General features: G+C 57.9%; 33 protein-coding genes and 1 non-coding gene across 34 annotated transcripts; 17 read left to right on the forward strand and 17 right to left on the reverse strand.

Moving 5' to 3' along the window:
- Positions 1-2426: 2426 nt before the first annotated feature.
- BESB_069310 (uncharacterized protein) lies at positions 2427-9792 on the forward strand (the record flags this gene model as incomplete). The annotated part of the gene is made up of 13 exons (XM_029365324.1): positions 2427-3499; positions 3832-4044; positions 4444-4543; positions 4922-5026; positions 5433-5492; positions 5914-5993; positions 6626-6751; positions 7133-7369; positions 7507-7702; positions 7987-8202; positions 8504-8592; positions 9213-9282; positions 9751-9792. 13 exons carry the CDS (start codon positions 2427-2429, stop codon positions 9790-9792), a joined length of 2607 nt encoding a protein of 868 aa, XP_029218907.1.
- Positions 9793-12814: 3022 nt separating this feature from the next.
- On the reverse strand, positions 12815-16197 carry BESB_069320 (AP2 domain transcription factor AP2XI-5; the record flags this gene model as incomplete). The annotated part of the gene is made up of 3 exons (XM_029365325.1): positions 12815-13474; positions 13599-13939; positions 14496-16197. 3 exons carry the CDS (start codon positions 16195-16197, stop codon positions 12815-12817), a joined length of 2703 nt encoding a protein of 900 aa, XP_029218908.1.
- Positions 16198-20002: 3805 nt separating this feature from the next.
- Positions 20003-40951, forward strand: BESB_069330 (uncharacterized protein; the record flags this gene model as incomplete). The annotated part of the gene is made up of 12 exons (XM_029365326.1): positions 20003-20402; positions 20750-20967; positions 21427-21560; positions 22031-22453; positions 22695-27696; positions 28218-28516; positions 28831-29809; positions 30158-34003; positions 34516-35219; positions 35253-36750; positions 37367-37566; positions 38047-40951. 12 exons carry the CDS (start codon positions 20003-20005, stop codon positions 40949-40951), a joined length of 16608 nt encoding a protein of 5535 aa, XP_029218909.1.
- A 2976-nt stretch (positions 40952-43927) lies between these two features.
- Positions 43928-47285, forward strand: BESB_069340 (uncharacterized protein; the record flags this gene model as incomplete). The annotated part of the gene is made up of 4 exons (XM_029365327.1): positions 43928-44699; positions 45137-45363; positions 46003-46188; positions 46974-47285. 4 exons carry the CDS (start codon positions 43928-43930, stop codon positions 47283-47285), a joined length of 1497 nt encoding a protein of 498 aa, XP_029218910.1.
- Positions 47286-47492: 207 nt separating this feature from the next.
- BESB_069350 (uncharacterized protein) lies at positions 47493-49858 on the forward strand (the record flags this gene model as incomplete). The annotated part of the gene is made up of 6 exons (XM_029365328.1): positions 47493-47925; positions 48057-48166; positions 48386-48470; positions 48970-49031; positions 49092-49417; positions 49822-49858. The coding sequence occupies 6 exons, from the start codon at positions 47493-47495 to the stop codon at positions 49856-49858; spliced, it is 1053 nt and encodes a 350-aa protein (XP_029218911.1).
- Positions 49859-52866: 3008 nt separating this feature from the next.
- Positions 52867-52938, reverse strand: BESB_069770. Its single transcript has one exon. It is a non-coding gene; the product is annotated as a tRNA-Cys (tRNA).
- A 1500-nt stretch (positions 52939-54438) lies between these two features.
- Positions 54439-54882, reverse strand: BESB_069360 (uncharacterized protein; the record flags this gene model as incomplete). Its single annotated transcript, XM_029365329.1, has 1 exon — positions 54439-54882. The coding sequence occupies one exon, from the start codon at positions 54880-54882 to the stop codon at positions 54439-54441; it is 444 nt and encodes a 147-aa protein (XP_029218912.1).
- Positions 54883-59738: 4856 nt separating this feature from the next.
- BESB_069370 (SufS subfamily cysteine desulfurase) lies at positions 59739-63664 on the forward strand (the record flags this gene model as incomplete). The annotated part of the gene is made up of 8 exons (XM_029365330.1): positions 59739-59976; positions 60436-60566; positions 60987-61093; positions 61432-61549; positions 61827-62027; positions 62215-62358; positions 62657-63252; positions 63568-63664. 8 exons carry the CDS (start codon positions 59739-59741, stop codon positions 63662-63664), a joined length of 1632 nt encoding a protein of 543 aa, XP_029218913.1.
- Positions 63665-70122: 6458 nt separating this feature from the next.
- BESB_069380 (peptidase family M3 protein) lies at positions 70123-75492 on the forward strand (the record flags this gene model as incomplete). Its single annotated transcript, XM_029365331.1, has 11 exons — positions 70123-70209; positions 70430-70463; positions 70557-70860; positions 71286-71636; positions 72061-72157; positions 72494-72643; positions 72983-73286; positions 73772-73992; positions 74688-74764; positions 74907-75205; positions 75440-75492. The coding sequence occupies 11 exons, from the start codon at positions 70123-70125 to the stop codon at positions 75490-75492; spliced, it is 1977 nt and encodes a 658-aa protein (XP_029218914.1).
- Positions 75493-76799: 1307 nt separating this feature from the next.
- Positions 76800-80893, forward strand: BESB_069390 (tetratricopeptide repeat-containing protein; the record flags this gene model as incomplete). Its single annotated transcript, XM_029365332.1, has 7 exons — positions 76800-77342; positions 78048-78383; positions 78572-78679; positions 79043-79207; positions 79745-79867; positions 80113-80252; positions 80800-80893. 7 exons carry the CDS (start codon positions 76800-76802, stop codon positions 80891-80893), a joined length of 1509 nt encoding a protein of 502 aa, XP_029218915.1.
- Positions 80894-82355: 1462 nt separating this feature from the next.
- Positions 82356-84619, reverse strand: BESB_069400 (putative ubiquitin conjugating enzyme E2; the record flags this gene model as incomplete). Its single annotated transcript, XM_029365333.1, has 5 exons — positions 82356-82718; positions 83059-83147; positions 83430-83519; positions 83868-84089; positions 84481-84619. 5 exons carry the CDS (start codon positions 84617-84619, stop codon positions 82356-82358), a joined length of 903 nt encoding a protein of 300 aa, XP_029218916.1.
- A 2098-nt stretch (positions 84620-86717) lies between these two features.
- Positions 86718-91916, reverse strand: BESB_069410 (uncharacterized protein; the record flags this gene model as incomplete). The annotated part of the gene is made up of 8 exons (XM_029365334.1): positions 86718-86951; positions 87255-87551; positions 87707-87831; positions 87951-88199; positions 88581-88707; positions 89115-89360; positions 89867-90610; positions 91632-91916. 8 exons carry the CDS (start codon positions 91914-91916, stop codon positions 86718-86720), a joined length of 2307 nt encoding a protein of 768 aa, XP_029218917.1.
- Positions 91917-92978: 1062 nt separating this feature from the next.
- On the forward strand, positions 92979-94542 carry BESB_069420 (uncharacterized protein; the record flags this gene model as incomplete). Its single annotated transcript, XM_029365335.1, has 10 exons — positions 92979-93135; positions 93198-93334; positions 93395-93434; positions 93490-93527; positions 93584-93619; positions 93680-93779; positions 93904-93961; positions 94014-94179; positions 94231-94302; positions 94363-94542. 10 exons carry the CDS (start codon positions 92979-92981, stop codon positions 94540-94542), a joined length of 984 nt encoding a protein of 327 aa, XP_029218918.1.
- Positions 94543-95576: 1034 nt separating this feature from the next.
- On the reverse strand, positions 95577-97928 carry BESB_069430 (apical complex lysine methyltransferase; the record flags this gene model as incomplete). The annotated part of the gene is made up of 4 exons (XM_029365336.1): positions 95577-95813; positions 95933-96025; positions 96117-96305; positions 96414-97928. 4 exons carry the CDS (start codon positions 97926-97928, stop codon positions 95577-95579), a joined length of 2034 nt encoding a protein of 677 aa, XP_029218919.1.
- Positions 97929-101545: 3617 nt separating this feature from the next.
- Positions 101546-112886, reverse strand: BESB_069440 (uncharacterized protein; the record flags this gene model as incomplete). Its single annotated transcript, XM_029365337.1, has 12 exons — positions 101546-103393; positions 103793-104424; positions 104838-104959; positions 105482-105796; positions 106378-106550; positions 106955-107036; positions 107490-107584; positions 107920-108420; positions 108606-109809; positions 110228-110790; positions 110856-110983; positions 111536-112886. 12 exons carry the CDS (start codon positions 112884-112886, stop codon positions 101546-101548), a joined length of 7014 nt encoding a protein of 2337 aa, XP_029218920.1.
- A 2011-nt stretch (positions 112887-114897) lies between these two features.
- BESB_069450 (uncharacterized protein) lies at positions 114898-116098 on the reverse strand (the record flags this gene model as incomplete). Its single annotated transcript, XM_029365338.1, has 3 exons — positions 114898-114984; positions 115364-115450; positions 115754-116098. The coding sequence occupies 3 exons, from the start codon at positions 116096-116098 to the stop codon at positions 114898-114900; spliced, it is 519 nt and encodes a 172-aa protein (XP_029218921.1).
- Positions 116099-119180: 3082 nt separating this feature from the next.
- Positions 119181-126171, reverse strand: BESB_069460 (uncharacterized protein; the record flags this gene model as incomplete). The annotated part of the gene is made up of 12 exons (XM_029365339.1): positions 119181-119278; positions 119727-119796; positions 120330-120821; positions 120966-121680; positions 121959-122283; positions 122707-122769; positions 123059-123158; positions 123804-123978; positions 124498-124564; positions 124853-124893; positions 125140-125235; positions 125564-126171. The coding sequence occupies 12 exons, from the start codon at positions 126169-126171 to the stop codon at positions 119181-119183; spliced, it is 2850 nt and encodes a 949-aa protein (XP_029218922.1).
- Positions 126172-130580: 4409 nt separating this feature from the next.
- On the reverse strand, positions 130581-133705 carry BESB_069470 (uncharacterized protein; the record flags this gene model as incomplete). Its single annotated transcript, XM_029365340.1, has 2 exons — positions 130581-133073; positions 133493-133705. The coding sequence occupies 2 exons, from the start codon at positions 133703-133705 to the stop codon at positions 130581-130583; spliced, it is 2706 nt and encodes a 901-aa protein (XP_029218923.1).
- Positions 133706-136845: 3140 nt separating this feature from the next.
- On the reverse strand, positions 136846-137568 carry BESB_069480 (uncharacterized protein; the record flags this gene model as incomplete). Its single annotated transcript, XM_029365341.1, has 1 exon — positions 136846-137568. One exon carries the CDS (start codon positions 137566-137568, stop codon positions 136846-136848), a length of 723 nt encoding a protein of 240 aa, XP_029218924.1.
- Positions 137569-139802: 2234 nt separating this feature from the next.
- Positions 139803-140803, reverse strand: BESB_069490 (uncharacterized protein; the record flags this gene model as incomplete). The annotated part of the gene is made up of 2 exons (XM_029365342.1): positions 139803-139873; positions 140626-140803. The coding sequence occupies 2 exons, from the start codon at positions 140801-140803 to the stop codon at positions 139803-139805; spliced, it is 249 nt and encodes an 82-aa protein (XP_029218925.1).
- A 3599-nt stretch (positions 140804-144402) lies between these two features.
- Positions 144403-148097, reverse strand: BESB_069500 (tetratricopeptide repeat-containing protein; the record flags this gene model as incomplete). The annotated part of the gene is made up of 6 exons (XM_029365343.1): positions 144403-144543; positions 145051-145176; positions 145510-145701; positions 146224-146367; positions 146561-146923; positions 147492-148097. The coding sequence occupies 6 exons, from the start codon at positions 148095-148097 to the stop codon at positions 144403-144405; spliced, it is 1572 nt and encodes a 523-aa protein (XP_029218926.1).
- A 1032-nt stretch (positions 148098-149129) lies between these two features.
- Positions 149130-152771, forward strand: BESB_069510 (putative 30S ribosomal protein S15; the record flags this gene model as incomplete). Its single annotated transcript, XM_029365344.1, has 7 exons — positions 149130-149615; positions 150343-150523; positions 151101-151271; positions 151472-151521; positions 151839-151905; positions 152176-152268; positions 152635-152771. The coding sequence occupies 7 exons, from the start codon at positions 149130-149132 to the stop codon at positions 152769-152771; spliced, it is 1185 nt and encodes a 394-aa protein (XP_029218927.1).
- Positions 152772-153938: 1167 nt separating this feature from the next.
- On the reverse strand, positions 153939-160399 carry BESB_069520 (uncharacterized protein; the record flags this gene model as incomplete). The annotated part of the gene is made up of 8 exons (XM_029365345.1): positions 153939-156812; positions 157178-157309; positions 157804-157859; positions 158190-158258; positions 158538-158580; positions 159114-159159; positions 159409-159470; positions 160079-160399. The coding sequence occupies 8 exons, from the start codon at positions 160397-160399 to the stop codon at positions 153939-153941; spliced, it is 3603 nt and encodes a 1200-aa protein (XP_029218928.1).
- Positions 160400-163695: 3296 nt separating this feature from the next.
- Positions 163696-168416, forward strand: BESB_069530 (peptidase family c78 protein; the record flags this gene model as incomplete). Its single annotated transcript, XM_029365346.1, has 7 exons — positions 163696-165636; positions 165949-166047; positions 166488-166577; positions 166797-166865; positions 167335-167554; positions 168028-168122; positions 168327-168416. The coding sequence occupies 7 exons, from the start codon at positions 163696-163698 to the stop codon at positions 168414-168416; spliced, it is 2604 nt and encodes an 867-aa protein (XP_029218929.1).
- Positions 168417-171596: 3180 nt separating this feature from the next.
- Positions 171597-174497, forward strand: BESB_069540 (ribosomal protein RPL24; the record flags this gene model as incomplete). The annotated part of the gene is made up of 6 exons (XM_029365347.1): positions 171597-172292; positions 172574-172669; positions 172981-173072; positions 173431-173477; positions 173754-173965; positions 174435-174497. The coding sequence occupies 6 exons, from the start codon at positions 171597-171599 to the stop codon at positions 174495-174497; spliced, it is 1206 nt and encodes a 401-aa protein (XP_029218930.1).
- A 3502-nt stretch (positions 174498-177999) lies between these two features.
- BESB_069550 (alveolin domain containing intermediate filament IMC3) lies at positions 178000-179583 on the forward strand (the record flags this gene model as incomplete). Its single annotated transcript, XM_029365348.1, has 1 exon — positions 178000-179583. One exon carries the CDS (start codon positions 178000-178002, stop codon positions 179581-179583), a length of 1584 nt encoding a protein of 527 aa, XP_029218931.1.
- Positions 179584-181584: 2001 nt separating this feature from the next.
- On the forward strand, positions 181585-192363 carry BESB_069560 (putative helicase; the record flags this gene model as incomplete). The annotated part of the gene is made up of 14 exons (XM_029365349.1): positions 181585-181698; positions 182398-182522; positions 183235-183377; positions 183904-184154; positions 184543-184767; positions 185175-185414; positions 185952-186095; positions 186652-186753; positions 187457-187609; positions 187850-188795; positions 189462-189623; positions 190041-190220; positions 190648-190899; positions 191291-192363. 14 exons carry the CDS (start codon positions 181585-181587, stop codon positions 192361-192363), a joined length of 4110 nt encoding a protein of 1369 aa, XP_029218932.1.
- A 4869-nt stretch (positions 192364-197232) lies between these two features.
- BESB_069570 (uncharacterized protein) lies at positions 197233-203487 on the forward strand (the record flags this gene model as incomplete). Its single annotated transcript, XM_029365350.1, has 1 exon — positions 197233-203487. One exon carries the CDS (start codon positions 197233-197235, stop codon positions 203485-203487), a length of 6255 nt encoding a protein of 2084 aa, XP_029218933.1.
- Positions 203488-205008: 1521 nt separating this feature from the next.
- On the reverse strand, positions 205009-211607 carry BESB_069580 (putative Acetyl-coenzyme A transporter; the record flags this gene model as incomplete). Its single annotated transcript, XM_029365351.1, has 15 exons — positions 205009-205142; positions 205318-205383; positions 205616-205673; positions 205848-205934; positions 206219-206361; positions 206680-206767; positions 207064-207240; positions 207451-207577; positions 207909-208166; positions 208694-208873; positions 209436-209488; positions 209858-209940; positions 210421-210569; positions 210848-210948; positions 211521-211607. The coding sequence occupies 15 exons, from the start codon at positions 211605-211607 to the stop codon at positions 205009-205011; spliced, it is 1791 nt and encodes a 596-aa protein (XP_029218934.1).
- Positions 211608-213806: 2199 nt separating this feature from the next.
- On the reverse strand, positions 213807-214831 carry BESB_069590 (mediator complex subunit MED21; the record flags this gene model as incomplete). The annotated part of the gene is made up of 3 exons (XM_029365352.1): positions 213807-213968; positions 214093-214293; positions 214730-214831. The coding sequence occupies 3 exons, from the start codon at positions 214829-214831 to the stop codon at positions 213807-213809; spliced, it is 465 nt and encodes a 154-aa protein (XP_029218935.1).
- A 4289-nt stretch (positions 214832-219120) lies between these two features.
- BESB_069600 (uncharacterized protein) lies at positions 219121-219651 on the reverse strand (the record flags this gene model as incomplete). Its single annotated transcript, XM_029365353.1, has 1 exon — positions 219121-219651. The coding sequence occupies one exon, from the start codon at positions 219649-219651 to the stop codon at positions 219121-219123; it is 531 nt and encodes a 176-aa protein (XP_029218936.1).
- Positions 219652-220310: 659 nt separating this feature from the next.
- BESB_069610 (uncharacterized protein) lies at positions 220311-223589 on the forward strand (the record flags this gene model as incomplete). Its single annotated transcript, XM_029365354.1, has 7 exons — positions 220311-220420; positions 220654-220748; positions 221032-221120; positions 221727-221801; positions 222101-222228; positions 222917-222992; positions 223446-223589. The coding sequence occupies 7 exons, from the start codon at positions 220311-220313 to the stop codon at positions 223587-223589; spliced, it is 717 nt and encodes a 238-aa protein (XP_029218937.1).
- Positions 223590-226131: 2542 nt separating this feature from the next.
- Positions 226132-237445, forward strand: BESB_069620 (uncharacterized protein; the record flags this gene model as incomplete). Its single annotated transcript, XM_029365355.1, has 5 exons — positions 226132-227300; positions 227721-228674; positions 229188-235646; positions 236150-236651; positions 237350-237445. 5 exons carry the CDS (start codon positions 226132-226134, stop codon positions 237443-237445), a joined length of 9180 nt encoding a protein of 3059 aa, XP_029218938.1.
- A 5636-nt stretch (positions 237446-243081) lies between these two features.
- On the forward strand, positions 243082-243420 carry BESB_069630 (AP2 domain-containing protein; the record flags this gene model as incomplete). The annotated part of the gene is made up of 1 exon (XM_029365356.1): positions 243082-243420. The coding sequence occupies one exon, from the start codon at positions 243082-243084 to the stop codon at positions 243418-243420; it is 339 nt and encodes a 112-aa protein (XP_029218939.1).
- Positions 243421-253165: the final 9745 nt, after the last annotated feature.

A 253165-nucleotide genomic window follows, 5' to 3' on the forward strand; every position in this document is an offset into this window, starting at 1 on the left:
CGGAATCTGAGGTGGCGAGCGATGGCGAGCGACCTCACAGCCTTAGGTCCGGGCGCGTTCCGAGGCGCAGTTCAATCGCTTCAACATGTGTATGAGGGATTGCTCAACTATTGCTGACTTAACTTGGGGGGAGAGTTTAGCTGTGTGAAACACGCTGCCAAAAGTACCAGGTAGACATGTTGAGTCGGTTTTCTTCACTGACATGTCGGCTGCTTGTCGGCTCGCTTGATGTTTGTTTGTAATGGACTCTCTGGTTCATCAGCACTGAAATCTGGGCCTATCAACCGCTAGAAGAGTGATCTACGCACACAAGCCAGGAAAAGGCCTCGTGCTGAGTTTCACTGCCTCGTAACTTTTCCTAGACTAAAGGGTATTGTTCTGCGTATTTGCGATGTAGCTCGGTAACGGTTAATGACCGAGGAAGTGAACTGTCAAGGCCTACAACGAGACGACAATGGAAACGTGCAGAAAAACCTGGGACCGGGCCTCTATGGCATATAGTCTCAAGCCAGAGTGAGGAACCGCTGTTTCATCTTGAAGTCGCCGCGGTGCTTCGCGCTCAGTTCCGGAGGCGCTGCTGCCGTCTCAATGGTGTTCACGTATTCCTGCAGGTACAGCGTGCCTGCCCCCTGGGGATGCATCATTTTTCCTGGCTACGAAGGCCGCATGCCTCTTCTGCATGCCTGTTCCCGAGTTCTGCTGGCGTGAGGCAAAGCAGTCAACACGACTACGAACAACATGCAAGGCGAAAGCCGCTCGCAAGAATGCGACCGATCCACTAGAAAACACTAACTTTACCTCCAGGTTCTTAGCCAGGGTAGCCGCTCTCTAGTGCTCGTTCCGTGCCCGCAGACCGTCCGCAGTGCAGGGGTGCCACGCCTAGGTGTGGAGGCCGTTTTATGCCTCACCGTTACAGACAGAACCGACAATTCGTGCTCGTATGTTTTTTGCTGTTATCCCTCTGCTGGGCATCACCTGCTAGACGGCGCATTGGAACAGCTCCTTCCGTGAGCAGGTGGGCGGGTCTCCGTTCTAGTGACAGTATGCGCATGATATTGCTACATTTCCCTCCGGCGCTGCCTTTTGTGAAACAGTCCTACACTGGAACTGCCAGTGACACGCCGGGGGTGCGTTGTCAGATTACAGAGTTCTTGACAGAGTCCTGCTGCAGGATCTGAAGGCGTATACCCATCTCTTGTGCAAAGCAAGAAGCACCGCTGGGACAGGCGAGATTACCGCTAAAATGCTCCTGAAAGGGCTTGCTTCCTGTTGATGGCAACGGCGCTAACGAGAGTGTCACGCTTGTTTATGAGGCACGCTTCTGTTGTGGCCGGGAGCGCCTCTTGACACAAGGTCTCGGGCCTAAGAGACCGTGACTGGTTTCTGAGGCTCCCATCCGGCGTCATGCTTCCTTGCCACGCAAGCTTCGACCCCGAGACGCGCCCGGGCTGCGTCTGAAGGGAGGAAAGCTTTGCAGATCTGCTGACTCCATCGCAGCAGTCCGCAGCGAAATGTGCTGGAGTTTCTTCCGCGCTCTAGGCACTTCAGAAAGAGCCGTGTTAATCGCCGTACTGCACCATAAAATGTTCCGGCAGAGAAGACGAATGCGGAAGCGGGCTGGAATCGGCGCTACTTATGCGTGAGGCACTCGCAAGCAGACACACGCCCGCGCTCGCGCCGCGGCGGCGAGCATGTCTTGTGATATTCATCTGCATGCACCGGTAGAAATACAGCGAAACAGGTGCTACACAGAACGCAGTTCCCTGGACAATGCGAAAATAAACAAAGCGTGCTTCTGCAGATCCACACGAGAAAATATGCTTTCCATTCCTCTTCGAGAGGGCTTCCGTCGTCGATGTCAGGCGTGCGTCTTCACCTGACGAGCAAATCGCTCGCGACGGCTCGCCTGCTTTTCTCCGAACGGACCACGCAGCAGGATTACGGCGTTACAGGCAAAAGACATCGCTAAATTCTTGCTTAGTCCCTCCCGTTTTAGGCGTATTCTGTCCCGCGTTGAGCCCTGCCCTGCTAGACGGCGTGTTTCAGGCGGATTCTGGGCAAATTCTAGGCGCCCTATCGAGCAGGGAGATCGTCGTCCGCGCATAGCGGTTCGCTTGTCAAGTGAAAGCCCCTCACTTTGACGTTTGGCTCTTTTGTAAGTTCGCGTTATGTGCGCTCCTCTGCGTCTGCGGCTGTGAGCGAGAAAAGCGGCTTTGATTCCGGCTGGACCGCGCAGCGCGGCACGACCCGCCGTCTGCTTTCCCGTTGCTCCCTTCCCTCCCGTCTTTTCCGCGCCTGTTTGCAACCCTGATTCTCAAAGATGTGCGTCAATATCTACTGGTAAGCTCCCGCGGCTCCAGTGAAACTTCATTTTTCCTCCGCTGCTTTCTGCGACTTCGTAGAAGGGCTCTGCGGCGCTCGGGACGATGCCGGCTCACAACGCACGAAGCTCTGCAGAGGGCAACGGCCCTTCCGTCGCAGCAGAGAGCGCTCCGGCGGGGTTTTCGGCTGCGCCTTCGGGCGCTGCGTGCACTTCCTCGCCGTCTTTGTTCCTTCGCGGAGAAGTTTTTGAGCACGCGCTCCTCACCCCGCCCCGGGGAGGACAGTGGGGAGTCGAGGGCGTCTGCAGCTACATCCAGGCGTTTGCCAAGCACGTCGGCGAGACACGCAGAGTGGCGCGGAAGCGGGCAGATTTCTTCGTGGCTCTCGAAGACTGGCTTGCCTTCAACAAGGCGTGGGGCTCCCCGCTAGGCGCCGCCGGCGACTTGGCGTCCTCAGTGCTCGCTCAGCCCCGCTTGCTCAGCGCCAGCCAGAGCTGCGCGTCTTCGCCGCTGGACGAAGAGGAAATCCACGTGTTTTGGCACCTGTTTCTGGCCGTTCTGAAGGTCTACGGCGCGTCGCTGCAGCCGCGGAAGGCAGACGACGCCCTGTCTCCGGCGCCCACCGCGTCCTCAGCCTGGTGCCGCCCACGCCGCCCGCCCGGGGACCCTGAGACCGGCGCCGCCGCCGAGGGCCGGCAGGAGGCCTCGAGGAACTTGCGAACTCTCACTTTTCTGTCTGCCGAGGAGTCCAACGAGCTCGCGCTCCTGGAGATGTCGTGTTCGTTCTCTTTTTCTGCGTTGCTGCGGCCTTCGTCCTCCTGCTCAGTCTCGGCACGGTCCTCGGAGGCCGACGGCGCTCGCAGCGACGACATTTTTGAGCGGAGCTGCAGCCTTCCTTCCCGCGCCTCGTCGTCGGCGCCCGCGGCGCTGACGGCCCTCGATAACTCGTTGGCTGCGGCGCAGAGCGGCGAGAGGATGGATCTGCGGGCGCTGGCGCTGCTTCTGCTCATTCAGGAAAGCCGCATCGTCCGCGCGCCGTGGAACCCGCGAACGACTGACGACCCCTGGAGAGCCGCCCCGCCTGCGGGCCTCGCAGACGGCTCCAGAGAGGCCAGCGGCGGCACGAGTCCAGCGGTGTCTGCGCTCGCCAGTGGAGGCGCGCGGGGCGAGTCGCCGAGGTGAGGAAAAAAAGTGCTTCAGCTTGCCCGTCAGCTTGCCAAATCCCCTAGCGATAGTAGACCTCCTGCAGCCGAAGAGGCACCTGGTGAAGCGTGCAACTCCGTATTTTGCTGGCCGCAGACGCGTGCTTCCTTATTCCCCCAGCGCTCTGCGTTAGGTTTTGAAACTAGTCCACAGTTCAACTCTGTAGTATGAATTCCAGTCGGCTCCTGTCCCCGTCGCTTATGTGGATCTGTTAATGCTTCTCAAGTTCCGTGCGTCAGCTCACAGCATACTATACTGTTTTCTATCAGGTTTCCCACTCATTTCGCTTCGGTGGGCTTTCCCTCAGGTATGCGAGTCGCGAGACAGGCCCGCAGGGTGTCGCGGACGAGAGCCGCCTGCGCGCTTTCCTTCACCAGGCGCTGCCTGCGCTTCTTCAGACTGTCGCCGCATGCACGCGCGAGCTGCGAGGACGGAGAGCGAGGGAGGAAGACGAGGAACCCGGCGCTGACGAGTGGATCTCCGGCGCCGAGGCGGACGTTTTTTCTCTTCTCTTTGCATGGTAAGGCCGGTTTCTTCCGCTGAGACGGGGTCGAGCTTAGACCACCGTCGCCGCCTTCTTGTCCTTGTCACGGCTCTGTATCACTCATCGTTGCGTTCTTCCATCGCAACGGCTCGCCGTTCTTCTTCTCTTAGGCGCGGCCTGTCTGGCTGCCTCGCCTCTGTGTGCTTTCGCCGCATGCGGGAGTCTCCTGAATCCGTCGCAGCAGTCCCCTCGGCGCCTTCTGGTTTTCAGGGCTGCTCGCTCTCGCGTTTCTTCGTGGTATGTTCTGCACACGGCGTGATATGCTTCGGTAGAGCCTAAAGATCGGCAGATACACTCGCGCGCCTCGCGAGAAGTTTGTCTGTTTCACGCCGCAGAAAGACGTCTGCGTTTTTGTTTTTTGCACTCTGTCTGCAGCGTCGAGGGCTGGAGCGTCGGCGAGGCGTTTAGCGGCCGTGTCTTCGCCGCGCATGCAGAAGCGGACAAGAAGGAGAGAATCCAGCGATCGGTTTTCCTCGTAAGTACCTCGTGGAGCAGAAGATGCGATACAGCAGAGAGATGCGTTTGCCGACACATATTCATATCTATGCAAGCGAACCCGTTTGCTCCTGGTGGGCGTCTTCATCTTCGTGCTTTGTCGTGTGTGTGCGCCGATACACTCATCTGTGCGCTGCGCGCCTAAGTGAGAGATTTTGCGTATCCGCATCGCTTTGAAGTACCTAAAGGCGGTCTCACCTCGCATGCGGGCGACAGGTAGGCATGACCTGCTGCAGTTACGTGGCAGTAGTCTATTGTCGTCATGTCTGTAACCGTCCGGCACAAGCATTCCATGTGCGTCTCCAGGGGCTCCATCGTTTTGAGTCCTGCTGTAGAAAACGCTTGTTTGTTTTCCCAGAGTTGGATGCGGCGTCGGCTAGTGTGGAACGATCGACTCTATCCCTCGCGGCAGAGCCTGCCGGCGAGCTCCGCCTTCTTCAGTGCCTCGACCTCACGGCTGTCGGTAAGTCCCTGCCGCACACACGATGTGGATCGTTTCGAGAAAAATTAACAAACTAGTCTTAAAACTAGAGAAAGAAGTTTATCCTTTGAAATTTATGGTTATTATCTACAGAAAAAAACTTGGCGGAGAGAAGGCCTTCGTGTAAGGCTTTCTCTGCAGGATTTGTCGAGGATTAGAAACCGATGTGCAGAGCTGAGGGGCTGGCTATTGGACTGCTTTCCCGTTTTTTGCTCTCATTCAGCGAGCCTCCGCGTTGCATGCGGCCTGCCCTCTGTTGCTGTTCGCGTTTCGGCGCGACTCTTCGTCCCTGGGGCCTCGAGGCTCTAGCCCGCGGGGGCCAGTTTCCCGCCTTTGCTTTTTATGTAGTGTGTCTGTCGGCTGATCTGCATGCTGCTGTATTTGCTAGCAATTCTCCCGCGTGCTGCTGGTTTCCGAGGCGCACGACAGGCGGCTGACGATCGACGAGGTGAGCTTCGTCGATTGCTGGCGAAACGCCGCGACCGCGCAGAGTCAGCTGCCTGGCCCAGAGGGGCGAAGGAGCAGCGAAGAAGTGGAAAACTGTATCACACAGGGGACGCCAAGTTGCAACGGCTTTGCTTCGCTGCGTGATCCGTGGACCTCTGCTCGAGTATGAGTCGCTTCTTCGTGTGCACAAATTGGCCGTAACGAGGCTTAGACGCGTCTCTCCGTTCTCTCCAGTTCTGAGTAGCTGCCGCTCGCTCTGAGGTCGGGGTTCACTCTGCTCCTGCACACGCACGAGGGTCGCCGCCACAGCAGAAGAGACAGGGACGAGACAGCGGAAGCAGCCGGCGGCAAGCAGGCAGCGAGGATGGAGCGAGGCAGGCGGAAGCGTGAACAAAGAAATCGTGGGGGTCTGCTGTTCGCAGGAGAGCCTCGGGACTCTGAACCCGCGCGATCAAGTTCTCTTCGTGAACTGTAGCGAGTGCGATATCTTCCTCGACGCGCCGTAAGGACTACGCTTTTCCAGCAAGCCATAAATCTTAAATTTTACATGTGTCTGTCTCTGCGATCTGATTCTATTCGCTTTCACGCGCTGCACGCTCAAAGCGATTAGAAAAATTGCTCGCTCTGCTACGCGGACTCGCTCGCCTTGCTGCAGTGTCGAGTTTTCTTTGCTTGACTCGACCGATTCGTTTTCATCACGTGAGTTAACTATTCTTTCTGCGATTCACATTGTTGCTGGCGTGCGGCATCGAGTGTGCTTTTGCTCTTGCATGGGGTTCGATGTCTGGGGGCCCGCTGCGTGGCTTTGCTTGTTCGTTTCTCGCGATCTTTGCGATTCTTTTCCGCCTTCTTTGTGGTGTAGTGCATGCGCAGTGGAACGCTCTGGAGTGCGCTGCGATGTGCGTATGACTCTGCTTTCTTCTGAGGAGCCTTGCCTGTTTTCTCACCCTGTATCCCCGATAATTGCCTGCGTCTCTCGAGCGCGGAAGATGGCTGCTTCGGTGTAGGGTTTAGGCCTGCAAGTGCGTCGTTTTTCTATTTTTTCTCGAGACTTTTGCAGGTGGTGCGAAGGGCGCTGTTCTGTGAAGTCTCGCCCTCAGCGCTCTGCCGTCTTCTCTGCTTTTTTTCCTTCAGCGTCTCCGCCGTGAAACTTGTCAACTGCTCGAACCTGTCCCTGATCTGCGGGCGCCCTGTCGGGGGGATGGTGTCTCTGTACAACACGCAGCGTCTCGAGGTTCACGCAGTGACTTTCTTGCTTCAGTAAGAATCGCAGGGGCCTCCTCGCGACCAGACACAAGAATAGCGACAAGCGTTTGTAGATTTATATACACAACACGGACATGAATCTACTGAAGTTTACAGGACGTGCTTGAACTGCGGCAGGCAGCGATTCGGCGCCCACCCAATGCGCCGCACGCGCGGCGAGGTTCATCTCGGCACTCGATTCTTTCTCTCTCTCTCTGAAACGAACGCTGAGTGCAAGGCTGTCTCTCTGGTGTGCGCGTCGCTCTGCTTCCGCAGTTTCCCTTGCTGTCCGATTTCTGAAATACGCCTGTGTGGACCCTCTCTCTGTCTGTTCAGTAACCTATCATATACATGAGCATGAAGAGCAAGCATCTGTCATCCGCCATTTTTTTTCAGAGCCTGCAACACACTCGACGCGCAGCTCTTCGTCTGTAGCGCGTCGCCGCCGCTTCTCTGCGGCGACACGCGCGGCATAGTGCTCGCTCCATTCGATGCGCCTCTCGCACTTCGAGACTTGCGCAAGAAACCAACAGCCGCGGAAGGCGAGCCGCAGGCCGCGAGCACGGAGGAGTCTCGACGGGAAGAGAGCGAAGCGGCCGTCCAGGAGGCAGAGGAGGAACTGGAAATCTTCGGGTAGGCTTGTTTCTATTTCACTTTGCACCTGCGCTCTGCTCGTCTTCGTTTTCTCTCTTTCCCTGCGTCTCGCGCGTGTGCCCTCTGTTTTGCGCGTTCCCGGATGCCTTTCTTGCGGGAGCGTGTGCGCCTTGCAGACGCCCTCTCTCCGCGGCGGCAACGGCGTTCGCCTTTCCACTGTGCGGCGGAGGCTGCGGACTTTCTTCCGCGTTGTCTGCCTCGGCGTCAGGCGCTTCCTGCGCGGCGGAGCAGACAAGATGCACCAGCGCTGGGGCTCGGGCGGCGGCGGGCAGCTCGCACATCTTCGAGCTGCTCAATCCGAAGAATTTCACGGTGAGTTTACCACCGACAGCCTCGACTTCGATGACAGATGGGCATCATGCGTCCTGTAGACGAGCGCCAAATCAGGGGTGTCTCCAGCGGTTCGGGACCTTTCTTGCGCTTCGCGTGACCGTCGTGCTGTAAATGCATCGAGTATAGGGGCATGCAGTTCGGAGTCGCAGCCCATTAGAGTGCAGGGGAGCTGCGATGCTTCCGCGTGCGCTCCAGACGCATCTTTGACATCCAAGCCCGGCAGCACCCGTTGATTCATTGTTTTCCGTTTTTGCTTTTTTCAGCCGATTTCTCTGCCGCGGGCTTCGCGCCCGCCGCCAGAGTGCCGCGGGTCCTCGACTACCTCGCAGGGCGACCTCGCCTCCTCCTTCGCTCCGCAGAAGCAAAAGCTTGACGCCGATACGGCCTGCGTAAACGATGCCGAGGAAGACAGCAGAGAGGAAAGCCTTTTTGCGCTTCCGGAGGACTTCACCGACGCTCTGTTCGACAAGCAGGAAGAAGTGAGCGCGAAGTCTCTTGTTGACACCAGTGGGTGTTGGGCTGCCGTGGCGACGGCAGCGAGGGCGACACATGCCCGCACGCCTTCCGCAGACAAGTCTGCAATAGCAAATAGGCATTCCCAATACATGTGGATGCATGCACTCGATGTGGGTGCGTGGTTTCGCGGAAGTCCTGTGTGCGAAATTCGGGCATCTGGTAAGACCGGAGACTCTTTTCACCAGCGCCTTTTACGCATGGATGACTGCTGAGAATTTTTCATCGGGTGATGACGGGGTTGCTGTGTCGTCCGCTGCTGCGCAGGTCGCGAGCCTCCAAGAGGCAATGGAGAACGTGAACTTGACGGAGTCGCAGCGGGAAACGTTTCTTCAGATTCTCGCGCTCATGCTCCAGTGAGTCAGAGCGTGGCTGCGAACTCATGCAAAAACCACGTCTTCCAGCGGCCTACTCGAACACAAATATGACTATACATACGAGTAGATCTGCGCATCCATACGGGCGCGTGTGTAAGATCACGGCGAGAGACTCAGCTGGAGCGCTTGACGCAGGCGGTACTGGCGCCCTATCTGTATATATATATATATATATATATATATATATACAAACTCTAAACCATATATATAGATATATACCTTCTTGCTGCACAGCTCAGCTAGATTTATCCGCGCAAGCACTGCAAATATACGCATCCACGCAGGCGTTTTGCATGCATGTGCATTTGTGTGTGGCGTTCTTCACCTATGCCCCGCGCATGTCTGGTAGGCAGCGGTGCCGCGCCTCTCATCGTGCGGAGATGAGAATTTCATCGAGCACGCATGTGTGTCCGTATGCGTTGTTTTCGAGTGCGCAAGATCCATTATTGCGTGTGTGGCGTGTTTCCAGCGAGAGAAAGCCCCTACTCAGAAGCTAGTCTGATCAGTAGCGCATGTGGCGGACATTGTCTGGCCTCGGCTTTCGCTCGACCTGCTCATCTCTTTCCTTGTGAGAGGTGTCTCTCCACGTGTTCCTCCAGCGACTTCTGCAAGCGCCACTCGCGGCGCACACGCCGGCTCGCCACGGGGCAGTTCGCGCGGCACGAAGAGGTGAGAAACGATGCATCGCTGCGTCAGCCGAGGAAGACAAACAGCAAAGTCTCTTCGTCGAGAGGCAGGCGTTGTATTCGGCGTTTGTTTGTGCGCGTGGAGCGGCACGTCAAAACCTACTGGTGCTAGAAAATAGGAAGACGCGTTAGTTCTTGGGGAAACGACTTCCGAACCACCAATATATATCGGTACAAAAATGTTACCGTACCGTCCGTACAAAGCAGGCTCTAAGGACATAAAGATCATAGCGATGCCATGTATCGGTATTATCACACTGTAAGCAGCCCTCGCGTAGCCCGGTTTTCTCTGGGTTGACGCGGACTAGTGAGAGGGTCTGCTGCCTGCACTCAGCCTCCTTTTTCGCAGGAAAAAGGCGCAACGGAGGACTCCGCGGAGCTCGACAAGCTCGTGGAGATGTCTATTCGCATGCATATGCGCAAGCTCCGCGTGTGCGTGGTGCGTTTGCAGGTTCTTCGGTCTAGAGAGGCGAGCACAGGCAGCATCTGCTGAAGCCGCGTGAGCCGCGGAGACCGTTTTCTGCAGTCTGCCTGACGGAGTGGCTGCGCAGTGACTGCGGAGACTGCATACAGGCCTCGGAATCCGTTGCTGGATCACCGTACGGACGCCCTGCGAGGCGGATGCTGAGTCGTTGTTTTGCCTTTTTGTGAATTCGAGTTGTAGACGGGCGCGTCGCTGCTCCTGGTTTGAAGCAGGAATATGGTGTCTTGTCAGAGACTTCGGGAAGTCCCGGTGGGAGAAATCGAGGGAAAGATGGATTCGCTCATGTGAGAGATTGGCATGCTCCAGCGAGTGCGACGCTCACGCGGAGGATACCTACAAACTGCACAGGGCGCAGCAGCAGCAGAACAAAGACATAAAAAGAGGGGAGGGGGGCGTTGAAGAAGCGACACAAAAGAGCTCGGGGTACAGACGCAGCAGTCGGACTTCACATACAGCCGCTTCCGCCTTGCACGCAGCGCGCTCCCGGGCTCACGTATAGACGTTTGCTAAAGTCTTCGACAAGAAGGCAGCGTCTTTGCACAAGGTAATGAACCAAAATAAGCAAGAAAGCAATGAAAAACCCGCTTCTCAGCCAGGATGTTCGTTCAGCAGAGACGTCTGTCTTCGCAGCCTTTCTTGGCAAATGCGACTCAACGTATTTAGTCTTGAGCGAATGTATGTATAGGTGCGGGCACGCCGCATTTCCCAGTTTGTTGTGCGATGCGAGGCAGGCAGTGGGGCGTCTTCTGCGAAAAGAAGAACGAAAATATTACGGCACGCAAGCGAATCTCTGCGGGAATCTGCGCATGCGTATTCAATCTGTATTCAAGGCATGGGGCTGCTTCAAGCACCAGTGTCGCAGTTCCCTCCGTGCCGGCAGTCTTTGGCGGGACGCGAGTCACATTCGTGCTAACTAGGCACTCAGTCAATGGGTTAAGGCTTTCTGCAACTGATGTGCATTTCTCCACTTCGTCGCCACACCCACTCTAACTCTATGCTTGCGTCGCTGTGCGTTCGTCGTGCGCACTCGCTCTAGCACAGCGGCTCCTGCTGCGCGCAGACGAAACCTGCCCGCTGACGGCTGGGTACAAATACATGTATACATATACATATATATATATATATATATATGCATCTCCCGGTCCAGCAATTTGGCTCTGCAGCCGTGTTCCGCCCTACAGTATTTCACCCACAAATAACTACGCCAGTGTTGTGTTTCTAGGCTACGTAGCTTCATGTATGTCCCTTGGCCATACGCCCGGAGAGGCAGCTGACGCCTGCACTGTGAAACCGTGAGCAGTGCCTGGCGTGTTTATTTGTCGAGCCCGACTGGAGGCAGCGTCTCATAGTCGAATCGCGCGTGTTTACGTGCTGTAAAAAGCTTGAAGAGGAGTAAGACGGCAGACAGCGAGCGAAGGAGCTACGAGAGCCGGAGCGAAAATTTTTGAGAGAAAATACAGGCGCAACGAGAAGAGGGAGACAAGAAACGGGGCGCTCGGCATGCTTCCACGGACCACGCTTCTTCCAAAAAGACTGCCAAAGAGGGGGACAAGGCAATCGCCCAACGGCCGGTCTGACCCCAGTGCGCAGCCAAGCATCTGCGTGTGCATGCAAATGCACCGAGAGACTCGCCTAATCGAGAAAAGAGGCTAACTCGCCTGCTACACGTCCACCGATACAGTCACGAGTAGACACCGCCGCAGCGCAAAAGGGGAAGAGACGCCAGATGCTGCTGGGCCGGAGACGTGTGCATCCTCGAGGTATCAATATACATACGACGAACATGCATGCGCATCTTCGTCTTCCTTCGTCCGCTGGGAAAAGGGGCAGAAGACCCCCTTCGTGCACGCCAGAGTAAAACAATACCCGCCGAGCGCTCCATGCACGCAGGGTTTGAACGCGCAGAGAGCAGACACGCACATGCACAGGGCGAGCCCACCGCAAAAGAGTTCACTGCCCGCGCGCTTCACACACGAATTTTTGACTCCCTAAGGAAACCGAGTCGTCCAGTGCCTGGACCATCGGCTACTCCAGGCCGAAGAGTGCTGCGTCCTTCATCTCTCGTGGCGTACCCTTTCGCTCGGCGCCAGAAAAAATCCGCATTCACCTACAGGCCCGGATACTACTCCTCTCCCTGTATATCCACATATGTATATGCAAGTATGGATGTGTACGAGCAAGTATATATCAGGACGTATACAGTCCACTATAGGGACGTCCGCTGAATGAGCCATTCGCGTCTTGTAGTTGCTAGTTCTGTTTCGTCTGAGTCAGCCTCGCTCGTTGTCGTTGCTTCCCGCCGGCGCCTTCCGTTTTCACGCTTCTCCTCCAGCAACAAGGCGATCCGGCTCTGCCCCAATCCGCCCCGGCGAAGGAATAGTCCACACCCTTCTAGGCAGATAAATGCATATGCAGATATGCTTCTGCAACTATGCATGTATATATGTATATACATATGCCGTGTGCATGCATTTTTCCGTGCGAAGGCGCAGCACGTGCAGGCAGTGCCGACTGCCTCGCCGGGCTAGGCATCCACCGCGGAGGACGTGACGCATTTCGACAGAAAAAAAACAGTTGGTCCAGCGGAAGCCCTCCTCCGTCAAAGACGAGCGTCGCGCCGCCAACAGTCAGTTTCATACGCGTACACAACCATGCATTTTGACGTTTACATGGAACTCTGGAGGGGGGTGCCTTGCATGCGAGACTGGCCGCAAGGCCCTCGTCACCCCTCGCCTGAGTCTCCGCCGCCACGGTCGGCGCTGCCCACTAGCTTGCGCGCCTCCCTCCTCGAGGTAATGCAAAAAGCATTTCGTGCTTCACTATCGCGCCCACCGTTTTCTCGCCTCCAGTCCTGCCGAATCGACGCCTCCTCTGTCCACGCCTCCTTCACCTGCCCCTCTTCAGCCACCTCTTTTTCAACCTGTTGCTTCGCCTCCGAAGCCGGACTTGGACTGGTGAGGCGCGAAAAATAGTGCCGCACCGCTGCGGCAATATCCCGTGTCACGAGCATGCAACAGATCCTTTGTCTTCTTCAGCCTGTTGTACCTGAAGGGCCCCTTCCGCCCGCGCTGCAGTAGCCGCCCGTCTCGTCGGCCTGCGCGTTCCGCCCTCCGTAGCTGCCTGCGCCGGCGTGTGCGGCGGCGTGTGCGGCGGCGTGAGCGGCGGCGGCTCCGCCTCGCTCTCCCTTGGCCTTGGAGCCCTTGTTGACTAACAGATTGCTGTTCTGCACCTTGCTGAGTCGCACCTTGATGGCCCAGTACTTGCTGCGGTAGAAGCCGTGCGTCTTGGCCGAGAAGGACTTGTAGTACCGCTTGCCGCCCTCGTACCAGGAGGCGATCCACGAGCGCTTGTCCCAGTAGACGCCGGCGACGTCGCACTTCAGGTCCGTCGCGTTCTCCGGATTCGGACCCTCCTGCTCGGGCAGGTGCAGCAGATACTCGTACTCGCTCTCTGGCGACGACGCAGGGCCTGGGTCCGCGCGATCGCGGCCGCCGCCACCCGCGCCGACCAGCTGATGCGAGGGCAGGTAGTGCGAGGCCATGGGCGCGTTGCCGCCGCCCCCCCCCCCCCGGCGGGGCCCATCATGCCGCCGTGGCCGCCGCGCGTGGCGCCCCCGCCGCCGCCGTGCGGCGAGGCGCCCGCCGCGGCGCTCGGGTTCGGGCCCGCGCCCTGGTGGTGGGGGGGGCCGTGGCTGCCGGAGGCGAACACGTCGTTGGGGAGCGCAGCGCCGCCCAGGAGCAGCTGCGAGTTGTCGCGACCCTGGAGCTGGTGCAGCAGCAACGAGGCGCCGCCCCCCGCGCCCAGGTGCCCCGGACCTGCCTGGCCGCCGAGGGGCAGCAGCAGATTCCCCCCCCCGCTCCCCCCCCGCGCGAGTTGAGCAGCGAGGAGGAGAGCAGAGACGAGGAGAGCAGAGACGAGGGCGACGTCGCGCCGTTGCCGCCAGGACGCGACGACGACGCAGACGGCCGGTCCTTCCGGCTGCGCTTCTTCAAGCTGCCGCCGCCTGCGTTCCACTCGTTGCCCGCCCCGAGACCTGCCCCCCTGCCCATGGAGGAGTACATACTCGAAGCCGGGCCCGCGCCGTAGTCGTCCACGCCGCCAAAGGGCGGCTGCAGGTCGCCCGCGCCATCGAAACCCCGCTGAGACAAGTCTACACCTGCAGACGCAAGGCAAAACACACACACTAAACATGCATTCTGCACGCCCCCGTTCTACGCCCCTTTCGACCGCCGCCCGCTTTGAGGGGGTTGGAGCACGGAATTCAGGCTTCCTCCACCTCCGAAAAGGAGGTAGGCTTGCGACTGGGCCCCTCATCAACAAAGGCGCGTCCACCGTCCACGCTGCATGCGCGGCAACTTCAAAAAGGAAGATGCAGAGAGAGGAAATGCGACACCAGGGTCACACACTGACGGCAACATAGACAGACAGCAAGAGACACCACCACGCGCTGACATCGACAGCATCCCTGGCCTCGCTGCCATCTCCTTTTTCAATGCGACGGGGAGGGGAGGCAGACATGCGACAGCGATCAGTGACCGCGTGGCGCATGCAAGTCCAGCTCAGTTCCGTTCAGACTCTTCTAGGAGCCTCGCGTTTCTTCCCGCCCGTCTCCACGCCCCCGTTCTCTCGCCTGTTCCCCTCCGCATTTCCCCCCCCTCGCCTCCCCCCCCCGGCTTCCACGCCTCCTCGACTGTCGCGAGTAAGGCACGTACCTCCGCATCCGCTGGGCGGGCATCCGCCGTTCATGAAGAGAGATCGGGCTCCGTCGATGCCAGGGCCGCGCTGCTCCCAGAGCGCCATTGCGTTGGGGAAGTCAGGATCAAGTTTGGCACACAGATCGTCGATCTTGAGGCAGACGGTGTAGATGGCATCCAGCCACTGCGCGTACTTTTCTCCGGCGACTGCGACGGACCCCGCCCGCGCCCCCGCTCCGGGACCCACGGCGGCGCCGCGCGCGGGGCCCGGGGACGGCTGCCCCGGGGACATCGACGCCGCGGCTGAGTCGCTGCCTTTGTCTGTCTGGTCGTCTTCACGCGCGCCCGGCGCAGCTTGGACGGCGACCCAGGCGGGTACCGGGCCCCGGGTCTGGGGGCCGTCCTCCTCGAAGCCTGGGGAGGGGTGGTGCGGCGAGGAGACCGGCGCCTCTTGCGCGGGGTTCACCTGAGAGGGCGAGCTGGAGGAGCTTGGCGGGGAAGGTGCAGGAAACGAGGGCGACGAGGTGAGGGCAGAGAAGCGATCGTCGTCGTCGTCTTTCTTCCGCCGCTTCACAGACGCCGCGGCGTCCTCGCCATCCTCCTCCCTCTCCTCCAGGCGTCTGTCGTCCCCACTCTTGTCATCCTTCACACTGCCACTGCTGGGGTCCTCCTCGCCCCCCCCGGGGACGCTCGGGCTCTCCCTCGGCGGCGACTTCCGCCAGCAATTCGGACCCTCTTCGGCCTCTGCAGGAGACACCCCGGTGCGTGCGGAGCCCATGAGGCAGCTCTCTCCTCCCCCTGACCCCCCCGCGCAGTCCTCCTCTGGGGCCCCCACGCCGGAGTGCGGAGACGCGACGGGCGCCGCGGCAACGGCGCCGTCGACTGGCGGCGCGAGGCTGGTGGAGGCCTCTGCGTCGTGGAGCTCTTCCAAGCTCTGCATAGCTGCGAACAAACGAAGCGCAGGACTTTCCTCAGCCAGTCTCGCAAGGGACGACGACGCGCCGCTGAGGGGGGACGGCGATGCAGCGGCGAAGGACGCACCAAGGCGAGGCGCAGGCCGCGAGCGACTCACTTCAGTCGGACTGCCGTCTGTAGACTGACGAGAAGACACCTCCAGCAAGGGCCGCCGCGTCACCGATGTGCCTGCTGACGCACTCGCGGCGCAGTCGACCTTTGGCGACACACAGTTCTCTGGCTGTGCCGCCTGCGCAGCGCACGGAGCTTCTCCAGATCGATTCTGGAAGGATCCCTCTCGCAGAAACCCACGAGTTTCCGCTGTCGTGCCTGAAGCGTTTTCTGTGTTCACCAGGCAAGCCGAAGGGTCAAAAAGGGCCGGGTGGGCGCCTGCAGCATCGACGCGCGATACAGAATCTTTAATAGACGAAATACCCCCAGCCGCGACAACTGCTGCAGAGGCTGAGTCCCCTCCAAACCACGCCTCTTGCGGCTCTGCAAGAACTGAAGAAGGCAGGAAAGAGGCGCACTCAGTGCCCAGGCTTCTCTCTCCGCGCGAGCGCGGAGGTCGGTCGGAAGGCTGTGAGGAGGCGCGGAGTGTGCGCGAGACTTCGTTTTTGCAAGGATCGCGAAAGGAAAAGCGTCGCTCGTTGGGCGCAGAGCCGCTGGAAAGGGCGTCGATTCTGCTAGCTTCATCCAGGTTCTCGAGTTCTCTTTGCGTTCTTGTCACCTCCACCACACCATCCATCATGAGAAGAGACTGCATGCGCCGGAGCCCCAGCCGCCGTCCTGTCGCACACCTACAACCAGCCAGGGGACGTCGCTGCCTTGTGCCCTCTCTGCGAACCCAGCGACAACTCTGTCGACGACAGAGGCAATTCGCTCTAGAAAAAACTCGCAGCGACCCCCTCCTGTCCGAGGCTCTCCGAGTTTGCTGTCGAAGATGAGTGCGCCACGCAGCTAGCCGCTCTTTACAGCAACTGAACTGTGCAGAAGAGACGTCAAGACAAGAAGTGGACCAACGAAGAAAGAAAAGGAGAGGATCCGACGGAGAGCAAAGGGGGACAAACGAGGTCGAAAAAAACCTTTCGCTACACACGGCCACCTGAGGGAACGGAAAGCACGCCCTCAGCGCAACGCCGCTCAGAAGGAACACACGTTCACGACGCGTGACAGCCAGAAAAAATGGAAGAAATGAGGAGGCGTTCAGCCGGGAACCGCGACGAATCGCTGAAGGAAGTCCGGGGCGAAGGCGAGCGCGCATGAAAAGTGGAAGAATACGAGGAAAAGAACGGCTCGCTTGGAAGACGGACAAAGTCGGAAGTCAACAATTTAAAAGAGGACGCGAGACGAGAAGGCGCGATAAGAGCCGCGTCGAGAAAGACAAGCATGCAAGGGAAACCAACGTTGTCCTTTTGGGGAGATGCAAAAAGAAGTGAGAAGCGTGACAGCCAGAAGGCGCGTTTCTTCGGATGTTTTGACGGGGCAAAGTCTCTTATTAGACAGAACCGACTGCCCACAGCGGGGGGGAGAGGGAGCCGCAACCAAAACTGCGAGACAGAATAAAAAGAAAGCAACCGCCTAAACTACACCGGCTGGGAGTGGAAGATTCGCCCACGGGAAAAAGATTTTCGAGAGTCCAGAGGCAATCGGGTAAAGCGCAAAGGCCCATGCAGCGGAGCCAGCTCCCAAGAGAAGGACACCTACGGAAAAGCAGCAACAAGAGGTAGCTACGACTCACCCGTCATTCCTCATGAGTATTCCGTCTGGAGTAGAGCAGAAAATTGTGGGGGGAGGGTGGCGTCTTACAAAGGAGAAAAAAAGGGCTGCGTCGAACGACGCTGCGGCTAGCCAGCCGCAAAATCAAGTCTGTGCGGGAGAAAACTGACAACGCAAAAAAACGGGGAAATTCTTGGGAAAGAAGCTCAAATATTGCGATAGGATGGCAGATCCAACCTCCCGACGCAACGGTGAAGAATGTAGGCGCGGGGGTCGAGCAGCCGCTCGGGTCCTACACCTTCTTTGACGCGCGCGGCAGGCGGAGGTCGCTGGCTCACTCACACTTCAATTGCATCTTATTAAACTCGCTTCCAGGCGCTCGTGCGCGGCCTGCGAGTCCGTCCCTTTTCCACGCCCATCTTTGCTCGAATTTATGCTACGACGGAAGTGAAGGAGGATGGTCGAAAGATGCTTCCCGCAGCGGTGGGCAACAGTTTGGAAGGGGGGGGGGTACGGGGGAGGAGAGACTGCGTACCAGGCCTCGTGGTTGACGAAGTGCAGCCTGTAGCTGTTGGCTCGTCGCGTCCTTCTCCACTGTTCCTGCGTCCTTCGTTTGGTCGGAAAAACAACCTGAGACCTGAAACGGCTAACGACATCGCTTCTTCAGCAGAGGACAGGACGCCTGATGGCCGTTTCTCGCTCCCGTACGACCCCCGAGGCAGCCACGGAGCTCGCCGGCTGGCGGATCCTTCTCGTGCCCTTCCTCGTACGCACGAGGCGCAAAAAGGACGCCGAGCGTCGCCAGAAGACAAGGAAAATTGCGGTCACGGCAGCACCCTGACCTCTGAACAGCTGCCAGGGAATGTCACAGCCCACACCGGGGCGAATGCTCGTACTCGTCCACCAGAGCCGCGTCTAGTGTGCGTGCCGATCCCACTCCGCTATTCTTCTTCAGTTCTCACATCCGTTTCAGAGGCGCTTCTCCTGCTGTCTTCATCTTGAATACGCTTAACCAATTCATCGTCTATGCTTCTTCGTACACCTTAGAGACGACAGAGGCACTCCTGTATGTGGGCAGGGCACACACAGCACGTGAGGGCGAACCCCGAGAGCGGGACTGGACCGTCTCAGGGGCAAATCCAGTGAGTGACAACCGAGCGTACGCTTTATCTGTCTGCAGGTGTCCGCAAAGACACATTCCACAGGGCTAGGACTCTGTATCTGGAGCACACGAAGGTCAACCTTATCACTGTGTCTACACAGCACTACCCCCTAGAAAGAGGCCAATTCAGCTGAGGGGTTCACATATATCCCCTGATCATTGATATGTAGGGAAGCTACCACTCTTGATCGATTTGACTGGTAATTCTGAGACAGGGGGGCTCGTCGCCTTGCCTCCTTTAGTATCTAGGCATAAAAGGCGCCTCTACCGTGCCCACGCCTTTCGCCACCCTCTCATCGCAAATGCACGAAGAGTCTACTCGTGGAGCGAACGAGAACATTTCTGGGACGCGCGCCACTCATCTGGCATGCTTCCGCACGAATTCAATTCAGAACAGGGGGAACATACTTCCAATGTATACGGAACTTCCCATTCCTTCAACTTCAGCGGCCCCCGCAGTCGTGACTGAATTGTGCTGCATGCCGTACCGGGGGAGATTCTTCCGATAACTGGCGGCTCACTGAACCCAAGTTTTCGCAGGTCTCCGCAGCTGCAGGGCGACGTAGGGGAGTCCTTATCAGGTAGAATACACTCAGCACATACAGGGGAGAGCCTTGGATGCTGCAGTTTGCTCATGCTCGCCACATCTACCTACAGGAGGCCGATTAGAGGTTCGCGAGGTGCTTTGGTACCGCGTGACGGGCAGCGAAACAGAAACGACCAGTTCCCTGTACATCGAAAGGCCGCGGCGGTTGCGGCTTCGAACCATGCTCGTGCCATTCGGTGACACTACGAGACCAGCATTGCTCCACGCAGTTATTTCGAGAGGCAAAGTAGCTGAGCAGGAAGATCTATTCCGCGTGTTCCTGTGAGTCTCTGGAAATGAAAGGGAGCGTGTCTTGTTTGGGCGCTTGTGGTCTTGAGGCGCTAGCAGCACCGTGACTCCGCAGTGAATACCGGAGAGCGTGCAGTTCGATTCTAATTGAATACACGGTTAGTAAGCAGTTCTGCCGATTCTCCACCTGGGCGACTGGAAGATATCATGTGAAAAGGACCGCTCGTAGTCAGTTTGGCACAAGCGCGGCAGACACACCGGCAACAGGCGACAAAACGCCGTTCAGTCATACTAATTTCTTTACGCGGCCCCACAAGCGCAGCAGTCACATGCGCTATGTATGCATGTCCGATGTCAAACTTGCGTGAAACGGCAACTGTTGACGCAAGACGAAATTTCAAAGAATTTTGTTTGCCTGACGTACTTTGTTTGTTTTCCCTATTATCGGCTGCTCTCCGATCGAGGCTGTCTGCTGCCTGCAGATTTATGTCAGAGACAGAAACACAGCTTGGGAAAGGCGCGCGATGGAGTCCCTCCTCGTTGACACGATCTGACAGCGTTTTGCCCTAGCCGGGCTACACCGCCACTCTTTCTCTGTTTCACTGCCTTTGTTGAAATCAGCACAATCAGGTAGAAGCTATATTTGCGGGTTTTTCCCAGTGTTTGTTCGCAGTACCTCGAGCTCGCGGACGGCCTCACGCTGAAGCGTTCGTCTGGGCCTGCCCCTGACGCGTTGAGCGCATCCTCCTCTGCCTTCGCTCCTCTCTGTATGTCCTGTGTTTCGTTTCGCAAGTATTTGAAGTGCACGCTCTTTCGCGGCTGCCTCTGATGAACCGTTAGAGTTCGACCGGTCTAATGGGGAACCCCGGCGACGCGACGCGCAGTCGCGTGCGTTCTGGTGACTATACTCTGCTGTCCGCTTCTCAGCCGATGGACGGCAGTTCGAGCGGAACTGAGAAGCATGCAGCAGCGGATCTGGAGGCCCGGAGGCGGGTGAACCTGCACACTAAGTGCTTCGACCCTGCCACGGAGCGCTTCACCTTCTTGTCCTTCGCGAAGCAACTCCAAATTCAGCTCAAGGAGCAGAGTTCCCCCCTCCACAGCTCAGGATTCCTCGATCTGCTAGAAGAACAGAGAGCGCTGCTTGAAAGGAGTGTGGGCTGCGCGGTGCTAGGCAAGCGACGCCGCGCCGACGCTCTCTTTCAGGACGATGCAGAGGCCGACGCGGAGAGACGAAAGCGAAGAAGGACAGAAGGTGAGAACTCGAACCTTGGAGTGAACACTCCTAGCCAGACACGGATGCGGGAGTCAAGCAGGAGAGGGGAAACCGCCCTTCAGCAGGGCGACCGCGGCAACCCCCCTCCAGAGCCGTTAGCCGCACGCGTGCCGGTGAACTGCTTTTTGCACTGGAAGAGGAGCGAGGAGCGTGACAGCAGAGAGACAAGCGGTTTCCAGAGAGCACCACGGACTCTCCTCTGAGCGGCATGACCCTTCGGAGCCTGGAGGGCCGGTCGCCCGGGTGGAATCGCTGCGCCGTGATTCGGGTTTTCGCTGGTTTTTTACAATTTTTTTCACTCTTTTTCCCTCTTTGGTGTGGTTCAGAACTCCTGTTCTCGTCCTTCCGGGAGATGGTCAGGCACCTGAACGCTGTGCATCAGGCGCCCGTTGTGGCGAGTCTCCTCTCGGATCTGGCGCCGCTGTGTGACTCGTTGCCGCTCCTCTTCGTCCACCGCGGGCGCATCCTCCAGGCGCTGCTGAGGCATCTTTTGGTCGACGAAGCCATCGTCGCCGTCCTCAACCTGCTGCAGGCTCTAGCCAAGGTCAGCTTCTGCGAAACGAGGTGACAAAACACAAGAAGGGCGAGGCGCGAATGCAGACAGCCTGAACTCTTGAGACGCAACGTATAAGTATGCGTTTGTGTGTTAGGGCTACGTAGATATGCATGCAAAGACGCTCTGTAGACGCAAGCGAATCTCGAGTTGCATTTCGATGCCTGCTGGGGATGGAGGCGGCGATGGAAACCAGACATGCAGATGCTCCAGTACAGGGAGATACCTGCCCTCTCTAGAGGCTGTGGCGATTCGGAAGGAGGGCGAGCGACCCTCTGGTGTCTCCTCCCTTCTTCGCCTTGCCGCTCCACGTGTTCTTCTCCGCTGTTATGCCCTAGAGGACTCAGGGATTAGAGGAGGCACTTCTTTGCATGCCTTCTGCGGTCGCTCTGCGCGCCCGCCGCTCTTTCCAAGCTTCTGCGTTGCGTTGGCGCGCATGCCTCTTTTCAGGATCTCCGGTCGGACTTTGTCCCCTTCCTGCCTTCGGTTTTCTCCTCGCTGCTTCTGCTGCTGCGGCAGCTCGAACATACAGTCGACGCGGCGCGGCTGCGTCTGCTGTTCTCCTGCATCGCCAGTCTCTTTCGGTGAGTCCACCGCAGCCGGCGAACCCGAGGGCGCGGAGGCGGCCTGCGGTGGGCGCGGGGTCGAGGCGGCGGCTCAGCACGAGACGATTCGCGCGTTTTCTCTCTCTTCACAGAGGCGCCTCCACAGCGCATCCGCTGCGCGGAGTCGGGCCTACGAGTCGCGTGGCTCCGTAGCTGCTCTGTAGGATTGACGCTGCGGGGGAGGAGGGGGGGGGGGGGGGGGGGGAGGGGGGAGAAGAGGAGGCAGGCAGGCCGCTCGGCTCGCGGTTCTCTTCTTTTTCGCAGCAGCGTCTCGCCTCGGCTTTCGTTCTCCGCCTCGTCTATGTGGTTGCACCCGAGTTTTTCGAATTCGAGGCGCGCGGTTGGCGCTTGCCTCGCTCCTCCGCGTGCGGGCGTGGGCAGGGTGTTTCTGGCTGCGGGCGACATTCGGTCCTTGTTTGCCTCCCGGGTGTTTTTCCCGCTCTTTGCAGGTATCTGGCGCGTCCGCTGCTGTGCGACTTTGACTTCACTCTGGCGCTCTTCACGCCATGGCTCTGCGGCGAGGACTCAGCTCTTCTTTTCGCCGAGGCGCAAGATGGAGCGCAGGCCAAAGACGAAGAGAGCGGCACCGCAGAGAAGCCCTCGCCTCGGCTGCGCCTCCAGGCAACACCCGGCGCCTCGCGCAGCGTCGCGCCTGCGGGTGGGAAGAAGTCGAGGCACGGAAGAAAGCCCCAGGAGGGCCGCGGCGCAGCTCGCGAAAAGTCGGCGAAGCAGGGGAAACCCACTTCGACGGAAATCCGGATGCTCGCCGCTCGCGCCTTCGCGTGCTTGCTGCGAAAGGCCGGCGGCGGCGAGGAAGGCGAAACCGGCGACCTCCTCAGCTGTGTAGACAGCCTTTTCAGGCACATGACCAGGTAAAGAAGAGAGTCCTCAGCGTTCCGTGGAGGCGGCCGCAGGGGGGGGGAGGGGGGGTTCCGAGGGGGTAGGGGAAAGTGGACGGCGGGGTCTCGCACGGTGCCCGCGCCAATGGGTGGAAATCGAGACCTTGGCTATCCAGTGCGCGCAGACGAATCTGTTTGGCGCGCGCCGGGTGTCAGACTATAGCTAAAGCGCATGGGGGGACGCGTCTCTGCGTGTGGCCGCGTTTTGCTGCAGGTGCTCGTCGTCGGCGCGAGAGGCCTACGGCGACAGCGTGGCGGCGGTTCTCTTTGAGAGTGTCAAGTCTGTGCAGTGCTCGTTTACGCGGTCCTTTGAGCGCCTGGCGCGTTTCCTCTTCGCCACAGTTCTCTTCCAGAAGCCCTACGCAGACCGCGGAGATGCTGCCTGGCTGCCGTCGCTGCTTGCGTCGGCTGCGGCGGCCCCCGAGGCGCAGCAGCAGCCGGAGACTGGGACGCGCTCGGAGTCTGCGCTGAACGGGTCAGATGCGTTCGACCTGTACCGTGCGCAAGTCAACTGTCTGGTTTCCTTTGTTCTTCATGCGCGGCAGCATGCCAAGTCCCTCGACAGTTCAGGCGGCAAGCAGGTTGAGGCGCTGCTTCTCGAGTTCCTGTCTGTTGCCGTCAAAGCCTCGCCCTCCTCGCTGCTCCTCTCGCTCTCGCGCCTCCCAGACGTGCTGGCCGCAGTCGAGGGGGAGAAGGCGGATGAAGCCACAGACCACAGCGTGGGCGAGCGGCTAGTTGGATCTTCGGTTTTCTCTTCGGCGTTTCTCGCTTCGCTCTCGTCTCCCTTCCACGCGTACTTCTACAACGTCCCCGCGCCTCTGAGCTTCACTCGCCATCCCTTCTTCTCTCGTCCCGCTTCCTCCTTCTCTCGCTTCCTTTCTGCGCGGGCGGCGACGTCGTCTGCGTCTGCGGCGCGCTCCGCGCCAGCCTTCTCGCACCCGTCAGCCTCCGCGGTGTTCCTCTCGTTCGGCCTGCTGACGCTTCTCGAGCTCGCCACGATGTGGGTGGCGGCCCTGCCGCGGCTCGAGGGCTCTTTCGACGTCTACCTCTTGCGGCTGCTTTCTGCGCTGCACGCATCGCTCGTCCCGAGCGCGCTCCGGGGGAGGAAGGAGAAAAGCAAGGCGCGGGAGAACTCTGTGTGGCGTTCGCTGGCCTCGGAAGACGAAGAGTGCGAAATCAACAAGGCGGCGCTAATCCTGCAGCCTCTCTTCGCTGCCTCTTTGCGCCTACGGCACCAGGCGAGAGCGGCGAGGGGGGAGGCGGGGGGCGGGGAGGACGGGGGCTGCAGCGAGGGCGACGTCGCAGCACCCTGCGGCTCCTCTCCTGTTTCCTCGTCTTACATGCGCAGCCGGCTAGTTGCTGGGAATACGAGAGAGTTGGAGGTGCTTTCCGCGCTCTCCTTGCTCCTGCCTTGCGCACTGCTTCGTCTCCTCTCTCTTCTCTGGCGCGCAATCCCCCTCAGTTTCTGTGGCGCACTCAATTCGCTGCGGTCGGCCGCGACTTGCCCAGACCTCTTCCGCGTCCTCATCTGCATCCCGGTTCAGTTGGTCGCGTCGCCTTCGTCCGCAGCCCCAGCATCCCTCGCCCCCGCGGACGCCTCGTCGCCCCCAGCGCCTCTGTGCGTGGAGAGCAGGGTGGCGGCCGGAGGGGATCTTCTTCAAGCGTACGTGAACTGCTCGCTCGCCTTTGTTTCGATGCTGCATGCGCATTGTGTCCCGTCGTCGAAAGACGACGCGTGCGTCGTGCAAAAGTTCGTGCACGGATTCGGTGCGTACTCGCTCAGACCTTCCTGCGACTTCCTCATTCGTCTGCTTCTTCTCCCGCTGCCCGCTGCGCCGACTGACGCGTGGAGCTCGGAGCGAGCGGCTGCAGCGGTCCTCCTCGCCCAGGAGGTTAACGAGTATTTGGACGTCGCCCCGTCGCTTCAGCCTTTCTCTGAGGTGCCGGGGAGCCTCCTGCAGGACAGCAGGGAGCCCAAAAAGGAGGCGCATAATTTGGGCCGTCTGTTGTTCCTGCAAGCGAAGCAGCACCTCCCGGAGCTCGTGCTCGCGGTTGTGCTGCGGCTTCGGAGCTCCGTTTCGCTCTGCGAGAGCAGCGCACCCGTTCTCCCCAGTGCTTCGATTGCGAGGAACGATTCAGGCGAACCCGCGCCCATGGCGGGCTCCGTTCGCTCGACTCAGAACGACGCGTGCGTGTCCCTCACCGTCTCCTGTGGCGGAGCTGACGCAGGGGTCTCAGGAGCCTCCTCCCTCTCGAGGGCAGCGACTGCGGACTTGCTGTGCACATACAGCGTGGTTTCCTCGTTTGCGGTGCTGCTCTCCTCCTCCGCTCTCCACGAGTACTTGGCGGGAGATGGTGAGGAGACGGAGGCCCGCGGGAAAGCCGCCACGCGACGCGTAGACGTCCGACGGAACCTGGCTATTCTGCGGACCGAACTCTGCCGCCTGAGCTCGGCTCTCCTTGCGCGGCTGGCGCGGCAGCTTCTCGCGGCCGCGGCGGGCGGCCGTCGCAGCGCCCAGCAGGCTGGCGATCTCGCGGCCAGTCCCCGGAGTCCGGTCGCTGACGCACAGGCCTCAGGCGGCGAGGAGATAAGTAAAGAGCCCCGCGTGCGCGAGGGCGAACTTCAGGCGGTGCTTCAGCTCGTGCAGCTGTGCTTCCGCGCTCTGGGGGGGCTTAAGCCATGGATGCTTGAGAGCCGCGGCGATGCGCGCGAGGCGCCGGCTGGCGGCGAACAAGCGAAACAGCAGCAAGGCATAGGGCTGGAAGCCATCTCCCCGAGCGCTGCAGAGGCTCGGTCGCAGTTTCCGCCTGCCTCCCTCATTGCGCTTGTCCGCACGGCTGAGGCGCAAGCGGAGAGAGCGTCTGAAGACGCGAGTGTGCGCGGCTCTTCGCCCTCTTCGTTTGACGCGTTGTCTGCTGCCTCCGCTGCGTCGCCGTCCTCGGCACCGCCGGCATCTTCCGAGATGTGGCTCGCGATACTCTTGTCGCTTTTCTCGTCGGGTATCAGAATCTACCAGCGCGTGTCTCCCGCGGACGCTCCGGAGGGCTCCCGCCCTGACGGCGCCTCTGCGGTGAGCCGCGCAGCGTCTCTCTTTTCCCCTTTGCTAGGCGCTGCGGCGTTCTGCCTCTCTGCCTCTTCGTCCTCTGAGTCTGACGCCGACGCGCTGACCCTGTCGGGTGCCGCGGAGCGTCTCCGCCCTCTTTTGTTCTCTCACGTCCCCTCTATTCTCTGCTGTCTCTCTGCGTCTCGTCGGCAGACGCGCCTGGACGCTCTTCTCGTTCTGCGCCTCTGCAGTCCGGTACTGTTTTCGCCCTCTGCTGGCCTCGCCGCCGCGCACCCCTTGGCAGCAGGGACCGGCGCGGCTGGCGGGTCCGCGGGCGCTGTGGAGGGCCGAGGGGCGACCGACGACGGCGGCGGGTCATCGCCGTCTGTCCGTGACTTCCAAGACGCGTGTGCCGCACATCTGAAAGCGCTGTTCGCCCTCGAAAAGATTCCTGTGGGACTCGAAACCGAGCGAAAACTCGTCAACGCTTACGAGGCTTTGGGGCGAGGCGCGGCGTCCATTTTCTCGCGCGGCCTGGGCCTTTTCGCGGAGGCCCGCGTTCGCGCCGACCAGACGGACTCGAAAGATCTTCCAGGCGAAGACGGCAAGACGCCGTCTGCAGCTGCGGAGGAGGAGCCGAACTCCACGGCGCTGGAGGCCTGTGTGACGCAGACAGTCCTCCCCATTCTCGAGGCTACAGTCCGCACGCTCCTGTCGCAGCTTTTCGTCAAATTTTCGCCCCTGTGGCAGCCTGCCGTCGACGCAGTCCTGCAGCTTTTCGAGACCGTCCACGCCTTGCAGCTTGACGCCGCAGCGCGCGCGGAGACGGAGAAGGCGAGGGACGACGCGACGGCCGGTAGATCGTCGTCATCCGCCGCAGACAGGAACTCGCACGCGTGCGCGATGGAAGCTGCGCGCCTGCAGGCTTGGCTGAACGCAGCCTTCCTCTCCAACACCTGGGCAATCATCACAGAGCAGATCTCGCGCGCGGTCGCTGACTTAGCCGCCGGCTGCGGGCCGTCTCCGCGTGCCGCCTTGCGTGCGTCGTCTTGGGTGCCGGCGGCTGATGGGAAGGGGCGAGCGGGCGCCTGCGGACGCGAGACGGAGGCCGAGGGCTGCCAGAGCGAGAGCGAGACGCGTGACAGCGAAGGCCTCCAAGACGGGCAACTTGCAGGCAACCCGGGCACGGTTCCGAGGGAGGGCGAGGGACGCGAAAGCAGCTCGTTCAGCGCGTGTCTAATGCAGGCAGAGTGGCGGCGGGAACGGGACGACGAGGGTGACGAGGGCGTCACGGATCCCCTCAGCCGCCACACGCGCCTGCTGCGCCTGGTGGAAGGCATCATGGCGCAGTTTGGCAAGGAGGCCTTCGTCGCGTCGCGACGGCGACACGCCGACGACGCTGAAGACGCAGAAGACGACGACGACGCGCAGCCGCAAGAAGCCGGAGGTTCGCAGGCCGGACAGGAGGCGGCGACGGGCGCGCCCTGCAGGGGAACCTCCGCAGCGGCAGTGCGGCAGACAAGCCGAGGAGGCAGCGGAGCGGAGAGGAGCCAAGGACACGCGGAGCTCGTCCCGCGGGCGAGCGTGAGTCTGCGTCGCCGCCGGCAAGCACTGGGGCGCTTCAACTGGCTCGTCCGGCAGACGCTCTGCGTAATGGAGACGCTCACGGACGGCGGCGGTGATCCGGACGCTGCAACGTGGAGCCGCTCTCCCGCAGGGGATGCACTCGAAGACGCAGAGGACGAAGCAGAGGAGGAGGAAGCGGCGGAGGATGAGTCTGTCTCTGTCTCCACAGCTGCAGCCTCTGCACCGGAGGCGGCCGCAGGCGACCTGGAAGTCTTCAGAACCCACCGCGTCTCGCTCGTGCCCCGTGCATGCGACTGCCTCCGCGCCGTGGCGGCTCTCGCGCGGGTGAACGCAGAGTGCTTCCTCTCTCCAGTGGAAAAGCAGCGTGCCTGTGCGCTCCAGAAAAAGTCCCGAGACGCACAGGCCTGGCTTCCTCCGGAGAAACGAGGTGAAGCGCCGAATGAAAATAGAGGAGAAGACGAGGAGAGAACCGCTCTGTGTGAAGAAGGAGCCGCCGCCGAAAGACTCTGGACTCGGCTGCTTGCGGGCTGCGCCCAGCGCCTCGTCACCATCGCCGATGCCTCGCTGCAACAGCTGTCCATCCAGGTAGGCGTCTTCGTCATCACTCCCCAGCAAGGTGGAGGCTTACTCCTCTAGAGGCATGTTTTTTCTGCATCGTCGGTTCAGGCGCTTCCTTCTGGCTCTCACGAGGCACTGCATGCTCTGGAAAGCGCGGCGCGGGTGCATTCGTGCACTTCATTTAGCAGTGGAGAGAAGTGAGCAACGAATGCTGCGCTCGCCATCCCTACCTGCTGTCCCTCTCCACGGGGCTTCAGGGGCGCTGTGGCTTCAGGGGGGCTCCAGACCCGTGGGGCTCCAGACCCGTGGGGCTCCAGACCCGTGGCTTGGGGCTCCGTGTGTGGTTCCCAATGACCCGCGGCATACGGTCGACGTTACGGTGCCTGTAACTTTTTGCTCTGTTGAAGGCGCTCTGCGTCACTCCTTAAGGTCTAATGCACTCTGATGCTTGCGCCTCCCGAGCGAGAGAGCCGCGCAGTCGATCCCTGTTGTTCGCATTGGTAAACGCCTCTGTTTGCCTCGCCTCGTTTCCGTTGGCTTGTCTTCAGGTCCTGCAGCTCTCGCCGGCGCTTCGCCCGCAGATCGCGCCGTATGCGCCTCTGCTCGTTCAGCTCATCACCGAGAAGAGCTCGAGCAACGCGCTGCTGCGCCTGCGGCTGACGCAGGAAGACGACGACCCCGAGGAAGCCGCCGAGGTGCAAGCAGCAGACCAACCTCAGCCGAAAGCCAAGAAGCGAGAGAAGGAGAGCGCCACATGTGCCGAACTCGTCATCGTCCAGGAGCAGCACCACCGTCTCGTCGTGCCCCTTGTTGTCCGCATCCTCATGACGAAGGTTCAACGCCGAGCGTGAGTCACGAAAGGGATTCAAGCCTCTCCACGGTTTAGAGGATTTTGCTGTCGGGCGATGGAGGCCGCCAACACATATGGACTAAGCTGCAGTCTGATTTCGACGACGCAGTCTAAGTCGTGTCGCTGGATGGGGCGGTGTGCTCTCGTGCGCCTGTCTCCGCTTTGTCTCCCGGTTCTGCTGGATTGCTTGTTTTTCTGCGTTTACGCCGATGGCGTTTCTCTGTAGGCGCCGTGGGCTCTTCACGTTTTTTAGGCACAGCGACAAGTTTCTTGATGGCAAGCTCTTCTATTTCCGTTTGTCTTGTGTACAGCGCTGGTCGTTCGGCGGGGGCCGTCTTCGCGGAGCGTCGCAACATTTTCGCTTTCCTGTCCTCTGCCGCGTCGGTGGAGCTTCCGCTTCTGCTCTCTATTCTGCTGTACCCTCTCGTCGAGGTCCGCGTGCGCCCTCTTCAGGGCACCGCGGCTGGAGCCGCGGAAGAGGGTGCGACGGCGTCTCCCGCCGCCGCGACTGCTGCCTCTGGGTTCCTCAAGGAGCAGTATCTGCGCGCGTTCATAGCGGCACAGCTCAGCGGTTTGTCGGCTGCGTCGCTCGCGGGGCTGTCCGTGGAGGCGCAGCGCGCGGAGATTCTGGCGCGCTGCAAGAGCCCCAGCGCCGCGACCGCGGTCGTCTTGGGCGAGTGCGAGGTCGATCTGGGCCCTGAGGAGGTTGCTGCCGCGGGCAAACGCCGGCTGCAGGCCGCGAGGCTGTGCATCACCGTTGGCCTCGCGGAATGCTGTCGTCCGGCGAACATCTCGTCTCGCCTTCCTGGTTGCCTGAAGACCTTGCAGCAGCTCCAGGATCTGCTCAAGCGGCTCTTGCTGCCCGCGACGCCGTTCCTCCTGCTGCTCTACCGCACCGTTTTGCAGAGCTTCATCGCCGGGGCTTCGGCGGGCACCGCGGCTTCTGAGGAGACAGAGCGCGACGAGGACGGGGAGCGTCGCGCGCCGCAAGAGCCGGGCGCTGCAGTCCGTCTGGTCACGAGCCACGAAAATCGTGCCTACGTGAAACAGACAGTGCATCTGTGTCTGCTGCTGGTGCGCCAGCTCCTGGAGGTTTTTCCCGAATTCGCAAAGATTTGGCAAGAAATCCTGGTTCCTGCAGGCCCAGCGCTTCAGCGACTCCTCGACGCTGCTGTCGCGACAGCCGCTGCCGCGCCCGGAGGCGGCAAGGGGCCTCGACACCAAGGAAAGCGCCAGAAGAGAAACCTGCCTGCGATCGTCTCGCTCGTCTGCTCATGGAGCGCGGAGCCCGTAAGTCGAGCTTGCCGTCACGCAGGGAGTGAAGAGATCTCGCGTGCGGAAATGGCACTCTGTGTTTCCGTCGGCTTGAAGAAGGGTGAAAGCAGGCTTCTACATGTTCATCTGTTTTCCAGCGCGCTCTTACAGCTGTACAATGGTATCTGCGTTACCGGTGCCCAGGGGTCTGTCCGCGGCAGGGACTTCTGCAGCCCATGCGCGCCTTGAATCGGGCTGGATTAACACCAAGCGCTGGCAGGCGCCGCGGCCGCCTCCGTTTGCTCGCCCTTCTGCGACTCCTTGGAGCTCTCTGGACTCGAAGGATGACGCCTTTTTGCCTCTTTTCCTCTGTGCTGCATGCAGGCGTATTTTTCGTTCTTCAACTCCGTTGTCCCTGAGGCGCTACCCACGCTCTTTTCTGTTCCCTCACTGCCCGCCGTCCTTCGCCGGCTGACGCCTGCGTCCGCGGCGGGTCGGCGACCCTTCCGCAGCTCTTCACGGCTTCGGCAAAACGATAATTCCTCTTCTGGGATGCTTGAGGCTGTGCTGGACGCGGCGCTCCTGCTGTCGTTGGGCGGGATGAGTCGCGAGAGAGAAGAAGCTCTTTCGTCTTCTCTCCAGGGCGAAATGAAGCAGCTGCGCAGACGCCGAAGGCAGGCGGGGTCCCGGGCGGGCAAGCAGGGAAGCGGCGGCGCCAAGAGCCGGGCTCGCGGCTCGGCTTTGACTTCGTCGTCATCTTCAGAGGAGGAAGACGAAGAGGAGGACGTGATGCGAGAGGAAGAAGCGATCGACGACATCGAGCGCCAGAGGCAGGAACTGCGAAGGCAGCAGAAGGAGTTGGAGGTGGAGCGCGAACAGAATGAACGCGAAGGCATTGCAGCGCTGCTGCCTCACATCGGGACACTCCTGGCCTCGCTCGAGGTGCTTTTTCAACATCGGCGCTTAGCCAGCCTCGGCGTCGTGCCTCAGTCTGCGGCGAAACGGGGGCCTCGGGCAGAGGGCGCCGCGCTGCGAGACGAGCATAAGGACAGGGCAGAAGACGGCGAGGAACGAGAGGCGGAGAGGGCGGAGGAAGATCAAGGCGAAGCAGAGCAAGAGGGGCAAGAAAACGATGAGAAGGCGCCCCAAGGGGACGAGGAGGAGGACGATGAGGCAGAGGTTGCTGCCTCCTCGTCTCAGCGTAGTTTGTTTGGAGTCGTCCGCATGAAAGAGCTGCAGCTTTTGACGCGAATCGCACGTTATGCTGTCGACAGTGCTGGACTTTCTTTGACTCAGCCGGGAGACCGGCCGCTCTCGGCGACGGCAGGCGAGCAGGCACCTTCCAAGGCAGCCCCTTCTTCCGCCTCCCGCGGTTTAGGGCAGGAGCGGCTTTCCGTCGTTCTGCGCCTCATGCGTCTCCTCGCGCAGTCGCTTCCTGCCTCCTCGTCGCTGACGCCTCGTGCGCTCAGCCCAGCGGGTGCGTCTCGGCTCTTGCTTTCGTTGGAGGCGCTCCTTCAGCTCACGTTCCCTCTGGCATCTCAAGTTCGCGTCCTGCGCGAAGACGAAGAATTACGGATTGCGGATAAGCAGGCCGGAGCAGCTGTGGACTCGCCTGTTCAGACGAGCGACGCCCTTTCGCCTTCCTGTCCGGTGTCGGCTCGCCTTTCGGAGTTGCGGGGCGTCATGGAGGCCGTCTCGCGTCACTGCGGCCTTCTGCTGCAGACGACGGTTTCGAGTGCATGCCGCGCGGCCGTCGCGAAGCTGTTTCTCGCTATCGAGTTCGCAGCCTGTGGCGTGCGACTCTTCACTTCAGACCAGGAGCTGGAGGCGAGGCTCGGGAGCAATGTCGAACGCCTCCTCACCGGCCACAGCTTCGCCGGCAAGCAGGGTGACGCGTCCGCGCCGGACTCGGACGGGCGCCAAGAGGACGACGAAGTGGGCGTGGAGGCCAAGGGACAGAGGCTCCTCCAGGCGCTAGTCCCTGGCGGATCGCTCATACGAGAGGTGCTGACGGGCGTCGAAGTGGGGGGTGAGACCGGGGAGGAAGCGCTGTCGCGGGCGCCGGAAGGTCGCGGAGCAAGAGTCTACACTTCTCTGCTGGCTGCGGGCGACGAGGCGGGCCTCGTCTGGTACTCGCCGCGGGCGACGCTGGAGCCGAGCGCCTTCTCGCTTTCGGAGTGGAGACTGGCTGTCGCGTTGATTCTCTTCTCGCTGAACAGCCACAGGTGTCGCACTGCGCTCTCCCGCGGGCTCGCTCTGCCGCTTCTCGCTGCAGACGACGACGATCAACCCGACAGCAGCATGCAGCTCATTGTGCTCTCTGCGCTCGTTGCGACCGCGGCGGTTCGCGGAGTTCCCTCGCCGTCTGCCTCGACGGCTGAGGCCGAGCGCCACCGCGCGATTCCCCCCGCCCTCCTGGAGCCGCTCCTCCGGCACTGTCTGTTCCTGCTGGGTGCCCCGGCGGTCGACTGGGCAGTGCAGCAGGCGGCTGCGGCGGCGCTGAAGGCGCTCGTGGACTCCCTCGTCCTGCTTTCGCGGTCTCAGCATTCGGCGGCTGCGGCGCCCTCCGCAGCCGCCGCGCTTCAGCTCCGCACGCAGCTCTTGGCTCAGGTCGTGATGCCGTTTGTCCGCACGCAGCTCAAGTCTCCCGAAGAAGCCCAGCTGCGGCAGGGCCTCCAGCTCCTTGCGTACGTCGTGCGCACGCTGGCGCCAGTTGCAGATGCGCTGCCGTCTCCTTCGGCTTCCGCGTCCGCGGCATCGACGCACGCAGCGGCTGAATCTCAGACGAAGCGCATGCGCCAACTCGCGCAGGTCTTCCACCTCGATCTGGCGTGTCTGCTGCTACCCTCGGCCTCCGACGCGGTCGCCGCAGTCGACAGAGCGCCGAGCGGCGACGCGGAGGCGGATCTCGCGATTCCTGCCGAAGTCAAGAGACCCCAGGGCGAAGCCGCGAATGCCGGTGGCGACTTCTTCCGCGACTTCCTCCACATGCAGCGTCACCGGCAGGGCCGCGCGCTGCAGCGACTCGCGCACGCCGCTCGCGAGCGCAAGATCGGCGCGACAACGCTGCGGCTCGTGGCGCTCCCTCTCTGCTTCTCCTCGCTGCTGCAGCGGCACAGTCTCCGGCGTCGCCAGGAGGACGCCCGAAAGAAGAGAGACAACTTTTTGCGGAAAGAAATGTTCAATCAGGGCCTCGCCGAGCAGGCCATCAGCTGCCTGGAAGCGTGCTCCTACCGCCTTAAGTGGCAAGTGACCCTCGGCACCGTCCGGCTGCTTTCGCGGTTCCTCTCTGACTTCACAGAGCGCGAGGGGTTCCTTTACAAAGCTATCTGTGGAGTTGTTCGGGCCTTCGAGACGCAAGTTAAGCAAGCAGTGGAAGACGCGCTCATCGGCGACGCGGCAGGCGCAGAGGCGCACATGGAGGAAGTGGACGGCGAACGTGAAGGCGGCCGCCCCTACGTCGCCGCGCGTGAAGAATTCGCGCAGGACGGGGACGAAGAGGAAGAGCCGCTCTCCGGCAGCGAGGAGGGCGACGAGGATGCGGCGGCGCGCCCGGGGCCCCAGAGGCAGATGGGCGCGCGACGGCGCTTGGAGCTGATGCAAGCGCGGATAAAGTCGGATCTTGCTCCGCTGCTGTACCGTCTTGCCTTCGGCACGTCCACTTCGAAGAAGTCTGTGCAGTCTGTGGAGCAGCTCGCCTCGTCTCACTCGCCGGCGACCAAGGGCAAGGCCGCCGCTCAGAAGGAGAAGGAGTTGAGCATTCGCCCGTCGATTGTGGCTGTGTTGCTGCTGTTGCTGCGCCTGCTTCCCTCGGCGGAGTTCTACGAAAACCTGCCGAAACTCGTGCGCAGCGTGGCCTTCAATCTCCGCTCCCGAGACAGAGATGTCCGTCGAAAGGCGCGCGGCGCGCTGGTCTCCATGGCTGTGAGTCTGGGGCCGACTTTCTTCTCCTTCCTCGTTTCGGAGACGAGCGTCCTGCTCAAAGATCGGCAGTCTTCCGCGAAAAAGGGCGGCGCCGAGGCGGAGGACAACGCCGGCAATAGCGCTCAAGCCTTCTACTGGCCTGTGCTGCTCTTCACCGTCCACGCGATGCTCAAAGGCCTCGTCGCCCAAGAGGGGAAGGCAGACGCAGAGGCGCAGAGCCGCGTCGGGGGAGAGGATGAGGCGGAGACGTCGGCGCAGGAGGGAATCGACAAAGCCATGCCTCTGCTTCTGCCGCTTATCGCTGAGGTGAGGAGACGATATTTACAGGGGAAGAGTTCACATCTGCAGATGGCGAGAGAGAGAGATCCATGGGATGCGCATGCAACGCCCTCACGTTGCCTGGCTCAGGCAACGCGAAGGAGCACACTCAGGCATACGGTCATTACCGTCGCATCCGCTCGCATGTGTCCAGCGCTCTGCCGGTTCCAATCATCTGCTGATGGACTCATTCGTATCGCTGAACTCTAATCCACTCGGCTCATTCTAGCCTTGATAAAGGCGTTCGCGGTTCTCTCTTCGTTCACTTATTTGTATGAGTGGAGAAGATATATTGAGACAGAACCGAACTCCATGTATCCCTGTCCCTGCCCATATATGCATATATATATGTGTATATGTATATGTTTGTATGTTGATTAGGGTGTAAGCAGAATGACGTCATTTTGTATTTTCCCGCGCGTTAACTTCTGTCGGTGGTGTTCGCGTCACCTTTTGGCATCATGCCACACGCTCGCGCGTGCTGAGTGTTTCCTCTGCAGGAGTTGAGCCGCATCTCCGACCCAGATCGCCCGTTCCAAGATCCGGCTGCGACGCGTCAGCATTCGAAGATTGACGAGGCGCGTCACCCGAAAGGCCCGTCTTTGGTGTTCCTTCTCTCCTCTTGTTCTTCGGCGGCGTGCTGCTCGACACAGATTCTCCCGTTTCTTTACTCGCTCCTGGGGAGCCGGCGAAGGGAAGGCGCGACAGTCTCGTCGGCCTACTCGCCGATGTATCTGGAGAAAGTGAAGGATCTCTTCATTCACTTTGTCAAAGGAGTCAACAAGAACCGCAGCCTGCCCCCGCTTTACTTCTTCCTCCTCTCGCGTCGCCTCCTCACACTCACCGTTGCGCTGCTGCAGTCGCACCTGCTGCATCCGCTGCAGCTCGAACAGGCGGGACGCCGCAGGGAGCACCTCGAGCTCCTCCTCGCGAAGCAGGAGCTGAAGCGCCAGACAGACGGCTTCTTGCGGAAGAAGACGCGCGGGGACTTGGCGCTTCCAGCTGCGACGCACAGCCAGGCCGGCGGGGCGTCTGCGGCGCCGGCGAAGCGAGGCGGCTCCCTGTCTCGAGGCGGAACGGGAGCACAGGCGCTTCGCCCGAGGCAAGAGAGTGCGAGCTTGTTGAGGGAAGACGCTTTGTTTCTCCGGCAGCTGCTGCTTCACTCGGCGATGCAGCCCGCTGGTCGACAGGCAGGTGCCGGCAAGTTCTCAGAGGACTCGCTTCTTCTCTCAATGAGGGAGAATGACCAGAAGGAAGGAGACCCTGAGCACGCCGAGGGTGAGGAGGCAAACGAAGGCGCAGACGACTCGGATCTGCTGCTCCTCGCGCCTGATTCCGTCGATGACGCCATCGCGCTCGCGCGGGAGAAGCGGCAAGACGGGTTGCGAGCGGCCGTGGCGGCGAAGAAAGACCGGGCGATGTTGATGCAGCCTGGAGCCGCGCGGGGGATTTCCCTTGAGAAGGCGCTACACAAGAAGCGTGTGGGCGGCTTGGGAGGGCAGGGCTTCGACGCCACGAGTCGCGCCACGACTGTGGGTTTCACGGGGCTTCGGCTGCTGCTCTCGGCTCTGAAGAAGTGGAAATTCCTGCTCAAGAAGCGAGCAGGCGACGAGCCAGAGGCGCGGCGCCAGGAGCAGCGAGCGGTTCGAGACGAGCTGGAGAAGTCCGGGTTCGCGATTCTCATTTGCTTCTGCAGCAACATCATGGATTTGATTTCGTGGACGATGCGCTGTCTGCCGCACCTCCTCCCTCTGCATCTCGCCTCGATCGACGCCAGGGGCTCCGTCATCGCCAACGTGACGCTGCGACTCTTCCAGAGCGTCGGTGGCGGGTTCACCTTGCGGAAAGAAGAAGCGCACCACCTGCTTCTCGCCTGCTCGCGCCTGCTGCCGCTTCTCCTCCTCCACCCCAAAGGCGACAAGTGGATCTCCGCGGCGCTGAATCCTCACGCCCGCGTCCCACTGACTCACCGCCAGCTGCTGCTTCTCGAGATGCAGAGAGAAAGCGCGAAACTCCGCAACGAGCGCCTCGCGCAGGTTGACGCGAACGAGGAGGAAGCGCCACAGCGCGCAGAAGAGGAATCGACAGACGCCGGAGAAGGTGAAGAGGGACAGACGCCAGGGCGGCCAGGGTCGGCAGCGAAAGCTCGCGAGGCGGAGAAGGACGAGGAGGCGGCGTTGGTGCTGTCGGAGTCGCAGCTGCAAGTTTTGAAGGAAGAAGAAGACAAAACTAAGAGTGGGAAGATTCAGGCGGATGATCGCCAGACCGAGGGCTTTAAGGAGGCCCTGCTTGCTCAGATTTTGCATGCGCTCGAAAGCCCGCAACTTCGTCTCTCTGGGCTCATGCTGTTCAAGACGCTCGTTCTGCCTCACTACCGGGACGTGGCTATGGCAGCGTTGAGGGGGGAGACAGAGGGGGGTGGCGGAAAGGCGAAGAAGAGCGAGGGCGGCGCAGAGGCGAGGAAACAGAGAAAGACTCTCGGAGACTGCGCCTTGTTGAAGGAGGTGTACCGGGGCATCGATACGATCATCCGCCTCATGATCCAGGAAGCAGGCGAAGACGCTGAAGGACGTCGTCTGGCGGCTATATGCGGCGATATTTACCTCCACTTCTTGCTCAACTTCCCAATGACGGAGAAGACACAGCAGTATCGGGTTCTCTTCCTGCTCAAAAATCTCAGCTACTCGGCTCCCGAGGGACGACGCGCTGTCCTCAACTGCGTCCACAAGATACTGGTACGTTATCTCTGTCTCTCGTCTTCCGCCTCGCGCAACGCCGCGGCTTCTCCATGTCTGGACTCTTCTGTTTGCCTGTCGTTTTCATCGTCTCTCCGCAACCTGCGATGGGGTTTCCCTCGTATTGTTGTCAGTTGATGGAACCCTGCGTTTTCTCTTGGCGTCTTTCCCTCCCGTAATGCACACGCCGTGGAAGAGGCCCAGACAGGCTCTTTGGATTCGTCGTCGTTTCAGTCTTTCTGTCTCTCGGCTTCCTTTCTCATCCTTCAGTGTCGCTACACGTAGGCGGCCGCCCGCCGAGCTCGCGCGTTTTCGCGTCCCTGTGCCATGGAAACTGTCTCTTCCGGTCGCCGTCTCGTTACCTTTTTCTTCCGGGTTTTGTCTCCGTGTCGGTTTCCTATGCCGCAAGCGCTCCCCTGGCAGCTGCTGAGTGAGTCACTGAGGCAAGTGCATGTGCGATTCGAGCCACGCTTACTCCGCATTTTGCGTGTTTGAATGACTCAGCCTCGTTGGCGAGCCGTCGGCTTGGTCGGAGCTGTCTGTGTCTGTCTGCGGGTCTTTGTTTTCGTGTGTGTATGTCTTCTCAAGAGTGGGGTCTGCTCTTCTGTCTCTTCAGATCCGCTTCCCGAATGAACTTGTTGTCGCGCGCTACAGCGAGGTTCTCTTGCTGTCGCTTTCTGGGCGCCTAGTCCTCGAAGAAGACCGCACTGCTCACGAGATGCTTCGCATGCTTCTTCTGCTGCTTCTGGACTTGGCGGAGGACACGGAGGACCCTGAACACCCTGCGCCTCACCTCATGTTCAAGACTGCCGTCGCGTACGTCGTCGTCGTTCACTCTGCATTTGTGGCCGGGGGCTCTTGATACACCGCAGAACACCCCACCCCTTTCCTCGCAGCGTGCAAAAATATGATATCTCCATTTCGAGCTTGTAACGCCTGCACTGGCGACAATTTTCTCGGGGGGCTGTGATTGGTGGATTGTGTCCACGGTGCCTCTACACGCGGTGCGCTAAATATATATGTGTATATATATATATATATCCTGAAAGCACCCTCATCCTTGTGCGTGGTGGAAAGACCCTTCTCAGGTGTTCCAACGTTTGGCGCTCTTCAGTGAGACGCTGTAGCTTGCCCTTCGTGACTCTTAGGGCCGACTCCCTGCCCTGTCGAGATCGCAGGTGCCTAGCTCCGGCAACGCGGAGTTCAGAGATTCTGGTCTCATTCCGTTCTCACGTTCTCCGCCTTCGCCTCCAGTATCGCTCCGTTCTTGTGTTTGCTTGGCTTTGCCTCTCTCAGGGTGCTGCTTCAGCCGGCGATTCCGAAGCTACTCGCTCTCCAGGAGCTGCTTCTCGTGTTTTTGGATAGCCAGGGCCCGCGGGTGGAGTCGATGCTCCCTCGGGTGCTGCGGCTCATGCATCGAATTCTCCTTCTTGCAGCGGACCGCAAACGCGTCGAGGGCTGCGCCGGCGACAGTGTGCTCTTCCCTGCATGCAGAGACTGGCGAGTGACCTACAAGGCGCTGCTGACCTTCGAGAAACTTCTGCTTTTCGTCCACCCTTCGCTTTTGGATTCGCTTTTCTCACGGGCGGCGCGCGCCGTCGCCGCGAAACGCGGAAGTGCAGAGCTATTTGCCGTGGAGGGAGTCGAGGCGGATGGAGGCGAAGCCCCCCCTGTGGACGCGCGCCTCGAGGCACGAGGTGCGGAGGGAGTTCTGCGGGCTTGGGCTTCGTCGTGCCTCACCGGTGACGACGAGCAACAGGGCACGGTGGCTGGAGTGTCAAGCAGAGATTCGAGGTCGGACGCGTATGCTTCTCCTTCCGCGGCATTGCCTCTGAAGGATGCATCGGCTGCGGCAGGTGTCGGCTCTCTGTGGCTCGAGGCAGTGGGCGAAGGCCTCCGGCATGAGCACCCGTGGATCCGGGCGGTGTCTCTTCGCTGCGTCGGCGCGTACCTGGCAGCCAAGCCGGGGCGTTCGTACCGGCCGTCTTCTCCGTGTCTGCTCTACCTGCGGGGAGACTTGCGCCCGCGCAAGCTTGAAGAAGCAGGCAGCGAGGGTCGGCGGGAGACGCCCCTGAGGACGCATACCAGTCCGGGGGCAGCTCTCGCGCTGGCCGCCTTGGCGCCCTTTTGCAAAGATTTGTTCCTGGAGAAAAACCCTGCAGCCGTGGTATCGGCGCGCGCCTTGCTTCTGCCTGTGTTCCAGCTGGCGCTGGAGAGGCCAGATCTGGTCTTCGTGCCCCCAAGAGCCCCGTCGCGCGGCGGTGAGGAGCTCGAGGAAGAGGAAGAAAGTGGCGACGACGAGCAGACGCAAGAGAAGCCTGCGGCACCCGGAGCCGTAGACGAGGGCAGCAGCAGCGAGGGCGACGAAGAGGCAGAGGACGAAGGCGAGGGGGTCGCGAGCGCGGCGGAAGACGGAGCGGGAGGCGAGGGACCCTCTAGCGGCGACGACGAGGCAAGCGACGAGGGAGGAGAAGACCCCCCGAGACAAGGCAGCGAGGGAGGGCATGCATTCTCCCTCCCTCCTGTGAAAAAACGGCGCGGCAATGCGGAGCGCGAAGCGGTCGAAACGCCCGAAGCGGGGGCAGTGCAACAGGAAAGCGCAGCCGACCCTGAAGAACAAGAAGGACAAGAGCCGCAGGATGCGCGGGCGGCTGAACCTCAAGCGGGAGAGGAAGACCTGCAACATGACGCGGCTCTGGACGGTTCAGACACTGAAGAGACAGAGAATAAAGAGAGGGAGGAGGAAGCGGCAGAGCAGCTGCGAGGAGACGAGGCAGGAGAGGGGTTATCTGATGATGGTCAAGAGGACGAATCGGAGGATGATGAGGATGGTGACGATGAAGCCGAGGAGCAAGAGGAGCCGTCCAGCACAGATGCCTTGGCTCTGCAAGTCCTTCTCCGCGCAGACGAGGCGTCTGCTGAGAGTGACTTCTTGGCGAAGGAGTCCTCACAGGGGCCACGGAAAGACGACGGGTCAGGCGACCTGCTCGCTTTCGAGAATATTGCTGCTGCTCGGGCAAGCTACGCGGCGTCCCTGGCTTTCGCTGGAGGACCGAGTCTGCGGTCTTCGTCCGCTCTAAGAGCGCACTGCGACCAAAAGGCGCTTGCATGCGGAATCGTCGCCCGCAGCTCCGGCGCGGGGGCCCAGTCGGAAGAGACGCACGCGAACAAGAGAGCTGGCTGGACGGCAGCCAAGAAACCGGAGTGTGCGACGCTCTCGGAGCTCGTTTGTGGTCGTGACCTGCCTGCATGGATGCAGAAGACGCTGGTGGCGCAAAGGGAGAACTCACACCCTTTGGTATTCATGGTCAGACGGCTTTCTTTCTGGTCGCGAAAGCTTTTGGGGACGCTCGGAGCGCAGCGACGGGTCCTCCGGAAGAAGGCTGCACAGAAGGGCTTCGACGCCGACACGAGCCGGAAACCTCAAGTGGATGTCTCCACTTCTGTTGTTCGCATTGGGGGCATTCTAAGCGTCTTCCAGTCGCTCCTACACAGACTCCCGCTTCATCCGCCCCAGATTTCGTCTCTCGCTTCCTCACTCTCACCATCTGTCAGGTCGACCAAGAGGAAACGTGGCGAAGAGGATGCAATCAAGACTGCAGCTGAGGCGGCTGATTGGGCGGAAGGCGAGTTGTCTCTTGACCGCCTATTCATATTTTCAGAAGTTCACCTCGAGCGTCTCCTAGTGCTTATTGTGGACGCGGTGTATCGTTGCTCTACCGTCATAAAGGGACGCGAAGAGCGAGGAGAGGAAAAGACGAACTCTGTCCTTCTTCAGCTTCTGGCAGCGGAGCGCTGTGGTGAGCAAGACGCCTTCAACGGCGGAGACGAAGGAAACGCCTCTGGGGTGTCTTCTCTGTGGGCGGCACTCGCGTCCCTGTCGCCAAGAGAACAGCAAAGAGAAATCTTGACGGGTGGACTGTTCCTTCTGAATCACGTTCAGGAGGTGCTGAAGGAGCACGGGAGGGAAGAGTTGGGGTTGAAGATTCTCGCGCATGTGCGCACGTCTGTGCTGTCTCGTCGGCTCAAGCGCAAGGTCGACGCCCAGCAGCAGGCGCTTCTACAGCCGCAGAAGTACGCAGAAAAGAGGCGAAGGCAACAAGGGAAGAAGCGGATGTCGAAGAAGAGAAAGGTCGCGCTTCTCATTGCTCAGAAGAAGGGTGGAAAGCGACAAGGCGAAGCCAGAAACAAGGGCGAATGAGACACGGAACAGAGCCGGTTCATCGGATGGAGCGTCACATGCTAGTTCCAACGATCTGGAGTCTCTCATGGCCATTTGGGGTAGAGCGGACACCCTCGTGCAGAAGCAAGAGAGGGTTTCGCATAGTTATGTGTGTGTGGACGAGCTAAAAAAAGCGCCCCGAGCGCTGTGTGGTGCATGGGTGCCGTGGCTGTACCACGCTCTGCAGAATTTCGCTGACTTGGTTTTTTGTGCGCGGTGGCCTAGAGCGGGTGGCTTGAGGATTGAGTCGTAAGGGTGGGCGTTAGCAGGGCGCACTAGGCATCAACAGAAGGAAACATCTTTCTTGTGGTAGCTGTATATTCGCTGCTTGGCGGCGCGCCTTCGGTTTGGATCAGCTGGTCTGTGAAAAGTTCCCGACGTCGTTTACTCAAGTAGACGTTTGTGTATCTATCCGACCCTACTACAATGGTATGATCTCTAGCAGCTCTCGAGGACTGCACGCAAGCTTGCTCGCATTCGCAAACCACTGTTTCACGTACAGAAACGAACGACACGATGGAAGAAAGATTCGACGCGATGGGGATCTACATGGCAAACGGGGGCCGTTCGACTAAATACTAGTCGAACGCCCCCCCCCTTAGTAGCTGACGCTCCTGTGGCACGCGTTGCGCGGCCCGAGAGTGGCGAAGAGTCGAATCTAGATTTTCCAACGTCCACTTTGTGACGTTCGGAATCCATCACTGATCGAACCCAAGACGATAATGGCAAGTTTACCGGGAGGAACCTCAAATCATGATTGCGCTCAAGCTCCTCGCAAGGAGGCTACGATGATTAGGAGGTCGCGTTAGTTCTTGCGAAGACGACTTCCGAGCAGTACAAGTCGTCTCCAGTCGCAGGTGGTGTCCCGTTGGTTGTATTAGAAGTAGCCCAAACAACACTGTGGTGAACTCGCGTACAGAACAGAGGGGGAAAGAAGTAGAGGGAGGTTGACTCCACTCTCGTGAGAGCCGGGCACATACGAAGATCCAAGGAAGTTGTCATTTACTGTTCACCATTCACTTTCAGAGCCCGAACCCGGCACTGGTTTATTTATGTATCCTTGAACAGAATCGTGTGCATTCGATTCACGCTCATCCAACAATGCTTTTTCGCGGGCATTCGGCTGCCATACGTTTACCCTCAAATCCAGGGAATGCCACGGAATACCGATGGTAGGCTAGTTCTTCTGAGCGTGTTGACCCTCAGGTTCTCCAACAGGTCACGACGCTGTTAGCACGTCCCTACACTCGATTGGTGTTTCCATGGTTCGCTGAAGGAGATAGTTTTCACCTTGCTTACGTCCGTTTTGCAAGAGTCAGACGCTGGTCGGTGTCCTTGAGCTGGCAGTGAGTTCTCTGTTACCGCTGAAACCAGTACATCCAAATGGCGCCCCGTACAAAATCATTGAGTTTGTCAGCTCTATCTCTGTCGTAAGGAATTCCGGGTTCTTCCGTGTGGGCCCCGAGCGTGGTGTTCCTCGCAGCTGAAACCTTGGAGCAGGCCTTCGCCCAGTCTTCGTCGAGCTGTGGCATGCGGGGCGGATGTCGAGAAGGACGTGTCTGTTGCACAACTGCGTTGTTGTGCGGGGCTCGCGCAGTTGTTCCCATTGATTCTGAAGCGTGTTTCCATTCGTACAGCTCTCGTGTCTTCATGTGCAACTGCAGAGCCAGCCCCTGGTGTAGAGGGCTTGTAAGTCACATTGACTTTGGACGGCGGAGAAGGGAACGATGACACTACTTGAGTGGACAACTGAAGCAGCATTTCGGCTCCTCTCTTTCGAACCCACGCGGAAGTGGAGACCCTGGATTACCCTACGATTTCACCCATCGACAGGAACCGCAGGCTCCAGCGTATCATGAGCACGGTAGCGACAACGCTTCTCTCGCCTCAGCCGCATGCTACCATGCTATTTACCGTCCTGTATCTCTCGTGGGTTCCGCTCCGCTATTGTCTAACTCACTGATTCCGCCAGACTGCTCTAGAGGGCGTCGCCCATCTGCCTCGATGAGAAGTGAATCACGACAGCTTTGTAATAAGGCTCATCCCAAGCAGTGTATACCTTTGGTCGCAACGTGCACCGTCCACGCGCGGCGGGGCTCATGCGACCGCCGTTGGATCGTATTGAAGGCCAAAAGGCAAGGAGAGCGTAGCTTTCTGCCCTCTGTCGCCACTTTTTATCGGAACTGTAGCCGTTCTGCCCGTCGCACGGACTCGACCGCTTGGCGTAGCGTGGGTTGCCTGTCGCAAGCCATTGATATTACGAAGTTGTCGGTGGACCCGGATGGTACTTTACATTGTCTTCTTCAGTGTCCGAGGTCTGTGACCGCGGCCCAACCTTCTCAGACGCGGTGTACCTGCTCATCGTTCGGCCGAAAGAAACTTGACCCCGAACGACAGTCCTACAATACGAGTCGTTGTTACCGCCACCGGTGGAGCTGGTGGGGCGGGTCTGTTCGGTGTCTCCGTAACCCGGACCCGTGTTCGTAGGCTGGAAACCCGCGGTGCGGCACCGAGTACTCCGTAGGCTACACGTCGCGAAGCTCGGGCGTTCCGTTTACGTGGTTATCCTCAGAAGGGGCGGTACATACCCCTCTGCCAAGCGCGCGACGTGCCGCGACCCCGTCAAATACGCACCTGGGGCGCCGCCACGGCACGTGTAGGTCTCTCCGTTTGCATCGACTGAGCAGACCGCGCTATTCTTCCGTTCTTGTGTTTGTCAAGCATGCTTAGTCAAGGTCTTGAGACAGAGCAACTTCTAGTCTATGTGAAACCACACCAAGCTCTTCAGGCGTGTGGGTAGCATGCTCCGCTCGTCATCTGGCTTCCTTCCGCTGCCCCAAGATTCGCTTCGTTTGCGTCCTGTTTTCGCATGTTTGTTGCGAGGCAGCTCATTTCCGTGTATTGTGACCTCTCCTATCGAATCTCCTTTGGCGAACGAGTGATCCCACATCGGCAATGGCGGACGGAAGAGGAGAACCCCTCGGCGGGGCTTACTCGCCGGCGAACCCAGATGCCGCGGGCACACCCGCTGCTCTCCACTCGTGTGGTTCCGTGTCAAGTTTGGCTGGTGCATATGCACCCCCTCTGGCCTGCGAGAGCCGCTCTCCCGCAGATATTTCTGGGGCTGGCGGGCGAGTCGAGGATTCCCTGAAGCACCTAGCAGGAGTCCCTGCCTCGTCTTTGGCGGCCGAAGAGACTGTGGCTTCTTCTGGTGTTGAGTCTCGTCTTTCGTGCCAGGTGATGCCCTCTTCTTGCGTGTTGAAACTCGTAGGCGACTCTCCCGCCTCCCTGTACAGTACGTGCCTCTCGCGGCATTTATCTTCTCCGCCAGCGTCTACCACCATTCAGACGCCGGCTGTAGCGCCCTCCGCGTGTCCATGCTACGTGTTCTCGAGTGGAGCTTCAAGAGCTGCACCGTCGCGCGCGGAACGCGAGGAGAATTTTGAAGTGGCTGCCTCCGCGCGAACGTCAGACACTGTGGCACCGGCGGTGAGCTGTCTGACTTGGGAAGGCATTTTACAGCGAGGCGTGGCGGCTGCTGCCCCCGAGCCGTGCATGGCGGACAGCCCCGCGTCGAGGTTGCTCCAGTTTTACGCCTTCTTGGTCGACCCTCTCTCTCGCAGCGCAGCAGCGCCCAAGGGGGGGCACGCCGCCCAAATAGCCGACCCCGTCGTTGGTGCAGCAAGCGGCGATGACGCGACGTCAAACACGTGGACAAATGCTGCAGGTGCTGGGTGTACTCTTTCCGAGAACGAAGTAGTCAACGAGCTCTTGAACATCTTTGCGTGGGCGACTCCATCGCAGACGGGAGGCTGGGGGACGCGCACCCTTCTCTGTTTTCAACAGGAAGCGACGAGAGGGAGAATGTTGCCACTGAGGAGACACTGCGGACGGTCTTCGACCACAGTTCGGCTCTAGCGAGTATTGACTCCGCTTTGCCGGCGGCAGGCGGTCCTGCTGCGAATTCCACTGCCCTACCGTATGTGCTTCCCCCCATGGGTTTCTTAAAATACTCCTGCGGCGAACCCGCTAGCAAGTGTGGAAGCAAGCCTGCAATTCCTTGCTTGGTGGCACGACAAGAGACGCCGTCAGTGAACCCAGGCAAACATAACTGCGGCGATAGGGGCACATTTAAAGGCTCTGTGTCGGGTGAGATACCCTCAGAGGGAGTCGACAGGGCACGCCAACTGCCACAGATAAACGGTGAGGGTCTCCTGGCAAGCGGAGGCTCTGGCGCCGCAAACACCAGGGGACAAATGTGCCACGACTGCAGACTGAGTCGGGAGATGGCGCTACGTGCAAATGACGCACTTGGAGGAGAGGTCCCGTCACGGAGAGCGGGGTCCGCTGGTAGCGGGGCGTCAGCTTCGGTCCAAGACGCGGAGTTGTTTGTGAGAGCCCTCCATGATACCTTGATTACGCCGGAGAATCTCTGGAGCGCGAGTGTGAGTCGCGCTGCTCTACCGATGCCAGCAGAAGATGCTCCTCCAGAGCCAAGCGGAGATGGCACGTTTTCTTCGTCTCACCGGCTCCTCTAGGCCGTCGTCTCCCCCGCGTCTCCTGAGGGTGAGGCAAGGACAACGACATCAGTGATGGCTGCGTCAGTTGGGAGGGGAGCGGCGTTTCTGGATGCGGAAGGGGGCAAAGATGACTCAAAGGCTCGACCCCGACCGTCGATGAATCGTAGCAGTTCTGCCCACACGCCAAGGACACAGGACGAAGTCCATTTGCGGGCCTTTCATCGCAGCGGCACCTTCCCCGGGGATGCGGCCGAGACAGAGCGGGCATCTCGACAGGAGATTCGACCTGGTGTGTTGCTGGTATCCGCGGACGCGGCGGGTCGCGCGGCGTGTCTTCCCCGCGCGGGTACAGATGATGGCGCTGAGGGCGTCCAGGGCAGGGCTGCTGAGCGAGTAGAGCGTGGTTCCCACTACAGGTCTGGATGTGGTCATTCACATGAACGGTGGGCGGGTGGTCTTGAGGGAGTTGAGCGCGTGTCTGTTGGTGTTGGACACGCCTTGCGGCTGTAGGAGGGCAGCTCTCAGCGGGACGCTGGGCAGGAGAGCGGGCGCGTTTTTGAACAGGAACATGAGGCGTTAGAGGACGACGAAGGAGCCTTGGTTCGAACAGGGGCAGACCTGGGTTCGAAAGCGACCGGGCAAGGCCAGTTGAGTCAAGTCAGTGGAAGTTTTACGCGCTGCAGCTTCGCCCGAGGAGTAAGCTTTGCGCGCACCAACAGCTGAGGCTGTTCGAGCACCGGGTGTGCCCACAGTGTCTTTGGCAGGGGCAGGACGTATAGCGGCTTACAGAGTGCAGAGGGATTCGGGTTGCAGAGTCTCGGCTCATCGCTGGGAGCGAGCGCAAGCAACGTCAGCAGCCCTGAAACCGAGGTGAAGCTGGCATGCTCGACAAAGGAGACAGCCGGTGACTACCCCCTCAGCGCGACAGCGGGACATCAGCCACAGCGGAGGCGATCAGCCGCTGTGCTAGCAGGTGCAGCAATAACCAACCTGTGCGGCCCGCAGGCAGTTTAGGGTTAAAACGCTCGAGCAGTTCTACAGCGATCGATGCAGGCGCACTTTTTTGTGGGGCGGGTTTCAACAGCGACAGGAAGGTAGTGGACCAGACAATGTCAACCCGACCGCCGAAGAATCGGCAACGCCTCGACTTGAGAAGAAGCGGGCATTCTGTACAAGTCCAACGGCCGCTGAAGGACGTCCAGCACACATTGCACGGTTTTCGTCTATTCGGAACCGATTTGGCCGCTGTTGGCGACGACGTACAAGGCATTGTGTGCTGCTGTATGGCTGGAAAAGTGGCGCACCGAAGGCGTCACGGGCGGTCGGGCGCGGGAGCGCGAGCCTTGGGTGCAGCTGCGGATGCTTTACTTCGTGAGGAGGATTTGGGAGATCATGCTGAAGCACTGGGCGCACTCGTTGAAAGAAACTCTGTCCCGCCATTTTCGAGCAACTTCTGCTTCTGACGGCTGATCGCAAGGCAGACCTTTGCCAAGGTTGGAGTGCGACTGCCGGGGGCGCAGGGCCTAGTGGTTTTGTGGGTTTGGGGGCGGGGGTTTCGAGTGAAGTCGGAGATGTTCGCTGCCTACCTCGAAGACAAGGAGGCACCTGAAGTAATTGAAGGCGCGGTAGCCGTTGCGGCAGGCCTTACGAAGGACCAAGCCGCTCCGTTCCCAGGCGACCCGGGAATGCGAAAACAGCTTCGGAATGCGTGGCTAGTTTTATTGCAAGACGTGGGCCGCGAGACAACCGTAGTTGTCATGGTGGTTTGGCTGCGGCTTCGCAAAATCTTCTAGGTGAAGCAACTGACTCGTGAAGTTGTGAAGGAAGCTTGCGCAGAGGAAGTACTGGTTGTGGCGCATTCGACGGGGTCTCGCCACTCTTGCATTTCACACACAGGACCGAGCAAGCAGTAGGAGCAATTCACAGGCGCCCCGCGTGAAGGCCATGAGAGATCTGCCACAGACCTCAGCAGCGCTGAGACAGGTCAGGAGCCTCTGGAAATGGTGGCTCCCGATGGCGCAACAAGCGTGGGGGATGCTGCCTCTGTCGACTTGCAAATGTTCCCCGCTTCGTCGCGAGCCGCCGGAGGATGGCCCCGTCACTCGCGTCTCCGCCAGCTGCGGAAAAAACAGGGACAGCGTCAGTGGGGCGACTGTCGACTTGAAAAGCCAGCTGCAAGTGATGCTGTAGCTGGGAGAGCCAGAGACGGGCACAGACTGGCCAAAGGACGGGCGTCGCAGAAGCGATTTTCCCCCGTGCGGCAAAGCCTCGTGGCGCTGTCTCCGTCGCCTCTGCAAATTCCCGAAGCGTACCTGGGCGACGCAGTGTGCCGCACGTGGGGGCTGTCGGACCCTGCAGAGGCGCCGCGGCTGGCTATGCCCCCTCTCTTTTACGCAGGACAGTGGGAGGACGATGGGTCGCCTGACCTTCCCAGTGGGGCGGCGGCAGCTATTGCCGATGCGTCTCGCTAGCTGCAGAAATTCGTGAACGAGGACTCGCAGTTGGAGACGCGAGAGCCGGGAGCTGAGATGCTTTTCGGACCTCATGGCGAGGTTTCGCGGCAGCTTGGGAGAGCCGCAGATACTCCCAGGAAGACGCTGGGCCTGAGAGCAGCCAGTCTGCCGCAGGTCTTCCTCAAGCTGAAGAGACCGGCGAGCGTGAAGCGCACCCCAAGGTGATGTCAGAGTCCTCAGCAGAGTTGAACGCACTCGTACAGCTCCCGAGTCGGCTGCACCACTAGATACAGCAGCAGCTGCGTCGTAGCGCGACCACGGACTGTGTGGGCTCGCCCACAGTTTCCTCCTTCGATGCGGCGTAGTACATGTCTGGACTCCCAGCTTCGCATTCTGTGTCAAGAGGGAGTGAGCAAGCGCTGCGTTGGTGTAACACTCAGTTAAACGGCTTGCTCAATTGTGTACTCGTCTCTGACGTGGTGGCAGCGGCAGCAGCGCTGCTCGAACGCCAGGCGTCGAGTCTGGGTATGGCTAGTTCACGTCGAGCGAATGAGGTGGCTGCGATGCCGGCCTTCAGGGCGGGGAGGGGGAGGAGCCTTTTCTCTCGAGCAGCTCTGCAACTGGCTCCCACCTTGGAACGTGCGCAGCCGGGAGCTCAGACGACGTCCACCAGCTCCAAGAGCATTGCTCGGTTTTCATCAGCTGGATACCACGTGTCGCCCGCGCAGAAGACCACAGGCAAAAGGACCAGATGGAAAAGCGGGTAAGCGAGGGCACCGCAGTACCTGTGCGGTAGACCATAAGCTGCTTTTGTCAGGCGCAACTTTACCGGAGGGGAATGGAGTTGCTGCAGTCTGAAGAGAAAAGTGCCCGTTTCTTCGCACGCATGATCTGATTACCGCCGTAGACTTCTCGGTGGATGAGCTGCTCTGGTTATTTGTAGCAGAGGGCTAGCGTTGACAGCAGTGAATTGAGCTCGCCGGTGCAATGATCTTCGTCGAATTCGAGTTTGTGCCTTGCGCAGTGATGGCTGTTTGTCTTCAGCTGAAGGTTTTATTCGAGGTAGTCCTGAAAGTTCGAGGCATGGTGAGCGTTGCCCTCTTTCCACCACGCGGCATTGCTGTGTCCTGTTCGAGAGTCCCCCAGCGGCGGCGGTTTTCATCACAGCGTGCGGGGGTTCGACGCATACCCCTTCCACTGAGCGGTTTAAAGCGGAGATCTGCGCGGCGCATGCCTGCCTTCGACAGCGGCACAGAACGCGTGTTTGTTCGGATTGAGGAGTTCAAACCCCACTTACTGGAGCACGCCAGCTGGGGTGAGCGGTCGCAGGGCCTTGGATCCGCTAATGCGGCGTCTACTCTCCTCGGCACCACAGCACCAGCGGCGCGGCTGGAGGACCCGGCAGTCCATCCGTGGTGGTGTGCTCTCTCTAACGCGGAGCGCCAGAACTCTCTTCAGACCCCACAAGCCAGGTCCGCAAGCCGTGCGTTCAGTAGCTTGAATTTAGCGCGTCCATCCGTCGAGAGAGTCCATCAAGAAGACAAAATGCAACGGCATCTGGCGTCCGTCGCTCCTCACCACCTCCGGTAGCTCTTGCTGCTTCGGCAACTGCATCAGGAAGAGACAGCAGCTGAATCCCCTGCAGGGAACGACTCTGTCGCCCCGGGGTTGTCGGCGTCTGCGGAATCCATCTGTACGTCCGCTTCTACAGCTACTCGACTGCAGTAACCCATCGAAGCGGAGAGGCGGCGAGCCGTGCGCCACTGTCAGGCTGCCCGAAACGGCAGCCCGGAATTCGCGAGTTCGATCTCCAGTGGAGGGGACGCCAAGCATTCCGCACGTCTAACGTTTGAGTTCTTGCCTTGTACTTCTACAGGCGTCCGCAACTCTCTCGTCACTTGCCCGTCATGTAGCGTAGTCTGTTTGATCATCGACGAATATAGCTGAGGCGGCGGCGGTAGCGTCTGCGGTCGAGCGAGCTTTCATGCCTGTCTCATCAAGTATCACTCAACGAAACCCATCATTTACCAAGAAGTGTGTGGGTGTGGGCGGTAGACTTCCCCCCCACAGTTTGCGTGCAAACATGTTTGTCAAAGGAGGGCGTCAGTTGCGCGTGGCTCGTGATGGGTGCATTTTCCCGTTTGCGGTGCCCTCCGTCTTGGCTTCGCGTCTTCAGCAGCGCCCGAGTTGCGATTGAACTCTTGAGGCGATGAGGACCGTATGTATTCATCGAGTGTGTGTAGCGCTCGCGAGGAAGTGGGGTTCCGTTTTGAAACTTTCAGGTGCACGCCATTGGGTGTTCCTTGAAAGTAGTTGCGTGCTCTTCCTCGGACGTGGAACCCGACGAAATTTTACACAGACATCCGGACCGTAGAATAGCAGTTGTTTGTGCATACCGGGGGTTGTATGGTTCCACAGTCCGGCTTCGTTGGTCCCGTTTCTTCTTTTTTATCAAGGGTCTCTACGTGGAACGGGCGCCCTGCATCGAGAGTGTTGTGGGGGGAAAGTTTTATTTCGTCAAGCTTCTCCATTGAAAGAGCTTTTTCTGTTGAATGCTCCATCCGACAGCGGGGGCCCCCAAGTGCGTACACGGCGGGTTGCGTACGCTACGCCGTCCGGATGCCTTCCATCGAGGAGGCGGAGGATGTCGGCCTACCCGAACGCCACGGCGAGTGTTTGAGGGTGGATAGGGTAAACTGAACGACAAGCCCCAGCAAGGGTCACGCCGGCGTTGCCTCGAAGGACACCTGGAGACAGTGGGGTGGTTCTGGGCATGCAATATCCATGTTCGCTCCTCACCTCATCATTAGGAAAGTTCCCCCAGGCCAAGAAGGGCGTGACGAAGTGCCGATAGATGACCACGTAAGCTCGCGTCTACATGCTGTGCTGTGCGGTGACCGGGAACGGGTACGTGAGTCTGGTTTCCCAAATTGGCAGGCAGTGGGCGTTTACCGGTCATGTTTTCTGTTTTGGTTCTGTACCTTGTCAAGGTGGGGGGTCTGTTTTCTGCTGCCGACAGGATGCGCGGCGCCTTTCGCACTGTAACATATTGGTCTGCTCTGGCAAACATAGGTGCGTTGTACCGCGGAATTGTTTCGAGGTCGGCGAAGATGTTTACAGATGGAAATTAGCTGTGAAATACAGTGGGAAGTGGATAGTCGGAAACGTCACGTAAAGGAAAGGAACACCGGTGGTGCTGCTGGCCTGTTGAAAAGCTGCCGCGCGTGCGCCTAAGCCGCTGTACTGTCTCATTAAAGTGCCGTGCAAAGTATGGGTCGACGTGTTCGAATGTCGCACGTGGATGTGCGTCAACGGCGACATGAGAGCGTGGTCGCGTCTTTTGTGGCAGGGCAGCTGCTACGTCCATGAGACGTTCATTTTTTTGGATTGCTTTTTGGTCCATGGGAACAGTACTGGGTTCTCGCTCTTATTCCCCAAGGGCGAGCGAAGGAAACAGGGGCTGGTAGACCCCAAGGATGTCTTCACGGAGTCGATGACGCCGATACCGGCACGGGCGCCACCGCGGGTTCGCCGGAGTCAGCGTGTGCGTCTAAGCCCTCTGTCACTCTGTGTTTGCTGTCGTCAACAAAAAGCGGTGCAATCTGATGACGCATGGATGGGTCATTGACCTGCTCGTGGACCTTGCGAAAGGTCCCTGCCGTGTATACGGTGATGACGCACCTCCCATCATGGTGTAAGCCGTAAATTCGTAGGCTTCTAAATTGCTTCCTATGTATGGATTATCCAGGTGGGAGAGCACATGTAGGAGGGGGTACGAGAAAGCAGGGCGACGCATGTGGGTGGCAGGGAGTGCGTTTTCATTTGGGTAAAAGGGAAAGGCAAGCTCCTCAGGGACGTCACAGGGCGTGGACATCTTCAACACCTTGACCTTTTGATGGTAGAGGAAGCCTACTGGGCGACCAATTGCGTGGTTCTGCATTGGGTTGGCTGCCCTGCTGGCGGGGCTCCAATTTACGTGAAGGTGCCACAGGGAGGGTGTTGCACCTGATGTCTGTGAGCCGACGCTTCTCCCCGGCGGGGACTGAATGTTGTGGTAATTGGTTGCACTCAGGCGGCGGCGTGAACTTCCGGCTATCGGTTGCCTGACACCGAAGCCGCCAGAGGTGAGCTGTGGATCTGCTGTCGGAGTCATGTTATCTCCTGCGGGCTCTCCAACTCACTCTAGAAGCCTCGATGATGAAACGAAATCAGGCTGTCATGGAGGCTTCCGCGCTACGAAAATCGGACAAGCAGTGGAACTATTTCGGGCAACAAGCCGCATGTGCTTCGTCTGATGTAAAGTGGGTAGCGGGAACCTCCTGAAGGCAACTGTGTATGCAGCTGCACACTTGCCCGAGGTCTGCGATGTTGTCCTTGATATAATTCCCGCGTGAAGGGCCTTGGAGCACGATCAGTAAGGTCCTTACGCCAGTCCTTTTTTCTCCCAGTGGGAGAGAGGAGGGACGCAGTGGCTACAGGGCACTTCCGAAAGCGTTTTGTGTGCTGTGTAATGTACCATACAACTATTTTCGTATGCGATGAGAGGGTAACCAGCACTGGCCACTATGGCACCGCAGTCGGTTCTGGTGTTACTTTCCCTTCACAGGAGAAAGGTTGCATAGACAACTGTCGAGACACCATGACGGCATTCTTTTGTTTTCCGTACTCTCATTGACAGGCACACAGTACCAAGGGAGCCTTGGCGTGGACTGCCCGGCAGCCTAGTCCGCCGCCAACCTCCGCGCGTCTCACTGTGTAGACTTTGACTTGCTTGCTTGTCTGGTGTTTCGAAAAGGTGGAACCTCGTTGATCTGTGTGGTTGAAGCGGCCCATTTCTTGTGGTTTTGCAGCGCCTGTAGTTGTGCATATGCGGATCTTTCCATATATGACGACTCCAACTAGAGGTGACACGGCAGTGGCGAGGGCGCGCACGGAATTGACCCGTGAAGCTGCCGATCTGCAGTCGGCCACTCTACCATTGAGCTACAGACCGGAGGACCGCTAGCGAGGAGTCCGGACAGGTCTCTGGATCTGAACGATACAGAGGAGCTATCCGCGCTGTATGCATCGCCCACTCATGAGCCGCACGGTTGAGATGGCAGACTCGAAGCGAAGTGCCACTTGCAACACACGCTACGAGGATGAATTAGTCGCAGTCATGCTTAGAACGGCAGGAGTTCGGAAAAAGAAACACAACTGAGGGTCCGTGCCATTTTTTCTGGATCGGCTACCCCGTGTGCGCGGGCCGGTCAGACGTGAACGCACAGTCTCTCACTCAGAGAACCTGTGTTTTGGTATACGTGTTTCATACTCTGAGCCGGGGACAGTCTTAAATACCGGCACCGTCGCTAAGGAGCTGTGGCGAAGGCGCATATCTCTTAGGAAGACGTGAGTTCCTCATATTTACATGTCACGAGGGTGGCTCGTGGTGTTGGTTACCCTGCGCAGAGCCTGATTGACTGAGGTCACCGCTCGGATTAACGTCTTCTGGCGTGTCAATCGCTCCCTGTTCACAAACGTGAAACAAACTCACCACCAGAATCCCCCTCCACAAATGCTACCACCCCTCATTGTAGACCTACCTGAGTATTTACGCATGAATTCGTCGTCCTAGTCGGTTACACAGGAACATTCTCTGCTTCACCAAGCATCCACCTGGCTGCCTTGCTATTTTATGCAGACCTGAGCAATTCCTGCGACGCGGTTGCTCTCGACTCCATTATGAGAGTAATAGCCCTCGATGTGTAAAACATTCATGCGACAGGAAATGATGCCTTTTGGTTATCTTGCAGCGCCGCTAAGCTTTCGCCAGCCAGAGAAGTGATGGCATTCTGCGCCGAAAGGACTCTGGGTGTACACATATTTGTTTGCTGAATAGCACTGCCGGGGAATACCGTTTGCTCTCTAGCAAACACAGAAACAACGCTTTTGTGAGCGACGGTGTAGACACATCTACCGCCTTCCTTGTTCATCTTGTTACTTGGGTGAAAGATCGGGTGAACGTGAAGGCAGGGCGGTCGGCCGCGAACCCACGGTCTCTCATGTACTCAGAAGTAACCATTTCCTTGGTCGTCTCCTTTCTTACTTGAGCCGAGGAGAGTCTCAAATACCAGCCAGGACACGAAAAAAATGCGGCGAGGACGCACAACTCATGAAACGTGAGCATCTCATTAAACGTCACTCGGCTGTTCAATAACGGCACGCACACTCACGGCTCACTGTCAGCATGTAACTGATACCCCGTTCCTTCCCGCATGTTGCATGACGGAGTCTGAAGCAAGATTCTTTTTCTCGCGCTTGCATCACGGCCCGGGGTATCTTCGGTTCTCCAAGTTCCAAGTAAGCCGCTCAGTCGTCCTGCTGAGTCAGCCAAGACAGGTAATCAGCACAGCCTGAACAGGCCGTAGTGCTCACCCACAAGAAGAAAAGAAAAGTGTACCAGGGAACTGGGCAACGAGTAGTTCTTCTGACCAAGACTGCTCCAGTGCAGGCACTACAACTCCTTCCGAGTCGCGGTTGCGGCTTCGGTGCTGGCCTGCATACGGGCAATTGCACTGCTAACATGGGTTTTCACAGGGACCACCACATGATGCTGCAGCGCCTCTGCGACTAGGTTGAGGTATTCAACGTAGTGCGACAGAAACCACTCATAAAACCTCGGGGTCAAACCAAGCTTAGGCACCACAAGAGCTACCACCAGCGCAACTTTCAAGAAGGCAACTAGCCACGAAGGAAACAAAAAGAAAACGGGGGTTATGATGTAGGGAAACACAACAGTCACGAGGGTAGAAAGAAGAAGGAAATACTGCGTCCACAGGAGCATAGCATTCTCATGGGGTGCTGTTTTCTGCTTGATGCACGCATGCAACGCCCCCAGTGTCGGGCCGACAAGGCCGAACGAATAGAATAGGATCGAACACAAAATTACTGTGATCATCGTGACGACGACATAAAAAAAGATGTGAGGGTTAAGAGATTTCGTAGAACGTCTGTGCTGCTCGGAAGACACAACTGTGTCGCACCACCACGTGACCTCTCACAACACACTGTCAAAAGGGTCCACTGACGAAACGTTTCTCTTTATGTCATGCGATAAAGAGCGAACAAAAAGCCACTGTGGAACTAAAATGGCTTTTTGGAGAAATCTCCTCAACGAGACGCTTCCTACCTTTTACGGGGGCAGCAGAACTGGGAGACACAGATATTCAAGGTGTCTCACCCACGGCCATCCCAGGTGGTGACACGGACCCTCGTTCCACCGCGTATCACGCATGTGGAACGACCTGCGAGCAATGGCGTGAGTGTATCATCAGTAGAAAAGACCAAACGTGAAGCAACGTCCCAGACTTCGCGAAATTGCTGCGACCACAGTTCGCAAATAATTCCAAATCTAGGGCAGGCGGCTGATAGTGGCAAGTTCACGTCAGTTGAACATATGCGCCGAGCGTCACCGCGTTACGACCAGTAGCCGCTACCGTGCAATAGCAGTAGCCCGAGGAATGTCTCACTGAGGAAGGAGTCTTCATCTGTTACAGGGGGCTGGTCTGCTGTGGCTCCACGGCTCCACTACGCGCGTCACACGCATGCGAGCATATCGCGGGAAGCCTTTATGGTGGATTATTCTTGTTTCGCCCTGTGTGCCCACACTAGTGGCTGTTGGCAAGATCGTATAATTATATGAGTGCCACGCCACTGTGTTCCACTGCGGCAAAGGCAGCGTTGGTTCTGGATGTCCGCCAGCAACATCGAAGTACAGCAGCCTTTGTTTCATAATCGCACTCTTCGTCCAATCGCCAAGTAGGACGAGCGCATGGTCCTAGAAGGGCTCCTGCGTGGTGCGCGTCGACAACCACCGCAAGGGAGTTAAAGCAGTGACTGTTCATCTCCTACCGACGTCCTGTGTGGAAACCGCGACGTTCTGACGAGCGTGGCGAGCCTTCAAGTGTCCGTTTCCGCATCGTATGAAGCAGGAGTTCGCCTTGCTTTGCTGGCTACCGCAACACTACGTGTACTGTAGCCGTCCGGACGTTGAGCGAAGCCCTGCTGGTTGGTGGATGGCGAAGACAAGTTGACTTCCCCCCTATCCCCTTTATGAGATATATTACAGCATTGATGATCTGTGATTTCTTTATTCAGCACGTAGGAAAGCTCTTTCACTTCAATCTGCAAATTATCCTCTCTGTAGTGGCACGCCACGGCTGTGAAGGATATAATGGGGAACCTGCTGGTATATACCCATCCCCCAGAGGAGTCATGTCCCACCTACTCGGAAAAGACTGCTCTTGTATCACGCTAGAGCTTTCCACGATCGAACTGATTTGAACACGCAGCGTCCATGCAAAGAAGTCTGTGAGCCGGCTGTCGGTCAAAACGGGCAGTGCTTCAGGGGGCAGACCTCTTCCGCATCTGCGGGCGGAAATACGACCATAGCAACAAGAACGGCGTGCGATAAATCACTTGGGTTCAGGAACGTACTCTAGTCGGAAACTTTGTTCGCCTCACCTACTAGCTCATTGGCTGTGGGGGTCCATTTCATTCTTTGACAGTCTCGTCCCTCTATAACTATCGCAAAAGAGTGCATGGAACTTGGCACCGGCGGGGACTGCATTCTCTAAGCACACGAGCTCACAGGGACTGGCATTTGCAGGGGCAGCTGTAGCTTTTGTACCTCGCCGGCTTCAGGACATTCCTCTTGTGAGAAGCAGGATATCTGGTGAACGCCTGTACGTCGCGCCCGTAGTGGCCTCCAGAGAAACGCTCCCTGTGATTATCCATTCTCGTACTTTCCGAGTATTGGTTGTGACCATGTTTCCACCGGCAATGGCCCGAGCGCGCAAAGACGTATGCCCCTCTCTTGCTGTCCATACAAAACATGAAAATAGACATTAACCGGAACTGTGTCGTTTCAAGACTGGCTCTTGTTGTTCCCTGGCATCTCCTGTATGCTCCTCCGCGCCACCCCGTTTTCGGTGGGCCCAAATTTTACATGCACCCAGCCTCATGGGGACACGAGAAGACATGATGAGATTGCCGACTTGCCGCAGCTCGTCGACGCCACAGGTCTATGGTGCCAAGCCGCATTTGCGAGTCTACGGGTCGACACGGAGGAACAGCTCTCCAGACGCCTCCTTTTAAAACTGCTACACTGGCGAACTCGCCCAACGCTGGCGAAGCACACGCGTGGAGGCGGACCTGGGTGGCGCATCAACTGTGCAGCTGGCTCCGGCAGAGGCTTTATCGGCCCCAAGCTGGAGAGGAGGCCTCTTCAAAAGAATACGTAAGCTTATATCCATTAGATGGATGCTTCAAGATTGAATAGAAATTTGCTATTGGGGGTTGCAGAATCGCGCGTCTTGATCGCGCGTCGTGCGAATGCGTGGAGATGTCATTGTGGAGAAGACGCTACGGTAATGCACTGGCGGGCTACTGCATCGTGATGCTTAGCGGTATTTTTAAAAATGCTTCCAATTTTCAAAACGCTGTTTTACTGGCATACCAAGTCGATTTCAGCAGCAGCAAGGGGACAGTCGCGCTTGCACTCCAGTGGCAGGAAACACCGTGAGTTCCGCGGCAGGAAGCACCGGATTATACGCCTCAGAGGTGGCTCTCGCGCAGGGGCGCTTTATCAGCTCAACAAAAAAATGCGATCCAATCTCGTGATGGGTTTGACTGTAGTGCAACAAGGCGGAGTCACTCTTTCTACCGTAAATGGTGTGACTGCGACTGCCGTACGTGCAATGCCGTGTAGCGCCGACGTCGCCTTCGCTGGCACGGCCGGGCACAGACCTGGGGCTCCGCTCCAGACGTGCAACCAACTCTTGCGGCCGTCCACGACACAGCGGCAGCTGCACAGTGTTAAGTAACTTACACCTGGGATGAGATCTATTATTCTATATCTCGAATTTTCTGTTGCTTCTTGTAAGGCCCACAGATGCGCAAGTCCCGGTGGGCGCTAGTGAATCAGCCTACATCGAAGACCGGACAGTTGCATGCCAGGAGACAGGAGACAGAGACGCATGCATCGCAAGACAATCCTTCCCCGCTACCTATCATCTCATGTATGGCAATGCGAATCGCTTGCGTTCAACGTACACGCTAGACGTTTTTCGGTGTTGTGCATGCATATGTGGGCAATTCAGGTGCTGGGCGCCTCTGAATGACACTGCACGAAGCACATGCTGCGACGCAGCGACGGTATATCGGAGCGCCCTTAAGCAGATTCTGTTTTAGCAATCCAGTCCATTGCTGACTTCACAGCAGCAGGTCTACCTTGGTTATGCTTGCGTGCTTGAGTTCCTCTCTATATTTCCGAGTCCCGTGCACCTCATGTTTTGGTGAGTAACTCTCAAGGGGGCACTCGCTGTTCGATTTATTTCAACCACCATGTGTATGACGGGAGCTCGCTTCGCCGAGCGGTAACGCGTGCAAATGGCACTGAATACGGCTGAGGAAGAGACATTGAAGGTTTTGCGTGCGTGCTATGAGAACTACTTCACTTGGAAATGTAAACAATGGCGAGTTTGCTGCATGTGGTAGTCTTGGTGACCGCCAAAACATGACGCCGACCGTTTCACTGGAGAGGTGGTACACGGAAGCACTAGCGGGTGGTTGAGTGGCCGCAGAACCGGACAGCCCTACCGGAATGCTTCTTGATGTTGTGGTTTCACGAGCGAGGCGTGGATGAAGCCAAGGGAACTGAAGTGAAGCTGCTCTGTAGACTGCCGCTACTGCTCCGCAACTCATCCTGTGGCACCACGGCGAAGGGAACCAGGAGAAGGGATATCTGCGGCATTTATACTGGACGTTCTTCGTATCTGGCAGGCTAGACACATGTGTCGGTTAGCCAATGTTGCGTATGGTTTTTTCGTTGGGGTGACTCCGGGTATTTGCCTTGGAGGTCCCTGGCCGCTCATGGTTGCGACCAACGAATTTTTTTCGAATCGCGTGCTCGGCGACGTGTGCTATACTTCGCGAGCGGAGATGTCTTCAGTAGTGACTTGCAGTCTGCTTCATAGGTTCGTGTTTGGGGAGCAAACGTTTGCGTCCTAGCTCTAGTGGATCAACATCCTCAGAATGAACGCTCCCAGCGCCAATGTCGCCCCCCTCGGTTCTCTTGTGGGCGGGTGGACTTGGCGAAAACGCAAACGCATAGTGAGACACCCCCCCTGCGTAAGTGGGTCACCGCCCCGTCGGCCTCACTTGCTTTCGGCAGATCGATTCTATTTTGTTTCACCGTGTTCTTCTGGATGCGCTGCGTCGTTCCGGAGCTCGAGCGCTGCTGTTCACTGGCCGTCGCAAGGGGAGAGTCTTGCTCCACCTTGTCCTAGGCGCGCCACTTTGTTGTGGATGCTCGTTTTCTTTGTTTTCCTTCGGTCAGCATTCGAAAGAGATTTTTCTTCTGCATGGACTGCAACTTCGTCGTTGCTATGTCACGCTGTCCGCGTAAACAGTCGGCTTGCAGCTGATGTGCTAAGCGCTTCGAAACATTTGTCTCCAGGCGAGCACTATGCATCCAAGTGCCACCGCCACATTCTTTATTCCTTAGCTTCCCCAGGGGCAGTATCCTTTCATATTCCGGGGAGCAGCTTTTGCCGAAAGCTGCCACCACACAGGCGACTCCAGCACCCTCTTCATTTCCGGGCACCTCTCGCATTTTCAGAAGAGCCGCGAAAGAGGTGGACGGATCGTCTACATTTCAAACTTTCGCGTGCATTCGTACTGGGCGGTTCGCCGCCTTGTGTCTCTCATCTGCATTTCCTTTGTCCCTCTTTCGTGTGCGCTGGCCGCCGTCACATGGTTGGGCGTGTCAGCACGCACCAGCGGCCCGCCCGGATCGACTCAAGGCCGCGCCTGCAATCAAGCTCTGCAGTGCGCACTTTGGCAGTCGACTGGAAGGCCGAATTTCCCTTTCAGTCGCAGGCAGATAACAGGGGCAGGGTCTGTGGAAACGGGACGACGCCAAACGAACTGATCTATTTCGATAGCGCGGCAACGTCGCAGAAACCACGACACGTGATTGACGTAAGAGAACGTGAGTAGTGTCTTTTTATCAGAATACACTCAGAAAATGAGTATCTGGGGGCCTTAAGATCTTGTGTGTGAGCGCTTGGTCACGAAATGTTCCGCAGGCGGTGATAAGTGTCTCTGGCTGGTGGGTGAGCGTGGAAAGCATTTCAGCCATAGCTTCTCGCACAGGTCGACTACTTTCTCCGGCCAAAATGGAATCCCGCCCGTATTTTTGTGTTTCCCGGTTTCCAAAGCGATTGCTTTCTTCTCGAGTTGTAGATTCATGTTGGTATCATTCGTCGTGAGTCCAGAAGCGTTGATAGCAAACTCGGTCACGCATGCGAACGCGCTTCGTGTTGCGATGCCTTCCCTCCGCCAGTGTGCCTGCAAGTAGTCGTTGATGCCGGCTGGTCCACAGTCAACACTGAGCTTCTGCAGATGGAAAGCAGTGGAAGCAGATCGTTAGGCCCTGCCTCCACGCAAGGCGCCTCCTTGTTTGGACCCCCGGTCTTGCGATTGCGTTATCAGGCCATGGAACACGCCTATGTACATTTCAACGCCAACGTCCATCGAGCGGCCTATGCTAGAAGCGCGGCTGCCACGGAGCGGATGGAGGTGAGCTTTTTAGGGTGTTTTCCTGCTAGACTTTCTGAGTTATCCATTTTCCGGTATTTCGGCAGCCGCTCACTTAACGTCGATGGGATTCGCGGGCCCTACGAGCAAAAACGAACACTGGGATGGATGCATGAGGTGTTGGCCGTCTCAGCCTTTGACACTGCGGACAAGCATTGTTTGTGCGGCGTCAGCCTTTGTTCACGCCGTCTTCAGCGTGCTTCTCCCAACGTCGCGCGCTCTTAAAGTATCGCACACATGTTTTGTAACTCGACGAAAGAGCAACCTACGGCTTGCTGAACCTCAGGAACATCGCTAATATTGTGAACCCGTTCGCTGGCCAACAGTTTATAGGAGACTGGCGCAAATGGAATAGGGGATATCACCTAAGGTGTGTACTTGCATGAGATGCGTGCATGTCAGGGCGTTCGCGCTCATCTGGCAAGATTTTTAAACGCGGAAAGACCAGAGGAAATCATCTTCACATCCGGTGCTACAGAGGCTATAAACCTAGTCGCGAACACGTGGGGGTAAGCTTACAGAAGACAGTCTACAAGCGTGGTGTGGCGAGTCCCGGAGATATTCTGACGTTCTGCAGCATGCTGCTCCAGATGTGCAGGTCTCTCAGGTCGCCCTACTCTTTTTTGAGTGTTTTATTAGTGTGTATGCCACTGTTTTGCTGCCAGAAAGCTATTGCATCGCGGAAGTGCCGTGTGCGTCTCGAACCTCCATGTATGACTGACTAAGAGCTGAAAACGGTTGTGGTCAGTGTCTCCTGCTGTGCCTTCAAGCTTTGGAGGCCGCTCAAGAAACGGTCGCTCACTGGTTGATCGGTGTACCGAGGTCGGCGACCTATTCATGTTTGCAGGGAAGCCCATATCTCCGAGGGTGATGAAATTCTCCTCACGGTGGCAGAACATCACAGCAACCTCGTCCCTTGGCAGTTGCTGGCAGCACGAAAGAACGCACACCTGAAATTTGTTGAGGTTGGTGCAGCCAGGGAGAGTGCGGCATTTTCGTGTGGAGGGGGGGCACAGCCGTTAACTAGAACCGACCACACTATAGATCACTTGGAGTTTCACGTGGGCACGCAGGAGGGTGGCTGTGGGGCTACCTCTTAGACGCCAGCAGCTGCCGAATCTTGGGTGCAGCAGAGAAACACGCAGGACCAGTTAACTATTCCATTCGTTCCCGAGATTTCGGGAACTGCGCCTAGTATGCGGTGGAAAGAACGTGGGGCTGTCTGGTGTGTGCTGCCTGCAGCTGGATCAAGACTATAGGCTTTCGTTTTCCTCGCTGGCGTCCATGCTGTCGGCACGCACGAAGGTGGTGGCACTGTCACATACGTCGAATGTGCTGGGCTCCTTCAACCCACATATTGAGCTTGTTACGGAGTTTATCAAGCGCTACAACCCTGACATCGCGATTCTTATTGACGCCACCCAAGCACTCGCTCACCAACCAGTAGGTTGCGCTTCTCAGACGTCTGGCAATTCAAGCCAGTATCTTCGTGCAGCAGTGTGTGTGGCTCTTCCGTAGTTGATATTACTGTCGTGTCGTCCATGCCCCGCGCGGAGATCAGACTAAGTGACGCGGGCGCGCGATCCGGACTGAACGCGCCAGATTAGTTTTGTGGAGCTTGTTTTCGCAGGTGGACGTTCGCGCAGTGAATTGTGACTTTTTGGTCGGCAGCGGCCACAAGATGTACGGTCCAACAGGCGTCGGGTTTTTGTATGGCAAGCATGAAATACTCCAGCGGATGCCTCCTTGGAAGGGGGGAGGAGAGATGATCGAAGTAGGCAAGCTAACCAGATAGATCGGACTCGTTTAGTTCGCCTGTGTTACCACATGACGAGCCAAAATTTTTGTTTTTGCGTTGCAGAGCCACTCGCGAGCCTGAAAGCTGTTCATTTGTGCGTCACTTTAGCTGAGCGAGGAAGAAGATAGATCGTAGTGGTCATTGATGAACTGTCGACGATATCGCGAGTTGGTGCCGTCGCGCCGGGAGTAAGCCCTTTGTTGACGAATCTTGACTTCCTGTTACGGAGGGTTCCCGCATAGTGTCACTTGTGTGGAGATGTGTATGTGTGCAGTACGTCGACTTGCAGCAGTCGACGTACGCGGAGCCCCCTGCACGATTTGAGGCCGGAACTCCCCCCTTCCTGCAGGTGATGGGGTTAGGAGCTGCCCTCGAGTTTATCGAGTCAGTCGGCTGGGATGAAATTGCCTCGCGTGAGGATCGCTTACGTCTCGCGCTGCACGATGTCTTATCTAGATTCCCCGACCTTCGCCTCTTCTGCCCGCCTCCGGGGATACCGTGTCGACCGGCGTCGCTCTCAGATTTTTCTGAGAATTTATTCCCTCGCCATCGACTCCCGGTGCTGCCAGGCCAGTCGGGGCGTAGGTGCACAGCAATAGGTGGCACAGCGCTGGTCCCGAAAGGACCGGTCACTGGAAATGCCCCTCTTTCCAGCTCCGACAGCCGATCGTCTGCAGTGATTCCTCTTATTTCTTTTTCACATCCAGAAGTTCATGCGCATGACATCGCAATGCTCCTAGATGTTTGCGGTGGTGTCTGCGTGCGCTCTGGTCACCACTGTTGTCAACCGCTCCACCGTCACGTTCTGCGCGTCCCGTCGACGTGCCGAGTCAGCCTCGCCCTTTACAACTCCGAAAAGGAGATTGAGCGGTAAGGCGTACGAGGACACACTCCGGAAGGAAGAGGAAGTATAAGATTGGTGAAGGAGGACTGCTCAGGCAGCGACCGCGTTGCTGTCTCTATTCAAGTGCGAATTTTCTGGATCGCTGCGAGTAGCACCCGCATAAAGCCTGGAGCACTGCCGCATTGTGCTTGAATCTCGGCTTCTATGTGGATGGTGGAACGACGATAAAGGTCAGATGAAAGTGTGTATACAGATTTGTGAGCCAGGACACAGCCGCCGGTTCTTGATTGAGAGCCAACATGTGCGTCGAGCGTGTGTCATTTCTTGCTGCGTGCCCGCAGATTCGGAGACGTGCTGGCTACGGCTTTTGAGAGGCTGGGCCGGCCGGCTAGCCAGAAGCTAGTGTCTGGACATATTGAAACGTCAGCAAGCGAATAATCACGCATACCTCTCGTCATAACTAGCACTAGAAGAAGACGTCACATGACGCGAAGGCGATGTGTTCCATTGGATATAAGCCGAAGACCTTGGAAGCATGCAAAAGGGCCAAAGCTGGAAGGCGGAGAAACAAACGCACGTTCAGGTGATTGTTTGCTTCCTGTGATTTTCCTTCGGTATCTAATATGGTATCGCGTAGCCGCGTCTTGTACTTGCGTAAGCAGATGCTGTTTTGAGCTTCCATGAAACCGGAGCGTGTTACCGCGCAGACGTGGCAGCCATACCCTGGTGTGTATTACCTCGACGAGTTGCGAAAAATGGGTTTGGCAGAGGGAGTTTCCGTGGTTTTTAGGATACAAATGTCAGTCGTCGCGGATCCAACAGCGTTGCTGTTGTTGGCGGCGAGTGGAGAGAGGCCCTCTAGGAAGTCAGTCGCTTTTATGACACACAGGATACAAGCAGAGTCACAGCGTTTCCTCATCAGCTCAGAGAGAGAAGATGCCCGTCTAGCCCTGGCAGGAGAATGATACATAGCATCTCGCCGGCAGGCTCAGCGCTGGGGTGGTAAAGGTTCGGAGGGTCATAGCAAATATATCAGCACAGCAGCTGAGCTATAGCAGGTCATGTTCACTTCAAGCACGCCAACACACACTGCAGTTACCTCCACATGCCGCTGCTCCTCAGTGTGGAGTCTCAACGCTACTCACTGCACGAGCATAGGATCAATTCATCCTATTTCGTGGGGACAGCGCAGCCAACGAGTTACGCCATGTTTATCTCAACCCGTATGAAGACAGCGTAGCTGATAAACCATTGCGTTCTGTAGACACCGTAGCATAGTGTTCTTCACGCGTTGCTCGCTTGCGGCGGCGCCTGGGAACAAGTATCTGGGCGGCCCAGAGAAGGCCGGCCTGTCAAGTATTCGAGGACATGGACTCAGAGTTTGGGAAAGTTCTTGCTCCACCACATTGAAAGCATACCCATATAACGAAGACGACAAAGTTGGGTGTGAGCGAATAATTATTGCAAGAAGTGTCGCTCACTCGCTCGAGCCAACTTGCGAGAGTGCATGCAGTTTCCGACAAAATGTGAGAGTCCGTCTCTGGTAGCCGGCCCATGTGCCCGGTGCGCTAACGATAGTGGTATTGATGGTGCACTAACGATTGTGGTATTGATTACCTTTTCTGTCACCCTCGTTCTCAGACAGAGAAGTCAATGCAGATACTGTACACTGATATATCCTTTGGATAGAGCGTAAATTGTCAACCAGAGTTTAGGTGTGACCGTTGCGGGCGAACGCTAGCTGCTAACTGGCGGCACGTCGTCGTCCTTAAGGTCGCGTCGACTGAGGCGCACTTCGCCGTCGTTTGCCGAACATCCGGTTGCAATTACCTCTACCGATGTCACAGTGAGTTCCCTGTAGTCTCCGACCGGACGGTGATAAAAGGCACGGAAGTGTTTTCTTTTTCGAGTCGTCTATCATCAACTCTCCGCGTTAATAGCAGTGTGTCATGGCATTTTTAATGCGTTGTGGTGTATCGTGACTTCTGCTTTCACACGCGGACTTTTCGACACCCAAGCAAGGCGCCACAATTGAAGGATGGTTTGTATCCAGCACTGTTAGCGACACTGCAAGAGTCCCATCTCAATCCCGGAAGTGCGAAAGCACCGCTGGACGGAAGAAACGCATCTTTTTGGGCACAACGCGTTCTGCGTGTTCACTTCGTGTTTCCAGTTCGGTCTCGTTGGCATCTTTGTAATGCAGGCAGCTGGCTGGTCTGCGTGGGCTGGCTTCGAACGCCCTCCGAATCAACGGCGGCAGGTGCGGGTACGCGTGAGGTTGAGGGAGACATAACCGGGGGGGCGTCTTGCTTCTTTAAGCGCATGTTCGTGATACATATGGATGAGAACGCTGTTTCCTGCCCTACCTGGGGGTTTGCTAGAACTTGTATTGTCAATATAAACGAATTTTTTACACTGTCGAGGATCCTTGAGAACCAAAAAACAGGGTTTGGGGACGGAGATCAACGAGGTGATCGCCAACGTGGGTCTGACGTGTTAAGAAACCGATGGACCCAGACAAGCGAGATACAGCAGACTGTCTGCACCACAAGCTTGCACCAGCTAAGGTGGACTGAACATGTGGAGGTTGCGGGTTTCGTCTCAAGGCACAGCGAAAACTGTTTGCTCTTGGAAAATGGCATGCCGGCACACGCGGTGTAAGAGCAGTGTGTACCGCGACGGTCACAGCAGATGCAGGTGTGCGCACCTCACCACGCTCCTGTGAGACGGAAAACCGTACACCAAGCTCATGTGGCGGTCAATGGAAGAACCCCGAAGGAAGACGTATCCGCCAAGTGGGAGGGGTTCACGATAGCGTAACGGCGCTGGATATTCACTCTTTTGATGACACGTATTTGGTTGATGATGGGACTGGGGTGCTTCTGTGTAAAAGCAGTGGAACCGTGACAAGGACGCGGAATTCATGTTTCCTTGCTGAATCGTCCATTCTTCATCCTCGCCACGCGGTTGGTGATTTTGTCAGGATTTGTGGCCGCGTTTCTACGGCGAAAGCAGATTCAGAGCTTGGGGCTAAGGTGGTGATTCCTTTTCTGAGAGCCCAGAGTATTTTTGTGGAGCATGACGTTAACACTGAGTCCCTCTGGTTCGTGCAGGCGGGCTTGCAGCGCTGCGGGCTACCTAAACGTATCAGCGCGCACGACGATGAAGCCAAGTGGGTTCACAGACAAGGCAAAACAGTTTGAGACATGAATTGTTGTCTTCTGAATCGCGTATCGACGTTTCTATTCCAGGTGAAGGATGATGCGGGAGCTTTAGACGCGACATAACACGCGTACCTAGAAAATAAGGGTGCGGCTCCGGCCCTTTGTCAGCTTCTGCTGTTGTTTTTTTGAAATAAAGGATTTGTATTAGAGCTTCTTCCAACTTTTATCCAAGTATATACATCTAAACTATTAGGGTCAATTAACCTGATGAGGCCGAGAGATACGGCGGGCGCTCGTTCCTCGCCTGATGTGAACCGCCGTCTGTCACGGTGGAAGACGGCACCTAGCCAGAGAGCGGCTTTTCGTGTGTACATCAAGGGGAAGGGCAGAGCGAACCGCAACTTGAATCAGTCATCAACTTGAATCAGTCCTCCAAGCAAACAGGTTGCTCATCCCGTAGCTTAATTTGCAATACATATAACCCGGAAGGTGTCAGCGACGATTCTGTCGTAGATGTAATATATCCTCGCTATGTTTGTCACTACGTGAGATGGAAAATGGGGTGGGTTCAGCTGCGAAGAAAATCGACACCTTTGCTATGGTCTTTATGTTCTTAATGTTTAGGAAACGTTGGAATCGCCTATGCCACATTACGTTTACAGGCAGTTTTATTAAAGTAATTAGGACTGAGAACGAGTAGCGTGGCATGTCTGCAGTCGTACGGTAAAAAGTTGCTTGCCGCGAGGGAACTCAGCAAGCGTGACGTCCGATCGTTGCCCATGTATGAAAAGAGAGGAGAAAAGGGACTGGCAAACTAGTGAAGTCAACGTCAAAACCGTATCTGTACACCTTCGTATTTCGAGTGCACACGCTCACGTGATAAACTGCCGTTGGTCTCTACGGTCACCCGCTCAAATTGAAGGGGCTAGTCTAGGCACTGATCAGGCACTGAGAAGGCCACTCGAAAAATGTCAAGACTGCCCGGAGCCGCACCGTGGTTTAAGTCGGCATACGCTGTATCGCCTGCAACGCCGCCCTGGCAGGGGTTCGGCTACGAGCGGTACCTCCTGCTGGTAACATTCCTCCAGCAACACAAAGAGCACCGTGTTCCCTCCGTGGTGCGTCTTGCTTACTAGTAGCAGAAGAAAAGCTGTAGGGGGACTGCAGCGAGGAAGCCTTGGCTAGTTCCACGATGGTATCTGTGCCACGAAGTATGGCAGCGTAGACCGCGTCATCGCCTTCGTCGTGTGGGCTTATCGCGGCATCACAAAGTGCATCAGACTCGTGGGAGAGGTTGAACGCCCCACAGAAACACATTGCTCTGAGTCTAACCTCCCTTCGCGGCGACGATAGATCAACAACCGGCAAGCCCCATGTAGGCGACTGGAGATGTATGTTTGTGCCGGTTGGCGGCGAGAAGCTGTGTTGTCCATGCTTCTTGGCACCGTCCGGGTGCTGTACATCATGTTCCAGATCTGGTAAAGAATGAACACTAGGGCTTCCCCCAGAGAAAAAAAAGCCCTCAGCTGTCACGTCTAACGTGACTGTGCTTGAATCCTCAGCCACATATTGGTCGGAGTCCAGCCCGAAGGTGGCGAGAAAAATACTATCGTTAAGCACATTACTGTCGGCATCGAAGACCTCCAGAGCGTACGTCGCGTTTTCATCTTCTTGGTTGATGCCCAGATCACTGTGGAGTGCCTTTACTCCTTTACGAAGGGCAACACCTGAGACTGTATCGGGGGTATCTGGGCGGGCCGCGCTCTGTTCTGTTGTCAACAGATGCGGAATGCTTGGGGAGGCCCAACGTCGCTTATATATTTGTTCTCTTGATATGTCGCGCATGCGCTCCACTTCCTCCCCATAAAGAATTCGGCGACCTCCTGGGCCTGTAGGCGTGTACCCTTGTGCTTGGGATAGTTCCTGTGAGCCTCCTAAGGTCTCGTTGAAAAAGTCAGGACCCGCCTGCGATGATGACTTAGCAGGTGAGATGACAAACGCCGAGTCCCATACGTGGTTCAACACCGGACTTGAGAACGACGCCAATCGAGAAACATATGTCTCGTAGGAGATTCGATCGGCAAAGGACGCGTCCGCAGCATGAGCAGCACCGCGTTCCTCGGTATAATCATCATGAGTAGGCCATCCCGGGCGGCCGACGTGCGCTGTGCAGTCGCAGCGACGTGGTGCAGATGCTGGGCCGACGAGCATGGAATCATCGAGCCGGTTCGGTGTAAATGGGCGCCTACTCTGGAGTCCCGGTGAACCGCTCCGGGATGTCGCACAGGGGCACCGGATCTCGTCATGCTCGGCGCGGTTCATGGGAATGGCCATGCTCAGTGTTCTTCGTGTCCCTTCGAACTCTCGTGATTGCCTGCGTAGCCGCGAGCCAGTCTCCTCAGTATCGAAAGGCAACCGGACTAGTCAAGTTAACCAACGGAACATACACTAGATAGACTAAACGCCGTGAGTTGACACGAAAGGCGTTTTGCGAAGCCGACGCATAAACAGCCTTGTCAGAGTCCTAGAAGTCGCGATGGGGATCAGGGACGATTAAAAATACATGGGGGGAGCGATACGAATGGTCAGAACAGAAGTAACGACGGAGACCAGTGCCTCGCTACTGCCCGGTAGCGGCCGTGACGCGCTGAATGCGAGCGTTTGTGTCTCGGGCCGAGCGTCAGAATTGCTTGTGAATCCCCGAAGTCTACGAGCACTGTGTGCATCACTTGGAGCGACACCCAGCTGTTCGAATTTCAATCTGCATATGTTGCCTCTTCCCATGGCGACTTAAGAGTTTCCCCGGTGGCGTATTTGCTCGTGTCCGCAGCCGGCAGGGCGCGGCAAGCGTGCGAGTACGGTTCCTGCTACCTTGAAGACCTACGTCTGCCGTGGCGATTATGCCACTTGTGGCTTTATCGAAAGAGTGTGCGTTTCTGCATTTGCACTCCTGGAGCTTATGTCTGTTAGCGCGCGCATTTGGTGGGTTGCGAGGCACACAAAGGATGTTGTGTTACACATTTTCTACAGCGCCTGACAAATCAGGAAGAAAACTTGACATACGGGACATGTCGCGTCAAGCCGCTTCCGTGCTGTACGGCCTACTAAATTAATCATCAGAGTGGAAACATAATAACATGTAGTGACGATTACTACCGCATAATCCTGTCTCGCGCTGGATACCTACGGCTTACTGACAGTACTTTGCAAACCGCGGTGCTCTTCGACCGCGTTTGCTTCTATGGTACAAGGCATCTTACAATAGTTTCCCAGTAGTTTCCGCTAGACATGAGCTTGCGTCTCCTGGATACTGACACCGAACTACGAGCTTTTGGTGAGGCGCGCCGCGCATCGAAGAATACGTACAACCACAGCATCGGTGTATTACGAAAAAGCACTGCTCTTGTCTTTCTGTTTGGTGCATTTCCAATCTCTTCGTCATCGCCCGTGTGTTTTTCGTATTTTAGAGCTGTCCCTGTGGTGACGCTGCAGGGTGCGTGCAAAAGAGCGGATGCGCCTGCGATTGCACACAACGGTCACGCCTTCTGGCACATATAAGCATACATTTGTCTGCATCCAATATTTCAACACGATCCATCTTTATTGCATATCTGGCATTGCCGAAGAAGGTCTAAAGTGGCGTAGGACCGCGGCTCTGGGAACGAACCAATTTGATATCATAGCCGCACCCCCCTTTCCCATTCTCTCACTCCTCAGTACCACACAGTAACCATGAAAACTCGTTTGGGACTGTTACTGCCGCTGCTGTACGGCGGAGCACTGGCCGTTCCAAAAGGTATTGCCAAAAGTGATTTGCAGGTACGTAACAAAATGACGGTTCCCTTGTTAGGGAGCGTCGCCGAGCAGCGAAGGTACTAGAGCTTGGAGGCTATCCCTAGAAAACGCGCGCTAGCTTAAGCGGCTGCCGACGCGAGGCGAGACTCTTGAAGGGATGAACTCAAGAGTTCACAGTGACCTGCCGCTTGCACTGCCCTCCGCTTCAACTCACGGAGGGTGTCTGCTCTCTTGCGTCCTTCAGCCTGCGACAGATGCACCCTCTCCGTTTCGCTCGAGTAAGTGCTGATATGCATATTTATCAATGCTTCAGGACCCCAGACGACAACAAGAGGCATTGTAAGTGTGATTATGCAAAACTCTCCGCTCAGGCAACATCTGTACCGAGAATATACCTCGGTGGAATCTCGACGATCATTTCTCCACCTTGCGGCCAGGAGAGGGGAACACAATTGACGATACAATCCTGGACGCACTAGAGAATAGGGCAGCTTCGTTCGCCAAACAATATAAGGGATCCTTGAACGAATCTCTTGGGGAAGCGCTTGAAGAATATGAGCAAATCGACGAGGAGCTCGACAAGGTTGTCTTGTACTGGAGCCTTAAGACCAGCCAAAATGTAACTGATGACCAACTGAGACGCGAAAGAAGCAATGTCGACACCAGAGTGAGCAGGTAAGCGCTCTCAGGGACGGTCTGCACTCGCCATACTTCAAAGGCTTGCAGGGAGTCTCGCAGATACGCTTGTAAATATTTCTAGCTTTTTCTCCTCTCTCTACCTAACGTACATACACGCGGAAGGAGGAGCGGAAACAAACTTCTGGGGTCATATCGGCAACCCTGATGTCAAACTGTGGCTCGATAATGAATATTTTGCGGGCACTCTGCGTGGTTCAAAGGTTTTCATACCATATAGGGCACGCAAGGAAAAAGTGGAACAGAATACACATCTTGATACTATAGCTTCCACTCGCGGTCACCGCTTCGAGACGAGCAGCCTAAGCGCGGCGCGAGTTAGGGTGTGTGGTGCCCCGACCGTGCATGTGGTTAAGCGTGACCGTCCATATCAAGTCCCTAATCTGTTGCTGTTTGGATCGCAGACTGCGTGCAGATTACTTAACTTTCCTTCCTCACGAAATTGCACACATGACACCCGAGGCGTTACAGCACCTGGTAGACATATATGAGCGACTCCGCCGTTATCGATCGTTTGTTGACAAACTCCGCGTACGGGGGAAGTTCATGCTGGGCGAGCCGATTGAGAAGGCGCTCAACATCCGTGCGCCGTGGACTTCCCCAAGCATTGCCGTGAAAGCCTACCGGAAGCAGCTCAGCTCAGCCACTTTCCGTGTCAATGGCGACTCAGAAGCTCTTTCCTTCGCACGAATAAAAGCACTGCTGCGCAGCGAAGACCAGGACACACGACGACGCGCGCAACAAGCTATCAAAGAGTGAGTTCGCGTACGCAGCAGTGGGGGCTACTAGCATTCTGTCAGCCCCCCATTCCCACCATACAGCGCCTCAAAGTCATTAATCGAGTTACCACTCACATGTCACCCTCCAGGCCTTTTCTTGATTTTTCATGCTTGACAATGAGGTACATTTTATATGGCGGTGCTCGGCACGATGACAGGCGGCCGCTGGTAATTGGGTACTAGAAGTTTCATGAGGGGAGGCCATTTGTTGTGTAGCGGACAAGCACATGGGGAGGCCTCGCGTCGAGGCGACGCTTGTGTAGCTTTTCGACCGCCAAGTTGACTTAAATTCTTAGCATTGCGCAGGCAGCCACTAGTGGTACGGCGAGCACATCAGCGCAGCAGATCCGAGCTGAGAGCGTCACTCAAAGCCTTGACTCTCTCCAATGGCCATTTGCAGCGGGCTGGTGGAGAACCGCATCGATAAATTCGCTGCCCTGGCTCTGAACATGGTAGTCGGCAGTTGGTGCGTCGAGACTCGCGAGAGAGGCTACCGGGTATGGGCTTTGTTTGGAGATGCTGATGAGCAGAAATTGGGGAGGATGAATGCGAAGCTGCATGAGCGCGTCGGCCGAGGACACTCAGGAGCAGCTCTGCGTGCGTAGACGAATCCCGCCGCCGCCGTCTTTGCCCTAGTTCTTTTGCTCGCGAACATATCTTCTCCACTTTGGAATGCGAATGTCCATTTTCTGATAATCCACGTATCAGGGGCGTTCCTGTCTTCCGTGTTAATATAAAACGTCCGATTTTACATATCTTTTCTGAACATGAACGCATTGAAAGCCACGAAGGGGTTTAGGGGGCGATCGACTGCGTGCGTGTATACTCATCAGTCACCTCGTTCCCGGCGAAATGAGTTGAATAGGGTCTCCGACGACATTGTGGACGCTCTAATAGCTGCAGTAAAGACGGACGGCGTCGAGCTTGCGAGGAGAGCGATGCTCTTGAAGAAGCGGCTTCTGATCAAAACGGACCAGATTCGGGTCAGTTCGATGGCCCTTGCTTTGTGTTTGTCTTATGGACGATATCAGTATAAACTAAAACTATTTTTCCAAGAGCACAGCAGCAGTATCTGAACACTGCCACACCGTGGTTTATCTCATGGTGATGCTTCGTAACGTTTTCCCATTCAGGGTTTTTCTCTCCCTCTCTTGTTGTTTCGCTCTGAAATTCCTACAGTACCGATACCAACCTGAAAACTGTGGCAACAAGCGGCATCGAGCCGACTTTGCTGTAGGCGTTTCATGGATTCTGGGCTTTCCTGGGTCGGAAAGTCCTCATTGAGTCCTGTGCTGCTTCTGTTCGTGCACCCCGCTGTACAGACGTTTTCGTTCGTGGATCGCCTCGCTCCAGTGATGTTCAACAATGATTCGATGACGGATGCAGACGCATATCTGCCGTGGTGCAGCGCCGTCGCTATTGTCAAAGAAGGCTATGCAAGTTTCTCCCCAGTGTTCGTTCGGCTCTTTGAGAAGCTGCTGGATGAGAAGCGCATTGATGCAGCACCCGAAGATGGAAAGCAGACTGGTGCTTTCTGCAGTGGCGGCACCCCGAGCACAGGCCCATTCATCCTTTTGAGTCACACCGGCGTCAAGGCGAACGCCCAGACATTGGCACACGAAGCAGGTGAGCCCAATATCAATCCTACTTGCAACCACTTTCGCACTCCTTTCTCCTGAAAGCAGGCCTCGTGGGGTGCCCTCTTTGCTGTTCTGACGCGTTTTTTGCTATAGCGCTACGGCCTGACTCAACGAAAACCTCAAGTCCAACAGCTGACCGGTTGCTGGGAGAGATTCATCACTTTGTTTACCTTCTTGGCCAGGATTTAGGTGCCTTTGTCCTTGATTATGGAACAGCCGTGAGTTCCCTATTTTTCGTGTTTCTCAGAGCCTCAGAGATATAGGCATTTCTCTACGTGAAATCATGTTTCAAAATATTTTACGGAGTTTGCCACCATGCTTCTCTGCACTACCCAAGGATCCAGGCATTTCCGGTTCCTTCCTGCCTTGCTGTTTTACGATAATCCGGCACTGATATCAAACTAAGTTCATATATCCGCCGTATCTGACATCATTCCGTGGTGCCGTTGCCTGCGATGGTGCGTGCTGCAGGGCACGCCATACACTTCATGCTTGCGTACCCACACGGTAACCTCCAATATCACCCTTCTCTTCCTTTGGCCGAAACTGCAAGTATAATGGGAGAAACAATCGTGTTCTACCATCTGCTGGAGAAAACGAAATCCCCTCACGAAACCCTACAGATGCTTCTCGAGCATGTGGACAGTCTTGTCGGCACAATAATAAGACAAATCTCCTTCGATAGGTTCGAGGTGAGTTCTCTGCCACTCTTGTACGTTATTTTTCCTAAACTGTAGTTATGAGACTCAACCAACAGGGCAAGCTTCTACAAGGACAACGTTTTCGCCTCCCACAGTCCTCTTCTATTCAGCGGCGCATGCTGCAGTCGGAACGAAATTGTTAACGACTTTATTTTACCATAAGCGGCGGCCCGCCTACCAGCAGACGATTATGATATATATGCCGGAGAGTTGGGCTACTGCCACGTTCTGGTAGGCGGTCATGTTAGCAGGTGCAGCTTCTCTGGCCAGGGACAAGATCCGTCCGCACGAGGGGAAAGGGCCCACTCCATCTAATGGTAGTTCCGTTACTACAGAGACCAGAGACGAATGAAAGCTATTCTTGGGGTATAGATATTTCCAGACATGTCTAGCACCACACATACGCTTACGACGCACGGCATGCGTTTCTCCCCCGAGGATCAGGAAGCGCGTCCCACAATGGATTTCGATCCGCAGGCCCCAGTGTTCGTGGAAGACCCTGGGGATGCCGTCCTGCATCCGAATTTCTGAATACACGCTGGGACACGTCGTCTGCCTGCATATCACTAGCGGCTCGCTGGTGTGGCAGAACGGGCAAAAATTCTTATATGGTGATCGTTGTCGACCGGCGGCCGGGCGGCCAATCCGTGGTATGGGCAAGTGAAGGAGTTTTTTTCTGCTTCCAGGAGCTTGTGCACGAGGCACGGTTCTCCGGACTGGTGGCGGATGAGGACTTTGACCGTTACTGGCTTCAAAGCACCAAGTACGGTCATGGTCGATGCTCCGCTCCGGCAAAGCACTAGACTACTTCTCAATGCGCCAGTTGAGTGTATTATTCTGTTGGCTGCTCGCCCACGCCACACGCCACGAACTATAGATGACAATGCCGGCTGAAATGTATGCAGAGAATTCTTCGGCGATGAAGGAGACATCTTCGACGACTACGTGGGCATTGAGAAAGACTGGTCCAGTGTTCATCACTTTACCAAAGCTCCGTTTTATGTCTACTCCTACGCCTTAGCGGATTTGCTGGTGGGGTCGCTGCTCGTCGCCAGGGCGCAAAGCAACCCTCGCGACTTCGAAAAAAAAATCATTGCTTTCCTTGAGGCTGGCGACACAGCCAACCTCGACGCAGCTCTCCGTCCGTTTGGCCTGGATCCTACGACGCCATCTTTTTGGAAAGAAGCCCTCGAAATGAGGCTTGGTACGAAGCTCCACTCAGCACGAAGCAGCCCGCCCCCAGAGACCCGTCCTTTTTTCCTCCGTTAGATTGGTTTGGTGTTCTAACAACCCTCACTTCCCCTCCTGCGTTTGCAACGTCGAGGTGTTAACGTGTGATGCATGATTACCTTAGCAGTTTTGGAAGATGCTGGCCTTCTTTCAATCTACTACACATCTTCATTCCTTTGGCTATCGTTCCCTTTGCTTGTTCCCGCAGGCTCTGCAATCGAAAAGGCAGAAAGCCTTTCGGCCTCACTAGGTTATAATTAGTCTGTAGCGTCTGATTTTCACTCATCACGCCCCACCAAAGAAGCCAAGGAGAACAGAACGGGTCAGGGGAGACTCGCACGCGCGTTACGTACGTATGTGTAAATGGCCGGCTTCAGGTTGCGGTCGTAGCACTGACAACTCTGCGAATGCCGAAGTACCACCACGCCATGACATGCGCTACCCACGTGCAAGCCTCACTACTGAAACCCTCCATCTGTGCGCCTCCGATACATGAGATCAATCGCCAGATAAGAAACGGCTGCGTCTACTTCTGCCAGCGACAGTCCACCCGTTCTGCCTTGCCGGCAAGTGGTTGCTTCGTCCGGAGCAACCTGCTAAGCGTCTGGCTGTGATTGGAAGGGATAGGCCCGCGAGCTGAAAATCCGGTTGTAGCTTCTCGTTTACTACCGTTCGGACATGTGTATCATTCATAGAAGCGCACAGCTATCATCCCCTAGCTGTCTAGGCGGTTGGGCCGTTACAGATGCTCGCACCATTAAGGCGACGCCTATGTCGAGAAATTCGTGAGAGCTTGCCATTCTGCACAGTTTCAGTGCCTTCAAACCATTCGGCTGCTCAGTAGTCCAGTAGTAACCACGCTCAAGGTACACCTTGGAACAGTGCACCCACCTCGTGTTTCAATCTACAAGGGGTTCAGAAGCCTCGTCCAAATCGCGCACTCAATCACACTTGTATCAAAGATGGTTTTGCGATAAGAATGCGTTGAACCGACGTCGTGTCGACATCCATACCACCTCCATTGCGACCTTGTTTACACGCAGTGTGTGGTGGACGAGACTTGGCCCGTCCGCTTTCGATCCCACCTGGTTTGGGCTGGGAGTTGTGTGCGGTTCCAGAGGCAGTTGCCAGGGTAGGTTAACACGCTCGCATGCACACAGGAGAAACGTACGGCAGGCCGTTCGCCGGTTTCATATCACATCGTCACGCGAAGTGTATGTATGCTCGTCAGCGGCGGAAACGAAGTGGTGACCCACCGGGTTGGCATCGTGTTCCTCGCTGGATGATGTTTTCGAGACGCAGTGTGTGTGGCCGGAACGGCCTCCTTCACTGGGCGTACCCAGCATCTGCACACGAGAGGACTACCGGTATCGCTCATTGAACAGAGGTGACGGTATCAGGTCTCACGGGCAGTACATTTGGTTTGAATATGTAAATGAGAGGAGTGCCTGATGTAAGGAATGGATGTAGATCGGTCAGCTGGCAAAAACTGATTTTTCTATGAATCTGAAGCGGGGGAGGGACAGCACGTCGGTGGGGATTCTGTTCTGCATTGCGGGGTTAGCGATATGGCAACAGCTGTACCACGTCCCCGCAGATACGAGAAGCCATCACGACGCGACGAGACCCTGTCACACATTCCGGTTGATCGGGAATCTGAGAGAGAGGCTCTCGTTAGCATGCTTGAAGCTGCATTTTGCAAAGGACCCCAGGAGATCAGGGACGGACTCCGAAATGTTGTTGCAAGGACCAGGGGGGGCGAGCTGTTGAAGGAGGGTGGGAGCAATCCCGCCAGTGACGTTTCTCTTCTATGCAATTTCAAAGATGACATCGGGAGAACGGCCCTTCATTACGCCTGCCTTGGTAGGCGGCCTGTTAACGCAGAGTGGATTCTAAAAGCCTGTCCAGTCATTGTCAACTACGAGGACAGTACAGGGGAAACGGCCCTGATGAAATCCTGCCGGGCAGGAGATGTAGTTATAGTCAATATATTGCTTCACTTCGACGCTGACGTTGATGCGAGGAGTCAGACCGGAATCACGGCTCTCCATTTGGCTGCCGAAAGTGGTGATGAAGCATGCGTGAAGGCTCTTCTGGATGCAGGCGCTGAGGTAATTGAAAAAACTCATGCTCCTCAAGCATAGAGCACCGGTCTGGTCTCCGGCCAGTGGGTAACTGCGGGTGTCTTATGGTGAAGAATCTGATGCCGTTAGATGGTGTACATTAGAGCTAGGAGGCCACCACCACTGAACTTTCCGGCGTAGTTTTGTGTACGCCAAGCAGAGGTGTTGCAGGCCTCACTGCGTTCGAGGGACCTTTTATCTGCAGGCACGTAATTCGAACAGGAATGTAGTGGCGCGGTTTTGCCCGCTGCATCTGTCCGTACTGTGCGGATCATAAAGTGTGTGCTTTTGGGTGCCTCTCCCACAGCTTCTCATGGTGATACATCGGCCACGCCGTTGATTGAAATACTCAGTACACCTGGTACTTTCCAGTGGCAGACACACTGTCTAAGCTGTTAGGTTAGTCGTACTTGAATCATTTTCAATCGGAAAAGTCGACGCCGACGACGTTTCACATGTGGATGTCGGGCCCGATCTAGGGCTAAATCCGTTGGGTCTCTCCGATTAGCAGCAGCGCATATCTGAAACGATGTTAAGAAACCATCGTTGGTCGCTCGTAACATGGCCACGACGCGGACCAGCAACAGGACCCTACTCTAGTGCACAGTCTGTTTCTGTGTGCTGAGGCTGGCGAAGAGGGAGGAGCACAACACCGGAGTGCGAGTGTCGTCAATGTGCCGCGTGTTTGCGCAGGTGAACTGCTTTTCAGAAATCTCTGGAAGTCCACTACAGTATGCCGTTATGAACAACCACTATGGCGCGACAGAAGAGCTCCTAATGAGAGGGGCGAATCCCAACTACCCGTTCAATGATGCAAGCACCAAGCCGCCGACCTTTCCACCAGCATTGGTGTTCGCTTGCAACATGCGTCAAGATGCCATCGCAGAGCTGCTGCTGGTTCATAAAGCGGATCCAAATATCAGAGACCAAAACAACTGGACAGCGCTCCAGTGCGCTGCTGAGAGTGGTTCCTACAGAGCCACCGAGGCATTGCTCGAGGCTGGGGCAGACCCTGACGTAGTAACGCAGGTAGGCGCCAACTTGTTGCTGGCGACCAGACGTTTCCTACACGAGAGATGTAGAAGAGCTGCGGTGTATCAGTTGCGAAAGTATCAATGCGTACGTGTAAGAAATCAATGTTTGCTGAAGGGAATGAAACCGGCGCCAGACGAGTGTCCAAAGGGGGGATGGATACGAACCCCTTCTCTCTCCTGGAGGGTGTCACCGCTTTCGACTTGGCGATGCAGAATGAGAACTGGGCGATCGCAGACCTTCTGAAAGATAAGACGTGCCTGTTGCTGGGGGCTGGCTCCGCTTTCGAGGCGGTGAGTGTCTCGACTACATCGAGGGACATGACCGATGCCGAGAAGTAGCTTGGAATCCGAGACGTCAGACAGGATTGAAGCCCCTTCAAACGCAGGTCATCCGGCCAGCGATGCAGTCTGAAGCATGACGTTTTTGTTATAGAATGGCATTGGGGTCATACTGAGAGCTGCGAGGGGGTAGGAGTGGTAAGAGTTAACTCTAGACGGAGGCGACTCCCCTGCTGTTTATTTCATGTTGTCAACTCTCCGCATAAGTGCGTGTCGATGGCGGACCACAGAGAGGTGGTGACTGGACAGACCACCAGGTCTGAGTCGCTCGCAGGCGGAACAGTCACCGCTCCCCGGCAACGTGTTGGTGCTCAGCTGCAGGAAGCACGCCAGAAGCGGCGTGAGATGCAGGATACAGCTAGAAAAATGACAGCGAGAGAGGGGCAGCAGCAGGTGGATGATGCGATGAAGGCAAAGGCGGATGGCGATGCTTTCAGCGGAGCGGGGGATTTTGCTCTGGCTGCCGCGAAGTATACACAGGTACACAGGTGTGCAGCAAGGGGATCTGTGGTGATGTTCCAGAAGCCCTCTACATGGGGATTACTACGACCCCGGGGCACAGACTCGACTGACACCAACTCCTCGTTCACGCGTTAGTGTGAGATAAACCTTAATATCCAGCTCAGGAGGGCCGAAGGATCAAACTGGCAACGAAGTGGCGAGCAAAGGCACATAATATTCATGCTGCCGCAGTGAAGGTATCTTGGTGATCCCTTATTCGTATGCCCATAGCTAAGAATTATGAAAGGCAAGCGTATGGTTGTTCATATCAGTAGAGTACGCCCCGCAGCTGGAATCAGGTACAAGGAGGCCGCTATTTCTTCGTAGGCGTTGTGTCTCCGCTCCAGCGAATTGGGGCACGTCGTTCGCTTGTGCCCCGTAGGATATGCGAAATGTGAGACTTTGACAACAACACGTGACGCCTTCCGCATGTATTGATACCGAAGCTACGATACTGTAACAGACCTTGGACCAGAGTGCCCAATTATTTGCTTGTAATTGCACGCCCGTCTACAGGCTCTCGAGCTGATGCCAGATAATCCAACGTTGAAGCAGGCACGGGCGACGCTGTATGCCTCGAGGAGTATGATGTACCTAAGCATGGGAGATCTGGAGTCAGCCGAGAGAGATGCGGAACTAGTAAGCCCGTTTGACCTTCATGCAGAGGGAATTCATTCTTTTGAAGGAACCAACTCTTTGCGGGAGCGCGAAGATGGGTGACAGGAGTTTCAGCAAGGAGCGACCGACTTGTTTCGCAGAAGCAGAGGGACAAGTGCAATGCAGACTGCAATTCCAGAGCTGCACTGCCCAAGATTTCTTTTAAGATGTCATGTTCAGGATTTCTTAGTAAGCTCTTCATTGGTGTACGTGACTCCTTTACTCAGGCGACGGAGTTAGACCCCCTGTGGAGTAAAGGGTACGCGGCGAAAGCCCGCGTCTACAAGGAGAGGGAGCAATTTGACGAGTACACAAAACAGTTGTATGAAGCGTGCAAGCGGCAAACGACGAAGGACGAGGAATTAATGTAAGCATCAGGCACCAGAGCACTGAAACCAGATACAGACGATACGTGCGACAGGATATTCGGGAAGGAGAGTTCATAGGTGCCGTGCAGAATTATCTCAGTCCCTCAAAGCAACAATGCCAGATGATGTTGTTTCCTTTGAGTGGGGAAGGCGCGTCTGTCCACAGTAAGCAGAGGTCCAGACCTCTTGCGGGTAATCTTGAACTGCAAGGATGCATCCAAACCTATTGGTTTCGAGATGGGTCATAAAGAACCAATCAGGGTGGAAAAGCATGTCCCAGTAGCTGTACTCACATGCGTGCACAATTTCCGACGTTAAAGAACGAAATCCTGCACATCGAAAGTAGATATGTGCCACCAATCGTGCAGGATTAGTATGGTCTCGGAGTCGACCCCACAGCAGTGCAAAAGCATATCTAATTCTTTTTTCAGCGCTGGCCTACAGAAGTGCAGGGGGGCGCGGGGAGGCGAGGTAGTGGGGTGGGGCATGATTTGTGCAGAAAATCCCTGGTCGAATACCTGTGCCTGCTTTTGCTGTGCGGTACAGAGCCGAGCTGAAAGAAGCAATAGCCATATCCAGGAGAAATCAGGACCCAGGAAGGCCGGAGGGCCCACCAACGGTCGTCGAGATCAATGGCTGAGGGCGGAAGGACAATGTTGTTCGACCAGCCTCTGAGTACCAGCTTGCCATTCGTTCTTCCGTCCCCCCGCCAACTACGAGAGTCAATATTTCCATGGCGGGCAATCGTTGCTCGTTCGAGGGGAGTTGCTTCCCTTTTAAGGGTGCTTCGACCCGAGCGCGTGTAGCAAGTTATGCAACATCACGAAGTAAATGACCATTAAGAAGCGGCGATCGACATCAGTGGCGGAAACGCGGTGACTGGCATAAACGTTCAACCACAACAGCGCAAGGGATGCCTTAGAATCGATTCAGCAGCACCCCTTCCCCAGATGCTTGGCTGGCACACATGGCAAAGAGCCATTGATTTGAAGGACAAAGGGCAACGAAAGTAGTACACTAGTCGTGTGCACTAGGGTATGTACATACCCGATGCCCCAACACATGGTCTAAATCCGCAGCAGGCCCAGATATCCCAAAGTTGTCTGCCTGCTCCGTAACAGCATCATCGACTGGGGTCGCTCAGTCGGTTGCGCTAGTGATAGCCAGCGGTGGCGAACACAGCAAGGACGGTTTTGCAGGCCTCTCCCGGGTGTCCCAAGAAGCCCAGCACTCTCCATCTGCCTGAAGAGCCTTGACACCATCAGCTATCCGCAGGCGAATTGACTCAGTTAAACATTGTGCCACCTTGCTTCACTGGTGAAGTCAGTCGCTATTACCCCTCGGCCGTAAACCCTCACAAGCCGTCCACAGCTCGCTCGCAGCGCCGCCGCGTGTGCCGCTCGATTTGGCTTTGACCGACTGGCAGAAATCCGAAGGACGCGAAGCCATGAGCATGCACGCAAAGCCATGAGCGTGTCATAGATGATCGCAAGGGAGCTCCACCTCTATGCTCGTCACGGGGATATTAACCGTAACTAAGCTAAAACTTGGCTTCAGAAAAACGTGTACCTATGATTCGCTACTGGAAGTTGCTCCAAAAGTGGGAACGATGTAACGCGCCCGTCTGACGACGGCATAGGGTCGGCCAAATAATATCAAAGAGCTTTTTGGTTATTCTCGACCACCCAACATGGGATATGGCGTTGGCTGTTCAGATCGTCAGTCATGGATGGGGATGAAAAGCACCACCCACATCCCATTATTGCCTGCCGGACTGAGGGTTCCCCCGAACTCTTGCATATAGTAAATAACAGATGCGATTCTTGTGTGGCGACATGCATGCAAGCAGTTCGACAAGGAAAGAACGAGAGATAGTGGACGGGACACTTGCACTTCCCCTGAATGAATGCGGGCGTTCACGGGTCAGCTCAGAAATGTAGAAGGCACCAATTTAAACATCCCGATCACCTATGCGACTCACCAACACAAAGTAAAAGAAGAAAGAAAATATACTGCACGTCTCAGTTCCCTTCGGCACACCGGCTTGCCGCTGATCTGCAATCCACTGCCGAATGTGACATTTTTAGAGGCGAAAAAAAGTGTCATTCCATGGTGTCGACGCGCGGGGGCGGCGACTGCGGGGCATCTGCGCTAGAGCCTTCTGAAACTGACAGAGGCTCACTACCTTGCTCACCGGAAACGCCGCCGGCGCGCTCCACACGTGTCACCGCACTTCCACCCTGTGTGGCTGTTGTCTCGTCTGGCACTGACGAGGTAGTACTTGCGGTGGCCGCAGCGGAGATGGAGGGTTGTTTCGTCTCACTGGTCGCCTCACTAGGGACCGCAGCCCAGGATTCATTCACACACTGCTGGACTCGTCGATTGTATTCGCGCCGGTTTTCTGCGTAGAGCCGCGCGGCTTCCTGGTTAGCCGGACTGCTTGGGTTCGGATCGCTCAGCAGTGACTGCAGCACGCACCCAAGGCGAAAACTGACACTAGAAAGAATTAAAGAGTCGCTCTCACCATTATTTGGGGACAGCAATATATCACGGGTCTGTTGGCTTGCTGACAGAGCGTCGCTGGGGCTGCCATTTTCACAACTTGCTACAAGATAACGCATTTAGCTTCTGAGGCATGTGAAAGGGTACTCTAATTCACGAAACACGTACGCGAGGTGACATCACAGCTAAAATTGGCAGGCATCTACCATGCGCGGTACGTATCTGCAGTTTTTTGCCTAAGAAGTGAAGCGACTGTAACGCCTGTGCGTTACATGGACCCTGCCAGTGCGATCTGATACATACCTGGATTGACGTGAGAATGGCTGAAATGTCGTAGATTGGACTCCACTGCGTCTGGAGAATATCTAGACAGATATTGCCATCGTTATATACTGAAGGCACACACACAGACCAGCACGCAGCCTACAGTCGAGTGGAGCGAAGCGAGGGTGCACATTTCATCCTACCTGCAAAATAGTTTTCGGGTGTTAGGCAAGCAAAATAGACACTCGGCTGAATCCGCACACTGGCCGCCCCCCCAAGCAACAAGTCCCCTAGGAGCAACGAGGAAGAACGGGTATCGCGGCAGCTACCTGTTCTTCGGACTGGTTCCGTTCGGAACCAATCCGAACGGCCTCCAGTGAAATCCCAGTGCCTCAGGGCGACCTCCTTACCATTAGGATGGAAGAGCTTGGACAAGAATCTCACTAGCGGAGGGCGGTTTGGATACTCGTTACTAAAGATCATTTCCAGCTGAAAAGTACCTGTACCAGCAGCAAGTTGCGGGGGTCCAAAGACAGACACAAGGATAACACGAGAAGACAGAAAAAGGCCATGACAAATTCGGGGAGGTAGCTTTTTACAAAAGAAACTGTCAACTCCCCAAGAAGTCATGCTGTACGTGCAACCCAGACGAGATGAAGTAGGAAAAATGAAACGGGTGTCGTCTAATAACGACACAGAGTGCTGAACGAGGCTGACGAAAGATAACTCTTCGCAATGAAGAAGCGGCAAGCGTTCTAGCCCAGCACCCCCCCCCCCCCCCGCCCCCCCCCCCCCCAGCATGTATCTGGTGTACTCTGTCTCGCTACAGGAAAGACGAAATAGTTCACCTCCTTCCCATGGAGTATCTTCCGGCCCGAATATCACCGCATTCCACTTCATTATGTCGTTGCCAACCGGTGCGCCATTGACGCCATGAGGAGGATCCGTCTGCAACTTCCGGAAATCGCGGATCAGCCGCTTCCTCTGCAAAATAACGTTGGTAGACACAACGCAGTGGCGTGTGGTAGCGGCAGTCGCGCCGACAAGCACCTGGATGGTGACATTCCGTACTGTAATTGCGAAAACAGGCCACATGCGAACGCGACAGTGACAACAGTTGAGAGGTACGGCAGAGAGGAGCCGCGGGCAACCGTAAAAACGGAGGAAGTTCCGACTGATGGGTATAGCGCACTCCCAGCACCAGGTCTCCGGGGCAGTGTCTTCGCTCTTCGCCTGTCTACCCTCATCCTATGTTGTATACGGAAGGGTTTGAAGAACTCGTCCTCGAGGGCCGTTGATCATACTAACGGTCACAAACTATGTCAGCCGAAGAGGGTGGATGCGATTCCTCGATAGAAGCAACTCTTTCCACGGAATGCAAATACGTTCACTCTCGGGTGACAAATACGTACGTACACAAACAGTACAATAACGTTCCACGGCGACCACCGTGCCGCCTACCACGGGTGCCATGGCAACGCGTGATGCACGCGGAAGCGCTCAACCTTTCCGCGCCTGCTCCTGCTAAATCATGAAGTGATATGGCGTTGCCGCACACTAAGGCTAAAGCCTTGTAGACTATGCGAGCGAGACGGGACATTTTCGAACAAAATGCACACCTTCTACCACCGCTGATCGTGCGGTAAAAACCACTCGCCAATAACCACGAAGCATTCAGCTTCGACCATGTTGCACAGTGGGGCTGGCGTTAGCTATTTGGAGGAATAACGTCTGAAAAACACAGCGGTGCGCAAAATCCAGACAGGTCCACGCGGCATGCTATCGACAAACTGGCCAAACGCCTCTTTTTACACTCGTCGTCCTGACTGGCTTACCGCATGGCTCGACATCTTTTCGCAGGGCTGGACGAAAAACAAGGTATGGCCGAACAGGAGGCACAAACAAAGGCGTCGAACGTTCTCCGAGACTCAATATTAGTGACGGGTTGGCATAACGAAATACTTATTATCTACTCTCTAGTGGAAAGCAGTCGAAACCGACGAGCTTGCAATATCTGGCATGCGACCATGCGCGCAGTCCAGCAAAGAAGGGCGTGATTCCCGAGTCATCGGGCCTCCTCTAGACGCGACGCCGCTGGTCGCGTTTTTTCACATGCGTCTCCTGTGCAGATCCACGGCAGACGTGCGGTAATCGGTCCACGCTTTACCCTGTAAGACTCAACACCAAAAATGACCACTAGGTGTCGTCGTCGTCTCCCGACGGCGCATTTCACAATGATACGGTGGGGTGTGTCTACAATCACAGTCGCGGCTGTGCCACAGCGGACGCAAATTGTGGCATGCAGGCGGACGAGACACGAGTAGTCATTGATACGGCATGAGTTGGACCGCTCAATGGGTGATCGGTGAACGGGTTCGTTGTGATTACTTCTTCGCGTCAAAGACGTTTGAACGGCGGTACTCGCGAGCTTCCTCGCTTGCGGATGACACGTTTATTACATTTTAAGTTCATGTTACGTGGGAATCAAGGATAGACTTGTTTTAGCGCTCCGTTCCGCAGCGCTCCGTAACCGCGAAGGCTTCGCACAGCTTTTCAATGCCACAATCCGATAAAACACTTTCATGCACTACGTGTCATCATTAGAATGTCAGAGGAACTTTGAACCAAAATCTGGAACGCGTGTGTGAAACCCAGATATGCAAGGCGAGCGGAAGCCAGCTAACTCAACGCCGCTAATCATACGTGACGATTGGAAGGACTCTTGCTGCACTACGCATGCTGTCGTTCGTAACTGTTTTCTCTTTTGTACACGTTTTTTAACCGTTCGGAAAGAAATATGCTGTGGGTCCATATATTTTGGTTTGCTAATAGGTGACGGCGTTCAGAGAGGCAAGGGCACTGGTGCTGATGTTGTTTCCTTCGCCTACACTCGGCAGCTCCCCTGACGCTGCCACGCTGGATCCACAGAGGCGTTCCCAAAACGATAGAGATTCTCGGAGCGTTGCGCATACATTAGACCTGCTCCGTAACTGGGTTAAAGTTTGTTCCCTCAGAACTCTCGCCGGCTCGGTTGCGAAATTTTGCCGGAACCCCAGCAGGATCACGTTGCCGGGGAAAAGCACTTCAGCTGCGGCGACGGTCGTGTCTGCCGGATCGATCGAATGGAGTGTTTGTAAACGCTTGCGCCACAGACAAACCTTGTATGCAGCGAGCTACACCAAGCGGTCCTGGCAGCGTACTCTTTTCCCCGCCGGCGTCCTCAGCCCATCTGCGGGGTCAGAGTGATTCACTCGCCCGCAAGCAGAATGACGGATGGTCGGTGTCGCATGGGCCGTGCGCACCGCCTCGAGTAAAAACTAGCCTCCAGTGGCCAGCCGGACCGGATTATCGGGCAAACACTATAGCGATCAAGTCCTGTTCAGTTAGGCGTAGTGGAACTCGCTTCATTACAAGAGAACTACCTGGGACGGCTCCGCCACCAGTTCTGCTTTCTGCGGGGCACGACCCCTCCACTATGATTTACAAAGGGCATGACCTCGGACAGTGGAGGCAAATAGTTTGCGCAGAGGCTCCGCAGCTGGCACCACAACTCGTGTCAGTGTTTGTGCTTCATTGTGTGTAGCAGGAAATATGCCAAAGCACGGACTAAGGCATAGTCGCTGCAGAGACCGATCTTAATCACACGTAAGGGGCAGACACGTCGAGATACGAGCCGCTAACCCTCCCAACATCACATATCAGAGCGAAACAGTCACGGTGCGGACCAGAGAATGCCCAACAGCAACATCCCCAGATCCTAGGGCTTGAGCACTTGTCAATGCGGCAAGAAGCCGCCCTTCCAGCCTGCGCAGTAACGCCCCATCCTCCGGCTGTAGTAAGTCCTGCACTCGGCGCAAGACTTTCGAGAAAGCAAGTCGCGCGACCTCGTCCTGCCCAGCAACCCCAGTCTCCGTATTGCCACTAAACGAGCTCTGCAAGCAAGGCGACACATAAAAACAAAATTGAATCTCTTACATCCTTACGGTCGCCCAGTACCATCAGCAAGGCGCGTGCATCATGAAAAGGGCTACCCGTTAGCACGATCATGCTCTGCAAGTCCTCCCTTCCAACGCTGTTATCGAAGCAGGTGCGAAAGAGATGGAAAAATCCCCCCTTCTCTGCGCCCTGTAGGAAAGAGGTGCGAAGCAGCTGACGCATGCATGCACTGGGCACCAAGCGGCTGCAGTCACATCTGCGGCGACCAAGGACCAGCTCTTTGTGCATGCGGTTCTTACGGAAAGTTCTGCGTCAACAAGGACTGTGACGAAGTCTAAGAGGAGTTCAAGAGGCGGAGCCTTTTCACATTCCTGCTGTGTTTGCTGACGGGGCGGAGCATTAAGGTACTGCTCCAACCAGGAGAGGACCTGCTGCAGAGTCTGTAACGCGGTGTCCGACCGCTGTCCTCTTTCGCGGGAAAAGAGTTCCTGGAAAGCTTGGACCAGAAGCGGTTTTGAGAGATGAGGGGCGCGATGTAAGACAACTGGCAGAAACGCCTTCGGTCGCCAGTGGATTAGACGAACGACGTCACGTTCCTGCGAATGCCAGACAGACACAACCTACACCGTTGCTCCTGAATGTGGTAAATCGCTAACCAGCCCGCCCGGCACCGTCTTGTGGCATGGGCACGTCTGGAAAACAGGACAGACGACCTCCGCGCCTTGCCACCAAAAGCGGACTCTCTACTTACGTGGATACTCGGATCCATACAGCAGCAAACAGCAGCTTTCTGTAGCCGATGCTGTATTAGAAAAGAGACAAGACCTGCAGATGCCGACAAAATGCCTTTCTGAAGAAGGCGGCACGTCCACTTCTCTGCAAACAAAAACACAAGCAAGCACGTGGGAGGTATGTTGTGGAGTCTCCCCCTTTCTTGGAATCTCTGTTTGCCAAGCTATGAATGCAACCGGATAGCCCATCTGTGGAAGACGTACCTATCTCTTTCAAGTCCTGACACTTGTTTAACAACACACGCGACGATACGGTGGACTTTGCCGATGCCTCTTCCGGCAGCCTCGTTGACTGGCAAAAGCTGAATAAGTTCCTGCACAGCAGGCGATCCCTGTCGTTTGTAACTCCCGCCGCAGCGAGGAGCAGAGAGTCCCGTTTGGACGCGACCGCATCAATTGCTTTGGCGTTGCTGCTCCTACTAGCTCCTTGGAAAGTCGTCGTGGCCAGAGCTCCTGTACGATGTCAGACGCACGTTCTCACACAGTACCATACACGAAGCCACACGCTCCGGTGCCTTGTTACGAGTAAGAGGCCTAATCACTTTGGCAGCTAAATGACAGTTGCAGAGCACCTTGACACAGTCATCTTATCAGCCCACAAAGCATCCCCCGCAGCGGCACGCGGGACATAGCCTGAAGCCCACATAATATAGGGCTTGCGTACTGAACCCCCGTGGAGTATGCCTGACAACAAATTTCTAACTAAGGCGTAGCTGACAGATTATCATCCTGTACATATTCTGTTCAAGACCAAATTCCTACGTGTAGCCCGAAGAACTGCGTCACAGACCCTATAGTAAAAGCAAGCTCCTTCGTTGAGTTTCACATTCTTACCAACAGCATTGGAAGCGCGGATCGACCGAACATGAAGCGGAATCGAGAAAACGGCGTTTTTCGTGTGCCAAATGAGGGCCACCACACACGGGTGGTTGCTGTCCAATCCCGTCGTAAGCACTATCGGCTGAAAACATAGACCCCACTCAAAATGAATCTTCCCTGTATTTGCAAAGAGCGCTCGAAAACGGAGTACCGCTGCTCAATAAAAGAATGCCACTAACGGTAGAAAGATACGCACATAAACAGCAACGAAGACCTGTTGAAGCTGTTGCGGCGCGTAGGATGGAGGCTATTTCGCTGTCTCGAGAGAAAGGGAAGATGTGCTTCCATGTCTTTCGCGAACCGCGAACCCCTCGATGCCACCATTCACCCATCATCGTTGTTGACACAGAGGAAACGGGAAGCCCGGCACAAAATGATACTCGCGTGAACTACAGTACCTGCTGCAGAGAGCCCAAGGACCACTGCCACCGTTACTCAGATCGGCAACAGTAATAAGGGCCAACCGGTCTATTCCACTAATGCACGTACCGTTTTTCCGGCCGCCGACGAAGGCAGCTCAACGCGGAACACGGCAGAGCAAGGCGCGCCCCAGGTCGTCTCCCGAAGTACAAGCCTGCAGGAGGAGTCCGCCTTGCTCCACTGCCATTCCAAGCACAAGCCCGCGTTCAACAGCAGCACGCCTCCGCGCGATTCCTCTCCTCTTGAGGCGGAGAGTAAGCGACGGAATCGCTTGGCCGCTGCAAACGAGCATGTCGACCGGTGGTACGAGAGCACCTGGCCAAGCAAGCAAAACACGAGGCAGTCGCCATCTGAATTCACCAGTGAGTCATTTCAACCTACTAATACGAACCGCCGAAGCATACGCACCCAAAACCAATCACGACCTAAAACTCCACTCTACACTGACGGCCGATGATCTGGCGCGGATAATTTCGTTTCCTACAGCAATTACAGGCATGAGCGCCATCTACGGTGCCACAGTCGTCACGGATTGCAAGGCAATAGTACTCCCGCTACGCCATAAGCGAAAAAGCAATATACTCATCATTAGCAGCATTATATAGGAGGTGTCCGAGCGCGCGGCTACTGCGGTGCACCGACCACGACAATACAAACCTCTTAGTCTCCCCTTGGCACATGAACCAAAAGCACCACGAATAAACGCGAAACAAAGGAGTTCCCACCCTCTGAAATAATAACTCCTCGTCAACCTCGCCCTCCTCACCTAGCATGCTTTATACCTACCATGTCGTTTCACTTGTGCCACTACAAAGGCTCACCTTGAACTCGGCACCATCGTCGGCAGTCAGCAGAACAGCTCGCTCGTTCTCCTCTGTGCGCCCGCTTGAACCGCCACATGGCGAGTCAATCGATTTGGTCGCCAATGCCTTCTCATTCGAAGTGCAGAACAGAGACACTCTTGCCCCTAGTGCCGGTTGAGCGCACATTCGAAGCCGCCACACGGAGCCAGTATCCTCTGATCTACGTCTAGCGAGCACGGGGAGCAGTTCTGCCTCGCACTTTCCAAACCGAGCGTGTTCGGTGGGGGCGGGCGAACCAGCAGCTAGTTTAAAGGACTTGCCGTCTACAACAATATCCAGTGGTGCGTAGACACAGTTACCAATGTCGCCGTCCAGAGTGATGAATAGGACAACCCGCATGCGACCATCTTCAGGGGATGTGTCACTGACTGCAAGTTGGCATGCACCAGGGCTTGCCTTGACCTTATCAGCTCCCTGCAAGCTCTCTTTTCTTTTGTCTTCACACGACTGCAGGCTCCGTCGTCCTTCTAAGCCTTGCGTGCCTGACAAGTAGTGGCTCAGTGAGCAGCTGGAAAGGATGGCAAGCGGGGAGCAGGACACCAGGTGGCACCTCAGTTCCTTCCCATGGCCAGGGGGATGATCGCCTTCAACCTTAGCCTGCTTTCTGGCAACCGAAGTGATTGCGATACACAGCTGGCATCCATTCGAACTAGCGCCAGAAAGCTGCGGGAGCGGAGCCACATGAAGAACGTCTTCCTCAATCTGATTCACAGGAGACATTGCGCAGAGATAAGAAGGGCGAAATATGTGGGTGCAGTTGTTTCCGCGCAACTTTCGTTTCCGCATAGCGTTTCTACCGGAGTAACAACGCGAAGCCACGCCCCCGACCGCCCCACAATCTACAAATCGCTGCTGCACTCACCGAGATGTAGCCGTCTTCCTTCAATCCGAAGTCACCAACCATACAATCCAAGGCGCTCAGCCTGTGTAACTCTTTGCCGCGTGGCAAAATAAAGGTAACGGAACCTGTAGGGGCAGTTGAATATCTCTGAACAGAGCCTTCAGAACTGTCGCATTCGTCCCGCGGACGCTTTCTACCGCCCCCAGATCTCCTCGTCGCGCTGCATGCTGGTGTTTTCGAACGGAAGACGCATCCTCCTTTTTCGCTGATACCTCGACAGGAACCAGGTAACGTATACACCCGGGTGGACGTGTGAAGGTGAGGCTGAACAGACGACCGCATCACGGCATTGGCACACCAGGACCACGCCATCCTGCAGCAGCGGTAGCCAATTGTACGTCTACACAAAAAAGAGTACTGCAAAACTCGGCTGAAGGTATGTGGGAAAAACAGGCGAATCTGCGAGGCAGAGGTCGCACAAACCCGACCACAACGGATACAGAATCTGGATTGGCAAGACTTCACCCCCCGTGCAGCGGCTCGGGAAAAATTACCACTGGCGACATATCAAAGCCATGATCACCGGCTTCCCTGTGTGATATAAAATCCAGTTCGCGTGTGGCTGCACGAGACAGTCTCTCGCGATGTTCCACATGGCTGAAGGCGTACGTGAATATCGGGACGGTCTGGAACAAGCACGCCCGGATCACGATACAGCGGTAAGCAGGCTGGAGAAGCAGCTTTCCTCGCGTTGTGATCTGGCTTATACGTGTGCTGTCGCTGTGGACGGCCGGCCGCCCACGAAACACAGGCGAAGCCAGCGGTGGGCGTGGTGTCTTCATTCAACGTAGTTCTTCGCCGCTTGCGCCGGCTGTGACTTACCCCAACCTCCTTCAAGACGTGAGCCTTCGTATCGTAGAAAAAAGTGCTGCTCAGGTCTCCATCGGCACTCAACGTCCCCAAGGGCAAATAAGGTCCTGATCGGTTGTCAGCATCTAATACGCACAAGACGGGAAGCACATCCGCATCTCGTTGTGGGGCTCCGTTCGCCCCATCAGCAGACGGAAGGTCCAGATCATTGTCGCCTTGTGCCTTGATCGTGGATGCCGCACGAGGGTCGTGTTCGGTCTTCATATTGGGTTCAGCAGGGGTACCCACTTTCGTCATGCAAGAGGAGCTTTGAAGCCCGTCGAGTGCCTACACCCTCCCTTAAATCCGAAGGTTTTATCCGCGAACGATGTAAATTGCACAGCTCAATCAAGAGGTATATGTAGCGTGGTACCACCTCCGGGGATACCACATTCACAGGCAGACTAATGCGGCGGAAGAGGCATGCCGTGGCACGGCAAAATGGGCCCTGCCATAAGTTCGAGGAGCTGTCGCCTGGATCATGGCATGGAAGCTCGCCAGCACCGGCAGTTTCATGAGTAATTAAGATCTCTACGTGATGCTCAGGCTACTTGTGGATACAGAAATAGAGGTTGCAGAGGTATAAACCTCGCCTCCCCCCCCCCCCCCCCACATGGCTTTGTGAAAGTCAAGCTGCATGCTTTCCACAAAGTAGTTGCATGCGCGTTTGCATGCATACAAACTCGTCGCAGGCTCATCCGCTTACAACAACTAACTCACGTGCTAATGTGAGTTACCAAAACACGCAAACATGATTTAGCTACTGTTCTTCTACATTCGGATAGCCTGGTATCGAACTGCCATTTTTCCGGATATATGTGGCAGGGCGACAGGGGCGTGTGACCGTTGGGCGTTGGGAACCAGGGACGCCCTTACGGCTACCGCGGGTGTGTATCAAGCACTGCAGACGGTTCTCAGGGAGATCCTATTAAAGAGAGGACCGGCGAAAGCACCCTGCTGGAATGACGCGCGCTTTGGCATTTGCAAAGGCTGTGAGGCTGTGTTTGCTTAGCATGCTTGTCCCTCTAGTCAAGGAGGTACAACAAAGTTGACACTGTGTGGCCGACAGCATTGTCCTTGCTGATGGAGGCACAACCACTACAACCACCTCCGCGCAGTAAACGTAGCATTCGGGCCCGTCTTGTGCGTGATGATGGTACAAACACGGGTGCATGACAGGCGAAGATGGAACACTCGCCCGTCTTGTCGCACCGCGACCGCTGTAGCGACAGTACAGTTCGAGGCGCTGCAGCACCCCTGATGCGGTAAAAGCACTGTCACGGGTTCTGTTCTTGAATTAGAGCGGAGGGATAGTTCACAATGTCGCTGAGGCTGATTTTACTTGTTTCTGTGTCTTCCCTAGCCATTACTGCGGCTTGTGCGCGGCACCACGCAGCACCACATGCGCTGGGGAAGCATGTGCGCGGGCGCGCAGGATGCCGTGACGCCGTATGCTCACGTTTTCTGCAACAGATTGGTATGGGATGAAGTAGAGAGCATTCACCCCTCTTCGGATACAATGATGATCTACGCTGTCAGGAAGTGTCACTGAAGGGCCTCTCTCGCCCCCTGCAGTCGAAGGTGCAGCTCTCGCTCCTGCTGCCCCGTTTCCTGCGCCTGTCATAGCTGAGGCCCAACCCGCACCTACACCAGCACCAGTAAACTTGGAGGATATTGTAGGCATTCCTTTGTAATCTATCACATCCTGTGGAGGCTCACGAATGGCATGCAAACAGGAGACCGTCCAGAATCAGGTGGCGGAAAAACTGAAAGAAGGTACGGCGACGCTGAAGGGTTGTGAGTTATCTGGTGAACTTGCCACGCGCCACAGCTGACGCAATTGGCTCTAAGTTGGAAGAAGCCGTCAATGTGAGTCTTATTCGAAGTGGAAAGAAATTGAACGCGCCCATAAAATAAATATGCAGGAGCTGAATAAAACGGCAGGGGCGAACGAGAGAAAGGTGTGGTGGACTCAGACGTCATATTGTCAGTGAAACGATCTTATTGCCCGATCTGGACAGGGAGTGGATTACTCCACGACCCTCATAAATCCGCCCCATCCAGCACCAGAAGCGACTATAGAAGCGGCAGCAGAAAGTGTAAGCCCCCAAAGTCAAAGCAGTACACTTCCCTCGGCGTCGACTCTCCGTTTCACAGGCACTCGAAGGGGCAGGCGTCGAAGCAGCAGGTACACAGACATGGGTTCGACCGCGAAGCGGCTATGTGAAAGTCCGGCTTCTTACAGCCCCCTCTTTGTACACAGCCCCCGTCGTGGTACTGCTCTCACCCGAACCTAGCTCGATGTGAGGCAATGTCGGAACTTTTCACCAGTTAGATCCACCAGCCGCGTTTCAGGGAGAAGCTCGAGTTTGCGAGAGCTATAGCATGTCGCGGAAAAATGAATACAGCTGAAATGCGGGCTATCCGGACTGCGAAATTAGCTGAAATGGCTGCTATAAAGGGGACAACCAGTGCCCAGCTCGAAGAAGAGATCAAGGATGCGGAGGCGCGGCTCGAGGAGGTTGGTCGCTGAATCGCGTCTAAACAAGCGGAATCATGAAGCTGCTTTCAGTCCAAAGCGTCGAGGCATAAACTTCAAGAAGAACTACGTCAAATCACTTCCAACGCAGCCGCCGGAGCTGCAGTAAGCAGACATGCTCAACTAGTTTGCTTATAAAATTCACGTGTCGTTTGCGTCGTCCAGTCGAAGGCAGATATGGTCTTCTTGAAAGATGATTTGAGACTAGAAGACGAGAAGATCAAGGTCATTTTAACCAAATTGCAGAACATGCAAGATCGCCTCGCGAAACTCCGCGCCAAGGAGGCTCAAGCGGAGGGGACCTTCTCCGCAAGGGGCGCAAAGCAAGTGAGGCCGCTTCCCTAAATATTCATTTTTTTACTACCTGAGCTCGTGCGCTGTGCAGGTAAAAGGCCGAATACGATCAAGCAAGCAGAAGGAAGACGACGAAGAAGAGGAGGAAGACTAGCAGTTATCCGTGTTGCCAACCGCTTGACCATTGAAACAACGAAAACCCGTCGCCAGCCAACCACGGAGAACCAGGCAATTGTTTCAAACGAGTTCCCTTTTTTAAAAACTCGCTTCCGAAATTGGTCGGCTGGCATATTCCAGTTTAATGATGAGGAACTCCAAGTTTCTCGTTGGACCACGAGAAGTGCCCGTGTTCGCTAGTCACCAATTCCTTCTACTTTAATGGGGTTTTACACCACTTGCTGGCTCGCCATTACTGCGCTCCCTTGACAGGGCTATTAGCTTACTTCAGAGCATACAGAGACAGTAGTGCTGCCAGCTGGCGCGTCTCTGAGGGAGTGGCAGTGCTTTCAGCCACCTTCGATTCAGTTGTCTTTCCAAAGAAGTGCAAAGGGCTCAGCTGCGAGCGGTCGCCTGGTATTTGACGACACTTCTCTGTACGACGTTCGCTCAAACTGAATTAAAAAAAAGTTCGACAGCACTATGTGGCAGTTTCAACTATTTTATCCCCCCCCCCCCGCGCCTGTCCCTTGCCAAATAATTACTGGAAACCATACTCCACTTCAACCAGTGACACATGGGCTCCAGTTTTTTTCTCTAGCCGAGAGCACCATGTCGAGGCATCAAGCCAACCAACCAAAAGAGGTGCCTCTTGCCAAAGATCCCTGCCCTTACACCCTCCTGCTTCGGAACTAACACCTTATCCTGGCGCTGGCCTCCGTCAGGCCTTATCGTCGAATAATATGCAGTCAATCTGTCCGAAAGTGGAGTGACGAGAGCATCACAGGCAGTGGGGTACGCAGATACGATTACCGGGGCTTTGCCCATCGCTGACGGTGCAGCGGAGTCGCAGACAGCACTGTCACCTTGACATCGCTGCTCTCGGGGGGGCATGCGTTTCCCCTCGAACGCGCTTTTGAAACTGATGGTTAGGCAGCTGGTAAACGCTCTTCACATGCAGTCTTCTTTGTCCCGGCTGCCACAGTATAGTCGTGGTCTTCTCCGCAAAGTATGTACAGAAGATTGTACGCGTCTTCGAAATGTCGGCTTATAACATTGAGCTTGTGGGCTGGAACCACTTGGCTCGAAGCCTCTGCTTGATTCAACATGGTGTCCCCCATCTCTTCGTAGAGCCAAGCCAATGTGTACGACGCCAATGGCATGACCTGCAAAGAAGAATACGAGATTCACAGCGTAGAGACGTGCACACAGCATTAATTGGCACGCATCTTGCTCCTCGCCAGGAAGCACGCTCACAGTCCCGCAACTTCGTACGAAAGCTTACCTGCCAGACGTATTTGATACGTTCCATCTGATGAAACGCGGCCGACTCATGGTTGCCCGCGTCGCGGTAGCCCTCGAAAAGTATTGTGTGCAGCTGCACAACAAAATGTGAACACATAGAGTTAGAGTTGAGCTTCTGCTGGTATTCATTGAGGTATGAAAAATCTGCTGAAGGAAATTCTTACCTGATACAAAACCCAGTGCTGCGCGAACACTCGTGTGGCCTGGTTGTATACAAGCTCCGCGTCGGGCATATCAGACTTGTCTGTCTCCGCCAATCGGTCCACGTAAGCTTGTTCGAACTCGAGATACTCTTGAATTGTTTCTTGGGTAGGGAATGCTTGACAAATCGTGCATGCGCTTGACGTCGTAACCTGGGCGCAGCCACGTGGAAACGACACAGTTGGGAGTGACCCCCGTGTGGGAGTTACGACAGAAAATCTACATAGCAGTCGTCGGCATTTCCACGTGGTGTCACTTACCCCGTCATCTGTCTTGAAGAACATCGCGCCGGTGCCACACAGAGGGCATCTGAATCCTCGGGCACTATCAACGGGCGCCGAGCAGCGGATGCACTGGCACGTGAACAACCAGCCATACACCTTATCTCTTCGCACATTTGTCGACTTGAACAGGTCATCATCCCCGATGTACGAAATAGTCAGCTCGTCTCCTGCTTGCAGCTTGACGCGGGCGCGTAGAATGAATGCATCATCTTCTCCGTAGTGCCAACACGCCGACGCTCTGCAACTGTGTGCCATCATGCTGATGCGGTTGTACAGAACCAGCCCGTGCTGCTCTGTGTGGTGGCCGAAAGAATTGTACCTCCAAACCATCAGCATGCGCTCGTAGAGTTGAGGATGAATGTCGAGGCCTGCCCTCTTCATGACCCTGATGACGTCATCGCTAGGCGGTCTGTCAGGGTCAGGAACCCACTTGTCAAGGCATATATTCTTTTTCTCGTCATCAAGCATCGTCAGACTGCAAATCGCTGCCAAGTGCCACACTGGGGGCAATTCAAAAGCTTCTTCTTCGTTCAATTCGCTGAGTAAGGCCCACAGCTCTTCATCGAGCGATGGAATCGCCACAAGGACAGGGGTTTCGACAAAGATTATCGAGCCAGGCTCGAGGTCGTGCTTGGTGTACAAGCACCGTCCTTTGCCTGGGACGTGCTTAACCTGCACCTTCGCAGCAATCTGCGGCAGCGTGTAGGGAGCTAACGGATTGGCAGGAGTGGCTACCTCCTCTACTTGCCCCTCTTCTCCCTCGTAGACATCTTCCTCCGCTGCTTCCTCATACTCCTCCTCTCCCGCCTCTGCCTCTTCTTCTGCATACTCATCCTCTGCCTCAACTTCCGCCTCCTCATACGCCTCGCCTTCATTCCAGTCTGCCTCGGCCGCTTCCGCGTCGGCGCCCTCCCCTTCGTAGCCGTATTCTTCATAGGCGTATTCGCCGCCATCCTCTTCTGCCTCTTCTGCAGCTCCGGCCTCCTCTTCTTGCTCACCCTCCTCCCCCTCTTGGCCGTGGTGGTAAGTGTCATCATAGTAGTATTCTTCCTCACCTTCAGCACCGTCATAAGCGTACCCTTCATCAGCCGCCTCGGCATGTTCGTCTCTGTCCTCTGCAGCGTCTTCGGCCCTGTAATAGTCGTCATATTCGTTCGCATATCCCTCGTCCTCTCCAGTTTCGTCGAGGACTTCAATTTCACCAGCTTCCTCTCCCTCCGGAGACGCTTCACCGTAGTCATCACCGCTCACTTGAGTGGTGCCTTCGCTTTCCTGCATCCGGTGTAACTTGTACGGCGAATAGTCCAGTGTGGCACCCCTTGCCCATGATTCTTCATCGAAGTCCAGCTCCCGCCTTTTTAGGCTGTCTGTATGTTCAAGCGGCGCACGAGCGTTTCGTGCCCGCGTGGCCATTCCACGGACATGGTCGAGTAGGTTCCGGGTGCCTACCAGTCCGCCCGTGGAGTATTTCTGAGAAACACGACGGCTCATGTTGTCAAGCCAAGAAGCGGAGTAGCGCGGTTCGCAAATGTGCGGACTTGGGCAGAAGTCACTGTTGAAAAAACGCGAATCGCGCGGACGGCAGCTCCAGCATGAACCTTTTCCAGTTATACGCACCTCCACAAGCGTGGCCTATGGAAGTAGTTATCGGTCTTGTGCACCCTAGGAACACCATAAAATCATGTCTCCCTGCTCTCGATAGAGACTCTGACACCGCGGAGGCGCGCCACTGTCTGGGAGAAACCAGCAGACAAAAAGAAACGCATTTGACAGCGAGTTCACAGGAAGCGGAGAAAACGCGGCTCCTCTTTTCGGCAGCCTCCAGAGACAACGAATTTCATGCGTTTGCCTGCCGGTGCCTGATGTGTAGAAGCTTTGACGCCAGGAACAAGACGCGCGGCCACGACGCCTCTCCACGCAGTGGCTTGCACTCTGGAAAAACGGAAAAAAAGTCACCGAGGGTCATCAGATGCGAAAGACAAAAGACTGCGAGATTCGTGTGGAAAAACAAGGGAATTTGCTCGCAGCAGTTCTAATCAAAGGAATTTGAATAACGGGGAGAATGAATTCAGACGAGCGGGAGTGGTTTCGTCCTCCGAGCTCACGAGCTGCCGGTAAGTCGTCCTGCAGCGCGCGCGCCAGCCGAAATATATCCGCTCGACGCGATACGCAAGGTTCGCTTATATCACTCGTTGCTTGCTTGAATGTCATGCCTCACCACGTGAGAAATGTGCTGGGTTCCTTCTGCAGGCCGTTTCCCGATTGTCAAAAAAAATGTCTTCTCAGTATGTTTTCCTCTTCTGATGGCAAGGAGGTCTTGGTACCGCGCTCTGCAAAGGAATGATCGCTCGCAATGACGGCAGCCGACAAACCGATACAAGTAAGCTGAGGCTCGACAAGTTCGGGGACCATGTCCTTAGTTATCGTAGAAGACAAGCGTGCACACGAAAAAGTGGAACATCCGAAAGCGGACCAAACCCGATGGAAAGCGTATGCTGCAGGCTTGAGCTTTGGTTCCCGTTCGAGTCTTCCTTTGATCCAGTCCGAGCGGACGGAGGTGAATCCCTTCCCTTCCGTGCGCGTGAGCGCATGCGCAGCAAAGCGACCACCTCAAACGGCTTCTTTCGCTGCCGAGCGATTAAGAACATGGACGATGACGGGTGAAAGCGACTAGAGGTGGTACGGTCATTTGGGGTCATTCTCCGATGGAGACACCTTTTTTCAGCATAAATGTGCAGGCATCCATCCTGAATGAGAGCGTTAGTTTCGATAGCTCATCTCAGTTTATCGCTCTCCCTTCGTCCAGCGCGTCCCCCTTCCCTCACAGTCCAGCTGTACGACAGACGCTCCACCAGTTGCTCCCCATGAGGTAGCTCCGATGCCTCTGGTGCCGGTTCACAAACGCTGACTCACATCGGCACGACAGCATGTGCACGTGTATTCGATATCCGTGAAGAGGAAAACACAGATGCATTCGTAGACGTGCGATGATCCTGCGAGAGGGCAACCACAAGATCCCCGAGCCCCAGCGAAGCTCTGCCTATCCCCCGGACGAGTCCCAGCCCTCAGTCCGCTGGGAGCCAGGCCACAGTTCTGAGAACCCCCCAACTCAGCTAGCAAGTTCAACGCAAGCCATCCAATGCTCGCTTTTACAAAAGTGCACTGTGCAGGAGTACTTGCGTTGAAACCCGGAAACGAGAGCAGGCCTTTGCCAGCAGCATAGAGAGGCACCAATGGAGAGCCATGGTGCGACAGACACGGCCTGTGCAAGCTAAGTAGTATCGTTCCAGATCACTCACTATAAATGTGGGGTTTTGCTGACGTGACATGTGTGGCCGTTCTGACGTAACAACCATCCTGCCATGACAATATCAACCACCAATCGCACTGTGAGTGCGTCCGCGATTGGCAAACGCGATCACACCTCGCTATCTTGGTCTCTAACCTTACCGTGCTGCTGCCCCCCTATACCAACAGAAGAAGCTTTTTTTTTCCACCACACGCGGCACGACATAGGCATGGTATTGTACGAACGCGCTAGGCTCTGTTCGGGGAGAAACATTGAGGGCGCTGCAGAATCCATGCGTCGGTTGTAGCTGTAGCTGGGACCGTCGACTCCCTCACCTAAGGGCATTCCAGCGTAAACCGACGTGTTCTTAAACAGTTCCGTAGTGAGAAATGCCTGGGAAGCATGCCACGTTCATTGGACCCCGATGCTTGACATCTGAAATGCTCACTAACCGGATGCTTCCACCACCCAGACTCTCCAGCATTCACGGTCCGCCGAACACGAGATCTGACGTCCGCGTGCACACCGAGCAGAAAGACCTAATATGATATATGTTTCATATTACCTGTCTCCGAGGGGTCCAGTGGTACGCAGCCGAATAAAGAGGCCCTATCACTCGCGGAGGTGCCCATATTCGCACGCATGCGGGGCTGTTCCCCCCGGAGTCAACTCGGGCGGAAATGTTGACTCCACTGCGCTCCAGGGAGCCCGACATTCGCTTCCCCGGCTCCTACGATCACAGTTAACCGTTCCTTTCAAGGTGATTTGAGAGTGCCTTCACTACGATCGCACAACTCTCCATTATATCGTCTCACTCACCGTGTCACGTGCGCTATTTGTGATCGGAAATCAGCCACCGTGAAAAATCCCCCTGGCCATGTGCTAGACTAATCGGGAAAACTGAAGGGAGTCGATTCCTCTTCTTGCCGCCGGTGTCCACACCCCTACTCCGATAGATTCGCTCAATTCACTCCGATACTAAAGATCGTCGCGCTTTATGTGCTTGAAAACGTTTTGCAGGAATCCCTCTTAACCCCTGTTACTCATCAGCGCCGAAACCAGACCAGATGATCCCGCTGGCGAATTCCGCAGCGAGCGGTGTTCGGCAATGCCGGGTACGGCATTTCCTGCCCATCAGCGGAGACAACTCTCATTTTAGCACGCGAATCAATTGCCAGTTTAGCAGAAAAAACAAATTTATCGGCTGTCCCGAAGACGACCAGCGGCACACCGCAGATGCACAGCTGCTAACCAGCAACTCGCTTACTTCCAAGTTTCCGCGACAGCTGTCCTTGCCTCGAGACCCCCCTCGAAACATGACCCTTGCTTCGAAATGCTTGCACAGAACCGTCAGGGGCCCGCTCATCTCGTGATCCAAAATCTCCCCAGTCTGGACACCAGGCAGAAATGGCCCGTGCGACGCACCCGTCTGCTGGTCCTTGCGCCTGCGGCACGCCTCTCGCCCACACGCTCTCGGCGCACTGCTGAGTCGAAACTTCCATCACGTTATCCGAGTCTTGTCACCTCTGCTGCTGTTCACCGGCGTTGCAAGCACGCCTCACGAAGGAAAAACACCCGAAAGCGGCGTTTTCGCCAACATCGCCCACCGGCGACAACCCGCAGCACACGCAATACATTCGGCCGAAAGGCGTGCCTTCTTGCAAGCCCTTTGGAACCCCGTGAACCATACCCGACACAAAACATGAACGGGGGTCCTTGGTGGCGCTCTGCCAGGGAAAAGAGCGCTGGGCTGTCTGTAAAACCCCTCACCCCTCCATCTTCGCCCCCCACCCCTCCCCCGCCGCCCAACGCGTGGCAATCACATCTTTCGGGTCTGGATGTCTATCTGCCTTCCGTCCCTGGGTGTTTCCCGATATTCTTCAGGCGGCGCATCCTTCTTCCCCCTGCCTTGCCGCCTGCTGGCGCGTCTCTTCGCCCCTTCCACGCTCGCGTCGCGTCCGGCGCCTGAAGTGGGCAGGGACGCGCGACCGCGAGCGCTATTTTTGGCTTTCTCCGCATGCGGTTTCTCGACGCCGCTGGAAGGCCTCGAGGCCTGTGCATCGCCCCCCCCCTCTGCGCCACTCTCACGACGGCTAACTCCGGAGCCTGCCCCGCGAGGATCTGCGGCAGCTGGCCCGAAAGGCGGGCGCCGCATCCCGTCGCCGCAAACCGGCCGCGTGAGTGCATCAGACCCCTCGCGAGCAGCTCTCTGAGATTTCCTGGAGAGCCGCGCGCTCGTCTCCCCCACGCGTTTAGCGGGAGCCGCCGCAGCCGTCTCCCCGCTGTCTGCTGCTGCCTCGTGGGCGCCCCTGGTCTCGACTGCGGCCGAGGCCCCGGCGGCGCCCCCACTCGGTCGTTCGAGAAGCCACTCGAGTTTCTCCGCCGTTTTGAGCACGGCGGCGGCCAGCATCGAAGACGAGCGCACCTTTTCCTCACTCTCTCCGCCGCCCCCCTGCTCAGGCTTGCTAACGCTGCGCCTCTCTGCCGACTTGCCTTCCGCGTCGCTCGCCTCGAGCGTCCTCGCCCTCCCCAGTCCCCCTCCGCCCACCTGAGGCGCGCTTCGGGGCCCGCCGGGCAGGGAGCCCCGCCGCGCGCTAGTCCGCGCGGTCGCGAGCTCGCCTCCGCATCCCACCTCTCTCACGTCTGTTGGGCTCCACGCCGCCAGCATTCGCTGATACAGGGGGGGCGGCGCCACGGCGTCGGCGGCCGGCGCCCCAAGCAGCACTGATCGCGACGTCTCCAAAGCCGCGACTCGCGCGTGAGGCCGCCCCCCGGCACACTCCAGAAACACCCCTGAGGGAGGCGCGGGTGCGTCGTTCGCAGACAGCACCGCGGCCTCACGCGCGTCGTTCCAGGCTGCCGCCTCTCCCTCTCGCGTCCGGCACCGACCGGCGCCTTTGCTGTGGCTCCAGCCGTGCCGCCCGCGCACGCCTGGCACCGCTGAGGCCCGGCCCGCGAAGTGGCCCAGGTGGTGGGTCCACGCGCCCACTCGCGGCAACCCGCTGCAGATCGCGCGACTGCGCTTCGAGGGCTTTCGCTGGTGAAGAGCCCAGAAGAACAGACGCGGATCTCGAAACCTGCGCAGGTCGCCCAGGCCCGCGCCCACGGACTTCCAGGGCCTGCTCTCCACAGCCCCCAGAACGTGCTGCTTCCCCGCGGCCGCTGCTCGCGGGCCCGTGCGCGGCACGGACGCGCGGAGCTGCGGCGCGGGGGCGCGCCCGTCTTCCGCCGCGAGCCGGAAGAAAGGCGGATGGTCGCCGCGATCGCCTGAAAGGCTCCACCAGAGCTCGTCGGCCTGCCCCGCGCTGGACGAGGCACGGCTGTCGCTGCTCATGCTCGATCGGCGGCTGCTGTCGGTCTCGCTGCTTGTCTCCGACCCTGCAAGGGGCAGGGAGCCCGGCGGGCACGCTGCACCCACTGCGGGCCCGGGGACGGCGAACGGGCTCGCCGGCACGCCTGCGACGCCCACGCGCTCTGGAGCCCACGACGACCGAAGAACAGACGGAGGGGTGGGCGCGGGCGCGCCGCCTAGGAAGACTCTGCGGCTGGCCGGATCTGGCGGCCCTCTCTCTCCGGAACTGGGACTCGCCTGCGGTGTCGTCGCCAGCGCGCCTGCAAGCGGCAGGAGCTGCGTGGGGGGGTCGCAGACCGGAGGCTGGGGCTGCTGCTGAAGGGATCATCACACACACAGCACATCAGGCGAATCTAGCTATCGCACGCGCCAATTACCCACCGCCGACGCAGGAAACAAGCTTGCTAACCCTCCCTTCGCAGCGAACACGAGCGTCTCGCTGCAGACGGCGCTGCTGCTGCTGGACGCCCCGCGCGCGGCTACACTGACCCTTAGTGGGGGCCTGGAAGCCCCTGGCGGGCCCCTATACCGTGTCGCGCCCCTCCACACGCAAAATCACCCGACCACGCGCTGTACGTCCGCGCGCCCCTTCGCAACGCGCTGCCGACCGCCTACGGCGCGGCGGCCGCGGAGTCTAGCAACAGCTCTGAATCGAATGCAGCTGAGCTAGTGCCCGCGTGGCTGCGGCGGCGGTGCACAGCGCGGCTCGCTTACCCGGAGGGCCTTCGCGGACAGGCGCTGCCCCGTGAGTTTCTGTGCCGCAGCGACGACGGGCGCGCTGACCACTGCGCCCCCAGCTTCTCCAACGAGCGCCGTCACTTCAGCCACGGCCGCTGCATTCGCCGCGGCTGCGAGTTCCGCTGCAGCCAATCCTGCAGCCGGGGTCGACGGCGGGCCCGAAATGACGTCTTCGATGCCTGGAATGGCTGCGCCGCTGAAGCGCTCTTCGCCTGACGACTCCGAAGAGGCGTCGTGTCTCCCCTCAGGCGGCGGGGCTGCGCCGGAATCTGGATATGCGCGAGACGAGTCTGCGCCTTGCTTCGCCCGGTCGCTGCTGGTTGCCTCTGCACGACTCTCTGCGACGGCGCCGCCGGCCGCCGCGCCAGGTGCAGCAGGCCGACTGGGCGTTTGAGCTCGCCGGCGCTTCGCACTCGGCGTCTTCTTACAAAGAGAACTCGCGCCCGAAAACGACCCCACGGCGGACCGGAAGCCCGTCGGCGACCTCAGCGGGGACCCCGCCGTCTGCTGCGCGACCATCGCCGCCAGCTGGTGCTCGCGCGCGCGGCGCTCGCTGAACTTCGCCGCGGCAGTCAAAACAATCAACGGAATAGTCGCCAGAACCGGACCTGAGAAACCCCGACAGAAATCAGTTTACACGCGCAAGTGTAAAAACGACGAGAAGAGAAAAGGCGCCTTCATCGTCGTTATATGTAGTTATTAAACGAAGTTCTATTGTGCGAGCATGGTTTCGAGAACACACCAGATTTCCATGAGTCTATTCCGGGCACACCTCGTCTTTTATCGGTAGTTCCCTGGGTATCCAATCCAGTGCTCTGCCTTGGACATTGAAACTAACCCACGTGTTAAATCCGGAGGCAACAGATTGGATAACAAGCACACACTTCTTCATGTGGTGTGGCCGTTCCCCCCCCGCCCCCCTCGCCCCCGAGAGCAGTCCACAGGGCAAAGGGCGTCTCTGGCAGACTCGAATCCGCGGTTGGAGGGTTTAGGGGGGAGGCGAGCGAAACGCAGCACTCACCGATGATAATACCCTTCAGGCCAAACGTCGAGAGGCCGAGGGCCACAGACAGACCGACGAGCCACGGATTGCTGTCCGGGATCTCCCGGTAAATCGCCGTCGTCACATTCCACCACACCGCTCTGCAGGAGAGAGCGCACAGAACAACAAACCGCGAGTGTCGCTGGCAGAGAGTTCGGAGGCCCCAAGCCAGCTGCGCGAGCACGCGAGCTCGCTGCACGCGGCTGCCAATTGCATGCGGAGAGACGCACTGTCGAACTGTTGCCTGCCTGCGAAGATGAAGGCAGAATCTCTGGCGCTGCAGCCTTGAGGCGTCGCGGGTCTCTCCGACGCCAGCAGAGGCCGGAGAGCCGCCGAAAGACCGTGCACGGGGCCTGCCGCCCCCTCCGTCCCCGGCGCCCTCGCCGCCCGCCCCCCTCCCCCGTGACGCTTCTGCCCAGCCGCGTGTTTGGGGATATGCCTGTCTTTCGAGGACTACTAGTCTGGCGCGGCGAATGCCGTTTCTTGCCGCTCATTTCACTCGACACTTTGCGCAGGCACTTCGCACGCGGGCGCAGAGAGCTAGATCGAGGTCACTAGGCGTCAAAAACCTTTTTCCCCTACAAAAACAAAGTTCGCTCCAGGTTGTCCGCGCGAGGACCTACGCATTTGCAGCAAAGAGCGCCACAGCGCCGAGTTTCCGCTGAGACGCGGCAGCCACGTGGAGCACCGCCCACCAGGCGGTCGCCGCCGTCCCGCCGGAGAGGCCCGCTGAAGGCTCGTCAGCTCTCTGCACCGCAGGCGCGCCTGCAGCCCTCGCTGCGTCTTCGGCGCCGCTGCCCCACCACAGCACGAGGCAGGGAATGACAGAAATGCTTTCCGGAGGAAGGAGAGGAAGCAGCGCGAGGAGCCCCGAGACCGCAGTCGGGACGTACACCACCGGCATGCCCGCGCTCTCGTACACGAACCAGGTGAAGAGGCTGACCAGACGCGCACAGAGAGAAAAAAACCCACAACGGGCGTCATGCAAAGGGAACAGTGAGCATTCACACGGAACCGAGGACTCGAACAAAAACACGAAAGTCCGCGCCCGAAGGGACCCCCGAGGCCGTCGCAAGCTGCGATAGCGCGGACGCGCGACAGGCTGACGCCTGCACTTCACCAGCGGACTCACCACCACAGGCACACAAATATGTGTATATACATATAGGTAGTTTTGTGAGCATGAGCAAGTTGTTGAAACAGAAGAGGAGGCCGCGGACATGCGGCGCGTACAGAACGACAGCCCGTCGCAGCGAATCCTCCAAATCTGATGTCATGCACTGGCTGAGACGCGCCGCACGATCGAAGGCAGCTACCATTTAAGGCTGGTGGAGCCTCCTGTCTAGACACTGCAGCCGCTCACCACCTCAGTGCCTCGCAGAAATCGCCTAGCTGGCGACAGGGCTCCCTGCGAGCCGCAAATGACTGGCAGCCCCCGCGAACCGCTCACACATCTCGAGAGTCGCTGTGCATACAGTCGCTGGTTGATGAGAGGAAAGGGCCGTCCTCCCAGACTCACCTGTAGAACCAGAAGCGCTTGAAGGACGAGTAGAGAATCGCTCGCAGCCCGCGATTGATCGAGTGCGAGATAATGCAGCTGGGGTCCACGATGCAAAGTAACTCTTCGAGATACTCCAAACAGCTCCGGCTGCTGCACAGAAGGTAGTACAACGCGCTGAAGAAAACAACCGCCTGCGAAGAAAGAGACAACGCGCAAAGAGACACAAAAACCTCTCCGTCCACGCGCAGCGCCCAAGGCAGTCCGCAGACTGCGAACGAGTTGGACGGCAGACGCTGTCTGCGCAGGCCTACGCCTGGCTAAACCCTTTGTCCTAAAAAAAGTCCTGACTGCGAGGGAAGAGTCTCTCTGAATGCAGAGTCGCCGGCAAACAAAAAAAGCGGACACGAGGCGCGACATCAGCGAGTCTGCTACACTTCCCCCATCCCGCAGCCGCTACCCCCCCCCCCCTCTCCACCCCCCCCCTCCCCGCAAAGAGCCCAGCGAGTGCGCATGAAGGCAGATACAGCGAGTCTTCCGTGCTCGCTGGCGCCAGACTCTTTCGGCGGTGCTGTGATGTGCGGGAGTCGCATCTTGCCTGAAGAAGCATGTCGAAAGCGGATAGGAAAAAGCGGAAAACCAAAAAGCAGACAAAGAAGAATACCCTGGCGGCGCCGAACCTGCGCAACAAGTCGGGGAGACAGACAGCACACAGGCAACCCTGAGACGCGCGCGAGGCACATTCTAACAAAACACGTTCCGCTCAGGCGGCGACACTTGCAACTGTTCAGACAGCCTCGCGGCGAGCCTGAAAGCGTCAGCTTGGCTGCACCCTAGGATAGTCTCGGACTCAACCCACTCAAACAAAACACTGCGTCGTTCGCCCACTATCGCTTCGAAGGCATGTAGGCAGCCCGACACAGTGCCCGCGAAGTCTCTGAAGACGGCCGCGGACTCAAGGCGGGGGGAGAAATGCGAACTCGAGGTTATCTGAATCTGCACCACACGCGACCGGGTGTCTAGCCACCCCCCAGCTTTGCACTTCCCTTCGCAGGGCCGTGTCTGCGAGACGCTGGGGAGGTTCCAAGAGCGCGGCGAGACATCTGCGGATGGCGGCCTCGGCTGCCTCTTACCCGCTGTTCAGCAGCCCCGAGAAAAACGTGTTGGCGTACGTCGTCACGTAGGACCACCATCCTTCACTCGTGAGAGAGTAGATCTCGTTCCACGCCTAAACGCACGCGCAGAGACACAAAAAAGCGCACGCAGGACTCGGAGGAACGCCGTCCAAACGGCTCACAGGATTGCCATGCGACGCCCGCGTCGGGGCGAAGCTCCTGCGAGGCCTCTTGAGTGGGCGCCAGCGTCCTCCTCCGCGGTGTGAAGCCCTCGAACGTACAGCTGAACCCGAAAGGGCGCGAAGCTGGTCGCGCCCTGCTCCTCGCCCGTGCGCAGCTGTGCTGACGTCCGCGGCAGCGCTGCAAAGCGTGGGGAAAAGGAAGTGTGTGGCGCTCGCTCTCTGGGGGTGAAGTGCGTGTTTGCATTTCTTTCGCACGCAGTTCTCACCTCCTTCGCTTTGCCTGCAGCGCCAGACAAGTTCCCTCTGCGCAGCTGTCCAATCAACTCCGCGGTATTCTCCCAGCGCTTCCAGACGCCTTCGTGGAGACTCGCGTCCGCGTCCTCCTCTTCGCCCTTGGCGCCCCACGAGGCCAGCTCGTCGCCTCGCGCAGCGGGCCCCGCGTCCTGCAGCGCCTGTCCCTGCGGCGCCCAGCCGACCAGGTCGGTCGCCTCGGGGCTTTCCGCCTTGCCGGTCGACCCCACTTCGCGACTGGCGCCTTCGAGTTCATCGTTTCGTGCTCCTTCGCGAGCCGCGTCGCGCACCCCGTTCGCAGACGCGCCGCCTCCAAGCCGCCCGACACTCACGCGCGCGCCCCTCCGCACGGGGTCTTCTGGGCACGCCGTTTTCCTGCCGGCTCCGTCTTCGTCTTCTTCCTCGAGCGCCTCGAACCAGTCTAGCTCTTTCGTCGCATCGCCCGCGCTGCTGCACAGCGTCGCCCCGAAAGCAGACTCTGCGAACGCGGCAGGAACACACGGCGCATCTGCCACCGCACACGAGCCTGTTGCAGGCCCGATGAGCCTGCGCGGGTCTTCTCTCTCGCTTGCCCTCGACAGATCGACAGCCCCTCTGGCCGCGCGTTGCCTCTCTGCGTCCGTTTCGCTGGACACGCCTCGCCGCGAGTCCCCCGCCGGACCGAGGGCGCTGTGCTCGCTGCGGTCGCCGCCGGCTTGCCATCGAAAAAGCCACGCCAGAGGCCACGCGCCCCCGTCCCCGTCGTCTCCAAGGCCCCCAAACTGCTTGTCAGGCCCGCCCCGCCGCGCCACTCCTCTGCGCTTCGTCCTGCACGGGCGTCTGCGGTCGCCGCCTCCTTCGTCCGCCTCCTCCGCCGGCGTCCCCCGCCGCGAATCCTTGCCGCTCGAGGCCCGTGCGAGGCCTTCAGGGGGGGCGCTGCAGAACTGCCTCTCGTGGAGTCTGGCGTGGCAGGTGGGAGATCCAGGGCGGGGACGCCCGGCTCCTGCGGGCTTTGGGCGCGAACAATGACCACGGGAATGTTCTCGGCGCCACCGTTTTGCCAGTGCACGCCGCCTGCTGGTTCGCCGGGAGCAGAGCCTGAGCTCGCGCCCCGTGCGGACCCAGAGACCTCGCTGAGGCCTGCAGCGGGGGCCCCCGCCGAAGCGTTCGCTGCGAGATGGCGTATGGAGAGCCACAGATCTGAGTAGCGTCCGATGCTGCCCCCGAGGAGCTGTCTCAGCGGCGATGCCGAGCTCTCCGCGGCGGCCGCCCCGGCGCGCCCCCCTCCGGCCCGACTGGCGCCCGCGGCGATCGCCGCGGCAATTGTGGCGCTCAAGCTTCCCACGGCGCCTGCGACGCCCGTGGGCAGGCCCTGAACAGGCTGCGAAGCCGCGCCGACTGACCCCGCCTCGGCCTCGCCCCCCGCAGGCCCGCCTGCGTGCGGGCCTCCTCCCTCGCTTGTCCCCCCCGAGCTGCTTGCACTGGCGGCCTCCGCGGCCTTCGTAATCAGATTGAAAATGATCTGGGAGGCAGAAAGTGGCGGCGCGGACGCAGACGGAATCGTCGTGTTGTGCAACGTGGACGACGGGCCCGGGTCTGCCTCAGGCGAGCCCGCGAAGCTGTGAATCGTCTGCATCGCCTGTTGCATAGTCGAGGAACGAAGGATATACGTGTCGATAATTCGCTGAAACGCGTCCCATAACAGCGTGATCTCGTTGTAGAACTGGAAACAGAAGAAAGCGACGATCAAGCAGAGAATGAGCACCGACGTCAACATGACAATGATGGCCAGAAGGGGGTTCAGCGAACTCTGCATGGAGCCATGAAACAGCATCAGGAGCCGCCGAAGAGGTTTGAACATCCACGGCTGAGACAGCCAGGCTAAGCTGAAAAGCAAACAAACAGGCAAACACATACACACAACAAGAATCGTACCCTGCTCTTGAACACCGAGAACCTTCTCAGAAATGTCTAACAACCGTCAAAAAGAGAAAAAGCAATGGTAGCGCCTGCGCACCGTATCCGGTGTGTTGTTTGTCCCACTGGGACTTGCACGACCGCCTGTGTCGTTGATTCTTGCGCTCGGCGTATGTGCCCATGCATGCCTGACTTGTCGCCCCTATTCTCCAGTGTGGAGAGGGGGGGGCCCTACGACGCGTTCACCACGCGTCGTAGGGCCCCCCCTCCGCAGAGGAGAGTGCCTCAGACGTCACACCATCGCCGCGCCCCCCGCGCCCGCCCCAGGGCCTGCTGCCAGCGGGCCAGCAGCTCGACTTTTGCTCGCGTGGCGGGCCTCCTCCGTACCTTTTGTTCGCTGCCTCTTCTTTGCCGGCGACGATCAACACAAAGCGGACGATTAGAGCGAAGAGCCCGACGCCGGCCGCACACAGAAGCACCGTTGACAAAGAGTAGCGCGTGTAAGAAGAGATAACCCGGTAGACGAGAAGCACCAAGCAGGTGCGATAGAGGAGCGCAAACCAAGGTCGCGAGGCGTGCCGACCTGAGCCGGCGTGGCCAGGTGGCGAGGGAGAGACTAGGGACTGAAGCGGGGCGAGCATGAAGAGCAGGAACCTCGCCGGAAGGCGCACGAGAAAGGAAGAGAGAAACACGTCCCCGAGAAGAGACCAGGAGGGCTGCCTGGCCAAACAGCCGACGCAGGGCGCATCCGAGCCCTTGTGCCGACGCCCAGCAGGGCCTCCTCCTGTCTTTGCTTCTGCAGAGGCGCCCTCTAGAGAACCCGGCACGCGATGAGGAGACCATCCCCTCCGCACGCCGCCGTTCTTCTTTCCCCAGGGCTGACGACTGGAGGGCGTCTTGAGCCGCCCTCCCCCCCCCCCTCCCCAGCCGCGGCTCCGCTGCGCAGGCGTCTGTGAAGATCGAGATTGCGGTGATGCCCATGCGTGTCTCGACGCGCGTGATCGCTGTGACCTACGGATGCTGGCACACGCAGCTTGTCTCCTCTAGGATTCCCTGCTCTCGGAGGGTTGCCTTCGCCGTCTTCGCATCTTTCTTGCGAGTATTCGCACGCCTCCTTCGTCCACGCCCCCGTGAGGGTCCCATCTGCAAGAAGCCACAGAAACAGAAACTTGCGCCACATGCGAGCTCGCTCCAGTTCGACAGAAGCCGCTCCCTCCTCTCCCCCCGCCCCCCGCGGACACCCTCTCGGACTCCGCCACCCGTTGTGGAGCGAGTTCCGCTGCTGGAGCGCATCTGATGTCCAGCCCGCTGCCCTCTCGAGGCCTCGTTGTGGTCTGACTGATGCACTGTCGGACCTCTCGTCCACCACCCGCCAAGATTACACTCGTTGACGATACACGCCGAAGAAACCTCCCCTTCGCACGCGTTTTACACCTCCTGCAAGACGTGATTCGGCCCTGTGGAACCGCCACAGACGCTCTGCCCAAAGACAGCGGGAAGGGGCAGGTGAACGGAACGTGTGGTGAAGCAGGCCGCTTGCCTTGGTGGCGATAGGAGCGGCTCCAACACTGAAAACAATGCTCCGCACGCTGGTATCTAAAGCGGCAGTTAAAAAAAAAAAAAAACTTGAGTTGCGAAACCGGGTGGGCCCTCGACGCAGTAGCCAAGCGGCGACGCCCTGTGAGGTCGACTCACCAAAAGTATGGGACGCAGATGCTTCTTCATCAGCGTTTTCGCTTGTCGGAAGAGGGCGAGGTGCAACAGATTCGCCTTCGCGGCGGCCAGCAGCCGGCACCACTGGAGATGCCTCTCGGTACTCGGGTGCAATAGCATCTTGCGTCTCCTCTAGCTGCTGTGGTCCTCGTGCCTGGGATTCAGGGCCTGCAAGAGAGCCGGCTTCTGGTTGCGTGTGCTCAGAAGAGGGTGGCGTCACCGGCATGTCAGCGCTCTGCGTCAGTGGAGGTTGCGACTCTTCCGACTCTCGCTCCAAGACTTCTTTAAGTGTGTCGCTCACTTTCCCAAGTTTCTCCGCGATTACGAGATTCTCTTGAGCCAGCAAACTCTCCGCTGCAGCAGCGGTTGGGGCCACTGACGGCAACAGCCGCGAAGCAATACGGGTTGCAATGGATTCTGACGTGCTGCGGTGTCTGTACACCTGAGGAGGCACAAAGCCACCAGTGCCCTCTGGCGGCGGCGTCCCTGTATGGCATTCTCCTGTTAAAGCTGACGAGGCTGAAGACGCCAACCGAGGAGGCGAATGCATGAAGATCGCACTGGCAGTCACTGGAGGTGCAGCAGACGCGAGAGAACTTCGGTGGCTGAGCTGTGTCGGTCCGGCAGACGCAGCACCCGCCTGTGATGCGGCGACAGCGTCAATGCTCGGTTGAGCGCTCAAAAGAATCAGGCGCTTGAGCACGTTCATCGCCGTCCGCAGCGGGATAGAAAAAACGACTGCCCAGAAGAGTGCCAGGACATAAGCCTCCAACACCACAAGGTTGTAGTAAACACAGACGCAACCAACCGCGCAGATGAGATACACAGCAAAGTGCACCAAAGCTACCTCGCTTTCATACGCCAAGCGCGGAAGCCCTAGAATCGGCGAGGCTGCAAAGTCTGCTGGCGGTATTTCTGCAGAGTACCCAAATGCAGATGCCGACGAAAGTTGCCTCTGGTAAGGACCAGAAGGAGGCAGCGAGCTGCCGCAGCCAAAAAACGGCAATTCCCATGAAGCCGGGGATGCGGCATGAAGCATAGAAGCTGGACAATAGCCTACTCCGTCGAAATATGCGCGAGAACTGTGCCGCGGATACGACCTTCTCACCGAATGCTGCAGGAGCGGATCCTGCGGTGGGACGCCATACCCATAGTCTGGTGCTCCAGGTGTATCCGGTGGAGCTGGTGGATACCCAATGAAAGGCCCGCCATACGGCAAATTTGGTGAGCCAGCTGAGACATGTTCGTCAGTCTCTTCGCTGCAGGACCGCCCCTCGTATGGGGGATACGGGAGAGGCGGACCAAACGGGCCCGAATAGCAAAAGGTAGTCATCGGATGTGAACAGCAGGCTTACGTGGAGTGGCCGTTTCAAACGAGTAAAAAAGTAACAAAATGAGAGTTCCGCAACTATGCACGTCTACCGAGCAACTGGATCATTTCATGCAGCCGCGAGATACACAGCTTCCCGGGTATGGACCCGGCACGTGTGCAGTCCGCCGCAGCCACATCTTGAATTGCCCGTGCGGCTTCGGTCGTAACGCTACGAGCAGCGTCGCATCGCATTTCCTGTAAATGACCAGCGACGCGTGCCCAAGAGGTCAACAGCCAGAGTCTGTTCACCGGCCAACACGCCAATAGCCAGAGTCTGTTCACCGGCAATCACATGCCAGCAAGCTGAAGATGGTGGCGGACCCACGCACACGCACATAACTTGGGAAATACGCCGTTGTTGATCGCACTCCCTTCAGAAAAAGGTGACGATTTTACGTAGCTGTGCCGCTTCTCCAAATAACTGGAGGTAGCTGAACACGTCTGAGTCCGCTGCCGTGTTGTTTTTGGCGGGACTATGTCCCAGGCGGCAGTGAAAAGCAAAGTCACTGGAACGCGAATTGCTGTTCACTATTTGGAACCACTCCCAAGACACGTGAACTTCCGCCGAATACCGGATTCCCTCGGAATGACGATAATCCGAAAACGAAAATGGAAGCACACTTAGCGCTAATGCTCGTTCCTTTTGCTTCGCAACATAGCAGATGCACACCCGAGGGACCGCTGCAGTAGAAGCGCACGAGCTGCAGCGTAGAAGCAGCCCGGGCGCTTCGTCGTTAGGCAACCGCGCGGCGCCCTTGCCGTCGATGCTGCCACCTGCACAAACACCTCTTTCACCACAACAGCTTTAAACTGACTAGTATGCAAGGACGTGGGATAGTCTTACGTGAGGCTGTGTGCCGCGTGCATCTCAGTACCGCCGATGTCCCAGGACATGCAGACAACTGTACCCGTGCTCGCAGAGTCACGGCATACGCCGGCGGCACGGCGATTCAGCTTGCGGATATACACGGTGCTGTACTCCACTTCGGTAGCTCTACCCATACGGCAGCAATTTTGACAGTTCACGCCGGTGTTCTGCCAGGTGGACTGTTTTGCAAGGGGAGACACGGCACTACACCAAGACCTGGGCCAGCCAGGCGGGCTGCTGGTAACTGTCCGCTTGCGCTGCGGCGGTTGATCTTTGTTAAGTTTCGCCCTCGTGGTCCCAACGAAGCATTTCCTCAAAAGAATTTCACCGTTTAGTTGTTTCTCACCGACCACGCGGTTTTGTGTGGCACGGCAAAGTCGGGATGATGACGGAAAGGGAGGTATATGGCGAACAGTGTCTGCATGAACAAGGTGTCGCTAGAGGCTTGCTAATCGTTGCGCGAGATCACTGCGTGCCAATACCCCTACAAGAAGCAGCCCCAAAGGCCAGCTGCAAGTGGTCATTGATAAGTGTTTCAGGACCACGTCGCACGTGCCTTGCTTTAATCGCTGGAAATAGTAACATCCTCGTATGTTTCTCCGACGCACTGTAACTCATAGATGGCGTGTCTTGCTCAAGATGGTGCCGGAAGGCTGGTTGACAGAGTGAGGTCGAATCCTTTGTCCAGTGGCGTACGCGTTAGGGATCCCGCCGGTACGAAGCTCCACATCTTAGGATTTAGGATGGGTGGTACCGCTTGTGACGCCACTTATGGATGACAGGTAGACATGAGGATAGTTCTATCGATCCCGAATGACGCAAACTGCCCCACCAGGTGGACATTTTGGTGATGGATATAAGCGGTTTCACACGGGATTCAAGTCCAGTTACAGGATCCTGCAAGGCTTGCAGGGATTAGGCTCAGGCTGTGCAGCTCTTCACGATGAACCAGCTACCATTAGAGACAAGAGGCTTCTCTTGTGCCATGACAAGATTGCACGGAGATATAACAAACAAATCCTAAAATCGGCGGCAGGGGGGGAATTGGAAAGGGTCGCGTAGGGGATGGTGCTGTGAGTTCCTTTCATTCGACATGCTCGGGGACTAGGTCTGCTGCTGGATTATCTCCTGGACAGCGAATCTATGGTTGTTGCCGCTTATGCGAAGCAAAAACTCGCCTGTTTTTCCTGACTGCAGAGTTGAAAAACGGAAGCGAGACGACACAACGTGTAGGGTGCTTTACTAGGCAAGATTGCCCGGCCTCACAACCCCTGCAAAACGAAGTACCATAACGTACCTTGTAGGTGCTGGGTACAATGAGAAATTTGGCGTCGCGATGACCGTCTGGTAGTTTGAGAGTCACTGTAAAGGAAACTTCCGAATGTACCTGCAGGCGCAAAGCCCTCGCGCGCTGAGCCATGCTAGGTGGGAAGAAGTTCTATTTTGGTGCATCTCAACTCACACCCAAAGTCAGGAATTCTGGTTATAAGTCGGCAATACAGCTGTAGAAAAGATGATATTCAGGCGCCGTTGTTCGTGGCCAGTATGCACAGCTCCACGTGTCTCTTACGACAAAAGGTGTATGTTCTATAATGGCTGCCGCCTCCACATTGCTGCCCTTGAGCAAGTAGAGGGCCATGGCGCACCCCACCAGGTCCTGCACAGCATAAGAAAGATGTCGTAGACCACTCCGGCTTCATCATTACTGTGATGAGTCAAGCGCTCGCCCCGGCAGTCCTCCGACCGAATTCAACGACCAAAAAGCAAAAGGTGAGACTCCCCGCTTAGACTCACGTGCGAAGCTAGACTGGAAAATGCACAGGTAAAGCTACTGTCCCGCGCCAGATGTGCGGATTTGGAGACAGCGACAGCCGTCCTGTCTTTCGACCCCGTTTATGCCTGTGGTCCGCCCAGAACGGGTGCCTGGCGGCAAGATCTAGGCCTGATTAGAATAACTGACCTGTTCACAGGCACCTCTCCACTTGTCTTCATTCCGGCTCAGCGTGACTCGCAGTGAGACGTCGTCCTCGATAGTCAGCAGAAAGCACGGATTTTGCTCCCAGAAAGCGGGAAACGCTGGTCGGCTGGGGGTTCCCTGTAGGGGGCGCGTCTCCCGGAAATCCACACTATGCTGTAGCGCAGAGTTGGTCGCTCCAGGCAAGTAAGCTGTATGCTGCTGAGAGGACAACTCTGCATGGGGTACGTTCTTGTTGTCGAGGTGCCCCGAGGCCGCGCGAGTCAGGTGCTCACGACTAGGAAGAGGATTGCCTCTTCCCAGTCCTGAGCTCACCGAGCGTGGGTTCATCGTTTTTGGAGATTGCTCAGATTCTTGAGGGCTCGCGCACAAAAATCTCGCTTCTGCACCGGTCTTTGAATTCGTCCCCAGCAGGTCGCTTGGAGATGATGGAGGGGTATGCGGGACGGGATGCTGACTGCGTTGCTGGGCGACTGCAGGAGTAGAAACAGAAGTCGCTACCCCACGTCGTGCCTTGCCGCGTGCGAATTCTCTCGTTCGGCAACGAGACTCACCATCGTGCTAACACACACACAACGGATGAGACGGCTCTGACTGCACACACATTCGGCAAGGTGAAGCCACTTCAGCGGTCACGCGTTGCTGCCACCTACCATCCGACGACCCGGTGGCTGAACCCAGACCTGGCTGCGGTCGATGGGCTGTCCTGCTGAAGACGTGCGCTCCACCTGCCGTTTCAAGACTCCACTCGCTCGCAAAGATTATGTGAGGTGCCGTTGTCAGGTCCACTACTCTCTGAGGGCAGACGCACGTCCGCATGGGTATTTTGGGACGAGACGTCAGTCTGCGGCGGTCATCAGCATGTGCCAAGCCAGCTTTGGGGCTATGGATTCCCTGTCTGTCCACCGAACTCGATGGAGACTAAGGCATGGTACAAAGTTGAGAACGGGCCGCCCCACGCGGGTGCTTACAATGTAGCGGAAACCCTAGCAGTTCATCCTTCGTTAATCCTAAACCCTTCGTTCGCCTTATGGTGTGCCAAGGACGAAAAGGTCTTTTCTGGGTCCCGCCCTCAGAGTCAGTCTGAACAGCGCCGGCACGGACCACTGGAACGACATGTTGGCAACTATCCAATTTACGGATCGGGCGCTCTCCCTACTGGCGTGCACAAGTATAAGAAGCACCAAGCGATGAACCTGTCGTTGCAGTGTGGGAGTCCCCGGTTCAACCGCAATGGCTGTTTGATTTCCGCTTCACACCCCCAATCCAGCCCACGTAAAAGGGCGAAGATATCCCGTGTCTTAGCAGCATACCTTCAACGGTTTGTCGCTATATACGTAGAGCGTGAAGGTGTCTTGAGGTCCCTTTTCAGTCATGGAAGGTACCACGACAAAGGGGTCCTACGGGAGCGGTAAATATCGATATTCTCATAGGTCATCGTCAATACATTTCACCGATCGCCAGTTTCGTTCGCTGCGTGGTTGTCTTGGCGAGGACCGGAGCCGCGCGCGGGCCTACTATCAGCCTCTCTGCTGTATCGGCTGACCTCAGTCCGCCATTGCGACTCATGTGCCCCACGACTGTCAGGGATGTCGGCCTGTATGCCGTCTTTTTCTGCTCACGTCTGTCGCTGGGAGGCGAATGTGTAGGCATGCGATGTCATCCGAGCCGAAAGTGCTTTCCAACCGCCATTCTTCGGACCGCACCTGCGAAGAACGTGACCAGGGTGACGACTCACGTCCATAGTCCACAACTTCGACGGCAGCTCGGGTCGCGCCTTCGTCCTTCTCGCAAAGGATATACCGACGGCAAGGCGTCGGCCTCTAACGCAAACTACGCCCTCTCAGTCGGGATGCTAGCGGTCAGGAAGCCGCAGTTCCTTTGTGTTTGTGAACCCTGCCCAAACGCCACAAAAGTGGTACGACTGCAAGGCGGATAAAGGACTGCGATGACGGGGACGGCTGCCGCAGAGACCCGCGGCTGGCTTTTTGCTCACGTGGAGTTTCGGTTGTTCATTTCGCAAGAGGGAGTTCCTAGAGGAAAGTTCTCCCTCGGTGGTGAATCCGCCTGCGCCGGCGGTGCCCCTTCTTCGTGCTCGTACAGGAAACCGCGAGGACTTTTCTTTGCTCGCCCCCGCCAAGCTTCAGGGACCTCCACGTGACGCGAGCACGGAGCAAGACTCAGGGTTTGTTTAGCAGAACCCCGCAGGGGTAGGGACCCCGGAAAAACCCGGAAGCGGGTACTCGGCTGCCAAGATTCAGCCCGCTGGCGCGTGTGCCCCCTGGAATTGTTTGAACCCTTTACAACGCGTGTTCGCACCCGGTTTTTATTACTCAGCGCAGACACCCAGTGCCATGCATACGAAGTCTGTTTGGGTGTGTGCCCCCTCCTCACCCTGTATCCTCTTTCTCTATATAGGCAAGCTGTAAGTTGGCATCCGACACACACACTTCCTCTTCGACTTTTCTCCCCACCCGCAGCCTCAACGCCTGCGTGAGCCACAGGTGAGGACGCACCTTGGGTTTGCTGGACGCCCTCTGGCGAAGTCTATCGATCCTCCCTCCTGACGGGCGATCTCGTTGACAGCCCCCGCGAGGTACAGCGAGGGCGTGCAGCGCATTGACAGCAGGCGGGTGAGCAGCAGGCCTATCTGATGAAGATTGCAGGCCCAGCAAAGACAGAGTGCGAACAGCAGCAGGCTCATGCGAACCGAGTCGGCGGACGAAACTGGCGTGCACGCAGCAGTAGTCATAGCAGTAGTAGGAGGCAGTGGTCTGGTCAGTCACGCTGAAGAATACACTGTCGCCCAGTGATGTAGGACATTCTCGCTTTTCGCCGGCATTACCGACTGCCATAGATGCACATTTGTGACCGGCGATGTCCCCGCCTTTTCCGGGCAGGTACAGCTCGTGTTCTCTCGTCCGCACGGAGATGCTTTTGCCATTAAATGCAAAGGCACAACGCGAAACACAGTGGGGAGAATCACACGGGATCCGTGCACCACGGTATCCAACTGCGGGCAGATATTCGCATAGCACCGAACGCGCGCGGGCCTCTTCACCTGGGAGGAATCTCGGCGCTTCTTGGCTTGCAGTCGGCGGAGGATTATCCGGACAGAGGTGAAGCGATGCCTGCAGAGAATTTGGGCGCGGACGCACCGTTGATGTCTGCCGCCATGTAAACCGCAGGCGCGATGCCTGTTATCGCATCACGGCGACTCCGTTGAGGAAGCAAACCCTTGTTTCAGCTGTGCACAACCTTTGCACAACAAAAAAGGAAGCTTGAGGTAGCGCTGGCACGTGAAGTTCAGGTATCCAAAGTGGCTCGTACGTCTACCCATATCTCAAGCCGCGCGGAAAAACGGCCACCACTCGTTACACTTCCTGTCCCCGACGAGTGTAAGAACGCCCACCTACTTGGCATCGAGATAGAAGAGGTACTGCGGATTCAAAGCCCAGGAGCTGTTGGCTACCAAACGGTTCGTCATGGTCTCAAGGTACAGACGTCCACCTACGGTACAGAAAACAGCCTAGAGACAGCGCGAGATGTTTTGCCTCTTTGAACCTGTCAAAAGTAAGTGATCTCATACGAAAACACACTATATTCGGCAGCGCTGGCACCTCTGATGTACACCTCTCTGAGAGGAAAGCACCCTTCAATCCAGTGATTGAGTCCTGACTATCGAAACGCGTCTACACACACACTTCAGCACGTGGATCTGCTTGTGAGCCACGTGGCTGTTTTTTATAAGTATACCGCGAATTTCCGTGTTGGAGAATGCGTCGCGGCTCCTGCTACGAAGTGCGTTTAATGACACATAGTGTACCAGGTGTCTGCTAGAAGTCGGTTCTGGACCTTGCTCTCCGCCTGAAGCATACCCCACTGCCCTTTCGAAACTTTCAGAGGACCAGTCGGCAAGAAGGTAGAGGCAGTACGACGGCGGCAGGCAGAGTTTTACCAGCGCAGAAAGCACTCCAAGCCCCGCTGAAGACTTCTTCGTGAGGCGGCTCGAGAAGCTGAACCAGCAGCTGCAGACCAGGCGATCGGGAACGCCCCAATGTACAAGGTTCATGAACCCGTCCAAATATGCGACATATTCAGCTACACATTTCCTCAGACCCTCAGTCGAGCGCTATCCTCGATTTCTCGCTTTGAGGCACTCTTTCCGGCTGCCCCACACCTTCGAACACTAGCGGCCTTTACAGGGTGAACGCACCCACTGCGTTGCCTTCTTCTGCATCCGCTAAATATCCTATTCATCGGCCGGGCTCGCGGGCCTTCAGCAGAAAGTCAGGCCCCGAGTGCTTCGCGATAGACCGCTTGACGAGGACGCCGAAGGGAGGCACGCTGCTAGTGGATTGCCGACTAGGCGTGTCCCGATTCTACTCTCAGAAGTTGCATAGCCTGTGGGGTGTCCCCTGAGGTGTAAACAAAACCCGGGGGATGCGCGTTCTCACATGCAGCAAGAATGCCAATGCAATGTGCTATAGACACGTTTGTACCGGTCCGCCATAGGAGTGCTACTTGAGGAGAGAAACTCCGCTTTTGAACGAAAGCTAACCGGAACGGTGGCAAATATTCTCAGGAGGAACGGCCTCTCTGAATTTTTTGGTAGCCGTCCCTGATTTTGGTAGCACACGAGGAGGAGTTTCCTTCCGGATGGTTTCCAGTCCTTGGCGAGGCCGCGTTCGCCGTCGGTTTGTGAGCAGGCTGCGTCAGGGTTTCCTGCCGCGGCGCCAAAAAGACGCCCGGAGGCGTCCGCGCCTCCCGCGGCTTCTTTGTCGCTCATATCACACGCAGGTGCCTTGGATCCTAAGGACAGCGCCCAGTTTGTTTTGCTTTCGCTGCACCGGTACCCTGAGGTGCTCAATCTGCAGTGCGCAGTGACTTCTCGGCGGATGTTCCCGGACTTCCCCGGCGTATCCAATGGGGTGAACTCCGCGCCGTGACCTCCAGCCTGTGAAGCGGCCTCAGGCGTGTCCGTTTTAGCTGGTGGGGGCTTGGCGCGGAGAATGCATCTGGATTCGTCACATTCCCACAACCGGTAGGGAGGCTGGCGGCACGCACACAAAACAAGAGTGACAGCATATGCGCATATCCACCAGTTAGCTTGAGTTTCGCATCACACCGCGAGATAACGACGCAGAATCACCAGTTCGCTATCTGCAGACCTCGAGTCCCTGAAGTGAATTCGTACCCGAGGGGCGTCAAAGAGCGCAAAACTTATAGGAACGAGGGGCGGAGGTGCGCCCGCGGTGTCCTCGCCCGGCGCTTGCATGAGACTGATGAAGAGCTGTGCCTCAGGCACTGTCTTCTCGCTTTTTTTTGAAGTGCGTCGTGACGTCACGACCTTCTCACGAAGTGTCGTCCCGCAGGACCGTCTTGGCGAATGGAAACTGCCTGAACCGTCGGGAGGAGAGTTTGGACTGCTGGCGGCGAAAGCAGCCGCCGCTTGCGCCGGCGTGGGCAGGGTGATAAGGTACATGGGTGCGTTGATCCACGAGCAATCCGGTTCGTCCAGGGGCTCTTGCGTCGCGAACGAATGGTTAGTGAAGCGGCTGAGTAGCCTCGACGACGCAGCCGGCCCGAGCGTGGTACGCAGCGGCTCAGCGGCATCAGTCCCCCGCCCAGCCCTCGTCCTGCGCTGTTGTGAAGCATCCCGTTTTGTGGCCGACCCCACAGTTGAAATGTGCTCCCTGTCGCCTTCTGGGGGAATCAGCATTTGGGGGCCACCGGCAGTTTTGGCTGACGCTGTCGAGGGAGGCATTTGCGCCGGCGCTGCCGCACCTTTCTGGACGATTCCGCGCGGAACCCCAGACCAACCTCTATCCTGCATTGTCTGAGCTGTCATGGCAGCCAAGGCGCGCTCGGAAACGGCAGCGTCTGCGATAGAAACGGCGTCCCCCAGGCTTCTGCGGCCAAGGCACGACGCTCCAAGGCATGAGCCGAAATTGCTGCGACAAAGGTGACGCACCATCCCGATTCGAAACTCTGCCCCATCCTCTCGTTCAAGCAAAGCTTTGCAGGGGGGCAGCAAAGAAGAGCCTGCGAGTTGCGCGGTTAGGCCGGATAAAATGTAGCATGTGGAGATTCGTGTTGCACGACCACGTCTGGGAGTTCCACGACGTATGCGAGGCTGGCAGGGTTCCTACCTCCTTCAGTGGAATGAATTGTGGATATGTCTTCTCACTTCGAAGAGAGGGGGCCCGTAGGAGCTTGTGCGCGCGAGGCTGGAGCGGCAGCCCAGCAGCGAGGAAGCCCGACAAGAGTTTTGCCTCTCCATTCGTTGATGTGCTGGAATTTGAAGATGTATTCGTTGCACGTCGGGTCAGAAGCTGACGTTGCTTTTCCATTTCTCGCATTTGCAGGATCAATCTGCACCTGCTGAGCGTTGTTCGGCAAAGTCCGAACATTGGCACGGACGGTGGAGGCTTCCGCGAGCGAATCAAAGAGGTAACACAGCTGCAGGCTGGAAAAGACCTGAGCAAAATCTTCGTACTTCATCCAGAAGGTGCCTGCTAACACACCATCCAACCGCAACCAGAAAGGGCCCTATGCTATTGACCCACAACGGATCACGCGCGAATGGGGCGACAGCTCGTGGAGGCCCCGCCTCCTGAAAGTCCTCCCGGACTGTATAGCCACGAAACATCCACTGCTGTGTGCTGCGAGGCGAACCAGTTCTGTGTGATTTCAGCCCCATTTAGGTCGCATTATGCATTAGTGAAGGGTGGAGCGTGCGGACTGGCGACTTGGCACGCGGCACGAAGTCATGACGAAGCGGATATTCACGCGGTAGTATGAGCATAGGCGCCGCCACTCGAGTTTCCTTCTTGCTTGAAAAATGCGGGCCGGATCCACTCGTACTTTCCGCCTAAGGACCTGCGAAGGTCGAACGATTTTAAGAGGGGAAGGGCACGGAGCATTCGAAGTCTTACCCGATTCCTGTCCGAATCGATAGTTCAACCGGTCCTTCAGATCTGCAGGATGATAGGGGCGCCCTCCCGCAAAAGAAATATTATCTTCGGCACATTTAGCACAATGTCCACCGCCACCTCTTGAAGGCGTTGTGCAGCCAAACGCAACGGAGAGTAATGGCGACGAGATTCTCCACGGCATGTCCACCTTAACGGCAGTGTATCTGTACTCGTTGCGTGCTTTGCGGCTCTCGTGCTTTGGACACTTTGTGCCAGCTCCACACGGTAACGACATAAGCAACTTTTTTCTTGTCCAGCACGTGGTGTTCATAATCGAGAGGTGTGGGAAAGGGGCGTTTCGTGTTAGAGTTACCAGGGTACTTGCTCCAGATTCTGTGATAGTCGGCGAATTCCCCCTTCCAGAGAGGCTGCCCCCAGGGATTGAGCAAACGAACTAGGCGCAAAGCCTCGTACTGCCCAGGACGCAGAGGACATCCACACAGAGAAACGCTCAATTTGAAGAAGCCGTTGGCCTACGTCATTCTTCAGTTGGCGGGTGTCGCACTGAACTGCGTGTTGCATTCCTCCACCTGCGAGCTCTGTAGTTGAGCGAGTGTTCCTCAAGAGAGGCGCGCGCGCCGATCTTTGTTCTTCCCCTGGGTGCCTCTACCTACCAAAACGCTCTCCATCGACGATATTGCAAGGCTGCAAATCATTCACTCCGTTTTGCTGCCTCCCTCTATCCACCGTGCTCGCAGTTGTACTTTACCATCGGCCCTTTAGTCCCCGAGCAGTACACACTGATGCAAAAAGCCACACCGGATCTCTCTTGTGTGCGGATTGTGCATCTCGTTCAGAAGCATCCCTGAGTCTGCTGAAACCCCTTAGCACAGTCAACTTCGGTGCATGGAATCGACTGGGTAACGAGGCCACATCACTTGATGCTAACTGCCTGAAGGGGGAAAACTCTTTTTGAAGGCGATGACGTGCTGTAGCTGCTTGTCGACAGCCGTGTACCTCTCATCCTCAGCGCATCAGAGTCCACCGTCGCGCAGCCTAGTCGACAGCCGTGTACCTTTCATCCTCAGCGCATCAGAGTCCACCGTCGCGCAGCCTACCTCGACGATATCGAGGATGCAATATGGTCTGTTGAGCATGATGTTATCCTTTGTCACAGGCGGACTTCGCGTGGGGGATGAGGGAGAGCCCGTTGGAACACTTGCAGGGGCACGCCGTGATTGGGGTCTGTCCTTCGCCACAGCAACCATAACAATGTCGCCCGCCCTGCTGCAGCTGAACAGAGACCCGGACATTTGAGATACCGTCCGGCATTCCGGTTGACGGCAAAAACGAGGCGCGCCAAAGGCGATGTACGAGGACCGGTGCATCGTTTCGTTATTGAATCACGTCGTGACTCCGAATCGACTACAATTCTCCCATTTTCGCGTTGTTGCAGCTAGGCCTTTCTGCAAGGCTCTCGGCGTGTGTTCTTTCACAAGCGAAGCCCCGCGGAAATTTCTCTTTGCGTTCACCTGAGAGCCTTAGCCGGCGGGCGGCGCGACAGTGAAGGGCTGGGGCAGCCGAGGGACTGAAGAGGAACTGGATGGGCCGCTACAGCGTCCACAGAGTAGGAAAGATCTAATGCTCAGCTTCTTCGCATCTCTGGAGACAGCAGATGCTTGCCAGTTGCTTGTTACAATATTTCGCATACAACTGCTGGTCTGATACTATTCGAGCCCTAGGGCCCGCTTCAGACTATTAACACCGCAGTTGGCACCTATCAGGTGGATGGAGTATCAACTAGATGCGAACCTCGAAAGCAGTAACCAGAGTGCCTCCGGGCCCTCTTTCTGCATATCCTTGAATCGGATTTCTTCCCCTGTGGTAGGAAAAGCAGGAGCACAGCATCAAGGCGCTGCAGCTATGACCGACGTGTACTCGTTTGCCTGATTCCAGTTGGATTTTTTTGGAGGCCACTATCAACCCATGTGGAACAGAATGACAAAACAGCAAGTCAATAGCTTGAGAGGCAGCGCAAGGTCTAATGCTGATCTTGTTCCGCACTGGCTCTCCATGTTTGCAAAACATCCTTCTACGCGCCAGCGGCACCACGAGAGAGGCAGGTGCCTGCATTTAGCGCCCGGGAGCGACAAAAAAAAAAACTCACCTGCGCCACCAGTGAGGTCGACAAGTATGTCCGTGATGCTTCTGCGGAACGCGCAACACACACCCGAACAGCCGCTTCTCTGGCGGACCGCAGACAGAATCCACAACTTGATCCTCGACTACCAGGTTCCCCGAAGTCGCCTGGTAGCCTTCGCCTAACTTCCGTCAGGGGAGAAGTCAGTTGCGGTTTTTTTCCTTAGATGCAGGGCTAGATTGCAATTGGGAGTAGCTGAGCTCCATTTAGGGGGGGTGAACAGCAGTCACTCTTAGCGAGCTACCATGCCCCACCTTTCACAGAGGGCTTCGTAGGATCCTAGGAATTTAGCGTAGGCCTTCTCAGTGATGGGAAGCCACAATTCATCTGGATGCTCACAACTGCTGTATCTGAAAACGGTAGAAATCACACAGAATTCTCTATGTCTTGCTACTTTCAGCATTTCAGGGCGCTTGAGGAGTATTCGACGGATAACGCGATCTCTTCCAGCTGTTCGACTGCAAATCGCCTACGCTACAGAGGACTGCAGGAGTTCATCTTTGAAATAACTTCGATCGATAATATAACGCACTCTCACGTTCTTTTGCACTTGGTCCACAAAGGCTCAATGCCTGTGGAGCGTAGCATACCACTGAAGCGCCGTAGTGCAGGGCATCCACGAAAGCCGGTATCTTTACCGGCCTCACATGAGCATGCTTCCCATCCGCAGGGGCTCACAAAAGATTCAAGTCTTGCACTGATTCCGTGCCGCCTGGCTCTGCTTCTGCTGCTTCACGGTTGCCGTGCCCTGAGAGCTTGCGTTCTCTCGCCTCTCCCCTGAGTGTGCTTTTGCCCCTTGAACGAGATCCGCTAGTTTCCTTTTCTACAAGTCCTTGCGCTCGCGATGCGCCGCTCGGGTCGCCTTCAGATGGCACATTTTCTTGGTTCGCTTCCCTTATCGTCCCGGCGAGTCCCCTCCCTCTCGTCGTTTTGAAGTGGGCCCCAAAGTCAACGGGGGCTGTGAAGATTGTACTCCGATGGCGGGTGGGGACTCGTCGCGGCGACAGCAGCTTCCCACTGACGGTAGAAGTTTCAGCTTCAGCACACTCCTCTGCCACCGAAGCCTCCGCAGCACGAACGCCGGAACTGAGGACACTGGCGGTGATGGCCTTCACTAGTCCTCCTGATCCTCCGCCACAAGAGTTAGAGCCGTCTTCGCCGTTGGGCGTACTGCTGTTGGTGCCACTACATGGCAACTGAGTGTCGACCAGCAGATGCTTCCACTCGCCAAGCGCCCCGTGGAAACGGAAGCCGACAACTCCGCAGCATCTAAAAAAATCCAACATTGAGAGGTTTCTGCGGAGGAACGGCACGTCATGCTCGACAGCGGTCCCGAACGCGGAGCTACTGGTGACACTCAGGAAACCTGTTACAAGATGGTATATGGACGCCGAACAGTGCATGTCCTGCTGGTGTCCGCTAGGGTGACTACGATTCATCTCCGAGTCTTGTGCGTCGGTGATCGATTGTTCATGCTCTACGAAAGGATCACGACTGATAAGCCTGTCTGGCAGCTGGTTTCGGGGCGGCACAGGCCGCAAGTCGGGCTTTCTCACTAGATGTTCCCTCGTTTTACGGCGATACTGCGTTGGCAGAGGAGATGTTGAGCTTACCTCCAGTTGTCTGTGAGTTTAATCATGCGGCTCACGGCGGCGGGGCAGGAAGCAACCAGTGCGCAGAGTGCTCCAGTGAAGCTTGTGTTTGGTAACCGCCCTTGCCGAATGGTTGATGGCAGCCTTTTGGCGCTAAAGAAGACAAAGCGATGGCTAACAGAGTCATCCGCTGGGACGCGTGTCCACGGTGGCGAAACTCTCGGAGCACAAAGCTGCTCTAGTACCTGATGCTTGGAGTTCTCCGCTGACTGATCCAGATTCTCATTCTCTCCGCAAACTTCGGCGTACGGCGGAGGCTGGGAGGGATTCTGAACGGAGACGATCACGAAGTCCTGGGGAACGCAGCTACGTACCAATCATTGTGCAATCACGTGGAAGTATTCACCGCTCGGGGCTCATCTAATTAGTATAGAGCATTCGGGTGGTGCACGGCATTCTACTGCAAAAAATTCAGTAAGGTCACAGACACGGATCGGGAGCGCATAAGGCCCGGAATAGACTCATGAAAAAATTGGTGTGTTCTCGAAACCATGCTAGCACAACAGAACTTCGTTCAATAACTACATATCAAAAGGAGCATACCAATTCTTCGTACTACGGCCCGCCGGTTTGGACAGAACTATCCCATGGGCCGGTCTGTCTGGCCAGGGCAGGATTTCAGGCAGTTTTTTCCGAGAGCCATCAACCGAGATGGTGTAGAAGTCGTTATTGTGGACTTTCGTTCACTGTAATATGAAGCTTGTATGGTAATCCATAAGCAGTCTCTTCGGAGTATCCTGGCGCAGAGCCCTCCACAACCGCTACCACTGGTTCTGTGTGATTCCCTTTCTGTGCCAATATTCGATTTGCAAGTTTTGGTTGTAGGCGAGCCGCAGTCGTTCTGTCTCAGGGGGGAGCTCCGTCAGCTCTAACTCAACGTGCAACATGTAAGACAGTTGTTGCGAGGCGAGGGGCGCACCCGGTATAGCGATTCGCATGAGGCTGGAAATGTGGAATCGGTCCACACCACCGCCTCCTGCTCGCATGCGCGAGTCAGAGCAGCGTAGAACTTCTCAAATTCACCACTGTCCATGTCGTCTCCGGGTATCTCTGGCGGACGGCGGCACGGTGAACCTTGCAAGCCATTTGACAGAGGAGCGTCGGCGCGTGCTAACGAGCACAGTGTATCTCCGCTACTCTCTCGCACCGTCTTGCCTTCATCCAATCGTATCCCGCAAGGGGGAGTCCGATATTGGTGCACACTGCCGTCAAGCTCTCCTTTGGCATCATCCTCGCTGCCCGCGGACTTGGTTCTTCTCAGGCCGTGGTCAAAAGCCGGGGAGTCCACGCCGCCGACACGTGCTGTGTGCTCTTGTGCCACAGTTGACTGTGTAATGTCCATGCCGTTTTGTTCTCGCAGAAAGCCTACATGGGGCATGACCTCGGCAGGTACAGGAGAGCCCGCCGGTGTCGGCCTCAGCGAAGGATGCTGCGACGGGGGCAACGGCCGAATCCTGTGTGTGAGGAAGCAGTCGTCATTCTCTTCACATTCCTCTCCTGTATCAACCTGCATCCCCTCGCCTTCTGCCGCCATGGCAGACAGCGTGGGCGAAAAAACAAAATTTCAAGTCGCACCCCCCGACACGAGGTAGTGTTCGTAGAAACCCTCCCTGACGTACTGTTACAGCCAATACGCGCGCGCCCCTTGCAACGGCCCAGACTACAGCGCGCTTGAAACATGCCCAAGACGTTTCCTGGCAACCTTTGACTAGTAAACATACACGGAGGGGATATTGTCTCTATTTTGGTTATCCGTTCGAGCACTGGAAAGTGCCGCCGTCATTAGAGCCTTACTAAACAGCAAACGAAGCCCCAACACCGTTGGGGCTGTGCATGTATGCGGCACGATTTCCAGTGAAAGTTCTGGTTCCTTTTTCGTGTTGCATAAGGAGCCGAGACGGTTCTGCCCGTGAAAGAGTGTCATTTCGACCGCAGGAAAGTCTTCTGGCCAGTTTCTTCCCACCCCACACAAGGGTTGATAGAGAGGATACAATGGGCAGTTCGGGGGTGCGGGCACACCGGTCATCGCGCAGAATGTCGGCAAGACGCAAATCGGCACTCCAGTTGTCTCTCCCTTCGAACCCAGAGTACGCCAGCCGTTGGCACAGCGGTTAGTGATATTCACGGCATACAAGGCATCGTTGTGCAGCAACCTCTGTTTACAGCTCTCGTCTCTACGTTCCCGCTGTGTATGTCCCGCAAATTCTCAAGATTAGCGTTAATTTCAACTGTCATCAACAGGTCCTATGCATCTGAAGAGTGTGCGCTCCGAGGTAACGGGGCGGTTTCCCGTCGTTTCACAAATTCGTCGTACTATTCCGCGAAGGTGAACTCACGCGTCACTGCCAACGCACGCATCCGTGCACCCACCAGTGTAGACACGGTCGAACAACCCCTTCGTAAGGAGGCTGCATAGTGTTTAGGGTACAACCCCTTCGTAAGGCGGCTGCATAGTGTTTAGGGTTTACAGTTTCGGTGTGCCCGTCACTCGGATGGCGTCTATTGCAATCCACCGCAGTTGCCCACGCCGCAGGGGCATATCAGCAGATGCCTTGTCCCGTGTACGGGGTGTTTCCTCTCCGCTGGTCAACTTCCTATGTCCACCCAGTTTGCAGTCTTCTTGATTGCTCCCGCACGGCCAGAACCCATAGTTCCTTCATGGTACACTGCACGCAGTAGCCGTCTTAATGTGTGACAGTCTCCTGAGTTTCCCCAACCGAGAAACCCGTGAGTTCGTTCAATCATAAGAAAAACATTTGAATGACAGTTCGTCCGATACCGCTTCGTGTCAGCCTGCACGACGAGTTGCTAGCTACATCCCTCCTTTTGACGCAGGCAACTCTAGGCTTAGACAGATGCTAGTGCCTCCATGAGAGACTGAAACAGACAGCGTGGTGCACTTGGTTCTCGCACGTCCACCAGTACAGGAGAGGGCGCTCGCGCACCACGCATGACTCGAACGTAAATTAAGAAAGGAACTGAACCAGGTGAGTGCGGACTCGCGAGACACTGCGGGGAAGAGTAGGCAGAAACCATCCTTCAAGGCACGCGACTGCGGCTCTAAAAGGAGATAAAACGCTAGACAGCGGCACAACACCAGTCACCCTCGCCGGCAAGCGATCATGCCTAAGCTTGAAGTTCCTCTTCCCAACTCTATTTCCATGAGGCACTACCTCTAAGATGCTGTATCGCGCTTTGCGACGCCTCGATCTGCACGTACTGGGCCTGTGCGCGGCGGCCCCGAGAAACTGGCTATGTCTTCCGGCGAATACGGACGAGGGGTAAAACCCGTGTTGCAGGATGCCGCGTGGATTGCCGCAGAGAATACTTCAGTCCTGACCGAATTGCAGCCGACTGAGGGTAGGCAGTGTCCAGTAAGCTATTCGTGTTGTTGAAGGCGCAAGGCATGAGCAAGCGCAAAGCATTAGCAGTAACCCCAGAAGAAAAGTGTATCTTCCAGTAGAGGACGCGTGTCATGGGAATGATGCATCCATGGTAGGGAAGAAATAGATGTGAAGACACTGCATGTGCAGCAGCTTTAAAAACCCAGAACTCCCGCGAAACGAATTCGCCACGTTATGGTTGCGAGAAAACGGCGAAGGAGGGTGTACGGCGTGCACAGGCACCGCGTGTCTACCTAACAGGAAAGGATACACATCTACACGCTTGCCTTTTTCTACTGGTTGATGAATCAATAAGCAAGTCGCTCACTGAAATACTGTACAAAGCAGCCTGGCGTTTAACAAACAGACGGCACCGGAGCGCGCCGGCGAATATCAATACATCGACAGGGCGTTTTCACGCGGTCCGCAGGAGGCGCCACCTGTTCGCGTCCGACAATCCGGATGTCATACTACCCCAGCGTTGATCTCTAGCACTGCAGATGATGGCTGCGGAGAAATTCCTGGGGCCGTCTCCGCTAACACACCACCAAGACCGGAAATGTGACTAAATACAATGTTTTAGCATCAAAAGCAAAAGTGCTGCACATGAGCCTCACGCTGCGGTGAACTACCACTCGGGAAGCTGCACGCAGATCGAAACTACTCTTCTTCTAGAGTATCGTCGTCACCCTCCTCAGAGTCCACGGCGCCACTTAGCGCGTTCCAGTCCTCGGGGCGAGGCCCCTTTTCCAAGTAACCTGGCTTCCGTGCGGCAACACTGGGCCTGAGCTCCCCTTCCCCTTCACTCATAACATATCCTGCGCGGTGCGCAGGGTCTTCAAAGCCTTCAGAAACTTCTCTTTGTTGTGCCGCCGATTCCGCGCTGACGGTGCGCGCACGCGCAGCGACTGGCCTTACCGGGTCAGCCCTCATCCATGCGTGTTTAACGACCTCTTCATCGCCCGCCTGGAAGCGGCCTCTCCCTCGACCGTACATCTGAGCAGCTGCAGCTCTCTGCTGGGCTTCTTCCTGCCACAGACGTTCTCTCCGCACGACACCTGCTTTCTCAGCTTCTCTCGCAGCCCAAAACGCGTGGGCAGTCGCGTGTTCGCGGTCCTCCACGTTCCCCTGCGCCTCGCTACGGACGAAACCAGCACGGGCTCTCGGGTCGCTGGACTCCGACAGCGAGGCCATCGTCTCAGTCTCTGCGTGCGGTCGCGCCTCACCCGCCGACCCAGTATTTTCGACTTGGGCGTACGCCCATCTGTTGAGGCGCCGAGCTTCATCTGGGCGGCCTCCTTCTGTAAGCGGGCCTGCGATCGATTCGGATGCTCGCAAATTCTCCTGCGTCACTCGTACACCTCTGCCACTAAACGCGCCATCGACCCGCGCGCCGCCTCCAACTGACCCGTGCCCGTGAACTGCCGAGAACGGGCCTCCCCCGGCGGAATCGCGCCTCAACTCTGCCGCTGCGCGCGCCTGTTTGTCCGCCTCGAACGCCTGCGACCAACGCTCCGCGTGGACTTCCCCAGCTGCCTCCCGCAGCCGCGAATCTCGCCGGATCTCCGCGGCTGCATGCCGGATCTCCGCGGCTGCATGCCGGATCTCCGCTGCTGCATGCGGCTGCCTATCCTGCTCGAACACTGGTGACCAGCGTTGCTGACGGACGTCCGCCGCCATCTCTTGCCCCTCCGGTCTTGCGCGGGCTGCAAATGTGTATTTCGAGGACAGTCTTTCTGCCGCGCCCGCCACCTCTCCTCTCTCTGCCGTCCCTCGCTCGTACGACGACGGCATTTGCCAACGCAATAAATCGCCGATGCTCCCTTCTGGGACTCGTAGCTCTGACGGCGGCGTCTCTCTCCGCAGAGGCATGGCTCGCTCCACCCTGCCGCCCCGAGCCGCCATCCACGCTTGCCCCTTTTCATGTTGTGCGAGCAGCTGGTCCGTGTCTTGACGCGCGCCGCCCTCTCTCGCGGGACGCGGCGGAGGAGGCTGACGGAGGCGCTGTCGCCCGTCTCCTGTTTCTGCGCGCAAGGCTTCTTCGGCAGCCGCCCCGCCAGCCGAAGCCTTTTGCGCCTCCCCGCGGAGCTCCTGGACCGGAGTCGGAACCACCGCGTCGCCAGCGACCTTCCTCGTCTGTCTAGCCGCTCCGGAAACTGGCGCCGGGCCGGCTTGCTGACGCGCGGCGCTTTCGCCCACCACTCTTCGCTCCTTTTGCATTTTCAGATGGCTATCCAGCACCTTCTCTACAAAAACCTTGCCTTGCTCGGCAACGCTCCTTGACAGCGCGTCCATCGAGCCCCGCTCGAGGTTTCCAAGCGCGTCCCCGCTGCGACGCCTCGGCATCCCTGCGTCCGCCTCTGCTCGCGGCGGCGCGGGGGGCCGCCTGTCTTCTCTTCCCACGCTCGCTTCGCTTGCAGGCTCGCGCGGAAGACCTCTCTGTCGAGCGTCCTCCCTCGCTGCGGGTTTCGCCGAGCCGCCTTCGGCTCCCTGCGACTCCACCCGCCTCTCTTCGCCCCTCTCGTTGACCGCAGACGCGTTGTTGTCCACAGGGGTGTCTTTTGAGGACGGACGCGCAGCCTTGTCGCGTGAAACATCATCGTATTTGGGATTCGCAACCCCTTCCCCCTGTCCCATTTTCGCTGGAAGGGGCTGCTGCGGACTCGCGTGGACGTCCCGCGTCATGGACGGTTGCTCGTCGTTGGCGCGAGCTCCCTTCGCTGGGGTCCGTGGGGACTCCTCCGCGGGCCCCTCACGCGCGACGACTTTTTCTCGCGGTGCCGGAGGCGGCGACGAGATCGGTGTGACGACGCTGTCCTCAGTGTTGGCGACAGGCCGCTCCTCCCCCGTAGTGGAGGAGGCACGGGCGCGCGCCTCAGAATTGACTGGGGATATTCTGCGCTGCACATTTGGACTTCCGTCGCCGACCTGTTCGTCTCGTGGAATCTGCGTGAGCTTCCCATTGTCGGATTTGTCTGCGTCGCGCGCCGGAGTGGATTCAGCCGGTTCCCGATCTTCAGCTTTGAGATCATGGCTCAGCAGGACGTTTACCTCCCCAGGCTGCGGCGTCGCGGTTGGCACTCCCATCCACCGCCACAGCAGAATGAGCCACAAGCCAGTGAACAGCAGCAGGATGAAGACGAGGAGGCGCCCCTGCAAACGCACAGAGAGACAGAAAGCACCGCATTACGCTCGCCCTGCGGCCTACAGTGGAAAAACGCAAAGCGGACGGCCGAGACTGAACGCGGCATCTATAAGTGAGCAACAGCCTAGCTCGCAAAAAGCAAGCCAAGGTGTGGCAAAGTAATGAGACTCCTTCGTGCAGTTTTCGAGAGCCCGACGGTTCACACGCCGATACTCTCCAGCTGCTCCGCACTTGCAGTCGTACAACGTCAACGTGTATGAGAGGGCGGCCGGGGGGCGGTGGGGGTGGAGGCGGATAGCACCTGCTCTGTCAGGATAGGCCCGGCAGTTCAGACCATCGCTCAAGACTTGGGCTGCATCGGCACCCGCCGTGTCGGCCCCAGGCTCGGTGCCGGCGGCTTGGAGGCATTCCGCGGTGGGTTTCTTACTATTCGACTCAGGCGCCTTCGTCGTTTGCCTTTTCTCCTGCCTGTACTTTGCCCGCCCCGAGAGTGGGTCGAGTCGTGGCTGCCACTGGCATTGCTGCTAGACCGGCGGTTGTTTCCCGAGAGGGAGCTGCTCGTTTTGCCGGGGCCGAATGTGGTGCTACCTCGGCTGTAGAGCGGGAGAGAGTCGGGATGCCATATGCCCCCCGTTACCATTTGAGCGATGTCAGCGGCGGAACACGATGTAACCAGGAATCAGGACGGCGACACCAGCCTGTACCGCCACGCAGCTGGACTCGAGCGGCGCCCGCGCGCAGCAAAGTGGAGCTCAGCCGGGGTGCGCTGGTCTAGTGGAGTACAGAACGGCCCTAGACGAGGGGAAATCCACGCTAGCCAGCGCTCTCCAGCTTTTCATCTGTCATCTGAGACGCTCGTGCGCAGGGGGAAGAGTCAAGTCCCCGACAAACCGCGCAGCCAGCAGTGGCGTCGCCCACCGTGGACCCCAGCCAGCAATTTCGCTGCTTACCGCATTCGCTGGTCGCAGACACCGCCAAAGACACAAGCACTTCGCGAGCACGCACGCATTGAAGGTTGCTTTGCGGCTTTCAGACGAAGGAGCTAGTTGCCTTGGGCACACAAGAAGCAAATCAGACGCTTGCCACTAGCGGAGGGAAAAAGACACTGCCGCGAGCACTCACGCGTGCGTACACTGGAGAGACGACTAGCACCTCGGACGCTGGAATGCGGCCTCTCTGACGAAACAACTGAATCTGCAAGACACGTGTGGCCACGAGAGTGAAAAGAGAGTAACGATGAACGCCGACAAGCAACAGATCGCCTGGCAAGCGGATTTAACCGGAGGACACGGATCGTCCCCTGTCGGCCGACGCTGTTCAGCGGTCCGGCACCGGCTGCATGCGCATGTCGCGCCGGCTGTGCCTCTGCCGGCGGCTGCTACATGCGAAAATGGAAAACCAGGCAGAAACGGCATACTTCGCGTTCGTTATGCAAGTCCTTGCACCGTGCTGATGGTGCGGACAACTTCAGAAACGATGTAAATCATGCATGACTGATGGCGGCGAACCTTCCTTTACTGAATCAACGCGCGACGTGCCACATTTGCATGCCGCAGTCCGCCGTACGGGACTGGAGATTGAGTGACTCGCGGCTCGAGAACAAAAACACTGCCTCGACCCGTTGATAGTGAGTAGTGTTTCCTCTGTTTCTGCACTTTGGAAATGATATTTCGCCCAGGTCTGCATCAATACTATTTCGCTCAGTGGCTTCAGGGACCGTGGGTAGCTGTGGAAACGGCGTGCAGAGATTTCCTCGCCCGCGCTTTTCAGACACGGGCAGCGTTGGGTTAACGGGAGAAGCAAGGGTGGAGAGTTTCGTATTCGTATCTCGCTACGTGAGACGCCGGCTAGCAATTCCGTATTCCACGGCGAACGCCGGCCTATGGCCGCTTCTTTTTGACACTGAGTCTCATGGCGTGAGCAACGCAGTCGCTGCGACTGCTCCAGTTGCTCAGTCGTGTCTCGCGGGCGTTGCCCACGAGCCCCCTCTGCTGTCTGGCTCATAGGACCCTATTTGGTTGTACTGTATACGATCCGGATAATCGCGTACCTATATTTCGTAATTCCATCAATTGGCATACCTCGCAAGTTCCTAGCTGAAGGGTCAGCGGCCGTGATGGATGGCTCTGTGCGCCACACGTTTACACCTGCTCGTTATTTAGCCCTCATAGGTAAGTCGTTCTCAGCGTCTCGGTCTTCGACCACTAACTCATTACTGTAGGGGGTCGTCGAGAAGGGCACCGCACCCCAACCTCAGCAACGTGCAGGACCTCTTCCCAGTTGCACGGGCACGTTTGGCAGCAAGTGATACGGTGTGTAGCTGGACAGTTCTTTTCGAAGCGGTTGAGATGGCAGCGGCTGTACGGATCCTGCAGTAAGCAGCGCTGGTGGTGCGCTGCGGTCCACGCAGACCTAACCTGCTTACAGATGGAGACTAGCAGGTGCGCGAGTTTCATTGAATCGAATCGTCCCCTCTGGGAAGTTGCGAATTTGGGCACGTGGCAGCACTCCGGAGAGCCCTGTTCAAAGTCGAACTCGCTAACTATCGGTAACGCGATGCCGGCGATGCACGACGACTTAGCGGCCGAGGAACTGGCCTGGTGTGAGTGCGCTTTTTCGTACTAGGCGCTCGATCATTCTTTTAATTCCACAGTAGCTTGTACAAGGCAGGCAGAAGCTTCACGTGGTTAGTCGCTAAACAGTGACGCAGAAAAAAGACTGAGCGCTGTGGTCTGAACTCAGGGTAAGCACTGGAACGGGCGAGTGCAATAAATTAGGAGTCCTCTGGAACTCCGTGTCAGTTTTGTAATACTGGCACCTAGCATGTGCACACAGTGCACAAAATTTGTACGGGGAACGCTACGCGCACGCGCCATCAACGCACAGCGTGGTCGCTGCCACCGCTTCCAAATGCGTAGCGAGGCGTATGACGATAGTCTATTTTCAGGCGTCGCATGTCGGGACACGGATCATTGCCTCCGGTCCCCGCGCAGCAGCTGTCCGCGAGCTCTTTGCACGGAGAGTGGCAGACCCATGGTCCGTGCAGCTCAGTCGCCCTGAAGTGGCATACACGCGCCCCTGTCAGGTTCATTTAACGCAAAAAACTCCAAGGGTATCGCGATACTCCAGCCTACGAGTGCCATCATGCTCTACGAAGCACTTGGGGGCGCGCAGTGGGCCGCCTACACTTCGATTGCGGAAACAAACGCACTTCTGTGGAGTGCGCACGTCAATGCTTCGGTGCTGACTCTTCAGAGTTCTGTACGGAAGCTTCTCCTGCTGCTGCCAGGTTGTCCGGCCTCTGCCGTGCCGCTTCTTTTGAATCAGCCGCGGAATCCGATCCAGTAGAACGCGAAACGGCATCCTGACTGCCGTCCGCTGCTACGTCAGCCTGGAAAGCAAACAGAGACACTCCACGTGACACTTAGCTTGAAGGAACTCGCTCCAGTGTTCCCTGGTCCGTGCGAAACGCCGCAGGCCTGCCAGGCTCCATGTGCCCGTGGATGGAGTCAACGCCTATGCGAGGAGTGTTCGCTATACAAACAGGTCAATGAGCTGGGTCTTAGGATCCACAACGCCGCACTAAGGACCAAAGTATCGCCGCTGCGATTAGCGTGACGCTACAATTCAAAGCATGGGGGGTCCGCGCCAGATTCAGTGCGTGAGAGACACGCAGTTCGCGACGAGATTGTCCGCAGGCGCGACGAACCGAGAGGCTCGTCTCAGACGGCAGAACTGGACCAGCGCTGGAGGTTGCTGTTGTGCCCGGAGTGCCAAATGTTATAACCCTGAAACCCCAAACGCCAGGAGGACGAGACTTACGTGTGCTGACGCACAGATCACTGTCGCTGCCAGCGCACGAACGTTCGGCGCCCCGACACCCACGACGCGAGCCGAACCCGTGGCTGCCGCAAAGAGGCCGACGGGATGTGGAAAGAATGTGAAGTTTCCAGGGATTTGTGGCTGCCAGTCCTTCTGGTCCCCAGTCTGTCTGTTGGCGAGCGGCGTCATCCGCTCCTTCAGAGAAGAACAAACCTGATCCGCTTCCAGCTGAGACAGACTCACGAGTTGTTCCGCGAGCCACCTGACCTTCGGGCTGCACTGTGGACGCAGTCGCGGTCTTCGTTCGAAGTCCGGGGGAGCCTCCTCCGCAGGAGCCGAGGAGGATCCCGACGCACAGGCCCAGCCTCGAAATTGGATGCGGGCTGTGGCGCTCGAGGCACGCGGCGTGACAGTGTCGCTTCCATGTAGCAGAGAAGGCCTTTCTGCTGCGAAACAACCCAGCCGACCAGGACCAAGGCTCGTCGCACTGGACTGCCTCTGCAACCCAGGCGGCGGGAGCTGGCTTCGTGGGAAGCGAGCGCTTCCCGCGGCGCGTCTGCTCTTCGGCCACCCCCCGGCGCCTTGGAGCACTTGGCGACTGTGGAGAGTTCCGCTCAAAGCGCCACGGCCTATATACGAAGAGGAAGTCGCGGCGACGAAGAGGTGAAAATCCGCACGCATTGTTGGACACATCCGTTTCAACCCTGGCCTCTCGTGTCAGTGACGCGTAGCCTTACCGGCGCCTCGGTTGGCGGGGAAAGGCAGTGCAAAGCACAAATGGCACGCCACAAAACGAATCCGAGTACCCCAGCAAGCAGTAGGCATTGAGCAAGTCAGCACGGGTTTATGAACAAATCGTCCCTCTCACGTGAACGACTTCGATTCAGCCACGTTTTTATTTGTACGTTTGCGCGTGCCAACCGGATAGGGCGTCAACGTGTCGTAGACCGCATCCCACCTGGTCACATGAAGCCGCCACGTTGATGTTCACTCCTTTACGTTGGACTTTTACAAGGGCATCCAGAAGAACATGGGCAGATGATCCTCACCGGAGAGCCCAAAGATCGCCGATACGTCCAGCGCACGTCTCTCAGGCCGCCAGCGCGTCGCCGGACACGGAAATGGAGACGACTGGCTACATGCAGGAGCACCTCACGCCTGCAAAGAATGTGACAGGAAAAGGCAGTTGTGCGACGAATGTTGACGTGTACGAATTTGGGAAGATGATTTCCACGGAAAGATCCTCGAGCGTTCTGCGCCTAGTCTCTGCATGCAGCTGCATGCGAAGTAGGGCACGACGGCAATGGCAAAGCTTCAAGTTCGCTGGTGACCACAAGCCGCCTCATCCAGGCCGCCTCATCCAGGCCGCCTCATCCGAGATCGCCATTCCGAGTTTCTATTGCTTCTGCGACAGGCAACTGTTAACAGTTAGAATCTTACACGTACGCCAAACACTCAACACACACACACTCATGCTGAGTCTTGGTCGAGGAATTGGTCAGGCACTTACTGTCCTGCCTCCATAATACATTTTTGTAAAGTTGCCGGTATCTGCCAACGCTGGTGGACTGTTTCCGTGTTTTCCAGCACACATCTGCGTACGTTCCTTCCCTGGTAAATTTGTTCCTTGAAAGGGTTCGGCTTCTTCAATTGAGCAGTCTCGCATGAGTCCCGGTGGCCGAAGGTTGTCATGCTACGTTCAGCCCAAACGGAGGCAGAGCGATGTGCTGAGGTGATCGCATGCCCCGTTTCTGTTTCACTCGATTTCACTCAAGTGAAGTCTTCCCTAGTTAGGTCTGGTAAGGAGCAACCAGGATTGGCCAGGCTTCAGGCCCCCAGGCGTTTCCGTGTCACCCACGCATCTGGAGGACACGGCTTGTAAAAAGGGACTAATCTGCCGCCGATTTTTTTGGATCTTTGTGAACAAGAACATATTAAACGAGGGCAGCGCCCATAGCCGTTGGTGTTGCTGCGTCGCCGCATGTGGTAGCGCGGTCTGACGTTTCGAGCTGTAGCGTATGGCAGTAACCGCTGGCCGGCACCGGCAAACCGAAGACCAGCAATTTGATTAGCTCAGACCACTGATGTTGGATGTAGATTCACGCCGGTTAGCTTCATTGGGATGCGACTCCACAACACCTCCAGCGACGTTATCACATCGTGCTAGCTCATCCGAATGTGGCATACTGCACAGAGAGACTGCATTCGGCTTTAAGTCGTCGCGAGCCCGCGGCCATGGTACGAGTAGAGACAGTATTGGTGTCGATCGGCAGCCTCATTCAAATGAGAAAAGAATCAGTGAATTCCTCAACAGAAGGAGTTCCAATCTTCGCTGAGGAGTACCGTGCGGGGAGCTTGTGTATTAAGCCAGTGTGCGATACATACAGACGCCAAACCTTTCTCAATACCACACAGGTCGTTCCTGCCGACCACCGTTTCAAACGGATCGCATCACCTTCGTTTTCAGAAAACGTCGAACACGATTCTGGAAGCTTTATTCATGCTGCTTGGTCCAGTAGGTCCTTGTTACCGTGAAGAACTGGGTTTCAGCAGCGTGTTGGTGGAGAGGCATCAAGCGTTAGCAACGGCGAACGCCTTAATCCGCGTAGCTCCGAACCGATCAAAGGAGAGAGACGCACGCAGCAAGCAATGAGGAAAGGCCTAGCAAAATAGGGAGCAGGGGGTGAGCCTGCGGGGCACATCGGCTGACTGAAACCACAGCATGTCCTGCTACACGAAAGAGTTTTCTGCAAGCATACGCAAAAACAGGAGTCGCATGCATGCGGCAATTCAGAAGCGGTGCGCCTGTTGCCAGTTGCGTGGTCAAGATACGCATTGGCGGCGTGGGATGCAGGGTGACACCTACAACGACAGCACCGGCACAGCTTAGGATGGTGACTCTGGGCTGAGCGCAGTTACAGGACATCCATGATTTCCGCTTCAGCGAGCTCCGGAGAGTCAAAATAGCCGTGGCCATTTTTCTCGCCTGTGAGAACAATCCAACGCGACAAAAAGGGTAGCTACCCAACCTTCTTTGTTCACGTGTTTCGAGATCGTTTAAAGCGGAGGACCTCATTAACGTCGTGGAAGTTGTGGACCGACAGAACATTCCATAGGAGACTTAATGAAGCATGTCATGAAAAACGTTCCGACCGTATCAAACTGGAACACAACGCGCAGGCGAGATGACATCCGAAGCCGGGAACCGAATCCGTTGTCCCACGGTTGGCAGGATGCCTCATGAGTGTCTCGCACCAACTCAGTGACGTGCCCATATTGTCGGCGAACGTCATTCTTTTTCAAACAGAATGTGCGGCTTGCGCGTGGATTAGAGGCTACAACTGCAGACAACCTGAGCATCTTCACGTCTCAAAAAATATACGTGGAAAACAGTTGGTAACGGTGCCATTTACTTTTGCGCTGTTGGTTTGTTGTGCATCCGTCATCGTTAAGGGAGGGCGGGCCTTATCTAGGTTCTGTTTGCCGAAAAACCCACTTACATGCACTCCGTCGGCGGGAACTGCGCCTTCATAAACGTCATGGCGCTTTGGCAATTGGCCGTCCGTTTCGTCACCCAATCGAGCACCTGTGGTTGGCAGAGCCGGCTCATTTCATTGAGCCCGTCCCAAGAGCCGTCACTCACAAGCCAGTTCTCTCGTAGGTACCTCCTACGAGAATTGAGGGCATCTACCAGCAGATAGTTAGCCAGGCAAAATTGCGCCTCCCACTGAAGCATACATGGGACAGACATTTGGTTGCCATGTCCACTGTCGTTAAGGCATCCCCATGCTAAATCGTTGAAAACACCGGTAGCCGCAACTTGAAGCCACCTTTCCAGTTGCGCCTCTTGAGCTCTCTGGAGATCTGACGGCTTGATAGCAGACGCCAGAGGATTAGCAGTTGAGCGGGAAGCCATGGACTGCTCTGATAACGCATGTTGATGGTTAGTCGAAGCTACACTGGCCAGCCCAGGGTGCTCTGCCGCGGCATGTCGTCTCGGGGGGCCAGTGACGGGCTGCGGTGAAAGCGGACCTGCGTGGTCTGTACGGAGCCTTTTTGTTGACAAAGGAGATGACTGAGGAGCTCCATAGGATGCCTCTGATCGGTGAAGCTGCGCTTGGTAATCTGCTCGAACATCTGAAGCACGCAAGCATCATAGCACCGTCATTAGTACGTTCCGATGCAAAAGTGTGTAGTGGCGGCGGTCACAACTGTTTCACCGACGGTGGGATTACGCCATCGGCAAGAGATGTCACCGTCTCTTTCACGCACGGAGCCAGCCCCCCATTACATCCCCAATAAAGTGTTTTGGACGTGGTGTGGGTTATATCTGTGGGCGCTCTGACGCTGCACTTGTCGTCCTTCTGAGCCACCAGTTTGTTGCCTGTCTAGCCCGAGAGGGCACTATCTAAAGTTCTACACATCTACGCCGGAGACGTAATCTAGCGTATTGTAGCGGCTGCAAGTTACCGGCAGTCCCTGTTTTCGTCATGAAGATGGCCATTAGCAAAAAGGGATTAGCGAGACCGACGATGAGACTGATGCGGGATCGCTGGCTAGCCATCGCGGCGTAGCGTCGGGAGTATCCGTGCGGCTCGTCTCATGCAGGGCGGGGCCCCACATTTCTCAAGTCTGCTCTCTCTGCAAGCCAAGCAGCGTGTGTTCGTGTCGCAACTAGGCAGACAACCGGCGGCAGTCTGTCAAGCAGTTACTACTCCCATAACGTGCCAGGACGCAGTCGAAAGCGAAAGTTAACAACTCTGGGAAACAGCTAATATTCGTTCGCATCGCAGGGAACTTGAAACCAAGCCGGAGCGTCATCCGGGGCTGAGGTAAAAGGTTATGCCACTAATTCGAAAGGCAAGGTACAATGGCCGATGGCTTGTTTGTTTCGGTTATCCAGCTGTGGTGATGACGCCTCCGCAGCAGCTACAACTTAGGCAGCTGAGGGCATGAACCGCACTGCGCCGGGTCGATGCGATTAAAGCCCTATTGTGTCAATTGAAAACAGCACGGAAAAGCGAAGCACGGGCCGATTGCGTGGACGACCCAGCGGGCTGCAGTCGTTCCAGGCCCCTCACCACCCCACAGCTTCGGTTGCAAATGGCACATTGCTTTCGGCGCTCTGTCTGCGCTACTCAGCTGTTTTCTTTGAGAAAGAGGGGGATGGAGGAGTCCTCTGTTTGGCGCGGCCTTTCAACGCTGTCACACCTCGTCTCTGGTCTGCCGCTCGCCAACGATTCTTCTCGTATTCTTGTATGTCATGACTAATTGGGGCTTGGCGATGCGTCGTGCGTTCTGTGGCTAGCCGCTCGTGTGCCTCGGAGCCGATCTTCCCATCGAATGACGCCGTCTTCTGTCATGCTCTGTTCGGCGAATACGCAGTTTTGAAACACGCGAGCGTTTATTGCGCTTCAAACACGTCAATTTGTCTAGAGGACACCGCTAAAGCTGATTTGAGGTCCGTCAAGCCCACACCGTCGGGGGCACTATTGACCCGGACGCGCAACAGCGCTAGGTACTGCTTTGACGACTGAGTACATCTGTAACGCCACTGTCTTCTCTGCTAGAAACCAACGTCTGTGGCGACCCCAGCTCGGAGACAACGCATCCATGTACCGGCGGAAACTCTGCCGCGTTGCGTGGTCATGGCGCCGCGCTGGGTTCGCCGCCAAGCACGTTGTAGTCTCATTCCGGAGCCCCGGCTTTCTGCGACTCTTGTCAACTGGATGACAGTTACGAACGGCACTCCTTCTCTATCGCATCGGCAGAGTCGGTCGTTTTTCGTCCGGAAAGCTTTGTCAGGATACCCAGCGTTCGACTCGACTGTGCCGTCGCCGCTGAGGCCGGTGGGCCACGCGGCAGGGTGCCTACTGATGTGCTTTTACTTAAGGACTCTGCGTCCTCGCCCAAAAAAGAAGGGTTTCTCTAGATGCTCTACACTTACACGGAGGTAGATTTTTGTAGAAAATCGATGTACGCTAGACTGGCCCTTGAGTCGCTCCTCGAGGGCCGGAGTCTGCAGGTGCCACCTGCGCGTGACGGCTAGAGAATAACTGAGAGTGTTGTGCCACAACGCAGACCTGCGACGCCCCCCGGGTTAGTGTATGCGTGCGTGGCGAAGCCCAGTGAGTTGGCCTTTCTCAAAAACTATCAGAGGGGAACAGGGCAAAGTGAAAGAAAAAAGGACCAACGTGGAGCAAACCGCTAGAGACAGAAGGCCGACCTCCGCGCGCACAGCCACTCCAAGCTGGACGGTCTTAGTCAATGAGGATAGTCAAAGTCGCGCTGTGTGTCTTTTTGCCAAACCGCACAAAGTTACATTAAGAAAATCACGGGCACACTTGAGGTCTGCAGCCCTGACAAAAGAACTCTAGATCTGCGCATCACTGCGACATGAGACGAACAATCTTCCGCCTGTATTGGCGCCACAGCAGCGACCACCCCACAGCAGAGGTCTGGGCCAGACGCCGAGTCAAGAGTCACTGAGCGAAACCGAGAGAAATGCGACACCTTGAGCCCGCTAGACACTCGACTCTGCACAATGCTGCACTGAAAAATGCATGCACGTTGCGGTCAATATTGGAGACAGCCGTGACACACGGACAGGCGACGCTGCGGAGCCCCTGCCTCTCTCCCCAGCTGCTGCCGTCCGCAGGGCTCCCACTCGCTGGCCTCTAGCGAAACCAGCACACTTCATTCATCTACCCTGTGCTTCATGCGAAGCCCGCCAATCGCTGCAACGCGAGAAGCTGCGCTACCATTGGCACTCCAGAAATATCATCTCAGGTTGCAAAACTCGCGTTGTGCCAAAGTCCGGCGGTTCGCTCGTTGCCGCCTGCCTTGCAGACACCTACGAGTCAATACGTGGAAGCACTGCCCTGCGTCACTTCGCAGAGCAGCGCACCCTCGCCAGTGAGTTACCGAGTAGTTTGCCGGTGATTCGCCTTGGCCGCCTTGATGGCTGCCCGAAACTGTCGCCTGAGGCAATCACACACGCACAGTTCACGCGAGTGTCAGCTCCATCCCCCGCGCCATCTGCAGCCACGCATCTCTTAAGAAGTCGCTCTGGGTTGCCACTTCTACTATAGAATGCGACAACGTCAAACACGCTTCACCTCGAAGCTTGCCGTATGCTAATCGTTCAGGGGCATCTGTTCTCTGTCGCACCGTAGCGCTGTGACTGCAAAATAGATCGCGCGCACGGCGGTACGCGGCCAACTCAGACAGTATCTAGGTTTGCTTCTCGACCTGTCTGCGGTGGACATCTATGATCTTAGCTATGTGCTGCATTTCTATTCTAGGCTCCTTAGCCAGCTTCAGCTCTTTTGGTACGCCCCCGGATGCACTCCAAACTAGATGCCCCGCACCTTGCATGCATTCGCAACGCGCTCTGGCTGGGGGGACCCTAGACACGCCATCTCCTAGCATCAGCAGAGTCTACGCGCCATGATCTTTCGGATATCGCGGCGTGAAGGACCTGCTGCGAGGCCGCTTTTGCAGCAGCGGGGGATCTTACGAGATGTCTTCGTTGCCGGAGTCTCGCAGGAGTGCCTGCCAAAAGAGCTGCGCCGCTTCGGCGTGGTCGCCCATGGCGACGAGCGCCTGACCGGCGCGGTAGTAGCCGCGCACCCACTCGGGATCCAGTGCAACTGCCTGGTGCACGCATGCGCATCCGAAACACATCGAGATACGACGCCCTCGGCGCGCCTCTACCTCTAACACTTCCCTGCGTACGTTGCTTCGCTTGCGCGTGGCGAATGCGGCGGCGCGCACGCTGCCGGCTCCACGACGGCCGCCCTGCGCGGGAGCAAGAGATGCTGCCTGCGATTCGTTCGTCTCCGCGACGAGTCAAGACCAGCCCATTCGCCATGCCTACGGCATCCGAGAAGCTTTCACAGACACAACCTGCTCACCAGCGCGGGACTTTTCTGACACAAGACCTGCGTTCGCCTGTTAGCTTCGAGGCGCTGATTGCCTAGTCTACTGGAGTTTTTGACCGATCGTCCTCTACCGCTCTGTCGCCACTTGAGCACGTACGCACATATATACATATTGAGCGCTTCCACCGCGTCATTTCGTTGCTATGCAGCCAGTCGCCAGCCGCTGCCCTCGCGCGTCACACCCGCGCGCGCGCAGAGGCCCAGACACAGGCCGCCTTACCCGTCCGGCGTGCTCGAGTGCCTTCTCAGGCGTCAGCTTCAAGTTGAGAAGCATCAGGCAGCTGTTGGCATGCAGCGTGGCCCGCTGGTGCCGCGTCTGCTGAATCCGCGGGCAGATCTCCAGCGCCTGCGCAGAACTCACAGCCGCCACAACGCGTAGAAGAACTTCTGCGCCTCGCCCCGCGTGCGCACACAGTGGAATCGCCGTCTTCGCAGATACCCACCGAGAGGAGCCGCAACACTGTGCGCTGTGCTGCTCCGCCAGCGACGACGCCCCTCAAAAGCTAAGGGGTGAAGGGGACAGCGACAAAGGCGATGCATCCAGGGGCCTGCAGAGGCCAGCGTTTTCGCTGGAGCGAGGGTCTCGAGACTGCTGACACCGGCGCCCCTACTCCGTCGGCCTGACATCCTCAATACAGCACAGACCAAGATTCGCAAGCTGAAAAACACACAAACCTACATCGAGGTAATCGGCGAGAGCCTGCTGGTAGTCGCCGTCCGCGACAAGTCGATTTGCGTGCTTCTTCTTCTGTTCGGTCTCCTCGATCTTCAGCTTCTCATCCTCAGTGAGCTCCGCGGGCTTCTCCTCCGCCTCATACTCTGCCACGAAGGCCGCGCCCACGCTGCACGCTTGCTCGCTCGTCGCCGGCTCCTACACCGCAGTGAGAGAGAGGCCGCAACGCCCAAATGCGCCGATATGTGCTTGACCTTTGTATTCGTTGCCCTTTAACATTTATATGCAGCGCCGCCATCTAGCGCTATCTATCTATATATATGTATATATATGCAGATGTATATGAGCAGCGGTGGACAGGTTAACACATGCATCGCTATAGGCAAGTAATCGGACGAACGCGCATACACTAAAATGTATATACACAAATATATACATATATTCTTCTAGAAGCAGTAAGTCCGCAGCAGCACTGGGCGCGCGCTGCACAGCAGGGCCTCGGAGTGCGAAGCGCAACCAGAGCTCGCATGACTCGGTAGCCTCATTTGACCCTTGACTAGATATCCTTCACGCTGCCGCCGTCCCGCTGAGGGGCGATGCGCGCGCGACGATGCCTTCGTTCATCGCGCGCTGCCCAGCCATCCTCTGTGCGAGTCCCCAGAGGCCGTGTGTGCTCGCCAGAGCCCCGTGGGCTCCTTTTCACCGCTGCAGGCAGCCTACCTTCTTCTCAGCGCCTCGCTCAGCCGCGACCGCCTCCTTCGGCGCCTGTTCTCCCGCGCTGCCGACGCGCGTAGTGACGCTCCTCAGCAGCGCAGCGACCTCCGTGTGTCTGTACTGAAGCGCGAGGTCGAGGGCCGTCAAGCCCTGCGAAACAGAGAAGAAGAAAGAGAAGAAGAGCGAGAAAAAGACAGAGAGGTAGCGGCCTCGGTGCAGTGAGGGGCGGGGCGTAGGGCGTTCGCCTTCTCGCCTCCGCGGAGACACTCCACCCCCTGCGGCAGCGGCCTTGTTGCGCCGCCAGGCTCTTTCGCTTCCTCGCCTTCCGGGCCTGCCTCCTCACCTGTGTGCAGACGTTGGCGTCGGCGCCCGCGTCGAGCAGGGCCTTGACGCAGGCCTCGCTGCCGGCCTCCGCGGCGCACTGAAGCGCAGTCCAGCCGTCGGCGTCGACTCGGTTGGGGTCTGCTCCCGCGCCGAGGAGGAGGCGGACGGCCGCTGCGTCGCCCGCGCTGCTCACAAAGACGAGGGGCGGCGGCAGTCTGCGTGTCTCCGGGGCCTTGCGACCGGAAGAGGCGGCGCCCGCGTCGCTCTGCGCGAAGCCGTTCGGATCTGCGCCCTCCCCCAGGAGCAGCTCCGCTGTTGCCATGCGCCGCGAAAGAACCGCGTGCTGCAGCGGCGACCCAAACGCCGTCGAAGGCGCGTTGACCTGCGGAGTGACGCGAGGGAAAGAAAGACAAAAAAGTGGAGAAAAGAGAGAAGGGACACGCGTGCAGCGGGAAAGACGTGAAAGCCAACTCGGAGCTCGAAGGGCCGCCTCTCCGAGGGAGAACGAAAACGAGAAGGCGCAAAGCAGCCACGACGCGTCTTCCTTCGTCTCGTTTGCAAAAACAGCGGGTATGCCTGCAGTCATTTCTAGAGGCACATGTAAAACTCGAAGACAAATCTGTCTATCCACTGGTCTCCTGATGTGGCCGCCGCAGCACGCTCCCTTCCGCGCTGTGCTTCACCGGAGTGCGCAGCGAGATGGAGGCCTACACTGGAGGATAGTGGATACATATATTCCCTGCGTCACTATAAATACATATATATGCATTCAGATGTATAGTTATATATATATGAATATATGGAGATAGGTAGATATCGATCGATAGATAGATGGATAGCGCTATGACGCTCCGCGCCTGCGAATACAGACTACTTTTCTCTTAGCTGGGTCCCGGTGTGCCTGCGCGCGTGTCTGTCCCTACAAAACTTCGAAAAAGTGTTTTTCTCACTTGGGCTCCAGCACTGATGAGTTTCTTGGCGATCTCCTTCCCCTCCTCTCCGTCGGTCTCTCCAACGGCGACGTGGAGGGGAGTAAGTCCGTCGGCGTTCTTCGCGTTCACGTCTGCGCCTCGTTCGAGGAGCATGTTGAGGATGGCGTCGTCGGCGTCTGGTGCATTCTGGGGCGGCCCTCCTCCGCGTCGGAGAAGCAGAAAAAGCGGAGATTCCTGAGCCTCGTCACGGGCCTCAGCCAGCGCTGGGGAGAGGGACAGCAGCAGCGCCGCGGCGTCTCTGCGGCCGCCCGCGCAGGCAAAGTGCAGCGCTGTGCGGCGGCGGCCGTCGCGGAACTCCGGAAGAGCCGACGCTAAGCGAGTCCGCGCCACGGCGGAGAGAGAAGACACGCGCGAAGGAGACGCAGACGCCGGCCTTGTGCCCGCGCCCTCGCTCGCCAAGGCGCACAGCAGGCCCTCGAGCTTCGCGACGTCGCCCTCGAAGGCAGCTTTGAACAGCTCCGCGAGCTGCGCGCGATTCGACTCAAAGGCCTGGCTGCCTGCCTCCTTCGTCGGCGCACTCGCCGCCGAGGCCGAGCGCGAGCCCGAAGGCTGGACTGGAGTCATCTTCTCTGCGCCGCGGAAAAACCTGGGCCGCGGGGATTCGCGGGCAGAACTCGCTGCGCTGCGCGGAGATGAAGCCGGAAACCGCGAGCAGGAGGCACGCGGAAGCCGAGAAGAGGCCAAGGATGTAAGCGAAGACGCAGCGAGGGCGTGAAGGAGAGAGAAAGAAGGAGAAAGAGAAAAAAAAAGAGCTGCGGGGATCGGCGAGGGGCGGGACGACCTGGCGGGCGCTGAGCGACGAGAGACGCCTGAGGTTCGCAGAGCGCCAGGAAGACGGCGGACAGAGGAACGAGAGAGAGGGAGAGAGAGAAGGCAGGGAAAAAAGCGTGGAGAGCACAGCAAAACAGGGCAAGTAGGGAAGAAAAATAACGTGTGAAGTCACGCGGACTCTTGAGAGATCGATGCAACATGCACGCGCCACATGCGCATGCGCAGACCGCTACGAATTGCAGAGAAAGCTGTCGCGTGGCTTCGGGCTCACGAAGGCGCTTCACCGGTGTATCGTCTTTATCTCTTCTCCTTCTTTTTCTGCGGATCTTTGTCATCGGTGTGTGGCTGGCAAACGCGGGCACAGAGACGAGGCTGGGCGCTCGCGGGAGGCAACGCATGCGATCTTTCGTGCGAGAAAATCGCGCGGAACCCGAAGACAGCTCGCGCGCATGCAAAATAAAATTCGAGCTGCTATCCAGTCCTGCCCTGCTTCTCACCAGCGGGCGCTTTTCTGCGTTTTCTCCTCTTCACTGCCCGAGTTTCTACTCCATACACAACTACTTCGACGTGTGCATCTGTGCGGCGTGCGGGGCGTTGCACAGTCCGTCGCCTCGGCGGAAGTTTTTTCCTCTATCCATCATTTCGTCTCGCCGGCCTCTTCTTCATTGCGGTCTCCTCTGCGGTTTCTCCGCGGAAGGAGAACTCGCTTTCTCTTCTGTGCTTAACTTTTAGTCCTTGCCGCCGCTCGCGCTTCGCTTGCTTGTAAAGAGGCCTGTCGGCAAGCGGCAATGGACAAGCAAAAACAGGTTTAAAAATACAGAAAAAATGATGCGAGGCGGCACACGCAGCACTGCGGCGCGAGTGGCAAGCGCTGTGCAGCCCTCGTCGTTGCCGGCCTCCAACCTGCCAGCGCGGCAAACAAAAAGAGGCTCATCGCTTTTCTCTCGCGTCCCCTCTTGTTGCGTGAGCTCTTCTCCCTCTCCTCGCTCCCTCTCCAGTCGTCTGTTCTCTTCCTCTTCTTTCGCGGCCGCCCCCTTGGCGGCTGCTTCGTCTTGCTCTCTCTCGCGCGGCTCTGACGCTCGTGTGTGCGGCTCGCTTCCTGCGCTTGGCGCCGTCTCGCTCCGCACCGACGGGCCTGTCTCCTGTCTCTCGGGCGCTAGTTGGGCTTTATGGGGTGCGACCGAGCAGAGGCGCGGCGTGGCGCGCCTGAAGAGCCACCGCTACGGAGGCGTCGTCGCGCTGAAAACCCGAGCGCCCAAGTCGCCGTGGTATATTGAGGCTGAGAAAGAGTTCCTCAACGAACGCGCGCAGGTCAGCGGACTGCCTGCGACGGCTTATTCGGCGCGGGGCGTCGATTGGGGTCGGTGTGCGTCTGGGCGATGGAATACCGCAGGCCACGACGTCTCGCGCGCGCGGAGTTCGCCGCGCCTGTCCGCAGCCGCCTCCGTCGCGGTGCCCTCTGCCTGCGGATCACAGTTTGATATATGCAGGCTCGATGCGTGTCCTCCATGCATCCGGCTGTATAGGTGCACAAATATATATGCATATATACATATATCTATTTGGACTTGTACATGCTAGGGGCCTCCCTTAGCTGCGCCCACAGCGTCCATTCCCTGCCATCCTCCACGGCATAGATCGATAGATACATAGAAGCATATATAAATATTTGAATATGTATATATAGATATGTACCTATGTGTAGGCGGATGCATACATGTATAGATACGTGTTCATACCTAGAGTGTATACGATGTTTCTTCTGTGCAGTTTGTGACGGGCGGCAGAAAGTCTTTGCACGGACGCTGAGAGGCTGCCCTCTGAGAGCCGTCGCAGCCGTTCAACGAGGGCTCGACGGAGGCGGGGCGACGCAGCTGCAGAGTTCCTCTCCCTCGTGGCGCGCCTCCGCCTCGGTGTCGCTCAGAAGGCGAGGCCTTTTCCTGGCTATCTGTGCACGCCATCCACGCGCCCGTTTCCTCTCAAGCGTAGAAGTTTGGCCATTCAAAAAAGATCCTTGTTTCGGGTGTTTCGTGCTCAGGTCCCCGACGCGTATATCGAGCGGTGGCATGGCGAAGACCTCGCCAAGCTCTCGCCGTCGCTGCGGCGCTGCCTGCATTTGCGCTGCGCCTCGAGCAGCCAACTGCACCAGTGGCGGAAGCTGCAGCTCTGTCGCCTGCTGCAGCGGCGCCCATTCGACACAGGTAGCCCTGCTGTGCAACGTAAGTCTCCACCGTCTTGTTCGCCTCCAGACTCCCGCAGCCTTCTGCCTTCCGCGGAACCTCCCCTACCGGAGACGTCTGCGTGTCTCAGCTTGTCTCCGCGTCTCTCGCCTTCTGCTTTCTAGCGTGCGGAAGGCCGAGTCGGCGCCCCTGTTTTTTGGGGGGAGGAGGGGGGGGGGGGGGGGGGGAAGCGCATGCAGTGTCTGGTGGCTGGTTCTGGCCGTTTGCGAGTAGAGTCTCTTCGCCAAAGATTGCGGTCGTGTGCGTCTGAGTGCACCGGCCCTGTACCATGAAGTCCACGAGACTCCTGTTTTTGTCGTGTACGTGAATCTGTTCATGCTTGTGCAGTTTCGTGTATCTATTAGCTCGCTTCGGACTTAGGACCAAAGGAGTTCACGAATGACTCTAGCAAAGAAAAGATCGCGTCAGTTCTGGGGGAAACGGCTTCGAACCGCGTCTCCTCTTCGCTCCGATCCGCAGGAGGACAGCAGTGCAGGCGCGTCGGGAGTGTGTATATTGCTCCTACTTTTTTCTTCGTGTCAGAAGTGTTGTTTTGGTTTTTTTTTTTGCGTGTTAGTGGCCTGCCTGACGGAGAAGATCCTGAATGTACGTGCACATTTGCTCAAGTTTTTCCGCGACCAGCAGAAGAAGAAAGTCCTCTCCATCTGGATCTCCCGCCGCCACCGCCTCATGAAGTACCTCTACAGGGTGGACTACGACCTCTACAAGCACGTCTGCCAGCAACTCCGTGAGCTGCGTCCAAATTTTTTTTCAGCCACCGGCTGCGACAGATCTACGTGCCCTTTGCGGCACTCGCAGTCGCCTTTAATTTTTTTTTTGGGAAACTCGACCTCTCCTGCGAGGCTGCCGTCCTGCGGCCGCTAGTCTCGCGCTGCTGAATGCCGGAGCATCTCCGCTCCCGTCTCTGCATGCTTGTGGCTGCTGCAGGCATAAAGTGTGTTCGCTTCGCCATCCCTGACTCGAGAGATCGGCAGCGAGTAAGGCGCGAGAGGTGGATTCGCTCAGGTTGTGTTTTCCAAATCCTCCCTGGGTTAGTGCAGTTAACGTCCTGGTCGTGAAAAAAGCAAAAACAGAAAACCTGGCTCCAGGCAACAAAGACCGTCGAGAGCTAACTTAGGGCTTCAGTGCGTTGCATTCTCACAAATTGACTCGCGCGAACGCGAGGGACGTCGTGGCCTCCGCGAAGCCATTTCTGTGGAGAGTGCGACGACAGTCGAACAAAAATACGGGGCGCCCTTGAGGCCTGACGCCGTCTGCATCGCGGATTCTTCGTGTGTCTGTGTTTTTTTCGCAGGCAATTAGTCCGATTGCCGTCGACGGCGACCGGTGCAAGTTCCTCATTCGCCAGAAGCTGTGGAAAGGTGCGTCGTTTTTAGGGCGCCGCGGGTTCAGAGCGTGGGAACGCCTGTCGTCCGCGGTCTCCTGTGCGGGCGACGGTGGCGTTCAGCGCTTCACGCGCCTTGAGTCTGTTTAGTCTCAGCATCGCAGAGGATAAGCCTTGGACCTGCGTCGCGGTGAGCAGCGCTACGAAGACTCGCTCTGGTTCAGGCTCGCGCCCACTCTCTTTCTTCTCTATGCCTGCGAGAGGACGTCTCTGCGCTTCACGTTTCGGGGTTTTTTCTGCCTGTCAGCGCGATTTCGTCCGAGGCAGCTGAAGCAGGCCGACGGGAAGGTGGTGCGCTACACGCGCCACCCCATGGAGCAGCCTTCGAGTGGATGGAACCGTGAGTTTCTTCTTCTCGCCGCGTTTGTCGCCCTAGCCGAGCTTCTGCGCTTTAGGTTCGCGCTGCAGCTCGGGCGGCGCCCGTCTCCGCGGAGGCGCGACGGGTCGGGCTTTGCAGCTCACAGGCGCAGCCGCGGGAGGCGGGGGCTTTTGTGAGGGCGACGTGTGTCTTGGCAGGAACGTCGAGGTCTTGCTTCGCCTTTTTCGAGAGCGAGCAGCGAACCTCGAGCAAGCGCTTTTTGCAGCCGGCGAGAGAGCTTGCGAGGTTTGTCGTTTTTAGCTCCGCGACGGCGTCTGGCGGTCTTTTTGCATTTCGTCTTTTTGCGTGTTCTTAGGGGCTTTTTCGTTTTTTTTGTATTATTTTCAGTTCCCAAGGAGCACCGGCCGGCGCTGAGCCGCGCGTGGCCGTATGGTGTGCGCGAAGAGCGGCTGACAGGCGAGTACGTGATCCACAACCCGACGGCCGCCGGTCTGGGTCACTGTCCGGCGCCGCTGTTCTTCTGAGAGCTCAGGTCTGCAAGGTCGACAGCCACGTCGATGGCTGTCACGGAGATCGCACACGTGGGCTTCCCGCAGAGACTTCCAGTCTGCTGCGCGGCGCCGCCAAAACTCGGCGCAGAAGTTTCGGCATTGGCGCAGAGGCTTTCTGCCTCGTGCCGCTCTCTGGAGGCGTGAAGGGGCCTCGCGCTGTGGTGAAGCCTTCAGCCCGACGTGGTGGAGAACACGTGTCGCGAGTGTGTGCGTGAACCGGGGAACCGCTCAGCGAGTGCACGCTCGCTCGTCCGCGCGTGAGGGCTGCAAAGTGACAACTTCGGAAGAAAAAGCTGACAGAAGCCTCTCTCCCCGTGGAGAGCGATTTCGGCGCGCTGAGATGTCCATCTATGCATCGACGTCGAGACTATCGCCGCACAGAGAGGAGACGCTGCGGAGTGGCGGAGCTCGAGCCTCAGGCAGTCTACGCGGTTCAAAAAGTATTGTCGGAACGCAGGACTCGGAGAACTGTCTTCGAGTGAAGATCGCCGAACTCTAGGCAGACTATATACTTTCTGTAGTTAGGCAACTCGCGGAAAGCTTGTCGTTTCAGTTTGTGCTGTCTCGCGCTTAGCTAAACGAGGGGCTCGGTCTGCCTGTGAAGCTGCTGCCTGCGAAGACGCGACGGTTTCGAGTAGGGAGAGCCTGTCTCTAAAAAAACCGGAAAAAATTCATGTTCAGATGCGGCACGCCCCCCCCCTCCTGAGTCTGCAGGGGAGTCCTCTGGATCTCGCCCTGCTCACGCACTCTGTCACAGCGTCTATTGCGCTCGACTGTAGTTTACAGAGTGCATTTGTGTTGCCAGCAACGACGATAAATTTCGCTTTCGAAGGCCGCTGTCAGCCGCGTCGTTCTGCGCGAGACAGCGAGGGAGAAAAACCGAGTTCAAACAGCGCTCCTAGCTTCCGGGCACAGCCGATGGCAGCGGGACGGGCGAGGAAGCAGAAAACTGAATTTTCTCGAGTTTCTTAGAGCGCATGCGGAGAACGCCTGCCACAGGCCAAGGCGCTCACATTCGCCTCGTCGTTTGGCAGAAGATTCACTACGTCGAAACGGCACTGAGCAGTTTTTCCTCACCAATGTCGCACAAGAATAAATGCACAGAAGAGCGCTGCAAACTACAGAGGCCCACGTTCACTTTCAGAAGTCAAAAACTCCAAAGTTCTGCGTCATCTCCTCGAGCTGCTGCTGCAGCTCCTCTAGGAGCACGCCGTCGTCGCCCCTCTCCACGGCGTCGTCTGACTCTTCTTCCTTCTCCCCTCCTGCCGCGCCTGCGCGCCCATCCTCCGAATCACCCTTCAGCGCCGCGCCTCCCGCCTCTGCCGCTGACGCAGAAGACTCTAGTCCCCTCTGCGCCGCCACCGCAGACGCCTCTATGAGCACAGACGCCTCCATCGTCGGCGCAGCTTCCTCCGCCTGTCTCTGCTCGAGGTTGGCGCGTTTTTCCTCTCGCCACTCCTGCTGGTTTTCCTCCCCCGGGAACCGCAGCCGCGCTTCGGACGGCGGCGCGGCCTCGCGCGTCTCTGGCGCAGCTTCCGTGAGGGTCTCCCTTTCTTCTGTCTGAGCGGCGGCGCTGGCGCCGCCCTTTCCGGACAGGCGCGCGACTCTGCCGTCGTCGCCTCCCTCCGCGTCATCGCCCCGCGCGTCTTCAGGGAAGTCGAACGTGCGGGGAGTAGCGGACGCTGCTGCAGGCGCCGGAGCGGCGCTCACCCAGCACGGAGGAGAAAAATCTGCAGAAAAAAACGTGGCGGGCGCTTCATCCGGCAGAGGCACAGAAGAGCCGCTCGCGCTCGCCTCCGCGAAGGGATCAAGAGACGCAGAGACGAAAGGCGAACAAGAGGATGAGAAGGAAGAGGAGGAAGAAGAGGCACAGGAAGGAGAAGTAGAGGAAGAGGAGGAAGAAGAGGAAGCAGAGGAGAGCGCAGGGAAGGAGAAGGGAGCACCTGAGGTGGCGAAGCACTCCGCGAATGGATCCGAGAGAGCAGAGGCGTCGGCAGCGAAGGCTGGGAAGCTCGACGCGTCTGCGGAGGGAGGCGAACCGAGTGACGCAGGCGCTTGCTGCTCGGGGGGGGCGCTTGGTTCTTTGCAGGCCTTCCCCGGGGCCCAAGGGTCGCAGAGGGCGCGGCTTGTCACAGTTTCGGCCGGAAAACTCGCGTTTTGTCCGCCCGCAGCGCGCGGCGGGGTTTCGGCTTTCTCGTCTCCCTCTCTTCCCTCTTCTCCCTGCGCAGCACCGCACGCGGCCTCCTGCGCGGGCTCGCCCTGACTCGCTCTCCATTCGTCAGTCGCAGAGGGCGCAGAAGTCGCCGGAAGAAACAGCCACGCAGAGGCCGACCGTGGCGGAAAGGAAGAAGATGAAGGAGGCGAAGAAGCAGAGGAACAGGAAAAGAGGGATGGAGCAATTTCTGGGGGAGAGGACGAAGACGACCAAAAGAAGGATGACTCGACTGCAGATGAAGAGGAGGAAGAACAGGAGGGAAAGAAGGACGCGCCGAGTGCAGAAGAAAGGGAAGAAGAGGAAAAGAAGGATGCAGCAGTTTCAGGTGAAGAGGAAGACGAAGAAGAGGGAAAGGAGGATGCAGCGAGAGCAGATGACGAGGAAGAAGATGAACGAGACGAAAAGAAGGATGACTCGAGTGCAGAGGACGAGGAAGAGGAAGGAAAGGGCGAGGAAGCGATCTCAGAAGAAGAGGGGGAGAAAGAAGGAATGGACGATGCAGCAAGAGCAGATGAAGAGGAAGAAGAAGAAGGAAACAGAGAGGAAGCGATTTCAGAAGAAGAGGAAGATAACGAAGGCGGAGGAGGAAACAACGATGGAGACGCGAGCGACGAGGATGCAGAAGGCACTGCGACAGCGGGGGAGGCGGGGTCGGAAGAAGGGAACGGAGCCCAGGGTGCCTGAGCTGCGTCGCTCGCAGGCAAGGCAGGCAGAGAAAAGAGCGAGAGCGACGGCGGAGGCGGAAGGTCTCCAACGAGATCGTTGAAGGCATCGAAGCGACTCATGCCGCGCTGCGGCTCGCTGCTCTCCCCCGCCCCTGAAAAAGAAGAAGGTGAAGACGAAGATGAAGAAGAAGCGTGGGCTGGAAACGAAGGCGTGCAGGAGGCTCGCGGCGGGTTGGGAGGCGCTGGGGCGTTCAGTGCCAAGAGGGACTCCAACGTGGCATTCGGCGGGGCGGCCGCCGGCGCAGGAAACGCAGAGAAAGACAGGTTGCTCGATGCCGCCTCTGGAGGAGACGAAACCCTAAAAATCGTGTCAAGCGAGTCGAGAGATGCGCCGGGCGGGGCGGCGCAGGCAGCCGAGGCGCAGGCAGGTACGCAAGGCTGGGGAGACGCCGCAGGCTGGGGAGAGGAGGCGCTCGCGGTCGCTGGGGACGAGGCGAAGGAGAAGGCGTCGTCGAGCTCGAGCAAGTCCACGCCGCGCGTCTGCGTCTGTGGCGGAGAGGCAGCGGGCGGACGGGGCGCCGCACACGCCGCAGCGGCGCTCCCCGAGCACGGAGGCGGCCGCAGAGGGAAGGAAGAAGCCGACAACGATGAAGAAGAGGAAGAAGAAGAGACCGAAGACGAGGACGAAGAAGAGGATGAGGAGGGGGGCGGCGGCGGTTTCAGATGGAGCTGTCTCTGGCTGCCGCTGTCGTTCGTGGTGAAGGCTTGGCTGGCTCTGGCGGAGGCGGGGCGGCCTGCAGCCTCGCTCGGCAGCCTCGCTTCCGGCTGAAGGCCTTCTTCTCCTCTGAGGCGCGTCGCGTCCCGCGCAGTCGCGTCGCCTTCTTTGCCGGCGGGCTGCGCGCGGCTCTGCACGCCGCCGAGGCACGCATCGATGCGATCCACGAGATCCAGCAGCTCGCATAGCCGCGAGAAGTTCGCGGAAAGCGACGCGTCCTCGGCAGAGAGCGTCTCAACGAGTCGCTGCAGCCGCGGGCGCCCGGCCTCCAGACACGCCTCCGCTCGCCTGCGCGTCGACGGCGACGTGCTCGCCCGCGCCGACTGCATGAAGGCCAGCGCCGCGCGGACTGAGCGCTCCTGGAAAAGAAAAAGAAAACACCTTTTGGGCCTGAAGAACGAACGCCGAATTCGAGGAGAGTAACCCTCCAGCGAAGCGAGTCGGACGCCAGTGTGTCCCGGTGCGCCAGGACCACGAAAACCGCGCCAGGCGGGAAGAGTCTCCAGGCAGAGGTGTGACTAGAGAGAGGAAAAACGGCGAAATCGTCCACGGAGTGCGTCGCGGGGAGTCAAAACGTGCGAACAAACCAGCTTAAAAGACGTAAAACCCGCAAACGCGAAAGCAGGCGCCCCTTGCACCTAGAAGAGCGTCGACGCCCGGCGAGAGGACGTCCTTCAAACGAGAAAGGCCAGAAGCCAAAAAAGAGGAAAACACCCCCACTTACTTCGTCTGCAGTCAGGGGAGGAATCGGTCGCGCGGACGAAACTGAAGACGAAAAAGAAGACGGTCGCCGTGCAGAGGGCGCGGAAGGAGCAGATCGGCGCGTTCGAAGAGAGGGATCGAAGGCCGGAGACTCCTGAAAAGAAAAGAAAAAACGGAGACAGGAGAAAAAAAAGGAAAACCCACAAAAACTTCGAGGCGACTCTGCGCGGCGGGAGTCTACTTCCTTTCCTCGAGGCGGCCACGTGAGGAGCTCTGACTTTTCTCTCAAAGCGTACAGACCGCGCAGAAGAGGGACGCCGGGCGTCCAGGCAAAATGAAATAAAACACACGCGGGCGAACCAGAGGGAAGCGAGAGAGCTGTGAGGACGAACTCAGGCAGAGGCAAGCTCAGCCACCGCCGAGAAAGAAGAACTCGAAGCACGTCAAGAGGAAACGTCAACGAAAAAGAAGAGGAAAAAAAGGAAATGGAGAAAGACTGGACGCGAACAAGGAAGCAAGCGTGAATCCAAGAACTCAGCCGTGACACTTTTAATTCAGAAGGTCTGGTAGGGACCAACGCAAGCCCGGCGCAATGGGGTAACGGAATCCACTGAAGAGACAATTCTGGCTTGGAAAAGCAAGACTCACCTCGGCGTTTTTCACCATGAACTTCATGCTCGGATCAACCTTTGGAAACTCGACACCTGGAAAAAATAAATATAAAAAAACGGAAAAATCCACCAAGAGTCGAAGACGGAAGAAACACGCGAAAAGAAAGCAAAGCAAGCAGGTGAGAAAAGAAATGAAAAAAAAGACAAAGTGCATTCACGGTCTCGGCTCTCAACCGCCGCCAACTCAGGCGTGCTTCCAAGTTTGCACCAAGGAAACCGAGAAACCAACAGTTTCTTTGAAACACAACGCCATAAGAGCTATTCAGTAGGCATCTCTTTTATAGAGGTGGACTAAAGAGCCCGAGAGTTTTGATGACCCCGCCTCGCTGGAAAGAGAAAACAAAAGTTTTGTTCTCCACTCACCTTTCGCACGGAGCTTGCGATACGCCTCAAAGATTGCAGGCAGGCGTTCCTGCTGCATGACGAACGAGTCTGAAAAAAAAGAAAACAAGCCCGTGACCGCCTCCGTCTCGTCACTGCCTCGGTGTCGGGTTGTCTTCTTCCCTCCGCGCAGCTGCCGAGTCCCTGTGCGGACAGCCGCCGAGGCCTCTTCTCTCCTCATCAGCGTCTTCTTCGTTCTTTCTCTCTCTTGCGTCTCTGCTTAGATCAGCAGCGAACGCTGGAGCCGCGAGGCTTTCCTGAGACTCTTTGCAAAAATGAAAGCGAAGGGAGAGAGAGATTCTGCGAAAAATTCCCGCGACCTCGACTCACCATGCCACAGCTGCAGAAGATAGAGGACTTTCCGCTTGAGGCGCTGCAAGCGAGGCAAAAACAGAAGAGAAAACGAATGACGCCGCCGCGCAGCACGAGAATGAGAGGGCTACAAACGATAGAGGATCTTGAACAAAACGAGAAAAGAAAAGCATGAGCAGATGCACAGGGGAGATGCAGAGCGAAAAAAGCCTTCAGACGCCTCGTGGGTTCACCCTTGCATACCAGCGGAAAGCAAACTCGAGCCTCCTCGCTGCATCTCCCTTGAATCGAGGGAAGTGCGAAGCGGACACAAAGGCTGGTCATCCGCGACAGATTCAGCAGAATGAGGCAGAAAATCTCTCCAAATATCTTTCGATATGCGGAGCTTCGAGGAAGCTCCAGCGTGCGCGGAATGAGTTGAGTCTGTTGCGTGCGTCAACGCGCGAGCTGAGACTGCCTCCGGCGCGCCATGCATTTCTGATGCTGTGGGAGCTTCTGGGCATGAAGAAAGCATCGAGCGAAAGGAAACGGATGCCTCTCTTAAGAGGAGAGTACTCGAGACCTCTTTCTCCGAATCGAAAACCGGCCTCTTACGTGCAACTGCGGATCTGTCGCGACACCTGGATTTGTGCTCTGAGACCTGAAAAAAGACAAAAATAGACTAAAAAGACTTCTCACGCCACTTGAACGTCAGGTGAGGTTGACGCCCGACCAACTGCGCGAGAGGAAGAAACCCCGAGAGACGACAACGGACGCTTGCGTAGAAAGAAAACAACAACCTGCAGTGGAAAGAGAGACGCAAAAATGCTGTTTCCTTTTCCTGTCGCCCAACGTTTTGTTGTCATCTTCTTGTTTTGGGCCTGCAAGCTCTGCTTCTGTGCTGCCGTACCCGATGAGCAGCTTGTTGATTTTCCTCTTGACGTCACGCGAGAGAGACTTCTTCAGGGTCGTCTGCGTTCAACAGAAAAGCAGAACGCAAGGAAGCGCGAGGCATCGGCTCGCTGGAGGCTAAGGCCACGAACTCCGAAGCAACGCTGACGGACCTTGAAAGAAAATGGTCAAAACGCGCCTTGCAGCAAGGCTCACTCTCTCTCCGGCGCGTTTCCTATACTGTGGAGCACCGCGTGTGAGCATAGCACATACAGCTGAATACCTATACAGATGCATCCATTCTTGTCGAAAATGTATGAAGGAATGAAAAAATCTCTCGCTGCGCCCGCGTTAAGCGACCATCGCCCTGCCCTCCCTACGAGGTAGTCGCATATATATATATATATATATATATATATATATATATATATATATATAAATGCATTTATATAGAGGTCGGGACATATATGCATAGATAGCGATCTATAGATCTAGATATATGTGTGGACGTGTTGCCTGTATGCGGGAGGCGATGCAGGCGTTGTCTTTTTGCAAGAAGCAGGTACGCTTGGAAGAATCTGGATGCCCGACGACATCACGGCTGTTCCGTTGGCATTTCCTCAGACTAAAAACCTGGTACTGCGCTCACGCATTCCGCATCTCTGCTTCGTTTTGCAGTTTTTTCTCACCATTCTGAGGATTTTGCACATGGTTCTCATGAATCGTTCGTCGAGGGCGCGGGCGAAGTCGACACCGAGGTTGCTGACAGCCATGGCGACGAGCTCGATGGCGGCCAGAAGCAGCGGGCCGTCGCTAGAGAGTCTCAGCTTCTCTTCAACGATCGCAGCCAGTAGCCGCGCCTTCTCGTGGCTCACGCCGACCTCGTCAATCACCTCCAGGGCGCGCACCAGCGCAGGCTCCGACTCGCCTGCCGCGGCCGCCGAGAGCGTCGCACCGACCCGCGCGAAGAACGCAGGGTGCGCCGCCCCCAGAGCGGAAGAGACCTCCATCAGAACGGAAACGCCGCAGAAATCCAGACACGCGCAGACGCACCAAACGCAAACGTGGCGCGAAAAACGCGGCGCAGAAAAGATGTGCGGCGCGCAGAGAAGCGAACGCGCTAGCCACGGGCGGCGAGAAACTGCGAGAAGGAAGCAGGGCGTGCAGGGCCAGAGAAAACCTAGCGAGCAGGCTGATGGACAGAGAAAACCGAGATCGAGACGAGAAAAAAACGCCGAGCAGGTGTATGTACAGACGACGTGCGTGCCAGGCGGCACGTGGGAGAAGCGGAGAGGCCGCCTTTTCAGCTCTGAGGCAGTTGCGAGTGGAGAGAGAGGGAAGCAGAAGGAAGGCCCGATGATGAGGGAGCCCACAGAGCGGACTAGACGAAGAAGGAAGAAATCTGGAAAGCTCGCAAGACGAGATTAAGCGTCGCAGACACATGCGCGCGCGCGGGGTCACACCGGCGCTTGGAAGGGAGGAGGGGTTGACGCGCTTCACGCAGGGGAGACACGCGGCACACGCGGCAGCTTTCAGAAAAAAGGATGAAAAAAGGAGCAGACAAACTTGTGCATAGGCGGGGATGTGTGCATAAACATGGACGAAGAGGAAAAAAACGAGTCACCACGCTGCGAAGGAACGGGCGCTGCAGAGGTGGCGTGGCATTCTTGCAGGGAAAGGCACTTCAGTCCGCGGTGGAACGCGGCGGGAACACAGGACTGCCGCTGCAGAGAGATACAGAGAGATAACTTCTTGTGAAGGAAAGGGAGGGAAGGAAATAAGCCGCTTTCGATACTGTGACTGGAAGGATCTCCTCGTGGCGGAAACATGCGCCAAGCTGAAGAAGGAAGTGCTGCGGTTCAGCGGAATCGAGAGGTCGCGGTATAGACGGCCTTACACACAGAGAAAGACACGAGAAGAGAAGGGGAGTCTTTCTCGAAAGAACTCCTCAGAGAGCGTCGAAATAAAAGGAGGCGACGCCCGACGATGGCGCGTCACATGCTGCGAAAACAACTGCCGGCGACGGACAGCGCAGCGCGAGTCGTCTCGCGTTTTTGAGTGAAGGCCTCGTACAAAAGACGCCACGGCGACTGCCAGTCTGCGCAGGGTTTCTTCTCTTGTGAGAAATCGACAGAGAATGAGGCGCCATCCACCATTAACTGAAGAGAAAGGCAAGACAATCAGAGTCACCGCTCTAGCAGCAACGGTGCCGCAGAGGGACACTTCGCGCAAAGCTCCCCGCGGGTTTGGCGTCTGCTCGGCGGTGGCGACCCCGGAAGCCCGGGAAAGCTGTTCGCGGTCGCGGTCGAAATGTAAATAAACCCTTTTCTCTGACGCGATCTCCCTCTACTGTGTGTGGAGGCACGATAAAAGGAGCCGCCTGTACTGAAACAGACATACAGACATGGAGCGGCGTCCCAGCTCGAGGTGTACATACACTGCAAGATCGATGCGTTGGCCCGGCGCCAGGCCGCGGTCACCTGCCCTTTCTTCAAACACCGAGTCTCCTTACGTAGTCGGGTGTCGTTTCCATGTGTGCCCTATCTTTTTCTTGGTTGTTCAATAGTATCTATGCGTGGGAAGACCGCAAGATTCAGTATGGTTAGCCACATACGCATCTGACATATACATATATATATACATATATTCATATCCACGCACAGTAGCAGGATAGAGTATTTAAAGGCTGTGTCGAGATAGATTTGTGTAGGCAAGAGAACACTCTGTCCATATTCCGCCGCCGCCACAACTTCGAGAACTTGCGAACCCCGGCGCGGACGGAGACTCTCACTTTATATACTCTGCTTCGCCGAAGAAGCTAAGCACCGGAGGTACATACTTGACTGTATTTTGCCCGAACCTTTGGCGCCTCTTGAGCGTTTTCGGTTGTCTTCAGTATGCCAGGGAGACTTCCAGAGCCTTTTTTCTTTCGGAGTGTATGTACACCTCATGGGCTGTACAGCGAAATCCCGCGAAGTGCTGTCACGAGTAGGTAGTCAAAGTTCAAGTAAAATTCCGTCATGACACGATCGTCGCGAGTCTTCAAACGCGGAAACACGCTGTCGCGCTGCCCCTGTTTCCATATGCTGAAAGGACACGCGCGAGATTCGAACCTGCGTAGCGACTATGCGAATCAAAGGAGCTACAAGGTTTTGCATACAAGGCAAACACAGTGACAACAGGATCTGTCTTTCCCCGCGCATGTAGCACCACCACCTGCTGCTTCGTTTCGAAACAAAAGCGGACTTTCTTCCGATCACGCCTCTGCTGGGACGGGGAGTGCATGTTCAACATCTACATCCGTAAAATCGGCGTTCGCGACAGCGAAGATCTCGATTCGGATGTGTTTCTTGAGTACGCAGCTCTCACTTACTTAAGTGGCGATCCCCTCAGCTCCCTCCCCGCAAGGCACGGAGGCTCCACTCGCAGTCGAGGCTCGCGGCAACTCTCGACGTCTGAAAAGGGCGTTCAGAACACAACTCCATCGGCTAGGATTCTATCACATATTCGCAAGTACACGATTTTGTGCAACGCTTTCGTATAACCTGCCGATCTATCGCTACAGAACAGCTTTTGGTGCGACATTTGCGTGTGGGCTCAGTCTCGAACAGGAATTCTTTATGATGTTTGTGTGCTTCTCGCGGCTTCTGGCGTCTCTTCTCTCTGCAGACTTTGGAGCCTTACGCAAGCGTCCGCGGGTCAGCTTTTCGCATGTCTTGGTTTCTAGTCGCCTTGCTGTAAAGGCAGCTCGAAAGCCTGGGGTCGATGCGTCGTTGTTCCTTGTCGCTTCGCCTCTATTTCTTCCTTTTTCCTTTGTTTTCCGGTCTGATCGTCTGGCGCGGCGTGGCGCCTTCGGAGAGAGCCGAGGCGCGCGACGTAGGAGTTGCGTTGGCTTTTCCGCAGAGAGACGGCGGCGACGTGCGAAGCAACACTACTGTCCTGAGTCTTTTACTTCTCTCGATTCCGTTCTTTCAGAGTGTGCTCGTTTTCTCTCTTCATCGTATCTTTCTTGCCTCTCCTGCCTTTTTCCTCCAGCGGCGCTTTCGGGGCTCGATTCTCGCTTCGGCGTGTCTCCTGGGCTGTCTGGGCAGCCGGTCTTGACCTCTGCAAAGCGGGCCGTTTTCAGCATCTAGTTCGCTTCTTTCTCTTCGGGTTCTCTTTGTCTTCCCTTTTCCCTCTCTTTTTCTCTGCTGCTTTCCCCTGGATTTCCTCTCTTTCTCCTCGGCCTTCGTCCGCCGCGGCATCCTCTCCTCGTCACTGTTTTCGCTTTCCATCTTCTCATTCTTTCTTGTCCTGCTCTCTCGCCATGGCGGGCGCCGAGTCACTCCCCGCGGTGCGCATCGACTGGCGCTTCGCGTCCTTTCTTCGCCAGCTACGCTCGCAGCTCGTGCTCTACGGCGACGCGCTTTCGACTCCCTTCCTCGCGGTCTTGGTCGGCGTGCCTCTGCCCGCGCCTCAGTCTTCTTCCTCTCCCTCGCCTGCCTCTTCTTCAGCTGCTTCGTGCCCGTCTTCGCTTTTGCTTCTCTCGTGCTTTCGTCTGCTGCGTGCGGAGCGCGACCCGACGGTGGGGCGTCTCTTCGCCGCGCAGGGCGGCGCAGCCTCACCCTCGCTCCAGGAAGCGATTCGTAGCGACCTCGACACGCTTTTCTTCGTGTTGCCGCATGGTTTGCGAGTCTTGGGGCTGCTGGGCTTCTCGCGGGCGGACGGCGCGACTGCGAGCGCGGGCGCCGGCTCCTCGCCGCTTGCGCGGGTCGCAGAGGCCGTCGCCGCTCAGCTGCATGCCCTGGAGAAAGAGAGCGCCTCCCACCCCGCGCTGCCCTCCTCGCAGGAATGCGCCTCTCGGCTGTGGCTCTCCTGCTCGCTCGCCTCGCAGACGGCGGGCGACGGGGGGGGCTGCGCAGACTGCGGCGAAGCCCGCGAGGCCGTGCCCTGGCGCTTCGCCTTCTTCGCGAACAACGCGCGTTCTTCTTCCGCCGCCGGCGCGTCTCTGGAGGAAGGCGCCTGCGAGGCTGGCGTCGCCGTCTCCGTCGAGGACGCGAACGCCGTTCTGCGCTCCGCGAGGTTCCTTTTTCTGCGGTCGCGGCTCGCGCTCACCGCGCCGCTGGAGGCGCCTGTGCGAGTCGACGTTTCCGCGGTTCTGCGCAAGAGAGAGGAGGAAGCCGACCCGCAGCAGCGGAGCGACGCCGTAGATGCAGAGCGGGACGCGGCCGAAGGCGAGAACTCCGAGGCATTCGTGCCTGAGCTCTCCGCGGGCGTCGCAGCCAGTCTAGTCGCCGCGCTAAGGAGCCACGAAGACGTCCTGCTCGCCTCGCCGCTCAGCCTCTTCTTCTGCATGCCCAACGGGATGTACGTACACCCGAGCCTCGGCGGCGCGGAGGGCGCAGCTCCGCGGCAAGCGAGCACGAGAAAGGGGGAGGCAGCCAGCGGCGGAGGCGGAGGCGACGCAGCGCGCGAAGTGGATATTTGGGCCGCCGTTTCGGCGTCTTCCAAGGCGAAGGCGCTGCGAGCCGCAGAGGACGCGAGTGGAGACGGAGGCGCGGACAAAAACGGCGACGCGTTCTCGACTCAGGAGGCCCTCGGCTTGCCCTGGTTCCGCCCTTTCTCGCGAGACGCGACCTCGTCCGCTGCGCTGTCCGCAGTCCCCGTGCCTGCCTTCCTGTCCTCCGCGGCCTCCGCCGCCGCTTCACTGCCGCCATCCGGCGTCGCCTGCTGTACGTACACTGCGGCCGAGGGCAAGGGTGAGGGCGTGGTGGTGCGCTCGGCGGAGCTGTTTTTGGACGCCTGCGTGCTGGTGCCGGGGGCGGCGTCTCTGGGCTCTTGCGCGGACGCCTTCCTCGTCGCGTTCTGTCGGCAGCTGCGGCGGATCGGCTGCGAACTCCTCGCGCGCGCGGGCCCCAGGGGAGGGCGCCGCGCCTCGAGTCTGACCGCCGCGGCACTGGAGGCGTCGCGCGTCGCCGAGGCCGCCGCCGCGCCTGCCGTCGCATCGCTCTCCCTGCTCGCCCTGCCAGTCTTCCCGCGCCTCGCGTTCTTCGCGCGCGCCGCAGATGGCTGTTTGGCGCTCGGTTTGGGCCTCGTGAAGGTCGCTTGGCTGCCGCATCCTCTTCTCGCGTGGAACCTCGAAGCCGCGGCCGTGCGCAGGCGCTGGCTCGCGCTCTGCGGCGCCCTCAGAGACTCCCCCGCCTTCCGCGCCGCCGCCGCGCTGCCCTGGCGGGAGGCGCAGGGGGTCGGCGGAGACAAAATCGTGAACGTAAGTCTCTGTAGGATGAGGAAAAACTACGAGAGAGAGACAGAGGGGGAGGGAGGGCGCGGCCCGTGGCGCGTGTCCTGATTTCTTTGCCGGTTTGTTTTCTCCTCGCAGATGTTGCCTCGCGGTCCTCGAAGGCGGGCGTCTGTCTCGTCGAGCTGGCCGTTTTTTTTCGCCTTGCTGTGCCCGTTCGGCTTCGGCGGGTTTAGGTCCTATTTCGCTGAAGTCCCGCGCGTTTTCAGCCTCGCTTGGCGGCCCTGTCTCGCTCTGCACGCTCCTTGGAAGTCTTCCTCGATTGCCTCTTGCGTGCGACAGCCTCACAGGACTCTCGCCGACGGCCCCAAGTGGCTCGCGCCCGCGCGGACGGTCACCAGCCTCGTGCGAGGCGACGCGGTCTACTATCACTACTGCCAGGTAGGCGAAGAGGTGCCCTTTTCTCAGCGAGCTGCGCACCGCAGATCCTCTCCTTCTGTCCCCTTGGCGCCTAAGTTGCCTGCAGCGTCGAGAGTCGCAAGCGCACCACGCACCGCCCCCTCCTCTACGTGTATCTCTGTCGTCTGTGTCTCTCGGTCGTCTGTCTCTCTCAGTCGTTCGCTCTCTCGGCTTCCAATGTCTTCTGTGCCTCCAGTGTTTTTCTCTCCGCTTCCAGTGTCTTCTCTCTGCTTTCTTTTTCTTTCTTCTACTCTGCGTCTCTTCCTCGGCGCGTCGGTTACTGGCGCGGCCGCGCCTCTGCATGCTCCCTCTGTTGCTCGCTGCCGTTTGCCGCGGCTGTCCACGCAACTTTTCCTCTCTTGTTCGCTGCACTGCCTTCTCACTTCGGGTTGTCGGTTTGAGCTCTCCCTCGTTTTTCGCAGGACGGCGAGCGCGACGAAGGCTGGGGCTGCTGCTACCGCTCGCTTCAGCTCGTCATCAGTTGGTACCGCTTGCAGCACTTTACGCAAAAAGTGAGTTTTTTCATTCTCTCCTCGGCTCTTCTGCGCCGGCAGACTTCTCCGTGGAGGGGCGCGCGTGTCTTTTCTCGTTGCTCCCTGTTCCTCGTCGCGCATTCTTCTTTTGCTGTGCAGCGTCCTTCGCTCGCTCTGCGACGCCTTTCTCTGCCTGTCCACCGTTGTGCTTCCGCGCTCCCACGCCAGGAAATTTTTTTCCGTTTTTCGCGCTCGCAGCCGGTCCCTTCCATCGGCGACATCCAGCGCCTGCTCAAGAAGTTTGACATGGCTCACGAGAATCTCGAGGTGCGCCCCCCTTTTCCCGCGTCTGTTAGCCAGCGAATGAGGAAAAATGAAAAAAAAAACGCAAAAGTCGCACTTGCCCCCTGCAGGCGTGCGCCCATGCGCTTGTCGCTCTGCCCCCCCCCCCCTCCTCCGTCCCTCGTCGGCTGTCTCAAGACGCCTGCGTGTTTGGTTTTTTTCGGTCGGTCTTGAGCTCTGATGGGGTTTCCTTGTCGCCTCGCCTTCTCGGTCTGCTGCCTAGAGGCTCTACGCGCGAAAGCGGATACCCTCTCGTTGAGCCTACTTTGCAGAAGTATACAAATAGGCAGCGAGGTGAACGGCGAGAGGAATAGCTAGGTGGAAAGATGCCGGCAGGATAGACGTGATCTCCTTTTTTCTCTCCGCGTGTGTATGTGCGTGGAGAGGTCTTCTTGAGGCTGTCTCGAGCATTGATGGCGAGTAAATTTTCTTTTTTTTCGCGTTTGATGTTCAGATCGGCTCCAAGACGTGGATTGGCACGGTGGAGGGATCCTACATTTTGAACTGGCATTTGCATGTACCTTGCAAAATGCTGCACCTGGGGAACGCTTCGGACTTGCCCTCGCATGCAGAGACCCTCCGCGAGCACTTTGACGTCGTCGGCTCGCCCGTCATGATGGGCGTCGGTGACTACGCGTACACGATGCTCGGAATCGCTTTCGATGCGCAGTCAGGTGTGGCTTTTTCGCCTCTCCGGCTCGCTTCAGAGCTCACGACATTCTCGAATCCGGGACGTAGAGGCGTGTTTCTGGTTTTTCGTTCATCCACTCGACTGCCGATCTCACGCAGCCTCCACTCTCCTCAGGCGTCTCCTTTGCCGGAGTCCTAGACTCACGCTTCCAACCGAATAAATATATGCATGTATATGTGTACCTCCGTATCTTTTCATCTATATATGTGTGTGTTTATACGCGTTTATATGTATACATATATACATGTATTAGTGTGTATCATTACATACATATGAGTACACGTATATATATACATATATATATATATTTGTGAATGTGCATAGATACGTGTAGCGTTGCATGCGTATGGGTGCGCGTGTGCGGCTGCAGCGCGGTCCTCGGGCTGTCACAGTCTTCGTTCATTCGTCCTGTCTCTGCATTCCATTTTACATTCCTTATTTTCTGCGCGAGTGCAGGCGAGGCTGCTTTCCTGATCGCCGATCCGCACTATCCGGGCGACGATGGCGACTTGGAGAAGATCCTCGACAAGGGCTGGGTTGGCTGGAAGAAGGTGGGAAAACTGAAAAAACGACAAAAAATAGAAGGGACCGAAGGGGAGAGGCCGACAGCGAGCCTTCAGAGTCCAGCGGAGCGCAGCCGCACACGCACAGAGGAGGCAACAGGAGGCAGAGCAAGTCTATATTAATGTAGGAATTCCACTTTAGTCAGCTCATCAGTTGAGAGGAGCTTGTCTGCGTGTTGCTTGTCGTCGCAGACGAGTTTCTTCGAGAAAATTGCGGGCTCCAAGTTTATCAACTTGGCGCTGCCTCAGATCTGCACGGAAGACGGCGCTCTCTTCATTTGAAGCTCAACCGTTTTCGAAATTCCCTTGCGCATGTCGGGGGGGGGTGTCAGCCTTTTTTTCTTTTTTTGTTGGGGGGGTCGCACGCATCCACTCGGGCCGCTCGCCGCCAAATCCGAGGAATAAGAGACGAGACATTGTCTCCGAAAGCGCCGTGGCGCTTTCGGGGGTCTGTGCGGCTGTTTCTTGCTGTTTTCCGTTCGGGTACTATCGTCTCTGCTTCTCGTGACCCCCTTGTGTTGGCCTCGAGGTGGGAAGGCAGGAAAAAGGAGCGCAAGGACATCTTTCTGTTTCTTCCGCTCGAACCCTCGCGGGAGCGGGCTGTTGGTCGCACCCTTTGCCCCGAACTGAAGAAAAGTTTTCTCGGATTCTTCTCCTCGACACGAAGCGCCTCTTTCAATGTAGAAACATAAAACCAGATATATGTATTGTACACAGCATATTTTGCTAACATGTCAACAAATGCCTGGATCTCGACACGCTGGAGCATGTATATATATGCTGGAGCATATTTATATATAGAGAGAGAGAGAGAATATAGATCGATGCATGTAGGCTTGTCGGGTATTTGTCGCCGTAGCCAGCGGTCGGTCGCTGTTTTTCCTTTCCCTCAGAATTCGATGAAAGGCGTTTCGCAGTTGTGTGTTCCTTCCGAGGTCTCCTAGGGACCGTTTGCGCGACGCTTCTTTTGCAGAAAACCGGTTGCCAGCGTGCCGTGTTCCGTTGCGCCTTCCTCATCGGGGTCTGTGCTTCCCAGACCTGCGCATTCGGTCTCCCGCCTGTTCGAAAGCTCTGCGTCGCGCCTTCCCCTCCTGAAACCTGTCCTCGCCTCCTTCGTTCGCTCTGCCTCGGTGTTTGGTTCGATTGTCTTCGCTTGATCCTGTCTGTCTCTTCTTCGTGCACGCCGTCCTCGCTCTCTGGCGCGCTGATGCGCATGGCCGTTGCCACTTTATTTCGCCTTCACACCAGATATGTTCGCTCGCTTCGGTCTGCACAGCACGCTTGAGTCCGTCTTCGGGGTGTTGTGTCTTCTTCTTTGAGACTTAGAGGAGCGCTCGGCTTATACACGGGCACTCTGTGAGATAGGTGGAGCACTCAGCGGAGACCCGAGTAGTTCGGGCGCCGGCACGTGTGTGAGTCTGACCGCGCGAGGGTTTTGCGCCGATGAAGAGCGTAAATCGAGGGTGATGGCTTCAGCGAGCTTCTTACTCTATACGAGATAGACCCGACAGGCATCGTTCTCTCAGAGCCGAGAATGCCGGACGGTGCGCCGAGGCCTTTCCCCCTCGGGCGTGTAAGACACGTCACCACCTAAGGCCTGATACACCGTGGCAGCAAGTGTTACCATTTGCGTAGATCCTGAGTGCTCAATTTCAAGCGAGATGTCGTATGTCATGCCAGCAACGCGCACGCTGGCGGATCTTACGGTGTTCAAAAACGCAGCAGAACGCAGATCTGGTGACCCTCGGGATCTGTGACGCACTACAGAGGGTGACAGTGCACTCCACGACAACGGACAGAGACTGCCGTGCGGACGCCAAGGCTGCATACGACTCCAGTGTCGACGGGCGACACGGGGACTAACTTCTCCCATGCGTAGGCGTGCATACCGGGCGCCCTAATCGCACCTCCTGTCTGTCAGCGCAGATATCTCTCTACATCCTGTTGCGTGTGGGACTTGGCCTGAAAGCGTTTGGCTTCGAAGAGACGCAAGTCGCCTGCAGTCTTCGGAAGGGCCTGCGGCTGGAGAGCCGCGCCGTATACAGCCCGCGAGTAGTAGAGTACGCGTAAATTCCTTGACATCCAGAAGAGTGAATTCAGGTTAGCTCCTGAAAGGAGGAGAGTTTTGGTTGTACGTAAACGCAGATGCTGCTGATACTACTGCAAAGGGATTGTTTATATTCCTTTACCGGTGCAGTAAATATGAACGGCTTCTGCAGTAGTCGAATCTCCGATTTGCACCTGAAGTGAGACCCGTGTAGAGTCATCGACTACCTGTTTCGTGTGGCAGAGGAGAAACGGAAAAGTCATGTTCTGAGACGCTGAGACGCTGTCGTTCTGACAGGGGGGGAAGCGGCAGCGCGGAGGGTCCGCTGTTTTGCTGTTTTCTTCGCACACTTCACGTGACTTTTGCGCCCTAGTGGCCGTCGAAACGGATCTTTCTGAGAGAGCAAATTGGCCTTCAATCAAGTAAACTGCACCGTCTGCAGCAATGGCAGCGCTTTTTAACGTGCGCGAGGGGTCCTATCGAGAACGTCACGCGGACGCGGCCAACGCGCTCAGCCTCCTTTGTGACTCCGCGGACGCGACACAAAGATTCGCAGGAAAGGCACAAAAAGAGAAGTAAAAAACCTAAACTGCATGCTGGCAGACCTCGTCAGGTCTTTCCTGAAGGGCTGAAGCGCTGAACGCTACTTGGGTTCAGCTGTAGAGGCTAGAGGAGGGCGCACCAAATAGAGGAAGCGCTGTATCCGGCTTGAGTGTCCTCCGCAGCCTGAGGTCGGTGTGAGCGAGAGAGGATACAGACGAGTCTCCGAGGCATTTAAGTGGAGACGAAACGCGCATGAGGGCGATCGCTGAGGCGACACGAAGCTCCCGTGAGCCGCAACACAGAAAGCGACTGTCTGCGAACAGAAAAGGTCGAATTGCTGGTCTGGAGTTGAATCTCCTTCGCCAATGAGAGGAAAGGAAAAATCTGCCACGGGTCGCCCGTGAGTACGTCTGCTTCAGGAATCTCTTTCTGTAGTGTCGTGCGGAACCGTTTCCTTCCAAGCTGTCGAGAAGGGCGACGGCGCGGTTCGTGCGTTCGCCCGGCGACGGGACTGAAGAAGGAAGAGAGGTTTTTCTGCATTTTCTCTGGCTAGCAGGTTTTAAAAAGAAAGTAAACAGGTTAAAGGATCTCTCGCTCCATACAGGGCTCTACGTGTGATGCCTATAAAAGGTTTTTTAAAATTTTCGGCAATTCTGGAGATCACATGCAGTCGTCGCGGGTGCATGCGCAGGTACACACGGGATCGCCGATGCGACTCCGCAAGTGGTGACTCGGTCTCTCTTCTTTTCGCCTCCGTTAATTCTCTTTTTTTCTGTCGTCTAGAGAATAAGCTCTCCCAGCGGAGCGCGACAGACAGAGAAGAGGCGCGCCTCTCGAAGAAGAGACAGTTTTTCCCGCGGAAAACAGAGAAGATGGCGGCGAACCGCGCTCTGGGAGCTTGCACGACTTACGCGCCTCAGCTCTCTTCGCTCTCCTCACCGCTGCCTGCGCCTTTCGTCGCATCTTCAACCTCGATGGCGCGTTCCGCTAGGCCGGCTTTCGCCTCGTCAGGCTCAGCGTCTCTCTGCACTCGTTCTTCATCGGGGGTTTCCTCTTCTGACGCGCGGCGCTTGACCTTCTGCTCGCGTTCGCCATGTCGTGAACGGCCGTGCCTCTTCAGATCTCGCTTCTCCCTCGTAAACTCTCTACAGCTCCCTGCCGCGCGGCCTTCGTCGCTGTCCTCTCTGTCGTCTTCTGCATCTCCTTCTTCCTCCGCTCGGTCTTCTCCCCCTTCTGCATGCTCGCCTCTCTCTGCGTCTTACCCCCAAGTCCCGCTTTGTCTGCCTCGTTCGTCAGCGCGCGTCGCTCCCTCCTCGCTTTCGGACCGACTCGCTTCTGGACAGCCCTCCTGCGAAAAAGCACCCTCCTCGGCTTTTGCAGCGAACGCAGCCCTCGCGTCGCCCGGGAAGGCCCGGCTGGGGTCTACATACACCGCCCTCGGGGCAGTGTACGGACACTTCGCTCTGCTACAGGGCGGCGGCGCTGCCTTGGCTTCGCAGCAGCGCGGCATGAAGTTCGTGCATCCTCGGCACTGGATTCTCCAGTGGAAGATTCGGCCAGGCGACCAGGTGCGTCTTCCCTTCTTCGATAGGTTCTCTCAGAGGCATTGGTCTCCTCTCTCTGGTCGATCCAGCCAGACACAGCGCCCTGGTATTCCTATGTAAAATCCGCCACCACTTCGTGACACATCTGTGTGCGTGATGGCGGGGAGGGGGAAACAAGCTTCCTCTTTCTTCGTCTTCTTGCACGGGCAACCCAGCGAAACTCGACTTTGTTCAGCGACTCGTTCAGGTATAAGCGTGAATAACTGTGCGTGTGCGTTTGCGCGTGGACCGACATGCGTTGTCAGGTCGTGGTGATTTCTGGCAAATACAAAACCATTCGTGGAACAGTTCTGCAGATCGATAAGATGCGCAACGGCGTGTCTGTCTCAGGCGTCAAGGAGGTGAGCTGCGTGCAAGTGCTTCTCGTCTTCTCTCACTGTCTCCTTTGTTTCTCTGTTTGTCTCTGCTCAAGCGGCGGCAGCGTAGCGGCCTCCTTGCAGAAACCTCTGCCGTCTGTGTGTGGAGATCTGTGTGGGTGTGCGTCGCCGCATGTATGCATGGCGCATGCACAAGCCTTGCTGAGAAGGATTTCTGTGGGATCTGCGCGGTGTAGGGTTTTATTTCGCTTCAGAGAGAGATTTCGGCGGGTCCAGTGCGATGCCTGTCCCTGAAGTCGCAAAGAAGAGATTACGCTCTTCTTTTTGTTCTGCAGCAAAAGCGCGTCAAGCAAGACGACGGCACCTTTATCAAGATCCCTGGGCTGATTCATGTATCCAAGGTCATGCTCATCGATCAGGCAATAAAGTAAGATACATATAAGTCGATATTGCACGCACAGATTTGCGAGTCGACAGCAGAGAGCCTTCACACAGACTCTCGGGGGATTCGAGGCGCATCTGCGCGAACTACTGTGTATGTTCGATCTGGGGGGGGAATGCTCACGTCGAGGAGCTTGTCGATGGGGATCGCCTATCTGATTTCCTCCGCTGTGTGTACAGGTGTATATGTATATGTATGCATGTGGATATGTGTTCTTTTATGAATCTGTTGCTGTGTAGTTTTCGCGGAATCGACTAAGACTGGCCCGGTTTACATATATATATTCACATGTGTACATTTTGTCTCGATTATCGCGTGTGCATCGATTTGTGTGACTCTGCAGCCTTCCTACGCGCGTTGCACTTCGCGTAGACGACCAAGGGAACGTTGGTAGGTCGATGGGGTTCGCAGCTCGTTTCTCGATCGTGTGGACCTCCTGCTGACCTCGAAGAAGCGAGCGTGCCGAGCTTTTTCTTGTTTTCCGGTATCGTCTCGAGAGTGGATGTGCTTGGATGGCGGCGTGTGGGTCGGCGCTGATGCAGGCGCAGAGAGGCATTCGAATGTCCAGTTTGCCGCGCCTCGCCGCGCGCGGCGCATGCACAAGCGTGTAATGAATGAATCTGCACTGTCTCCGTATGCTGCAACGCGTTTCTTGTTTGTGCGCAGTGCGCATTTCGAAGAAGAGTGGGCTGGTGATTCCGTGGCCAGACAACGAGATGATCAAGTTCGGCGACAACCGGAAATCGCGCGAGTTTTTGAAGAGCAAAGAGGAACGCGATGCGGAGTTGAAGAAGGAACAGAACGACACGGAAGAGCCCGTCGGCCCCAAGGACACGCCCGCAGATGTCGCCGTGGAACGCACCTACGACTACCACCGAGTAAGCAAACCTAAACCTTAAAGTACGAGAGACGCAGAAAATCACTGCCGTCGCGTTGGTTATTCACGTCTATTCATGTCTACGCTCTTCACGCAAAGACGTATAAGGTCGCCCTTCTGCGCCGACCCGCAGCGTGCGCCGGTGTTCGCTTTTTTTCGAATGGCGCGTCGCGTAGCGGACGATTTCTGCCGTGACAAGTTAATCTTCAGCGGGTGTACCTATCCTCTCCTCTGGAGCCTGCGTAATCGACCGATTTTTCATTCCTGTAAGCAGGTGTGCATATTAACCGCACCAGTAGACGTCTGCCTTGCCGTTGAGAGGATGAACTTCCCACGCAGTGATACACGTGCTGGGTTGAAAGTCAGTATTCATGTCCGCTGCTTCGTACTTTCTCGAAGAGTCTAGGTTAGTTCGTATCGTTCGTTCGCCCACACATGCTTTGCCTTTCGCTTGTTCGTGATGTTGACAGGACGTGGCGACGATGCAGGCGCTGAGGCAGATGATGACTAAATACAACCGCGACTTCCGATAGCGGAAAAAAGGAATTCGCGTTGTCCTGTGTTAAGAGACGCGAGAAAGCAACGCAGAAGATGTCGTGCATCAGGTTCACTACTCAGCGGCGGGGAGTTCGACGCCGCTAGGTGAGCACCAGAAGGGAGAACAGTGTTGAATAGTGCAGCGTCGTTAACGCTTTCCGCGTTAGGATTTGAATTACAGCCCCGCTGGTCGCGCACTCGCGACCAGTCTCAACAACTTTTCATGCGAACGGCGATGTTTTCAGATCCAGTAGATGTGAAACGAATCCGTTGACACGACTTCCGAGGGGCGTTCTCGCCCCGAGGATGGGCAGCTACGTTACACGGATCGATATCTCTGTCAGAAGACGCCTTGAGAGAGGCCGCGGCCGTCTTTCCTTCCGATCGCAGCTGCCTGCACATAAGCCGTCGGGCTGTCATTAGCGAACCTTCATTGAACACTCCGAGCGGCGTTTGTACGCGGCTCTGCATCTAGCGCAACGAAACACTGGATAGAATTCATCGCACTGGTATTTGGTTCAGTTTTACCCAGTCCACGGCGTGGTCGCTTTTTTCCGACGAATTCGAAGGCGCTGTGACCTCGGTTGCGCTCGCATGGCGCGGGGTGTGACGCACACGCTCAAAGCACTTTCACAAAACTGGATTCGCCTTGCATTCTCAAGCGTCATGCCAGTCGCCTAGCGGTCGACACACAGGCGACACTGCCTGCATTGGTCTTGGGTGCGCTCAGCCCTCGCACGAGGTGCAGGCTGGGTAGCTCCTCAGTTGCCGCAGAAATGCGCATCACACGCAGTCTGGTATCGGAAAGCGGCCCGCGGGAGATGCAGCTCAGAACTCCAGGCTCGGAACTGGTCGAAACTGCATTGTTCGGCCCAAGGTCCGCGTTCCAACATGGTTACCACGGTTCAGTTTGTGGCAGGACCCCCGTCTGGCTACAGTGAGATTCTTTTTGTCTGTTCCTCGGTGTCCGAATGGCTTCAAGTGTCTTCCCCCTCAAGCTGTTTTCGTGTATGCATTAGAATATGGAGGACCATGCGTGTGTGTGACCGAGTCCACGTTTCCGTCGCAGCCACGGTCCAGCGACGTCACTCTACAGACGACACTGAGCACTAGTTCTTCTCAAACCATTTCTTCCAAGTAGACAGCAGCACCAGTGTTGGCAATGGACAGCGGAGAGCAAGGAACATCAACCCGAATGTGCACGTGTGATTGATGCTCAGCCGCTGAGGTACCGCCTCGAAAGTGCGTAAACGCAGCGCAGGGCCGATTTGGTTTTCATTCTTCCGAGATCGCACGGTGCTCTTTTATGTTGAGAGCATGCGAGGACGGACAACAGGACATTGAATCGCACCCAATTTGCTTATGGCTCAATTTAGCTTGCAAAACATCATGGGAATCACGTTCCGGAGATGGCTGATGCGCTCCCTGTGGGTACGTGCCTTCGGCCAAATATTACTCTCTTCGTCGATTTCAAAACCTATCGCCGGGTATGATGAGGGAGCACGAACAGTTCACAGTTGGAATCAAACAGCTGTGTCGAGTGCATAGGCTTTATAACGTGCGCCTCTTATTTGTGGATGTCCGTGTACCAGGAAATGATTCTCAGAACACGTCGACTTTCAGTTCAATCACGCCGCTTGTAGCACACAACGCAAAGAGTCTCTGCATTGCGCGGCGTTTGAGAGTACTGCCACCTTGACTGCCTGATAAAATGTCGCTAGAAGCGCCATGCCTTGCCTCAAAGCCGCCTACCGCATGGGTCACGCTATAACCCCAGCGTGCCGCAAAGACAATTCTGTGAAGGTAAGTTCACTAAAGCACAAGCCGGAGGACAGCATCTCCTGCAAAACCGCGTGCAGAGCTTTCGCTGGAGGATGATGGTGATGGCAACAGAGCTAACTAGCATTCGAAGATACGGGGAGTCGGGTGGACATACGGCAGTTTGTCGCAGCCACCCGTTCCAAGGTCCGGACTGTGTAAGACCCATTCCGTAGTACTGACCATTCGCAAATGAGCAGCAAGTGTTGTTCAGCTTTTGCAGTCCACACCGCTGAAGGAACGGCAGTTGAAGGAAGGCGGAATTTGCAGGCCTTGGCCGGTGATACGCAGAAGCGTATGGGTGGTACTGTACAGCTTGATCGCGTGACACTCCTGAAGCGTAGCCTCTTGGTCGCGGAATGTTCGTGACACAGATTAGCGGCATCAAACCCGAAGATGGTTTTAGCCGCCCGGAAGGGCGTGAATTGCCTCAAAGTTGGCGTGCACCGCTCGGGTGAAGCAGGAGAGTGGAACTCATAGGACTGAACTCCGAAATTCCTTATGTTAAGCGGCGTTCAACTACGTCGACCATCCGCTGAAGATGTCGATGTCCTCCACTTGACGAGTCTTGCATTCCGTGGCTGTCTTGCTGTCGCGGACGAACGAGAGCCATTTAAGGCACAGCCGTGTTCAAATGCCGCGAGCTTCTTCCTGGTACTGCAGACATTTCCTGAAATCCAGATGATGCGTGTGACTGCTCTGTGTCTCCGTCGTTCTAGCTGCTGCCTAGATTCGACGTCCGCATGATGGTGCCGCTACGCCTGAACGGTGTCTTCTTCTGTGTCTCGCCTCTGCAGGAGCTGTACAAGCCGCTTTCAGGACGAGTCGTCCCTCTTGCGCTGTCGGCGAGGTTTCTTAGCTAGCTGCAATCTGTGACTTGGGCAACGGCGGAGAGGAGCCGAAAGGACGACGACGCGTTTGTCAGCGCCTTCGCACGCTGTGGAGAGCAGAGCGCCTCGCCCAGCGCAGGGACACTCTGCCGTTGCAAATTTCGGCCGCAGCAAGTAGGAAGTCGAGCGATCTCTCCCGCGCGGCGCGCTGGCGCGGGATGGTTGGCGTTTGCGCGTAGTGTGGCTGTGTGTCGCTGTCACTTTCACCTGTCCGTCGACATTTTTCGTCGATTCTTCTCATTTTTTCTGGATTAGAATCGGGCGTTTCTCTGCTGAACCACGCACGCAACGCGGCACGTTCCGCGCGCTAGAAATATCACATCGTCGTGTCTTGAACAGCCTACACAAGAAAGCCCGTGTGGCGAGCACGGCGGCGGAACCCGCGCGAGGTCCTGCCGGTCAGCGGACGACGACGCATCCGGCAAGCCAGGCTCTGCAGGGTGGCGTGTCCTTTGTTTACTTCATATTTGCCAAGAGTTCCTTTGCAGGCCATCCTTGTGCCTGATTTTTCATCAGACTCTGCTTTTCTCCCCGCTTCCTGTTTGTTTTTGCTCGGGGCGCGGGTCTTCCTGTCAACTTTTTCGCGTAGCAAGGTGCGGCGGCCTTAACGCGCTCGTCTTCTGGAGTTGTCTACGAGCTCATTTCTACGTCGGCGCGACCCCGTGAGTGTCAGCGTTCGGCGAGGGAGCGAATTTGAACGTGATCTTTCCTTGTATGGAGATTTCCAGCACAGCCTGAAGCTCCTTTTTCCGGCTCGACGCTTTCAAGTCCCCTACGCCGGCTCGTGAAAATGTCGGAGTCGGGGAACGCCCCCGCCCAACAACTGGGCGAGCTGACGCAGCCTCAGCAGCAAGTTGAGGTGGTTGTTCAGCCTATTTCTGGAGCTGCTGCCGCGACCGGCGCGCAGCCTGCAGCTGTCGTGGAAGGCGCTTTCCACAATGATGTTCCCTACCCCTATCCCCCGGTCTCGACGGACATGCCTGCCCCTGAACAGCCTGAGGAAGGCACCGTCATCGGCACCGCGCGCGAGTCCGAGGTCGAGGTCTACGGCCCCGACGACGTCGCGGGCGCAGCGATCCCCCGCCCTCCTCCTCAGGTTATGACTGCTCTCGGTCCGATGCCGCTTCCCGCGGAAGTTCGCCAGAAGATCCCCGAGAAGTTCGTGGCCAAGCCCATCGTCGAAGAGCGCGAAATCTACGTGTCTAAGAAAGAGGTCCGCGAGCGGACGATTGAAGTCCCCCACGTGCACTACGAACACAAATTCGCGGAGATTGCGCGCAGCCTGAAGATCAAGAAGCTCGTCCCGCGCGTGCGCGAGGTTGTCAAGGAGATTCCTCGCGAAGTCTACAAGCCCGTCATCGAAGAGAAAGTGATTGAAGTGCCTCAGGGCGTCAAGTACGTCGAAGTGCCGGTCGAGGTGCCCTGCCTGTACCCGCCCAAGATCCTTCCGAAACCCAAGGTGCAAGTCATTGAGCGCATCGTCGAAACCATCAAGCCCGTTGTCAAGGAGAAGATCATTGAAGTGCCGCAGACAGTGGTCAAGCAGATCCCCAAGATCAAGACTGTCGAAGTGCCATACTACGTGCCGCGCTACGTCGAGAAGATCATCGAGATCCCGTACCAGCCGCCCGACTCCGCCACGCTCCCGCCCATGATGGTCGGCGGCCTGCCCTCTCGCGTGAGTGCGACGATGCCTACCCCGTTCGAAATGGGCCCCATGCCCGCAGGTCAGCTGAACGAAATCAACTTGCCCTACGAGGCGCGCGTGGACATCACGGTCTCGCAGGACGCCGCCAGCCAGAAGTCTGGCTCGGCTGCTGGAGCGACGACCCTCGTGAACCCTCCAGGCAGCCAGGCGCCCGCGATCGAGCTGCCGCAAGGCTTCACCTGGGGTCCTCCCCCGAACGCGCCGCCCGTTCCGGGCTCGCCCATGTCCGGCTTGGGCGGCATCGCGTCCATGGGGCTGACGGGCGCGGCGGGCGCGCCGGCGACGCACGGCCTGAACATGCCGCCGATGATGGTCACCTGCCCGCCGGAAGTCGGCAACGTGAAATTCGCAGGCTACCTGTCGGACCCCGACATTCTCACGCGCCGCGGAGTCATGGGCTACCAGGGCTTCAAGCAGACCGGCACCTTCCAGATGCTCTTCCCGCCGCTCGCGCCGCAGCCCGGCGTCCCGCTCGACCAGGCCGGCTCGCCAGACGTCCGCACTCTCGTCTGCGCGAACGAGGCGATGGCGACGCAGAGCCGGCACCACCTCATCGAGGAGCTGCAGCAGCAAGTCGAGGACGAGTACGACAAGAAGGCCGAAGCCGCCAACTGCATGCCCTGGCCGCGCACCGAGCAGGAGCGCGAAATCGTCTACGAGCAGTAGGCGCGCTGTGCTGACTCGATGCGCCGCGAGCCGCCGAGTTCAGGAGATCTAGGGATCAAAATCCGCGCCATTTCAAAAAGTGGTGCACACGTCTCTGACAGGTCCTCTCACGCCTCCGTTGTTTTTTGTTGTGACCTCGTTTTTCGTCGGCCTTCTGTCACCCCGGACGCAGCAGACGAGCTACGTCCGGTGTAGCGACGGCAGAACCAAAGGGCGAAAAACCTCGTGGCCTCGCAGCGCCCGCGAGGACTCGGCTGCGACTGTGCGCGCGCCCTGGTTTGCTGCATCCGTTTTCTCCCTGCTGAGCGGCGTTCTGTGTTTCTTCTCCACGTTCGAACACGAAGGCACCGACTCGACCTCTGGGACGTTTTTTCGTTGATTGCATTTGCGTGGTGAGCGTGCGCACCCCCCAACTAAATGCTCAAATCTACATGTCGTATGCATTTCTCCACGCCCACCCTGGCCCTGGGGAGAAAGCCCATCGATGCCTCTCACAGGGCTTGCCCTCGGCTTCGTCGCGCAGCCCTCAATATACCACTGCAGACACTGTGTAGTGTCTGGAGTGTTCTATTTCGGACTTTCAGCTCGTGCGACAAAGGAGCAGGAAAGCGGCCGCCCTCACCGCGTACCGACTGCTCACCGGACGCATACTTGTAGCGGCTCAAGACGCCGGTTTGCGTTGTCAACAAAGCAGTTCGTCACGCGCCGTCAGACTTGCACGGGTTTCAGCTTCGATAGCTAGCAGTTTAACGAACGCAGCTTCTGAAACATTCGCTGAGCGCTCCGACCACAACCGCGCGTCCAAATACCCGCATCCCGCCACGTGAAGTTACGTTCCGTCCTGTTGAATTGAGGAAGCGATCATTGGTCGTCTGCTGTACCTATTACGCTCGTTAAGGTTCAGCACCCTTACACACTCGCTCACCTCGATTACGCAGTACGCAACTGGCAGTCGTCGCCACGCGTGTATGTAGGTGACCCTTTCTCGTCCACAACTCTGAATGCAGGCAGCCGCATGACCGGAGGCGCGATGCCTGTTTTCTGCGTCCTGAGGAGGCACGGCTTCAGAGCCAGGCCCCGCTCGCGCGACAGCCGCTGAACGGATGATTCGCGTGAGCGCCGATTTCGCGCAGTGATCCGGGGGCGAGGAGTGCGGCGTCGGGCTGGAAACGGGGAGGAAATCATTTTTTATGCCGGAAGCAGCGACGCCCGCGCGTCAGCTTGCGTGGTTCGTCGCTCGCCTTTCGGAGGGGGGAAGGGAGTTTCTTCGTGGGCGCCGCTCAGTGCGTTTTCGCATGTCTTGCCGCGCGGAGACCTCAAGCGCCCTCAGCGACTTTTTGACTCGTCCGCAGCGCGCGCGAGACGGACGCTCAGCTAAAAAGGACACCGTTTCCCTTTTCTCTCTCTCAGAAAGCTCTGAAAACGCGAAGCGATCCGCGAGAGCTCCGCAGGAAATCTCCGCGGGGGTCGGGGACTGGCCTCTGCGGCGACCGGGCGTCTCCCTGTCTCCTCTGGAGCGGAGATGTGCAGGCCACGGCGAGGCCGCAGGCCCCTCCTCGGAGTTTTTCTGTCACTGTTGGTTTTTCTCTGTAGATTTCAGATCTCTTGGTTTCGCTTTGACTGCCAGGGTCGGCCTGCGGGATTCGTGTTTTGGCGTTTTCCCGCTTTTTCGCTGCCACAGTGCAATCCGGTGTCGCTATCTCGACTGGGGGTCTCTGCATCTTCGGCTCGCTTCTGAGTCTCCTCGCTTCTCCTGTTTTCTCTCCCAGGCGACACGGAGCCTGTTAGCATTGTAAATATCTGATAAAAAAGGCTTCACTGGTCGCCCTGTTCGACGTCGTCCTCAATCGCCTGGTGTCGCCCTGGGTCGGGGGCTACTTCTGCCGTTGCATGTCTCCTCTCCTCTCCGAGGCGTCGCTTCTTCGCGGGCCTCCCTCTCAATCTCCCGTAGGGCCTGGAGTTGAACCCTACACTTCTCGAGTTCTCCTGCTTGCGCCGCGTATGCCAGACACCATGAGGAGCTCTGCGCCAAGCTCCGCGTCGCCTGTGTGTCGCAGGACGGCGGCGCAAGCCGCCGCCGGGTCGATCTTCTTTCGCTCCTTCGAGCCTTACCCGGTGAGTCCGCTCTCCGCTTTGAGAGCCGCGACCTCCCTAGCGTGTTGCTTCCAGGCCAACAGCTCAGCAGGCCGCGAGTTCCGTGTTTTCTGCCTCCCCGCCCTCGCCAGACACGCCCAGAGGGAGAGAGAGACAGCGCAGGAAATGGAGAGAAGAGGCGGCGCGCAGACGCCGCAGAGCCAAGAGCGAGCCCGCGCGCAGGGCGAGAGGGGGGGGGGCGACCATCAGGCGAGAAGCCACACTCTGTTTAGCAGCGAGAGGCCCTCCGCTGTGGCAAGGCCGCTCGCCTCACAGGCGCCCGCTGCGCATTCAGCTGGCCGGGTGACAACGCGCTCGTTGCTTCCTGTCGACGCTTCGCCGCGGCGCCCTCCCCGGGGGCCTGCTGGCGGCGGTCGCGCAGCTGCCGGGGAGATCGCGAGCCGCGCGCGGATCGCCAGTCTCCTTGCAGGCCTCAGCTCATCGATGCAAGTGCCAGAGGGGCCTTCTGCGCGTCGGTGAGGAGGGGCTTGCCTATCTCTTCACCTCCCTGGCGAGAGCCTTAACCCTTGCGCACCTTTCTGCGCGTTTTCTTCCCGGCACTTTGCGTTTCATGATTGCGGTGACCAGTTGAAGATCGTAGTACCAGCAGCGACGGCAGTCCTGCTAGTCACAGCCCCGAGAAGTAAATTGTGCGCGGCTTTTGTCTCCTCCTTCTCGCAGGTCCAACGCGCGTTCATGGCGCACGTGGCGGCCTTCCTCGACGCGCCCGACAAGAAATTCACCACACTTGAAATGCCGACCGGCACCGGAAAGACAGTCGCGCTGCTCGCCAGCGCCCTCACCTGGTCAGTCGCAGAGCGCGAAGAAAGAAAACTGAATCCGCTCTGCTCACAAACTCCCTCTACAGACGCCTGTCAACACATCAGTGGCCGTCGCACCGCCGCCTGCTTCTACACGCGCATATACATACATATATATGTATATACATACATGCATATACACATACATACACGCATACGTACATATGTTACATATGTATATATCTCTATAAGCAGAGGAAGAGCGAGAGAGGAAGCGCAGGTGCATGGCTGCACACGGGTTACCCGAGGGGCGCACGAGTATCTCCCTTCTCGCCATTGCCTTCCTGAGGCTGAAGAGGATGGCGCCGCATTCCTGGGCCGTCAAAAAATGCTTCTTGCAGCAGTTCCTTGAGCCTCTTGTTCATGTGCACATGCGCACGCATGCATGCATATATTTATATAATTAGGTTTATAAACACCTAGTTTAAGTACAAAGATATATGCATGGCGGTGCTGCGGCGACGCACGCGCTGGTCAAGCCTCTAAGTGCTCCTGTGAGACCTGATTGCGGGACTCTCTACGTCGCATGCCTCGCCCACATATGCACACATTTCTAGATGCAGAAAAAATCTCCCCTGCAGCCGAATCTTGTTTTCTGTCCGAGTGTGACCGCCGCTAGGTGGACGGGGGCTCTCCGTTCTCGGCTGCGGCTGGATGGAGTAAGTCACTTACCGTGTTGGCCTCCTCGCGTTCGCAGGTTGGAGCAGCACGAAGAGGAGCTACTCGTGGAGCGCATGCAAGCAGAAAGGACGGCCGAGGCCGCGCGACGCGGAGAAGCGATGCAGAACGGAGAAGGAGGCGCTGCGAACTCGCTGGCAAGCGCCCAGCCAAAGAAACGCAGTGAGCAGAAACTTGTCTTCTGTAGAGGCTGAACATCTGCAGAGTAGCGCGTCCATTCTCCGCAGGAGGTCCTGCCAAGACACGCACCTTCATCCGCACATAAAAAAATTACATATTTATTGTTATGCAATATATGCGTATTTCAGGCGTCGCTGCCTATTCGCGCAGTCAACGGAAGTTTCCGTCGAGAAAGAAAGCAGCTTCGCCCACACGGGGTCGCCCAACTGCGTATATATGTATCTGCATGCATACCGCTAGAGGATTCTCCACGCCTACGCGGGCTGAGGTGGAATTAAACGGCTGAAGCCACACGCGTGTAGGCGAGTCTGTCGCAGCGAGAGAGATAGATCGGATGCTATCCGCGCACATATATCCATATGTGCTTCCTCTCTCTCTCTTGCTTCAGACATGTATTTGTTTGGGCGGGTTGTGAGGCGAGTCCGGCGTCCGCGAACGTCTTCGTGGGTGTACGTAGACATTCATATGCATGTGCACGCAGATATTCATGGATGTATGCATGGTTCAGCTGTGCCTCCGTGGATTCGGGCGGCGTACGAGAAGCAGAAGCGCGAGGCAGCTGCGTGTGTCCTCCTCGAGGAAGAAGAGACTCACCGCGCTCGCCTGCTGCGCGCCGCGGCGCTGAAGCGAGATATCGCGGAGGCGCAAGAGAAGAGCCGTAGAGGCGGCGCGGCAGACGGGAAGGAAAAGAGCGTGGCGCGAGTGGCCGCGGCTCTGTGGAAGAAAAGGAAAAAAGCCGACGCGGAGCAAGGAAAGAAGGTGAGGAGAAGCGGAGGGCGAGCGAAAGTTCAGCGGGCGGAGAGGGGATAGGAAAGAGAGGAGAGAAGAGAGCGAGAGGCAGGGAAAGAGAGGCCGCGGTAGAAACTCGAGAAGACAAAGAGGCTCGAAACCGGGACGCGAAAGCAGCCCCCGTGTGTGTCGGGTCTTCCCGTCAGCTGCCCGCCTCAGATTCTTTTCTCTCTGCTGTCTCTCTCTGCTCCCTCGCAAGCTCTCGTTTTTCCTTTCCGGCGCTTCGGGAGGGGGGGACGCAGCTCGCCGCTCTGCATGGAAACGTGTTTTCTGCGAAACGTGTGTCGAGTGCTCACGCCTGCTTTTCTTTCTCCTGTATTTCTTCCTGCTTCTCTCTGTCTTTGGCGGCGCGGTTCAGGGCATGGCCTTGCACACGCCTCACACAGGGCTCTCCGTGCGCGCTGGCGCCGAAGCGAGCCGAGAACTTCGCGGCGCAGAGGCGAGCGAGAGCGACGAGGAAGCGCTGCTGCTCGAAATGCCTGCAGACTTGAGTCAAGGCGCGTCAGGCGGAGAGGAGAATGCATCGCCGCTGCGCGAGGGAAGTCCGCAGGGCGCGGCTACGCGGGCTACGAGGAAAACGCAGGTACGTAGAGTCTTTTCCACACGTAATCTCGTTCTCGCTGCCGCTTGCTCTAAGCCGTCTTTGCGCGTGTGTCGCTCTCGCCCTGGGGACTCGGATTCCGCGTCTGGGGTGTGCCTCTCCTTTTTCGAATTGCCGTCGTTCTTTCCGAGGTTGTCCCTGTCTGTTTGTCGTCGCCTGCGAGTGTATGTGCGTCCTTCGGGGCGTTCTCTAGTGTGTTTGTCTCGCGAGCTTTTCGCTCTTTCCCCATCTCCTTCGACTGAGCGTCCTTGTCCCCTCTCCGCTCCCGCATTTTCGCCTACCGCGTGTCTCTGCGCTGCTGTCGGCTGTCTGCGTGGGGCCGCTTCTCCTCAACCTCGAGGCGTGTCACTCACTGTGGCTCAGTTGCGCTCTCTCTGCGCGTCTGGCAGCTGGTTGTGGCAAGCAGGACTCACTCGCAGCTGCGGCAGTACATCGAAGAACTCCGTCGCATTCAGCGGGAGGCACAGGCGCGCGCTGCTCCTTCTCCCTCCTCTGCGGCGCACGGGTCTGCAGCCGCTCCTGAAGGCGCGCAGGCCTCGCGGCGCGGGCGCCAGCCATTTCTCGCGCGACTCAAAGTCGCCGTCCTCGGTGGCCGCGATCGCCTCTGCATTAACGCAGTGAGGCAGCGTGTGGAAAACAACTTCCTTGAGCCGTAGACTCGTCCAGAGAGGACTCTCGATAGAGAGCGGCAGAGAGAGACTTGGATAGATGGATGGAGGGAAAGACGGCAAAGTGGATAGATGCACGCGCGCGATATCTTTACGGGTTAGGCAGCCAGAAAGGGAGGCAGGGGGAATTCCACATCAGGGGCCTACGGGCAGCTTTGATAGCGAACTGAACTGCCTGATAGAGAATGCGTGTAGGGGACTTGGGAAAGTGCGGCGCAGAGTGGAGAAAGCGCAGGCGGGGCGAGTCGGTTTGCTGCAGGCAAACAGCCATGGAAGAAATCATTTGCCGAGAGAGAGGCCGCAGACCGAAGTGCAGAGAAGGGGATAGGATAGATGAGCAGAGAACCGGACACGGAGTGACAAATGCGCCGGCGTGTGCATATACCTGTGGAGGCGTAGTGGACAGGTTGGGCTCTTTGCAGAGGCTCAAAAGGCGGCTTCATACTTTCCAGTGTCTGCGCGTGCTCCTGTCTCTGTCTTCTTCGTGCGTTTCTGCAGGAGGCGCGCGGTCGGAAGGGGCGGGAGGCCGACGGCGCCAGTTTCGACGGCGCGAGTGACGTTGCAGACGCCTGTGCACTTCTCCTCGAAAAATCGAAATGCGCGTTCTATTCGAACCGCGCGGGTCTCGTTGACCTCGCTCTGGTCAGTCTCTGCCCGTTCGCGGTTCTCTACGGGGTTTTTCGATGAGCCGCCTGCGGCCGTCGTCGCCCCCCGCGCCCCCCAGGCGATGAAGGGATTCTGGCGGTCTGCATGCGACCCTGGCGTGTCGTTTAAGAGCAGAGATCTGTCTCGCGGGCTCGGTCCTTCACCTCTCGTTTCTCCTCCGGTCATGGTTAGGCGCGGGCCGCGCGATTCGCGTGTTTGCTTCTTCGCTGCGCGTTCACGATCACTACACGCCATATGTAGATACGCCTGCATTCGTAGATGTGTCTGTGTCTATATAAGCGTGTATATAGCTGCACCTACGCAGGTGCCTGGATATACGAACGCATGTGGCGCGGACGCTGCAGAGGTGCTGTCTACGCTTATTTCTGGAGGGGCATTTAGGCGTGGATGTCTGCGCATTCATGCGGGCCTAGTTATATCCGTGTAGCAGTTGATGTAGGCACGCTTGCAGGTTCAGGCACTCGTGGGTTTGCTGTCCGCGTCCTGAACTTCCTTGAGAGTGTGTCGAGTTTCGTTTTGTCTCTCGCTGCAGACGGAGTGTATGGACGTTGAAAATCTGGCCGCCGCCGGAGCGTCGCCTGCGCTGCTCGCTTGCCCCTACTTTGCGGCCAAAGACGCGGCGAAAGAAGCTGACGTGAGTCTGACTTCACCCTTTAGGGTTAGGGTTTAGGGTTTGGTGGGGAGGAGGGAAGGGGAATACGCAGTACGCTTCCTTGTGCAGGCTATTTATCTGCCTGGAGTGACCGCCGTGCAGTGCCTCTGGGAATGTCCGTGCATCTTTTCGCTTCAGTGACCTCCGGAGGAGCTCTAGGATCCTGCAGAAAGCACAGGCTCACGGGTGTTGAAGGAGACACAGTGTTGAAATATCGTAGGAAATATCATAATTTTTCCAGATAATAGAACTAAATACGTTAGACTGTGAACGAGGTATGTGAAGCTCCATGCACTCCCGGCTCAGCCAGGAGTTTGTCTTCTGTCGCTTTCCGTGGGAAGAGGCGCGGCGCTTCCGTAGGGACATTTGTCGCACGAACGCGTTTTCATCACCTTTGTGCCCGCGGAAATATGTATATCAATGACTCTTCTCGACTCAGTTCGCCCGCAGTCGACCGCGCTCAGGCGCGTCTTTTCGCGCGGCGCGGTTGTCTCTGGGAGTCCGCGCACCTTTGTTTCTGCTTGATTATTTTTCGAGGAGTGGCGTCTCGCTTTCGAGGTCTTGGCTGCGGTGGCAGCTGCGTCTCAGCCTGCGGAGAGCAGTCGGCGAGAGCGGCGGCTTGCTGCGTCTTTGGCTTCTCGTCTCTCGTGTCTCCATTCTCCGTTTCTGCTTCTTCTGTCTTCAGGTGATTCTTCTGCCGACTAGCGCCCTGCTCTCTGACCAGCAGCGAGAGGCGCTTGAGGTCTCGCTGGAGGGGGCACTTGTGGTGATTGACGAGGCGCACCACCTCCCTCAGTCGCTTGCGGACGCCGCCTCTTCCCGCCTAGACGCCAGAACGGTAGGCTGGCTAAGTCTTCACACAGGCTGCAAAGAAGGAAACCGCGCTGCCATGGGCAACGCCTCTGATCTCAGCGAGCACAACCTGCATACACGTTCACACGCGCATATACATGCACGTATTTACACATGCAAAACATCTGCATGTACACCGTGTAGATTCTCGCGGCTTTCCTGGGTTCGCTGTGTTAGGTTTGTCCGTCCATTTTCTTTTTTTGTGTCTGTGTGTTGCTGCTTGCAGCTGAGCGACGTCGTCTCGGGCTTGCGCACGTACCTGGCGGCCTTCCAAGACCGCATGCATCCGCGGTCTATTCACGCACTCCTTCAGCTGCAGCGTTTCTCTGAGAAGCTTTTCGAAGGCCTCTCCGCATACGGCCGCTGCGAGCCTCGCGCCGAGAAGACAGCCGAACTCTCTCTTGCGTCGCCTTCTGCTTCCTCGAGCGCTTCCTCCTCCTCTCTGCTTCTGCCTCCTGAGCCTTCTGCGCCCGCCTCGCTTTCGGCGACGCCCCTCGCGTCGGGGTCGTCCTCGGCGAAGGGAGCGGCGTCGCAGGGAGGCGCGAGCGGAGGCCGGGAAGCCGTGAGCGAGATGGCGAGCGATGGTGGGACCTGCCTCGCGTCGACGGCCGCGGCTGACGAGCGACACGCTGTTTTTTCGCCGAGTCAGTTCCTGCGGCACTTCCAGTTGGGGGACTTTGCGCTCCACGAGCTCGCGCTCTTTCTTTCGCACCCCAAGGCGCAGTTGTGTCGCAGACTCCGCGGGTTTCTGATGCGAAAAAACCGAAAAATGCGTGTGCGCGCGCTCGGCCGAAGTGGAGCGCTGCGGGCGCCTGCCGGTGCAGAGCGGAGGGCCGCACGCAGCGACAGCTCCTCGCAGCGAGACTGCAGCGCCCAGGCAGGGGGCGACAGTTACGACGAGAGACAAAGACCCTATCGCTCCACGTGTCTGTACGCACTCCAAACGTTCATTGGCACTCTTCTGGGCGCGGGCGCAGACGACAAAGTCCTCCTGCGATATCCGCCCTCTCCGTCCTCGCTGAGGCCCTTTGCCGCCGAGGCCTCGAGACACGAGGCATGCAAGCGGGGGCTGCAGACTGGGGGGGTCCGGGGCGCGCCCACGGGCCTCGCCCACGCGGCTGAGCCGGAAGTTTTTCGCTTCTCCTCGGTGCAGGTCGTCTGCCTTGACGTCGGTAGGCTGCAGTTGAGGCGCGTAAATTCGAGACGGGGTAGACGCGTTGGATGCTGCGAATGCGAGATACCGCGGTGTTCGTCCTACACGCATATATATAGATAGGTATAAATACATATATCTAGGTGTCTCCGCACAGCTTCACAGATGTGTTGCGCATTCGCTCGTCCCAGAGGGCCCCGGTGCGAGTGGGGACAGTCGTGCAGTCGCGAATGAAGAGGTCAGAATTGCAGGTATAGCAGCTGTCCCGTCGCAGCATAGCATATGTCTGTGTAGTATATATATATTTATTTGCATATATATATGTATCTATATACATAATATATATATATATGTATCTACATACATATATATATATATATATGTAGTACGCGCGTGTCTGAGACCCTCTAGCGAGGTTCAAGTGTCTGGTATCCTTGCGCTTGTTATCTGCAGGTCGCAAGTTTCGCCATTTCCGTAAGTTTGTTTCGTTTCGTTTGCACAGAGGCCTCTCGCGAATTTTTTTTTTCGGTTCCCTCCTGTATCATTCGCTCGCGCGCGTACGCGGCTTCTTTTGTTTGTCTGCCTGCCGAGCGTCGTGTTTGTGTGGCTTGCGTGCCTCACTATTGCATCTTTCTCTTTTTCTCGCCCTCACTTATACGATATTGTGTTGCCTTTTTTTTCTCAGTCTCCGCGAGCAGGCGGTGCCTCTTGATGGGCGGGACAATGGGGCCGCGGCTGCGTTTCGCTCCTCTGCACGCGGCCCTGCCTGCATCTTCCATTTTTTCTGCGTTTTCGGGCTCCCACGTCGTCGCGGATAAAAACCTGCTTCTTCTGCCGATTCCCAGCTGTAAGGCGTCTCCTTTTCCGCTGCCGCGCTCCTGGCTTTTTCAGGGTTCCATCTGGCTGTCGCGGCCGGCGAGTCCCGCTCGCCTCGCCTGCGCCGTCTTCCCCCGCGAAGAGTTGCCGGTCTTTCTGTGTGCGTGGTGCGCCGCTCTCGCGCTTCAGGGACTTGCTTTTCGTGTGTGTCTGAGCGAGGATGCGTCGAGACTTCAATCGAATTTCTCTCCTTCGGCGTGGCTCACCTCTCTCGCGGCGTGTGCTTCGCGCGTGCTTTCCGCCTCGCTGGGTACTTGACGCAGTCGCGGCGATGCAGAGTCGCCGAGTGTCCGCGTGAATCGGCTGCCTCCATCGGCAGTCGCTAGATTTTAGCCTAAAGAACTTCCCGATAAAGAAAGTTCAACTTTTTTCCCCTGAATTCCCTCAGATCAGAACTGCGTGTTCGACTCGCGGGTGTCGGCGAGGTGGCGCCTGGGCGAGCAGCAGGAGGCGCTCCTCCATCTCCTCGTGACGTGCGCGGCGGCGCTACCGCCTGGAGAAGGCCTCGCGGTCTTCTTCGCGTCCTTCTCTCAGCTGCGCGCCTTCTCCGTCTTCTTCAATAGCCAAGGTAAAAGCGAGGCGTTTCGCCGCACGTTGTCGGCGCTCCTTTAGGTGCTCGGAAGTCTGCAGGGGTCGCTCGGGTGCGCGACGCGACGGATAGCGCCACCGCTTACCTTCGGGTCACAAACCCGACGAGCTACCAGTCTGCTCTCTCCGGCTTAATATCTAGTTAAACTTTAAAGTGAGATTGCCGAGTGGGGACACCTCTGACTCTTTCCCCACGCCCACACTCGTGTGGAATTCGATTCAAAGATGCGTGACCGTGCCTCTCCTGGTGGGGGAGTGTGCGCCTGTATCCGCGGGGGAGGGGGGGTGGGCGGGGACGCCCACCCTGACCCTCAGGCGTCCGGGCGTGTTCCGCACTCGGGCCGCTTGTGGGAGCGACCCCACGCGCTTTACTGTGGTTTCTGGTTGCCTCGCTGTCTGTCTGCCAGCCGCGTCTGCGCTGCGCTCAGCCTTCCAGCGGGGGTGCCCTCACATCTTCGTGGAGCAGCAGGAGGTCTCTTCGCAAACGCAAGCTGCGATGCCGTCGCCGCCCGCGGTCCCGCTGCCTTTTGGAGGCGCGGAAGAGGCGTCGCGGAAGCGCGAACGGGAGATTCGCTGGAAGCCGCACGGAGTCTCCGCCATGGTTGGATCGGCAAGAAGGGAATGGCACGAGGTAGAGCCGTGCAACGTGCGGACAGGAGGTAACGCGCAGGCAAAATGCAACGAGACAGACGCATCCCGCGGCTGCTTGGGGCTGCAATGTCCCGCCTTTTAATCGGTGTAGTTGCAGCCGCAGTCCTCAGCAGAATTCCGGCGCTTGCGAGAAGGCAGTGGGGTGTGCGCGAGAGGCCACCGTAGGCACATGTTTTCGAGGGGGGGGCGGGGAAGTGGGCAGGCTGAGGAGGGGAAGGAGCTCGGCGGCTTTTTTCATTTGCTTCATCAGAGCTGTTCGTTTTTCTTGCAAACTCGCGGTCAACTCTGTGGGGCGGGGTCTGGCAGCCGCTGAACAGCGCCGGCGTTTCCGGTCGTCTTGCAGGCTGGACTCGTGCCTGACACGTTCCGTGCTGCGTGTGCGATTGTCTGTCCCCTTAGGCGTCATTTACGGCAAAGGCACGGTTCTCTTCGACGCTTACAAGGCAGTGCTCATGGCGCCCCCTTCAGACGTAAAACGAGAGGAGAAACACGGCACCATGTCATTTAATGAGCCAGGCAGACTACGCGGTAATAATGACGAGCAACGGGCGCTTTTTTCTCCGCCGAGCAATCCGGCTTCTCCGGACAGTTCGCAGCTCTCGCTAGACGGCAGAGGGGGGGCAGAGCCAGAGAAGCCGAAAGCAGCATTGTTCTGCGTGATGAACGGCGCACTCAGCGAAGGCGTCAACTTCCACGATAATTTAGCCAGACTCTTAGTCCTCGTCGGCCTGCCGTTCCCGAGCATAGTGGACCCGGAGTTTCAGCTTCGCTCGGCGCATTTTGCCTCGTTGCTCAAAAAAGAAAATCGAGGCACAGATCGCTCCGCCGAGGCCACACCACACAGCTGCGCAGAGACGCAGGGGGAACCCGAAGGCAGAAAAACAGACGCTGGCACGGCGCCCCCTGCGGCGGATATCCCAGCGGCTGGAGAGAGAAAAGTAAACCGTCGGCTCAACGAGACCGCCGATGCGGGAGGACGCAGCGAGAGGCTGAATCCCCGTGGAACTGTCTGCGGACCATGCGAAGGCAGGGCGTTGGGAGGAACAGAAGCAGGAACGTGTATGCCTGTGCAGAGTAGCCAGCAGTCGCAAGATAATACGTCTACTCCCGGCTACGGCTTGCTCCAGTGCATGCAAACAGTCAACCAGACGATCGGGCGAGCCATCCGACACAGTCAAGACTACGCAGCGGTTTTGCTCGCCGACCATCGTTACACGGACGCGCGCATCGCGCAGTTTTTCTCTCCGTGGATCCAAGACGCGCTCCGCGCCTCTCAGAGGGCCCAAAGCCAACCCGCAGTTAGGTCACCCATCTCGCGGCACGAGCTCCCCGGAGGCGCCGACTTCCATAACAACGCAAGGGAACACGATGTTCAACCGGGCACGGAAGACGCGTTAAAAATGCGGCTCACCTCGTTTTTCAAGCGCATACAGCAAATGGAAAGCGAAAGAAGCCACTCTGACACACACTAAGGACCCGGCTGGGTGAGGCGCGGCCTGTGTTCGTGTGTGCGAGCTGCAACCTGGGGGTTGAGCAACGCAGGATGAGATGTCGCCTATTGGGGAGTAAAGCGTGGTTGGATTTGCAACCTCGCTTCAATCACTGCAAAGGGATTTTGTTTCTTTATGTCAAGCAGAAGGCGAATGTGCTGCGTGGTGGGTGGGTGAACTCAAACATTTGTCAAGCCGCCGAACAAGGCCCAGTTGTCATCCATACTAGGCTGCTTCAGGCCATGCGAACCTCAACTTACATATACAGAATGTAGCTGCGTTGGTATCTGTCTGCAAGAATGCGCATATCCATTTCCGGTACGCCCCATGCGCGTTCTTTGGTGCAGCATGTATTACAATCAAAGATTCGCACACGTTCGCAAACATCCCGCATTCGTGCCCACGGAACACAAGGCAGCCCTAACCTGCAGGATACCGCAAGCGACACTCACGTGAGACGTGCGATTGTGGCGTTGGCAGAGCCCTGCCGCGGCGCCTTCGCCTTTTGGGATGCTCGCCCAGTCCAGAAGGAGATACACTCGGCGCTCGTCTATTGTAAACAGCTTTGTCGGGTCATCGAGCTGTATTCCGTGGGTGTGTCTGAGTCAGGTTTTTCTTTTCTGTTCTATGCGTTTGTCATTAGTGTGTTCCTCTGTTCTTTGCCTGTTCCCGAGGACTGACTGCCGCGAGAGGTCCGCAGGACGGCCCCCGGAGGCAGCGCTGGCGCCGCCGCTGACGAGTTACCTGCGGAAGGGCACCTCGTTTGCTGCGGCAGGCAACGGTATTCGGCCAGAGAACAGCACGCGTGTATTGCGGTCCACGGGAGCGGGGTGTACAGAGCAAAGTGAAGATGTGTGTAAAATCGGAGAGCATGCATTCCTACGTAGCTTCAATCGCGAGCATTCGGAATGCCACGAGCTCAAAGCAACTGTAACCTCGCAGTGCTACAGCGAGTTGGAATCGAGAGTCTCGCAGCGCTGCCCCCCCCCCCGCCCTTGCCTTCCGCCCCATGTGAATTTGCTTGCTGTTCAGCGCATGACGGCGTCCCTCTCGTGCGGTACAAGGCATTTGAACGGCTGCGGGATGAAGAGTCTACAGAAAGGAGCGAACAGCAGCTCTGGGAACTTCAGCAAGAGATATGGCGTATTCTGGACGACATTAATGTAACTAAGGACCGTCTCAGGGTGCTGATACGGAAGCAAAACGACACGTTTGCCGCGCTCCGGCGGCAGTGTTCAAAATCGAGTGGGAACCAGTGGGTCTTCTCAGCAACGTGTGTAGGAAAATCGAGTGGGAACTCAACGATGCTGAGGAGACCACTGAGAAGACTAACAAGAGGCACGAAAGTATCAGGGTCAATTGACTGCGTGCCTGCAATGCGCAGCGTGTGTGCCCAACCACTGGTCTCTTGTGAAAGGACTAGTAGCGGTAGCTTTATCCGGTCGGCTGGCATGAGCCCAGTTTGTTAAACCCTGTGCAAGGATAGAGGGAGTGGACACCGCCCCGCCTGTTCCGGCTGCATTCTCAGAAACGCGTCAATGTGGAATATGTGGACGCTGGGTGCGTGAAAAGAGAAGCGCAGAAGCTTTCTGTTTTCATCCGTCCCGTCGGTGACTTATCGAGACATATATCCCGTCATGTGAGTGCACTTTTGGTGTCAAGAAGCAAGTTGCCTGTCACAGAACCGGCATCGATACACAGAAGTGCATTACCGATTCCCTTTTGTGCGAACCGAGTGGCAGTGAGCGCACGGGAATAGATCGGAGGCGCACCCTGGAGGGAGTGTGACGCCGACAGTCAGCCCAGCGCCCGTCGCCGAGTGATGCATGCACATCAAGTCAAAAGAGGGGAGTGCCTCTCCACGTCTCCCCGTAGTGGTCTACACATAGATGCTGTAGTGAGGCAGGGGCTGTGCGTGCCAGTCGCGATGACCGCGTTGCACCCGGCATGCGAAGGCGCCGACGATGCAGCCACCTTTTGCAGGCCGGTGTGCCCTAGAACTCGTGAGGTCCGCCACCGGGACCTCACCACGAGTCATCGTGCCTTCTTGGCCGGGCAGACGACTCTCCGAGCCCGTTAAACCGAGCGCTGGGCGCAGACGGTAGTGGTAGTGACGAATTCAAACTACCAGGCTTTGTGTGTCTCGCGCTGTAGTTTTCGGCGATGCCGGGAGATCCAGAACCAAGTCGGCAGGCTCTGAAGTTGCTTCCGCCATCCGCATGTGAACGAATACAGAGCATAGGGAATTCGCACATGGCGGTCGCTGAGCGTGTCTACCAGCGGCGCCACTTGTCGAAAAGCAGCGTAAGAGCTCCACGCTGGCGCTCGTCGCGTGGATGGGTCTACTTGTGATCCGCGTTCCAGCAACTCTAGCGTGTCTGCAGGCACCACTGTTCTTCTGGACGCGCCATTTTGCACTACGTCCCGGCTTAGCTGTCAATCAGCTGACTAGGGTCGCGAAGAATGGTGGTGCGGACCCAAACCTCTCTGCATTTGTGTGGAGAGGACCCCAGATATGGTCCTCGACACGGTGCGGTGAATGCGCGGTCCTTCCACGCCGCGCCCGCTAGCTGGCCAACGACGGTTCAGGGTGCGCAGTATGACGACGAGGAAGAGCTCGGCTGAGCACGCAAGACACTGAGGGAGACAGTCTCGTTGCGGAGGCTCGCTCACAGAATGCGAGAGGGGTTTCGAGAAGCGGATTGAGCGCCGCAACGGCGTGTCGCAAAGAGACGACGCGCGCGCCGACCAGCTGAATGGCGCGCGCGTCGTGTAGTGGAGGCCGCGCTCCTGCCGCGACGCGCCGCGCGACGAGGGAGAAGGAGAGGGAGAAGGAGAGGGAGAGAGGGCTGCTTCGCGCAGAGGAGAGGGAGGCGCGCGGCGCTCTCCCCTCACCCCGAAACGCCCGTTCTCTGGTGCCGTTGCAGGCGCTCGTTCTATACGAGAGGTGTGACGACGTAGACGTATACAGAGAGACGTCTTCAACGGGAGCGATGGAGCTCTTTGTAAAAGACTGATTTGTCGCTGTATTTTCGAGCGAAGAGGAGATTTCGTTGCACGCACAAGGCCTTACAGCGACTAGTGTTCTGAGATCGATGAGAGATGCCTTCCCTGCCTTTTTTTCAGTTTTCCCGATGCTCTCTCGACGCGCGAGAACTTCGGGCGCTTTGTACGGAAATTAACGCTGCGCTCGCTCGTCGAGGCGGAAAATTTTGGTTTTTTCGATCCTCGTTCTTGCTCGGGACCTTCTAAGCCGCATCGATTCGAGTTCTACGGAATCTGAGCGATTCGATCCGCTTAGATTCCTGGTTTGGTCGTGTGTGTGCTTCGAAAGTTCTAATAGTTTGTAGGCAAGTGGGAGAGAGGTAGAGGAGCTCGGCATCCGGGAGATCGGCGCGAAAAGCCGTTTCGAGTTCCGCGGCTCCCTCAGTTTAGCGATTCGTTGCCGTGTCGGTCGTCCTCCCGTGATTCGCCTTTGGAGAAAGAGGCTCGCACTGGACCGTGTCCCGCTTGACAGAGGTACGGGCCTCTCCGCAGCAAGCCCCCTGTCTGGCTGTCTGTGCGTCACCTCTCATCAACGCCGTTCCCCGGCTCAACTCCAGGCTTTCTATGGCCATGGCTGTCCTGTGCTTGGTCTGGTGCCCAAACACGTTTCGCCTCCTCCCCTCAGAGTTTGCAATTCTGACGCTTCGCCGTCGACTCAGGCGCGGACGACCCTTGCGTGTTTAACTGACCCGGTCTCGCTTTCGTTCTTCCAGGGCTTCACCGCGCGTCTTCGTGTCCTTCCCCCTCGTTTTCTCTGAAGTTTGCGGCCTGTTCACGTGGAAGGTCCGTCGTCTCATCGCCTCCTCCTCTCCGGTCCTCCACACCACGCGTCTCCGTGCGTCCTCTCCCCGCCATGCACTTCCCCGGTCGCCGGCAGTTCGTGGAGAACGAGAGTCTTGCGTGCGGGCGCAGACGAGAGACCTCTGGGGGGTGGGAATCTCGGGTTTCCTCAGGGAGATTCGTTGCCACAGGAAGGGACGGAAACGCATGTATCCAGCGTGTTCCATTCCCTCGCCGGTCGGTGCGGGATGCGCCAGTGCGCGCGTCCAGTCTTGGGCGCGGGAGACAGACACCGCTGAAGCACCCGTCAGCCATAACTGGCTGAATCTGCTTTCGTGGCTTCAACGCCGAGAAGGAGGAGGAGGCGTTTCTTTGTCGCGCTTTCTCTCGCATCCTTCCCTGTGGTCGTTTCCAGTCCTTCGCCGGCGGCGCTTGGTCTGCAGTGCTGCATCGCTCCCACCCCTGCTACGATTCGACTCTAGCTGCCCCGCCGCTATTCTTCGTCTGGGCCCTCGGCGCGTCACACTCGGCTGTTTGCTTCCCGCTCGCCTTCTTCAGGGTCGCAGCCTCTTTGGTGAAGGTGGCGACCGCAAACAACGGGCCCCTCTATGGCGGCGAACCTTCTCTGAGGCGTCGCATCCGCAGCCCAGCGCACCGTCCCAGGTTGTGTACACGCCTACCGGCCGTACCTGTCACGTTTACTAGATCTGTCAAATTTTTTTCGTTTGTCGTCGTCTCTCGTTGGCCGTGGTCTGCCGGCCTCGTCTCCGTCGCCCTCACGCCGCCAGCCTGTCACGTCTCCGTCTGCTTTGCGTCTCGTCCGCCCCTGCGTGCAGCTTGAGCAGTGGCAGCGGGCCTTCGTGAAGGAGTTTCTCCACGCAGGAGACAGTCTGCGTGGTTTTATTTATTCTCTTTGCTTTTCTCTGGGCCTTTCCTGGGGGACAACTCGAGGGTCGCGAGCCTATTGGGCGGCCGTCGTCTCTCTGCAAACAGCGATTGCGCGTTGAATTTCCCTGCGCCGAGGCCATGGCTCAGGCCGCAGCCACGCCGACAGCAGCCGGTCCCTCGCGGCCGGGTCACGGAGTGGGTCATTTGCTCCCGGGCACCGACTCGCAGGACTCGCGAGAAGGGGACTCTTCTTCCTCGCCTCCAGGGGCCCTCACGCCGGCTGTGGCGCGTGCGTTCTCGTCTTCTTCTCTCGCTTCATCTCCGGTCTCTGCGAGCGTGGCGACGCCCATGCTGATGACGGTGGGAAGTGCAGCAGCGGGGGCGTCGACAGGCGCGACACCGAACGCGGCGGCGGGCTTCCCTGCGTCGCACGCGACTCACCTCGCGGCATCTCACCCGGGGCCTGCTGTCTTCTCCTTCGCGCCCTCCTCGGGGTCGGACGCGAACACGCTCTTGGCGGTCTCGTCCGCCGCGTCTTCTCTCCCCTCGGTGTCACTGCCTCTCGCTTCGTCTCACCTGGCGCTTTCGCAACTCCATCCAGCTCTCTCGCAGGCGGCGCACGCCGGGGGAGGCGCAGCGGCGAACGCCGCAGCCCCGTCGTCGCACCTCCTGTCTCAGCTGGGAGGCTCGTCTCTTCTTCTGCTCTCCTCGCCCCCCACTGCGCCTCCCGGCGTCGCTGCGGCCTCGCCTGGGGGCCCGAAGGGCGTCGTCTCCGGCACGACCGGGGTCGCGCCGGCGCTCGTGGCGCCGCAGGCCTCGGGCACGACGCTCATCGCAGGCCCAGGAGCCGCGGGTCCAAGTCTGATTGCGCTCTCTTCCGCGCCGTTCTCGGCGTCGCATCCCCACCACGCCTTCCTTGCGGGGCCTGGGCAGCCGCCGACGGCCGCGTGGGTCGTGGACGCGGGAGGCTCCTTTTCGGGCCCGTTCGCGGTCGGCGCGGCGGTCTCTGGCGTGGCGACGGCCGGCGTCCTCGGGCGGCGCACCAACACGCAGCCCTCGCCGGCCTTCTCGTCTTCGTCTTTTTCCTCCTTCCCCTCGCCTGCCTTCCAGGCCGTCCCCGCCCACGAGGGCGGCGCCTCGGCGCTGGCAGCTGCCATTGCGGCCGTCAAGGTGGAGCCCAGTGCGGGGCCCGAAGCCAGAGAGGGCGAAGCGGACGCGCGAACTGGCACCCCGACCGAGGGAGTGACTGAGACTGCGATGGACGCGCGCAGGCCTGGCGACGCTCTGCCTTCAACTCATCTGAGCGTCCTTCCTGGCTGTGCAGCGTCGCCGCCTCCTACCCTGGCTGGCGTCGGCGTCTCGTCTTCCTCTTCGCTTCCGTGCGCCTCGGGTCTTTTGTTGCAAAGCGGCACCGGTGCCACGTCGGCCGCGTTCGCCTCGTCCTCCTCCTCGCCTTTGGCCTCGGACGTCGCCTCCGGGACCGCGGGCTCGCCCCGAGGCGACGGGGGAGAGGCAGTCTCCGCGACAGGCGGGGGGAGCCCGGCGCAGGCCTGCATCTTAGCCAGCGACGCAGCCACCTCGCCGACGAGCGCCGCCGGCGTGATTCTCTCTGCACCCGTTAGCGGGGCATCGCCCAGCTTCGAGGGCGAACTCGCTCGAGCCGACAGCGCGCGCGCAGCGGCGGCGCTGGGGTCGCCGTTCGATTCGTTGAGTGCTCACCTGTCTCCTGCTCAGATTCAGGCAGGCGGAGAGCGAGCGGAAGCGTCTCCCGCGGCAGTTTTCTTCACGGGTCGCCAGGGGCCTGCGGGCGGCGACGCCCGCGGCGTTCAGGCTGGGGTGCTGGCCCCGCATCCATCCCAGCCGGGTCTCACAGTGGTGACTTCGCCCATTCTCTCGTCCTCCTTTCCGTCCTTCTCCCCCTTCGCGTCGTCCGCGCTGACGGCAGTGACGGTGGAGCGGCTGGCGGCTCTCGCGGCCGTCGTTGCAGGCGGCGGCGGGGGCGTCCCCGGCGTGCAAGGTGTCTCTCCGGCGGTCGTGACTCGAGACAGCCTGGGCTTCCTCGGCGCGGCGGCCGGCCCGGGCGCGCCCATGGCGGACGTCGTCGCCGCCGGCGCCGCGGCTGCTGTGGAGGGACCGGCTGGCGCGCCGGTGCCGGGCGTTGGCGCCGGAGGAGCCCCTGGGGCCGTCGTCAAGAGGCCCAGGGGTCGACCCCGCGGCAGCAAAAACAAATTTCCTCGGACTGCGAATCGCGCGACGCCCTCGGCAGCGGCGAGCGCCGCCGCCGCTGCGGAGGTCTCACAGGGCGAGGCCTCAGCGAATTCTGCGCAGGCCGCGGACGGGGATACGCCGTCCGCGAGCGGGGCGGCGGACGCTGCGGCGGCCGCGTCGCCGGACGTGGGCGAGACAGGCGCCGATTCGAGGTCGGCGAGTGTGCCGTCGCCTCTGTCCCTTCCGGCGCAGGTGAAGGGCAAGAAACGCGTGGCCGCGGGCCGCAAGAAAAAGGGGGCGGACGCTCCGCCCGTGCTGTCCGCCGCTGCAGACAACGGGGCCAGCGCAGCGGTGGACCCTGCCGGAAGTCCCTCTGAAGCGAAGCCCGGCTCGCCATTTCCTGGTCCCGTGGCTTCCTCGCCGGGGCTGGCAGACACGCAGGGCGGCGGCGCCCGTCCTCCCGCCTGTGTCCCGGGGGTCTCGAGCACCTCGCAACTGCCTGCAGTCGGCGGGTCCGACGGGGGCGTCCCGAGCGGCGGTGCGCCTGTGAAGGACGCAGACCGCCTGCAGGAGACAGGCGGCGGGGTCGAGGGGGCGAGCCCCGAGGGAGGGCTTTCGCGTGGGCCTTTCGGCGCAGCGCCTGGAGGGAGTGGCGGCGACGGGGTCGCCGCTGGCCTCTCCCTGGCGACCGCGGGAAACCTGGCGGGCCTCGACGCCGCTGCGCACGCAGGCGTCGCCTTTTCGGGCGCTGTCGCAGGGGGCAGCGGCGCGAGGGGCCGCCCGGCGCCAGCGGGCGCGCTGGAGAGCGCAGACGGCGTCGCTGCATGCCAGCTGGCGGACGCCGACGGCGGTCCAGGGGCCCCCGCTGGCGCGGTGCAGGTCCCGGACGTCCTCCTGCTGCGGTCCCCGTCCGGGGATGAGCTCCCCGGAGCGGTCGCCTCCGAGCCTGGCGTGGCGGGTCAAGAAGGCCCCGCGATGGCGTCTGCGTCGAACGCCGTGGGGCGCGTTGGCTTGGGCGCGGAGCCGCCGACCGCAGTCGAGGCGGCGGAGACGGGGGCAAGCGCCGTCCACGCGGCGTCGTCGCTCTCGCCGCTGCCTGCGGTCGCGTCGGCGGTCGCCGCGCAGGGCGGCAGTGGCGACGCGGCCGCAGCTGGGGGGTGTGCCGGCGAGGAGGAGGGAGCGCCGCTGGCTTCGGCTGCCGTAAAGGCCGACCCTGCGGAAGCTTCGTCGTCGCGAGGGCCGCTGACCGGCGAGGCGCTGGCCTGGCGCGGGTTGGGCATGATCAAGGCGGGCGGCATTCGCCGCAGCTACTCGGCGTCCTTCAAGCTCGCGGTCGTCGCGGCTGCGGAGGGGATGTGCAGCAACACGAAGGCTGCGAAGCAGATGGGCGTCACGGAGAGCCTGGTGCGCCGGTGGCGCATGCAGAAGCACGTGCTCGAGCAGCTGCCCGGGGAGAAGCTCTCGCGCAGGGGCCGCAAACACGGCAAGTACGTGACGCTGGAGCAGCAGCTCTGCCTGCACGTCTGCGCGGTGCAGCAGCAGGAGGGCCGGATTCTGAAGGACACTGAGATGCGGCGACTCGCCAGCGAAATCGCCGGGAACTTGGCCGTCTCCGACTTCAAGGCAAGCTCCACGTGGTGCTTCCGCTTCAAACGCCGCTGGGGCCTAGATCGCGTCCAGAACACGCACGCCACTGGCGCGGGCGGCGGCGCGCACGGCAACAAGAGGCACCACCATGTGCTGGCGACAGGCCAGGCCCCAGCCGGCGAGCCCGGAGCCGAAGACAAACTGCCCCTCGGCGCTGCCCCCGGCGGCGAAGACCTCGAAGGCCACGCAGAGCACGGCGAAGACGGCGCCGGCGCACCCGGCGCCGCAGTGGCTAACAAGAAGAAAGACTCCCTGCTTGCGGACACCGTGCCGCTTTCTGAGCTGCAGGGCGACGGCGACGAAGACCGCACGCGCCAAGGAGACACCGAAAGAGACACGCCGTCATCCGGCGCCGCCCTGCCGGGGTCAGACGTGGGGTGCCTGGGGCCATTGCCGCCTGCGTGTGCGGCTTCTGAAGGCGCGCGTGCGCAGCGGAGCGACAGCGCAAGAGAAGCGGAGGCGCAGGGGACACAGCTGGACAGCTCGCCATTGTACCTCTCGTCGCTTTTGGCCTGCGAAAGCGGCGGGCCTGCGGCGAGGCAGGACGACGGCGGTGTCGCGCAGGCCGCGGGCGCGGCGACTGGGGCGCTCCGAGGGGGCCGGGACGGGACGAGAGGCGACGGAGGAGACCCCACGGGCGACGCGGGCAGTAGCAGCGCGCCTCCCGCGGCTCTGTCACTTTCTGCGTTTCCTGCTCCCGGCGTCGGTGCCCCGGGGACCGGCGAGGGCGGCAAGCTGGACGACCGAGAGCAAGACAAGCAGATGCATTTCCTCCATACCCAGCTGAACGAGCTGAGTGCCTCCATGGGGGCGGGAGGTCCGGCGTCGCCTTCGGGTTTGCCTCCTCTCCCCCCAGCGTCCCTGGCCTCGTTTTCTCCGTCTCCCTCGGCGTTGACGTCCGCTGCTGGAGCTGGCGAAGGGGGGGCGGCGCCAGCAGGGACTGGACCGCCGGCCACGCCGTCTCTGCTGCCGGTGGCGGCTTCAGTCGTGCCTTTCCCCGCTTCCTTCTGCTCCACAGTGCCCTCCTCCGCGCAGCCGTCCGTAGGGTTCATGGATCGACCCGACGCCGCCAGTTCGCGCGCGGTGGGTGACGCGAAAGGGGCTGGCGCCCCCGAGGGCACCCTGGGGCGATTCCCGGCTTCCTTCTCTTCGTCGACTCAAATTCCGCTCGCATTCCTGGGTCCGCCGGCGCTCTCTGGCCTCTCGGACCTCGCGGGCGCGCGGCCCTCGGGACCCGCTGGGGTCGACGCCGAACTCGGGGGAGGAGCGACGGGGGAGGAAGGAGACGCGCGACACGACGGGGCTGCGGCAGCTCCAGAGGGTTTGTGTCTGCTTCATCTTCAGGCAGGCAGTCAGGAGGAGGAGATTGCGTTGCAGCGGAAGCTGCTAGAGCTTCAGCGGCAACAAGAGGCGCTGGAGCGCGAGATTGAACAGCATCGCCTGCAGACGCAGGGGGGCCTGCACCGGCGAGATGGAGTCCAGGGCCCGGCGGGCGGGGATGAGGCCGGTAAGGCGGTCGACGACGGCGAGCAGGCGGCCGCCACGAGCGGCAAAGAGGGGAACGCGTCCCAGCCGGCAAGCGGCGACGCGGCGGGCGCGAGCGGTGCGAAGGCGAGCAACGGCGAGCCGAGTGAGGCGGCCCACGCAGAGACTGGAGGCAGTTCAGCTGAGGCGGCGGCACGCCAGCCCGGCGCGAGCGGGCGCGGCGGAGGGAACGCCTCGGTCGCACCGGTTCCTGTGTTGTTCGATTCACATGGCCGCCTGCTTCTCCATCCGTCTCTCTCCTCTTCACTCCTTCTTCAGCCTTCGCCGGGGTCGCCGGCCGCGGCGGGTCTCCAGCTGACGGAGGCGCAGCGCGCGGCGGGGGCTCGCATGGTGCTGGCGGCTGCGGGCTCGGGCGCCGCGGGCGCGGGGGCCTTCGGGCCCTTCTCGTCCTTCCCGGTCGCCTTCGCGTCGGCCTCTGGGCTCCATCCGGCCGCGCTGCAGGTGACGGCGCCCCTCGCCGCGTCTGCTGCGGCACTTGTGCCCGCGGCCTTTGCGGCCTCCTCGCCGGTCCCCTTCTTGCGCGCCGCCGACGGACCCGGCGGAGACAAGGAGACAGAGAGACAGGGCAGCGAGGGAGGCACCGAAGTGTCCCTCGACGACAAGGACCGCGCCGCAGTGGAGGCGTCGCCGGCCGCCACGCTGAGCGGCGACAAGGGTGAGGCCCTCGCATTTTCTTCGTCGTCTCCGCTCGCCTCCGCCGCGTGCTCGCCGACCGCGGGGGCGCCCGGCGGCGTCAAGGCGACGGCGGACGGCGCGCGCCCTTCAGGCTTCTTTGAGGACGGCCGTGACGGAAGCATCGGCTCCGTCGCGCAGGGAGAGGCCGAGATGCCGGCGCACGCTGCGGGCGGGATAGGGGCGCTGCCTACGGGTCGGGGCCTGAGCGGCGATGAGCAGCAGCGCGAAGAGAGCGCGGTGCCTTCGCTTGCCGCTCTGCCGGCTGCCTCGGCATGTGCGAAGGCCGCCGAGAGCGGCGCCGCAGGTAGCGGGAACTGAGGACGGTCGCCGGCCGCGCGACAGCTCTGAAACGCAGCACGGGGAGGGGGAGGGGAAGTCAAGACCCGCTCGCGGACAGAAAAGACACGGAGGCCGAGACACGTGTGCGTAGATACGCCAGGTTTAAAGAGAGGTAACCCGATGGAGACTCAAGAGAGGAGAGGGAATCGACTTTGCGCGCTGGCGGGTGGGGGGGGGGGTGCATCGCCTCCGCCCGGAGCGCGCACGTGGCGTATCGCGGGTCTCGCGCGCTTCGTGCGTCTGTTGTTGAACGCACAGAAAAGCGTGCGTGTCCAGAAGAGCGTTGCTCTTTCCTTTTGTTTTGAGACATTTGCTCCGCTTGCGTCGCTTGACTGGCCTCCACACACGGAACTGTATCCTCGCGCATTTGTATTCAATTCTACAAGAAACGTGGGCGCCGCTCCTTTGCACAAGCAAAGGTGAAAGCCAGGCAAATCCACGGGGTCACTCGCACTTGGCCGAGCACGTCGAGTGCACTCTAGACTAAGAGAGTACTTCCGAATCACAATTTTGTATGTATCCAAACACGTTTGTACATGCGAATAGCATATATATATATATATATATATATATATATATATATATATATATATATATATATATATATATATATATATATGCATATAGCTACGTAGCTAACGCGAGAGAGGTTAGGAGCAGAAATGCGAGGTAGGGGCTCGGAGACGAGCCGGCCGCTCGCGGGCGCGCATGCGCCGGCACACACGTGGGGCGTGGACGCGTAGACACTCGCAACCGCATAGCCGTACCCACAGTCTCGCTGTGCCTCTACCGCCGGATTCCCTATATATAATATATATACATACGGGCGGTGGTATCTCGACTCGATCTGAACGCAGGTCACGTATTGTATCTGACAGTGAACTAGCGTCCCTATCTGAATCTTGTTCAAAATAGAGAAGTCGTGAGCCAACGAGGAGGTGCAAGCCCCTGGTGGAGTTGGGCTAAGAGCAACCAAGCGGATTATCGCCGGAGTGACCGCCGCGCGACTCCGAGAGGCCCGAAGGAACGGGGGGGGAGCCCCACGGGCCTGGAGGCGTGTGCGGTGCGCAGCGCCAGAGAAAAAGACAGCCGCAGCCGCGGCTGTCTTAAACCCTAAACCCTAAACAGATATTTTAGATTTCCTCGGACAAAACGTGACGCGACGCGCGCCCAGAGATTGCGAGTCGTAGTTCAAGAGTGAAGCAGGACTTGAAATAAATTCGTCCACGCAGAGTACAGACGACAAGCGAGATATTTTCCAGGAGGGTCGAGGGAGACGTGTGCAAAAGACTCGATCCACGGACAAGGGCGAGGCGCACAGCAACCGGGGACCGCGACGAAATCCCCCCGAGTTGCTTTTTTCTCTGCGCTCTTGGAAGCCGGCTGCGCAGTGACAGACGTAGAGACGCGTGTCTCTTTGCCCCGGGGGCAGCATGCATGGATCTGTAACCCCTCGAAAACTTGAACTCGAGCGACCGTTCTTCGCGTCGGGACCGTGATTTACAAATCCTTTTTCGACTCCTCGGTCTCGTGGGGGCGAACCTCTGACCGCGCGATCGTCACCCGCCACTCCTCGGGCGGGACGTGCTGCAGGGCCTCGATGCGGCGCCAAGAGAGCGCCAGCCACACCATGCCTGCAAAGAAAGGAAGAAACGAGAAAGTGAAAAGACACGCGAAGGAGAGGCCGGGACCCATACACAGCGCTGCAAGTGCCAAGGACAGACAGCATGTCCGCAAGAAGGGAGAGAGAGGAGACGGGCATAAGGATGCTGCTTTGACGCGGCGAGTTGAAACCGATATGCACTTTACCTGCGAGAAAGCACGCGGCGATCTGAACGAAGTAGGCGTCGAGCACGACGAAACACTGACCGTCTTCTGCAAGACAACACGCACCGCGCAAAGAGCGTCGCTCAACGGGAGCCAAGCGAAGCCCACGTGACGCAGCGCCGCCCTGAAGATCACGTGGACTCAAATAGCACCAAGTGAGCAGAAAGCAAAAATGAAACGCGGAAAAGGAAGAAAGCGCGCGAGAACAAGGCTTCGCGCGCCGAAGCCCGCGAGCCCCACCAGAAGAGGCTACAGCGAACGAAAAGTCGAAAAATCTCACCTGAGCAATCCTGAATCGAAACGGTATCCATCAGCAGGAGACTGAGCGTGTTCGGCCACTGCAGCGAGCACAAGAAACCACACACGCGGGCAATTGGAGCAGACAGTCAGAGAGATGTTCATCGCAGCCTCTGCGCGGAATGCAGCCGCAAATGAACAAGAAGCAAAGTCCGCGCGAGGCGGGCGAGCCGTCAGCGGCGACAGACGCCGCGGCACACGAGATGAGAGCATACCCTGACGCCGAGGTTGGTGACGGTGTTGAGGAAAGTCATGTACGTCCCCCCGATACGAGGATCGGACACCTGCGCGAAGAAGGCCACCTGCGTGGACAAGAAAAAGCGCAACACCTGTCAACGCGAAAGATGGGAAGAAGTAGGAGAAATTAAAAAAAAAAAAACGCGTGCACACATCCACGCCCACAGCGAGCTGCGCCGCAGCTCGGGAGATCCCCCGTCCACTGTCGCTGTCTCTCGCGCGCGTTTGAGCATCTGCGAGCCTAGCTGAGAGCTCGATCGGACGCAGGGGACAGAGACAGATCTGCAGGTGCACGCGAAAAAACCACGCATTTTCGCCCCGCTGTGCCGCCCCAGCGAAGATGCCTCACCTGAGAAACAAACATGAGGTCAGAGCAGACGTTGTAGAGGCCTGTGATGACGAACAACGCGCCGTAGAAGACCGTCCACGCGCCGGAGGACATGCTCGCGCCCGCGTCGTCGCCCAAGAGGCGACCCGTCCAGCCGACCGCAGCTAAAAAAAGAAAAGAAAGTCAGCGAATGCAGGGAGCTTACAAGGCGCAAGCGACGCGAAGCAGGCAATGCAGGCAAAAACAAGCGAAAAATAGGCGGACCAAGTTCTAGAGACCGCAGAGCAGCGAGAACCCCAGCAGGCACACAAGATAGAGAGAGGAACGCTGCGAAAGCGCACCGCGCCGTGGCAGAAAAGACGACAAACCGACGGGTCCAGGAAGGAGAAGAGACACACAAGTCAGGGAAGAGTGATGCAGCGACCACGTTTTGTGTTTGCTGCGCGGGGCGGGACGACAACTTCGAAAAAAGGGCGCCTTACCTGACCAGACGAGGCACATCGCCATGCGTAGGACGTAGCCGTACGAGAAGAGCCGCAGCGGGAAGCATCCACGGAGGAAGCGACCGACCTGAGGAAAGCGACACAACCCAGTCAAAGCACTTCGGGGCTTAGGTTCCCCATGCGACGCACAAAGGCGAACAAAGATGGCCCTCGCGGACGCGCAATCGATGTGAAGGCCCTCAGTGTTCTCCTGCCGGCTGCGGGAGAGGTGCGAGGCACAAAAGAACGGCGAGCTACGGGCCTTCTTCTGTGACACGCCTCGGCGCGGAGAGCTGCACTCAGCCGCCGCCGTGAAGAATGCAGAGGCTAGCGGAGGCGGCAGACTGCGGAAGGCGACCTGCGCGGCCTGGCGTTTTCGCTTACGACCATCGGGCAGATGATGCCGAGAGGGAGGATGAGGGGCGCGAAGAGCGCGAGGTCCTCCTTCTTCACGCCGCGCTCAATCAACTTGAGCTGCGTCGCGGCGTCGACGCCGGCGAACGCGATTCGGCACGTCAGCAGCAGGGCCATGACCGTGCGCACCGGCGGGAGGAAGAGGAGCTGAAAAAAAAGAGAAGCCGCGCGCGCAGATGAAGCGAGGCACGTGAACGCGCGAAGACAGCTGCGTCCCGACTCTGTAAACGAACGCGGCGTTGTGCGCAGCAGTCCCTCCTGCTCTACGCCGCTCTTGAGGCAAGCAAGCAGCTCAAACGAAGCGAAAAAACAAGAGACAAGCAAAAGACACTTCTGGGGCTAGAGTGTCTCTCTTACCTTCCAGAGAAGAATGTAGGACTCGACGACGCCCTCGGGCTCGCAGTTCGAGTCGTCGGCGTCCTGAAGCTCCTCGACTGCGTCTTCGCGTGACGCGCTGCACAGAGGACGCGTCACAGCCGAATTCCTACAGACGAGCCGAGACTTATCCATGCACTTACCGCGCAGAAAAACCGTTCATCCTGTCACGGAGCGGGCGCCAGGCCAACAAGTTCGATCCCCGTATTCCGCGCAGAGTAGCGAACACGCTGTTTTTTCCACGCCGCGGGCTCACGGCGGGGGCCGCCGACCGGCCTCGTCCCCACGCGCGCCACGAGCCCAGTCCAGACGGCGCTCGCCGGCTGCAGAAGCTCTCCGCTCTGCGTCGCGGAGAACTGCGCCCCGCCACCGCGAGAGGAGACTTGGAAACAAGCAGCCTTCCATCCGACGCGGGCGCCTGCGTGCGGAGCCCGTCTCACCTGCATGCGCTAGAGTCCTCGGTTTTTGCCGGCTTTTCGCTCGCCGCGAGAATCTCATCCGTGAAGAGATGCACTTCCTCGCCCGGAGCGCCGAGAGGGCCCGCCGACAGCGCCGCTTCTGCGCGCAGCCGCGCAGGCAGGGAGTCCCTCCGCCGCCGCGCCGCCTCGGCGGCCCCCGCGCCCGCCTTGCTGCTGTACTCCTCGGGGAAGAAAAGCAGCACGGCCGCAGTCGTCCCGATGATCACCCAGCCCCAAAACCTGAGAAACAGTTCCACACAGCGCCCTGCGGTCACCCCTCCTCGCGAGACGTAAGCGGAGACGCGGCGGGGGCCGTTGGGTCTCCAACTCCGAAAGGCGCCTTTCACACACCGACCCAGAAGGCAGCCCGTGCCGCGAAAGAAGTCGCAAAACAGCGAGTGGGAGCGGGGAAGAAAAGAGCCTCCCAGAAGCACCCAAGTGCAAACGACTACGCGTCCAAACGGCGAGGGAATGCGGCTCCAGCTTCACGCGGAGAGAGAGGGCGAGAGACACGCAGGGGAGGTGTGTGAGGCGAAGCGCAGGAGGCAACGCCCAACCCAAGAGCTGCATTGCCTCGCGCGAGAGACGAGCCCTGGGGCGCGTGCGGCGCCGACGGGCGAGAGGCGCCTGCGCGCGGAGACCTGCGCCTGGAGGCGCGCAGAGAGGCCGCCGCTCGAGCGGCCCCTGTAGAGTAGTTTCGCTGCAAGGCTCCGATACACCTGAGCGTCCTTCCGCTTGTTCCGCAGACAAGCAAACGTGCGCCTTACCTGAGGAAGCCCGCGAGGTCGAGAAGCGCCGCAGGCTGATCGCCCTCTTTGACGGCGGCCGGGAGCAGCGCGGCGGGGAGGAAGCGCCGGCAGGTCTGCGGGTCGTTCAGAGCGAGGAAGCCGACGTAGGAGACAAAGTACCCGAGCGTCTGCCCGACTGTGTTGCACGTCGAGGCCATTCTGCAGAGAGCGAAAAACAATTGACTCCATCGTGATGCCTCAGCGGAAACCCACATATCCTGCGATAAAAAATCTGTCGAGGGATGCACCCGAGCCAGCGCGCAGGGCGGCACCACCCTCCTGCGATCGACGCCGAAGGTGCCAACGAAAAAAAAACTGCCGCGAAAAACAGGCGGATACCGCAAAATGGGAGAGACTGCATGCCCCACGCCAGCGGCACCTCGAGCCGGAGCGGAGACAAGCGACGCGGCAACGGCGAGGCGACTTGGTTCTTCTGGAGCCCGGTGAAGCTAGAGAAGCGCCCGCCGCGCGCTCAGCCGGCGGACAAGCAGCGTCTCTACAGGCAGTCCCTGCGACTAAAAACTCAAAACACGCGCCGACGCCCATGCGCATCGACTCGACTCGAAAACCCCGCCCCCGCTAAAGCACGTCTCCTGACGCTCTCTCGGGGGGGTCTGTCGCTCTAAGGCGGAAGCAGAAGCGTCTCGGTTCTTAAGTTTTCTCTGCGAGTCGCCGCCTCAAGCGCCTCCGTGCCTCGCTCTCTCTCTCTCATCTCTCTCACCCTTTGTTGTCTGCGCTGAGCATCGTCAGCGCCCAGCCGTCGACGGCGATGTCCTGGAAAGAAAGCGGAGAGACGAGGACCGACATGGCGGCGCAGCCATAAGAGAAAGCCGAGGGAGCCGAGAGCAGCAACCGCGAAGAGAGTCTGCAGAGATGATGAGGCCATCCTGCCGGAGGCGCGGACGCGAGCGGGCTGGCGGCCGAGGGGGGAGGTCGCACGCGGAGAGAGAGAGCAGCGAAGCAGACAGAAGCGACCCTCGAAGGCCGCACCGAAGACTGATGGAGGGAAACTGCAGAGACGCGACAACACACACGACAACGCACAAGGCGGAAGACAGCAACCGGAGAAGCGGGGGGAGAGAGAGAGCGCGAAAACACAGCGATGGATGGAGAGAAAGAGAGACTGAGCCCGCGGAAGCTTGCCTGCGTTGCCATGAGGAAGTAGAGAATGCCGAAGAAGAGCGTCAGCGACTCCACGTTCGGCTCTGTCTGTCCGTCGGCGCCGTCTGCGTGAGGCAACCACAAAAGCAGTCCGCACAAACCGGTGGAGTTCCAGCGACTGAATCGCTCTCCTGTCTCAAACTCTTGGATCCCTCTCTGGCGCCTGCCTGAGTGCTGGCTTTCCACGCGCTTTAGAGGGTCGCAGGTCAACTATGTCTCCTACCAAATAGACTCAGTGCGTCTGTGTTTCTGTCATTTGACTAAAAAAACAAAATTCGCCACAGGACTGGGACCGGGCGGGCCTCTCTGGCTAGTTGTCCTCACAAAAGAGCGTCTTCCTTCTCTCGTCCTCCCCTTTGCAGACGCTCTGCTTTGCTTCGCTGACGAAAGTCATCACCACTTCCCTACTCCCGCCCCCTCCTCCCATGACTTATGGATCCTGTTCTGTGTGTCGGTTCGCTTCCTTTCGCGTCTGGAGCGGTCGCTTGCGCGCGCAACGTCACGCGCGAGAGTCCTTTCGAGAGACTTTTCTGAATTTTAAGTACCTCCAATCCAGTTCATGATCCGCTCGGGCGCACCTCCCCAGACCATGAGCGAACCCGCGAGGAACTGCACAGGCAGCAGCCACGAGCGCCGGCGGCCGATGCGCGGAGAGTGCAGCGCGTCGACGAGCGGCGCCCACAGCAGCTTCAAGCTGAAAAAAACGGGAGAAACAAGGAATCAAAGCTCACTCTGGGGAGAGCGGAAGAAGCAGAGCCGCAGGCGGAAACTCCCAAGAGAAAGAGACAGAGGGTGGGAGAGAGCAGAAACAAGGCACCGCATGTCGAGGCGGACACAGACTTGACTGGAAAAAACCGAAACCGACTTGAAAAGTGAGGCTGAGAGAGAGACGGGCGAAGCCGCTGCAGAGGCGCCGCCCTCTGAGAGGAGAGCGACAGTCCACCAAGAGCTGCGTGGAAGTCGGCAGCGAACCTGAAAGGCAGCGAAACGAGCGAGAGGAGCGACTGCTGCTTGTAGGAAATCTTGCCGGAGAGCAGAAAGGGGACACTCCCACTCAGCCCCATGGGAATGCCCTGCAGAGCGCGCAGCAATAAAGCGCGCAGCGCAAGCAAAAAACGGAAAAAAAAAACTGAGTGGGGGGAGGAGGCAGCTGCGCAGTGAAGAAGAGAGACACGCGAGGTGACGACGAGCTCCAGAAGAGAAGCGAGAAGCAAAGCTGTTGGACACGCGAAGAAGGGTGAGAGACTGAGCGATAAAGAAGTAAAGAGACAAGAAGATAGAGTGAAAGGTAGAGACGGAGATAGAGATGGATACGACTCGATAAGTATAGATAGATATAGGGAGATAGGTAGGGACATATATATATATATATATATGACAGATATATATAGATTGATAGATATAGACACATATAGATAGAGACAAGGAGAGAGGACGCCACCCGAGAGGGTGGGCGGCGACTACAAGAAGAAGACAAGAGAGCGGCATGGAGACCGGCGAGGAGCGAGTGGAGGGACGACCGAGAGAGGCGAAAGAAGGCAAGGCGCGGAGCGCCGTTCAGAGCGGCCTCTTCGCGCGGCACAGAGGAGACGCGCGCGACAGGTGAGGTGCCTCAGAACGAAGAGAGCAGCGCAGAGAAAAGTACCTGCAGGGTGTAGAGGAGGAAGAGGAGAGCGACCGACGGACCGTCGCGGCCGAGAAGGCGCTCGGCGAAGGATGCAGCAGAGGCCATTGCGGCGGCAGAGAGGAGTCCGAGCGAGAAGCCGCGACCTCTGGACGCGCGGCGGGCGAAGGGGGGGAGGCGCCGCCGAGGAGTCTCGATAGAGAAGAAAGGTGCGGAGAGAACGAGAGAAGACGCTGGCAGAGAAGGAGACTTCTGAGGCACGAGAGCGAAGTTGGCACGGCCAGCCTGCGAGCTGGGGTCGGAGGCCGTCAGAGACAGTCGCGAGGAGAAGGCGTCACGCGCCGCCGGCGCCTCGCTCGAATAAGAAATGGCGCGAGGAAGCCACTCCAACTCACCACACAGAAAACGATCAAGAAGGACCGCGTCTAAAAGCTAGCCAGACAACCTCGAAAAAGTCGAAGACACCACGAAAAGCTGCCTGCACACGAATAGTTGCGAGGGGCGCGATCTGCGGGCGGTGCGGGCTTGCAGCTCGCTGCCCGCCTGGGAAACACCAAAGGAAACAAAAAAAAAAGAAAAAAACGACAGAGGAGTGAACGAAGACTACAGAGCGAGGGAGAAGAGAGAGGGGGGACCACCGCCTTGCCTCAGCTGGCAGTCCGCGTCTCTCTCGTGTAGATGTGCGACCGACAGCTTTCCTCATGCCTGACTATTTCAACTACTTCGACGCGATTAAAACACTTTTTCCTTCTCTCTTTGAAGCCTCTGGCTCTTCCTTTGCGTGTGTAGCTCGCTTCGCGGTCCCTCTTCTGCTTCGTCTCCCGGCCTTTTCACTCTCCGCTGTCTCTTTCTCTCGCCCGGAGAGAGAAAACAACACATCTACCGAGGCGAGACTCAACGCCACCTCTGCCTATTTGAATCACGCAGCGCTCGCCTTTGCGCTCTCTTTTCTTTATCCTGGCCTGCGGAAGACTCTTCGCCCTCGACAGGCTTTCGCGTGGACTTGTCTCGCTTTGTGAGTGAAGACAGCAGGACAATACGCGCCCAGAAGCGCCTCGCGCTCCGCTACGCCTGATACTGAGGCAGAGGCACACGAGTGCCTCGATACGCATACGCTCTATCGCGCAGCTGTGACCTCAGGCGAGGCCTTTTCTCGTGGACGCTCGCTCCTGAGAGTGCGGATTTCAGGGCGGCGGTGGCGAAGACGCGCCTTTCCTCACCAAAGTTTTATAAAAACTGAACTCCACCCTCAGCCACTCGAACGTACGCAGACTCCGCCCCGCTGTTCTGGCACGTCCAGAACAGCAGCCTGAATGCAGACCTATAAAATCCGACTTGCTTTGTTTTGAGCTTGCAAGCGAAGCGTGTGGGATTATGAGACGGCACACGCGACGAGTATTTTGAAAATCGGGAAAGCTACGCCCAACCGTATGTGAACACGGCTGGCGTGTCCGTGTGCCTGCCTCTCAAGGCTGCTGTGGAAAAACTGCTCACTCTGTTCGCGGAATCCGTAGCGCAGTGAGCATGCAGACTGTTTATCGACTTGGATCTATCACGCGAGAAGCGCAAGAGGCTGTTGTTCGTTAACTGCGCAAAAAAAGAAGCGAAACTGTGGAGTGGGGTTCTGCACTTTGAGCAGCTACCGGGAGACACTGCTTGCACACGAAGAGCCGCTATTCTCTCTCCGACGTGCAAAGGGCGCGACAAAAAAAAGTGCGAAAACCTGCCAGTCCAGCAGTTACAAGCACAAACACAAGGCAAGCGTTACCGAATGTGCCTCGCGAAATTGTAAAAAAAATTAAGAAAGGCTTGCATTTTGCTGCATCTGCGCTTCGGCTGGGAGCTCCTCCGCCTAGACCGAGGCTCAAGAAGAAGAAAAACAAGCGAACGCACAGAGAGGCGAAGCAAAAACAACGAGCGAGAAAGAAAATACCGTTTTATAGTCTTCGACGCCTCTTGAGAGCCGCGGCGGAGGCGAGTAGAAGCAAGAGAGAGAAGGAGAAAACCGCGCGAGGCGCGAGTCAAAACTCGAGAGGCAAGCCTCGAGATCGGCTCCGCGACCTGCGGTCATCGGCAGCTTGTAGAGACGCGAGGAGATGGGGGGGGGGGGGGGGGGGGGAGAAATCCAGCCCCTCGAAAAAGAAAGAGGAAGGAAGACCGGAGAGAGAGAGAGAGAGAGAAGATCCCCATGCCGCCACACTCAGCGCGGGCGCCACGTTCTCAGGAGGGTCGTGGAAGCTGGCTTGAAAGACTGCTTGAGAACTGAAACGACTTGAGAAAATGGGAGAAAGAGAAGCACGCCTTGGGTCACTCATCAATGACAATGTGCGTATTTTCCGTCAGGGATTGCCGAAGCGCCTGTCGCAGAGACTGTCGGATCCCTTCAGTTTGAGCGGCGAGGGCCTCCAGTTCGACTGCCGCCCTCCGGTTCTCTTTCTCTAAAAAAGCGATTCTCGCCTGCGTTTCCTCCTGAGAAAACAACACACGCGATGCCTTCCTCGGAATCCAAAAATGCAGTCCTGCTTCCAACCGACAGCTCCTTTTCTCGAGTCAAAAACTGTTCTTTCGCGTTCCAGCTTCGATTCCGTCTCACCCGCTTGCGGAGCGACGATGGCAAGTTCTCGATTTCAGCCTCAATCGCGTGCATGATGGTCGCGACGTTGTTTGCAGAGCGCAGCAGAAAGCATTCGAGTTGAGTCTTTTTCTCCGCTTCTTCCTCGCCTGCTGAGGCCGCGGGCGGCGCAGGCCCCACAGGTTGCGGCGGCGCGAGCTCAGGTACTTGCTGCACCACGTCCTGCCGATTAAAAACAGAAAAAAAAGAAACAAATGCGGAGAAGACTCCAGCGAGGAAAAACGCCAAACAGAACGTGGACTGAAGCGCAAATGCAACAAGAGACGAGGCGACGCACCAAGAAGTAAAATAGCGTTGGCAGGGTCGGGAGAACGAGAAAACAGGACAAGAGAGAGGGGTTGTTTTACCGCAGCAGACGATGAAGGTCCCCAGCGAGGACACTCGAGAGTCTTGACTCTACACTTTAAACCACCCACTCATCGAGCAACTCTCGCTCTCCTTGCGTCTATTCATCCCCGCGCTTCTCTCAGGAGAATGTCAATGGCTGTCGCATCGCGTGTTGTTTTTTCTCGTCTTGTCGCATTCTTTCTTCCCGCGCCTGAGGCGCAGTTGCCAGCGTCTCAGTTCCCCCGCTGCAGGCGGAGTTCTCAAGACTCACGTAGAGGTGGCTCGAGAAGTTCGTGAGCAGCAGCTGCAGGCGCGAGACGGCGTCTGAGGCCTGTGGCGACGGGAAGGGCGGAGAGGCACCCACCGGCAGCATCGCGGAGAAGCAGAGCGGCGAAGAGCAGAGAGAAGAGAGAGAGAGGAAGCGAGAGACGAGTGGAGAGGCGCAGGGAGAGAAAAGGCGCCGAGAAAAAGGAGCGACGCGCGGAGGGAAGCAGAAGAAGGTGCGTGACCGTCGAAGGCTAGTAGGAGTGGACCTGCGCAACTCCGAGGGGCGACGGCGAGCGACGGCGCTCTGTCAGGGAGAAAAAAGAGGAATGAGGCGTGGAGAACCGATACAGTTGAAGCCAGCCAAAGGCAAGAAGGAGACCTGAAGCTGCACAGCCTAGCAGAAGAAAGGCGAAGAACTACGAGACCCCGACCGCACCGAAACGAAGAGACGGCCGAGGGGAGCGCCCGTGTGCGCAGGAGCGGGAGATCAACACGCGTAAATGCGCACGCGAAAAGGCAACGTGAACGCGAGAGGGCGCAGTTGGAGAGATGGAAATGAGCCCTCGCGTCGCGTTGCATTTAAAAAGGGAAAAAAGAAATGCACGTTTGCGCAGCAAACTCGCACGCGATGTTTTCTCCTGGCATGCACATGCAGGCTGCGCAGGGCAAGACACGTGCGTCATCGTTGCGCTACAACTAAATTTTGAAAGTCGTTATGCCTTCTGCATCCCTCTCCTTGTCATTTTTGAAATGATTCAGTGTGTGTTCTGGTAGTTGTTTGCCGTCTTTCCCCTCTATCTCATCCCACGAGATGCAGCAGGCAAACCGCGCGAGCAACGGCTGGAAAGCAGGGGAAAAGTCGAAAACGAGAGATTCGACATCGTTTTTCTAAGGTGGGTAGACGAAGTCGATTCAGCACCCACAGGAATGAAAAGAAGGCGCTTGCAGAAGAGACACGCGAAGACAGGGAGAGAAAACGCTGAGAAACGACATCCTTTTCCTTCGGGTCTTGTCCTCTGGCTTTTCACCAGCTCTCTTCACCTTCGAGCCTTCACCCCGTTCTATTTTCTTCTCGCCCTCATTCTCAGCACGCAACCGCCTTGTCTGGTTTTATCCGACCCGTGCGTCCACTGCCCGCACTAAGGAGGTTCGACGATGCTTTCTGGAGAGTTGACCGCATAAATCCTCGTCAGCAGTCCTGCTGTTTCTGTTCTCCGACTCCACAGTAGAAAGCCACAGAATACCGTGGAGTAGCTCTTTCTGCTTGTCCGGGGGGAGGGGAGGGGGGGGGACACGCCTCGCGGATATAGGTCAGCGCGTCTTTTTAGTCGTGTGGGAGTCGCCTGCTCAGAATTTGGTCCTAGTGTAAAACTTAATACCTACGGCAAGAAACTACCTTACACCACTTGGGCGTCACGCCAGCGTTTCAGCTGTGCCTAACTACAAAGCCAGACATGCAGGTCGCCTGAGAAAATTCTCCATGAATTCGAGTCCACCCTCTGTCTCCTTTCTCTCTCTCTGCGCCTCAGCTCGCCTTGCGCCAACCCCATGCCCGCGAAGTCCACGAGAGAAAAAAAAAGCACGCCGCAGTCTCAGCGGCGCCCGGGGAGGAGGCTCTCGGATCGAAGATCTGCCTCTCACAGCTCGCCCAGATAGGCGGATCGCTTCAAAAGGAAGGAAACGCGAGGCGCTGTCGAGAGGGGGGGGCAGTGGCGGCACGAGGACCTGCGTGAGAGACACCTTTTTGCTGGCAGCTTTTCACTGGAGCAGAGCCAACGAGGGGCGTTCAGTAGATAGGAGCCCCTTGGTTGACTGCTGCCGCAGAGGAGACGCAGAGGACACGTCTGCGGCACTGGTGCGCTCAGAAATGCACATTTCCCCCCCGGTTTTTAAAGTCTTGAGTTCGCAGGCAGTCCACTCTGCAGTCCGCGAGGCGCGTCGCCCCGCTCTCTCGAGTGACTCGCGAGTGGAGACGTTTGAAGGCAACCGACGTCCACGGGCGGACACTGCGGGAGATCATCTGAACGTCAGATTTCCCTCTTCGCCAGCCGTGCGCATCGCCGCCAGCGATGCCGCAGCTGCGAAAATGCGGGGTCCTGCAGTCCCCTTCGTTTTCTGCCTCTTAGCTGTCGAAATACGAGTTGTGCCTCGCCCGGTGCTCGTGGCGAGCGAGGTGCTGTAGGGCTGCTGTCTCTCTGAACTGGACTGCAACGTCGCGACAGAGGCAGCGCGCTCCACTCTCAGCGTCGTCGCAGGGGGCGGAAGTCGCCTTGGTGCCCGAAGCGGGGACACAGAAGAGCCCTTCTTCAGGTCACAGCAGACGGTGTTAGCGCCTGCGCCGCCTGCGCCGTTCCCTGCGAACAAGCGGCGATCGACAGGGCTCACCTTTCAGTGCGTGCAACGCCTCTTCAGGCGCTTCTCCGGCGGCGCGCCTGAAGAGGCGTTGCTTGCTTTAGGGTTTAGCGTTTATATATACATGTATATCCCTGTTTGGTGGACGCGCAACTCCCGCTGTCTTTTGAAAAACAGGGGAGCGGGGGGCAGAAAGGGCTGCAGGCCGGGGGACGCGTGGCTGCTAGTAGCTCAGAGCCGGACTCGCGTCTGTCAGCAGAGCGCTTACACCTAAGTGAGCTGTTGGACGATTCGCGACAGTGTCTGATAGAGTGCGCTTCCCCCCGGACGGCCCGGCGGCGGAGTGGCCGCGCAAGACGGCAGATTTGTCAGTTTTCTAGAGAGATGTCGCACCGCGGCGGCGCTTCTGGCGTCTCGTGTTTAGGGAGAACGAAGCAGCCGCAGCAGCAGTACGCAGCAGCAGGAATTCTGGCGCTGAATAACGAGCGGGGGCGTGGGCATGTCTCTCCCGCCCCCCCGCGGAGTCGCGGTTCGCCCCGAAGCGCCGTCACAGAGGGGCATCGGCGAAACACGCGACCAGGAAGCAAAGTCGCGCTAAAACGCGCTTCATGTTTTTTCACTGCGACGACGCCGCTGAAGTCGCTGAGTGCGTTTTCGGTTGCCGCGACAAGGACCTGCAGGGCGACATCCGGTTCTCTGGAACTCCGACAGCTCCCTAGCCACGTGCACGAGTTTGTGTCTCTGCGGCTGCAGGCCTCGGAATCAGTGTTTCGGAAACGGATCCTTCGTTCTTCCTGGCTCCGCGGTTTTCGAGGCGTTTCATCGTAGCCGAAACGCCTCTGCCGCCCTGCCCTTCCGGCGGCTGCCGCGTGTTAGGATAGGCTCGCCCGCGAGAGTGCTCAAAGCAACGCGAGAGAGAACGAAGAGGGATGACAGACACCGCGAAGCGAAGTGCAGGGGAAGGCGTCGCCCGAGTGGAACATTTTTATCCATCTCCACCTCCGTCCCTGATCTGTGCGGCAACGAGGTCGCTCAACCGACGTCCTGTCTCTCGGCTCTGTCGCCCGGCGGCGGCGCGGCTTCGCGAAGACGCAGGGTTCCCGCGGGCGGCACACGCGCCCGCTGAGCATAAAAAAAGCGCGAAATTCGAATGAAATGAACGAGGAGACACCCAACCGCGAATCTCTTGAGACCGCGGCTTGAGTTCGTGCGTAGAGCTCAGAGATGCGGACTCGCTCTCTTGCGTTAACTCGCACATGCAAGCTGGATCGCGGCAGCACGGTCGCCCAACAAGAGCTGTCTGCCACTCGTGAGTGGCTCCCTCGGTTTTTTCTTCGCTTCTCGATTCGCCCCTTCCTTCTTTCGTCCTCCGCAGGCCGCCGTTCTCCTGTTTCACTCGTCGCGCCGGCTCGCGTGCTGTGACAGCCCGCTGAGCCCCACAGTTCCCGCCGCTGCAGAGATCTGAAAAAAGCCTGGGCGCGCAGACGGCGGCGAAAGGGAGCGCAACGCGGGAAGCTGCTCCGCCCTCCGCCTGAAAGGAGCCTAGAGGGAGCGAGAGAGAGGAGGCGAGGAGAAGGCGCGACAGGGAGGAGGGCGCTTCTCCCCGGCGACACATATATACATCTCCCTCTGTTCTGCCTGGAGGCCCGCGCCCTCTCGCTCTCGCGTTAACCTCTCTCCATCCTCCAGGGCCTCCGCCGCCTATCTCTATGCTTGTCTCGACGTCGCCATTGCCTTCGCCGCGCGCTTTCTGCGCTCGCCAGCTTCCCGGGGAGCCCGCTCTCTCTCTCGTCGGTCTTGTCGCTCTGCTGTCTTCACCATGGCGCCCTCCGCCGCGGTCGCCTCCCACCACCTCTCTCTGTCGGCTTCGCTCTCAAAGAGCGCCGACTTCCGTCTCCGCTCCTCCCGCGCGGCCTGTTTGCTCAGAGGCGCTGCTGAGCGCCTGCAGACCTCTGGGGCGTCGGCTTGGCAGGCGCCGCTTGCGCCCCGAGCCCGCGGGCCGGGCTACCCCCAGAAGGGAGACACCTGTCTCCTTTCGCCACATCAGTCTCCTCTGGCACCGGTAGGCCCCTCCGCCGCTGGGCGCTGTCGACCGACGCGCCTCCGCGCCCCGGACCGGCCCTTCGCCGTGGCATCTGCAGCTGCTTCCCCAGGGCCCTGCAGCTCCATTTTTCGTCGTTTCTCGTCTTCTTTCGCGTCCTCTCCGCGCGCCTCTCCCTCTGTCCCGCGCGCGTTCTCCAGGGCTGTCCCAGCAGGGCAGGGAGTCTGGCGCTCTGCTTCGCCGGCGCCGCCGGCCTCAACCGCTCTCAGCCGCGCCACTGGCTCTCTGCTCCTTCCGTCCTGCTCGCTGCCTCGGGAGTTTTCTTCTTCCTCCTCTTCTCGCGCGGCCTCGCCGCCGGAGACTGAAGCAGAAGCCAGGGTCACCGATGGCGAAGGCGAACGCCTTCTGCCTTGGCGAACGGTGAGGCTGGCTTCTCTTTCTCCTCTCTGCCGGTTTGCTCCACTTCTCTGCCGTTTTTTGTTGCTTCTCGCGTCTATTCTCCCTCTTAACGGGGAGGGGGTGTCAGAATGCATTCCGTCGCCAAATGTGGGAGCTAGGTGATTGAGAGAGGACATACAAACAACAAACGACCTATTTTGGGCAGGACCATTTTTAACGCCACATGATAGGCTAAAAAGTGCCCTTCAGGGACGGTACGAGGCAGGCTAGTTGCGTGGTCAGGTGCAACGTGTTGCGATCTAACGCAGAGACTGCTTTTTTTCCTCGGCTGTCGACGTGTGACAGACGGCGCGTCGCCTGTTTGACTTTACACTTTCTCCCGCGGATCGCGCTCGGCTCGGTGCCATTCACCAAGAGGTAAAGGAACTCTCGTGTGCCGCTGTCTCTTCAGGGCCGTGTTGCTTCTTCGAAGGAACTCTCGTGTGCCGCAGTCTCTTCAGGGCCGTGTTGCTTCATCGAAGGAACTCTCGTGTGCCGCTGTCTCTTTAGGGCCTTGTTGCTTCATCGAAGGAACTCTCGTGTGCCGCTGTCTCTTTAAGGCCGTGTTGCTTTGTTTGTTTGTTTGTTGTTCGTCGCATCTCATCCTTTGTCTGACGCCTCGTGGGATGTTTCGTGCGCCTTCGCCTGTCTCCGTTGCGTGTGCTCTGCCCTCGTAGTTCCTTCGTTTTCTCTCCCTTCTGCGCGGTTGCATCTGCTCAGACGCGAGCTTGGCGTGTGCGTCTCTCCTCAGCTGATGGCCTGCCCCCTGGTGCGCGCGCAGATCTCCGAGGAGACGCGACTCGCGTGCTTCCATCCTCTGCCGGAGACGCCGCTGTGGCGAGCGGCACTCAACAAGTTGAGCGAGTAAGGCGAGTCCTCAGCAACGGACGCTGGGCGCGCGAAGGGTCGAACGCGCTGGAGGAAAAGAAAGACTTCGCACGTGACTTGGGTCATGGAGGCTGGCGCTGTTCGCTCTAGACGCCACTCGCAGCAAGACAGGAGCGCGACGCTGAGGGAGGGACTCAGGAGGCGAGGCGCGCGGCCTGGGAGTGAGACGGAAAAAGGGGAGTTTTATGTGTGTTTTGTTGTCCGCGCAGTACGCTCTTCTACAACGACACGATTCGCCACAGGGGCCGGATGCTTCTCAGCACCGTTCTGCCGCTCTACGCAGACAGAGGGCTCATGAAGACATGTGAGGCGTGCGAAATCTGGGGGAGGCCTCGCTAGCTTCGCGACGGCGAGGTGCTTCAAGTTGCACTCGCAGCTTCTGCGCGGCTCTTCAATGTCGTTCGTAGGGCCCTATTCGGGTCTGCCGTTTTTCTTTGACCCTCTACACACGTCCTTGGCCTTCAGCCTTCGCACCTCGACACCCGGGTCGGGCGAGCGGGGGACGAGGACAGTCCTTTCGGCTGGGAGGCCGTGCTGCTGCAGCGATGCGCAGTTCCGCGCTTTCTCTGGTTTTTTCTTGTGCGCAGATTTTGGAATCGCTGAGAACGACCTCTGCGGCCAGCTGTACTTCCTCGTCTTGCATGTCTGGCTTCTTCACCGCCGCCTCGTGGCTCTAGTAAGAAGGAAATGTTGGGCGCAACGACTGCTCTTGGGGGGTCACGCGGGCCCCGGCTAGAGCTGCTCGCAGGAGAGGAGCGGGCAGGAGGTGCCGCGAGCCCGCCACGACGAGGAGGGAGTCGAAAAGACTTTCCCCCGGCTGCCGCCGCTCAAACACACCCGCTTGTGACAGAAGACGCTCCTCTCTCCCGGAAAAAGAAGGTCTCCTAGCAATGCCGTAGCGGCGAAGCGCGTAAAAGGAACGGGGCTGGGCGCAGTGCCGCCCGTTATCTCTTTTCTGCGTTCCTGCCGCAGCACATCGGCGCACTTTTAACTGTCTTTGTCGCCGCGACTTCGCTTTTGCTAGTATCTACTAAGCGATTGCTCAGTTTCGTGGATTGTATTGGGGCTGCCGTCTGATTTTCGCGGCGTGCGACTCAGGCGTGTATGCTAATGTTGACACCGTCCGCATACTGTTTTTTCAGACCGGCGCTCTACTGTTTCTCGCAACTTTCGGTGAATTTGCCAGGCATTGGTCCTTGCACGAAATCGTTGTGCCCCCGTTCCCCCTTTGTTCCCTGACTGTGGAAAAGTATGCTTTAGCTTGTCCGTTTTCGGCGTGCAGCAAGACGAACTAACGCGAGATTCACTCTGGGAAGCAGTAGACGACGTCTACCGCGCCATTCTGTGCGAGGAGAAGGTAAATAGACGAGATAAGCTTTGCACGAAGTTCCACGAGAGAACAGGTTTTTTCCCCAGATTCAAAATGTACAATATTGCGAAATGTGGAAGAACGTTGTCTGGACATGGTCTCATAGCCGTGATGGAAGATAATCCGGAATTTCCCGACAGTTATATAGTTGTATATCTTCTGTTCGGAACGCTCCTGGGCATTTTAATTATTTTTTTATTTTAGTGGCGCGCACAGCGGAGAGCGCACGCACCTGCCAGGAAAAACAAGATAGTATTTTCCTTCAACTTTTCGCACTTTTCGTTCAGGTTAGTGAGATGCGCATCTCGTCGTATGTTCGGGAGATGCAGCGGACAGCCCTCGGCTTCTGCTTGGCGCTCGACGAGGCGTTTGACGAGGCGTGCTTCGCAGGGGAAGCTGCGCACAGGATTTGGTAGTAAGCCCAGACCCCGGTGGAAGCGAAAGGAATGAAAGGAGCTTGACGAAGCTTTGCCTTAACTGGAAACGTCAAGCAAAAGGAGACAGAGGAGCGCACTCGCAGAAACATGGAATACGTTTGGAGGGGGTTGGCACAGAGGCCTTGCCTGGGCGCGGGCCTACGCGAAGGGGTCTCCTGCGCCTCCTGTTGTCTCGGGAGCCCGTGCTCGACCCGTCGGGCATCGTTGCCGCTTGCGCGACTCCACCATGTACAGGCTTCTCACTAGCTGACGCCCTAGCGAGCGCCACAGAGCACAGGCGTCCCTCCCCCTGTGTCGTTTGCTTGGCGTCTGAACGCTTGCTGCGTCTATTTGCTTCGCGTTTCCTGAGCTGGCCTCTGGCGTGCTCCCGAGTCGCTAGTCTGCTTGCCGCCGGCGCGTACGCTCCGCACCCCACGGTTGCCTGCGCTGCCCTCGAGGTCGCTCTTGGGCTCCCATGCAGGCCCCTGCAATTCCTCTTTTACTTTCTAAGCGTGGCCGCGGTGCTGGGGGGTCGTCTCTCTGTCTCGGCTGGCAAGCGCCTCGGTGGCGTTTAGGGTTTAGGCGAGCGTGCCGCGCCTAGCGACTGTTCACGATTGCTGTGGTCCGGCTCGGCGCGGATTTCTCTCTAATTTCGTCTTTCCTCGTTCGCTGCGCTCGTTGGTTCAGCGTCGTGTACGGAGCTGACGACGCGAGCCGTTACGCACCGCACGTCCTCGACCTAACGGCGTATCTGCTAAGGACGGTGAGCGACACAGCCGCAACTCGCGCATATGTAGTCCTTTTCTCTTTTTTTGTCGTGCCCCAGAGATGGCGGCGCATCCCAGTCTCCCTTCCACCTGACGCACTTCCTTCGTTTCCAAGTTTTTCGCTATTTCGCGACCGTTCGACATGTGTGCAACCCGCGCGACGATGCCGCCGGGGTGTCTGACCGGCGTCGGCCCTCGCGCTTGAGAGTCTTTCTTTCGTCGAATTTCCACTCCTTTGGCTGTGTGCACTTTGAGAAGGGCTTCCGGCACCTGATTCTCTCTTTTCTCGTCCTTTCTGTTCGAAACAACTTCGGTTTTCCCAGCGCCGTGATGGCTAGCCATTCCCCCTCGGGGTGTCGCTTGCGGCGCTCTTGGCACGAGTGTGCGATTGCACGCGCGTTTTTCTCATCGCCTATCCGGCTCACTGCCTTGCGTCTGTGCTGCCTCAGAGCCAGTTCGTTGCGGACATTCCCGTCGACCTCCTTTACCGAGGAAGCTTCTCCTGGCCTCGCTGGCCGCCGCATATCGAAGGCTTGTCTGCGTTGGAACCCACGGAGGCAGGAGAGCAGAAAACGTTCTTCAAGAAAATGTGAGGGCGGAGAGAGGGCCGCCTAGATGTCTGAAATCGTTATCCGGCCTCCACGATTGTCTTTTCCACGAATTCTCGCTGGCCTTGTGCCCCCGCATCCTGCGAGCATGCCTGGGCTCTGCATTCCCATGCCCCTGCCTGTAGAGACATGCTGACCAGGTCCCCCCTCGCCTCTCTCCACGGCTGCCGCTTTGTCCGCCTTTGATTCACACGCTGCGCAAACCTCCAGGAGTCAGATCAGCCTTCGCGATAGTGTGAGGCGTCGAGAAGTCGCTCGAGTTGTGCGCGCACTCTGTCGGCTGCGTGTCCTCTTCGTTGTGGATTGGAGGGACGCGCCCATTGGCTTCTCGTGCGGGAGATAGGAAATTCAGGAGCGCCGAGAGAGTCTCGCCTTGCCGCTTCCTCCGTGCCCGTGCGTGTCCGTCGCTCGCCGAATCCCCCCAGAGTGCGGGGCGGCGCAGGCGATCGACGTAGTGCTTGCTGGCGAACCGGCGACCAGTGAGAGACGCGCGACATGCAGCCCTTTTCAATTGAATCGCGACAGGAAGGTTCATGCCGCAGACCAGGACGGTCTAGACTCACGAAGGTGTTGAGCTGAGCTTGGAGATGAAGTGCGAGCCCGCGCAGCTGAGAGTGCCGCGGGCGGGGCTCTTCGACTCGCCGACTCATTCACTGCGAAGACTGAAGAGCGGCACTTGTTCCACACGAAGCCCTCGGGCGCACTGCGGGAAACACACCCTCACAAAAGGCGAAACAGACGTTTCTCAGCGTATGGTGGGGTCTGTGCTCACAAAGACTGGGACTTCCGGCCCGCTCTCTCTCGGGAGACGCCGCTCATCCTCGAGTTGACGCCAAAGTGACTAGTTGTCGCACTTCACTCATTTCGAGCCGGCTGATCTACATGTGCACACGCGCGACGTGGGCGGCAAGCAAAGGGCGCATACCCCGGAGTCTGCCGCAGTTTGTCACACAGTGGGGGGGGCAGCGGGAGAATGCCGCGGGTCTGTTGCCTGCTGCCGTGTGGGCTGAAGTCGGCAGGCACTTTGCGCAGAGCGCACGTGAGATGCCGCACAACTCAACTGCTCGTGAAGAAAAATGGCGTCTCAGAGGAGCCGAGAAAGTCGCAGTCTCTGGGGAGGAAACGGCCGAGAATAAAGACATTTGAACTCACGTCCCAGACACCCCCCTCGAGCCGCCGGAGAGTGCCGGCGCGCTCACGGGAGCCCGTTGGCTGCAGCTCGTCGTCGCAGCGCTCCAGAGACAGGATGATATGTATTTGCGGGCGTAACTCACAGTCTGTTTGACGTCGCGCGCTGACGACAGGGACAGGGCCTCTAGATAGCGCCGGCACTCGGACCCGCATGAAATTTCGGTGTGTAGCCCTCCATCCACGGAGCACGGAAGTGCGAGCGAATCAGTCAGCAGAGCATCGTGCACGTCATCCCATCAACTTGCACTCAGAAACGTCTACAGGGAAATGCTCAACGAACTCCCAAGGGCTGAGCTAAACGAAGGAGTCACACTCCCGACTTCCCTCTGGAACTGACCGCTGTTGTCTCCTTCGTTGGTACCCTACAGCGCCGGCGCGCGAGGGGCGCCGAACCCGCTCGGCTTGCCTAAGCAGGGCACCGCGAACAAGGCAGTGCTGGCGGGTGAAGCAGACAAAGGGACGACCTGGACGACTCGTGTGTGTGGCTCTATAAGGGTTCCAGCGGGCACGTGAAGGACAGCAGCAGGAAACGGCGAATCGGTCCTCGAGCTGGCGCATGAACCATTAGCCGCACTTGGGTTGACAGGGTCTTCGTTCCGAGTGGAACCCGGGCGGCTCGCGCGCCGTAGCCCGCCGACCGTCGGTCCAGAGGCCTTTCCGAGGCTGCTGGAGCTCTCCTTGTTCTCCCGTTGATTTCGCGTGTTTCTTCACCCACCGCGAGCGCGTATTTGATTATCCTAGAACCCCGCCACTGCCGGTGGAAGAGGCTCCGTCCCTTTCGAGAGAAGCGTCCGATCCGCTCTCCCGACTGGGACCGGTGATACGCAACGCCGGCGTCTCCTCCCGTGCCCTGGAAAGGGTACCTACTGTTCGATCCTCGCTGGTTTTCCGTCCGCGTCTCTTCTCCTGACGCCTAAATTTCGACTAAGATTCCTCTTCTCGGGAAATCCGGGGTTTGTTTTCGTCTTTGCGCTGGTTTTCGAGTTCACCGCTCGGAGATACAACGTGGCGAGAGCATCGGAGGTTCGTCGCTCGTTGGTACGCAGGATGTCGCGACTTCCCAACGCGACTCAAGTGTGCTGTCTGTTTTCCGCTTGATTCCCTTTCGTCGCGCGTGTTTCGCACGCCCATCTTGCTTGCTTTTCCGGATTTCTCAGGGGGAATCTGAGCCACCGGTCTCGCCGCGAGGTGAAGTGAATATCGATGCGGCCCTGAGCCCGACGTAGTTCCCGGAACCGACTCCGTTTTTTCTGGAGCGGTAAACACGCGAGTAACCCCTGCCTGCAGTATTTTCGGCTGTTTTATTTTTCCTTCCCGTCTTTAGGGTTTGGCAGCCATGGCTTCGTTGCGCCGCGTGGCGCCGCTCGCCTGCGGCGCGGTGGTCGCCGTCGCGTTCGTATCGGCAGGCTTTTTTGCATGTGCGACGGGTTCATCTTCGGCCTCTTCGCCTCCAACCCCGCCTGGCTCCCCCACACTCTCTGAGTCGCCGACTCCCGACTTCCCGAGTGGAGGTGCTGCCTCGTCTGCCGCCTCGTTTGAGCCGCTTTTCCGCCTCGTGGCGCTCACGCCGTTCTCGTCGGTCGCCTTTCCCCAGGAGGGTCCTTTGCCCGTTCTGCGCGGCAGGCAGCCCATCGTGGCCGTCTTCTCAGTTCCAGTCGTTCCTCTAGGCGGCGCCCTGTTTCAGGAGGAGCCCTCCTCGCCGTCGCCGTCGAGTCACAGCAGCCGCAAGCCCCCCGAGGGATTCGTCGTCTCGACAAACAGCCATACAGAAACCGTCAGAGGGCGCGGCTACTGGGTGACGCCGAGTGCCTTTCGCTTCGACCCAGACGAGACCTGGCCTGCCGACCTCGCCGTGTCCGTACGCCTGAACGCCTTGCTCCGGTCTGCGAGTGGGCAGCCCCTGGCGCCGCTTCGCGTGGCAGAAAATGACGCGGAGGGCGAGACAGGCCGTGGAGCCGAAAGGGCGTCCGCGGGCGCCGTGGGGAGCTCGGAGTCGCTGGGTCACGAAGGCCTCGCGGCGGCGGCGCATGAGTCGTGGGTTTTTCGCATGCGCACCGAGTCTCTGAGTATCCGCCTCACCGCCGTCTCCTCGGCCCTCGCCGCCCGCATTACCGGCGGCCAGTGGCAGCCGCTCCTCTCCAACAGTCAAGACCCCACCGCGTCGCTCTTTGAGGTCCCTGAGGACGGCAAAGTAAAGATCCAGACGAGCTCGCCGATCTCCGTGAGCAAGCTGCGAGACAGCCCCTTGGTCGAACGCTTCCTCGCCGTCGGCAAGGAGCAGCGGGGGACGTTCGCCTTCGTTCCCTTCCACGTTCACACCTGCGCAGACGACGCAGCAGACGACGCAGACGATGCAGCGGACGACGCCGACGACCGCGAGGCGGAGGAGAAGGAACGGAGCTGGCGAGCCGCACACAACGAGGTTACTTGCTTGGAACTCACGTTTCCAGAGCAGCCGCTTCGCACGCGAAACGTGTACGAGGTCTTTGCAAAGAAGGGCGCCATGTAAGTCTACGCGTTCTCTATGTGGAGGAGACGTGCTTGAAAACTAGTAGCCTGTCGCCGTTTGTGGCGCCAGCGAGACTATGGTATAGCGGCGAAGAAACAGTGAAAACCGCGTCTGCACAACACCCTGACACAAGGCAAGACGTCCTCGCTTCTCGAAAACGTGGATATCGTCGGTGCGTTCCAGTGTCTCTTTGTTGGTCGTGTCTCCTGAACGCGTCTTCGTGCCTCGCCTGGTCTGAGGGGAGAACTGATGTTGTATGTTTTTCCAGTTTTCGCGGGACTTCGAGGACCGGCAGCGCGTCTTGTGAGTCTCCTCGCTCGTCGGATGTATGGAACGTCTTCGGAGAACACCTTTGGCAGAGGCTGTCCGTTGGAGCATGGTTTGGCGTTTCGACTTGTCTCCCTGTGTGACTGCAGCTATTCACCGCACAGCGGCCCTCTAGGCTACCTGGAGGACTCGTCGTCGTCTGCGCCTTCTGCACACTCGCTGGCGGTGTTGGCTTCCGCGGCGCTGGCGCAGTCGCCCGCTTTCATCAGCGAGGTGGAGTACGTCCCCGTGTCTTCGCCTTCGCGGGTGAGGAAGGGGCGAGGGCTTCTCACGGGTCCTCGCCCTTTCCACCTGTATCCGCTAAGTCGGCGCTCGGAGAAAACCAGCTTCCGCCGCCTTGAAGTCTTCCTCCCGCACAGCTTGGGCTTCAGCGGGGAGCAGGGCCGCACGGACGCACAGGCGCAGAAACAGGCGCGTGCGTCCGCTGCGGAGCCAGAGGCGGCAGCTGCGGAGAGGCCGGACCTCGACGTGTTGGCTGCCCAGCTGGCGCGGCGCATGACGCTGATTCACGTCAAGTCTGGCAAGGCGCTCTCGGTCGCGCACACGCTGAAGAACAGAGTCCACCTGGTGCTGACCTGCGGCGAACTGGAGCCGGAGCAGCAGTACAAGCTGGTAATTGTGGGCAACGAGGTGCCGGGAAGCGAAGCCTGGGGTCCGCTATTCGACGGTTTCGGGCTCCCGCTCGAGAGCAGCGAAATCGAGTTCTCCATGTCGCGACTGAGGCACAACTTCGAGCTGATATGGAGCCAAAGCACCGTGTGGATTCTGAACGACCGCGACCTCGCCGACAGCGAGGCGCGAGCGGCGGAAGCAGGGCCTGCTCGTGCCCCTGGCCAGGAGGACAGCGAAGCGGAGTGCAATCGCGGTGTGCCCCTCGCGGTCGTGACCGCTATGCGAGAGCCGAGAAACACCTCGTGGGGAGATGCAGAGGCCGCCAATCTCGAAGTGCACCCCCTGGGCGACTGCATACGTAGGGTCGACGCGAGCTGCATGGGCCGCATTCGCCCGCAGTTCGCCCACGTTGGAGGCACCCTCCGCCGCACGTAAGCGACACAGAGATAACGCGTCCCTAGGCGCACCGAACTCTGCGAAAACGGCCGCGCAGGATGGGCAAACCCTTCGGGGATGCCGAGCCTGTCGCTCGTCGGCATCAAGTGGTTGGTCAGCGCCCTAGGCGCGGTCGCGGCTGCATATGCGCTGGCGGTGCGCCGGGGTTCTAGAGTGCCTTTGGCTTCTCCAAATTTAATTCTTACATCATCTTCAAAATATATAAAAAATAATACTAGGTCTTAAATCTGTTAATCAGTTAATGTATTTCTAAAAGTAAACTTAGTTAAACCTTCGACAATTTCTTGACCACGGCCAGGTGTTTTAGATGCTATACGAGTAGTAAATAGAGTGTCAAGTAGATCTACATATAGCTGCGGCGTGTGCGCATTGTATGTTCATGCGCAGGCCCTAGTATGCAGATAAATCACATGTGCGTGGGCGCGAGTCCGCCGTGATATGCGTATGTGTGATAGTATCTGTGCTTTTTTGCTTTATCTGTTACTCAGCTTGAACCACGAGGCGTTCCACTTCAGCAGTGAAGAGGGCCTGACTTTTCCTGGCGCCGCGCCCTGGGCTGGTGCTTGTGTCGCGTCGAGTTCTTCGGCGTCGTCGCTCATCGTGCCTTTTCTCTCTCGTCTGTCCACGAACTCGCCGTACCTCTTGACGGTGCAGAGGAAGCATCACCGCTCCACGGGCACCGCGAAGGAGAAGGAGCTGGTTGGCGCTCTTTCGCTTTCCGTCTTCCACTCTGTGCACATTCAGCGCGAGACGAATCACCTGGTGGTGAACTTCCAAGTCCTCTCGCTCAAGACAGCCCGGCCGGTTGCAGGCGCGACGATTCAGGTCTACGCCTCGCCGCAGGACGCGAATCGCGCCCCGGCTCTGCTCCCCTGCGTCGAGGGCGATAAGCTGGACGGCGCCGATGAGAAGCGACTCCTCTGGATGGCGACAGCAGAGGCACACGAAGGCGCGAAGCGTGATGGAGTCTGCCAGGGTGTCAAAACAGACGCCAGTGGCTTTGCGACGTGGACCGCAACCGCCGGCACGATCGGCGACGACGTTGGCGACCTGTTCGCCACAGTCCTGGCGCCGGTCGATAAAGGGCCTGCTGGCCCCGGGCAGGCACCGGGAGAGGCGAAGGAGCCGCTGACGTATATCACTGAGCGGTTGACCGTGCCGTGGGACTTGTCTCGTCAAGCCCGGCGGAGATATGGGAGCCAGCACGGGATTTCTGACGACAGCGTCATCGCAGGGCATGACCACAGGTACACCGTCGCGCTGTCGGATATCCATTTCTTCGTCCTTGCTGACCGCAGTTCGTTTCGGCCGGGCGACACAGTGTCTGTGCAGGGGCTCTTGTCAGTCGTCGACCGGTCTGTGTGCGGCTTCGAGGGGTCCTGTCTGCTCCACCAAGCCTTGCGCGTGAGACCCGAGAGGCTGAAACTGCTTCTTGGCGCGCAGTGGATGACGCAGGCGTACGCCACAGGCGAGCACGGAGGGGGGCGTTTCTTGCCGTCGCCGCGAGGCATTCACGAAGGAGGCTACGACGGAAACCAGCAGCGCCGGTGCAGTGTGCGCATTGTGTCTCTCAACCACTTTGGAGCGTTCGAGACTTCGCTCGAGGTTCCGCTGGACGCCGAGCTGGGCAGCACGAGCTTCTTCGAGTACCGCCTCTTCAAAGGCGGAGACGTAGACGAAAAAGCGATCCTCGAGGCGAATCTGTGTCCGGAGGCGTGGTACCGCATCGAGGGCGGACGCAAGCTCCGCTCAGTCTACCCGGCCGGCGCAATTCACCTCCAGGTCGAGAACCCGCGGCCCCCTTCTGTCATTGTCGCGCCGCTGCAGCTTCCTCCCGTTGCGGCGCCCGCGGAGTCGTTCGCTGTGTCCGGCTCTCTGACGACGTACGGCGGCCTGCCAGTTCAGGACCACCGCGTCGAGATCCGCCTGCGCTTCAGCCTCAGCTTGGGGCAGCTGTCGCTGCAAAGCGGGCGCGCGACAGAGCCTTGGGCGCCTGCCGGCGCCTGCAAGTTCGTCATCCGGACGGAGCAGCGCGACCTCAAGGTGGTGACGAAGGGCGCGCTGGCAGACGGCGATGACGTGGAACTGCAAGCCTACATCCGAACGGACGAGACGGGGCATTTTTCTCTTCGCGTGGATCTTGGGCAGCTGACGGTGTCGCCGCCTGCGTCGCGCCTCGAGCCGTCGAGCGCGCACCCTGCGTCCCCGCTCCTGTGGGAAGAGGGCACCGAGATTTCGGTCACAGTGCGCGTCACAGGGCTGACGGGCGAGGTGCTGCCGCCGCAGACCGCCACACTTGTCGTCGCGTCGTCTGAGCTCGCGCTGGAGCGCAAGCTGGCCTTGTCCGTCACGCCCGTCTTGCCCGGCGTCCCCTTCTCGGTGACGGCAGACACAAAGCCGTATCCGAGAGTGGACAAGGATGCGTCTCTGCCGGTGGGGAGCACCATCGCTGTGACGGTGCTGCGCGTGGACCCGAGCCGCCCAGTCGGCTACTCGTGGGAGGCGCAGGCGAGTCACTGGGAGTCTTGGAATCCCGACGCAGGCCTCGCCCCATGCCGGCCCTCGCTCTTTTCGACCGCGTCTGCTGGCCGCGACGAGGGCGACAGCGTCGACGCGCCGCGCTTGTTTGAAGGCAGCGCGGGCGAGCGCATGCAGGCAGAAGACAAGGAGGTTGCGAAGGCGTTCCTGGACGGCAGCGTCGACCTCAAAGCCTTCGTCAAAGAGCGTGGAGGGCGGTTTTCGTTCCTGAAGACTTGCCGCGGCGTGGGCGGTCAGCTGCAGTGCCCTGTCACCATCCCTCTGGATGCCGCGCAGTACATCTTCGTGACGACTCTCCAGCTGCCCAGTGGCAAGAGTGTGCGGAACTGCGAATATTTCCTTCCGACGGCTGGCAACCTCTTGGCTCGCGCCCTCGAGCCGAAACTGCGTCTGGACAAGCCCGAGGTCGCCCACGGGGAGGTCGCGCATCTGGTGCTGCCAGCGGTCTTCCGCGAGGGGTCGGCGATCCGGCCGACTGTCGCCGGCGACGCTGCGGCAGCCACGGCAGGCCGCGAAGAGGGATCTTCGAGCGCGACCGCGGCTTTGCACGGCTCCCTGTCGATTTGGTGGCAGACGGCCTCGAACGAAAGGTCTTTCTTTTCCGTTCCCCTGGATGCAGCCACAGACGAAATCGTCGTGCCGATAGGTCGGGTTCCAAACGACTGTCCGCCTTCCTGCTCGATGCGCGTCATTTTCGTCCCGCCGCTCTCACAAACCGCACTGCCTGTCACTCAGGTTGACACATCCACGAACTTACTCTTCCCCGCCGAGACCCGGTACCCGATAGAGCGGCAAGCAGCAGCCAAGTACGGCCCCTTCTTCGTAGATGAAACGCTGACGGTGGCTGTGCGACACGCGGCTTCCGCCTTCAGCATTCCTGAGGACGCATTCTGTGTGGACGTCGCGCCAAAGAAGGAGAAAGCTGCCAAGAAGCCGAAGCGAGGATCGCCCGCCGCAGGCCTTGGGGGGGGCGACCCCAAGTTGCTGCCGGGGGAGGAAGCACTCGTGACCGTCACACTGTCGAAAGAGGTCTTGGAGGAAACGGTCGCCAAATCGCCTCTCTTCTCGTCAGACTCTGGGCGTGGCAAGATGCACAAGCATTTCCGCGCCTTTGCGCTCGTTGCTGTCATCGATAAACGCTACTTTGACTTAGGGCCTGTCAGCTTCCCTGAGGTCGAGGCCGAACTCCAAAGAGCGGTGGAGAGCCAATCAGATCGCCACGGGGTCGCATCGTCACTTTCAGCGGCGACCTCGCTCTCGACTTACCTCTATCTCTTCCGCTTCATCCACGCCGCGAAGCTGAATGACCCGTGGATCACCGACTTCCACTGGCCGTCGGCGGGCATCGTGCGAGGCGTCAGAGAGCTGACTGCCCCCTGGGCAGCGTGGACGAAGACAGTGGAGAGATTTCTCCTCGGGCGCAGGTCGGCTATTACAGGCACCTTCTCGCGCCTCGCTGGTGGGGGGTCGGTGACAGATGGCGTGTTTCTGGCTATGGAGTCTGCGGCGAGTGCACAGCCTGTTGCGATGGCCTTGACTGCAGCCCCACGAATGGCAAAGCACGTGGCGGGGACGCGGCAAGAAATAGCCGCGGACTCGGGGGCAGTAGGCATGGCTGCAGAGAGCTCTTCGGCGGTGACCTCTGCCAAGCTGCTGAGTTCAGACACCCCTGTCCTCTTGTGGCAAGGCGTTGAGCTGCACGAAGGCGGCGCCGGGGAGGCGGCGTTGACGGGGTCGTTCTCCTTCTCCGTGCCGAACGATTCGAACCAGTACCTTGTGAGGAGTCAGCTCGTGGTGACCATGGCGGAAAGGGAGCCGTTTTCGATTCCCGCCTTCTTTGGGCGGCTGTGGCGCCGGTCGCCCGAGTCGAAGCCGAGTCGTGTGCTGTACGCCAAATTCGAGAAAGAGGTCGTGGCGAAGAAGCTGCTCAAGTTGGCTCCCTTCCGACCCTCGCTGCTTCGCAAAGGGGACATTGCGCAGGTCGGCGCGATCCTCCACGTCGACGAGAGCCTCGTGCAGGAGGGCAGCGAGGTCGTCGTCTACCTCTGGTTGCCGCACAGAGGCGAAACCGCGGAGACCGGCCACAAACGTCGAGTCAAACTCGACAAGACGGCTGTGCCTGTCACGCGGGCCATCCACGCGGACGACAGCTCCCTAGTCAGTGGCAGCCGCGCGCTGGAGGTCAAGTGCTTCGCCCACCTTGCGGCGAACGCCTCCGTCGCTCACGGCGTCGCCTTTTCGATCCCTGTCACGCCCATTGCGCCGCGCCTGTCGCTCTCCAGCATTTGGCCGATTCTCGCGTCCCACGCTCCCCGGGACGCCGCAGAGAAGCGTCTGTCCCTCGCGGCCGCGGATGACGCAGAGGCGTGGGCATCGGTTGTCGAAGGCGTTGAGTTGCCGCTCCCAGTGATTGCAGGCGTCGGCGGCCTCTCCGCCTCCGTTGGTCTCGGCTACGGGCCAGTTCTGCTTGCGAAGATCCAGCGCTTCCTCTACGCGGAAGTCTGCCGCTTCGTCCCTGCAGAGGAAGCGTACCAGGATCTTCTCAAGTCGCACGGAGAGACCGTCGCGGCTGGGAGACGGGGCGCCAGGGACACCGTCTTCTGCACGTGCTGCCGGGAGGCACTGCCCTCTGCGGCCTTCTCACCCTTCGTCGAGCGCGGAGGCCCGAGCTTGTCGTCCCTCGTCCTCGCAGTCTTGGCGCGGCAGACTGTGGCCGTTCTGGGGCTCCAGGTGCCGGGCGAGCTCGCTGCATGCGCGGCGTTTGCGGAGAAGAGAGTCGAGGATTACGTGCCACAGGACGCGGAGCTTTTCAAGCGTCTCGGCTTCCTCCCGTGGCCCGCGAAGGAGTACCGCGGAACACTCACACATCAGTTGGACCCCGATGTGGATCTCAATCTGCTTGTGCTTCTCGCTGGACTGCGCCGGGCTTCTCACGCTTTTAATCCGTACCTCGCCTCCGTAAAAAACACGATTCTCTCGTTCCTTCAGGACATGGAGTCGCGCTTCATCGCGTCTGCGAGCAGGGATCTTCCTCCGTTCAACGAAGGACACGAACCTCGCCCGACTTCTTACGCGGCGGCGTCTTCGATTGCAGTGGCGCCGATGCCAGCCCTGCCGCTGTCGCTGCCGCCCGCGGCGGCAGAAACGCACCCGACGCAGGCGGACGTGAGTTCCGAAGTCGATTTCTCGTCGTTTTTGTCGTTCGTGGGGCCGGATCTCGTCGCGCGAATTCGTCTTGTCTTCGGATGTGAGACCCCGCTCAAACTGGCCAACGCCAAGGCGGAGGAAGCTCTTTCTTTTCCGAGTCTGCTTCGGTGGGCGTCGGCTGACGAAGCAATGCCAAGAAGCGGAGATAGAGAAGGGAAACTGCTGACGCACGAAGAAGGTCTCTATTCTCCGCACATGCTCTGGGCCTTTGTTGCGGGCCTCGCTCATCCTGAAGAGAAAGCGGCAGCTGAGCTTCTTTCACGGGCGCGGACTCTTCTTGAGCAATCTCTCAACTTCTTTCGAATTCTCCCAGAGTCGTCTGCTTACCTTACGGAGTTGCCTGGCAGTTCTGTCGCCGCGAGTGACGCACACCATGCCTTGCTCATAATCGTGGCGAGCGTCGTCCTGGCAGCGAGCAGCGGGACGTCCCCTCGTTCAGCGCAGAGTACGCTTCGGGGGCGATCGTCTCCGCCCCTGCGGACGCAGCGCGTGGATCAGTTAACTGATGCAGACATTGCTCAGATGTTTTCGAAGCTTCTCCTTTACCTGGCGCGTGGCGGAAAGAGGGGGCGAATGGGTTTGCGGAGTGGAGTGACTCCGTGGAACTTCATCCCCTTTCGGGACGCATGGAGCGATTTCCTTGTTATGGACGCCTTTGCCAGCTGGGACAAGGCCACGAAGAATGATCGCGCCGACATGGCTGTGTCTGTGCAGCTTGCCACCGCGGGGACGCGGGATGAACTGACCAACGAGGGGGTCAGGAAACCCTTCTCTCCCACGCTGCCCCTTTTACAGGGACGCTTGAGCACCAGGGAAGGCGAAACGTTGCTCGAGACGAAGCTGGGCTGGACTGAGCTGGAGGAGTCGCATTTGCTTACGGGAGAGAGCGTATCTTTCGTGTCCTCTGGAGCGCGGCCCGGCAGTGAGAAGTCAGACCACGACCAAGGCGCGTGCTGTTCGTCCTGGGAAGGAAAAGTCCGTGTCAATGTCAAGGGCGAAGGTATGGCGTTGGTTGCCATAGGCATGGATTTCATTTCTGACCGCGACCGTGTTCTTCCCACGTTCACCGGCGCCCTCGTGCAGAAGGAATTCTTCGCCTTCGATTCTGCAAGCCAGAAATGTGGGACGACGCCCGTTGTCAGCGCCGTGAGAGGACAGAGGATCTGCGTCTCTATCAGGGTCACGCTCAAAGACGAGCTCAGGTAATAAAACAGGAAAAGCGGCATGGGATGGATGACGTATAGGAAAAGGCGTGCTGCGGTGGACCTGGTTGACGGCCTGCGTCACTAAGGAAAGTGCCCACCTACCTCTCCCTTGTCTGCTGCACATATGCATGTCCCTCGTGTCTCTGGTGCACACGCTTGTCGGTGCGAAGAGACGTATGTCGGCTCCGGATTGTTCTATGCTTACACTAAATCAACATTCACGATGACTACGGTAACCAGGCAAACATGGTTACCGTGATACAAAAATGCAACAGTTTTAGCTGTATGCGACGAGGCATATCCCTGTTTCTCTATTCGCGTGCCTGTGTGGTTGCCCAGCGAGAGATCTGGCAACACAGGAGACGACAACACACCGAAGATGTCCTGAAAGCAGGTTGTCGAATGTTGGGACGGAAGTCTCAGAAACGCTTGGGTATATGTACGAAAAGCAGCATGTGTGTGTATGCGTTTTGTTCTGCGTTTCTCCGTCTGCCACACAGGGACGTGATTGTGCGCGACTTGTTGCCTGCTGGTCTGGAGCTCTCCTCTCGCGACCCATCAATGCTGCCTAACGCGCTGGTTGAAAACGCGCCTCTTCCTTTGCTGCATGCAAAGCGTCTGCATGCGGCGGACCGGAGTACTATAGCGGCCCAAGCGGTTCCCTCCTGGTCGTATTTCCCTTCATGCACGACTCGGCTCTTGGGCAACGCTGTCGAGTGGAAGTGTCCATTCATGAGGCCGGGCACTCACGCCATGCGAGTCATCGGAATTGCGACGACGAGCGGGTTTTTCGCGGTTCCGATGGCTACGGTTGAAATAGCAACAACAGGAAAAGGCGTCCAGACGGGAACGGAGGCACTTTCCTGGCGCAGACAGGAAGGGAATGAGTTCACCTTGCTCGGCGCCAGCGGGGCAGCCAAGACGGCGTTCGCCATCGTCGACGGAGACAGTGGCAGCGCCGTAACGGGAAAGGACGCTTTCAGAGAGGCAGGGCTCCTACCGGTAAGCCGCACTGCAGCGACAACGAACAAGGGTAACGCACAGATCCGGATTAAACAGGAGATATCGAAGGCAGTTTGTCCTACGCGTCTGAGGCAGCACAGGGGCCTGTTCACGAATATCTCTGCTCGCGACATGCGCTGCCCGGAAGATAGCTCGAACCAGCTAAACTGGTGGCGGATTTGCACGGTTCACCTGGCTAGAGAAGGCTAATGGCAGACGTCAAGAGAAATCAGGGCGCGTATCAACGAGACACAGATTAGTTAGTATAGCTGCATATACCCCAGTCTGCACAGTTCGAGAGGCGAAGCCATGGACAGGGCCGATGCCTGTTAAACGTGTGGTGTGGTCTGTCTTACGCGCTGTGGCCGCTATCATTCAAAACACAATAGTAGATTCACGAAAAGGTGCCTCACGTCACTCGTGATGCACCGAAGATACCTTCGGAGGGGGGAGCATGGAAAAGGTAGGCGAGTGCTGCTCTGTGAATGGCATCTCGCTGGGCCCAGTACCCCCCGACGGCAGCGTACCATGCAGTGCGCCATGTCTCGATTCGTTTACTTGCCCTTGTGCAGAGTGTTTTTTCTCTTTCTGGTATGTGTGCCGCCCGACGGCAGTGTACCATGCAGTGCGCCATGTCTCAATTCCTTTGCTTGCCCTTGTGCAGTGTTTTTTCTCTTTCCGGTATGTGTGTGTCTCAGCCACCCGCGTGGCTCATGGGCAGCGCGCCCAAAGGCTGCGGAGTCTGCCCGCCAGAGACTGTCTGTTCGCCCGCTCTTGGAAGGTGCATTTCTTAAACACGCCGGTCATTGACCGTGAGAGCTGCAGAGGATAACTGATGAAAGAGTGGAAGGCATGGGTAGGCCGACGCAACGCCAAAGGCCCAACACGATTATGTAGAATGTGAGGCCTGCTTTCATCATGGGGTGGCGTCTGGGGACTATGCGTGCTGGTGGGTAGGTCGCCTGGGACTAACATTTTTCGCGCACCCAGTGTGGGTAGCTGTATTTTTTCACACCGAAGGGACGGGAACGGGGGGGCGGTAGAGGCCTTCTGTACGGCGGTGTCCAGTTGTTTGCAGGTAGAACGACCGTAGAGAATTGGTGGCGCAATAAGTGGGAACGGGGGGTCACGGCCGAACAAGCTACCGGCAAGTGTCAGCCAGTGGGGCATCTCTCGCGCAGGAGTTCCGCGTCTAGTGTTTTTTTTTTTTCGGCAGTTGGGTTTATGGCGAGGGAGCAGATCGATGGTTTAGCTGGTGGAGGTGCGGCGAACGGAAGGGCGTTGTGTTTCATGAGAAATGGAGGTAGAAGTGAGGACTGCGTTCTTCTACAGGGTTCGCCGCGGCGACGGCAGCGTGTGAGCTGTATCTCACGTGCTGTAGGTCATCGGCTAGTCTGGTATTGGTGAGAAATGTTGCACATGCATATTCATGCGTTGAGCGCTTACGTCGGTAACAAACGTAGACGTATTCACAGCTGTTTATATGAACCCTTCTTATACAGGGTTGATTATTGCCGTGACTCGTGCGACTGGTATAAATAGTGCGCAACACCCGTTGGGGATTTCTGTCGACATCGCATATGACCTAAAACGTACCAGTCAGGTACGGTGTAAAGCAGAGTTGCACTCCGCTTCGCCGGAAGGGGATTGCCCACGGGCGATAACTCGGTAGGAATCCGCCTTTTTGAAGACGTAGCTCACTTTGCTCCCGAACAGATGCTGTGGGGCGGTCTGGGATCACCGCTAGCGCTGCGCGTCTGTTCGCCGCGTCACTGCGCGACCATCGACAGTTATAAACTTTAAACCACAAAACCCTAAACCCGGTCACTGCGGGATACGAGACGAAACAGCAGGAAGGCTATCCTGATCCGGCCACGGACGTGACGCGCCCCAGACCCTCTTCGGGTTCAGGAATCACAACGGCGTCAGTGGCTCACGCCGCCCCGCCCCCTGGCATCGTACACAGCAGAGCCGGAAGCGGCTGGGAGGCGGGACTTCGTGCACAAGGGAAAAACCCCTCCGGCTGCCTGGCGTCCGCGGATGTGCCTCCATCATCCAGGTACAGCGGTTGGGCTGCCCTCTTGCCCGTCCAGCTGCGGAGTTGATTCGGCTGGGCGCTGCAAGCAGCTGAACTATCCTTCGGAGAAATTGACGCAGTGCAATAGAAACTGGCGACATGAGCACTAGCGGAAGTGCAGGCGGCGTAGCTCCCTGTTCTGGCGTTTGACATGTGAAGCCCTTTACTGTGGCGGCGGAAGTAAGGCATAATTCCTCGACGTTCTGCGTGTGGCGGTGTGAATCGCACTGGGAGAAGCGACACTGATTTCATGTATGATTTGTGGGCGCCACTCAGTGACCCCGTCACCATCTGAAGCTCCGTTAAGCAGAGACCGCCACAGGGGAAAATATTTCGTTTTAATCGCTGCTAGCACGAGTTCTGCTGTTGGAAGATCGTAAAAGTGAGTATGTGTAGGCGGTATGGAATGACACCAGTCCGGTCGTCGAAAACCCCCTAGACATGTGAGCTGTTCAGAAGCGGAAACTCTAGCGGGACTCCACTTCTGTTCGCCCCTTGCAACGCGTGCCCTTGCTGCCCGCTCTCAACCCTCTGGTAAACAGTGCGTCTACTACTACTGCTGAGTATTTATTCACGTTAGTGACGTGACGAACAGAGGATCTGTCGTCGTTGTACTCTGCAGCAAGAGAAAAGATGTACTGTCATGCTGTGCCCTTCCTGTTTAGTGGGCACGCGCTCCGCTTCCCAGCCGCACCCGTCGAGTCAGTGTCCAACCGAGAGCGGTAGCTCCAATCTGGGGCCTGCCTCCGTCTGGCTCCGATCTGGGTTCTGCCTTTGTCTCGTACAGCCCCACACCGGCATCAGCTGTTATCGAGGCCGGCTCGGTTTTTGTGACGCAGTGCCCCAGCACCAGTGTGGACGTCTCGGCGCTTGCCCGCCCGGGAAGGGAAAAACCGAAGTCTCTTCCACGAAATGGCCGCATTCGCTCTGCGGCTCTGGCACGGGAATGGAGTCCCACGTCACTGCGAGACGGCCTTCGCTGTGCACTGGCTGCGCGCTGCAGTCGCACCGGTGACCTAGGGGCAGCGCGCGAATCATCCGGTGGAACTCGCCTTCGCTATCTCTTTACCTGATATTGCAGACAGTGTCCCTGTCTTTCTCGCCTATTAGCTGCGCCTTAAAAAACACCAGGCAAATATGGAGCACCGTCCCGCAGGAGACATGTCTCCTTTGCGGGTCCCTCGGGAGGGGCAGTGACGTTTTCGTCACGGCGTCTCCGCCCAAGAGGGCATGGGGAGCTGCGCCGCCGTCAGGCAGCCCATGTAAGCTGCCTCATCCGGTATCGAGAAACACCACTATTGGAGTGTCAGACTCGCGCAGCCGTTTGGGAGCGCCCTTGTCGCATGAATGCATCAACAAACGTTTTCCACCGGTGAAACTGACGACCAGTCAGTGTACGAGGAGCCGGGAAACAGGGCTTGGGTTTGAGGGGGCCTTCGCTTCTTCGTGTGGACGTAGGCCTTGGCCGCACCGACGTTGCTGCCCGCCTGTTCAGTTTCGCGACGAGCGACCGCGTCCGCGTCCGCCATAAGGTACCAAGACTGCCGGAGGCCGACCCACCTTGCAGCTCTTGTTCATTTTTCGGTGGCGTTCTCTGCAGACACTCCAGCCGCCTGTCTGACCATGTGGCGTATGTGAGCAAACCTATTTAGGCGAACCTGGCCAGTGAACTGCGGCCTCGGCGACGCGAGGGAAGAAGCCTGGTGAACGGAGGGCTGGCGAGCCCAGGTACAGACGGGTTCCTAATCCTTCACCAGTAGCTTTCGCACACCACCGCATTCTTGTTCGAGCAAACTTTTGTTTGAGTATTTCCACCTGCGAACCTTGTTTATTTGCTCCGTTCTGTGGTGGCCCCCGATTTCCTCCATGGTACTGCGGCCTCTCCTTTCCATGCTTCTCGCCGGACAGTGACGCGCAGCTTTCCCCTCGCTGCTCGCCTGTATCCCGTCCCAGTTTCGCTGACCCCATAAAACACATTTATCTCTCTACGTGACAGTCGCAGGAGAGACAAACGTAAGGGTCAAAGCAGGATAGCTCTACCTCATCGACGCCCCTGTGATTAAGGCTGCCGTTGTCGTCGACGCTGCGCGAGTTCTCCGTCAGAAGCTGTCAACGCGTAGTGCCCAGAAGTCCATTTCTGGGCAGTGGGACCTCCCGGTCGGCTGCGAAAGTGCGGCGCTATCGCACGGTAGCACCGTTGACAAGAAGTATACTTCGCGGATCACCGACCTCCATCCGCACCCGGAGGTAATCGACTGCTTACGGCCGATATATCTCATTCTGCACCTCAATACTCTGCATCCGAACAGTCAACTTTGTCACTCGAGGCGGTTGCCGTGGGTCCTCGGGACGGATATGCGCAGTTACGGAAGAACTCTCCAACTACCCCTCTCCGACAGCCCCCGAAGGTTCGCCGCAGCTTGTAAACTGGGTGGCCACTTCGGTCATCGGAAAGACGCAGAGAGTATTTGCATGGCTGAAAATTGGCGATTCTGTAGTTAGCCTTGGACTGTTTTGTGCGTCCTCCTCCGCAATTCCGCGGGCTATATCTGGAGCGACTAGGGCATGGTTACCTACAGCGGCGCTCTGTGTGTTGTGTTCACCGACTGCGGCAGTTGATAGCTGGGGGGTATTGGTCGCTGCTTAGCGGCCTGCAGCCCCAAACCTGTTCCGGCACATATCCGCCTGAAGCATAACGCAGTATTGGCCAGGCTCGGCCCCGTGGCAGTGAAAGTTGGGCCTCGCACGCCTTGTCGGCCGACGCTGACTTCTCGAGCGCTGCCTTTGATTTGCTTGGAGGACCCCGCCCTGGTAATGCATGAACGAAGCCACGCTGGTGGAGGGTGGAGTCGTCTTCATGGAGCTAGCAAACCGCTCGCCTTTCCGACGTCAGAACGAGCGGCTCCCGCGAAGGCTGGTGGGGTCCCTTCGAGCTGTCCATCACCCGTCAATTCGTCTCCATCCAAGGAAAAGGATGATGAGGGACACGTGCGAAAGCCGACGGCGGTCGCACACAGGGTTGCTGATGGAAACGACATAAAAATGAAAAGTGAGTAGAGCTCGCACGTACGAAACCGAAAGTCGAGGGCGTGTGCTTTGATCGCTCTTTCAGACGCTGGGTGGCTAAGAGAGAGGGGTAAAGAAAGTGTATTCCCCCGTGTATGAATACGGTTTCGACCGCGCATACGAGCTTGCCGTACGCACCCGGGAAGGGCTGGAGGTCGACACATCTGCCGAAGCGCGTCCCGCGTGTTCGGGGTCGCCTTGGCTACCCGGACATACAGGGTCATGTTGCGTCTCGGGAGCAGACAAAAATCCCCTAGAGCAACAGCATCTCAGCCTTTCGCCGCCAAGCTTAGCGCGTGCACGAGTCGGCGTATCAGACGGACAAGACGACCGCATAGAGCCGGTAGAAACTGACGCAGCAATTGTCAGGGAAGATTGCCTGCCGAGAAGTGTAGGACTGCAGAGGACACCCGAGCGGTGTGCCTAGCATACGATTCGGGGGACAACGTCTGCAGGCGAGCTAAGCGGCAGCTCGGGAGAGAGAATTCAGGACCGCCCCAGCGTTAGCAGTTCACGACACAGGATCCGAAGGACTTGTGTGAGTTGCGCCAGCGGTGGAGTTTACAAGACGGGAGCTGCTGCCGCGACTTGGGCTGACGTGAAGCAATTGTGTGTGTGGGGAGTTCGGCAGTTGACTGGATTTCCGCACGGGGATGGACCTGCCGTTTGCATCGATATAGCTAGAGATAGCCAGTGTCGTTGCTTGATTCTCGGTTTCTTCTGAGAGGCTAGCTGGTGTTGTGCTTCCGCACAGTGTGGCGTCAAGCAGGCAGTAAGCTGCACCATCTGCCTTTGTGCGAATAAACAAAAAACTTGCGCCGGCCAATCAGGCCGTCAGTTCCCAAAACAAGGGCTTACTCCCGAGATAGACCTGCGTCCCTCCGTGGGTTCCGCCTCTGCAGAGGGCCCTCAATGTGAATTCTCTGCATAGGTAGCCGTCCCCGATGATACATTCGTCATGTGCTTTTTCTTCAGGTAAGAGATACAAAGTCCCAGCCGCAAGGGAATTGTCTGCAGACCCGGACATGTGCCCCCGGTGGAGAGATCTCACCTATCGCGACTGATGCAAGCGCCGCAGATGGAAGGGAATTTTTGGCAAGCCCGGTGATATCGCTAGCCGTTTTCTCCTTGAACCACGTCGACGTTGATGACCCAGAAGCTGTGGGTGCCCAATATGGGGAGACGGTGCGAGACGCTGGCGTTTCTGGTTTTCCCGTAGTGTCTCCGTTCAGCAATACCTACGTAACGAGTGAGTCTGCTAGTACTTGGGAAACTATGCAGTCTTCTATGGGATCGAGCGTGGAGGAGAAAACGGCTGATTCGTTCGCCCTCGAAACCGACGCAGGAGGTGTAGACGAATGCTCACAGGAGAACTGGTTGGGCTTTAAAGACAAAGACGATAGTCTCGCTGCGGTAGATCTCGTATCACGCTGCGAGGTTCTTGCAGTCTCGAGCGGTGAAGGAAGCACATTGGTCGGCGATTCGAGTGCAGCCAGTACGGTAGGTAGCGAAGATATTAGTCTTCGGGCGGCGACCCCTCTCCCGCCGGGTGGGGGAGGAACGTCTCCGCAGTTCGAGAATCCTGTCTTGCTGGATGAAGAAGTTATGCAACATGCGGGAGTGTAGGAGTCCCCGGAAAACCTTGTCAACCAGCTCAGCCCCGGGCCTGCAAGCGTCTTCGACGTTCGCTCGAATCGGTGAGCGTTGCGCATTGAGTCAGGCAAGATCCTGAAACGGATGAGGCAAAAGTGTGGATTTAGTGGATAGGCAAACGCAGGGAATTTGTCAAGTGCGTGTACTATGGTACCCATGAGGTCGCCGCGCGCTCCTGTAGTCAACAATACGGACGCTCTAATGGAAGCTTGTATGGCCTTGCTGTCTGTTCGGTGTTTCCTGTCGATGGCGTGACGCTGTGTTCGTGTCTCCATCGGTTCAGATGGTTTGCGGTGTACCGTCCAGGCGAGTGCCCGGGGAGAGCGCACTCAGCTCGAGAGTCTACGAGTGAGCGAGTGAGAATTTTCGACCCTGCTAAGTATGGTGGCTCGCTGCTGAAAGTGTTCCGGGCATGCTGGAGCTTCCGGCGCTCGCTGGACAAACAACTGGGTGATTTTGAGTCCCAGCTTCAGCCAGTCGAAACAGCTCGAAGGCAAGAGAAGTGGTCCACCTGTGGCACGTGTAGCGGTCGAAGGGCGCAGGTATGCGCTGTTGCCACGTCAGACAGTATCTCGGCAACAGCAGACGGCTTGCGAAGGCTTTCTTTGACTAAACGGCGAGACTTTTATCCAGTTTCGGTGCGGGCAGACCAGCGGGGACAGAGGTGCTGCAAACGTTCTGTCGGCGCCCCGGAAGGCGCGGCCGGAGTTGAACCACAGAGACGCTACTAGGCCTGCGGAGGCAAAGGCACTGTGCGATGCTGAGGCAATTCCAGGAATTCACTGTAACTACATGGCGCGCATGCCACGGAAAAGGAGTGAATACCAAGTGTGAGGAGCTCACGGTTCGGCTGCGCCGGTCTACCCGCATTGCACTACAGGCACTCTTCAGCATCCGACACCACACCCATCGCGGCCCGCGTTCGTCTTTTTGAAGGAGCGGACGCCGCCGCTGATGCTGAACAGACAGGCACTCGACCGCGTCCCATGCCTGTCCAGGGGTTCCTGCTGTGCTGCTCGCGTTCGCTGCTTTCCCCGCTATTCCACCTTCATGTCCATATGAGGATGAGTAAGAGCTGCGGACGCTGGTGGCCGGAGTCTCATTTGGGTCCGCCCTTGCTCCTTTGATGTGTTCAGATAGTTGAACGAGCGCCCCCTATCGCAGGAAATCGAGAGGATATCACTCCTTCACATACCTGTCGGCCCTGCGTCGTGAGCGCGGGTCCTCCGCGGGGAGAGTTCCCATTCTGCTGCGACGGAACACAAGATGCATTTAAAAGGCACACTGCACTGCAGGGATAGTTCTCGAACGGCGGTCGTCTGTAGTACAACTTCTGGGAAACTATCACCAGTTGAAGAGCGATGGGCTCCTGCTGCACTCGACACGCCCAACTGGCGACAGGATGAGCCCACGGGGGGACTTCAACGTGTAAGTGCACAGCTCAGCCGCTCCTCCATTATCAACGTCAGTGTGGCTCTTAGTAGCAAAGGGTGGCGTGGGCCAGCTGCTAGTATAGCCGTGGGGCATGAAGAATGACAACGTAAATGGTGAGGCTGTCCCCCATTCGGTGGATAGGGCTACACACGTTCACAGTGGCAACGAGGAAGTTTGCTCGAGTCGGATGGAAGGTAATCAACTTTGACGCGTGGTGCGGCATTTCTCAAATAACGAGTTGGTCAAACGCTACTGGGCGGCGCGGTCCGTCCCTGAAGCACCGGTAGCGGTAAATAGAGTCATGCTTTCTCGTGCGCTGACAGCGCAGTTGTGGTGTCGAACCCCACATGCAATTCATCGAAAATATGATAGTGTTTTTCGTGCCGGAGCCTCGATTTCCGCGGAGGCTTGTAAATGCCCCAGGACTGCGGCCGCCCGTCTTGTCGCACTGTGTCTCAACCTGGTGTCTTTGGCGCTGAAACTCAGGCACAGTTGCGTTCGCCAAATGACCGCTCACGCCTGCTTTGCGTAGCAGGGTCGGGTGGTTCCTCGGTACCCGAGATGGGGAGCGAGGCGCACACCTCAGTTCGTGCATGCCTGCTAAAGAATTCACTGAAACATCGAAAGTGGTGAGCGATGTTGGTGGATAAAGTCGTTCAACAGCATACTCATGCAGGCTCCTGCCCCCACATGCTGATGTCCTCTGCTAGCAGAGAGACCAGAGAAAGAGGCACCTCCTGTGTGGCTGCAGATAAAGAGCGAGACAACGGCGTTTCTTCCTCGTGCCGTTCTCTTGGACGTCATTCACGAGAACTCGTCGCAAAATGCCTTTTGGTGATCTTCGACAACCTGATAGAAGTGTGCATACCCGCCATGTTCCAAGAGATCGCTGCAGACGCCTTCATGCTGTAATGCAGCACCGGGATGTTCGTCTGCTCGGTGAGCACACCTGAGATATTTTGCGAGCATACTTTCGGGTGTTCTGGCCTATGGTTGAGACAGGGTCTTTACCTCAGCATAAGACGGTAGATCATATTCGGCGGCTGCTTGATGGCATGCTTAAAGTAGTAGCAGCAATGAACAAGTCTGTGTCCCCTGCATATCAACTGCGGGACTAACTCGACAACAGAGAAGGCCCTTATGCATTCCTCCGTGAACCAGCTACGGGCGCTGGTAAGATTAGCATTTCTTTCCAGCAAAGCGGTATCGAGGACGGCCGATGGGATGAAGGACGACGAGTGTGCGAAAGGCATTGCGTTCGGAGATCCGGGTCGGGGTGCTTCGAGTAGCGTGCCGTTCGCGATCGAGATCCTCCGCATCAGACCTGCATATGGCCAGAGTAACGGACGGTGCTACCTTGGCATGGAAGCGCCCCGTCGCTAAAAATAGTGGTTTCAGGGAAACCACTGTTTATTGTACAGGCCAAAGATAGGGCACATAAGTGGTGAGTTCAGGTCTTGTTCCCCAAAACAAATCATGAGTGAGAGTTTGTGTAGTCACTAAAAAGCACGTGGGGCGGCTACTGCGATTTTATGCCGTACGAGCCTTGGGGTACCACCAACAGTTACGCCCAGGAGGGCCGCGCAAAGATACCAGCTTCATGTACGTCGCGATGAGTACAAAAGTGTAAGGCCGCCTGTCAACAGACAGAAACAGCAGCATATACGTTGCGAAAACGACTTCGCCGCTGCACTGCAGCGCCGACCGTCGTGCCGGAAAGCCATATTCTACGCGTGCTCTCCGGCGCAAGGGATTCTCGGCTTCAGACAGCGCAGACACAACTCCGTGAGGTGCACAGAAGAATTGACTCCGCAAGTGGAGGGCTGCAGCTTTGCGTTTCGTGTTGGTGCGTGGTGCGGCCGCACTGACGCCTGAGTCACTAGTTCCTGCCGCCACACTGGCGTCTGCGTCACTGGGTGCTGTGGCCGCGCTGGCGCCTGCGTCACTAGTTCCTGCCGCCGTCAGGCAGTTGGCTGTAGCGTGTTGGAGCGGGCAGTCTCGCGTCCGCTGGCCGTCTTCTGTGTTTTCATGGGGTACGGTGAGAGGGCTATCAATACCATCGGGCTCCTCTAGGCTGAGGCGTTCCGGGCCATTCAGCTCGCCAGGAACAAATGACTTGCCGCCTGGGCAAAGCGGGAACCACCTGACCCTGGGTACCGCATATCAACAGAGGGGGGAGACCAAACAACTGAAGTTTTACCTTTGCAAATAGAGAAACGGATAGTCAAGGTCTCGTTCCTCTGAATAAACACTCCACCCCCGCGGCCCTGAGCATCTGAAAAAAGCGATAGTTCACCTCCCGTTGCGCCCTCTGCAGTGCCTCAATTTAGGTTCTTTCCGCTCCACGGCCGCCCACAAACACAGATATGCTGAATATTTCGGAGTCCGCGAGGCCATATTTCATGCAAGTACCCTGCTCTCAAATGCGCCGGTCTCATCCGCAGGAATGACGCGAGAGTGCCGACCTGCGGTTTGCCTGCATAGCATGGAACCACCAACCGCAGACGTAACTTTGACTTCATAGCCACTACATCGCACAACTACGACGCGGGCGCACGCTGCGTCCGTCCCACCCCCCCCCCTTTTCGCGGCCCCCCTTGCACCGCCCTTCTCAGGCGCCGACGTGAGGCGTATGGCGGGTCTGCAGTTGTCATTTACCTGACAGTCTTGCTCTGCTTCTGTTCCTCAAATGTGCGCTTATTACATTTGTGCCTGGGCGCTCACCTTGTCACTTGGTGACGCGTGAACAGAGACGCGCTTAGGGTGTTGGCCGGAATGCTATATGTCTGCGCTGTACCAGAGACGCCCTTATCCGCACGCCGCTGGGAGACGCCTTGAGTGTCTTCCCAGTGCATGTAGAGACGCCTTCTTTGGGAACGGTGCTGTGTTTAATCCTTCCTGAGCTACTAGATCCAAAGTCACGTTCACGTCGGATGCATATTTAACCCGATGTGGATTTGTAAGGGAAGAAAGGAATCGTTGATGACCCGTGTCACGTTTTGTACGCATCTGTACCAGAGGTGATTCACTATGGGGCAGTTGACGTGCCGCGCCTCTCTTACCTGCTTCCTGCGTGGAGGCCTTTCCAGGTTTGGGGGCATATTGCGGCTGTTTTGTGGCAGCGTTTTTCTCAGTGCGGTTGCTGCTGCTACTACAGAGCTAGCCACGTGGCAAAGTGGTGAAGCCGCTCCATCATCTGATGAATATGGGCTAAGCCCTAACCTCAGTGGAACTGCGGGCAATTCGCGGAATGACAGTGACCTGGCCAGAGGACAATTCCGAGATCCGACGAAGAAAGTCAGTCCGGTTGTCCTGGCAGGCAAGCGTGTCCATCGAGATACGCCATCTAAACTGTCTTCCATTTCGGGGTCTGAATCGCCTGATACGGCACTGCTAGAGAGTAGTGAGCCTAGCGTAGGAAAAGGTGTTGAACGGTTGCCGGCGGCATCTACTCGTCGAGGCCGACGTTCAGGCGGACGCTGGAAGCTTCTTACGGGCGCTGCAGCTGTGCTAGGAGCACTCATTATGGGCGCTTTCCTTTGGCGATATGGTGCACAGCAGCGCCGCTCAGGACGCGGCGGCCCAGCTGAGGGAGGACCGCCTGAGGATGGTTCCGGGCAGGTGGGCGGCCGACCTGGGCAAGGTCCCGGAAAGACCGCTGATGAGCTCATGGCTGAAGCTCTGACGCCGTATTCCCTACAGTACCGTGGCGTGTTCTCTCCCCCGTCCGGGTCTCCCAGCATCCCGAGCTCTCTTCAGTATTCATCTATGGCATCGGGCGACTGGGAAAGGTAATCAGCTTTTCTTTTCACAGCACTTGCCACCGTTAGTCTAAAAGCTGATGTGGTCCATCGCACAGATGCCAGCTAGGACGGCTTACACTCGTGGCAATTCTCGGGCGGTTGATATGGGCCCTCTAGAAAGTTCGCATGATATTGCTATAGATGTTTGAACTCAAGCGGATTATATGAATTAGCTGCTGCTATCCGCGAAAGTGGCAGATGAAGAGTTTGCGAAAGCACTCTTGAATCAAGTGCAAGTTCGCTTCTCTGAATACTTACGGCACTATGCAAAGCTATCTCGTGTGTGAAGGAGCTCATCAAGGGAACATCATGATGGCAGACCGCCGCGCCGTCTTTTCTCCTGTGCAAATGGCAGAACCGAACGCCAACGTAATCTGGATGCAGAGTTTAACAGGCTTGCTGCGATAAATATGGGTAGTTCCCAGGAAAGTCTTGAGTAAGTTTATGTCTGTTCAAGGACGCCGGCGGACAGTCTCAATATAGATCTAGGGACACGTTGTGTGAGAATAAGCAGGTGTATTGCTGGAGCATATTTAAGCAGGAAGCTCTTACGCTACCGTGCGTCCGGCTGTTTAGAGGTTACGGGAGCCTGAGGGAGATGCTGTGCCAGGGGACGCCGCGGAACGGACACTGGAGACAAGGTTTATCCCGCTCAGCCCTTCGCTATAAAAGAGCAGATCTGTTGCCCAATTCCGAAGGTGGTTTGCTTCGTTGTTCGGAATTGCACATTGCGTAATTTGGTATGTTGTACAGCGATTCTGTTTCAGCGAAATACGCCATTGTCTTCTTTCGACTGCTGGTCTAGTCGTACGTTTCTGAGCTTATACTGGAAACGCTCTCAGGGGAAATTCATTTAGGCTGATGTCAATTTGCAGGAATCTAGAGAGCCCAGATCGACCTGTGTCGTGCACATTTGTCACACTAGTAGACGTTAGTAGTTTCCTCTAGAGAGAGGTTCAAGTCACAACGCATTTCTGCTTTGACGCGTTGCGACATTTCTCGTTTTGTGCTCTGCGCAGATCCGACGGGCCCCATTCACTTCGTGTAGAATGACGGAATTACAACTGTAGGACTGTGGTGTGGATGGTGCGGGGGAATGGTGGGTGCCACTGCATGTGTCAAAATTCAGAGGTTCTCATGGAAGCACGGCGTGCCTTCTGTGAGTAGCACACTGGGGCTGGCTTAAATCGTTTGACCGTGTTTGTCGTTGATCTAGGTGATCTGGGCACATTTGCGTGCGTGAGTGCTATGAGTTGTTTACTTTTCAACGCGGTTTTCCGTCTTTTTATGAATCATCCGGTTTGGTTTTTCTGTTGCAGCGCCTTGAGACGGAACGGTGGCACTGAATATGCCTGATGAACTTTTTGAAGGGAGATGTACTACTGTCACACACAGTGTATATGTCGTGTCGAATCGGATGCCTTCTGTGTGCAAATGAGTGTGAGAACTCGGCAGGGCGGTGATCAGCTCTATGCATGCGTGCAGAATTAGGACTTCGTCTCCAGTGGCTTCGCCATCTCCTGCTGCATTGCGTGAAAACTTCTTTAGATGTCTCTGGATGTTGGGTACAGTCGGACGCCCCAACCGCCTCGTAGTGGGATAGCTTTTTGGTTGCGTTCATGGGGAAAGGTACCTTCTTTCGTCGACCATCACAGCTTGTGGTGTAGTCGTTCTTCCCGGAGAAGAGTTCAGGAACGCGTAAGCCGCCTCTCGTGCATCCACACCAGGTCTCATATTCGGAGTTTCCTTTTAGCGAAGTCCCGGAATAACGGCAGCAAGCAAAAACGCATAGGTTGTGCTGGGAAAGTAAGCATAAAGGCGACTTGTAGAGCGGCTGAAAGCTTTTTGCGAGCACGCTGGACTTCACGGAATGAACGTCTGCCTCAGAGGCCGATTGTGGGGTTCCGTGTCTGTCTCTTTACCGACAGGCACACTGCATGCAGCTGAAGCGTCTTATCCCTTGCAAGCGCCATGTCATGTCCGCTTTGCCGAATAACACTTTATAGAATGCCATAGAGCAAGCTTATTGTACGCTGCCTCTGAAGGCGCCTCTCAGGTCAGTTAAAGCAGCTCACGCTTGGGTGTGGCTCATTTTCGGGGACCTCCTCTTTACAAAGGTGCAACCGTGCGCGTTCGAAGAGATCAATGAGTGGTGCAAACAGCAGGATTGATGACGTCGCGGAAGAGAGCACTGGAGTATCCAAGATATCCACATGAAAGCCGCATTACTCGTGACTGTAAAATCAAAAGCAGGCAGTCTCATCTCACATTTAGTAGATTTTAAGATGTTTTGCCTCCGTACCCCACAGTTCTGCCGGACTGGCGGTGCACAAGGGAATGCCCATTTTGAGAGTAGGCCTAGAGGAATAACATACACATAAAACTCTGTGCAGAGATATCCAAAGCGTGTCCAGGGCAGTGTTAGTGGTTGTTGCAGTTACATGTTGAGTAGATGGTGGAAATGGCAGGCACCTACTTTCGACTCGCGTCCGCGTATCACAGCGGCCATTCAATCTATGGAGAACTTCATGATGAGTCTATAGGGAGACAGCGGGAGTCTCCGAGATTGAGCGGTTTCGTGGGGAGAAGCCCTAGGCACAGAATATGGAACGTGAGAACACCAGAGAGAGATTGGCTAGAGTGGGCAATACTAAGGCCGATGAAAAGCAAGAGGATCCAATTGGACTATTGCCCGCTGCCTTGTCCCATAGGGTGCCCCGTTACGCAACGATGACCACTCGCCACTGTCCTTCAGCGGGGATCTGGCGCACGCAGCGCTGCCCTAGACGCCGTATTGAGGCACACCATCACCAAGAGTACATTAGTGTGTCTGTCTTGGCAGCAGGTCAGGTGGGGTAGACACAGAAAGTATCAAGGCAGAGGTCGGTGTAGTTTCTCCGCAGCACGTAGAGTGAGGCACGCGGCAGAACACTGCGTCAACGCCACACAGCTAAGCAATATGAGGGATGCTTACCTAGAAGTTTTCGGGGACGAGCAATCCCTTGTCGCCGGCCGAAATGCTCCGAACACTTCAAATACACGGTTTCTTGTCCTGCCCTACCCAGTGTGAGCTTCGAAGCACAGGCCCAGTGTGGATGGAGCACACGTGAAAGTTCTTCTTTTTCTTTCAGGACTGTCGGCTGGTCAACTCTCCATGACCAATTTGAACGCCATGTAAAATATATTTGTCCGCAGGTATATTGGTCTGCGGTGTTAAAAATATCCGTTGGAAGACAACGCGGTAGAGCATGCGCTTGGAGGTAAGTCGCACCCAAATTAGTGTATCGGGGGCTCAAATAGGGATTGTAGTCGACAAACACTGATAGGCCACCAGCGCTTGCGAAAAATGCTGACATACTCATTATATAGATACATACGCCAACGAAAAATAAACACTACATACAGCAAGGAATAGCTCGGTCCATGCAGCTGATGAGCACACTGTCCGCCCACCCGCATGTTCCAATGCATGATGACTTCAAAGTGAGAAGCACGCGGTCTCTCACGAAGTTCAGGCGCTTTTTCATTTTCAGTTGGGCCAATGCCTTGCTGGTTCTAAGGGAACATTCTTTTCGAGGTGTTGCTCAATCAAAGAAGTAGTGGCGCGCTTCTGTCTTTCAGCTTGTTCAGTTCCATTCACATGGCACCGAGCGCTGAGCGCCGGGGGGCAGCAGACACAAGGAGTTCCTCGTGTCCTCGGAGGAACCCAACAACAATCAAAAATCGCTTTGGCGACGTAACCACTGCATGCTCGTTTTTTTGTACGGCATTTTGAGGAACTTGGTGGCTTTTGAAGCAAAAATGTGACGGCGGACCTTAATTGCTTCATTCTGGGGCGCGTGCTCCCGGGCGCGACATCTGAATTCATTTTCTCAACGATGGTAGCGACGTGAGCGAACCGGAACGACTGCTCTGAGTATTTCAAACCAGTGCACGTCAACTACTGATACACTTGTCTCACTTCAACACCGTCTGGTTGGTGAAGCTGCGCTGTGCTACTTTACGCTGGTGTCCATAGAAGCTTTTACCCGCTACGCCGCTACGTTAGCTGGGTCACCCAGCTGTGACGAGTCTCTCGTGCCCGGGGGGGAGGGGGGTTTAGAAGACGGCTACAGACCGTTGGCATGGTGGTGAAACGAATCATATGCGTTCATTTTCAATGCCAAGCTCCGCAGGCGTCCGGGTTGTAGAATCTCGAGCCCTTGAGGCGAAGGTCGCCCTTCAAAACTCGAGACAGGCACACTGGTAGAACGGCGGGCAGCCTTCGCGTCCAGCGCCATGCATGCTTGCCCCTCAAGTTACTAGTGCTCGCGATTGACAGGTAGCATGGCTAGTCCGTGGTTGGGCTTCAGCTGAATCCAGTCTTTGGATGGCATGAACGGTCTCTGATAGAGGAATACAGCGGTGGACCGACAAACCTTGCGAGCGGAAGGCTGCTGCCAGGTCAGGGAACGCAGGCATGTGTAGGGTGTTGTTCCACG

Source organism: Besnoitia besnoiti, chromosome VI (assembly GCF_002563875.1).
Source record: "Besnoitia besnoiti strain Bb-Ger1 chromosome VI, whole genome shotgun sequence".
Lineage (NCBI taxonomy): Eukaryota > Apicomplexa > Conoidasida > Eucoccidiorida > Sarcocystidae > Besnoitia > Besnoitia besnoiti.